The 272,218-nt window shown below is 37.4% G+C and overlaps 1 protein-coding gene across 1 annotated transcript; it reads left to right on the top strand.

Moving 5' to 3' along the window:
• Positions 1-105,571: 105,571 nt before the first annotated feature.
• On the top strand, positions 105,572-259,253 carry LOC135074351 (allatostatin-A receptor). Its single transcript, XM_063968606.1, has 6 exons — positions 105,572-105,855; positions 151,383-151,415; positions 209,282-209,349; positions 239,639-240,503; positions 248,375-248,530; positions 258,868-259,253. Exons 4-6 carry the CDS (start codon positions 239,679-239,681, stop codon positions 258,970-258,972), a joined length of 1,086 nt encoding a protein of 361 aa, XP_063824676.1. The 5' UTR covers positions 105,572-105,855; positions 151,383-151,415; positions 209,282-209,349; positions 239,639-239,678; the 3' UTR covers positions 258,973-259,253.
• The last annotated feature ends 12,965 nt before the right edge of the window (positions 259,254-272,218 follow it).

The following is a 272,218-nucleotide window of genomic DNA, read 5'->3' as shown; positions in this document are numbered from 1 at the left end:
TATTCATTATTTATCAATTAAATGGCGCGAAAATACCACAAATATCAGTTTTAAAATATTATTGCTAGCTAAAGCTACTAAGAAGCTGGTCCAATCTAATAAAAGTCAAACAATAAAAGCGAATTATTTTTTACAATCCGCAAAGCTAAGTAAATACAGTATTAAAGGTAGCGAGAGCAAATATTATTTGCTCTCGCTACCTTTTATACTGTGTCCACAGCTCAATAACAACATTTTCCTCCAGAAGAAATCTATTGGAGGCGTGATCCGAATGGAACCTGTGAGATGAAGGATCTAATCATTGAGTCTGTGTACGACGTTTATATAGCCTTTTTATTTGTCATCTTTAAACCAACGCAGCAAGGTCGACATTTGAACACGTTTATGGCTTTTGATGGAACAGTCGAAAGAAAAGCGTAGTTTTTCCTTGTCTAGAGATGTAATGTAAGATTCACGGTGTTAGAGATCGGTACAGTTGCTCAGTTTCTGTAGACAGATTTGACATAAAATATAGTATACTTAAGTTTTAAGATCAGATTTTTAGGGTTCCGTAGTCCTGACAAGGAACCCTTATAGTTTCGATATGTCTGTCTGTCTATCCGAGGTTTTGCGTGGAAATTACTGGCACTAGAGAGCTGTAATTTTGTGGAGGTATGTATATTAATCACGCCAACAAAACGGTAGAATAAAATTTTGAAAAAAAAAATTGTTTTAGGGTACCTACCTCCCCTACATGTTAAGTGGGGATGATTTTTTTTTCATCATGTGGGGTATCGTTAGATAGGTCTTTTAAAATGGCTTAGGGGTTTTTTAAAACCATTTTTCGATTTAGGGGTCCGTTTGCAAAATGTTAAAGTTTAAAGTGCCAATTTTTGTTCGAGTAGGGCGTCCCCCTCCTCTAAAAGCTAAACTGTTGGCTTGAAAAATCTGTAAAAATTCATGATATTAGTGCTTTTTATGAACTTTCAAGGAAAACTATAACGGTTAAGATAGATCAGTTTAAGAGTAATAGTCGTTTTACTCATGTATTATAAAATTTCTTAACCAGTAAAAATTCCCTAGAAGAAAATGCTTGCTTGCTCCTGAAATATATTGTGGTAACGAAAGACAACTACGGAACCATACACTGCGAGTGGCACGACACGCACTTGGCCAATTTTTAGTTTGTACGTTTCAGCCAAATGACGTCCACTGCTGGAGAAAGGTCTCCCCAAGGGTTTCCACAACGACCGGTCCTGCGCTGCCCGCATCCATTTCCCGCGACCGTCACCAGATCGTCGGTCCACCTAGTGAGAGACCTGGCCACACTACGTCTTCGTGGTCGCCACTCGAGAACTTTTCTGTCTCTCTCAACGGCTATCAGTGCTATAAGCTACATATTATGTGCCTCGCCTATTTCCGAGTGTATGGAAAAAAAAACACACACACCCACACGAAGCCCACACTCGGCCTCGTCGGCACGCGCACCGACGATCGCCAAACGGCTAGAGTACCTTCTGTACTCGCCACTCTGCCCGGTGAAGCTGGAAAAGCTCCTCAAGCTACCAGCGCGCGTCCCTTCCAAAAAAATCGCCTATTTCCACTTAAGTTTAGCAATTCTTCGACCATTTTGTTAGCAGATAGGTAATATTTAGCTACGTTCACAAATTCACACCTACGTAAATACTCATGAGAATCGTCATCCAGTTACAGTACATAAATTATGTCCCATCAGAAACAGATTTTAAGTCAAGTATACACAGATATAGATATACCTAGATAACGCGAATGCACCTACTTCGCGTGTCCCGATCCCGATAAATCATCGGAATGAGCTGCCGCTGCTTACAGTCCACGCGCGCCTGTTGTTGCATGCGGACGGTCGCGAAATCTAGAAAAATGCCTCAATGTGTGATAATTAATTGCAATAAGCCAAAAATTTCGAGCTCCCAAAGGCAAGGACATATTTCCTATCACGGGTAAGTTATTTTAATATTATATTAAGTGTTAATTCATTTTAAAACATTTTTTTAAGTATTCCAAGCTGTGGTTTCAAGAATGTACCTAAAAATCTATAACTTACCATTCAAAAAATTTTTACAATACATTGCCGGGTTTGTTTTGAGCGTTTGATCTGACGTTGTGTGTTAAGAGGCGATGTATAACGGACAAGCGCCACTGTCGCGCATCGCTTCGACTTCGTGGTACACGCAACTTCTCATTCGTCTGTCAAATTTTGCTACTAGTGTTGTTCGTTCTACTACTTTAATCAATAATCGATTCTTATCAATATCGGACAGACGAATGATACTAATTATTATTAAAAAATAACTGTCATATATAAATAAATATTCTAATTAATGTGTATTTGTAGTATTTATATATCTTTTTTTTCCTAGTTTCCCACAAGATGCAATATTAAAAGAAAAATGGATCGCGGCTACGGGACGGAAAGACTGGTTTCCGACTAAACATAGTACCATTTGTTCAATTCATTTTGAAAGTACCTGTTTTATTGACCCTTCAAAAAAGAAGAGATTGTTAAAAAAAAACGGCATGCCCCACTATACATTATGTATATTAAAACGGATTGACAATGATGATGAGGTTAGTGAATAGGTTTAATGAGTAACAATATTTTTATTAATCTACACTAATATTATAAAGAGGAAAACTTTGTTTGTTTGTTTGTTTGTTTAGTTGTAATGGATAGGCTCAAAAACTACTGGACCGATTTTAAAAATTCTTTCACAATTCGAAAGCTACATAACTCACGAGTAACATAGGCTAAATTTTATTTTGGAAAAAATAGGGTCCCGTAAAATATTTGGGATTTTCATAAGACGTGGAAAAGCGCCATCTATCGTCATTGCTTAAAATCTTCTTGCGCCTGACAAAAATTTTTGAGGTACGTAAATATTCATGAAGGCAAAGCTGTCAAACGCCATCTATCGACATCATTAGTAAATTAGTAACTAAATATTACATGTACTATGAATAGCGCTGTTCGTAAATAATATTGAAAATTTAATAAATAAAGATATTTTATGTAATTGAACCATTCACTGTATGTACCTATTTGAATCATTCACTGTGTTTAAACGAGCAAGTCAAAGTGTTAATTAGTGACTTTTTACAAACTTCCTTGCAAATTCTTACTATGTGCCGCCACCTACCGAGATGAATATTAGGGTACGGTTCAGCGGCGGACAAATGGGATGGGCGCGTGGGCGTAGTTAAATAGGATAAGAATTACTTCGTTTTTATTTTCTGTATGTAATTTGTTAGTTTTTTGGTAGGGTCTTTATTTTAATTACTTAGGTTGGTAGGTACTTACTTATTTGATTTTAATGATAATTACTATAGGTACGTATAATTTTAATAGAAAGAAAGGTAATTGAATGACTAAGTGACTCACTCACTCATCACGAAGTCTCAGAAATTACAAGTCTCACTGGCTGATCAAAGCCAGGTGATCAAAGTGGAATACACCTCCTTTTAGAACGTAGGTAGTCACTAAGACGAAATTTTGCAAAATTCAACCCTTATGGGAGTTAAAAAGGGGGTTGGAAGTCTGTATTGCAGTCCTCGGTTTTTAAAGTAAGAGACTTGAAAGTTAAAATGTACGCTCACTATGATCTCTAGATATTGTGGAGGTGTACATAATATACTGTTCGGTACACTGTGGTACTGTGCACACATCGGTTTGCTGACGATATTGTGGTCATGGCAGAATCGTTGGAAGATCTTGGAACAATGCTCGAAGACCTTAATCGATTTTCCCAACAGGTAGGCCTGAGGGCGAACATGGACAAAACGAAGCTTATGTCGAATGTCCATGTTGCGCCCTACCCAGTTTCAGTTGGGAGCTCAATTCTCGAGATTGTCGACAAGTAGGTATGTCTACCTCGGACAAACGATCCAGCTATGTAGGTCCAATTTCGAGAAGGAGGTCAATCGTCGAATCCAACTCGGCTGGGCAGCGTTCGGGAAACTACGCAACATCTTTTCGTCTAAAATACCTCAATGCTTGAAGACTAGAGTGTATAACCAATGTGTGTTACCAGTGATAACTTATGGCTCGGAAACGTGGCCTCTCACTATAGGCCGTATACAGAAGCTCAGTTGCACAGCGTGCTATGGAGAGGGCTATACTTGGTGTTTCTTTGCGAGATCGAATCAGAAATGAGGAGATCCGTAAACGAACCAAAGTCGCTGACATAGCCCAACGGATTAGCAAGCTGAAGTGGCAATGGGCAGGGCACATAGTACGCAGAACTGATGGCCGATGGAACAGAATGGTTCTGGAATGGAGGCCGCGTACCGGAAAACGTAGCGTGGGACTTCCACCTACAAGGTGGACCGACGACATCGTAAAGGTAGCAGGGAAGCGCTGGACGCAGGCCGCTTCCAATCGATCAACATGGAAAGCATTGGGGGAGGCCTATGTTCAGCAGTGGACGTCCTATGGCTGAAATGGTGGTGGTGGTGGTGGTGGTGGTGGTACATATACTGAAAATGTATCATTAGAAATCAACCACGGACGGACGGGGGGGGGGGCTAAGGAGATAAAAGGAGGGTTGGAAGTTTATATTATGAAAGTCCTATGTGTTTAAAGTAAGAGAGTTGAAATTTAAAATGTACGCGCTATAGATGCTAAGAGCAGATTTTACAAAACTCCACCCCTACTGGAGTAAAACGAGGTCCACGCGTACGAAGTCGCGGGCGGCCTCTAGTAACGTATAAAATACTAGCTGTTACTCGCGACTTCGTCCGCGTGGAATTTTCGCAATAAAAAGTAGCCTATGTCCTTTCTCAAGGTCTAGACCATCTATATACCAAATTTCATACAAATCCGTTCAGTAGTTTTGGCGTAAAAGAGTAACAGACAGACAGTTGCTTTCGCATTTATAATATTATTATAAATATTATATTATTATATATTATGTTAGATTCATACACATACTCACTCACAAATTATACATATACGAGTATAATATATTATAGGTATTGATATTATAAATTCGAAAGTAACTCTGTCTGTCTATATACACAGTGCCGTATTATCCATAAGGCACTTTAGGCCAGTGCCTAGGGGCCGACTATGACCAGGGGCCCAGCACTCCCGATTACATACATACTCCCGAACATATAGGCTATAATTTATGACCATCTGTGACAAACGAAATTTCACGCGGGTGAAGCCGCGGGCAAAAGCAAGTTAAAACAAGAAAACCTTTTGTAGGAATTATTTCCGATTTGATTGATTTTCATGTCTTATTTATTCTACTGGCCTAGTTGGCATTACCACAGAATAATAATAAGTACTACGTACAGAAGTTTTACTTCGCGAAGGTATTTAAAAAATGTATGCTCAATGTCATTAACAATATGGTGTAATTTAGCCTGTCTCAAGAGTCAAGCACCATTTTGTTGACAAACGTCAGTGATCGGTACTGCGCCGAAGCTATAGGGCTGACTTCGGTAAAATGATGTGAGTTAGGTTTCAAACTGCGGAAAATGGCGGAGGAAATACATGATTTAGCATGAATTATGATAAATAATATTAACTACTTATTTACCTCTCAGTGTCTTGAGGCAACTTAAAAAAAGTACACTCTGTGTTTCTATTATTATTTAGGCAGTAAAATATTGCACAGTATTTAGTACACCATTTTCTTTATTTTCTTCCATTATACAGATTCAGAATACGCGTGCGTGAGTCAATGTTCGCTCGTATATGAGGCCTTGTCGAATAGTATCCTGTAGGTGGGCCATCGTGCGTGTTTTGTTTTCGATGTAAACTCGCGGAGATGAACAGGCCTGGCATTACTGCTTTGGTTTACATGACTTTATGTACATTTTTATTTTTTAATGTGTATGTTAGTTTTATAAAAATATGCTAGATTTTCCTATTCTTTGTTTCATTTTTAAATGACTCCGATACTTCGTCCTGTAGATTGTGGCGAAAGTCTTTTCACTTGAAGGAAGGCGTATACCCTTTGCAATGTGATGACTGAAGACTGTTGTTGATGATGATGGTACCTTCATTCTATTTCGTAGTTAATGTAGACAGTAAAAATTTCCAAATTGCGGTTTTTTAGGGGGGCCCGAAACGAACTGTGCCTAGGGGCCCCGAGATGGTTAATCCGGCCCTGTATATACAGGGTGTTTGGCGGAAGGTTAGACAAACTTCGTGGGTGTATTATATGTAAGGTCATTTTAAGAATACGAGTTCGCCCATTTGACCCTAAGTGAGACACTTTTTTTTTAATTGATATTTTTGTTTTTATTATTTTTTTTCCCAAATTTGACCTGAAAACTGCTTAATTTTTTTTTTCTCGCGTATTTTCAACCGCTTTTTTTATTCGATATTAATATCGAATATGTCTTTAGTCAAATAAAATAAATTTTAGATCCAAATAATGATTGAATAGCTAGTTACGAGCCGCCAAAGTTTAACAAAAGTACAAACCACGATAAAAAATTCAAGTTAGAAGTCGATTTAAAAAAAAAATGAAGGTGATAATGGATTGCCAATAATCTTAAAAACATTTCTAGCTTCTCTTCTTTCTAATGATATATCACATGAAGTAGTTACATATTGAAATTCGTCAAAAATTCAAAGTTTATGGAAGAAAATTGAATAATAATACAAAATTTATCCATATCGTTTATCGGATCGTGTCTAAAATTAGCCTTTTGTAGTTATTTAATTGTGTTTTTTAAAAGAAAACTACATGTGACTTTGTCTCAAAATCAACTTAAAATGGATGAAATTAATGATACAAAAAAAATAATTATGTGTGACAACACTGGCGGCTCGAAAAATGCCCGCGCAGCAACGATGTATTATAATAAGCAATCTGTTTTAGAATTATACATTTTTATTTAAAATTCAATGAAAATATTATTTATTTAAACATTCCGTTTAATATCATTCGTCTGTATATCTCATTCGTCTGTGTATCTCATTCGTCTGTCAGATAATCGATGCCATTTCTGTGATCGTAGCCGTAGCGGTGCGTTGGGGCAACGGCGGCATCGGCATCTTTGAATCGATTACGATTTCCCGTCACTAAATGTTGGCTGTGACGTCACAGTAGGTATTAAAAAGTCGGCACGCTTGGTTTTAATACAGATCGTGTTACTTGCGTTATCTATGTATATCACTTGCTTAATACTTTTAAAAATCTGTTTTAAGTAAGTAGTATTTACTTATTTTTCCAATACACGTGGGGTGGGTATCTCATTGTGATATTTATTGTTATTTTATATTTCATTCGACTTTTAATAAGTAATTTCTACTGTTGTTTTGTTTAAAAATATGAGAAACGAATATTTTTTTGTGTGATTGAAGTGGAATATTTTTACCTTGAATATAATTTGATACTTTTGCAAAGCAATTTTGATCCAGACCTTTGACCTTTTAGATTTAATTTTGTATTCTCGGTTTCTTTTCGTACAAATGAAAGATTCAAGCAGTCGGTATGCAGTATCGGGTCTATGGCGATGATGTAAGAGATTCATATTTTTTTATTAAAACAACAATAAGACTGTGTTTTATACATATTTATTTAATATCTACTTAAGTTTAGTATAGATCTAGCGGTTCATTCAGTCAGTGCCTGAAACATATTTTTGGCTCAAAGTTTAGATTTATAGTTCGCACGTAATTTTCATAATCATTTTTCGTTTACCGTCCTGAAAACATACGACTGAAGTCCGTCTAGTTTTAAAAAGTTCGAAGACATAATGTAACAGAAAGTTACTGTTCCTATTATATTTATAATCTTACTAATTATTATAAATGCGAAAGTTTGTATGGATGTCTGGATGAGAACATGTTTGTTACTCTTTCACGCAAAAACTACTGAACGGATTTTGATGAAACTTTACAGTTTCATTGTTTATAACTCAGAATAGCATATAGGCTATATTTTATGACCATCTGTGACAAACTGAATTTCACGTGGGTGAAGCCGCGGGCAAAAGCTGGTTTTAGTAATATTTATTTATGGTGTTTCTAAGTTTTCCGCATGGGGTTTTGTTTCTGGATTATCCCCCATGGCTTTTATCTGCGGGTGACCCCGTCAGCTAACGATACAACAGGCTTAAGTGGGCTTAAACCTTCACATATCCCACGGCAGGTCAACCCCTTTGAATATATTCCTGTATGAGTATTCATGTACAAAAAATTTCACGGCAGGTCAAGTCCGGAGGGTACGAATAAATCTCTTGTAAGCACATTCTTGTAAAAAAAGAGAGTGGTTTATTTACACCGTTAACTTGGCTTCAAATTGAGCAGTATTTATTTACCATGGATACTTCATAATTTTATCAAAATGCCAAAAATTATGTCTATGACTGGGTATTCTTTATTGTATCTTAAAAAAATAAATAAGTCTATTACAAGTAGAACTCGATCGTAGGACAGAGGCTTGTATGTATTGTCTAAATTGTCTTTTTTAAAATTATGATAAAATGTGATTCAAAGGAACATCAACTTTTTCTTAACACTTTAAAACCCACAGATTAAGGTCCTATTCGAAAATGGGACTGGGAACTGGCACTCATAAAAGGCGTGAGCAAAAAAAAAAGATAATTGAGGAAAACGTTTTTGGTGAAGACTTGGCTGTATGGCATAATGCCTTTGCCTTTACATACAAAAGGAATGAATCAAACCATAAAAACTACTTTGGTGAGTGCAGCCTCTTTGATGTTGTCACTCAATGTTTCTCTTATTGGTTCTTGACTAAGTTCCCATCCCTATCGTAAATCTAAATATAGCTCAAAGGTTACTGACCGACTGACTGACTGACTGACAGACTGACATAGTGATCTATCAACGCACAGCCCAAACCACTGGACGGATCGGGCTGAAATTTGGCATGCAGGTAGAAGATATGACGTAGGCATCCGCTAAGAAAGGATTTTACGAAACTCCACCCCTAAGGGGGTAAAACGGGATCCACGCGTACGAAGTCGCGGGCGGCCGCTAGTAGGTACTAAAATTGTCGAAACTGATAGGTATCTGTTTTAATTAGGGTAACATTTATTTAGTTAGGACCCGACTTAATCCTGTAATGGCTCTAATCCGAAATCGATGGCCCTTTGAAGTTCGATTTATCTTAATGTTTTGGTGAGCCTCACTACGTAGGATCATTATGCGGTTTTGATAAATTAAATAATAATAAAATACTATCAAATTGATGATTCAATTGGCAACTGCAGTTGGCGTAGTCACATGTAAATTACTAGTAGATTAATTACCTGTGACTACGACCGCGTGAAATTTTTTCCCGTTTTCGCAACATTCATTGATAAAAATTTCAATCTCAGGGCTTAACGAAAATGTTTTTTAAATTGGACCATTAGTACCTAGTACCTGAGATTAGCACGTTTAATTAAACAAACAAACTCTTCAGTTTTGTTATATTACAACTACTTAGTTCGTTTCAGCCGAATGACGTTCACTGCTGGACAAAGGCCTCCCCCGAGGATTTTCCAAAGACCGGTCCTGCGGTGCCCGCATCCAGGCATCTCTCGCGACCTTCACCAGATCGTCGGTCCACGCTCGGCTCGTGGTCGCCGCTCGAGAACTTTTCTGCCGTTAATAAGCAAGAAAAAAATTTCTAATGTGAATCCAAATCGTTTTTCGTAGAGCTACAGTCATTTCATTTATTCATGTTAAATAAGCTCTTTCATTTTCCTCATACAACCATCAAACATGAAAGGTCGTTAAAACCACTAGAAACTAAGGCTGGGTTGCACCACCTTACTTTAGCTTTAACAAACGTCAAAAATCTGTCAAACTCCATACAAAAATCACCCGTTATCGTTATAGTTACGGTTAAAGTTAGGTGGTGCAACTTAGCCAAAGCAGCCTATGAATAATCGAAAGAGCACGTGTACCCTTCGGCGAAGTTCACTCGAACTCGCTTACGTTTTAATAACACGGTGGAAGGATTACATAGGCCACGTCAATGGATACTGGCATATTTTGTAATCGAGCTGTTTATTAATTGCTTAATTTGATCTTTAGGCTAACGTCAGTGACCGACGTTGACGGCGCGTACGAATCTACACTAGTTCTATGAAGCATCGTCAGTAGCAGATATGAACTATAATACGTTATGTAGGTATACTAACTACAGTGTATATTCATCAGTAGCGGTCTGCATCTAGCGCCTTCCTGCTTTCGTATGATGTCGTCTGTCCACCATGTGGATAAACGTCTTACGCTGCGCTTACAAGTTATAAAGTGATAATTTGTAAACTTTGTTATTTTGTATATCTTTGATTGTAAGAAAACTAAGGATACGAGTTTAAGGCCCGTTTTCACCTTCAATTCCTAATTTTAAAGTGACTCCTATGTAAACAAAATTCCTATTATTTGTTACCATAGGGTTCACTTAAAAATTAGGGATTGATGGTGAAAACGGGCATAAATTGATTAATTCATATTTTCAATGTAGACAGGCCTCCTGCTTAGTGGACCGACGTACGACCTGGTAAAGTTAACAGGAAACGCGGGCCAGGGTGGTGGCATTTGTCCAGCGGTGGCCATCTTCTGGCTGAGAAGAACAAGAATTAATAAAATTACCAGTTTCTACTGGCGCAGTAGTTGCGTGATTTGCTTACCTTACGCGATGAAGTTAATCTTAGTTAAAAGTTGTGTATTTATAAGTGAGAAAGTATGTACTACTAACCTATACCGTACATACAGTACCTCTAGCATGAACAACTTTCGTCTTCGAATCGTTTGCGTATTCGACAAAATTAGATACTCAACCTTCGAATTAAACGATAACGTGGCAATTTTGATTCTCAAAATAAGTTTCGTGCAACCATTTATTATACTAAGTTCACTTTACGACACGTTCACAAGGGCGCTTTAGTAGTTTTCGTACTAAATCTTCTGATGGCGATTCGAATACACAAACGATTCGAACTCGAAAGTTTTTCGTGCTAGCCGTACTGGGCTTAGTGCGAGTTTACATCAAACGTCTTCGCTAGCGAGTGCGTCAAAAAGATCTATTTTAGTTCTTGAAAGAATCCGCTACGGACGCTGTACAATCCGTCATACATTAAGGCTGAGTTGCACCAACTTATTTTAACCGTAACCAGGCCTGGCTTACTCCGCGCGGTACATCCGATAATTACCTACAGCGAAGCGCCCCGCCGGCGGGTATTATATCAGTCGAGTGTCACGCGCGCGCCCGTCAGGACGCTGGCGTGCGTTGTAGTACCTAATTCTATGATCGAAGTATTATTTAAAAATGGACATAAAGAGAAAGAAATATTATTGTGCGGCGTTCGGGTGTTTAAATTCGAAAAGAAATCTACCGGATTTATCTTTTTTTTCGCTTCCCAAAGATGCTGAAAGGTATGTTGACCATGTAGGTAATCAATAATTCTTAGGATAGTATAGGAACCTAACCTACCATGACTATTGCTCAGAATGCGTTCGTTCGTTTCAGCCAAAATAAATGACGTCCACTGCTGGACAAAGGCCTCCCCAAGGTTTTCCATAATGAATGCGTACTTACCTACATACGTACCTCATTACAAATAAGTAGATTAATTATTTTTTTACTAGACACTACTAGACAGCAACCCTAACAGCGTAAGAAGAGTTCAGAGGCACGCGATAGAAAGAGACAAAACTTGTAGGTGAATAAAATTGTAGGTACGTAGTGCTGTGCGAGCTGAATTCCACTGTATCGCGTCGTAGCAAGACTCGCATTTATTTAAATCGTCTTGCGGAGTAATCCTTCTGTACCTGTACTATTACTTATTCTGTGCCGTAACTATGACAATGACCGGAGTTTTTTGTATTGAGTTTGACAGATTTTTGACGTTTGTTAAAGTTAAAATAAGATGGTGCAACTCAGTCTTATTATATTTTTTACGCAGTCGATTTGATGTAAACTCGGACTAAGCCCTCGTGTTTTTACACGACTTAATAAGTAACATTTCAGTTTAAGAATTTCCAATATAAAAAAAGATAAATAAACGGCACACATATCCAGTTAAACACTGGTGGCATTTCATCTATTTCAAAACGGTATATTTTCGATATTATTTCAGTATAACTTTTTACATTTCAGAGCTTTTAAATTTTGCAAAAACTGCGTTCACCTGAAAAAATATGGGAGTTCCAACGCATACAATTAAACTCGCAATATATTCTCATTCGTGCGCCTACACTCGTGTGTTATTAATTTTTAAGTGAAGTGATATGGGTAGAGCAAACTTGCACGTCAAGCTTAGCACCGTAGCATTTATTCAGTTGTATTAAGGGTGACTTTGCAATAAAAATGTTAAAGCCTGATGTGCTGTCGTCTGCACATTTTCACCCCCATGGCGTATCTTCCTTGCCGTGCCTCCTGCATAGTAATTATTAAATGCGTAAGAGCACTCTCTCTTCTTAACGAATTCCCGTATAGATGATGTTTATGTGTGTAGTGTATATTAACTATTAAATAAGTATAACGGACACACAGTTATGTGTCTCTTTGTTCTTATAATAGATGCATAGCAGTACCTAAATAAATATTCCATAGATATTTTTCTAACAAAGCCAAGCAACAGATATATAGTCCAGTCATTTAAGCTTAAATTAGGTAAGAATCTCGGAATTAGAGATACCCAGCTGTAAGTCTGTAAATACTTGTATATTGACACCCTAAAAGTTGTCTCAAAACCTACATATGGTAGGGTGTAAGCAACTATTAAATTTTAAGGTCAAAGGTCACAAAAATCGGTTTTTTGCGCTTTTTTTGGAAATATCTCATTTCCTATGGGTTTTTTGCTATTTGTATTTATTATCAATATTGTAGAATACTAAATTCTCTACAAATTTTGTTTAAAAAATTTTTTCTACCGTGAACCGTTTTCGAGATAGAGGGCGGAGAGCGCGCGGTCACTGCATCACTTCAGGTCAACTTAAGCGGTTTAGGTTTTTCATACAAAAGGATTTTCCCGCTAATTCCCGTGGGAATTTCGGTAATTACTTGTTGTAAATAAGCTTTAAGTTTACTAAGGTACCTACATGCCAAATTTCAAGCGTCTAACTTCCGTTAAGCGTTTAGATTTTTCATACAAAAGGATTTTCCCGCTAATTCCTGTTCCCGTGGGAATTCCTAAGTAAACTATAACCTGCCCAGGTGTATGAAGAATAATTGTACCAAGTTTCGTTAAAATCCGTCGAGTAGTTTTTGTTTCTATAAGGAACATACAGACGGACAGACAGACAGACAAAAATTTTACTGATTGCATTTTTGGCATCAGTATCGATCACTAATCACCCCCTGATAGTTATTTTGAAAATATATTTCATGTATAGAATTCTGTCCGTCTGTATGTTCCTTATAGAAACAAAAACTACTCGACGGATTTTAACGAAACTTGGTACAATTATTCTTCATACACCTGGGCAGGTTATAGTATACTTAGGAATTCCCACGGGAACAGGAATTAGCGGGAAAATCCTTTTGTATGAAAAATCTAAACGCTTAACGGAAGTTAGACGCTTGAAATTTGGCATGTAGGTACCTTAGTAAACTCAAAGCTTAGTTACAACAAGGAATTCCCGAAATTCCCACAGGAATTAGCGGGAAAATCCTTTTGTATGAAAAATCTAAACCGCTTAAGTAGACCTGAAGTGATGCAGTGACCGCGCGCTCTCCGCCCTCTATCTCGAAAACGGTTCACCGTATAAAAAAAGTTTTTAAACAAAATTTGTAGAGAATTTAGTATTCTACAATATTGATAATAAATACAAATAGCAAAAAACCCACAGGAAATGAGATATTTCTAAAAAAAGCGCAAAAAACCGATTTTTGTGACCGTTGACCTTGAAATTTAATAGTTGCTTACACCCTACCATATGTAGGTTTTGAGACAACTTTTAGGGTGTCAATATACACGTATTTACAGACTTACAGCTGGGTATCTCGAATTCCGAGGTGAACTTACTATAATGACTGGACTAATAGTACAAATGAGGTCTCACAGTGCGCGTGGACGCACAAGGTCCCAAAAATCTATTCATAGACAATACTTGATAGAGATGTTGTACCTACTTATGAACAAAATTATTCATTGCTTGGATTCTCTCCCTAACCATAAAAAATAAACTTTTATAAATTAGGATCACTATATTTTTAAGTCATAGGTTTATTTTTGGCGATTAAAACTTTTCAAAAGTATTTACGCGTTTCAGTAAATACGACACTATTATTAAATGCTTCATTTAGTTAATAACGATAACGCGATAATTATTAAAGTGTCTTTTCCTATTTCTTTCCCTTTTTGACGGCAATATTACCTACAGAAATATAATACCGGTTGCTCCAATGACAACGTGTTGAAAACTGTAAACATCAGTTAGTACTTAACAATAATTACATGACCGATGGGGCAGCAAGGTTCTGGAGTGGAGGCCGCGTACCGGAAAACGCAGCGTGGGACGTCCACCCACAAGGAGGACCGACATCATAAAGGTAGCAGGAAAGCGCTGGACGCAGGCCGCTACCAACCGGGTAAATGGAAAGCATTGGGGGAGGCCTATGTTCAGCAGTGGACGTCCTATGCCGTCCGCAAAAATATAGAGCAATTCACGAAAAAGAGCGATTTGCATAACTTTAATACAAGAAACAAAAATAAACTTGCCGTTCCAAATTTCAGATTGCATAAGATTGGTACTTCATTTATGGGAAAATGTATTAAATTCTTTAATAAATTACCACAAACTGTTGTAGAACTACCCATTCATAAATTCAAAGCACATATTAAAAGTACCCTAATGAAAAAGGGCTACTATAAAGTCGATGATTATTTAAAAGATAAAAATGTTTGGGATACGTTACTGCCTAGCTCGCATAAATATTTATAACTTTGTACATTTTAAAGCATGTAAACCTTTGAAAAAGAGGCTGGCAATAGTGACTGAGTTTCTTGCGCTGCTTCTTCTCAGCACTGGCCCATTTATTGTCCTGAAGCAGTGGTAGGGTTAATACTGGGACGTGTAAAAGTGCTTTTTTTAAGCCTATTTACAGAAATAAATGAGTTTTAATGAGAGTTTTTTAGTTTTAATGGCTGAGATGATGATGATGGTGATGAATTTACACGGTAACACGATTTAGTTAAGACTAAAAACCTGTCAACAGTCTTTCCATCTTTAGCCGACAATGTATCGCCGACTTTGTCATTTGTCGGGAGACGAAAGCTCGGTTGATGCAGACAAGTTTGTATTACATTTCATTCTTAATGGGATTTTTTGTAGTGTGGTGCAAGTTGAGAGTGTAAGCGATTACTACTTTAAGGTAAGTAATAAGTCAGTTTTACACCTTTTGTAATATTTTTTCCTGTGGCAAAATGATTTACTCTCAGTAGTAGTAAACTATGCTTAATATTATGTAGGGTTAAATTGAGGTAATAAAAAAACGTTAAGGCGGGGAAGGCGCTGGTTGCTGGTCGCAACCAACCGGCCATTGTGGTATTCATTGGGGGAGGCCTATGTTCAGCAGTGGACGTCCTATGGCTGAAATGATGATGAATAAAAAAACGGCTTTGCCAAATTAATCCAGGTGTAGAGTTAGAAGCTTGTCTCTACATGACATCTGATAACAATTAAACAATGTGAGTCATACGGTTCGTCTTGGCAACATCTCTGTATCTTATAAACGTGAAATACCACTCACTGATTAATCACTAAATCTTAGAAAATAGAACACCTATAAACTTGAGGCAGATAGGTTCCTTATTGGGTGTAGGTAGACACCCGCTAAGAACGGATCTTACGAATCTCCATCCCTAAGAGGTAAAACGGAATCCACGCGCACGAAGTCGCGGGTGGCCGCTATTTTATAAGATAAGAATGTTATTTGTATGTAAACAGAGTTTTTAACGACATATTATGAAATATTTAATTATACTTGACTTAAACGAACATACGCCATTATATGCCACAATGTCTTATGCCTTGAACGGATCATTTGCTACAAATACTATATTCCTGAGCGTCGCGACGCGCCGTCGACTCATTCGTATGAATGTAACATAAGACTCGCGGCTCGCTCGCGTGGGTGCCACAGTACAACATAGTTGCCACAGGTTTTTTTGTATTTTCTGCACTATGACAATCTGTTTGGCAGGGACTTTTTGTTATCTTCGAGAGCCAATGAATTTCTGAACTTTCCAGCGAATCATCCTCTTGACTCAGTCTACAAATCTTTGGACGAAACTGGAAATGCCTTGTCTTTTAAGACGATTGTACTGTAGTCCACCCTCTCCACTATTATTTATAGATGATGTAAGATGTAGGATTAAAAGTTTTATTACTTAAGCCAAAAACACTCACTTAACCTTTAAAAATTAGTATTTAAAGCTCTTTATTTCTCTTAGGCTACTTTTAACCAAAATCTAGGCAGACGAAGTCGTGGGTAAAGCTAGAAGAGATATACATCTTTAGTAGCGGTGTCTAAATAGTGTGTGCATAATTGTTAGTATGACCACATGGGTACTGAACCTATTTGTTTACTGTGGCTCTTGCCTGATGCAAGTTTACTCTCGAACAAATGCATTCCATGCGTCTATTGATTTAATTTAATATTACACATTAATTGCACAGCGTGCTATGGAGAGGGCTATGCTCGGTGTCTCTTTACGAGACCGAATCAGAAATGAGGAGATCCGTAAACGAACTAAAGTCGCTGACATAGCCCGACGGATCAGCAAGCTGAAGTGGCAGTGGGCAGGGCACATAGTACGCAGAACTGACGGCCGATGGGGCAGCAAGGTTCTGGAATGGAGGCCACGTACCGGAAAACGCAGCGTAGGACGTCCACCCACAAGGTGGACCGACGACCTGATAAAGGTTGCTACCTTCAAAGGAAGGAAGGCGCTGGATGCAGGCCGCTACCAACCGTGCGATGTGGAAGTCATTGGGGGAGGCCTACGTTCAGCAGTGGACGTCCTGTGGCTGAAATGATGATGATGATGATGACACATTAATTATTAAAAAAACCAACCGCATTGAGAACCTCCTCCTTTTGTTTTAGTCGATTAAAGAAAAATCTTCATTTAATACCAATTAGACAGTTTCATAACAAAACTTAAAACTGAGAGTTTTCAGTATCGTTCAGCAAAACGATTATAACATTAGTTAGCTAGTTAACTAATAATTCATTTCTCTTGAGACTATAACTTATTAAACTCGTTAGGGTTTATTTTCGATTGTGTACCAAAATATTTAGGTTTTCAAAGTTAAACGAGCATAGCTTAGCGAAGGGATAATGGCACTTAATTTTGTCTAAACGGTTTTATAAGTTGACGGAAATTCCCTTTTCTTTGGTATACTAGCTGTGCCCACGACTTCGTACGCGTGAAAGTACTTTGAATATTTCCCGTTTTTGCAACATTTTTCTTTACTGCTCCGCCCCTATTGGCTGTAGGGTAATATTACATAGCCTAAAGCCTTCCTCGATAAATGGGCTATCCCACACAAATATATTTAATTATTATTACCTCCTGTAATATTAGTATTAGTATTGCTACCATGTACCTCCCTTAATTTTGAGTTTCCGATATTTCGGCACTGTTGCAAGCGCCATGGTCACGGAGTAACTGAAAAAACTTTCTTGAAATTAGCACGATCAAACAAACAAACTCTTCAGCTTTTTATTATTAAGTAGTATTTAAGGGAAAAGTGACCGTGTGCTCCATTACGCTCTAAATATTGCGTATTGGTCCCCAAGGAACTGAAAAGGTTGATTTTATCGAGTGATAAGGGTAGGAACGTTAATATTTTATCAGAGTCTATTTGGACCCGTTTTGGAACTTAAGTGAGGATCCGTACGTTTAAGTGGCGAGGGAGAAGTGCTCTAAGTGATATAATTACGGTTTCTATTTGTTAGTGCGAGTACTTAAGTAATAAACGACATTCTATATGGACATGGAAGCGGTTATTTTCTACCAATACATTAGGTTTAATTTAAACCGCAACTTACAATTAAACCACAAATAAAATAATTACTTTTATTAGAGAGGTTTTCCATCAAAATGTTAATGCCATTTTTTCTCTCTTTAATTTATTTTGCTTTTATCTGAAGTCTACGTGCAAAAGTAAATCAAAGCGACATCGAACAGAGTGTATTGAACATTATTTTATGTTTTATAAAAGCTGTCAGTTGCCTTTTATAATGAAAGAAGAATGAATATTGTTTTACAAATGGGTAATGTTTCGAAAATTTATTTCCAAATGAAATGAAAGAATAATAAAATTTTCAAACGACGACAGCTTGATGTGAGGTGGGGTTATCCTTATGTGGGTAGATGGATATGTACAGAAAGGTACTTTTAAAATCGTGATAGCTACTGGTTCTAAGCATAAAACGTTAACGTTACGTAACTTTAAACGTTCATCATCATCATCCTTTCAGCCATAGGACGTCCACTGCTGAACATAGGTCTCCCCTAATGCTTTCCACGTTGATCGATTGGTAGCGGCCTGCATCCAGCGCTTCCCTGCTAGTACGAGAGCCCACGACCAAAACCATGTCTCATAGCAATACGGCAAAAACCCTATAAAATCGTTAGATTGTATGATTCTGAACCCGACTAGGTGTGTAGTAACGGTCGAAAGTGTAGCAACTGCGTGGGAGGCCATTTCTGCTGTGTCAAAAAAAAAGACAGTCGGTATTATAGCAATACGTCTGATAGTGAAAATGTACATAGATTTTATAATTGTATGACGAAAAAGTTTGTTTTCAGACATTTTGCGCGTAGCATATAACCTGTGCGCATTTTTGAAAATGTCAACAAAAGACAATGCCGGAAATTGGCGTCTTTTTTTTTTCGCGCGGCCATCGATCAAACCTTGTTTTTTGATTACAAAATAGTGTAATAAACCATACTTACTATGACATGTATACCTCTAAACGCAGTCTGAACTGAGTTACGAGCATTAGAAGTTTGATGATTTTCATACTAGATTTGCTTTTTGCGCGCAAAGTTTTGTAAGAAATTGCAACAAAATAGTGAGATTGTATGTGAAAACAAACAATACCATCCATTAAAGGCTCCAGACATTAGTATGGAGCAGAATCAGCGCAATAAAAAATAGCGCAATATTTTGTTGCAATTTCTTACAAAACTTGCGCACCAAAAGCAAATCTAGTATGTAAAATCATCAACTTCTAATACTCGTAACTCAGTTCAGACTGAGTTTAGAGGTATACATGCCATAGTAAGTTTGGTTTGTTACACTATTTTGTAATCAAAAAACATAGTTTGGTCGATGGCCGCGCGAAAAAAAAAGACGCCACTTTCCATACAAAATCTGGCATTGCCATTTAGCCGACCTGTATCATAGCAATACGGATAATTTTTTTTTTCACCTTTTCGTATTGCTGCCATGATTACCAAAAACCTGTTTTCAGACACTTTAAGTGTATCAAAAAGTTGTATGATAGAAGGTGCTACACTTAATTTGTCTGATATACATTTTTAGCAAATGTGGACAACTTATTTTATCATGTCCAACAATTTTCAGACATATTGCTATGATACCGATCGGTAAAATTTGTTAACATTTTCAAAACGGTCTCAAAATTTAATGCGTTCACATTTCCGTCTGAAAATTGTTTTGTTCGCATCAAATAACCAAAATTTACTAATAAAAAAGATTTTCAGACGTATTGCTATGAGACATTTTTTTTGTCTCATTTTTAATTTTTTTAAGTGATATTACGGGTTTGCGCTACACCACTAACGTCTGAAAATAATGTTTCCGGTATCTCAGAACTATCATTCAACTACAGTCTGCAAATCAGACATATTGCTATGATGCAGTTCGGTAAAATTCTTTGACAATTTTGAAAATTCGGTGAGATCAAACGCTACGCGGAAAATGTCTGATATTGGTATTTTCGAGTTCAGGATAATCGTATCTATCGAATTGATGCGGTTTTGGCCGTATTGCTATGAGACAAAAATTTTGGTCGTGGGCTCTCGTACTATGCTACCTTTACGATATCAGAAATGAGGAACTAAAGTCGCTGACATAGCCCGACGGATTAGTAAGCTGAATTGGCAATGGGCAGGGCACATAGTACGCAGAACTGACGGCCGATGGGGCAGCAAGGTTCTGGAATGGAGGCCGCGTACCGGAAAACGCAGCGTGGACGACATCGTTAAATGTTCATTAATGTTTATTTGTAAGCGCATTAGAATTATTACACTCTGTTAACATTTTAAGGGGACAGACTTATAAGATTGTGGTAAGCCAGGCGAAATAAGAACAAACTCTTCCACCAACCAAACCGAGCAGAAAATTTTGCGCCCGCTGGGAAATGAACCAGATCACAAGACCACAGAGGCGGTCAATTGGCCGTATAAATTATTTTGACATAAACGCTCTGTTTATCAATGAATAATTTTCACTAATCGAGTCTTTGTACTTACCAAGAACCAAAAGATGTTGTTGCGCCCTACTTTTGATAAATAATGAACCCTAGCTTAGTCTAATAATTGAGCCTAATTTCTTTAAACTCTTACCGCCAGTTATCTTGTTAGTTGTTAGGATAATCATTCATTCGTTCATCAATCAACGTCGCTGTCATAATTATCTCCAGGTTATATTAAATTATGATATTCGCTGACACATCTCCCAGATTTCCTTAATATCATTTGGAAGATTTTAATTTAATATAATTTGTCAGGTTGTAATATATTTTTACTTGTCAAAAGATTACATAATTACATGTGCTATGAGTGATCCATGGAAGGTTGTGTTGTAGTACTATACAGGGTGTTCCAAAAAATAGTCAAAACCCAGATGTAGAGCATCATCACTAGGGCTATCAGAATCAACCCCATGTATGTTCCGCGATTTTTGATGGTTTTCGAATTGTCTTTTTTTTAAATTTATTTTCGCATTGATATTTCTTTTTCAAAAATCAACCTGTATGTATGTGTTTTGTAGATTATATAACATGGAAAGATGTCTAGTATGTTTTTGTATATGTATTCACAAAAATAATAAATCACAAAAGTTGGACGGCACAGCTGTCGTTAGCGATATCTTTGAGACAGTTGTTTGACATGAAAAAGGGGTAAATAGTGAAGAATATGATGGATTCTGTTTTTTCCTAGTAACTATTATATTTTCAGGCCTTATTACCACTATTCAACTTCAAACAACTCCATCTTCAAACGAAAAAACAGACCCTTAAATGGTATAATAATAAATATACCAACTTTTTTCTTAATGTTGCTGATGCAGAAGTAATTCTTGCTATTAATTACTTTGAATAAATTTACATTCTGTGAAAAATTCAACTGTCTACATTTATCTTGATTCATGAATGACACAAAAGTCGCTGAAAGACAGTGACAGATAAAAAAGAACAGCGGAAGGATAATCATTCCCGTTGAATTTCCCTTGGCACCGTTGGGTGGAGAACCATAAAAAATCAGAACCATTTTTTAAATTGATATGAACTTAAAGATTCTCTTTTGTAATTTAAGAAGGGTACTAACTTTTACCAAAATATAAAAAGGTGTACAAATTGTTTGTATTCACCTGTTCTTACCAAAAAGATTACAATAATGGTAACTTAAGAGGTTAATTCCTGCAATTAGGACGCAGAACTACAAAAGCGGGGCACGCAGCTTAATTAATTTGGATTAGCCATATAGCAGTAATGCCTGTCTCGAACGCAGAGGGTTGTTCGACAATTAAGGTGCATTCAGTAGGTCTAACATGATGCTATAGAGGAAAAAGGTAGCAGGAAGGCGCTGGATGCAGGCCGCTATCAACCGTGCGATGTGGAAGTCATTGGGGGAGGCATATGTTCAGCAGTGGACGTCCTGTGGCTGAAATGATGATGATGATGAAATTTTTAAAAGAAGACGATAATCCCGGGTTGCGACTATAATCCGGTTGATGGATTAAAATTTGACAGTTGACGGACGCATTTGGATTATAGCAACCTGGCGTTAGTGGGCTGTCGTTTGTGTTTTGTTTTAATGGATTCATTAACTATGGGAGGGGCTCAGTAGAGCACAGGGTAGAGTCTTGAGTAGGCACCTACCAAGAGATTCTCTAATAGAGCCTGCTATATTAATCTGTTTTATTATAAACTATAACATGCTCAAGACGAAGGAAATGTATCTTTAAGGGATATTAAGTATTAAGCCACACAAATTCTGGTAGTTGCTTTAGTAGAGCCTAAAGGTGCTTATCCTTATAACCTAAGTGCCTATTTTATGATGAATTTCACTTCAGTTCGATGAAAGAAAGAAAGAAAGAAAGAAAGACACATTTATTACAATGGACATCACACAAATACAGGCAATTACATAGACATGACAGTGGCACATAATAATGGAAGAAGGAGTTCATTTCATACTAGCTTTTGCCCGCGGCTTCGCCTGCGTGGATTTATAATATCCTTAAGTAAAATGATACTTTTTTTGTGAAATAAATCTGATGTTCGTAGATCGATTCTGATGTACAGTCGCGGAATGAAAAGGTTCGTCACCTTAGTGTTGGTTTTCGCTTGCACTAGGTACTGTAAGAGTCAAACCTGCCAACATACCAGTGCAAGAAACAGTGCTGCTAACATTTAAATAAATGTGACATTTGCTAACGAAGAAGGTTTTGCTTATTTTTCTGTCCCATCAGTGCAATGTTACAAAATGTATTTTTTTTATTTAATAGAAATAATAATGGCAGGTTGAACCAACAAGAAGGTTTTAGTTTATCAATCATAAAAATCTTCTTGACAAGATAAATGTCAAACAACTTTAATCTGAATAATTTTGAACTTTACTGACTAACAGTTAAAGATTATTTTGTCTAACTCGAGATTATTCTGTAACATAGTTTCAAAAGGTAATATGTGCTCGCGATTCGTTGAAGGAATCAATTTGAAAACTGACGAACCTTTTCATTCCGCGACTGTACATACGGCTACACTGTTACTATCTATATCCGTTTTTGCTCTCGCTCTCATCAAATGGCGATTCTTTGCGATAGAACGAGACGACATGACTGGCAATGGATAGTTAACACTGTTGCCGATGGTACATAGTGCATTATAAACAGTAATTAAATTAGTTCAGGAGTTCTTGCGTAAAAATATAACAAACATTATTCTTCCAAAATTTCACATTTTTTTGGGTGAAATTGTATAAATCGCCTATTTAATTAGCATATTAAGGTAGGTACTCGTAGGTATCTACATAGTTTCAGTTTAGCATTATAAAGCACAAGTAGGTATTACTCTTTTACGTACTATAATTAATCAAAACAAGTACTAATAAAAGAAAGAAACGGGTAATAGAAAAGAATAAAGAATAATAGAGTAGAATTGTTATTTCTTCAAACATCCGCGTAATAAAACAGAACGGCGCTTCTTCCTTATATTTTAAACTTTTTTGCATTTTTTACCCTTTGTTTGAGCAAAATTTAATTTAAACGTATTTTCCTACTACATACCTACTAATAAGTTTTAAAATGTGTGTGGATAGATGTTTGTAACTATTTTCCCCTTTATCCACTGAACCGATTTAGATGGACTTTGGTAGATATAGAGATAATTTGAGACCAAGGAAAAAACATAGAGTTTTATATTGGTACACGCGCGAAAGTCTTTACTTTTAGTAACTGACCAAATACATATGGGTAAAGCCGCGGGAAAAACTTAGTTTAATATAATAAAAAAGGTTTTGGCAAGTGAAACGAGCCGCTTACGTCGGCCTGTTACCCTTTTGCGTGCATTAATTTAAAATTCCTTTCATAAAAACATTGTAAAAAGAACAATTTAATTTAGGTAAATGGAAACACATTTTTTGCAACTTTATAGGTATAGCTTCTGCCTGCGGCTTCTCTCGGTTGATTACGACCTATCATAAAGTCCTTAACGTGTGTCTCGGGATAAAAACACGTGTGCCAAATTGTTGGGAACTAGATTACAAAGGGCATTGCATGCTTTAAGTATTCATAAAATAAAAATATTCCGTTCTTCCTTTACTTCAAGACACAGGTGCGTTAAAACCTGCCCACTTCAGGAACCTTTAAGCGCCCTATGGCTTATGCTTATACCTTACGACAAAACACGAAAAATTCAGTCTGGTAGACACAATCAATCAATTTTGAAACAAAGACTGTCAGTGACGGTAATGAGAAAACTTTAGCCGTATATTTTTTGTTTATTTGCCGATTCACTGAAGGATACAGGTGACGTGAAACTGAAGGCCTGTGTCATTATAGTCTATATACTTATAATAAATCTGTAGAGAGGTCAATTCTGTACATGAAATATATTTTCAAAATAACTATCAGGGGGTGATTAGTGATCGATACTGATGCCAAAAATGCAATCAGTAAAATTTTTGTCTGTCTGTCTGTCTGTCCGTCCGTCTGTCTGTCTGTCTGTATGTTCCTTATAGAAACAAAAACTACTTGACGGATTTTAACGAAACTTGGTACAATTATTCTTCATACTCCTGGGCAGGTTATAGTATACTTAGGAATTCCCACGGAAACGGGAATTAGCGGGAAAATCCTTTTGTATGAAAAATCTAAACCGCTTAAGTTAGACGCTTGAAATTTGGCATGCAGGTACCTTAGTAAACGTAAAGCTTAGTTACAACAGGATATTGCAAAATTCCCACGGGAACGGGAGTTAGCGGGAAAAAACATTTGTATGAAAAAATCTAAACCGCGTAAGATAGATGAAGGGGGTAAAACGGGATCCACGCGTACGAAGTCGCGGGCGGCCGCTAGTTGTTAATAAGTGCTGTATTGCCACAATACCTGTATTAATGAATAATAATCTGACGCTCTTATTACACACTAGCGGACGCTCGTGACTTCGTTCGCGTGGATCCCGTTTTACCCCCTTAGGGGAGGAGTTTCGTAAAATCCTTTCTTACCTGATGCCTACGTTATAACATGTACCTGTATGCCAAATTTCAGCCTGATCCGTCCAGTGGTTTGGGCTATGCGTTGATAGATCAATATGTCAGTCAGTCTTTGAGTTATATTCACATATTATACACATTCCCAGTGCATGTGCAGCGTCAAAGTATCTATTCCAATCTAGCACATTTCATTTGCGCAGACACACCGGCGCCGTGACAATTGCTGCTTAGGTAGGGTTGCTACAGCCAAAACCTAGATCTATACTAATATTCTTCTTCTTAGTCGGGCACTCTTGTCAGAGTGGTCGTGGTTGCGCTGACGAGGTGGTGGACATGGTGGGGTGATGTCATCTCCGAGGGTAGCGTCTCCTGGCGATGTGCAATATTAACTATAAAGAGGAATGTTTGTTTGTATTAAATGGGCTCCGAAACTGGTGAAACGATTTGAAAAATTCTTTCATCATTAGAATCCTACATTATTTCTGTGGCATAAACTTGCTAGGTTAGCTAGTAATCTAAAATGTGTCAATACCTTAAGTCTGTTTGTTGAATTACATAGCAAGTACAAAATATTGCAAATTACTAATTATTTCATAAGAAAAGCAGACTTATATACAGTCCCACTGCATGACATTATGTATGTTCAATCCAACTGTGGGATGGTTCAAACCATAATGGTATCATTAAATAACAAAATCCAAACTAGCTAAACTATGGCCAACGAGAAGCGATACCAAAATAATAATAATTAATATTGAAAATTTGACACGTAATGAACATTATTAATAAATTTCTTATTCTTATTCAAATGTAAACAAACCTAATGTCACGGGTGAACTCTTCTGACTTTGACATATTTTGGCGGGAGAACGAGACATTACGACAAATACACAAGATGGGAAGAGACAGAATATATTGTCAACTCGACAGTCGTTTCGACCTTTTGTATCGCTGCTAGTTGGCCGTACTTTAAACGGTAATCGTATAGAATGCATTAATAAAGGCATGACAATGATTCCTGATTAAAAAATATAGCAAAAAATGTCTTGAAATACAGCAAAAAGAGTTCTTAATGGATGCAAACCTCTGGAAACAGTATCAAACTATTCCAATCTACTGCGTTTCATTTAGCACTGAGACTAAGACACCTGAGGCGGTAGCTAACTAGGGCTGGTACAGTATAAGATTATACATTTTTGTTCAAAAATAACATCTATCACAATAACATAAGATATCACACACACACCTTTAGGCTAAACAGAGAAATTTTATACCTTGTCGCACACCTTGTTGCTCGTCTAACTAAACAATACTATTATAGGTTTGAGCGCAGTAGTTATGTCAATTAGAAGTAAATTATAAGAATAAGTAATCTAAACTCATTTTTTAATTTTAATTCTAGGGGTAACGCGACGTTAAAAAGTTTCAAAAAGTCTGGATGTTGTCATTATTTTTTTAAGAACTTACAATTTACTTTAAAACGTAGACAGTTGACGAATGAATACCATGAAAATTACTTTACTCTTAGAGAAAACATCCGAGTTTCACCTCATTTTTGTTTGACGCAGAAAAATATTTACTCAGTTTGAACGTGATTATGATTAATTATTTTTTCAACGAATGCTCGACAGCCCTAGCACAATTGTAATAAAGTAGCTTCTCTTAATATTAACTAAGAAAACCCACAGGTTGCTCGGATATATTACCTGGATAATAAACTCTGGAGACCTCACTTTAATACCACACAATTTATTTTAGAGCTAAATAAAATTGTGGATGGTGTCGTAAGACATTAATACCTACGTATATTTTTTGATTCTTGAATTGGTACCGCAGACCGCTACCAACCGGGCAACATGGAAAGCATTGGGGCAGGCCTATGTTCAGCAGTGGACGTCCTATGGCTGAGATGATGATGATGATGATAGGTGGAGATGGAGGAAATTATTCATTGTCCTCCATCAACGACATAGGCGCGCGCGTACAGGTGACTTGTCACCGTGACAGTATGCTTCTCTATAAATAAGAATAAAAACTACGTTGTCTCTCTTTTCCTCTTTATAAAAGTGTAAAGATATACAGGGTGTTAGGTAAATGGGTATATGAACCGACACTAGCCCATGTTAACATGGGCATATAAATGGTATGGTGAAGTCAGAAATTTGATATCATCATTTTAATTTTTTTAATTTTCATACAAAATCAATTTTATAAAATCCGATTTGTATGAAAAATAAAATAATTAAAATGAAGATATCAATTTTCTGACTTCTCCATACCATTTACCTATATGACCAATGACCATGTTAACATGGGCTAGTGTCGGCTCATATACCCATTTACCTAACACCCTGTAGATACTGTTGCGGTGATAAAAGGGCAAAGTCTAAGGTAGGTGAATATCACAGATTTTATTTCAAGGGCTAAAATATAAATTATATTGATATTGGTAGAACAAATAAAAATTATTTCGCATCACGTTATTTACTTTACTCATAGAGAAAATCCGATTTTGTCACGGCATCCCTCCATTAAGACTTGAAGCATCTCACCGGCTCTAAACGGCCGCCATTTTTCATCGCCTATAATCTTCAGGTTATCACCTAACATTCCTTAAAAAAATCCGAGCCCCTTTTAGGTCGTAAGACCCAAGAATTTGTAACGACTAAATTCCACGTTTCCGCTATTGGCTGAGTTTGATGAATCGCTTATTACAGGCTTCATCCATCAAATAATGTCGGGGTGAATGGGAATCCCCGTTTTGGTTCTTGGTGGCTGAATAAATATACTGAGCAATTTTCTTCAGTATGCCGTTATCTTCTAAAACGAGCGAGGAATATTTTATGTTCAATGGTAATAATGGGGTTTCAGGTGAGGCGGTGTACAGACAGGTATAAAACATGGTTACTTTATACACTCAAAATTCAGTTGTGGAAACTCTAGGGTAAACTACGACCTTTTGCCTGGGCGACCAATTGCAATGTTTATAAAAAGCAGTGTAGTTAGGTGGAGCAGTTTCCACTTTTTGCTTGTGTATGAAAGCAGTCTCTAGGCAGGCTATTCTCGGATAAAATTCTTTTTTTTCGCACTTACTTAACGGTAATTGAAGATGAGCACGTTATTTCAATAACAACCACTTTACGAAAGTCTAAAATGTAATAAATATTTTCAAGTTAAGATAACGAGACAAAAAACACACCTCTGTACCTAATTCCATTGCAACTCCTGCAGCCTGGCCTCCAATAAAATCCAACCAGTGATGGTCGAGTGGCTAATTTTCTTGGAGCACGCAGCGAATTTAATCAGAAGTATAGTTAACAATAGTCATCACAAACAAACCTAGTAAAGTAGCAGCATGTAGAAGGTAATCAAACTTTACATTGATTTTAATTTAAATACATTAACGCTCAGTGTCCAGGGCAGACTGTCTGAACACGACTGTTCAAATTTATCTTGGGTGCTTAATTCAGCAAGCCCCACAAATCACACTCTGCAGATGGGGGTATTCCGGAAAACCATTAAATGTCGACTTTACTGCTCTTTGACTTAGCTTTTGCATTCTAAGGCTGGGTTGCACCATCTTACTTTGTTTTACAAACGTCAAAAGTCTGTCAAACTCCACACAAAAACACCGGTTATGGTTATCATCATCATCATCTCAGCCATAGGACGTCCACTGCTGAACATGGGCCTCCCCCAATGCTTTCGATATTGCCCGGTTGGTAGCGGCTTGCGTCAAGCGCCTTGCTGCTACCTTTATGATGTCGTCGGTCCACCTTGTGGGTGTACGTCCCACGCTGCGTTTTCCGGTACGCGGCCTCCACTCCAGAACCTTGCTGCCCCATCGGCCGTTCTGCGTACTATGCGCCCTGCACATTGTCACGTCAGCTTGCTAATCCGTTGGGCTATGTCAAGTCAGTCTAAAATAAGCTAGTTTTCATCTATCGAGTTGGTTGCACCGACATAGATGGCAATTAAAGTCAGGCTTATGAGGCAGCGTTTGACGTGAGGTAAATTCTATTAATAGACTTGAGAAATGTCCTAAGATCAAAATCTACGGAAGCTGAGACTGACTGATCTCAAGATTGTTGTCTAAACAAAAACATACTGTAATCATTAAGGCTCGCTACAGGTAATTTGATGCAATTCAGCATCACACTCGTAATTGCATCTTAACTCTATTGCGTGAACTATTCGGAATCATTATGTATTTATTTCAAATAATAGTTACTATGCATTTGTAGCTAATTTACAATTTATTGTTTTATCATCTATGATCTATCCCATTTGTACTCTTCAAATGACATGGTAATTAATTCCTAAAACATAATATGTTTTAGGAATTAATTACCATGTCATTATATTAACCTAATCGGTAGTCGAGTCAAGAAGACTCTTAGAAACAATTTTGTGGATGTAAAAGCCTAAGATAAAGAACAGTAAGTAGGTAAAAACTTTACAAAAACTGAGTGAGACAAAAAGTCGAATACCTATCTAAGTCTTACAGAGTAGGGCCCTTTATAAGCTGGGTGTAGCAACAAGATAGCTGAAGACAAACGCTAAAGTGCGGTGCTCCGTCTCAAATGCACCGACGACAGCACTTCAACTACACGTTTCTGTTGAAAAAGCACCCTTATTACGACTACATAGATGCCACAGTGTAAAGCTTTACGTGCTGTTTTTACAGCTGGATGTTTGCAGCCGGTTGGTTCGCTCGCAAACTGTAGACATTGTTATTTATTCATGTATACAAGATATTAATCTAGTTTCAGCTACGAAATTCAAGGAGACAACCTCTGGTGCTGAATTTAATTTTCATTTGAAATAGATTTTGAACTATTGTTTGTATTTGAGTAAAGATAAAATCAAATGCTCTAAGCATTTATGGCAATCTTATTGAGTACAATAATTTAAAGGACATTGTCAGAAACCGCCTTAGATTCCTGGGCACAGCAGTAAAGTATCAAAATTAATCTCTTACTTTTTGAATACTTAAATATTAATTAGATTGTAACGGACACTTGAGGATTAGAAAATGAAATAATAAAAGTCTTTTATATGTATTCCATAATACTATGACGACATCCGGACATTTTAGGGCGTGGCCTGCTCCATATCCTATGAAGTTCCATAATTTGTGTCGATAAAATCTATGTAAAATCGGCACAAGGCAATGCCGTACTTCATTGTTAGGAATCCATGTAATAGTGATGTTGACTGCGGTCATCATAGACAATAAGATACCGATCTTGTAAATAAAATAAATCGTCCATATTGCTACAGTATGACTAGATTTTAATTAAAAGTTAAAAATATATTGCACGATACTACAAGAAGCTATCTAATGTGTCCAACTGGTCGAAGGTTATGAATAAAATAAAAAGAATTGTGATCATAACACTGATATAGACAATGACAACAATATGGGATCATCTTTAATATATCTGTAACAGTTTCAAAATCCGATGAAAAATCCAATGCCGCTTAAAGTGAGAGAAATGTCTAAAGTTCTAATAGAATTGAAAGTTTTATTCGCTCAAAATGCTTATAACAATAATTGGTAATACATTTCAAATATTAAGTACCTTTATAATGTATCGATAGAACCAAAATGATGTCCTCTCAGCTTGGAAAGGGAAAACCCAGGATTGGGGGAGCGCTCCAGGCAATGTTCAGAACATTTCATAGGTAGTAGTAAATAATATTTATTTTATTATTAAAATTGAATATTTTGATATTGATAAAATTGAATATATCTTTCGATTCAAATACCGAATATTTTTCAATCGATAATAATTATCGAGAATTGTTAATAATATTCAATTAAAAGTAGTTCAATCCCTAGTCATGCATAGACTAAGACGGTAACCATGGAGATAGTTAGTTTGGTAAGTCACGTGTTAAATGTCAAGAGTGGAAAGTAAACATAGGATTCATGTTATTTATTTACGTGCAAAATGTAAGTAATAAATCATAAAAGTGGAACGCCGAGCTATTTCCAAAACCCGTCCAATATTATAATACAATTTGGCTGCGACAACTACAATACAGAACATCTCCCAAATCGATGTGCATAAAATAATATAATACAATACTAGTAAGTAAGAGGTTATGATAACAATATTGCTATCAATAAGTTTATAGAATTGGTCCGCCAGGTATAATTGTTCTTACATAAAGATTTGTGTCATTTAGAACCTAGAAAGTATTTTTTCGGCACTGTTGATCTAACGGCGAACAATGTATGGAGAACGAACATTGTCCTTTTAGATCCATTTGTGAATCTTTGATTATAATTATCTGTCTCGACACTCTGTTTAATTTAAATGTTAAAAAGCATATTATTCGGTAGTTAATATAAGTATTAATAGAATATTTTAGTCTAGTTAGTAGAAGCAATTGTATCTAAAAATATATTTCTTAAAAATCTTCATCAAAATGGAGATCTTGGTGGATTAATCTTCGTCTTTACAGAAAGCAATTTCAAATTTTCCACGTGTACAAATAAAACAGTAACCTTCCCACTAAAATAGTTCCATTTAAATTAAGTCGTTGTCGATTGATCTTTGTCTATTGTCGGATAATAAGGCCTGGAATAATATTTCCACGTGTATACAAAGTCGCGATTCCGACTATACTCTAATATCTTCCTTATCCCATGCTAAAAAGGATTACAATCGTCATCAGAAGCCTATTCTCATTACGTTTGTCGTCAAAGCTGGGATATATTTAAATTGCCAAGAAAGTTTTCCTTCGCCCATAGGCCGAGGGCGGGCGGCAACATGGCGGGCGGAAGTAGCCGGCCCAGGCCCTTCATTTCCGTTCACCGTCGCCCCTGAATGGTACCTCATTTGTAGTGTTGTCGTTTCGATTCTGAATTTCTCATAATTTGCCTGAATTTCAGTGTCGGCGAAATTTTCTGTGAAATGAAATGTTTTCCGCTAATTTTCTGGAATCTGGAAGTTCACGGTAATATTATGATAATGTGGTATTCTTCTTTTTGTGTCGTTTTGGAAGTTATTTTAGTTATTTTTCTTTAAAATCACGTAGTTATAATATCAGCTGCGTATTTTTAAGATAAGAGTGTTGAAAGGGTAGTTTTTTATGATACAGATGTTTTCCGAGGCTTGACACAGCACTGGGTCGTGCATTAAGGGCTTGAAGGTCATTTTTCTGGGTACCTGGGCTAAGTGGGTCGTGTCCCACACAGTCTTCAGCCTCCAACTCCACTAGTGGGCAATGCACTACAGCAATCCAGCTCAGTGCCACTGAGAGACGATGTAACAGCAATTCAGCTTAAAAAAATAGGTGTATGTGTAGCCTATCCTTTATCCGCACTTGACTCCAAATGCGGTCAAATGCCTGTTTTTAATTATGAAAAAAGTCTTTCCATTCATTGTCACTTTAAACCTTAAAAAAGTTATACGAAGTAGTGGTAGTTATTTGATATGTCGAAGATAATTTAATAAATAAGTTTCAATTGCGCCACAAAAGCTGTGCTTAAGGTTTTAATATTAAAAAGAAAATATAAAATAAATTCGTTCCGGCGTATTAATTAATTCTATTGAACGTACATAATAAACAAACCTCTAATCGGGTCAGAACTGAATATGTATGAGTGAAACGTACGGTACAATAAACTGCTTACATTAAAGTGAAACACGGTTATCCAAACATGACATGGCAACCGGAAACACAATCTATACATAATAAAACTGTTGACATTATAATTTTGTATATAAATCAATATCATTATGTCAATATTAGAAAAGACAAGCTGTGGCCTAATTCACGTATCAAAACTTCAACGACATGCAAGCGATTTGATCGCTGGAGTCACTTTTCGTATTCACGTGTTAATCGGTCGATTTTTTCGATCTCGTTTTTATGCGTATTCGATCGTGCCTCCGCGGTATTCACCTAAACCTATTTTGAAATTTGGTATAATCGGATGCCAGTGATTAATAATGTCATTAATCGAGTAATCGTTCTATCGAAATGACACATGAATACGGATTTAAGACTGTTTTTCAATAGGACGACTTTTAAACGTTAACGACATTTTGACTATTACAAAATACGTGAATTAGGCCACAGACGACTTATTTAACTGTGCACTTATCTGAATTGGCAATGGAGACACTCAGGCTGAGTTGCACTACCTTATTTTAACCATAACCGGTGTTTTTTGTATGGAGTTTGACATATTTTTGACATTTGTTAAAGTTAAAGTGAGATGGTACCATTCAGCCTTACATTTTTAATATATTTTATTTTCACCATCACAACAACATTTACAGTAGCCATATAAATTCTGTGAAAGTTTGAAGCCCTTTTGTAAATAGAAAATAAAACTTAAAATGAAAATTCTTTGTAACTAGGAGAGTCTAAAATCATAATTCTTAGAATTTGTACCTCTATGTTATTATTTACTCGTATGAGTATAAGTAACCGGTCTATTCACTTCGTAGTCTTTGTAAAGCTTAAAGTTAGCCTTACTTTATAAAAGTTTCGCTCTAAGGCTTTTTTCATGAATCCTGACTGTTAAAATTAAATATACTACGAAATGCCAAGTCAAATATCACACTTAATTAATTTTAAGGCTTCTTTTTAAAAGAAAGTTCCAAATATACACTCAACATTTTTCTTTATCTTTCTTTATTCTCTCGCCTTTTTAATTTTATTTAATTACGCTAGCAATTAGTAGGTACATGATGTACCTAAGTAATTAATAATTCTACAAACTAAGACTAAATTAAGCAAATTATGAAAGCCTTAAAAAGTCTTATTAAAATATTAAATCAGATCTTTTCGTCAGTCACTCAAAGATTCCAGGTATAAACTACTTAAGAGGAGTAGGTACCTAAATAAATGTATGTGCTTTAGTTTACTGTTACTTAAATCCCTTATTGACTTTAAAGAGTAATTTGTTACGATATTCATGACCATTGGTAGTTAAGTATAAGTAGGTACACGGTTACTTACCGAACATTATTGAAAGAAACTAAATCAGTAATTAAGTGTACAGAGATACTTACCGAAAAAACATTAAAAAAACTATTTTCCATATGATTTTCGACACTGCTTGTTTAAAAAGTAATTTTCGTCGACATGTGCTTAAGTACAAAAGACACATCGACCTAAAAACTCTGTCATCTTAAGTACAGTAGAATCTCGATTATCCGGACTTCGATTATCCGGATATCCGATTATCCGGATTCATTCTTCCCGGTTTTAATTACAGATTTAGGGTCTGGACCCATCAAAACGGCAAGGCGCCGCCACCGTAACACGGTACAGACGTCGTCTTGGTTCATTATTATAAGAAATGGATTCATCCAATGGTCTAAAATGATGTATTGAAAACCCTTTCTATTGTAAAAAGTAAATTTTTGTTTGATTTTACTTTGAAATCGATTATCCGGATTTTCGATTATCCGGAACACCCCTGGTTTTAATTGATCCGGATAATCGGGATTCTACTGTAGTTGTATAAGATGCTATTTTGCTACAAACATTCTGATGTATTGTCGACTAGGTTACATTAGGTACAGATCATTTTTCCAATATACACTCGTACGAGCACGAGAATCGGTACCTACATTGTACCCCGATTGTACGAACGTAATGTAATACCGACATCTGTGTTTTGACCATTCTCATTTCTGTTTCAGCCCATTTGTGTTTTCGGATAGAACAATATTTTCTGTTCCCTCTGGGGCATTGCTTTTTTTGTTCTTATTTTTGTTATTGAATTAATTTTGCCTTTCGGTCGGGTAATTCTGTGTTTGGGTTTGAAAATTTACTTCTTTGTCATTAATGTAACTCGTATCGCATCATTAAAGGGTATTTCTCATCGCCACGGTTCTCATCGTCACCTTCGTGGCGAATTTTATTTCTAACTTATTTCAACTTTTTGTAAACAAAAATTGTAGCGCTTGATGTGAAGATTGTATTCTCAGTAAATCAGTCAAATAGTGAGTCTCGTTTGGAAGCTTTAACGTTTTGAATTTTTTGATGCCACGAAAGTGATTCTGTACTTCACAGCAATATTTTTTTCAAACTTTATTACTGCAAATGACTCTTAAGTGTTTATAAAACATATATTTTGTCTTATTTTCATAGCTAATAGCAATAACATAATATAAATAGGTACCTACTTAAATACAAGATACAATTTTACCGATTACGTCACCTATTAAGTTACAAGATTCTACGCAATTGGTTTTAAGGGTGATACTGGTGGCATTCTAAAATGCTAAAGAAGCAAAAAACGGATTATCAGTACAGTACCTTAATAAAAAGAACTCTAACTGATTATCAGTCCCTCAACAAAAATATTTTTTTTATTTAGGCCAGAGGGCCTCGTATTTTTGTTGTACAACTTTTAACTCAAACTTCAGATTAAATTTATCTTACAAACAGATACACAGTCACATATACAGACATACATACAGTCATACAGACAGATAACAAAAATACCCTTATTTATTTATTGATGTACTGATCTCTACTTACCACGTATAATTTATTAGTTATTAAAATATTGTAATAACATAAACACCAGTCACTATATTTTAAAATAAACCAAAGCAAGAAATCACTTTCGTGGCCTAAAATCACCTTCGTGTATAAAACACCACGAAGGTGATGCCACGAAGGTGACGAAAATTTTAGTTTTTTATGAATTATCCTTAAATTTGAATTTAACGGTTCAAGTCGAATACTACACAAATAAGTCTAACATGTTAAGTTTTCAATGGCAAAGTTTCAATTAAATTGTTTAAATTTTAGAGGTAGAAAATATTGTTCAAGCAAGCGACGGTATGTCTATGGATAATCACAAAAAGTTACGTATTTTTTTCCCGGAGCGACGATCGACCTATCTCACCTCCCCAATGGCCGGAGCGCGACTAACGTTAACCGAATAGAACACTGTGATTGGTTGCTGGTGTTCAGTTTAACGGCAATCTTGTATTATTACTCAAAATTTTAGGTACCTAAAATCGTGTGACCAACGTATTTCGCTTTCTCAATTAAAAATAATTATAAGAAGATATTTCTTTGACTATTGTGTGGAAAGTATATTTAATTACGATAATTTTAGTATATGCTACACACAAATTGAATGAAAATTGTGAATGCAGTAACCAAATGTTTCATTGCAACCAAAGGTGTGACACGATGAGAACGCGAAAAATCACCCCGTTTTTTATCGTTTCATGTGATTTTTTCGTATTATTTTTGCTTCTATTACGATAAAATTTATATTGTATGTAGCTAAATAGATATTTTATCATCTGATTTCAAAGTTATTGTTCTAACTTATACCGTTTATGAACTATTATTGTGTGACCATCAAATTTGAGTGTAAATGAGAAGTACCCTAAAATTACCATAATGTAAGAGCCAAAGCACACGATGCGTTGCGGCGGCGGTTCGACGCCGGAGCGGTGTCGCTGAGTCCATGATAGGCTGCGGCCTGCAACCGCAGATGACACTGCGGCTAGGGGCTGCGGTTGACCGCATTTATTAATTAGAGGTTCAAAGAACCCATTGTGACTTGCAGTTTGCGGTCAGCAGTATATCTTATACACAAGTATAAGATACAAACCTATACATAGAAATGTTTGCGGCGGGCACACAAGCGGTGTGGCGGCGCCATCGCGCGATACCTACGGCGAAATCTTTGTGGTGCGGCGTTGCAACGCATCGTATGCTTTGGTTCTTAATTGTTATTAGGTAAAAATAATTTGTTAATTAATTTTACATTTTAATAATTTAACCCTATCATCACGTCTTTCAATATTACATTAACATTATCATCACTCATGCGAAAGTTGCGGGGGACAACAAAGTAATAAATAAATCGAAAATTCAATGTGGCCCTGTAAATCACGCAATTATACCGTGAAAAACGCGTTTTTACCGAGTCCAACCAAAAAATGATCCGAAGTTAATAGCGCAAAAACCAAAGGTAATTTTCACCTTTTGTTTCGGCGCTAACTGTGCGGAAAACGCAGCGTCAACTCTCCCACCCCAGGTATAATGGAATTAGATGTAGTAGGTACACAGTACTAAGTGATATTTGAAGCAACAATACCCCAATGATGTACCTAGGTGTCAGACTGCCCGAATATGAGTAACTTTTCAAGGCGAGAGTGAATAGGCACTTACAGGGCAGTACCATCCTAGACTGCATCTCACTTAACGTCAGGTGCAATTGCGGTCAAATACCTGCCTTGTTCTGCATAAAAAGTGGGTTTGAACCCTACCGCCCGTGATGTGACTCACTTGATTTGGATCGACATCTATAGATGCCCTCTGAAAGTCATAGTCGCTATTTCAACAAATAGAAGTCCTCTGCTGGGCAAATCGCACAAGGTTTTCTACAACAACCGATCTTGCGCTGCCCGCCTCCATGTTCACTAGTTTGTAGGCCCTCCAAATTAGAGAACCATTTTTTTTAATCAGCTTAATTCACTAGTAAGATCCTTATCGAACGAAATACGGCTAGGCTCATCGCCCATCTCTACTAAAGCTAATATTTTTCTTGTCGTATCGTCAAGAAACCTACACAGTGTCAGCCCAAAACTCTGCTAAAAGATTGGGGCTGCGTGCCCAAAAAACTGCACGCAGGAAGATTCAATGAATGAGCTATTAAGTACTAAATACAGCTTCATATCAAAAGTGAATAATTAGATTATTAGAGGTTTCCCTTTCAGGATAAAATATCAGTAACACCTAGTTTGAAGCTTGATTCAAATTCAAATTTATTTTACATGAAGGCTTTTAAAAAGCTTTTTTACACGTGCCAGTATTACTTCAAACCTACCACTGCTTCGGAAAATGAGCTAGTGCTGTTAGTGATTATCGAGGTTACTAGATTCCTTTCCATTGTGGCATAGCCGTTAACACGGACGACCTGGGTAATTGCTTAGTTGGCTGGTAAAAATCTTTTCAACAGATATCATACTGTATTTTTAATATTCAGTGGCCCATAAGAACATGTCGGATCTTTTTGACTTTGATGTATTTTGTTTAATTCAATATTTTCTTCTCAAAAAATTTAATACCCCATGTGGCCATATTTGAGTGGGCCTGTAAATTAATAATCCTTCGAGGTACCGGTGGTGAATAAAAAACGTGGCATTCATCATCATCATCATGCTTGAACATCATCATTGGGTCATATAGTTTATACTGCGATTTTCTCTAATTTACGAAGGGTAGGTAAGTGCAGGATTTGGGATACACTTGTCAGAAGGGTTCACAAGGTCTGATTTTCACTTAGTAATGTCCGCTTGTCGCCTCCAACGATCCACTCTTGTAGCGGAGTTTTGGGCTGACACTGTATAGGTTTGCTGTCGACACGACAAGAAGAAGAAGCCTCCAACGAAATTCATGAGTGAAGAGGCGCGTTGGTCCATGGTCCACCTGAAACGATGCTCCTATCTACTCTGCCAAAACCAGACAGCCGAAAATCAGGAACTAGGATTAGTTACCTTTGAAATTGTTTGAAATTCCTAACTTTCCACATTTGCCTTCTGCTACTCATGAGATTTCATATTAAGCTCTTCTCAAATTTACCTTTGAAATTGGTTAAAATGCTAACTTTCCGTATTTGCCTTCTGTTACTCAGTAGATTTCAGGTTAAGCTCTCCTCAAATAATAATTTCCAGATCTTTTCCATGTTTTATAGCCGCTGACGCGCGAAAAACGCTGCGTGGCCGCCATTTTAGAGGCGTTAACGCGAAGGACGTGGATAAATTACCGCCAAGTTAACTTGTAAAATCTGTCGAGAGGCGATTGTGGCATTAGTGATGCGATAATATCGATATTCGTGATATCGATAGATAACCTAACAATAATATAATTTCCTATAATGTAACTATTTGATAATTTAATATTGACCTAAGCTAAGCTTCGTTTGTTTTAGCCAAAATGACGTCTACTGCTGGACAAAGGCCTCCCCCTAAGCTATGTAAGTAATGAGTATTACTTTTTAAATCATTTGGTCATTTCTATTTCAAAATTCCTTTTTAAAATCAATATTCGAAAAAAAAATTATCAATAGTGTGAAAAAATACCGAAATATTCTCTAGAAAGAAACCAAAACTTGCTATTTACGTATGACATGCTAAGATCAGAAACAGTTTCTGCTATTGTGACTTATTAATATGTCATCTTGCTTTAAATATTTTCAATTTATTCTTGGCTCCATCGATATTTTACTATAATGTAACATCACTAAACATGATAGCTCTCTGTAACGGTGCTCCAGCTCTAAATCAAGGCTTTATTAAGTACTAAAATAGATGTATAAGTCCCACAAAGAGACACTATTTTCTAAATATTATATCAAAAGGAAGAAAAGAAGCTACGAAACAAACCCACTGAAGCGTTTCACAATTGTAGTTAACAATTGATAAAAATAGTTTTTAAAATTTTAATATTAAAATGAAAGAAACTTACAAAGCATTTTTGTGCCCCAATTGAGAGTCAAAAAAGTAAACTTTTAGACACTGGTCTACCGAAGCGTTTCATATGTTGTAGTTAACAATATCGATCTACTGAAGTACAAACCACACTCATATTGAAAACTAATATCAACTGCTTCACTTGATAGGTAGATATTAGATAAGTTCTTGAACTATCCTGCCCACTCGACTTTCCCATTACTTCCCGAGTGATTGTTTCCGAGGCTCCTATATTTGGAGAGCAAATATTCCGTCTGTCTGTCTTCCCTGGCTAGACCTTGTGGATCCAGTCATGTAGGGTTTGGGAGTTAATCAAGTTTTTCGGACAGTTCTTTCGTATCTGTAATTAAAACAACATAGGTAAAATAAGTAGGTACGCTGTATTGTGAAGTGTTTGTAATTTATTACACTGTATGGCAAGAGGGAATGGCAAATAGAGAGATATTTATTATAATTTATTTTGAATGCTGACATTAATTATGAATGAAACAATTAATTGAAATGTAATTTAATTTAATGTTATTGAAAACTGGTATTCTCAATATTTGCATGCTATGACTTATGGCTGAACAGGCACTGACACTTCGAAACATGAAAATGTAAAAGACCCATTGTAACCCTGTTTTATGCAAATAAATATATTTGATTTGATTTGATTTGATAGGTAATTTAGTAGAATGAAAGACACCTAATAACTTCCATAGTAAAAGCGGAGAGTTTGCCTTTTCTATTTGACATATCGGCCTAAGACAATATGATCCATGTTAATCTGGCTTGGAGACTACAATTGACTTGATGATTTCAAAATAATTGATGCTGATAATATTGTCTGACAATCGAACTAGGGTTCCTAATTCGCCTAGAAGTTTAGAGTTCTTTTGTAGTTATCAAAGCTTATTAAGAACCCTAAAAAAATATCGTGGCTCAATTATTTCTAAGTTCTTTTTATTCGTTACCTTATCAAGTAACGTTGCTACATAAAGATTTTTTCTTTCTTCTATTCCCGTATCATTAGAGATACTCAGTGACAAATATACTTGTTAGAGCACTTATCTGGAGTTGTTCGGCAAACATCCTGCCTTCTGAGGGGGTTATTTTTAGTACGGGGGCGGTAATGACGTGTCAATAAGTCCGTGGGCGGCAAGGTGGTTCGCGATTTGAGTCCCGATTGTGTCAATCTATGTATATAAAAATGAAACCCGTTTCGCGTTGTCACGGCATCACGTGTGAACGGCTGAACCGATTTCGATAATTCTTTTTTTTAAATGTTTGTGGAAGTCCAAGGATGGTTCTTACGGAAAAAAATATTAAGAAAATCTCTCAGAAATATTGAAAAGTATACATTTAATTTTGCATATTTTAAAAAACGCGCGTTACGAATGCCAATTTTTTTTTTTATACGAATGTCAACGTCATTCACAGCCATAGACTATAAGAGCATCGTTTGTTCGGAAACATGGTTACTTAATTAAGTTTATATATAAAAAATATATATAAAAATGAAACCCGTTTCGCGTTGTCACGGCATCACGTGTGAACGGCTGAACCGATTTCGATAATTCTTTTTTTTAAATGTTTGTGGAAGTCCAAGGATGGTTCTTACGGAAATAAATATTAAGAAATTCTCTCAGAAATATTGAAAAGTATACATTTAATTTTGCTAATTTTAAAAAACGCGCGTTACGAATGTCAAATTTTTTTTTTTATATACGAATGTCAACGTCATTCACAGCCATAGACTATAAGAGCATCGTTTGTTCGGAAACGTGGTTACTTAATTAAGTTTGTTCGGAAACGTGGTTACTTAATTAAATTCTATTGCACTATTTTATAATTTTTTGAAAATAATACAAATAGTAAACCTATACAAATTTCGCATATCCTATTTAGTAATCTGTGGTAGTATCCCTATGATATGACGATATGCCATTCAGCTTTAAGCGTTTACAGTTTCCAGTGCGGCTTGCATTTGCAATGTCAATAAATAAATCACAAGGGCAGTCGCTAAGTGTATGTGGCATCAATCTAGAAAATCCATGTTTTTCACATGGCCAATTATATGTCGCCTGTTCCCGTGTCGGAAAACCATCAGCATTATTTATTTACGCGCCAGAACATAAAACTAAAAATATAGTGTACCAAAAAGCATTAGATTAAAGAAACAGCAGCATTAGAATAGAGAGAAACAGTGAAGGGTATAGAGGCTATTAGTTGTTTTCTAGAGCGCGCGTGGTGTTAAGCTCAGTATTTACTTCAAAATGCCAAGTTGTTCAATAGCGATTTGTAAAAATATAAGTGGAATTATTGAATCCTATGGAATAAACACTATTATGAAAATATATATTTTGTTTTGTATTTAATAAAATTAGGTCCTTTTCAGATATGGCGAGACCAGGGAAATAGGGATTAATTTATATATGGAGGATAGATTCCAGTTTAAATTGAATAGGTACTCATACCTAAGATAGGTCAACTATACAAAATAAAGTAGTGCATCAAAGCTACGCTAAGGCGGTACGAAGTTCGCCGGGTCAGCTAGTTTATGAATATTTTGTGAATCGGTACAATTAGAAAGATTCTAGGGGGGTTTTGGGAAGATAATAATATCGCTTTAATAAATTATATTTTCATTTTCATTTTCAATTAAATAGTCTTGAATATTTAATTGAGAATGAAAATGAAAATATTTATTGTCAGAATCAAACAAAAATATAATAACTAAAAGACAGACTGACAGAAATGTGCAGCTCTAGGAAGCAAATTGTAATAAGATAATAGAACAGTTTCTCTACAATTGGAATGGCATTAATACAAAATACATGCTAAAACTAACGATTACTGTTTGTTAACATAAAGTTTTTTTTCTCAGTAAGCATTGTTCGTTCTAAATGGCTATGCTTTAAACAAATAACCAAAGCTTTTACTTAAAGTTAAGTACCTATCTACCTCCGAATATTGGACGCAAGAAAACCCACAGTTAGTCTCCAATATCTGCCATAAAATCTGACCTTTTCCAGCGTCTTATAACGAATCAACTTCGGAAAAAGATTCTATCTAGATTATTTCGATAGCCAGAAGAAAAGCCAGAATTTTGAGCGGGTTTTCTTATACAACGACCTGGTTGTAATCGTAGATTATGCAATCCATCAATATTTTATCGCCACAAACCATAGTTTTATGTGCGCTACCGTCAGAAATATATCAAGTAGGTATTCAGTAAGCATACGATGTAATAAAGCAAGGGACAGTAACTGTACTCAATAGAGTTGTCGTGTTTACTTTTTTATGCAGAACAAGGCAGGTGTTTGGCCGCAATCGCATCTGATGTTAAGTGAGATGCAGTCTAGGGTGGTACAAAACATCTGCCTTGTAAATGCTTATTCACTCTCGCCGCGAAAAAGCCCGGATTATACACCGTGAAATTTTAGTCTTAGCAGTCTTACTAGTACAATAGATTAAGGAAGTTTTTATTTAATTCAAATAAAAAATTAGCCTGTACGGAGCGTGTGCGATTCAGTTTATGCTGTAGGTATTATGGTATTACTTAGTGCAAGAGCTTCTTTTACTTTAAATATTGATTTCGTGAGGCAGGCTGTATCCAAATACGTCACATTTTGTAAAAAAGACTATTGTTTCTTACGCTTTCGAGTTGATGATATTTTTTAGGGTTCCGTACCTCAAAAGGAAAAAACGGAACCCTTATAGGATCACTTTGTTGTCCGTCCGTCCGTCTGTCAAGACCCTTTATCTCAAGAACGCGTGAACGTATCAAGCTGAAATTCACATGAAATACTCAGGTCTATTGTCCCTTTAAGCTGTGAAAATATCAAACTTCTAAGCCAGGCCAATCAAAAGATACAGCCGATTATGTCGATATTTTCAACAAATTTTCGACACTCGCAAAGGAATCAAAACCTACAGGATACTTCCCGTAAACTCAGAATCTTGAAATTTGGCATAAAGCATTGTCATATAATGCAAATATAGGAAAAATTGCGAAAATTACATTTTTTTAGTTATATATTATAATAAAAATATTTTAATAAAATGAAACTTACTACCTTATTCCTCACGAACGAATAAAGGTATCAAATTGAAATTTATACCAAATACCTAGATCTATTGTCCCTTTAAGAAGTAAAAAAATCAAACTTCTAAGTTAACGCGATCAAAAGATACAGCAGTTTATACCGACACCTTAGACGAATTTCCGTCACACGCTAGGGAATCAAAACCTACAAGGTACTTCCTGTGAACTCAGAATCTTGAAATTCGGCACGAAGCAACGTTATAGACTAAGAGCTAGTGAACGCCAGACCTACGTTATTTTATAAAGGCTGAAAGTTTGTCAGCGCATGCTCCCAACATAGCTAAGAACCATGGCCAAACATGAAGTTTGGGTCATGGTGGCTTTGGCAGACAGACGGTACTAAAGGTGTGTAAAATACCAACTTAATTACGTCAAAGTATAAAGGCTGATTTTTTGATATTTCCTTCAAAATGTTATTAGAAATGACGTCATTAATTGACAGACACCTACCATGGTGGCAGCCCTTAGCCAGACACCTTAAAGTTCATGAAAATGTAGTCCTACTTACGTCATACTATAAAAGCTGATATTTACATAAAATATTTGAACTATCATTTGATGAAGTTTCCTCATCAGCCAGACACTTCTGATGGTTCCTTCGCCTTGCCAGACAGCTTTTAGGGTCGCTGAAAGTGCGAACGCGAGGCACTATAAATATTGTTTTTTGTACTTTTTCTTAAGTTACTCAAGTATTTGAGTCTGTAAATCATCATCTCATGTTGATGAGCTGATGATGGAAGGTAAGTACAACTCCTTAAGGCTTAGGAGTTGGAGGACAATTATTTAACCAGTATATATAAGTATAGTTTCTAAAGTTATTTGGGTGTTTGCATCAGCTAGTCATCATCCCATGTTGGTGGAAGGTACAACTCCTTAACGCTTAGGAGTTGTAGGATAATTCACATCATGCTCCCCGGCGGAACTACTTTTGATTTAACTAGTGTACGTTTCTAAAATAAATCTTTGAAATGTCTATAAAATTTTAGTCCTATTTAGAAAAAAACTTTGTCACAGGTTTCGCCGTATTTTGTTATTGAAAGTGGTTGCGCTGCAGAGTATCCTTCCAGCGAAATCATCACGATATATCTATTACTATGCATAGTATAATCAAATTTATAGTATCAAGTAATACTATAACAATTCTATATTGAATTAGGACCCCCAAATCCTCACTAGAATTTCTAAACACGGAAAATGTGGTGCCACTTTTATCTTCAAAATAGTTGCTAAACGCCTAGAGTAAAGTTCTTAGCAACATTAGCATTAACATAGGTAATGATAATGTTGCTAAGAACTTTACTCTAGGCAACTTTCAGAGGTAATCACTTTAAAATTAGGGATTACCTAAGCCTTAAGGAGTTGTACTTACCTTCCATCATCAGCTCATCAACATGAGATGATGATTTACAGACTCAAATACTTGAGTAACTTAAGAAAAAGTACAAAAAACAATATTTATAGTGCCTCGCGTTCGCACTTTCAGCCACCCTAAAAACTGTCTGGCAAGGCGAAGGAACCATCAGAAGTGTCTGGCTGATGAGGAAACTTCATCAAATGATAGTTCAAATATTTTATGTAAATATCAGCTTTTATAGTATGACGTAAGTAGGACTACATTTTCATGAACTTTAAGGTGTCTGGCTAAGGGCTGCCACCATGGTAGATGTCTGTCAATTAATGACGTCATTTCTAATAACATTTTGAAGGAAATATCAAAAAATCAGCCTTTATACTTTGACGTAATTAAGTTGATATTTTACTCACCTTTAGTACCGTCTGTCTGCCAAAGCCACCATGACCCAGACTGCATGTTTGGCCATGGTTCTTAGCTATGTTGGAAGCATGCGCTGACAAACTTTCAGCCTTTATAAAATAACGTAGGTCTGGCGTTCACTAGCTCTTAGTCTATTATATAGTACAGATAAAGGAAAAATTGCGAAAATGATAAATTTGAAGTTATATAAAATTTAAAATATTATTTTTGCTTACATGACATAAAATATTTTTTTAATAATTATAAACTTACTACCTACCCTTTTTCACATGAACGCGTAGAGATATTAAAGTTGAAATTCATATCAAACACTTCTTAAATCTAATTGCCTCTAAACTGTGAGAAATTCTAAATCAACGCAAAAATTCAAAACGCTGAGGTAGGTACCTACCTATAATGCAAATATAGGAAAAATAAATAAATAAAAAATAATCATACCGCATATTTTTTTTTATAAAACTCCGGACTTTGACGTAATTTTGGTTTAAGTGAAATGAATGGTGTCCATTGGCACAGCTACAGGTTTTACCTTAGAATACTTGTTTTATATTTGTAGACAGTTACCCTGCCTAAAAAAAACCCTAGCTACGCCAAAGCTAGCGTTATTTGATAAGGATCAGATATAAACACAAAATAATCTTGCGTGCATACTAATGTTATTTATACCATTTTGCAAGGGGAAAGGGATTTGTGGTTAGCCCTGACTACTTAAGGACAGGAAAAAATCAAATGATACCGCGAGCTAACTACGAACAGCGCCATCTATTGACAACCGTGCGAACTACGTAGTGTCGTTGCTCGGTGATAGGTGTTGCTGATTGCAGCTCATTGTTACAATACTTTTTATTAAAATCGGATTTTATTCCGGAGGTTTTACAATTTCTTACTACTTTCGCAAATCATTACAAATGAAGAAAGGAATTTACGGTGTGGTACCCTCAATGTACAATTAGATTTCGAGCGATACCACTTTTGGGCATTCTCCTTTTAAGTAGTTACTTTCCCCATTATAATGTTATGAATTTCATTTTGCAATAAAAATACCATAGTTATGACTCGATTGTCGTAATGAACGAACTTTGTAAACCTTGCAGGTTTGTACGGAACCCTCGGTGCGCGAGTCCGACTCGCACTTGGCCGGTTTTTTTTATTACGGGACTATTCCCACCTCTCGTTCCCACCACTGCAACTCCTGTGTAGCCAGGATCTACAGCTTGACCGCCACAAAAACCCAACCAATGAAGGTCAAGTTTGTCCCGGGGGAAAGTTAAACTGTCATTGGACCCGCAACGAAATTAATCAGAAGAACATAGGAGGAGTTCGAAATTAAGGTTCGACTTCCCTCCATTGCAAAGCGGATGACAGGTGACAAACAAAGGTTTAAAACCTTTAAGAAAAAGATTATGCACCACGGACAATAAATTAAATTAAGGGGGCCTATCTTATGAGCAATTAGCAACTACCTGCCAATAATATTTTTCACAAAATCGCTTAAAAGCACGGAAATTTTTCCTTGTCGCGACAAGATCGGTGTAATAAATTGCGGATACAGATGTATGTTGTATTGAATTAAGCATTATATCACGTTCATGTTTCCAAAGATCACACTCCCACAAGATATGATGGGCAGACTGCTCATGACTGACATCATCAGTGGAACACTCGCAAAAAGGAGACGGAACTAGTTTGAATTCGTGAAGTTTATGTTTAAAGTTGCCATGTCCCGTGAGGAACTGCGACGAGCAATGGTCGATTTCTAACCATCGCCTAGTTAGACGTTCGCGTACATTCGGGAAGAATTTATATAAGTGACGTCCTTTGACTGACGTATCCCATCTTTTTTGCCATTCATTAAGTAAATCTTCTTCAACGACTTCTCGGGAATCAAATAATCGACTTATTTTTAGAACGATCGCGGCTATTTAAGAAATCGGAGGTTATATTTTTTTTATTAGTTGAGAACATTTTTTTTTTTCAAAAATAACTCGCACGGTTCTATAGTACTACTAAAGGTAAATCATTCTGCCGCGGGAAAACAACCACTAATATTTCACGGTGTAGTGTTCGGGAAAAACTTAGCAGTAGAACGTGTAGTACCTACCACTAGTTCAATTTGCGATAGTCAGACTGCAGCAAGTCTGATGCCAAGTTAGAGGATGTGAAGGGACAAAGGGACGGAAAACCATCTCTTGGTAACTCTGCCGACATGATAATTTCTTTCGTGATGTGTGTTTTAGGCTGCACCACCTAACTTTGACCGTAACTATAACGTTAACCGGTGTATTTTGTATGGAGTTTGACAGATTTTTCACGTTTGTCAAAGTTTAAGTGAGATGGTGCAACTCAGCCTTAGTGTTTAGAACGAACCGTAGCTTTTCATCACTGCTAAAACGCTTACTTACGTAGAGGTAGTTTTTATGCAGCAACAACGCGAATTTCACGTTTTTTTGGGAACTTTGACGTTTTACAGTGATCATAACGAGCTTTTGCTTTTATTGTAACAATCATAAGAAAGTTACAAAGAAAACTTCTATCATCATTTCAGCCACAGGACGTCCACTGCTGAACATAGGCCTCACCCAATGATTTCCTCATCAACCGGTTAGTAGCGGCCTGCATCCAGCATCTATATACTTACTTTATTAATGAAAAGAAAAACAACTGGCAGGAAGATTTAATGAATGCTAGTAACAGAGTTTTGGGCTGGCTCTGTGTAGGTTTGTTGTCAACAGACAACACAAGAAGAAGAAGAAGTCTGTAAGGGTTTCCTATTTATAGTCGACCCTATTTAGAGCGAGCCCACTGCATATTGACTCGCGTTGCGCACGAGGTGTGCAAATAAAACTTGTCCTCCCACGTCGTAAAGTTTTACGAGCGAGATAGAGAATCCCGTCAAACAGAGAGGTCGGAATTTAAAATATTTCACTGACCGGTAGTAATCACGGTAATCACGGTGCGGTATCACGCATAAAATTGCGATGCAATAGAGTTTTTGATACCCAGTACAAATATTTAATTTACATTTTACTTTTAAACTTAAAATTCCAAGGGATGATTAATTAAAAAGTCATTACTTACTCTAATTACGAAGCGATAGTATTAATATGAGTTAATTATAGTGAGAACTTTACGTAAAATAATTTTGATCACAGTTTTTGTACAAAGAGTGTTATTATCAATTTGTGCATCACTTTATTTTTAAAATATATTTAATTCTTTCTTCTTCTTTCTTTTCAGCCAAATGACGTCCACTGCTGGACAAAGGCCTCCCCCAAGGTTTTCCACAATGAACGGTCCTGCGCTGCCCGCATCCAGGCTCTTCCCGCGACCTTTACCAGATCGTCGGTCCACCTAGTAGGAGGCCTGCCCACGCTACGTCTTCCAGCCCGTACGTCGAAAGTATTTGACCAATGCGTGTTGCCAGTGATGGTATACGGATCTGAGACGTGGTCGCTTACTATGGGCCTCATAAGAAGGCTCAAGGTCACCCAAAGGGCGATGGAGCGGGCTATGCTCGGAGTTTCCCTGCGTGATCGAATCAGAAATGAGGAGATCCGCAGGAGAACCAAAGTAACCGACATAGCTCGCAGAATTGCTAAAATCAAGTGGCAGTGGGCGGGGCACATAGCTCGTAGAGACGATGGCCGTTGGGGCAGGAAAGATATTTAATTACTGGTAATTAATATACCAGCTGAGTTGAAACCATTTTGGACCAAAATTAAAAGCTATTCTATTCTTTTGATTTTAAATCCGCTCGTACAGTCAGCGTCAATTAGTTCGTGACACCCAAAGTAGAGAAAAAAATCGCAACTCGTCTTTGTTACAATTGGAATAAGGTTGTGTTGTCAACTTTTCAGTCACTTTGGGTATCACGTTTGACGCTGACTGTACAACAAATTCATCTCATTGTACGCTATGAATAAACGTGCATGGTTATTGAAATATCAAACAATATCAAGAATTCAAAAATGGTTACCGAATATTTCACAACGGAATTGAATATTCTGTACCGCGTATGTCCGATGGCTGTCCGGTCCGGAACTCCGGATCCGATTTGCCTTTCAAATCGTACCGGGACAAGTAACGATGCTCTTTTATGGACCCACTGTAATGTTTCCGTAGCCCTGAGGTTTTGACTGGTAATTTTTGAGGTAAACGCACACTAACCCTGTTTTTTGCGACGGCTCTATGCGAGTCATTCGAAGCAGCGTATAATTACGAAAGAAGTTAGATACTTTTACAAGGCTGCGATTCCACCAGAGGTGTGCAGTGCGCAAGGACTTAAACCAATATGATTATTCCTCGCTCGACCCTGTTATACCTCAGCTACACTACTCGCAAAGTTGGTCGAATTAGGGTTCGGACACATTAACACGATGTCGTATCGTGTTTATGTGTACGAGTCCTAATGTATGCCTAAGCACGTGGCGCACCGTGTACGCCATTCCTTAAGAGGCTGTATGTAATGTTGGCTTATATCTAGCCTATTTTTCCAGGACTAATAAAATCCTAATACTTACTACGTAGGTTTTATAGTCAGCCAAGCTGTAAGCAGATTATTGACTACACAAAAGTTATGCCCAATGGGCACTATAGGTAGGAATCATTTCAACCTAATGCAGCGATGCCGTCCACTGCTGGACAAAGGCCCACGGATTTTCAAAACGACCGGTCTTGTGATGCCTACATCGAAATTTGAATACAAAATTGAATAGTCCTGTCTTTATATGGGCAAGTACAAGTAATTTACTTTCCATTGGTTTGAGTTATTACTTCTCTGTATTTGCTTTAACCGATATATTTACACGTAATATTCAGCATCTTTGAATCGATCGGTATTCCAATTAATATACCACAGCTTTGTCTTATTAATGAGTACGTAAACACTTAATTTGCTAACTGCGAGATTATTTAGTTGACTGGTTATTGTTTGTGGGAACGCAAACTGGGTCAACTGGAATTGATTAATTATACCGGCAACATTTGATTTATTCAAATTTTTACAACAGGCAACACGCACCAAGCTGTAAAAACGACACAAGAGAGGTGCTTCTTGCAACTCACGAAGACGAGTGAGCTTTACTTGTGTGTGTACGTGAGTATGCACATAACGATAGTGTAATGTCTATCAAAACTTTTGAAAAACGAACAGTAGCGAGCCACCACACATGTAAAGCAGTCGCCTTCGTGAATTGAAACAACTAATACCCATATCTACTTCTTCTCAATGGTTACACTCTTGACAGTGGTCGTAGTCGTCAGATGTGTGAATTTTTGTGGGCTTTTGTTGTTCACCTTACGTCATCTTTCCCTGTTGACCATCAAATCGATGCACTCGTGCAAAGCCTTCCACAGCAGTTTTGATCAGCCGGGCTAGGATGTGCGCCTTGATAAAATCTTATCGGTTTTAGACGACAAATGTATGGGCTTGTCGCTTAAAATCGACAAAATGGCGTGATGAAGGCTTATCACGGCGCGCATCCTAGGCCTACAGGCTACAGGTCTGTCCATCGCATTGGCGAACGTCCGCGTGACTGGTGCCCTCCACCTTGCCCTGTACTACAAGGCGCTCTATGGAGTCGGTGTTACGTATCGAGACGTGTCCGAACAAATAGAGGATACGAGCTTGTACTAACGGGTAAATAAGCAAGAGTTCTAATGAGTCCGTCAGTTAGCCCATCAAAAACTACTCGACACGTATTTTTCACTTTTTCAAACTAATGAAAATGTAAAGAGATAAAGCGTGCCAAAGTTCTAAAGAAAAGGCCCGTGACGTCAGTAAGTGCGTAAAAGTGCAGCACTTTGTGACGTCGCGCGGAACTTCAACGCACTATAACTTTGTAATTATTTGTTTGATTGACAATTCAAAATATACGTGTCCAATATTTTTTTTATATGAAAATTGACGGACTAAAAAATTTTTTTTAGGAAACTAGCCTATTATTGTAGCGGACATTTTCAAAACGTCAACGTTTTATTTCCCTGAAGTTGCTGCGTGTGTGTATTTTCATCAGATAGTCTTGACCACCACATTTGATCTTTAAGCCGTCAAAATAAGGTTGAAAACAAATCCAACAATTGTCTTCTTGGTCATAAAAATTTCCGGGTCTAAAACATCGGGTTAAAGTGGCTCATGGCTCAACAACGAAGTAGAATGGAATACAAAACAGCTCAAACTGTTGTTGAACGATTGATTCAAGGCGAGTATCCCGCCATTCTCAGTGCTTAATGGCACGGAACGCGGGTGTCGATCGTTCGGAGCGGAATATTTTTAACTCCTGAACAGTACTGTGATTTAGTGATGTTCGCGAGGTCGGTATCGATAACGTTAAAAACATTTGAATATTATTTTAGGAATTCGGACTGAAGTTCGGGCAATGGAAAAATCTAATAAAGCTTTAACATAGTTTAAATATTCGTACATGCAGGAATTTAGACTGAAATGCTATGTGAAAAATTATAATTAAAGTTTGGGAATACTTATTAAAAAAAATGTTTAAAACGTTTTTTTATGAACAGACAAATGTTTGAAACTATTTAGGCCAGTTTTTGGTGCATTAAATATTAGAATTGTATGATTTTTCTGAAATAATCGTATTGAATGCATACGATTTTAACTCATCAAACCCCAAGCAGTCTCATAAGACCGCGTTACAATTGATTTGTATTGTTTCGATTCGCGGGGCTTTTCAGGTCAATTATAATTTGAGATGAAAATAAAGTCGATATCGAAATGTGGTGTCGAAACATCACTGATAAAATGGGAACAGCATCACAAATTGAATTATTTCTCTGTCAGAGGTGTTTCATCCGGAAGGAAAGGGCCCGTCATTAAAAGGGATTTGCGGGGAAATGATTCAAATTTACGTTTTTTTAAAAGCCGGTAGCATGTTCCGAGGAATTTTGAGTGGGCTCTAAGCCTAGCCGCAGACTGCAATATTTTTTTCGGCCGATACTTGGGCCCAATTTTTATTTGTATGAAGAATCGGCCGATAGTAACTTTCATACATGTCCATTGTCCATATCTACTTGGGTATTTCTCATCGCCACGGTTCTCATCGTCACCTTCGTGGCAAATTTTATTTTTAACTTATTTCAACTTTTTGTAAACAAAAATTGTAGCGCTTGATGTGAAGAGTGTATTCTTAGTAAATCAGTCAAATAGTGAGTCTGGTTTGGAAGCTTTAACGTTTTGAATTTTTTGATGCCACGAAAGTGATTCTGTACTTCACAACAATAATTTTTTCAAACTTTACTACTGTAAATGACTCTTAAGTATTTATGAAACATATATTTTGTCTTATTTTCATAGATAAATGGCAATAACATAATATAAATAGGTAGGTACTTAAATACAAGATAAAATTTTACCGATAACGTCACCTTCTAAGTTGCAAGATTCTACGCAATTGGTTTTAAGGGTGATACTGGTGGCATTCTGAAATGCTAAAGAAGCAAAAAAAAGGATTATCAGTACCTCAATAAAAAAGAACTCTTAACTTATCAGTCCCTCAACAAAAAATATGTTTATTTATTGAGGCCAGATGGCCTCGTATTTTTGTTGTACAACTTTTAACTCAAACTTCAGATTAAAGGACAATGGGCAAAATGGTACCCGGCTCCAATAGTTATGTTTGTAGTGTCATTTGAAAGGTCTTACCAAGACGAACAACATTTACTATGGCCACCAGCCTCAGATCTGGTTGTGTTCGAAGATAAACATACTTATTTGCAAAATGGTACCCGGCTCCAATAGTTATGTTTGTAGTGTCATTTGAAAGGTCTTACCAAGACGAACAACATTTACTATGGCCACCAGCCTCAGATCTGGTTGCGTTCGAAAATAAACATACTTTTTGTGTAACCGAAGTATCATACGTGTTCATCTTATGATACTTAGGTTATGCGAAGCATGAAGGGTTTACTGCTCCAGCATCCTTCCTTAACTCTATAATTATTGATAGAGATAATTGTGAAATATGTAAATGTTTTTATTTGAAGAACTACTCCCCCCTTATTTAAAAAAAAGTTATACCTAGGATGAATCTTGGATTAAAATGACATTTCCATACCAAATGACAATTTAAGCCAGAGTTCAACTAGGGTGTAACTTTTATTAATAAAGGGGTTGGAGTTTTATTACTTCTTAAGGGTTTTAATATGGGTTGCTAAAGCTAATAAACCCACAAGACCCAATAAGTCCACCCACAAGATGGACCGACGACCTTATAAAGGTAGCGGGAAGGCGCTGTATGCAGGCCGCCACCTACCGGCCATTGTGGAAATCATTGGGGGAGGCCTATGTTCAACTGGACGTCTTATGGCTAAAATTATCATGATAATGATGATGAAAGCGAATAAAGGGCTAATAGCTTGGGTAGTTCATCGTAGATATAATCCTTTCCTTTTCAAGGCTTCTTTTAGTTATATTAATAGATTGTAGTCATAGTACATACTCGTATACATGGATGATTGTGTTATACTTTCATTATAATACTTAGTGGAATTACTGCTTTCAAAACGTGAATTAGAACTGGCCCCATAGCAGACATTATTCTACATCTAAAGGCCTTTTGAAATATATATTGGTTATGGCTATTGGAGCGGGTACCACTTTCCATACATTTGTGCCCATCATCCTTTATCTTACAAACAGATACACAGTCACATATACAGAGTACAGACATATATACAGTCATACAGACAAAAAAAATACGAGGCCCTTATTTTTTTATTGATGTACTGAACTCTACTTAACACGTATAATTTATTCGTTATTAAAATATTGTAAAAACTTAAACACCAGTCATTATATTTTAAAATAAACCAAAGCAAGAAATCACTTTCGTGGCCTAAAATCACCTTCATGTATAAAACACCACGAAGGTGATGCCACGAAGGTGACGAAAATTTTAGTTTTTTATTCATTATCCCTAAATTTGAGTTTAACGGTTCAAGTCGAATACTACACAAATAAGTCTAACATGTTAGGTTTTCAATGGCCTAAGTTTCAATTAAATTGTTTAAATTTTAGAGGTAGAAAATGTTGATCAAGCAAGCGACGGAATGTCTATGGATAATCACAAAAAGTTACGTATTTTTTTCGCGGAGCGATGATCGACTTATCTCACCTCCGCAATGGCAGGAGCGCGACTGACGTTAACCGAATAGAACACAGTGATTGGTTGATGGTGTTCGGTTTAACGGCAATTTTGTATGATTACTCAAAATTTTAGGTACCTAAAATCGTGTGACCAACGCATTTTCCTTCCTCAATTCGAAATAATTATAAGAAGATATTTTTTTGACTATTGTGTGGAAAGTATATTTAATTACGATGATTTTAGTATATGCTACACACAAATTGAATGAAAATTGTGAATGCATTAACCAAATGTTTCATTGCAACCGAAGGTGTGACACGATGAGAACGCGAAAAATGACCCCGTTTTGTATCGTTTCATGTGATGTTTTCGTATTATTTTTGCTTCTATTACGATAAAATTTATTTTGTATGTAGCTAAATAGATATGTTATCACCTGATTTCAAAGTTATTGTTCTAACTTATACCGTTTATGAACTATTATTGTGTGACCATCAAATTTGAGTATAAATGAGAAGTACCCACTTATTAACAGCCAGACCCAAATATCGGCCGACAAAAAGTCGGTGGTCTGCGCCTAGGCTAAGCCCCGCGCTCACAGGGACTTTTTGTAGTGATGTTGTCGCGCATTTCGTAAACGAGCAGCATCGCTACCAACGCGCGTTAGTCGCATTTGCAACGCGATACAGAAGTGATGTCAAAGCACTACTGACGCGCTACAACATCGCGACTGTATCGATGCAAACGCGCGACCGTATTGGATGACATCGAGGAAAGAACGGAGAGAGGGTGGCGCGGCAACTGTAGCGATCTCAGGTAATTTTGTGCCGTTCCTGAATCGCGTTTGCATCGCGCGCAACAGAAGCGCGACTGTAGCGCGACTGTAGCGACTGTATAGATACGAACGCGCGACAGAATCGCTACTGCTTCGCTACAAAAAGTCGCTGTGGGCCACGGGCCTTAACGAGGTTAAATTAAAAAGATGATTTATGTTTTTACAAGGGCTTAGAAATTTAATTAGTAAACATTTCAATATTAATTTATTACTCTTAAATATTACATTAGGCATCTGTATAATTTATTAAAAGTCTTATACAAAATACTGAACATTTTTAATACGGATCTATGTAGGATGTAGTACGTTATGGCACGTCGTGCTTATTATAAATTAATTATGCTATGGACACATTCTTTTTAATAGGAAACCTTGCAAATTACCCTTAGTATATCAAAAGGCACGTAGAATTGAGATCAGAGGCGTGCATCGGTATCATAATATACAGGAATTTACAAATTTTGAGCCACCAATTTTCACCAGTATACTTAAAATCACATATTTCGGTAAAGTTGGTACTTTTTGTCAGGCTCTCCTAAATTTTAGTCTGGTCCGTGAGCACTTAGAATTTTGTCCAATGACCCCTAGCTACCCATCCTTAAATTAATTAATTCGCTCGCGCGTAATTATGTTGCTATCGCGCTCGCACACTCACTACAGGTGCCAGTCGCACAGTCGCGACAGCAATATAATCACGCGCGAGCGATAAGGATGGGTAGCTAGGGGTCATTGGACAAAATTCTACGTGCTCACGGACCGGTCTTTAGCTACAAATACCGCCTCTGGCTGGTTCTGGTTGACATTTAAAGTTATTTTAGGTCTTCGTAAGTGAGCAATTGTAATACTATGTCAATCTTCAACATTTGTCAAAGGTCGGCTTTATAAATAGAACCTTCATTGAGTATTTGTATAGGAATGTTGGCACCTTATAAGAGCACTTATCTACTCTACAAATATAACTGGACGTTCAAAGTTAAGTTCTAAGAACAAGTTCAAAATTCGTTGTCTCTCTTCATGGGGGTAGATTCTTTCGGTTCTGAGCAGGAGGTGATGTTGGGATGTCTTCGCCGGTAGCAGATGAGAGCTAGGATGCATATCAGGCAGAGAAGGATGAAAAACCCGAGCATGAAGAGCAGGTAGATCTAGAAAGAAAAATTTAGATTGAGAACTGAGGTCCTAGTCAATACTTACACCGTGTTGTGGATAGGCATTAACTTTGCAAAATGCATCTGAGTATGAACAGAGTAAATACAAATGAGTAGGTCATCTTCATAGACACGCACCGAGCGCGGGCGCGCCGCATACGTATTGGCGCGCTTACATACAAACCGCGCTCGGGCGTTTCTATGAAGATGACCTACTCATTTGTATTTACTCTGGTATGACTTTTTTAACCGTGGAGAGTTGGTTCTCATTTGCCTCTTGTAAATGAGAGGGTCATCATCATCCTGCAGTGGAGATAAAACGTTTGGAGGATGATGATGGTGAACTTTTACTGTCTCACAAAGAAATGTAGTATTTATTATTGACCTTATTTGACAATTTTAATGGGCTGAATTATAGGTCAAATTTTAATGCATATCTTCAGAATCACGGGGTATTAGGCCCCGTTTACACTTGCTTACAGTCGGCGATGGAACTGGTGTGAAAGAGGCTTAAAGGTTTTCCTCTGGCAAATGAATAGATAGACATAATGCTGACGAGCGCGTTTAATTCTCATAATATTATTACCAAGACAAAAGCTTAAAACATAAAATGAAACAAAGCAAAATGCATTTAAACAATATCTTAAGGCTAACTTGACTCGGGACTGACGCGGACGTCGTGGAACAAAACTAATTTGCGCCCGCCACGACCCCAGCGCTATAAGACTAGAGAAAAGTACAGATTATTCAGACTACACTAGCAGGAACTACCTACAAAGCTCCTGTGAAATGAGACTCAGGCTGAGTTGCACCACCTAACTTTGACCGTAACTATAACGATAACCGGTATTTTTTTATGGAGTTTGACAGATTTTTGACGTTTGTTAAAGTCAAAGACAAATAAATAAAATAAATAAATAAATTCTTTATTGACATAAAGTGTTACACTAAAACATACAACACAGTAATTAATGTAGATTACGACAATCCAGATAGGTACACAAAACAGTATGTTGAGTGAATCCTGGCACCCAAGCTAAGATTTAACTTGTGTTATGGGTACCAAGGCTCTCTCTAATATGAAGGTGAAGCAGTAATATTACAAGCTAAGGAAAAATGTTTTAACATTAGTAGACTTAGGCTGGGCTGCACCATCCTACCCTAACCTTGACAAACGTCAAAAATGTGTCAAACTTCATACAATGGATGCGAATGCAAATGGATGCGAGCGGTGCAGGACCGGTCTTGTGGAAATCCTTGGGGGAGGCCTTTAACCAGCAGTGGTCTTTCAGCTGAAACGAACGAAAGTCAAAGTAAGATGTTTCAACTCAGCCTCAATGATTGATTCAAACTCTAGAATGGATTTAAGCATAGTTTCATAATTTAGGATATCAAAGCTGATTGAAACTAGGATTTATTGTAACTAAGAAGACCGTTTTGGTGATCAGTTTCCAACACCTATTTATTGATATTAATAATTCTATTTTACGAGTGTTATATTTTTACACAAAGATATAAAATAAATTCAAATATTTTTCCTTAGGCATCGATGCCAAACATTCAAAAATTATTCACCACAAACCTCCCAACAGCGATCGGTCATTTAGCATGAGGAAGTTTTCGTTATTCACTGAACAATTCTTCTTTTTATTTTTGATCATAATATTTTATAATAACTTTTCTTTAGCGATTAAAAAGGCTACAGGTAACTACAAACTAAAGGAAAATACAAACTTTTCATATGAAAGTTCGTCTCTTTGCTGAAATAATTAGATATTAATAAACAAAGGAATCCAGTTCAATATTAAGTTAACGATTGACAAGATCCTGAACAAATGACGACCTACTTTGTGTGATGGCGTAAACATGTAAGGGTTGATTCACACTGATACACTGGTAATTATCGTTAAGGTTTCATTTTGAGCTACTGGCTGGTGTTCTATTGCACGTATTGTAATATGAGTATGACTTTTTGCATTGTAATTTATCGTGAATTTAGCAGTACTAAAAAATATTTAAAAATATTTTGAATGGCTAGAATGGTATGGGATTTGACTAATCGGTACGACTTGTAAGTGAAAAGTGAAGCTTATTTTTCGTTTTACTCCAATTATTATTTAACTCTAGTCATTGAGACTGCTAAAAGTAATTGTTTTCTCTAGACTCTCCAGGTTATTCGAAGGGTTAAATAGGTTCTTAAATTATACATTAATAATACGTAACTTAATAATCGGTGAAAAAATCCAACTTGGTTTTGTTCCCTTACGCTGCCGTCTGAATTTACCCTTATCAATAAAATGACATCATAGCTCACAAAGCACGCATGCGCACAGCACTGGCACTCAACAAACACTTAAAAAGCAAACTAAAAAAAAAGTACACTCCAAATTCGAATTTCACCGCGTAAAAAAAGGTTTTGAAAAATAGCTTTTATTTACCCCAAAGTAACCAAGGAGGAATGCGAATGGCGATCGGGTCACAGACATGGTGTGTATGGGGGAACCGATGGGATACTGACGGGGAGGCAAGGGAATCGGGGCAGCTTGCCAAGTTTTTATTCCGCATAAGTATTTGTCTTTGCGTCTCTCGAAGGAAACGTTACGCCGCATTCGTTCAACACATTAAGGGAAAACTGATATTCTGAAAGTTTGTCGCATACTTTGAGCAATTAGAATATTATTAGTTAGTAACTTTACCAACCGTGAGATTATTTCAATTTGGCTTAGTGTAGTTTAGGATGAATTCACATCATATTATACACTGTAGCATCTGTAGAAATGTTTACTACTTATATTTTAAAAGTCGTCACTTAGCAGATTATTCTAACATAAAGGCTACAAAAGACTTACTAAGTTTTAGAATGAGTATGTAACTCATTCAGTCAAAATTGCGAGCGAGAGAAGAATGTAAAGGCATGCGAAGGGTAGTTGACAAATTAACAATGAAATCCTACAACGTTGTTAAATTGTTAAATTTAACGTGATTTTTGTTATTTTACCGTATTGGCGTGCCCCCGCTTTGACAGTTTTTGTAGTAGGTAGGGTACGCTTGTTAAGCACGAACAAAAGAGCTAAATAAATGCATTGGAATTCCAAAATGCCCTCAGAAAAAACACGATAAGTATAAATCTTGCTAAATTTCCCGCGCCCATTATCAACATTGTTCCGAGAACGCCGCCGTGGTTGCCAATAGAAACGTGTGGAAGAATGATAAGAAAAAATGGCGGCTCAAGTTATTCTCCTCAAGAAAGAACGGTGTTGTTTACCCTCGAAAACGAGGAAAAGCACGCGCTGCGAAGGAATATCAAACTAAATCAATGTAGACGATGAGGGGGAAAATTAATAATGGAGTTACGTGGTTTTACAAGTTGGAGAGCCATTAACGCAAAAATATCCGAATTCCGGGGAAATCCAGTAACACGTGTTTGTAATAAACGTAACGAATTAAGTGTTGTCGGCTACATTTGAAAAGGTTAACAAGATTTGTATTTATAAAACGGGTTCAATTCAACCCTGTAAAAATGAATTTTATTTTTACGCCACAGCGCATTAAGGTAGTACTGGGACATTTCCATTGTAATACCTATTTTTATGTTATTTTGCAAAAAAATAGATATTCTGATATCCTATTGTCGCTATACCAAAGGCAAATGATGCTCATATGAATCAGTCAGCTAACCTCCTTTAAGACTATTCCCACCACTCGTTCCCACCACTTCAACTCTTGTGTAGCCACGAACTACAGCTTCACCACCAATAAGAACATAGGAGGAGTTCGAAGCTAAGGTTCGACTTCTCTCCAGTGCAAAGAGGATGACCGCCTATAGCCTGTAGATTTTTTTAACCAAAAGGTTTCATAATGACCTTTAGTCTCCATGAATGTGAGAGCATATCTAGCCAAAGGGCAGGTTTCCACAGTCTCCACATTTGATAGATTTTAAGTATACTTACCAACCAACCACGTTTGACACAAGAGATCTCAATTTTCGAGTGTATTTGTATTCGACCGAGTGTACAGAATTGTAGTCTGGATATCGGATTCGACGGCGAAATTGAGTGAATACAGGATTGTTTTTTGCTCCATTTTTTTCGGTTGAGTATGGCATGAATTTGTTCTCGTTTTGAGGTGCAGTGTACCGGAATATGGTTACATTTTTTGTATAAATATTGAGAGATTTGTGGCAGAATTAAATAACTTTTTATGAATTTAATTATTAACGCGATTCTGACCGCACAGCTTCGCTGGCATGGATTTAGGATATTTTTTCATGTTATTTTTTGCAGGAGCTTCAGTGAATAAGCCTAAACGGACAAGTTTTATATAACACAGTAACTGGCAACATTGAAAGCTGTAGCTACACTATATGAAACTTAGTCTCTGGTCAATCATCCTGGTGTATTCAAGGCTTCAAACCTATTTAAAAATAAATATTAACATCAAAATTGAAAATAATCAACTTTCACCACTTATCAATTTGACTACCTTAGTAACAAAATAATGTTGTTGTTGATTGTAACCTTACAAGTTAGGAAATCATTAATTCTCGCAACTTTAAGTATTAACATTAATTGTGTTGGGGAAGCAATTAGTTGCAGCAACAACCAACTGTCGTATATCCGAGGCAATTAGAACACACGTGGCAAATGTGTAGGTGCCACTTGTACACTTATTATGAAAATGTGCCTTTAATAATCCTCCTTCTGGCACAGTCGGGTAAAAAGGCTTTGCGCATTTTTTTCAGGAAGTAAGGCGGCTTACGGCTTTTGCTCTATTTCGGACGCTAGTTCTAAAGGAGTTGCTTAGGTTTAGTTTTGTCTGCGACCAAAAGATGGCATTGTACGCTTTTACATCGCGGTGACGTCGTTCTATTGGCAAGATTTGACAAACACAATAAAGTGAGAACATAATAAAATGGTATATTTTATTGTAGGTATAACTCAGAGAATAGTAGCTAATAAGTTTTATTTACAAGGAGCTCTTTTTAAAGGCAATTGGTCCACTTTATGCTACTCCCCCTTTATCATGGTCACACTGCGGCAATAAAGCAGGTAAACGACTTGGTCACAACAAATCAACTCAACCAAAATATCTCAATTGATTTTTGACCTTAGATCGACGAACATAGATGTCCAAATCCGTTATTTGGATGTAAATACATGTTCCACGTAGTATAGCAGTAGGACTTAGAATTCGCAACAACCTGCGAACATTCTACTCAAGTTTGCAAACTCAAATACGAAAACGTGTTCAAGACAGAGTGGATGCAGCTCGATTAACCCTTCACCTGGTGGTGTTGATTGCTGCTATCGCATTTTGAACTTTATTGAGCTGTAACTAGGTTTAAAATAAAGGTTTATTCAACTGTATTTTGCTAATACTGGTTAAACATTGAATTGGAATGGAAAACATGCAGTATACGTTTTATAGCCTATTTCCAATAGTAATAATATTAATTGATTAATGTTGTTAATATTAATGTACCTAGGCTATTTCCAAAGGCTAATCTTATATAGTTCGTGTTAATTTAAAAGCCTTTTTCATCAATTAATATTTATGAAGTAATAATAATAATAATATTTTATTTAATGTATCCGGAGTTACAAAAATATGCCCTCTTAAGTAGCTACATAATATGTATAAACATATCAACTAACTTAGGTCTAAGCAAATTATTAGAGGTTTACGATGACAGCTGTACTAGTATGCACTGTGTCACAGCTGTCAGCGTCTTCCACCTTCAAAGTTACAATGAGAAGTTAGTAAATTTGTGAGGCCAAGCTCCCACAGGAGCAATCACCAAATTTAAAAGATTATAGGTCGTGTGTAGAATCGCAACGGCACACAATCAATTTAATTTAAAAGCCAATGAAAATCAGATCTAATGACCTTATCAACACGACAAGGTTGCAGACTGGATGGCTAGTGGCGAAAATCTATGGGAGCCAGGCAAAGCTTAAATTATGTATCTCGAAAGACAGAACATAATAGAAGAAAACAATAATACTCAATAAAACTAGACATGTATGTGTTGTGTATGACTGAGTGATTCCTCACGGTGAATGTGTTGTGTAAGTGTATGTGAGGTGTGTGTGTGTGTGTGTGTGTGTGTGTGTGTGTGTGTGTGTGTGTGTGTGTGTGTGTGTGTGTGTGTGTGTGTGTGTGTGTGTGTGTGTGTGTGTGTGTGTGTGTGTGTGTGTGTGTGTGTGTGTGTGTGTGTAACCAAGAAAAGTCTTTTTACTAATAATGTTTTGAAAGTAATTCCTCTGTTTCTTTGTAGTTAGTATTAAGTAACCACTGTCGAATTTTTTGCTTACATTTGTAATGAGGCAACGAAATGATATCGTTATGCTTATTTCCTACGTTATATAGGTGGGAGCTACAGACATAATACTGGCGACTGGCAAGCGAAGTTTTATGGGGCTGGCTAAGGCATGGTCTTTTATTATTGCGTTTGGATATTTTATCTAAGTCTATTTCCTTATGTTTTCGAAGTATGGCGTGCATAATGAAAAGTTGTCTAACAGTTAGTACTGAGCATTCAGAATATAGTAGTGTGGTACTGTACCTGCGAGGTTTCCCAAGCAGCACCTTAAGAATAGCCCTTTGCGATCGCTCTGCAAGTAGCATAGTTGTAACACGAGCACCTCCCCACGTAACAATACAATATTGAAGAATACTCTGAGCGAGAGCAAAGTAAACGCAAAGTAATGTTTCGCGATCAGCCGAATTTCTCAACTTTCTAAATATCGGTAACAGTTTTCTGATGCGACAAGAAATGTTTTTAATGTGACTATCCCAGTTTAACAAATTGTCAATGATAAGTCCCAGGTATTTTATAGATGATGTTCTTATAAGTTCCGGACAGGTACACTTATCAGTTCGATCACACAGCGTGTGTACTTTGACATGAAAAAGTTTAGGAGGTTGCGTAATAATACTGGGAGAGAAAGTTAGGTATTTTGTTTTATTGATGTTCAAGGTAAGTAAATTTTGATTTAGCCATTTCATAACTTCACGAATAGACTCCTCAGCACGTACTCGAGTCACCTCCCAATCTTCACCATGTATGATTAACGCTGTGTCATCTGCGTAAGTGACAATATTGCAGTATGGGATAGCTTTTTGACACAGGTCGTTAATATAGACAAGGAACAGTGTCGGACCTAGTACACTGCCTTGCGGCACTCCATAAGAGATACCTACATCTCGACTTCTGAAGTTTCCTATTTTTACACACTGTGTACGGTCAGACAAATAGCTACTAAAAATTTCTAATGCAATTCCACGTACACCAATACTTTCCAATTTACGAATCAAAAGAGGCACAGGGACAGTGTCAAAAGCCTTAGCCAGATCCAAAAATACGTCTATAACCTTTTGTTTCTTATCAAGATGACTAGCTATCGTTTGGGTTAGTAGCAGAGTAGCATCTTCAGTGGATTTATTTTTCATAAAACCGAATTGATTTGTTGCAATGACATGATTATGTTCTAAAAATTTCGTGAGTCTTATGTTCAAAACCTTCTCCAGGATCTTAGCTATTACAGGTAATACCGAGATCGGCCTATAGTTTCCGACACTGCCCCTGTCGCCAACTTTGTAGATAGGATGCACCAGAGCTTTTTTTAGCACGTTAGGAAAAACGCCAGTAGACAGACATAGATTACAAAGAAATGTAAGGGGAGGAATAATAAAGTTTTTGGAGCTCCTGATAACTTGAGTTGGAATTTCATCAATGCCTGCAGCTGAGTTAATTTTGAGATTTATTATAATATTTTCAATTTCACTATTATCAGTGTTAAACAGTACCATTGAGTCAACATAAGATGTGGATTGGTTACTGTCATTGAATGCTCCAATCCCATTTGAAGATCGATTGTTCAGAATTTCGTTTGCCAATTTTGCACCAATTCCAGCGAAGTAATCATTTACTAGATTCACTGAGTCAGTAGGGTCATTATTTAGGTTAAGTAATTCACTAGGTGGGGGAGAAGTTTGCTTCATGTTTGTTATTTTATTTATAGTGGACCATAAACCTTTAAGATTTCTTTTATTTTTCAGCAGTTCTTGTTTCTCATATTCTAGTCGCAGTTTTTTTAGAAGGTTGTTGCAAAAATTGCGATATCTTGTGTAAGTAATCTGAAGAATTTTGTTATTTAAATCTTGCTTAGCTTTTATATGTAATTTATCTCGGTTACGGATGCAGCGTACAAGACCCGGAGTTAGCCATGGTTTAACGGTACGATGGCGGTGAGGAACTTTAATATTTTTAGAGTGAACTTTTATAGCACTTGAGATTATGTTCGTAAGGGCTTCAGCTGAAGTGTTAGCGTTATCCGTATTATAAACAGCATCAAATTTCGTATTTTCTAGAGTTTTTGTTAAGGCAGGAAAGTCTATTTTCGAAAAAAATGTATTAGCTTTATACCTTTGAACTTTATAATCTAAGCTGAAAACTATTGGGGAATGATCCGTTACCAGAGAGTCTAAGATAAATGTTTTAGCACGTTTGTCTGATCGGAGCATTACATGGTCAATACAATTATCATTTCGAGTAGGAAAAACGTGAGCTGGTAGAAGACCATGATGTGCCATGAGATCCAAATACTTATCGGAGTTTGAGTCACCATTGCCCGGAGATATATTTATATTGATGTCTCCAATTATAATGATAGATTTAGCAGTTTTCAAAGATGAGATACACAGATCAAGACTGTCACAGAAATCTTCAATGTTTTTATAAGAAGGGGACCGATAGATAGCGAATATAGTAAATTCATTATTATAACTTAGACAAAGACAATTCGCATCCGCCAGTGAAGGTGCAGTTACAGTGTGTTTTAAATTACTAAGAACGTATATAATGACACCATCATTTTGATTTTTAAAGTTAGACATATAGGATGTATAATTTTTTATTTCGGGAATTACTGTAGCTTTACTCAACCAGCATTCTGTTAGTATGAGTATATCAATTTGGATATTAATTCTCGCCAGAAGAACTTCAAGGGCATTAAAGTTACAATTTATACTGCGTATGTTGGTATGGAAAATATTTAGAGCTTTCTGTGAAACGTCAGTGAAGTGTTTAATATCCTCGGGACAGCAGATCATCGAGTCCGAAACCTCTATGGAATCGATATTTTTAGTAATATTATCAATAAACATAACCTTTGCATTTAGATTCCGTGACCCGCATCCTAATTGACAGAGTGTAGCTATTTCTTGCAATAGCGAAACTAGAAACAGATGAAATTAATGTGTGTTTTTTGTAAGTGTGAGTGTGGGAATGTAAGTGTGATGGGCTACTACAATAAACATTAATTTGGTTACAAATTTTTGATGTAAAAAGAGAGTGTACTTGACAGAAATAGTAGTGACAAGAGTAAAATAAAATTATTATACAGTGTGTCCGGGCATGTAGTGATCAAACTTTAAGAGCGTAATCTATGGACAATTTTATCGATGAAAATACTTTAAATTTGGGGCCTGACCCATTTCTCGAAAAATTACATCGATTTAAGTTTTTAATTTTTAGTTTACACCTCTTCTCTAAAAAACAAGTGAAAGCGTGAGTAGCTTAACATTAATAGGCAAATATTTTATATCATACGATAGCCAATAAAATTATCTATTAGTAGAAGAAGAAAGCAGACACAAGTTTCATACATTTTATGGGAGTAAGAATGGATTTAATTAGAAAAATACATTACTTGTTTCACTTCTTTTTCAGTTATTTTCCAACACAAGAAAAACCAGGTCGTTAAGGTATGTTTTATTTGCATTGTATTATTAGTATTTGAGCTATTCTACAAAAGGAATGTAAATTTATTAGTCTACGTCTATTAGTTTCGACGTAATTGTTGAACAAAGATACCCCTTCCCAGCGGTTTCCACAGCGCACGCGACATGCGAAAATGCACTGCCTGAAAGAATCACACAACCTATTCCGATTACTATGGAAACCGCTGGGAAGGGGTATCTTTGTCCAACAATTACGTCGAAACTAATAGACGTAGACTAATAAATTTACATTCCTTTTGTAGAATAGCTCAAATACTAATAATACAATGCAAATAAAACATACCTTAACGACCTGGTTTTTCTTGTGTTGGAAAATAACTAAAATAGAAGTGAAAAAAGTAATGTATTTTTCTAATGAAATTCATTCTAACTCCCATAAAATGTATGAAACTTGTGTCTGCTTTCTTCTTCTACTAATAGATAATTTTATTGGCTATCACATGATATCAAATATTTGCCTATTAATGTTAAGCTACCCACGCTTTCACTTGTTTTTTAAAGAAGAGGTGTAAACTAAAAATTAAAAACTTAAATCGATGTAATTTTTCGAGAAATGGGTTAGGCCCCAAATTTGAAGTATTTTCATCGATAAAATTGTCCATAGATTACGCCCTTAAAGTTTGATCACTACATGCCCGGACACACTGTATACTGGAATATCCAAGAAAAATACAGAAACTCACAAAATAGTTCTAGTCACTTATCAGATTGAGAGAGCAATTGGTCCAGTTCAGCTTGAGAGTCAATGCGGACGGAAGTACTTCCCTCTCTTTTACGAAGAAACACCCTACCATGTGCAGTCCAGCAAAATGCGTAGTCATGTTTCTTACCAAACTCTCTAGCGAGGAAGTACAACTTTCTTGCTGTATGTGTCAAACATTCCACAACAAAAATAGGCTTTGGTTGGCCAGCGATCTTGATATGACCAGTATTCAACTTGTTGTTTTTGTTGATTTTGTTAAAAGTTTTAGCTGATGTGAGGATTTTTTCTTTCAGAACAACAGAGGAAAGATCAAGAATGATTGGCCTATTGTCTCTGTTTTTCGTTTGAAGCCTGAACACATCTCTAATATGACTTCTTTCAATATTGATATTAACAGCCTCGCCAACTGTTTGCACTAGGCTTATGAGATCCTCTTTAGATTCCTTGTTCTGAGTAGGGATGTTCCGGATTTCAATGCTAGCCTGCTTTTGTATCCTTTCAAAGTTTTCTATTTTATTTTCTAAAATTTGTATGTAGGCTAACTGGCTCTTTCTTTCAGTTTCCATATTTGCGAACCTGTTCTTCATGTCTTCATATTGAGCAGACATAAATTCCATGGACTTCATGATGTCTGCATTTTGTTTATGTATGTCGTTGATACTTGCTTGAAGGGTGGTTTGTTGCTTGCTGAAGGCATCCATGGATTTCTTAAGATCCGCCACAGTGTGAGCCAGCTCCTCATCATGATAACGCTTACGTGGTAGTTGTCTAGAAGAGGCCTGTTTGGAGTCTTCGTTTTCTGTGTCGATTGGTGCCAAGTTAGTGCCTAAGTCGGAGTCAGCACCGCCGCCGTGACGTGTTGTCGATGTAGTAGGCGGAGTTCTTTTGAGAGGCATTTCGTATGGACAAAGTACCAGGCGAGCAGAAGTTTATAAGAAGTTAACTGAATCGTAGTACCGCAGACACTAGCCGTAGCAAATGGGCGGAGTCAACAGTATACCGTAGCTCCAGTAGCACCGTAGCAGATTTCCGTAGTCCGATGTTCGTAGCACTTCGGGACGGGCACTTGGAGTATGTGCACAAACACTGCTGTTGCTTTATGAGATCCTGGTAGCAGGTACTATTTTAACTTAGATTATTTTATTTTATTTATTAAAAATTACGACAGCAAAGTACACGACCACACTCAATCGAATCCGAGGGGGAAGTGTTCGAATCACATGTTTATCATTTGTGTGTATTCATGTTTTACTGAAGTATGTATTTTTTTTCAGACGACAGTACATGGAGCTTAAAGTTGGGCCTTATTTTATATATTTAAACTTTTGCACATAAAAGTGATGTTACAGTGCCATGAGTTTACCTACCGAGCATCTCGCTATCGAGGGCGTAAAAAAATGTATGGCAAATTGTACAGCGCCTCTAGCGGTTAGTAGCTGAACCACAGCAAAACTAAAAACACTACCATGAGTTCATCTCAAATCGTTAGGTAAAAAACCTATCTAAATGAATACGATAGCGACTAAAGTTTTTATTTAGTTTCATACAAATAACTTACCATGAGTTGCAATTTTCAAAGATGTCATCGAAAAATACCTTAGCTGTCACAGTAACGTAACTCACTGGCTTATTGACGTGTGAAAAGCAAAATAAAATTGTGGTTTTAAGTGTTTTCTTTATTAAATTATGTCGGAAAGAAGTTTATTACGGTGGAAAATGTTATCAGTGCCTCTACCATGAGTTTACCTACCGAGCATCTCGCTATCGAGGGCGTAAAAAAATGTATGGCAAATTGTACAGCGCCTCTAGCGGTTAGTAGCTGAACCACAGCAAAACTAAAAACATTACCATGAGTTCGTCTCAAATCGTTAGGTAAGAAAACCTATCTAAATGAATACGATAGCGACTAAAGTTTTTATTTAGTTTCATACAAATAACTTACCATGAGTTGCAATTTTCAAAAATGTCATCGAAAAATACCTTAGCTGTCACAGTAACGTATAGATGACCCACGCTGAACTGTCCCACCAAACTCAATGACAAGGGGGCGCTACCATCGTTAAACTAAATGGTTTCCAACATGGCAAAAATCGGAACCAGCGATCCGGTATTGACGGTGGCGCCCCAGTGTCAATGTCATTGATAGGACAGTTCAGTATTTTGGAACTATAACTCACTGGCTTATTGACGTGTGAAAAGCAAAATAAAATTGTGGTTTTAGGTGTTTTCTTTATTAAATTATGTCCGAAAGAAGTTTATTACGATGGAAAATGTTATCAGCATGTGGGCAGACCTCCAACTAGGTGGACCGACGATCTGGTGAAGGTCGCGGGAAGAACCTGGATGCGGGCAGCGCAGGACCGGTCATTGTGGAGATCCTTGGGGGAGGGAGAGCATGCTGCGTTTCCCAGAGATATGCGAGGGAATAGTGTCGTGCGAGGATGTCTAGCTGTGCTGTGAAAATGTGTGCGGGCTTCCACCAAAGCTGTGCGAGGAAAATGTATCGTACGAGGATGTGTAGCAGAGCTTTGAAAATGCTCATTAGTGTTGTACAGCCTGAGCCGTTTCCACCAGAGATGTGCTGACCGAGGCGAGGTAAATTAACCGATTCTATTGGTTCTTTACAAACACATCCTTTCCTACGCATCCTCGCACATCTCTGGTGGAAACGCAGCCTTACGAGATCATGATAGAAAGCTAAGCCGACAATGAATATTTTCATAAGTTGAAATTTACTTTTGTTTTTAATCAGTCTGTGTATTATGTATTAGGTTTCGTGAAATAAATAGTCAATAAAAATTAATCATTTTATTTTCAACTAGCTTTTGCCCGCGGCTTCGGCCGTGTGAAATTTAGTTTGTCACAGATCGTCATAATTATAGCCTATATGTTAATCTGGGTTATAAACAATAATACTGTAAAGTTTCATCAAAATACGTTCAGTAATTTTTGCGTGAAAGAGTAGGTAACAAACATCCAGACATCATGACATCCAAACTTTCGCATTTTTAATATTAAGTAGGATATTAGTAGGATATGTATTTACCTACTTAATTATTGTTACTGACGAGATTGCTACCATGTATGTTTAGTGACCATGAAAGATTAAAACAATAATTATAATGTATTTAATTAATTATAATATCTTAAGTTTTACAATAATAAGGTAGGTAGGTATATCCATCCAGTTAGCCTAGGTCTTTATTATGGATTTAATTTACAAGTAGGTAAGCACTCTGCTCTAAACCCTTTGGCTTCAGGGAAGAACCTGGACCGCCACCAGTCCCGTGTTCCCTTGGCAGCTCTGTGTATGCGAGTTGCCTTCTTCTTGCTGTTTAAAGACACTCCACACCTTAACAAATAAACATTACAAATAATAATGACGAAATAAGATAAAAGCAATCAAAATGAATATAGTAGTACGTATTTATACACACTTTTCTCAATTTCTCAGTAGTTTTGGTGTCGCCGGTGGCATCAGCATTTCACGTTCGCGTGTCCGTTAGTTCCACCCACCGTTGACTATTGTTGGCTCTTTCTTGGGGCCCTTCAGTGGGCATACTGAGATCGCCATATCTATAGAAAAACAACTTTATTGTATCTAGAAAATATAAATCTAGCACTCATATTACTGAATTTTAGCTAGGCACGTGGAAGTTATGCTGGAAAGGTTGTATTTCTCCAAAAAAACCAGCTCAAAATTATTCGTTTAATTTCGAAATTCCTCCACCACATAGTATGTTTATTTTTACTTAACTTACCTTTCCATTAATTCTACAATCGGTTTAAACGGATAGGCGCATGTTCTCATTTTCCTATCCTGGTTAAAATCCAATTTTTGTGGAAAATTATTCATCAATAATTCTTCAACAAAACATGTTTTGCTGTCTGTTGTCATGACAACAGCTGCGTCAAAGTCGCAATGACAAGAAATAAACAATACAAATTTAAAATCATCATGTTCATTCAGCTTTAAGCACTGTTCTAGGACACTTAATTTTTGCAGTGTTATTTTTGACATCTTCGTTATTTCCTACTCTATCTTTTCTATATAGTTAGAAAGGAGCGGCATTCGTTCTTTCATTCATCCATTCATAGAGTGTGAAGTTGGATACGTTAACATGCTCACCAACATGACATCACAAAACCAGCGAATTATCGCTAGCGAGTAAAGTATACGGTAATTGAACTCATGGTATGATTTTAATGCAAACTTCATCGATCCACGTTTAATCTCTATCGACTATAGTATACGAATACAAGTTTTCGATAGCAACTCATGGTAGAGGCACAGCATGTGGGCAGACCTCCAACTAGGTGGACCGACAATCTGGTGAAGGTCGCGGGAAGAACCTGGATGCGGGCAGCGCAGGACCGGTCATTGTGGAGATCCTTGGGGGAGGGAGAGCATGCTGCGTTTCCCAGAGATATGCGAGGGAATAGTGTCGTGCGAGGATGTCTAGCTGTGCTGTGAAAATGTGTGCGGGCTTCCACCAAAGCTGTGCGAGGAAAATGTATCGTACGAGGATGTGTAGCAGAGCTTTGAAAATGCTCATTAGTGTTGTACAGCCTGTGCCGTTTCCACCAGAGATGTGCTGACCGAGGCGAGGTAAATTAAGCGATTCTATTGGTTCTTTACAAACACATCCTTCGCTACGCATCCTCGCACATCTCTGGTGGAAACGCAGCCTTACGAGATCATGATAGAAAGCTAAGCCGACAATGAATATTTTCATAAGTTGAAATTTACTTTTGTTTTTAATCAGTCTGTGTATTATGTACCCATTAGGTTTTGTGAAATAAATAGTCAATAAAAATTAATCATTTTATTTTCAACTAGCTTTTGCCCGCGGCTCCGGCACTGTGAAATTTAGTTTGTCACAGATCGTCATAATTATAGCCTATATGTTAATCTGGGTTATAAACAATAATACTGTAAAGTTTCATCAAAATACGTTCAGTAATTTTTGCGTGAAAGAGTAGGTAACAAACATCCAGACATCATGACATCCAAACTTTCGCATTTTTAATATTAAGTAGGATATTAGTAGGATATGTATTTACCTACTTAATTATTGTTACTGACGAGATTGCTACCATGTATGTTTAGTGACCATGAAAGATTAAAACAATAATTATAATGTATTTAATTAATTATAATATCTTAAGTTTTACAATAATAAGGTAGGTAGGTATATCCATCCAGTTAGCCTAGGTCTTTATTATGGATTTAATTTACAAGTAGGTAAGCACTCTGCTCTAAACCCTTTGGCTTCAGGGAAGAACCTGGACCGCCACCAGTCCCGTGTTCCCTTGGCAGCTCTGTGTATGCGAGTTGCCTTCTTCTTGCTGTTTAAAGACACTCCACACCTTAACAAATAAACATTACAAATAATAATGACGAAATAAGATAAAAGCAATCAAAATGAATATAGTAGTACGTATTTATACACACTTTTCTCAATTTCTCAGTAGTTTTGGTGTCGCCGGTGGCATCAGCATTTCACGTTCGCGTGTCCGTTAGTTCCACCCACCGTTGACTATTGTTGGCTCTTTCTTGGGGCCCTTCAGTGGGCATACTGAGATCGCCATATCTATAGAAAAACAACTTTATTGTATCTAGAAAATATAAATCTAGCACTCATATTACTGAATTTTAGCTAGGCACGTGGAAGTTATGCTGGAAAGGTTGTATTTTTCCAAAGAAACCAGCTCAAAATTATTCGTTTAATTTCGAAATTCCTCCACCACATAGTATGTTTATTTTTACTTAACTTACCTTTCCATAAATTCTACAATCAGTTTAAACGGATAGGCGTAGGTTCTCATTTTCCTATCCGGGTTAAAATCCAATTTTTTGTGGAAAATTATTCATCAATAATTCTTCAACAAAACATGTTTTGTTGTCTGTTGTCATGACAACAGTTGCGTCAAAGTCGCAATGACAAGAAATAAACAATACAAATTTAAAATCATCATGTTAATTCAGATCGCGCATCGCTTGCAGATGGACGTGCCATCTGCTATTATTGTTTAATAATTATTACAATGCAGACAACAAAATCTGTGTTAAAATAAAACTGTGCCGGCGCATGCAGTGTCATGCACTTATGTGACACACTTACCTGAGTGTATATCATAGTTGCGACAAACAAAGGTGCTACAAACGTAGTGGCGACAGTACGTTATGCCGACAATCAATGGCGCGACTGCACATTAGCTCGACGAACGTTAGCGCGACAGAACGATGGGGCGACAAACGAAAGCACGACAGTACTTTGGAGCGACAAACCCTAGCCCGACATTACTTAGGCTCGACAAACGATTGCACGACAGAACCTCCGATCGACAAACTACACTGTGACACAACTTTTTACTCAACGACCTAAAGCATGACAAACATAGTAACAAGTTATTTTAAAAAATATGTATGTGGATGTATTAGTAATGTATAATAATAATTAGGCTTTAGATTTATTTTTTAATTACATGTTTACTTTAAAATTAAATTATACCTACATAAACGTTAACAAAAAATGTAATTGTATAAAAATGTGAAAGTAAACATGAAAGTAAAAAAAACCTAATTATGCATTATCATATATTTTTTCGTATAACATTAATGTGATTTAAAAAAATATTAAAAATACAGAGAGTACATTTTTGTTAACGTTTATTATTTCTATTTTATAATTTATTTTATTCTATTTTTGTGTATAATTAAAGTAAACATGATAGTTTAAAGTTAAGTTATACATACTTATGGCACATTAAGTTGAAACAATTAACATTAAGTTGAAAATGTAAGATTAAAATAAACCTAATATTATATCCACATACATATTTTTTAAAATAACTTGTTACTATGTTTGTCATGCTTTAGGTCGTTGAGTAAAAAGTTGTGTCACAGTGTAGTTTGTCGATCGGAGGTTCTGTCGTGCAATCGTTTGTCGAGCCTAAGTAATGTCGGGCTAGGGTTTGTCGCTCCAAAGTACTGTCGTGCTTTCGTTTGTCGCCCCATCGTTCTGTCGCGCTAACGTTCGTCGAGCTAATGTGCAGTCGCGCCATTGATTGTCGGCATAACGTACTGTCGCCACTACGTTTGTAGCACCTTTGTTTGTCGCAACTATGATATACACTCCACTTACCTAGTGCAGTGTTGTTAATTGAATTTTAATTAAAAATGGAAAGTCCCTTTAATCGAAGTACAATGACCAGCCGAAGCCCGCCTCCACCACAGAGAAGACCAACTGAAGAAGATTCTACTCCCGCGACATCAATAATTGAAGTTGTATCGACCGAAGAAATCCAGAAATGGATTTCCTCCATTGAGAAATGCCTTAACGACATATGCTATACATCAGGAGAAGGTAAACTGAACACAGAACAGAAGCTGAGAATCAGCAACACAAGCAGAAACGTGTTGGGTGGTGTCTCTCAATTGGCTGTGCAATATCAGTCACTAAAACAGAAATATATCTCAGCCCAATCAATGATCAAAACATTAATTGATCAAAAGGAGTCATCTACCGCACTAGGAGATCAGATCGAGGACCTAAAAGTATCTATTCGCTCTACCCCAAAGGTTGAACAACCGAATGTATCTTTTGCCGACGTGCTGAGAACCAGTAAGAGCTCTATAGTAAGACCACCAAGCACCAGTAACATTGCTATTTACCCAGCTAGCAAAGATAAGACCAGTGAAGAGACTAAGAAACTTATTCAGACCATCATCAAGCCGGAAGAATTAAAACTGCATATCCGAGGGATGAGAAAAACCAGAGGTGGGGGTATTATAATCAGCGCTGAAGGCAAAGATGACCTTGAAAAATTGAAAAAATCAGAACTGCTGAAAACATCAGGTCTCAACGTAGAAGAGACCACAAAACGAAGGCCCAAAGTGATTTTGTTAGGAGTGCCCACCAACACATCTGAGAAGGATGTTTTTGAATGTCTCTACGAGCAAAACATCTCGGGTAAATATCAACACATTGACCGCAATAAGTTCTTAAGTTCTATTAAACTAAGCCACAAAACTGGCAAAAAAGACGGGCCCTACTGCAACTATGTGCTAGAACTTACTTCAGAACTGCGAAAAATTTTCATAGACCAGGAGAGAGCATACATTAATTGGACCTCCTGTCCAGTTAGAGACTATACACTTGTTACAAGGTGTTACAAGTGTCATCAATATGGTCACTCAGCAAAATTCTGCAGAGAAACTGAATCCACTTGTGGACACTGTGGCTGCGCTGGACACACAATCAAGGAATGCTCAAAATTACTAGCACCTTCGACCTGTGCCACGTGCCGGCGCTTCAATAAACCAAGCCAGCACAATACGGGAGCAGAGAGCTGCCCTGCAAGAAAAATTGCTGAAGCAAGATACATGAGCTCAATTGATTATGAGGGCGCATAGGGCGCCGCAAAGGCCGTTTACTTAACGCAGTCCAAAGATGTGCAATTACACTCTTAGGAATATTTAGTTATGTGACTCGCGATCGTATTATTTGTTTACACACAGAAACTATTTCAATTGTAATAATTATTTATTTTAAGAGTAGGTCAATGTAAAAATAATGCTTAGTAAGTAAGTAGTTAAGTATAGCAGTAAATGTAACCTACTTATTCTGAGTTTGAATCTATTCCAATATTGTATAGTCAGCACTTTTTAAACAGATACCTAAGATACAGGCAATAAATTTTGCTTAGTTTAGGATCATTAATTACTTACGCACACTAACCTTAATTTTATCGAAACCAAACTTGTACGTGTTTAGGCTAAGTTTTTATACAGTAATAAATTTATTCTTATTCTTATTATTCTTATTCTTAATTCAGCTTTAAGCACTGTTCTAGGACACTTAAATTTTGCAGTGTTATTTTTGACATCTTCGTTATTTCCTACTCTATCTTTTCTATATAGTTAGAAAGGAGCGGCATTCGTTCTTTCATTCATCCATTCATAGAGTGTGAAGTTGGATACGTTAACATGCTCACCAACATGACATCACAAAACCATCGAATTATCGCTAGCGAGTAAAGTATACGGTAATTGAACTCATGGTATGATTTTAATGCAAACTTCATCGATCCACGTTTAAACTCTATCGACTGTAGTATACGAATACAAGTTTTCGATGGCAACTCATGGTAGAGGCACAGTTCTTACTCGTATTGTACTTTAGCCCCTACAAATATGTTACCCCGTTTTACCCCCTTAGGGATTGAAATTTGCAAAATCCCATCTTAGTGAGAACCTACGTCCTAAAAGGAAACTCCATGAAAATTTTAGACTCCTAGCAGTAGTAGTTTCTGAGATTTCGTGATAAGTGAGCGAGTCAGTCAGTCATTTAGTCACTGACCTTTTATATAGATTTTGCAACAAAAATGAACAGTTTGATGTGCTGCCGTCCGTACAACTGGTTAATTAAAGTACTGCATGTTTTATGTGTGTGTGCTTGCCTATGTTTTTACTCTCTCTCTCATATTCCCCACTCTAGAAAGGGATGTAAACACACCATCATCAGTGCTTACTGTTTGTTTACAGCTCACATTACCGTCCCTATAACGTTTTCTTTTGAGAGACCATTTGATGTTAACGATGATTACTTCCGGCGAGCCTTTGAGAGCTGCCTTAATTAACGTATGCGCGAAATAGGTACTGCATTTCCGTTTCCGCTTCTGTTGAACTTTATGGTAGTTCAGAAATAGTTAGTTTTTCTTCTGATTAATCTTGTTGCGATCTAATAATAATTTAACTTTCCATAGAGATAATTATGTGGTTGGTGTGACTTGGTTTGAACTCACTAGTAGAGTTTCATAGGCAGACAAGTCCTTCATTTATACTATCTACAGGGTGTTAGGTAAATGGGTATATGAGCCGACACTAGCCCATGTTAACATGGGCATATAAATGGTATGGTGAAGTCAGAAATTCGATATCATCATTTTAGTTTATTTAATTTTCATACAAAATATTTTTTATGAAATCCGATTTGTATGAAAATTTAAATAATTAAAATGAAGATATCAATTTTCTGACGCTACAATACCATTTATATGACCGTGTTAACATGGGCTAGTGTCGGCTCATATACCCATTTACCTAACACCCTGTATACTAATATTATAAATGCGAAAGTAACTCTGTCTGTCTGTCTTGCTTTCATGCCTAATCCTCTGAACCGATTTTGATGAAATTTAGCATAGAGATAGTTTGAACCCCGGGAAAGGACATAGGATAGTTTTTATCCCGGTTTTTGAAACAGGGACGCGCGCGATAAAGTTTTTCTGTGACAGACAAAATTCCACGCGGGCGAAGCCGCGGGCAGAAAGATAGTACCGTTATAAGACAAGAACCATGCCTATCCAAGATGGACGGATGACCACGACCTCGCTGTAGGCTGTTGTTTTTTAGCTGAAATAATGATGTTAAATAAGCCTTAACGTGCCTTTTGGGCCATACAAGGTTTTGAGATAAACATTTGAATATTGCTGAAAAGCACATTCACGAAGCTCTGAATATCAAATAAACTTTGCGCGCCTTTACGCGTAAAGGCTTAATGTCTTCAACTTTTAGGCCAATAAATTTCAGACGCTGAATACATTTTCTTTTAGAGAAATGGGTATTCAAGTATATCTTTTTATAGAGTAGGTAAACGTATATACGCCTCAGCTTGGCAAATTTTAGGCCCAGACAAGTATCTATTACCTATAGGTATATCTATTCATCATCATCATCATTTCAGCCATAGGACCTCCACTGCTGAACATAGGCCTCCCCCAATGCTTTCCATGTTGATCGATTGGTAGCGGCCTGCGTCCAGCGCTTCCCTGCCCTGTGCTACCTTTACGATGTCGTCGGTCCACCTAGTAGGTGGACGTCTCACGCTGCGTTTTCCGGTACGCGGCCTCCATTCCAGAACCTTGCTGCTACATCGGCCGTCAGTTCTGCGTACTATGTGCCCTGCCCATTGCCATTTCAGCCTGTTAATCCATCGTACTATGTCAGCGACTTTAGTTCGTTTGCGGATAATATTATATTATACGGAAACGTGGCCTCTCACTATAAGCTCAAAGTTGCACAGCGTGCTATGGAGAGGGCTATGCTTGGTGTTACTTTGCGAGATCGAATGAGAAAGAAATGAGATATATTTATTGTTACTTATTAATTAAGGACCAAACCAATAAACATAAAATATTTAGCTTCTGTGGGGATACGGGAGTGGCTTACATCCGTTACGTAACTAAATGCCGGTAGATCATGGGAGTGTTGGTTGATTATCCAAATCTGACATACATAGGTACTCGTATTTAATGACAGCTGTCATTAGCGTATCTCTGCAAGAGGAGCTTCGCAAATTGGTCCCTGATTTCACTAGTGAATAATTGTTTTGTTACCTAACTGCGCCAGAAGGAGGGTTAATGTTTGAGTGTATGTATTTCTATTAGTTTTTTCTTTGTAGTATACTTAACAAATAAAGACTCACGTATGCTAACAATATCAGATTATTAAATCACGTAGTAGGTACTCAAATTACTGGCGTGAAAGCTCGTTCGCTTTTCATCCCATTTTTCGAAACCGGACCGATTGCACGGCGCACTGTAGTAATCTTTTTACAATTCAGTGAGGCCGCCACTCAAAGGTGACGGATAGCGCGTCGGTCACTTGCCTTGCAAATCCGTTTGATGAAACTCAAAGCGAGCGAGCTTTCCATTTTCCTAGATTTTAAGGGACATTTGTAACTTGGGACAGCACAAAAATGGTCAATTTACGCTGTGACGAGACTATTCCCACCTCTCTTCTCTGGTGTAACTCCTATACAGTGTGAGTCACGTTAAAGTGTACATATGAAAATAGATGAAACTAGACCTATTTTTATCGACAAAAAAGAGGTCAACATTTTTTTGAGATTTTTTTTAAATTTTTTATATATATATTTTTTCTTTCAATTACTTATTGTAAAGAAAACGTAATAACTTTTAAACTAAGCGGTATATCCTGATAAAATAAAAACATTAATAATGCTAAATAACAGGCGATACTAAAAAAATACATAAAATACACAAAAAATGCCAACAAATAATAAAAACTGTTAGTTTTTGAAAAAAATCTGCTTTTAAATTCGTGTTTTTGGTTATTTGATAAATTTATCCAAAAAATGTCCCTATAACAGGTGGTTTTTATTACTTTGTATTATCAACCGACTTCAAAAAAAAGGAGGAGGTTCTCAATTCGACCCGTATGTTTTTTTTTTTTTTTTTCTATGTTTGTTACGCGATAACTCCGCCAATTATGAACCGATTTGAACAAATCTTTTTTCAGCGTATAGGTAATACCTCAAGGGTGGTCCCATTTAAATTTAATAATAGAAAAAACAACCCCCAAGGGTGGAAAATTGGGGATGAACTTTTTTATACGCAATATCTCCGCCGATTATAAACCAATTAGAACGATTACTTTTTTGTTGAATAGGTATTATCAAAAGGGTGCTTTCATGCGAATTTGAAGAAAATATTTCACCCCCAAGGGTGGAAAATTGGGGATGAACTTTTTTATAATATACATTAAGAATATGGTCTCAATGTACTGCCTACCTTCAGTGGTAACATCAAGGTAATAATTCGTTAACTAAAAAGCAAGAAATAAGTAAAATTTTATAAAAAAAAATAAAACCGACTTCAAAAAACCTACACTAAAAAGTAGGTAAATAATTACTAATTACCTACTTATTTATTAGGACGAATTATTAATATTTATGTAGGTATACCATGATTGATACTTTTGGAGTCGGTGCAGGCAAACTTTACATGTTTCATAATCTTGGCACCGACTCCAGAAGTATCAATCATGGTATACCTACATAAATATTAATAATTCGTCCTAATAAATAAGTAGGTAATTAGTAATTATTTATCTACTATTTAGTGTAGGTTTTTTGGAGTCGGATTTTTTTTTTCTCTATCCTATTATCTTTGTAAAACCAAAAATCGCATGTCTCTATCCCTAGCACAACATTTGCTATGATCGTTTGAACAAAGGCCTGCCACAACATTATTCTCCGCTACAGGTAGAGACAATTTTAATTTTAACTAAAATGCTTATTTTACTTCGAAATCTTTTGTTTTTATTTGAAATCTAACTTGTCTTTATCAAAATTACAAATCTAGAGCCATTTTCAGTTTCGTTGTTAACGAAGCGTTGAATGGCGCGCCCGGAGTGGCTTAGTTCAAACGATCATTGCAAACGTTGTGATAGGGATAGAGACATGAGATTTTTGGTTTTACGAAGGTAATACGATAGAGAATAATACAAAGTAATAAAAACCACCGGTTATACGGGCATTTTTTGGAGAAATTTATCAAATAACCAAAAAAACACGAATTTAAAAGCAGATTTCTTTCAAAAAGTATAATTTTTTATTATTTGTTGGCCTTTTTTGTGTATTTTATGTATTTTTTTAGTATTGCCTATTATCCTTTAACCGACGAGGTGCGGTCTCACAGACCGCTCCGGTTTTTGAAATTTCTGGATTGCAATGTTCTACTTACTCCCGTGTCCCGAGCGTCTCAGTACCTTCTAGTTTAGTTGCCCAAACGCCATTACAGGTAGTGGTTACATCGACGAGGGCAGTTTTAATAAGATAATTTGATTTAAAGTTTAACAGCGGTCTGTGGGACCGCACGTCGCAGACTACGTGACATTTTTGTACCATACTGAAACTGGCGTTTTTGTTTTAGACGACAAAAATGATGGATCCTGGGCCACCACAACCTAGGAAAAGACATTTCCTAATGATATATTGATATTTAAACATAATATTATGTAAAAGATGGTAGTCTGTAAAAAAAATACCGCGAAACGGATGGTAAAGAAAACAGTGACATGTATTCTAGGCTCTGACATGCCAAATCAGCCTGATGTCATTGCACCAGCTGCAAAAAAGACGTACATTTTAGTCCACCTAAATTGAAAACGAAATAATCTTACAGGTGTTACCTATGCATTCCGAAAATGCTTGGCATGCGGTAAAAAAAATGTCCTGATTTTGCCTGATGTTTACCCTACGTCAATTTTTTTTGTGCATGTAATTTACGTGTCATTTATTTTTATTTTATTCATTATGTTCACTATATTTAGAAAGGAGTATAGTTTTTCTTGCTTTGATTAAAATTTACAAGTTATTTAGGTATTATTGAGCTCTAGTGTAATTTTAATGAAATTAAGGGTCAAAAAAGTTTTAGCCATATTTAAATAAAAAATATACATTGATTCCTCGCAAATTATACGTATGTTTATTTGTAATACTATAATGTTCTCAAAAAATATAAAACCAATATACTTTTATACAAAAAAATATTACTTTTTGAGTAAACAGTATAGCGGTCCCACAGACCGCACGTCGCAGACGGCGTGACAAAAAAATCACGTCGTCGGTTAAAGGTTATTTAGCATTATTACTGTTTTTATTTTATCAGGATATACCGCTTAGTTTAAAAGTTATAACGTTTTCTTTACAATAAGTAATTGGAAGGAAAAAAATTCTATAAAAAATTAAAAAAAAAATCTCAAAAAATTTTTGACCTCTTTTTTGTCGATAAAAATAGGTCTAGTTTTATCTATTTTCATATGTACACTTTAACGTGACTCACACTGTATACTGTATAGCCATAAAAAATAAACTTGATATGCAATAAAAAATTTGAATTTGAAAATCCAACCAGTGAAGATCAAGTTAGTCCCGGGGGAAAGTTAAACTGTCACTTACTCTGTAAGGAGAAATAAAACAATACTTTCAAGGTACAAAATCTGATATGTACAAATCACATATCGATTTGTTACTTCCTGCGTGACACATCATTGAAGTTGCCCAATCAAATTAGTAATGGACTCTTATCGGAGATACTAAAGCTGCTCTTCCACTAAAGCATGCATGGAGTTGAGACGTCATAAGGTACTCATATAATATCATAATAGAGACTCATGACACGCGTAGAATTCAAGACTCGTTTCGTTTGTTCTTTCTATAGAGAGAAAAACGTTATACAAATGTCACTCTATCATTTTAATTCCACAAAGGCCTTACAGTTTTTGTACGAATGACCCCACGTCAAGCTTATAGGTACTTTTTAATGTCATACCTTCTACACACATTCAGCCAGTGGTGGAGGAAGCACAGCCTTACTCAAATAGATTCATTTAACAGATTCTGATGCCATTAATTAATCGAATCTTATGACACTATACTTGCTACATCAAATGCTTTCAGGAATGAATCAGATATCTGTGACGGGTACGGAGTATCTCTATTCATTAAGGTAAACTGATTATTCATATGAACCTAATGTAAGTTTCAATAAACAAGTAACCTTTGATCCAATCGCCATTGCATTAACTGGTTAATGCTTGGAAACAATTCATGGCTGAATTTTTCCTCTTGCAGGAAAATCTTTCCTTCGTCACGTACAATGTCACGGTCGAGGGTGAAATTTATTAAAAAATCTTATTAAAATTCAAACAACACGTTACGAGCTTTTTGACTGCAGATGAGCGTTTTCTTTATGATAAAAAATACCTGAAAAAATGTGGGTGTGTCGGTGTACCTCTAGCTGTTTACGACGAAGATACATTGCTAGATAGGTTATTTTATCGGGAAAATCTTTCTAAGATATTAAGTATTGCTATGTCATAAAATGCTATGTTTCCGGACGGATACGACCTGCAAGCTTTCAAGAAGAGAGCGTATATTCTTCACCTTAAAGGCCGGCAACGCACCTGTAACGCCCCTGGGTCTGCGAGTGTCTATGGGCGACGGTAATCACTTACCATCAAGTGATCCGTCTGCTCGTTTGCCTACTGTCACATAAAAAAAAACGAATAAAATGAAAAACTAACAACAAAATAATCACAATCACTACATATCTCACGATTTCTATCTAGCATAATTCTAATTTATTAGCGCGTTTATAATATTAAATCAGTGAGTAATACATTTGTTTTTCTCGCGCATCTCAATCGCTCGTGTGAGCAATAAAGATCCAATCCCATAAAAAATATAGATGTAAAATAAGAGCCAAGTTCCTTTTGCTGAGTAAATAATTGAGATCTATGGCAAGTTCAAAATGTGACTTGGCTTGAATGTGACTTGTTTTTACCAACAAAACAAAGTTTAGTATAGCCTGTAAGTTAACTAATCAAATTTTGTATTCTAAACAAACTAAGAGATAGAAGACTAGAGTGTTTAACCAATGTGTGTTACCAGTGATAACTTATGGCTCGGAAACGTGGCCTCTCACTATAGGCCTTATACCTACAGAAGCTCAAAGTTGCACAGCGTGCTATGGATAGGGCTATGCTTGGTGTTTCTTTGCGAGATCGAATCAGAAATGAGGAGATCCGTAAACGAGCCAAAGTCGCTGACATAGCCCGACGGATTAGCAAGCTGAAGTGGCAATGGGCAGGGCACATAGTACGCAGAACTGACGGCCGATGGGGCAGAAAGGTTCTGGAATGGAGGCTGCGTACCGGAAAACGCAGCGTGGGACGTCCACCTACAAGGTGGACCGACGACATCGTAAAGGTAGCAGGGAAGCGCTGGACGCAGGCCGGCCGCTACCAATCGATCAACATGGAAAGCATTGGGGGAGGCCTATGTTCAGCAGTGGACGTCCTATGGCTGAAATGATGATGATGATGATGATGAAGAGATAGAGTGCCTCAAGGCACTAAGTTCGCCATTTAATTTTTCATTAAATCATTTTCTATATTGTGTGCAATAAAGTTAAAAATCTTAAATAAAAAAACACTGTGGGGGTGAAGTGCCAAATTTTGTGTAGTTAGTCTAATATCCAGTTATAATGGATTCAAAAGTAGCTCGAAATGTTTTGCTTCGCACACGCGGCTACTGCGTCGCCAGTTCCACTTTTTTTTAACTTGGCTGGACTCGCTGCCGTGTGTCTAGATCCCTCCCAACTGTTGTGTCGATGTGAATATTCGTTAAGCGCGAATAAATTACCCGCAAGACGTTACTAGCCGACGGGCGGAGGATTTTGTTACTGTGATTACACATTTCTTAAAATATTCCGTTTCCATGGAAATGTTTGCTTACTTTTTGCGAATTTGCCGAGAATTATGATTCTTGTGGCAACGAGATAATGCCCCGCAATTGGATATCAAATTGGTAGGCAATCTTTCCTTAATTTTATTGTGGACCAGTATGATTCTTTTATAAAATAGAGAGCAAAGGGACTCAACGCAGTATTTATTTTGTACGGCTGTGTGATACGGCTATGTTGCTTTAGATAAATAGTCCGTCAGTCTGCTTAGTCAATGTAGTAGGATTTGGGCACTTCTTCGAAATCGCATTCTTCGGCTGATTCATATGGACAAATTTCAAATTCAATTTTAGGTTTGTAACATAGACTCATATGAAAATAGGTACACCCAATAACATATATTTGGATAAGGGACTCGTTTTTGTAAAGTAGTTTTCAAGATATCGACGTTCAAATATTTTGTGCCCATATGAATCAGAATTTGTTACATATTAATCAAAAATAGAAATAAAATTTATGATATTTATATACAATTGGCTCTAAATTAAGAAAATAATCATATTATAACAAAAACAATGATCTGTTGTTATGATAAAATGCAACGATTCCACAATAATTCGTGAAAAAACATTTTTTTGAAACTTTAGTATACATCCATAATATTTTGTCATCATCATAATCATTTCAACTGAACATAAGCCTCTCCCAATGATTTCCATAATGACCGGTTGGTAGCGAATATCCTTTGTCGGAGTAGTGTAGTGTCGAAGTAAAGTCATGTCGATATTCAGAAATGTCGGAGTAACGTAATTTCGAAGTAAAGTTTGTCGGAGTTTACTTAGGTAGCCGACTCAAGGCTCAAAAACTGAACTTCGACAAACGTTACTTCGACATTACGTTACTCCGACATTACGTTAAGTAGACCAGAAAAATTATAAAAGTATTATTTTCGTGATCTTACCCCGAATCTTCAAACATTCTGCGGCGAAACTTTACATGCAAATGCAATTTGATCTAGCAAAAAGATACAGGTCTTGATAGAGGTCTGGAATCGCATACGTTGTATAATTTTCCTATTTTTCTTAGTCTACGAATTTTCCTACGTGCGGATAGCTTATCTAGACCAGAGTTTCCCAATTTTTTTTGCCAAGGAACCTTAGTTGATTATACTTTTCCTAGCGGAACCCCCGTATTACTCCCCCCGTACGCCCTGCCCCTCCCTTGTGCGTAAACAAGTCTGTGCGCGCGAACAACGTCGGTCACGAAACGTGGGATAATATTTTTTACGGAACCCTTGCGGCCTTTCCACGGAACCCCAGGGTTCCGCGGACCACCTTTCGGGAACCGCTGATCTAGACTATCCCTGTAGCCTCTTATGAATTTGTAAAAGTGCTGTTTTATGTTAAGTAGGTATAGAGTATGATTTAGATATTCTATTACATTTACAAGAAATGGATCTGTGTATAAAGAATTCTGAGCATGTAAACGATTTCCTTTCGATTTCGAGTCGATATGGTCCTTTATTCTGTGGTGCATATCAAACTTTTAGTTTCTTTTGGCTTATAGCTCTTATTCAACAGCTTAAGGTGCCACAATGTTTCGTATCTTGCGGTCCGCGATCGTGACTTTACATTTGGAGTTGCGGAGCGAATATGAAATTACATAAATCTACAACCTTACTTCATTGCGCACCTGGCAGCCGTGACGTCACATAGATGCACTGGAACGGACGGGGTGAACGCGGGAAGGTGTGCGGGTGAGTGCGAGGGATAATTGCATTCAAAATTGTATTGTATTGTGTAATTGCATTAAAATAAAGATTTATTTATTTATTATTTATTTACTAGCGGCCGCCCGCGACTTCGTACGCGTGGATCCCGTTTTACCCCCTTCATCTATCTTACGCGATTTAGATTTTTTCATACAAATGTTTTTTCCCCCTAACTCCCGTTCCCGTGGGAATTTTGCAATATCCTGTTGTAACTAAGCTTTAAGTTTACTAAGGTACCTGCATGCCAACTTTCAAGCGTCTAACTTAAGCGGTTTAGATTTTTCATACAAAAGGATTTTCCCGCTAATTCCCGTTCCCGTGGGAATTCCTAAGTATACTATAACCTGCCCAGGAGTATAAAGAATAACTGTACCAAGTTTCGTTAAAATCCGTCGAGTAGTTTTTGTTTCTATAAGGAACATACAAACAGACAGATAGACAGACAGACAAAAATTTTACTGATTGCATTTTTGGCATCAGTATCGATCACTAATCACCCCCTGATAGTTATTTTGAAAATATATTTCATGTACAGAATTGACCTCTCTACAGATTTATTATAAGTATAGATTATATTTATTCCAGTGATGTGCACAGTTAGCTCGATCGGGTTGTAGTTTGTTCTTACTTAGCCTTAGCGACATCAGCAAGTAATCAACATAACCATAAAAAATACACTCGGCATCAAATAAATCGCACCTCCCGCGACAAGCACTTATCAAACGTATGCATCCCCACTTCCCACCAACATTGGTACCATTTGAAAGCCTAGTTCTAAACTTCATTTCATTAAAGGAAAGGTTTTTACCCCAAAAATGTGTCTTTACAAGGATCCAGAGTCACTTCTTCAAAAAATAGGTAGTTACGCTATAGCCATTTTTTATTACTAAAAAACTGTTAAGTTGGGATTAATCGCTATCCATCTGTTAAAAAGGACACGTGAGATCTTTATTTGGTTTTATAACCATAAAAATTGGTCTAATTGATCCCAGAGGTAAGCCCAATGTGAGGTCTATTTTCAAGTCACATTTATGGTATATGTTAATCATTTATTTAGAAATGAAATGTATTTTTCTTTAAGGATATTTATTGGGCTTTCAAATAACACCAATATTCTTGGGGTACCATGATTGTGTCAGAAGAAAATCTTTAAAGTTCGCGTCGCGGAAGGTGCGGTTTATTTGATGTTGAGTATATATTTAATTTTTAAGGATCACCCTAATGGCTCATTATTCGCGCAACTCGTTTGTCATTGCGATATGAAGCAGTCTGATTGATGACTCCATACTAATAACTTCGGATGTGCCAGACATTTGCGTAAACGTTATGGGAATACATTTTTGATGTACGAGTATAACAAGCTAAAAACTGTGTCATCTTAAGTGGCGGTAATAAGAGCGTTTTTGGAACAAAATTGTAGCCTAAATACTTAGCTTTAAGCGTTCGCATATCGAACACGTTGATCTTAAGCCGGGTCTCCAGTGCGTGTTTCACTCTCAACATTAAGAGCGTTGTAGCAAAAAGTTGGCGTTCGAATTTTAGGTTTTTATTGCTTGACGTCGCGTAGTGAGTGCGCAAACTGCATTTATCTGTACAATTTCAACGCTGCGTCGACTAAACGATCTTAATCCGTAGTTGTATCATACCTAAGACAGTACATCATACATAATAATAAAGAAATAATGTATAATTTACCTATTTGATTTTTTCTCAGATCAGACTTTTAGCAAAATCAAGTTACGTAATTAATGTATTTTTTACACTAGTAAATCCCGCGACAAGTTTTTAATCTTTAAATTGAGTAAAGTAATAAGTTGATGGGTTTGAAAGAATTTATGTTTTATTTTATTCTTTTTACAGCACCAAAAGCTTGTTTATGAAAAATATTTACTATTTAAATTTTACTTTTGACTTTTTAGTTTTTATGATGCGGGATGGAAAAATTAAAATTTGTTCTGATTTTGTGACGTTTCCGCACATAAATAAGGATAGGTTAAATAAATAGAATGAAATGTATGAAAACGAGCGTGCCATTTTTTAAACGTTATCTATAATATCTGTGTCCATCAAAGAGCTCGTAACTAAACATCGTAAGCGCCATTCAAATTATTATCTAAAAGTTAATAATAAATATTTAGTTTTTCTAAACAAGTCAGGAAATCAAAGAGGTAAATACTGATATCATTGTGATTTTATAGAATTTATTATTATAAACCACGGTCGTATAATGCTAAAAAATCAGAGGTAACTTTAAAATTTTTATCCATAGGGCAAAATTTATCTAATCGTGTTTTTAAACAGTTATCCCATTAGGTACACATGCGTACTGTAATACGTATTACAAACCCATCAAAAACAATACTTGTCAAAAAACCAAGTCTCACTACTCAGTTGTTCTACGGTAAAAAGTTGTGAGATCCATGTCCATCCAAGTCTAGTCCAGGAAATCATTAACGTTTTACATAAATATATTGACTTGGCCATCGCATGAAAACACGTGTAGGGGAGAGGGGGGCAGCTTTGGACAGGGGCAGCTTAGAACAAATGAATTTAAAAATCACTGGTTTAGGCTACAATGGTATAAATCATAATTTATATTGCCAGCACTGATGCGCATAGCCGTCACATCTAATTTTTAATATCTAACTGTAGGTTAACCGGCAAAAGTGGTTTTTTGTTTTTGACTGCCAATTTCGCACTTTTTTTATTTTGGTTCTAAGGTTTTTGTGGACGTAGTTTTATAAAATAGTGAGTGGTTTGTTTACTATATGGAAGATTAAATAGTTTCAATGAAGATTTGATAAGAAATTGCGATATAAAAGTATGTTCCGTTATTAAATTTATGTTTTTTTCTGGAAATATACCCATGGGGCAGCTTTGAACGAAATGGTTGGGGCACCTTTGAACTTTATAAATTTTCTTTTTTAAGTGGTATTATGAAACCTTAAGTTTTCTAATACTTGAGGAGTGTCTATTCAAAAGGGGATATTTACATTTTTATTATTTATTAAACTGAGTATGCAGTCTTGTTCTTAGTGCTGAATACTCACTTTCGTCACTTGAATCTTAATCAAAACGGGATATTCTCCCAAGTAAAGCAGCTTCAAATATGAGTGTTCATTTCAGAACAGGATATTTACACTTACAAAATTAAAAAAATAATAGTTATTTTTCATTTCATAACAAGAGAGGATATTTACAATACAAATATTTACACTATACCAATTAGCCGTTTCAAAACGGGATATTTACTTTTACATAGTGTTTTATTTCCTTTAACTTTATGCTTTAGGATTTATTTTTAGACATTTTACTCTGTAGAACGGAACGCAAAATTAACGTAAAACGGAATCTATGTTGTGTGATTGTCTGACACCTGAGCCCCGATTACGGTAATTTTTAACGTCTCCAATCCAGACGCGTTTCTGATTCTGCAATACGATTGGTCAAAACAGCTGACGTACGCCAGCGTGAACAGCGTACGTCAGCTGTTTTGACCAATCGTATCGCAGAATCGAAGAAGCGTGTCTGGATTGTAGACGTTAAATAATACCGTAATCGGGGCTCTGATATTGGACAAATCAGGATTTGAATGTATAATAATTAAAAAAATATAATTCTGTTTAGTAGCGTCTTTAATTTTGGTCATTATTATTATTTAAAAAAAAGAATAATCTGTGTTTTATTATCATTTAAAATCTTGAGATGTACAATACAAAAGAGGATATTTACAAAATAGTAGGCTCAACTAAAGGGGATATTTACAGTAAGTACAGAACAAAAGGGGATATTATAAAAGATCCGTGTCAAAAGAGGATATTATGATTTTTCTGAACTCTGTAACTTTAAATTAACAAGTCATATTTTTTGGCAAAAAGTGTAGTTAGAACACTGTAATGAAATAGTTTCATAACAGAAATAATGCTTTTCGGTAGGTCTGTAAATATTTCCCATATAAGTTTTTCCCATTTTGTGAAAAATAAGATAGAATGTAGGTATCCCCTTTTGAAAAGACACTCCTCACTTTGTAGAAGGTTTTTACATAAAAAATAAGCAGATTGCTTTACTGTGACAAATAAAATCTCAAGCTGGGTGAAGCCCGGGCAAAAGCTAGTTTTAGTAGTTGATTGATATTTTTTAAATTATGCAGTTTTGTCTTTGATGTGTCATTAAACAGAAAGTTTATTATTATTTAGTTGATATATCTTATATTTACTTTTTTTTTTAATAATATCCCTAAGTTTTGTGTTACTTTGTACAGTAAGTATGTAAAATAAAATAAACATGTTAAATTGATCCCAAATGACACTGATCATTTAAATTTTTTTTTATTAATTATTTTAAAAATACACATTCATAAATATTCAGTTTTATTTCATTGAAAAAAATACTAATTCAAAACTGCCCCAGGCGTGTTCAAGGCTGCCCCGACTACGGGGCAGTTTTGAACGTTTACAGGTCTGTGCAAAAATCTAAATATCTTAATAAGCGTTCATGAATAATTAAGAAGAACATCATTATTTTGTTGTGTGATAACCATGACCTCTATCTAGGAAGAAAAAATTAATGAAATCGTTCAAGTTTGGAAGATATATAATAAAGTATGAAAATTGTTCAAAGCTACCCTCTCCCCTAAATTAAATTATTTAGTGCGAAATGAAACGAAATTTTGCATGCCTGTGTAGACATGCAAAATTTCAGCTCAATGGGAAAATGGGAAGTAAGTAAATTTTAAGTTGCAAGATTTTACAACTCCAGATGTCAAAGAAAATAAAAGCTTGTAGATAGCTTTACAAAAAAAAGAAAGATTTATGAAGAAAATAAAAAGTACTGTCTACGATACATTTGCTAGGCCGTGTTGCACCGTCTTACTTTAACATTGACATCAAAATTTTGGATGTCAAAAATCTGTCTAACATAAAACACCGGTTATTGTCAGTTAGGGTCAAAGTTAGGTGGTGCATCTCAGCCTTAGTGTATTTTAATTAAATTTAATACATATAAGGATGACGAAAATATCGATAAGTGATCTCACTCGAATATTTCTTATAGTAGGTATACAAGATGTCGAACAAATGGATACTTACTGAAAAAGTGCTTCATGAGACCTAGCAAACGGCATCAATAATATGTTTAAGAACGAACTGAATCTATTAAAAAAACCTATATTTCCAGCTTTCATACATTTAATACAGTTACAAACAAACACGAAATCAATGGTTTCTGAGAATTCTGAGTGCCTTAATGCCGTCCCTTTTATCTGTTTATTTAGTATTTATTAATTAGTATCTCTTGATGATATTGTAGCAAGTTAAACCTAAAATCATGTTTTCCGTAAATAATTTAAATAAGAATGCAATTTACGAGTTTGTTGTTTGATTATTATATATTACTCAATTAAAAATTTAAGTTTAAAAAATTAACACTTCTAATATGGTAGGTATGGCTGGCGGCATACATTTAGTATGAAATTCGGAAACATTGAATTTTCGCATAAATCCAGTTTATTCTTTGACCTATTTATTGTTATTGTTTTAAAGAGCTCATGAAGCACTTACAGGAATGTTCCTGTAAGTGCTGTTAAACAGTTTCTCGATATCTTGTATAATTAAAAATCAAGTGAAATCACTATCGTTTCCACCCTGTACCTATACTTTTAAAAATAAACTCATTTTATACGTTCATTTGTATATAAGTATCTACAATACAAATACCTAACCAACTTAGTGGACGTTTTATAAAACTATTTGTCTAAGTGTCATCGAGCGACCGCTGGTGGATTTTCCATTTACCTGACCTATCCCTTTATTACTAAACGTTTAATATCAGATGAATAGTTACGCACCAATTTCTCTCATTCAGTCGTCAGTAATTGAACTTTCGGAAAAACATGACGAAGCGTTGTGTGACGATACAGACGCTATTCAACTTTTATTAGTAAGGAAGAGTATATTTTATGTTGGTAGAAACACAATAGCATAGACTAATGTTTTGACACCCTGTTAAAATTTTTATTAGTCATTTATTTTTTCCTGCCCAAACCATATAATATCTTTTATCTATTCTACCCATATTCTGTAAGTAAAATAATAAAAAGTTTGAAAAGAAAGAAATTACAAGTGCGATTTACCTAAACAAATAAATTAAAAATACTTGCGGATCAAAATAATAATAATAATAATAATAATAATTCTTTATTTTCTCCACAATCTAAATCTAAAGGTTAACAATGTAAGGTTTAATATTATCTTAAATTACAATTAAATGTAGTGGACAAACACTTAGATTGCGGGAGACTGGTGTCTGAGCTAGGCTGCGAGCCTGTATTACAGAACACCAGGACTCTCCGCTCTCGACGTGACCGACTAAAACCTGACCTGTGTGTGTATATGTGTAAGTGTGTATGTGAATGGGAGAAGTGCTGGAATGAGAGTTGTGTACTTATCTATCAGCATGAAGGAACTTTTCAGTTTCATTATAGTTCAGAGTTTGTAAGAATTTTGTTACCTTTATTTTACACTCATGCTTAGTTAGGGGGAGGATATCCAGTTTACGTTGAAGTTGATTGTACAAGAAGGGGCCTAGGTAACAGAAAAAGCGTTTAGCGAAACTAGTCTTGAAAGATGAGCGAGCTACAAGATAATTTCGTCGTGACTGCGAGATATTAGGGTCATACTTAATAGCCCCGTGCTGCTTCATTATAGTAAGCAGAATAAAAAGCTGGCGTACAGATAATACTTCACAATACTGGAACAGCTCGTACGTCGGAAAAAGCAAAGGCTTGAACGTACAGACCTTTAAAACTGCTCTCTGAGCTCTCTCTAACACAATCATGGCAGTCATACTGGCGCCACCCCAAGAGGTAATGCAATAAAGTAAGAGAGACTGGCAGAGAGCTGTGTAGACCTTTCTAACTAAGTCAGGCTCAGCGACATGGCGCAAGGATCTAAACACAAACATGAGCTTTCGTAACCTGCCGGAGGTGGTACTGGTGTGCTGTTTAAATGTGAGCCTATTATCAATAATTACCCCCAGGTATTTGATGTGAACGGCAGAAGAAAGTTTGAGGCAGTTACAGTTGAGACTGGGTGAATTGGCATGGTTGTGGGAAAATAAGTTAAGATTGCTTAAGATATTTGGGGAAACGGAATTTATTGAAAATGTCATATAGTGGGTCTTTTGGATATTTAGGGTAAGTAAGTTATGTCGGAGCCATAGAGAGACAGTATCTAGCCCCGCCTGAGCATTAAGAAAGGCTTCCTCCCAGGTGCGACCCGTAAAGATAAGTGCAGTGTCATCTGCATAAGAGATGATTTTGCAGTGTGGTATACTAAGTGCGCACAGGTTGTTGATGTACACCAGGAAGAGGGTGGGGCCCAATATACTTCCCTGAGGCACACCGTACTCAATGGGCAGTTCAGAACTTATAATCCCATTTATAGTGACACATTGGCTTCGACCGGAAAGGTAACTACGGAACAGTTTGAGTTGGACTCCCCTGATACCCATCCTCTCCAGCCTGTCCAACAGAATGGGGACGGAGACCGTGTCGAAGGCCTTTGCCCTGAAAAGTACTCAATCATACTACAATTTACGAAAAAATCACGCGTGACGCATATACGTCAGTGGGCAGTCAACTGACATAGACCCGGCGTCTACGAGTGCCAAAGCACGACTGATTTATGCCATTGGATGCACCCGATTTTATAGTATTTTCAAATTAATTTTTCATTTGAAGATTGAAGATAGATATTTTTTCTTTTTCACATAATAATAGTACTATGTTTCTTCTTAAGTATAAAGTAGTTTATATTGCCAAATGACTTTTAGATTATGAGATGTGACCTGTTTTCTTGCAGTAATTTTCTCGAATTTTGACTATCTTAGACATGATAAAAATGCATTTTAATGAATTAAACATCAAAATTTTCTCAATACACTTTCTTCTTCAGGGTATGCTTATTCTAATGAATACATTCTATCTTCTTACTTAGAAATAAATTTGTTGTAATATTAGTTCAAAGTTGTGCCTTCGCGAGTTACCTGGAAATCGGGCTTTCGAAATTCGCTGTTTTCGTAGGCAAAAATCCAATTTGAACGAGATTTTGTCAATAGACATTCCGTAAAAACGTATGATAATTACGATGATATAAGTCAAAAGAAGCTATAACAATAAATTATATGACTAAAATCATTTCGAAATCTGCCAAATTCTCGATTTCTGCATGAAAAATGTGACAACGCTCTTAAACGAAAAAATGAAATTGCCTACAAAATATGTTAAATGTTGACATGATTTTGTTGATTGTGTAGGTGAAAACACGCGCTGGAGACCCGGCTTTAAAGTGAATAAAGACTAAAGCATTTACTTATAAAAGAACAAGGAGCCGCTCTATGTCTAGTGTTACCCTATCACGAACTAAACGTCATACATTTTTCCTGTATTGTAGCATTCGCAAGTTACATTACATCATAGAAATACTCTAGTCTATGCCATCTTTTTAGCGTCTGTCCACCGGTTTCCAAATTATTATACTCTGAAAACATTATATCTTTTAACAAAGTAATTATAAAATACTAGTTTAGTATTGTGAAAAGTTAACAGACAGACATCTATTAATAGTTATTGGACAAACCTTCAATAAAAAGTTTAAAAGAAACACTTTTAAGTTTTGAGCGCCGGCGTCTTAAAATATTTAAAATAAGTCACTTAATAATTCCATCTTGTTCTAGCCTACTTAATTACCCATCTAAATGGGTGTCGGAATGGGCGATGAGAAGTTACAATTTAGCCGTAAAGATAAATATTTTAGCCTAATTACAGATTTTCGTAACAAAAGCTTATCGCTGAATTTGTACGTAAATCACCCACTTAAGTCTTAAAATCTGTGGTCAGCTAAAGTAACTGCCTTTCTTTAAAGTATTTCTGCTGATTTTCTTGTATTCTTACCACAGAATTGCCAAACTTAAGTGACAGTGGGTATGGCTCGTATAACTGATGGCCGTTCGAGCAGAAAAGTTCTCGAGTGGCCGATCATGGACCGGAAAACGTAGTCTGGGCAGGTCTCCCACTGGATGGACCGACGATCTGGTGAAGATCGCGGAATCACCTGGATGCAGGCAGTGCAGGACCGGTCCTTGTGGATATCAGTAGAGAAGACCTTTGGGCGCCATTAGGTGTAAACGATTGTTCCTTTTATCATAATAATATTCATTACATAGCTTTTGCCTGCGGCGTTGTCCACGTGTTTAATGCGTCACCCAAAATTATTTTTGCGCGCGTCCCTGTTTCAAATACCGGTTAAGTACTATCCTATGTGCTTACCGGGACTATCTCTTTACTTCATCAAAATTGGTTCAGTGCTTTAGGCATGAAAGTGTAATAGGCAGACAGAGTTCCTTTACTTTCCCATTTAAATATTGGTAGGGATTAAAAGAAACGAGTTTGTTTAAAACTAGTACCTAAATGTTTAGGCAAATTACCACTAAATGTGATTAGCACTCAAACCCTCTTGAATAAAGCGATCATAGTAATTCTACAACAGTTTACCCGACATCGCCGCAATCCAGCACGAACAGGTAAACAGATTCGGCTCTGGTTATTGTAGAGCTTCGAGTATTAATTGAGCTATCACTCGTGATCATTCTGGACAAAGATGACACAGAATTCAGAAGGCTTACCTTCCTTTGTATAGTCGACTTCAATTAAAAAAGAGGTTCTCGATTCGACTCGGTTGCACGTCTGTTATAACTTCAAAAGGTGCCACAATATTAATTATTCTTGAGGATTATCGTAATTTGAGTTCATCAGTTGTTACCCCTGACGTAAAAGATCTATCACATAGCCACCTCCTAAGGCTGAGTTGCACCACCTAACTTTAACCGTGACTATAACGATAGCCGGTGTATTTTGTATGCAGTTTGACAGATTTTTGGCGTTTGTCAAAGTCAAAGTAAGATGGTGCAACCAAATTCTTTTGAATTTGAAGTTCCAAGAGAGCGCGGCGCTATCGGTTTACGCGTTCCTCTCATGATTTGTAATTAATTTTCAGGCTCTTAAATTAATGAAATGTTCCTACTGCATCTTATGTATTTATTGACAACCTCCTCTGGGCGTGCGCCAAACAGCTAATACGGGTAATAGTTGTGGCGTTGATACACTTGGTATTATTATTCGAGATCGCTACGTCACGGGACGATGTCTATCCAGTAAATAGTTAATCGTAGTTCAACGACTTGTATAATACAGATACTAGTCTTGTCTATGACTCAGCTTAATATATTTTTTACCTAAAGTTCGTAAATAAATACCCACTAGTCTATTCTGATTCTAATAAGTAGTAGTATATTAGATATAAACATTCATCATCATCGTCATCGTTTTCAGCCATAGGACGTCCATTGCTGAATATAGGCCTCCCCCAATGTCTTCAATCTTAGTCTGACGTGCTGTTACTGCTGTTTGTAGACAAACTAAATAGCTGATATTATTTATTAGTTTAGGTTGTAACTTAATTTCAAACAGATGCAAAAGCTTTAAACAATTTTATTATTGAACATGAATGTCAATTTTTCACACTGAAAAGCAACAAAACTTAGCTACAATACATATTACGTTAATAATACATTTAAATACAACTTGTTGTTTTTTCATTTGTGAGTTCCATGTTGGACCCAAATCTAGAGTCATTCCCTAACCACTAAGTAAGCCGCTGGCGTGAAACCTTGTATTAGGAATTCAGCGCATCTGTCGCTGCCCCATGTACCGGATTGTAAAAGAGTCTCAAACTTTTATATTGTATAAATTTATTTCAAGGGTTCCCCGGGACCTTGTATTCAACCAAGTAAAAACAACCCTTGCCACTAAGGAAAAGAGCTTTCTATCGTTTGTACCCTTACTGCAATATTAGTTGTTTTGATCCAATTTGCTTGATACTTAGATAATGCTTCCTCTGATAAGTTCTTCAAATAGCCATGTCAGGCACCTGTGGATCGTAAAGGACTGAAAGCAATACAGCGGGGCGTATGAGCTTTATAATAAGACTGGCAGTTCGTGCTAGCACTTTTATGTCACTGATTTACTGGAGTAAATCACCGCTTAATTTTAGGTCAAGTATATAAAGTTTTTGATGGTAAAACTATTGTCAGAAAAAATATAGATATTGATGAATCTATGGTTAACAATGACTTCAGTTCCATATGGTACTTTGTGCTTTAACTTTTGGTCAATTAGGTATTGAATAACTACGCAGTGTAAAATGCACCATTACATTACTTATGTGTACTCTGTCATTATAGTTGTTACTACGAGTACCTACACAAGAGGGAGAAAAATCTACCTTCTAATTTTTGTTGAGGAAACTATAATATAATAGACAGTGCTAAATCTCCTGAATTGATGAGGTTATACATTTGAGAGAAGGTAAATATTATGGGGAAGAAAATTGAGAGTACCGAAGTCGGCAAAATGCTCAGCGGTTCGAGGGCTGTTGAGAATTCGGCTCTTTAGGGCTGCTACGCAAATATTTCTTATTTGGGAACATAAGACACGATATTTGTATTAGGTAAGCATAAAAAAATTATGAAAAGTCCAAACGTAAACTTGTGATGTCTGAAAACTGAGAAACTCATTTGATTTTTTTATCTTGTTTTAAAAATAGAATTCAGTCATGAAGGGAAACACATAGAAAGTTACATTAGTTCATTCGTGTATACTACTTAGATATAGGTACTAACTACTACATTGAACTAGGTTCGTTTTGAGCACAACTCTTGGTTACTCAGTAATTTGTGGCCGAAGTTAGCGTAGAGAGGAGTGATCCTTGAAATGTGAAAAAAAAAAAACAAACAAATGCACCGTCTTACTTTAACTTTAACAAACGTCTAAAGTCGGTTAAACTCCATACGAAAACACCGGTTATGGTTATAGTTACGGTTATAGTAAGGTGATGGAGCTCAGCCTTATACTATAGAAAATAAGGATTTCGTCGATGACAATAATTTAGTGTCAACCCTAGCCCAAAAACAGTGGTATTTGCTTCTGCTATTTGTAACGCGAGTGATACTTAGCCATTTGTGTTTCTTTAGCGCTCTTTATGAAACTAACAGTGATAAAAAAATATTGCCTAGCATTCCTCTGCCAAGAGATTTTTTTAACTGAATAATAAGTAAAATATGCATTTATTTATTTGTAGAGATAGTAAAAAAACTTTCAGATAGTAAAAAAGTTTGGTAGTTAGAAAAGCATAACCTATCCACTAACCTATATTATACCTTTAACCACATTCACTATCACTTTATAGTTAGTTCTTTACAAACGTATGTATGAGCGACGCTTGAAATAAGTTATGTTGTTTATTTTTATTGGATTTTTTTAATCTCCTCAACCAAAATCATATTTTTTATAGACGAAGTTACAAACACAGAGCACAACCTAAAATGTGAATGACACCGACAGATTGTTGAAATTCCGATTGGCGAGTCAAGCTGGAATTTTATCCCGACCATAATTTTATAAGCCAAATAAAATCACTTCAAACAGGCTTGTTTCCAACATTTCCCGTGGCAATACAATTTCCACATTCTTTTGATATCCACAGTTTATTGACAGAGCAGGAAATTGGCGCGAATACCGAAATTTTTCCGCCATTTTTAAGGCTACGCGTTTAGTCGGATACATTTGACGTTTCAATGCCTCTCTTGACGTTTGAGATTAGACGGTATTTTGGGGGTTAAATATTAGCTATTTTATTGGGGTTTACACTGCAGGAAGTTTTAGAAATATCGGCCCAAACAAAATACCAGGAAAAATATTTTTAGAACCCTTCACAATTTAGGTCCTTAAAAATAAAGTAAATTAAGTAGGCCAGTAGTCAAGGATATAAATTAAAATCTGGTCCAACTATCGGCAGAATAAGCCTAGGTGCAGATCACCGACTTTTAGTTGGCCGATAGTTGGGCCCGGTTCTAATTGTATGGATCGGCCGATATCAAATCGGTGTAGTGTGCGCACTTTATACATGTCCATACTGATTAACAGTCCGACCCAACTATCGGCCGACAAAAATCGGTAGTCTGCGCCTGGGCTTAGGTAAGAAGAAAATAATGTTGAGTAAAGATATCATCGGCCATAATCCACCAGTCAGACCAAGTCCTCTGTATTAAAAAATGTAATATCACGAGAAAAATTACCGCTTAAAGTGATGTTATGGATATGAAGTTTCGGTTATGGATACAGTTACGGATATTAGAATAATATTATACCGGTTTTGGTTACGGTTACGGATAGTAAATCATTTCGGATTATCCGAAAGTTTCGGATAGTTTCGGTTACGGATATTAGAATTTTAAAAAGGTACAATTCAAATAGCGAGATGCTGCGCAAAACACATAACCACTTTATGTATTATGACGGTACCTATGATAAAGCTAAAACAGGCGGGTATATCAGAATGGTGCCAGGGGATGCCAGACAAGTAACAAATATAAAAAAATATTATCCGAAACTAACGGATAAAGGTAGAGTCTTTTTTTGAATCGGTGTGGGTTACGGTTACGGATATCCTTAACATCCCTGATTTTTATCACAACTCGCATTACTTTTCATGTCTGCGTTCTCATAAAGATACAAAAAAAGTAGAAATTCATCTTGGTGAAATAAACATTTATTATCTGTTGCCAGTTGTCAAACTTTTCAGGCAGCTTTAAGCTGCGGCTTAGTCTGTGATCGAAAAATTGCTGAAACTGCTTAACTTGCCATTAGACTGAAAATATGTCCCCGAAAATGCTGTCCTAAATCCTGCCAAGCTTCAGACCAAAGTTATTTGTTCAGTCTAGAATGTTCACAACGTAGTTTGGAACAAACTGACAGCGCTGACAAAAATGAATAAATCAGACTGTAAACTTTATAACAAGGCGAAGTTGTGTTACACACATTATTTATTTGATTTGTTGTGTATGGAGCACTCTTTACATGCATTTTTTTAAACACAACGAAAATCTCTTGGCCTGCGTCTCACCTGATAGAAAGTAGAAGTTTTTAGAAAGCTTCACCAGGAATCCTCAACCACAAAGGAACTGGCTATCTTACCTCTATCTGCTGGAACACAAGAATGCTGTTAACATTGTTGTTATGGCTACAAACTTAGGTAATATAATGTGGTGGTGATGGTGGTTCTAAGCCAGGCGGACTCAGAACAAGCCCTACCACCAACCAACCTGAAATAAAAAAAATCTGCCCTGACTGGGAATCGAACTCGGGACCCCTGGGCCTGAAGCAGGAAGTCTTACCACTAAACCACAGCGGCGGTAAAACTCTCACTTTTCCCTAAAACTAATAAAATATACATGCGTTGTAACCTTGTAACTAAATATTAATTAAAGGTACCTACATAACGACTCGCTAAGATCAAAGGTAAAGCTAGCGCTTATAATATTTGTGAAATCGTCCGCGTGAAAATTTGTCCGTTACAGAAAAACTTTTTCGCGCGCGTCCCTTTTCAAAAACCGGGACAGTAACTATCCTATGTCCTTTCCCGGGACTGAAACTATCTCTATGCCAAATTTCCATTAAAATCGATTCAGTGGTTTAGGCGTGAAAGCGACACAAACAGACAGAATTACTTTCGCATTTATAAAGTATGGATAAAATACGGAACTGTCTCAGTTATCGCAACATTATTAGGCTCAAATTGCTACGCCAATTTTCGGTATAACATTATTTACGAACTTGCTGAAGTCTATTGACACGGAATAAAATCTTTCACGCGCGTGTACCTTTCTTTCATTAGTACCGTATTATTATTATCTGTACCTATCTAACTTTTGCCTTTATCTCGATTACAATAACAATGTTATTGTCAATGAAAGGAAGAAAGTTTCCGCTATTTATGCCACGTGGGAAGCTTTGTTACTTTGTTATGATTTACATAGGTATTCATTTTGCAAAAGAAAATGAAATTATCAACTTATCAGTACCAGTTGATGTGTTGATCCGAAATGGTAAGCTATAATGGGACGTTTATAATCAAAACATCAAAATCTAAAATATTTTATTCAATTTTTACCACTGGTGGCACTTAGGTATATGGGGCCCATAATACACGTTTGCAAAGTACTTATTTGAATTGATAAAATAATTGACCTGTCATTCTGTTTTCAAAACTATAAAAACTCTTTCCCATGGCATTCCATTTTTGAGGGATCCAGTAATGCAGGATTCCGAAATACTGGACAGTCGTGTGAATTAATACATGTGTGTTTGTAATTCGAATACCAAATTCTAACTATCAGTTTTTTTGCGGGACACTACATACTAGACTAAGAGCTAGTGAACGCCAGACCTACGTTATTTTATAAAGGCTGAAAGTTTGTCAGCGCATGCTCCCAACATAGCTAAGAACCATGGCCAAACATGAAGTCTGGGTCATGGTGGCTTTGGCAGACAGACGGTACTAAAGGTGTGTAAAATACCAACTTAATTACGTCAAAGTATAAAGGCTGATTTTTTGATATTTCCTTCAAAATGTTATTAGAAATGACGTCATTAATTGACAGACACCTACCATGGTGGCAGCCCTTAGCCAGACACCTTAAAGTTCATGAAAATGTAGTCCTACTTACGTCATACTATAAAAGCTGATATTTACATAAAATATTTGAACTATCATTTGATGAAGTTTCCTCATCAGCCAGACACTTCTGATGGTTCCTTCGCCTTGCCAGACAACTTTTAGGGTGCGAACGCGAGACACTATAATTATTGTTTTTTGTACTTTTCTTAAGTTACTCAAGTATTTGAGTCTGTAAATCATCATCTCATGTTGATGAGCTGATGATGGAAGGTAAGTACAACTCCTTAAGGCTTAGGTAATCCCGAATTTTAAAGTGATTACCTCTGAAAGTTGCCTAGAGTAAAGTTCTTAGCAACATTATCATTACCTATGTTAATGCTAATGTTGCTAAGAACTTTACTCTAGGCGTTTAGCAACTATTTTGAAGATAAAATTTGTGGCACCACATTTTCCGCGTATATAAATTCTAGTGAGGATTTGGGGGTCCTAATTCGATATAGAATTTTAAAGTATTATTTGATACTATAAATTTGATTATACCTATGCACAGTAATAGATATATCGTGATGGTTTCGCTGGAAGGATACTCTGCAGCGCAACCACTTTCAATAACAAAATACGGCGAAACCTGTGACATATTTTTTTTTAAATAGGACTAGAATTCTAAAGACATTTCAAAGATTTATTTTAGAAACTTACACTAGACTAGTTAAATCAAAAGTAGTTCCGCCGGGGAGCATGACGTGAATTATCCTACAACTCCTAAGCATTAAGGAGTTGTACCTTCCATCAACATGGGATGATGACTAGCTGATGCAAGCACCCAAATAACTTTAGAAACTATACTTATATATACTGGTTAAAGAATTGTCCTCCAACTCCTAAGCCTTAAGGAGTTGTACTTACCTCCCATCATCAGCTCATCAACATGAGATGATGATTTACAGACTCAAATACTTGAGTTACTTAAGAAAAAGTACAAAAAACAATAATTATAGTGCCTCGCGTTCGCACTTTCAGCCACCCTAAAAGCTGTCTGGCAAGGCGAAGGAACCATCAGAAGTGTCTGGCTGATGAGGAAACTTCATCAAAAGATAGTTCAAATATTTTATGTAAATATCAGCTTTTATAGTATGACGTAAGTAGGACTACATTTTCATGAACTTTAAGGTGTCTGGCTAAGGGCTGCCACCATGGTAGGTGTCTGTCAATTAATGACGTCATTTCTAATAACATTTTGAAAGAAATATCAAAAAATCAGCCTTTATACTTTGACGTAATTAAGTTGGTATTTTACACACCTTTAGTACCGTCTGTCTGCCAAAGCCACCATGACCCAAACTTCATGTTTGGCCATGGTTCTTAGCTATGTTGGGAGCATGCGCTGACAAACTTTCAGCCTTTATAAAATAACGTAGGTCTGGCGTTCACTAGCTCTTAGTCTATACGGGTTGTCCATGTAAATGTCAATATTAAAACGCAAATGCCCGTTGTCACCATCAATCCCTAATTTTTAAGTGACCCCTATGAAAACAAAATTTTGTTACCATAGAGGTCACTTTGACACAAAAATTTGGGATTGATGGTTGCACCATCTTACTTTAACTTTGAAAAACGTCAAAAATCTGTCAAACTCCATACAAAAACGCCGGTTAACGTTATAGTTACGGTCAAAGTTACGTGGTGTAACTCAGCCTTAATACTACGGGATCCTTTAACAGTTCCTGCAAAAATCGGAATGTCTCCGTGAAAAAAAGCCCAAATTGATTATGAGACGGCTCGTGTTCTGAAAAAGTAGTTGGAAAAGTGTCTCGAAATAGACATGCTGTTAAGTTGGGATTAATCGCTATCCATCTGTTAAAGAGGACACGTGAGATCTTTATTTGGTTTTATAACCATAAAAATTGGTCTAATTTATCCCAGAGGTGAGCCCAAAGTGAGGTCTATTTTCAAGTCACATTTATGGTATATGTTAATCATTTATTTAGAAATGAAATGTATTTTTCTTTAAGGATATTTATTGAGCTTTCAAATAACACCAATATTGTTGGGCTACCATGATTGTTTCAGAAGAAAATCTTTAAAGTTCGCGTCGCGGAAGGTGCGGTTTATTTGATGTTGAGTGTATTTTCATTAATACAATGTAATTAAACTATTTTGAACCTTATGTCTTACACATAGAGTTCAAAATTAATTGAAGAAAAAATAAAAATCATGGTAGCATGATGTGCCAGGAACTCTAAATAAATTCTAAAATAATAATCTTTACTTGCTTATGAACCAAATAGTATGAATTCATGGATAAAATAAATATTTTTTTCCGACGCGCATTAAAATTCACCCGCTATGTCCTGAAGAAACATTTTTTTTACCTACTTTTTTCAAAAAAGTACCATACAATGGTATATATTTATAATCCTGATAAATGTAGCTTTCAGGACATATTTTTTTTATTAGATTTTATCCAGTGGTTTAAAAGTAAACGTTTATTTAAAAAAATACTTTTTGGTTTTTGTGAATTTTACTCCATATTTCTATTTTTTTGTATGAAAAGGCAAATAGTTTGTTCTAGAAATGAATTCGCCATCCTTTAATTATCCGAAAATGACACCACATTTGCCCTAATACCCATAGTTTTGAAGATATGGGCCTTAAAGTGAAGCGCGGCAGAAGGAAACTTGCCCCCCCTCCCCCTGCTACCACAGGGGGGGCTCCCGATGTCTACCGACGGAAATCTACTCAGGAGCACTCAAAGAACAACTGGTGCAAAAATGAGCCTTCTATACCAAAGTGGAGGGGTTCTTGCACTAAATTCCCTACTATACGGCATATTAGACTATGTATACATAAAAATATTGTAAATTAGCATTTAAAACAACTAAATAAGATGCAGAAAATCCCTATTAGGGATGTTTCCTGGGTCAAAAAGCAAGAGTTTTAATTAGTCCGTCAGTTAACTTATCAAAAAATACTCTACACGTATTTTTCACTTTTTCAAACTAATGAAAATTTAAAGAGATAAAGCGCGCCAAAGTTCATAAGAAGAGGCCCGTGACGTCAATGCGTGCATAAAAGTGCCGCACGTTGTGACGTCGTGCGGAACTTCAACGCACCATAACTATGTAATTATTTGTTAGATTGACAAATAAAAATATACGTGTCCAATATTTTTTGATATTAAACATTACGGACTAAAAAATTTTTTTAGGAAACTAGCCTATTCTATTGACAGTAAAAGTCTCACTTCTCTATCAATAGGTGTGCGTAGTCAATTTCGTAGGTCTTAGAGTAGGCGCACACCGACCGTTGATTTTTAGTTGGCCGATAGTTGTGCCCGATTTTAATTTGTATGAAGAATCGGCCAAATCGAATCGGCGTAGTGTGCGCACTCCCATATATGCCCATACTGATCAACTGCCCGACTTAACTATCGGCCGACGAAAAATCAACGGTGTGCGCCTACTCTTAAAATAGAGAGCAAAAATATCCTTGTAGAACCAGACTTTAGCCTTGTCAGCCCATAGTCAACTTTATATCATTATTAGTCCAACTTAGTCCAATGATGTAAGACTTCAGCCGATATCTTTCCCAATTACCGCTAAGTTTTGCGTAGGTTTTCTTATCGTCACTTTTTCTTTATAAGGTAAGTAAGTATACAGCACTTGCCATGATTTACGTCACACCTTTTTATCTATACCTACTCAAAATCTACTGGGCTCCAACATACTTAGAGCTAATGCAAAATTATCGATTATTAGTAGCTTAAAAACTTTATTTGTCATTACAGATCAGAAGATGAGAAGATGTACTATAAAGTGGAAGAACATGGGACCCATTTGCAACACGAGCTACACTGTCTGTAAGTGAATAGTCTAATTCTTTAACAATTTGCTGGCTATCAATTTTACTTACATTACATAATAACAATATAAGTAATAATGTTTTCATACCGCCACTATCCTGTTGAATAGAGCGTGATACTTTTCCTTGTCTCATATCTCATAAAGGTTGAGTGCTACTCACCACCAAAATAAAACACAAAAGAGAAACAAACAGATATCCCCACCGTCAACATACGAGACAAACCTGAAACTCCTGAAAGAAAGCGAACAATGATTTACGTTGCCGGCGCGAAAACGTTTTTCATATTACCGCCTGACCTCGCGGCTGGAGTAAATAAGGCCAGAAATCGACCCCGAATCTCTTTCCTATTCGGTAAACAATATTTCATTAGCGGAACACTGCCTTCAATATTTGTCACGGCATGATTCCCCGAGAGCGGTTCCCATCCAGCCTCCTTTGGCCCGACAGTCGTACGTTTGAACCCGGCGCGAGCACTCGTCGCTGTCTGCCCGAACATTTGAGCTAACTTTCGCGGCGTTTCAAAAATCGAACGTTGGTTTCAAATTCGAATTTGACAGTTCTGTTTTGGAATATTTTTAAATTGAGTTTTTTGAACGGTGAATCTTGTTTTTTTTTTAAGTTTCTTGCCTTTTTTGGACAGTGAAGTTTTGAGACAGTGTTTGTGAACGGATAATTACTTTTCTTCAACAAGTGCAGTGGCTTTCGAGTTTACGGAGACACGTCCAACATGATTTAATGTAAGTTTTTAAGCTTAATGGCGTCATTTCTTTTTTCGCTCACTTTAGCGTCAACAATCAACACTACACGCTAATGGTCGCTCGCTTAACTCGACGTCAGGAATTTTCAGGAAAATCTGCGCTGTTATTTTCGCGTGATTTGATCTAAGAATGTATTTTTCGTTGTGGTATTTTAGCCGTTGATTGTTTTGCCTTATTTAAAAAAATACTTTATCAATCCAAAGGATCCAAAACGTTGCGTATGAAATTAAAACACTCGTAAATTCGAAAAAGTATATTAAAGAATTCAAAAGGTTTTATTGTGGTCCAAAAGAATAGTAAACGTTATTTAAATTTCGGAATACCAACTGACATAATGAGAACAAATTTTTGTTTGGTAAAATCTTTAGTATTGTACTTAATTTAATTACTAAACTAACTACGACTATCGAATTTTTATAGAATTATTTTTTACACCAGAAAAAATATTTAAAATAAAAAAAATATTTATCTATTACTATTTGATTATGGTTGAGCCGTTGGGGTACCCAAAAAAGATGGAAAAGGGACCAAGGGTTAATTATGGACACCCCGTGACGGTTGGTGACGGACCTAAGGGTTCAAATGATAATTTGTAACAATAAAACATTATTTTTACATTTTAAGGCGTCGCTTTTGTTTAACATAATTCTACACTGTTTTCACATTTAATTTAATTAAATTGTTTATAACTTCTTTTATGCAAGTAGGTACCTTTATTTTGAGTTTCTGCTGAAAAGTATTCTGAAAATTAGACTGAATCGGCGCTGAACTTTACACAGTTACATTAATTGAGCTTATTTGTGCATTTACGCCCGCATTCACAAACATTACTATGAGGTCTCACAGTGCGCGTGGACGCACAGGGTCACACACGAACCAATCACAGAGTTCTATTCAACGCTGTGCGTTCGAATTGCTGCTTCACTTAAGCAAGCATCGTTTATGAATACGGGCGTTAGTTTGGAATAAAACCACTTTAGTACCTACCTATATCACCTTATATAGTTGTACAACTGGTGCCTTCCTGCCGAACATTATTGTTGTCGAATCAACGTCATTGTCCAACAAAGAAATAGTTATGATATCTTGCTTCGGAGGACATACTACTACCTTCTTCGTAAAAAAACTCATTTATTTCTGCTATTTGCAGAAATAAATGAGCGAGTGAGAGTGCTTTTAAAAAGCACTTTTATACGTCCCAGTAGGTATTAACCCTACCACTGCTTCGGGACATTAAATGGGCCAGAGCTGAGAAGAAGCAGCGCAAGAAACTCAATCACAATTTGATCGATGCAATTAATCCATAAACTATGGCGGCTTACTTTCTGACACTAGGATTGGGACTTTTACTATTACTTATCCGAAAAAAAAAGAAGTGATTAAATGACCATTACTATTAATGTAACTTACTAATACTTAACAGATTATATCAATTTGGGATACCTATCATAGAGGCCGAAGAGCGTCGCGCGAAATATTGCGCGTGCTGTTTTTATGCATACCTAAGTGTTTTTATTGCTAACGCCCGTTTCCCATATTCAATTTTTGTCCAAATTCTCATTGCAACTGTCAAATTTGAATCTGTTTTTGATCAAATATCCATAATTTGTGATGCGGTTACCCTTTAATGTTGTTTAAATGTATAAACATCGAAAACTGTAGATATTTTGACCAAAAACATTATACAGTTGACGTACGGATTTTGATTAGGATTGAATTTAGAAAATCAGCATAAATAATTATTATGGAATAAAAAGACAATTTAAGCAAAGTTAATTTCTTAACTTAAAAAAGTTTTGTATTGTGCAGAGATCGAACCCGTGATCTCTGGTACGCTGGCACGCAAACCACTACACCAAACTGCCATCTTGTGCAGTTGTAGTATGTGATACCAACTTGTTATCAAAATTTACTTGTAGGTATTTACAAGTACATAATCGCCCGTATTCACAAACTGTACCTTGGGGGAGGACTTTGTCCAGCAGTGGACGTCATTTGGCTGAAACGAAACGAAACTATGAGGCACTAAATACTATACAATAGTGATACTGGACGCTGGACTGAAAGCATTGGGGGAGGCGTATGTTCAGCAGTGGACGTTCTATGGCTGAAATGATAATGAAAATGATGACTATGAGGTCTTAGTGAGCGTGGACGCACAGGGTCACACACGAATAAATCACAGAGCTCTATTCAACGCTGTGCGTTATATTTCCTGCTTCGCTTAAGCAAGCATCGTTTGTGAATACGGGTGCAGAATGTGTCTAATGTTCTCTCAACTTTACATCGTTATAACGGCCTTACCGTGAAATCTTAGCAGCTTATGCACATTGCACATACGTTAGGTAAATGGGTGTTATATTGCATAATTAGCGCCACTGCAGTCAGTTTGTATCTGTTTAATACTAGATAAACTAAATTATCTCATGTTTACTTATTTCTGTTGACATTACCACCGCTTAGTGTGTTTTATTACAATTTCTTTATTATGTATTCAGTAATTACTGACACCTGTTTTGTATCTCTACGTACACTTCACTGAGGTTAGACTTAGTTATAAGTAAATATCATAGTAAGGTGTCTACGAGCGACGGTAATCACTTACCATCAGGTGATCCGTCTGCTCGTTTGCCTCCAGTCTCATAAAAAAACTTCTCGTAGGTAGTACATGGAACTTATAACAGAAGAAAATGAACTTCACATAGGTATGTATTCAGCTTTCATATGTACTTTACTTAATTTGAATATTTACAAAAACGTTGTTATTTTTCTAACAACAAAAAACTTCTATTATTATTCCTTCAGCATTTTTATTTCAATTATATTTCAGTTTAAAACTTCAAACATTCAAAAGCGTAAGCATTCAATTCATCCATTTGTACAGCACATCAGAATGTACATTTTTGTACAAAAAACGTACCTATTACAATGCCATAAGATGCCACAGTGTATAGCTTGATGTGCCTACTGTACATCACCAAAGGAAACTCTTAATCAAATAATGATTTGCCCGTAAATTGAATTAATTGATAATGGTGACCGAGTTTTGGTTTATTTACTAACAATAATAAGACTAATAATATTCATTCGTTTTCTAATTGACCATAAAATTTATTATGGCGGCTTTTACTGAACTATAAAGATACTAGCTTTTGCCCGCGGCTTCACCCTCGTGAAATTTAGTTTGTCACATATCGTTATAAATTGTAGCCTAAGTATATGTATGTTATTCTGGGTATAAACAATAACACTGTAAAGTTTCATCAAAATCCGTTCAGTAGCGGAAACAGTAACAAACATGTTAACATCCAGACATCCATACAAACTTCCGCATTTATAATAATAGTAGGATTTAGGGCGGACGAGTAACCACTTGTTATTATTCTAGCTGTTCTAGCTTTTAAAATGATTCAATGTAACAAAATAAATGAAAGACGATCCAATAGTGAAACATTTGAATCTTCACTAATTTTGTCAAGATTATGAAACATGTAAAGTTTTCCTGCACCGACTCCAAAAGTATCAATCATGGTATACCTACATAAATATTAATAATTCGTCCTAATAAATAAGTAGGTAATTAGTAATTATTTTTCTACTTTTTCGTGTAGGTTTTTTGGAGTCGGTTTTTTTTAATAAAATTTTACTTATTTCTTGCTTTTTAGTTAACTAATTATTACCTTGATGTTACCACTGAAGGTAGGCAGTACATTGAGACCATATTCTTCATGTCTAGTGTAAAATAATATTCCCTACAAAATACAGGTTACCATATAGGAAACCTAAAAAGACCTTAAACGGTCAGCCCACCTTAAAAACATGAAAGAATACAACTGTTGGTCTATTTGTACTTATAATATTTAAAGAATTATCCTACAACTCCTAAGCATTAAGGAGTTGTACCTACCATGACCAGTTTTTCTTCAAATTCGCATGAGACCACCCTTTTGATAATACCTATTCAACAAAAAAATAATCGTTCAAATTGGTTCATAATCGGCGGAGATATTGCGTATAAAAAAGTTCATCCCCAATTTTCCACCCTTGGGGTGAAATATTTTCTTCAAATTCGCATGAAACCACCCTTTTGATAATACCTATTCAACAAAAAAATAATCGTTCAAATTGGTTTATAATCGGCGGAGATATTGCGTATAAAAAAGTTCATCCCCAATTTTCCACCCTTGGGGGTTGTTTTTTTTTATTATTAAATTTAAATGGGACCACCCTTGAGGTATTACCTATACGCCGAAAAAAGACTTGTTCAAATCGGTTCATAATTGGCGGAGTTATCGCGTAACAAACATAAATAAAAAAAAAACATACTGGTCGAATTGAGAACCTCCTCCTTTTTTGAAGTCGGTTGAAAATAAATGAAAGACGATCCAATAGTGAAACATTTGAATCTGCACTAATTTTGTTTTGACTACTTTATCTTATAACCTCTAAGGTAAACTATGATCTCTGACATTTGATAAAATAACCGGGTTTATATTATTGAGTGTTATGTAAAGGTTTGATAAAAAAATATTCGGATCACAATAACTTTACAAATTAGGTAAGGTTTTCCTTGAAAGGTCTAAGTATAAGATTCTGAATAGGGAATAAAAATATTCGGATTTGTCTGGTTTCATATCGCAGTTATTGAATTTTTAGCGTTAAAAGTTGCATTTCAAACTAAATTGTAAAACATTTTTTCAAGTTCTTTATAATTTACAATTCTGTATTGTTATTACTTAGTTTCCTTTAGATTAATTATTATGAAAAAGATTACGAAGACAACTCTTCTGATCGATTACTGGCATAGTGCATCAGGGAGCGTAATAATAAGTATAAATTAAGATTTTAGTTCTTCAAAGTTTCCGCTAGGGGCGCTGTACAATCCGTCATACATTAAATGTCACTTTTTTACGTAGTCTACATTGAATGCGTTTGAAATAAACTCACACTACGCCCCCAGATTATACTTGTTTTTTTTTGTAAATTACTCCTGTTTACAACTACTTAGATAAATTGTTTTTGTCATCATCATGTACCTCATGTCTTTGCTCTCAAAAAGCTCCGTTTGTTGTTTACACAATTCGTGCCCCCATTTTGTGTATCCAATTCCATCATCATGTAATACATTTTGTGGTACGTGGAATTATATTATTCTACGTCTAAATTCTGAATTTTCCCCGCTTCGTTTGCCCGCGCTTTGATTACGTTGTTACTCCATTAACCCTCCGTGTACGAGGTGACTAAAAGTTACGTCCCGTACCAGGTGGGGTATGACATACCCCAATATACAAAGTGATAAAATTTTCATTTAACATTTTTTAGGTGGAATTTAATATTTAATATTGATTATTAACGTATGCTAATTAGGTGTAAGAAAAGCTCTGAGCTGAAAATGTGTATTATAACATTTTTATCATAAAATAACAAAAAGACACAATTTCCGTTGTTCTTGTAATTTAGGAATCAGTTTCTTATGTATAATTTTTAATTAGTGCCTTTAATTATGACAACCGTTTTATTTAACAAAGTACAAGATATTTACTTATAATTTAAAAGTAAATTAAAAACTGGAAGGGTATAAATTTATTTTGATTATTGGTTTTCAATTTATTACAATTCTGATGAAAGAAAATGAGTATGCTCAATGCATAAAATGGGAGCGTAACAATTTTATTTATTTATAAAATATGCTGTTCTATTTCAGTAGCCCATAAATTGTATCACCAAGTATAAATTGTAGCCCATAAGTGTATGTTCACATACATCTTCGGATCTCAGTACTAAACTTCCAGGTTTGCACTAAAAGTCATCTCATTTGACTAAAAGTGCTTGAAAATTTCAGATTCCGTGAAAATTACGAAAAATATTATTTGTATTGAATTTTATTCAATTAACAAAGCTAAAAATATATAAATTATACCAAAACTGTTAAATTATTTTCTAACTTTTTTAACAACGTCCCGTACCAGGTGGGGTGTGTGACACCCACACGCACTTTAAAGGCATGTTACTCAGTTGGTACTCACCGCTGGACTGATTTTGCAGCGCTGATCGAAGCAGCAGCGCCATAATTCCAGCTACTGAGAATTTCAAATTCAGCACTTGCAAATTTTTAAAATTATGGCTATTTTTAAAGGCCTGGGGTGTGTCACACCCCACCTCGTACAGCGAGGGTTAAAATTATTACTCCACCATCTAATTTTACTGTTACCGTGCTTTACTTGAATTTGGGCTCAAGTGTGCGATGGAAACGCCCATTTTTCATGTCAATATCAAAGAACAAAGTGGATTTTATTCTACAGATTTTTTACAACCTTTTATTCTCTTAGTTTGTCATGAACTTTAGTGAATTGAGAGGTTTTTACGTATGTTCTATTTGTTTTTTTCGCATATTTATTAATTTTAGCCTAAAACCCAACAGTAAGGATATCCTATTGCCGATTCTAGATTCTAGAAATGCTAATTAATTTGTCCGTTTGAGCCCTCGGCCGCTGGACTATTGTGGTCAACCCATTCCTAATACAAGCGTATTTGACTTGCACGGGTTAACAGTTATCGTATAACACAAAAGACCAGAATATTGCCCTCAAGAATATTTATTAGTAAATGGTTTCAAAATCCCCATTATAAGTCACTTGGAAGCATACCTAAGAATAAAATATGGCAACATGGTCGTTTGATTAGAATATGAGTCTTAAAAAAAGGATTCTAGCTACTTTAAGATTTTAAACCTTCATTTCAAATAATAGAGATTACACTTTTTTCAACGCATTTTTTTATGTCTGTAATTTAATTAATTTTAATGTTCGTTCGTTCGTTCGTTTCAGTTTTAATGTAAATCATGTCAATTCAAATGTCGCGTTAAGAACCGTGTTTCTCTATTTTAATTCGAGCTCCTTGTTTAAAAATACTTCATACAAAGTTTTATTCATTTGAACTACACTATAACAAAGACGATTAGATTCTCAAATCATCCTTTACAAAGAAACCGTCAAAATAAAATTAAAATGAAACAAAAGGTGGCAAATGTTATGTAGAGACATTCCATCCACTTTACCACGTCCACACACAGTCAAGAACTAAAGTGCTCAGTCCTTATTCATATAGCCATAGAAATGAAACTAAAGTCGCTCTCTGAACTCTGTACCTGAAAGTCAAGTGACACTTGTGAAAAGAGCTGTAGAAACACCTTTCGTGGGACTTTAAGCACTGTTTTCAATGCCAAAAGGAAAATATTTCTTTTTGATCCGACGCCGAGTATGTTTGGATGACATAATGATTGTATCTCAGTTCCACAGCTCCTGAGTGTGTAGCTAGAACGGGAAAATGTGGTTGTCAAAGAAACCTAGACTAAAGAAAGCCAGTGGCTTTGCAATTATAGGTAGGTGGTGGGTTCGTTTCAGTCAAATGACGTCCACTGCTGGACAAAGGCCTCACCCAAGGATTTTCATAACGACCGGTCCTGCGGTGCCCACATCCAGGAAATTCCCACTACCTTCATCAGATCGTCGGTCCATCTAGTTGAAGGCCGGACCACGCTACGTCTTCCAGCCCGTGGTTGCCACTCAAGAACTTTTCTGCCCCAACGGCCATCGTCTCTTTGAGTTATGTGTCCCGCCCACTGCCACTTGATTTTAGCAATTCTGCGAGCTTGTGAGGGAGGTAGTGGTTAGTATAGTATTTATTCAGAACTTTATTGCATAAACGCAGAAAGTACTTATGCACTGCAAGCATCCAAGCATGATGATACGTCAAACTGGAATTAGTAACCACTTACGACTTACGCCAAAAAATACCATCTTGACATTAAATAATTTAAGATACAACGTACTTAAAACAAAGTGAACATCACTAAGATTTAAGTAATGTTATATTTCAGCTGTTTCTTCAAAGGTTCAGTTATAATAATAAATCTTACCAAACATTATTTGTTTTCCAATAAAACGACTTTTCTATTTTAGGGTATGGTGGACTCACGATGACGGTACCAATATTCATAAATGTTTGTTCCCGACCAATTACTGATATGACTGGCGATCCCTTTTTTGTAACTAAAAAGCAAAAGGTCATTTTGTCCTGTAATAATCTACTCAATTTTAGATACAAAGGTTTATTTGTGGTATGTTTGCCTCAAGCTCTGTATACTTTGTAACATAATACATTGTTATTGTTAATAAAACTAGATAACTTTTGATAAATGACGGTCAGAATATGTTGACGATATAATAAATGGGACGTTATAGTGTAGGGTAAAATTTGCTAGGAATATGATAGGTGTATCAAAGAGACGAATAGAGCCAATAAATTCAAATATTTTTGCCGAGTTGATCCCTTATTCTTCTTCCTAACCGTCTGTCATAACTTTTGGTTGGCTTTTTTTGTTTTAGGTCTTTATTCTTAAGGCCGGGTAGCAGAGAAAATGGCGAAAATGAGGTTTTCATTTTTCATTTTTGAGGTACTAAACAGTAAAATTAAAGGCTAAGATTTTTATTGGGCATAGTTGAGGATATTTTCTAGGGCTATTAACGGATGGAAACACGATTTGATGAAGTTGACTCGATAGAATAAATTCCCAAAGTTACCTCTATTCGTTTTCTATTTATGGTTTTATATTTAAAATAAGCGATTTGAGATTCTAAATCTTTTACTAAACTAAAGTTCAGAAATAACTTGAGGGCTTTTAACGGATGAAATTTTTATATTGCGTCTTATTTAGTTACTATGTTAAAAAATGTGGAAAAAATCGTCCATGACGGCTTGGACAATCTCAATCAGTCGCGCGGTGGCGCTTACGGAGGACGGACGCGTGTCAGTTTTTTGGCCGTGACAGTTCGCGATTTGTCAATATTTTTGACAATGATGACTTTGATGAGTCACAGTATAATAATATCAGTGTTACTGGAGAAAGCTACAATTTTTGATAATTAAGAATTATCAATTTTGTCTACCTAATGAAATTTAAATCGTTTGCATCCTTTTAAACGAAGACTCTACTCATGATACATAGTACATTCCTCAAATATGAGACAAAACCAATAAGTTAAAATTACATTTTAATAGTTACCTACATACAATCGTCTTACACTCTTTAGAAGAGCACACTGATACAAATAAATAATAAAAAATTAGGTCAGTGGGTCAAATATAGGGGCAGCTGCACGTCACTGAAAGACGATTCTGTTTACTCGGCATCTGGGCTAGAGAACATGAACCCTTGTTTACAGATGCAGATGTAAATGGAGTTATAACTGGACAAATTTTACATAAATGTTTAACAGAAATCAGTTAAAAGACACATACATGGAATACCAATAAGGTTGCGGAGGGAAAGATACCTATTATAAACTAGCGGCCGCCCGCGACTTCGTTCGCGTGGACCTCGTTTTACCCCCGTTAGATATCATTTTGATAGATGGCGTTTCACGATTTCCCCCGAATGAATATTTACGCACGTCATACAGTAGTTTGTCCAGCGCTGTAGATTTTAACCAATGACGATAGGTAGATATCGCTTTTTAGACACGTCTTATTTATTTATTGAAATTTATTTGTCACATATCGTCATAAGTTAGCCTATATGTTAATCTGGGTTATAAACAATAATACTGTAAAGTTTCAACAAAATCCGTTCAGTAGTTTTTGCGTGAAAGAGTAACAAACATCCAGACATCCAAACTTTCGCCTTTATAATATTAGTAGGATTAGTAGGATAGGATATTTCACAATCCAAACTAATATTTACTATTTAGCATTTACTTACAGTAAATATTAGTTTGGATTGTGAAATATTTAAAAAAAAAAAAGAACAAAACAAAATAGGGTTTCAAATTACCTATCTTTTTCTAATTTATAAAGAGGTAAAGTTTGTGTGTTTGTGTATTTGTTAAATTGTAAGGAGTAGTATCGGGATCTGCTGAACCGATTTTAAAAAATCTTTCACCAATAGAAAGCCACATCTGAGTGTAATAGGTTATATTAAAACCGAAAAATTCCACGCGGGCGAAGCGGCGGGCGGAAAGCTAGTTTATTTATAATTATGTAAGAGCATAATTATTAAAGTCGAAGTCTAACATTCTTTATTTGTGTGGGCCTATATTAACGAGAGATTACAAGGCGTCAAATATTTCAATAAAAAAATTAAAAACTAATATAAAGCTACATTTTGCTCTCATGGAGCCTTTACCTACTCTGACAAATTAAGACTTAGAGAAGAAACTAATAATAAAACTATTTAACTGTCCTGCAATGAAAAGCTTGATCGGGTACAACACCTCAAGTTATTTCAGAACTTGATTTCAACTCCGAATATCAAATCGCTTAGGTATCTAAAGTCAAACGATTCTGAAATGTCAAGTGGACTAATGAATAACCCATTAAGATAGTAGCGCCCTCCTGTCAATGACATACCTGGAACGATAGAGTATTGGACAACTAATAAAAATGTTTTGTCCTAAATGACTGACGGATTCGTAGAGACCTGAAAGTTGGAAGGTGTGTCACACAAAGGTGTGACGTAGGCATCTCATAAGAAAAGATTTTCCGAAATGGGGTCATGAAATGAAGGGGGTGAAAAAACGGGGCAAAGTTTGTATGGGACAAAGTGATTCCTTGGTTCAATCTACTTGAAATTTAGCTTAACAATTCCTTAATATTATAATTCATGAAAGACGTGTGGAACGGGTAGAAAGTAATTTTCGCAGTCATTTTCTTCGAAGTTGATATCAATACTACTTAGTGCCTTTGATTTAATTACTTTTTATTTTTACAAGTGTTTGAAAACTCCATGTCAGATTGTGTTCAAGGTCAAGTGAAATCTCAAATTGAAATGTCTCAATCTCAATGAGGAGACTGTATTTATTCCTAGAATTCCCCTAACACCGTCAAATTTCCCTTTCGAATTCAAGACAGTGCAATTTCCCATCAGTCTGCTTCGTAATGACTATAAACAAAGCTCAAAGTCAAACTCTAGGGACCTCTGCTTGAACTCCCATGAGTGCACAGAGGTATGAAGGTAACCGCGTGTGATGCTCATAGTAATTTTCGATACAGAACCCCGTACATACGTCATACATATTATATATAGAAAACACCCAGACCAATACAAACAAATATGTTTCTGCAATTTTAGTATGATATTTTTATTTATTAATAAACAAAGAGACTGAACAAAATTGATGCGTTTATTGATTAATGTTATTAACCACATGCAAAGCTTCGTGAATTGCAACAACTATAAATTTATTATCCAAGCTCTAAATAATCGCTACTAAGAATAACTTATCATAAAATGTTTTTCCCAAGGGCCTACCGATAGGTCGGGTGACGTAATCTTGAAATTCTTTAAGCTGGCGCAGAACTTCTAGAAGATCGGGCGACGCCACGGCCACTTTGAACCGTGTTTAGTTCTGCAGTTATATTTTATATTTATTCGATTTTAGAATATATTCCCAAAAAGTCTGAAAGGTGTTTTAATTTGTATCACTTGGATATGATTTGTATTAGAAAGTGTTGTGAGTGTGACGCTTGAAGGGAAGGAAGTCAACCTAACCTAACCAACTGCGTATTTTTCTATACTGTGTAGCTGGAAATTGTGGCGGGAGCTCTTTGGCGCGCTGTCTTCGGCGAAGAATTGCGCGCGCAGATTTTGACAGCGCGAAATACCTACTTTAGCAGAAATACCAAGCCTTAAGTTGGCATGAGGCATGAGACAACCTGATTGTTTATCATCATTATCATCATCATTTCAGCCACAGGACGTATACTGCTAAACATAGGCCTCCCCCAATGACGTCCACATCGCACGGTTGGTAGCGGGCGGCCTGCGTTCAGCGCCTTCTTGCTTCCTTTATCAAGTCGTCGGTCCACCTAGTGGATGAACGTCCTACGCTGCGTTTTCCACTCCAGAATACCTTGCTGCTAAATCATTAAATTATTTTAATCTGTTACGGTTATCCAAGCCTACAAAGCCAAAAATTAACCGAGAACAATCACAATGTAATTCTTTAACAATTTTCCTGCCCACTTGCATGAAATAATAAAGTTCGAAAGTGATTAGCGATTCTCTTCCCTAATGAACTCTTTGCCAAGTAAATTAGACATCGGTTGTTAATATAACGGTTGTACAGTAAAGGGAACGGGCCACGATTCGGAAAGTTAAACTAATTCCAACATTTAGTTCAAACTCGACTTGAATTTAAATTGTTAAAGATGAATTGCTTTGTTTAATTAGAACGAAATTCTGCCTCCAATTAATTTTGTTAATGCACCCTTTCGTTTGCCCCTGAGTAAGGCCTCCAGCGATTTCTTCAGGTAGTTCTCAGTATTGGTTATCTTATTAATTTGCTCTGCAGTTTACGAGATAAATTAAGTATGGTCAGGTTTTCGCTTTTTCTAGGTAAAATGTATATTTGCCAGGTGAAATTTCTGCGTGTACATCCAGAAACAAATCAACTAAGGCTCAAACCACATTATCTTAGATATGTACTTGGTGATTAGAGGAACATCAAAATATGTATTAGAACTGGCGTCGCACAAAATCTTACAAGCTTTTTTCCTAGAGACAAAACAGAAGGAAACTCCTAGAGAGTCGTTTATCGAAAAACAGTGAGCTAACATGATACCACCTCAATAACAAGTCTTAATACAGCATCTGTTACTACTTCCTACTCTGTGCTACGTGACTCAATACATTGGCTATACTCGTAAAGCAATCTTCTCAGTATAGTCTAGGCCAGGGTTTCTCAAACTTTTTAAGTCGAGCCTATACTAACAAAAAAAATATTTTCATGCATTAAGAAATAGGCTAGTTTCAAAGCTCGCACTGAGCGTTTCGATGACTCTTTTATAATGCGAACAGCTAGGAACTGGAATTCGTTGCCTGCTGCTGTCTTTCCTAACAAATGAAAACTATAATCCGGGCCTTTTCAAGGCGAGAGTGAATAGGCACTTACAGGGCAGATATGTACCATCCTAGACCGCATTCCACTTAACATCAGGTGCGATTGTGGTCTGTGTGGGAAATACCTGCAATACAAAAAAAACAATTTTTTTAGTCCGTCAATTTTAATATAAAATAATAATTACTAAGTTATAGTGCGTTGAAGTTTCGCGCGACGTTACAAAGTGCAACACTTTTACGCACTCACTGACGTCACGAGCCTTTTCTTTAGAACTTTGACACGCTTTATCTCTTTACATTTTCATTACTTTTAAAAAGTGAAAAATTGGTGTCGAGTATTTTCTGATAAGCTAACTGACGGACTAATTAAAACTCTTGCTTTTTTACCCAGGAAACATCCCTATTACTAATGACACCCCCCCCCCCCCCCTTCGTGGCCCCTCCCTAAAAAGTAACCCTAGATACGTCAATGCCCCCTGATTTAAGTTACAATAACGTATTATCGAAACTTGTATAGCAGCAATTGAAGGGCAATTCGGAACAGTTAATTTTTTTTCGAAAAGGCAAACGTACGTATTACGCCCCCCTGACATTTCTCTACGCCCCCTTAGGGGTCGTGGTCCTCTAGTTGGGAAGTCCTTGTCTAGGCACTAAACAAATGCTGACATATATGGGATCTCAAGGCGTCGCCGTGAAAGGCTGAACTCAACCCTTTCATCGTATTTCTAAATACACTCGGCATCAAATAAATCGCACCTCCCGCGACAAGCACTTATCAAACGTATGCATCCCCACTTCCCACCAACATTGGTACCATTTGAAAGCCTAGTTCTAAACTTCATTTCATTAAAGGAAAGGTTTTTACCCCAAAAATGTGTCTTTACAAGGATCCTGAGTCACTTCTTCAAAAAATAGGTAGACTATACAACTGTTAAGTTGGGATTAATCGCTATCCATCTGTTAAAGAGGACACGTGAGATCTTTATTTGGTTTTATAACCATAAAAATTGGTCTAATTGATCCCAGAGGTGAGCCTAAAGTGAGGTCTATTTTCAAGTCACATTTATGGTATATGTTAATCATTTATTTAGAAATGAAATGTATTTTTCTTTAAGGATATTTATTGGGCTTTCAAATAACACCAATATTGTTGGGGTACCATAATTGTGTCAGAAGAAAATCTTTAAAGTTCGCGTCGCGGAAGGTGCGATTTATTTGATGTTGAGTGTAGATAAAAGCCTGCGGCCGCTTGCCGCTGGCAGCTCCCATATAGGCTAAGAACTCACGGCGCGATTTTCACCCGCGCCCGCGGCGGTTGTGGAATTGCGGTTTTATTTCAAAACTCACGGGAGTGGTTATTTGCGCGGTTATTCTAAGAAATCACGGCGCGATTTTCACCCGCACCGCGCGCTAAGTCACTGGTACAAAATGTTCGCCTGGTTTCGGTTATCGCGTGGTTTTCGCGCCCGCTGCGGGCGAAAACCGCGTCGTGAGTTGTGCATTAGTTTTTACATAAGTAATATCTGCATTCTACAGAAGCTGCGGGCCCGCAACCGCCGCAAGCGCGGGTGAAAATCGCGCCGTGAGTTCTTAGCCATAGGGCTTGTTAAGTACACTGGCAGGCATTTCTGGGAAGGAAGATCCAATCCTATTGACTCAGTAATTTTGTTAAAATCTAAAATCGTGTTGTGGGATGTTAATTATCATAAGTGAAGACATTTTAATGTAGACTTATTACTGGAGATTTAAATTGTCAACCTCTAGTAACGTTTGTATCATATTATTATTATTTTGTTGGAAATTAAGTTTAAAGAAGTTTAGTGGGCAGAGTATTCTAAAGACTTAGGACTTGTTTCTGTCCGCAGATTCGTACTTTCACAGGTTTATCGTGGTTCACGAATAATGTTCCATCCTTATTGTGAAAAGTTTATTTCTTATTTAACCCTTCTATCCCGCATTATTTTAATCCTTCTTGCAACTAACGCGTACTTCTCTTATATCACACGCTACGAGTATGTGTAAAAATTGGTTCTGCGGTTAAGCGTAAAAACATCAAGCTGGTTACTTTTGTTTTTATAATACTATGAAAATTGAAATTATAAAAGATCAAGGGATTCTCACCGTTATTGAAAATTCAATAACTAGCGCAGAACTTTCTACCTAATGTTTATTTTATTCGTGCAACGTTTCGGGAAACATTTTGCAACTTTCCCACAATCCTGATTTTCCACGAAACAGTTTCCTGTTGATTACTCTTGGTGGGAAACATGGCAACACCGTTGCCTGTTGCTGGCAGTTTTGTTTTGCTTATGTAGTTTGTTGTCGTAGGGGTTAGAAAAGTTTTGTTTGGTTTTGGTATCAATGAGATAATCCATGAACTACGGATTTTCCAGGAAGGGTATTTTGAAGGAATGCGTGTTTAATATTCAACCTTACATGACGTGAAATAGCAAGATAAAAGGTAGTGGTAGGTTCTCAAATAGAGATCACGTTTCGGTGAACTTAATGTAAGGCGCCCACTTTTTTTTTATCCATAACGAGGAAGCTCTTGGCATGTATCTCACCTGATGGTAAGTGATGATCAGGCCGAAGGTCGAGCTTCACCCGAAATCCTCAACCACAGAAGAACTGGCTATCTTACCTCTAACTGCCGGAACACAACAATGCCTAAGGGTCATTCCACCGGCCAAGAAAATCACGTGTCCGGAGCCAAAAAGTACCCGAATATCATAATATTTTAGTAACAAATAATTTTATCTAATAGTATAACTTTGGTTCTTGTTGTTAAACCACAGAGATTGTTGATAATAGTTAATTAAGTAATATAAAAAAAATCATAAGTCGTCAAAAATTGATTACCACGACGTGTCCGCGCTCCCGATTTCAGAACAAATTTGCTCGTATAAATTAATCCGTTATTATTACCGCTTTCAATGCTTATGTAATCGATTACTGATTAAATAAACATTGATAAATTAAATACGATATAACTATATGACTAAAAGGTTTTGTAAAATAACTATTTGAAGTTGTGTCCAGGCGTTAACCGTGATTACCCCGACACGTCACTAATGTGCGCCTACGTCTCTAGCTACGCAATTTAGAAACGAGCTCTATCCTCCCCCGTGAACCTTTAGTGGTGGCCTGCGTGCCGAGGTGATCGGTAATGCAACTCGTCGCAGGATTTCGGAGTTATCGAGTTAAGAATATGATTACCCCGACCTTGGTTCAGTGCACGATTGATTTACTCTATCCTGTTTTTTTAGGTTTCTTTACATGGAAAGTTCTTGAGAATGTACAGGAATAATGGTCCATGTAACCGCATTTTTGTGTATTAAAACATATGGGATTCAACTTACAGATTGGGCAGGGCTCAGGATAAACCTTAATTTTTTGACTACCCCGACCTTGATTACCCCGACTTTTGTCACCGAGTAATCATACTGTAATTTTACTAATGAATGATTAACTAAATAACGTTTAATAAGCAAAATTACCCTTTACTAAAATGAAATCCTATCTCCTATTAATACATAATAATATTATCCCTCAAAATTGGCAAGACCCCTGGACTCGACCTTATCACCGCTGAAATGCTGTAAGCCGATGTAAACTCCGCCGTTAACGTCCTGACACCTGTCTTCGAAAACATCTGGATGGAAGAGGAACTTCCAGACGACTGGCATAAGGGGCTTCTAATTATTGTGCCGAAAAAAGGGTAAAGCAAGGGTATCAGTACCGGAAGACCCAAGAGATGCGATCTGGAGTGAGGAATTGCACACCGTTGGTGCAGAGGATGTCCAACGAGTCCACAATTTCACTTACCTCGAGCATCGTTTCAGAGCCTGGAGGTACCGAAGAGGACATCACTTCGCGCATTGCCAAGGCCAGAGCTACCTTCGCAAAACTTCGAGCCGTATGGCAGTCACGGAAATTGACCCAAGCAAGATCAAAATATTCGGGTCCAACGTCAAACCAGTTCTGCTCTATGGGCGTGAAACGTGGAAGGTCACTAAGGTTATCTCGCACCAGCTGCAGATCTTCTTCAGCCGCTGTCTTCGCCGAATTCTCCAAAATCTTCAAACGACGAACTTTTGGAACGCTGCCACGAAATACCGATCTTTCAGCAGAATAAACGCTGCAAGTGGAACTGGATCGGCCACACTCTCCGAAGGGACCCCGATCACATCCCCAAGCAGGCTCTAGATTGGAACCCCCAGGGAAAATGCAAACGTGGTCGCGCCAAAAAAACATAGCGGCGCACTTTTAAGACTTGGAGCGAGATCAAACACGAAGCTCAAGACCGAATGCGATGGAAGACTGTTGTGGACGCCTTCTGTCCCATATAGGAGAACTAGCGGCCGCCCGCGACTTCGTACGCGTGAATCCTGTTTTTCCCGCTAATTTCCGTTCCCGTGGGAATTTCGGGAATTCCTTTCTTAGTGCACCTCTACGGTACCTAAGCTACGTCCCTTCCAAATTTCAAGTGCCTACGTTTAGCCGTTTAGGCTGTGCGTTGATCTGTCAGTCAGTCAGTCAGTTTCTCCTTTTATATATTTAGATAGGACATTGAGTCACTAATATTATATGTATAATGTATATATGTATGTTTTTTACTCTTTTACGCAACAACTACTTGACAGATTTTGTTGAAACTTTACAATATTGTCGTTTATACATCAAAATAACAAATGGCTAGTTATAATTATCATTTACTTTACCATAACTTTAAAAAAACCTTAGAAAATAAAATATTTTGTGTTATTTTTGATTACTCTGACTCCCAACTTTGATTACCCCGACCATGAAAATTTTGATGTCGCATAACTTTTTATTCCAGCTTGCTACAGATGGGCCAATATAAAAAATATGCTCGTAATAATGTCTATTTTGAAATGTTTTACCTAAACTTACTCTAAATTCAAAAATAAAAAAGGTCGGGGTAATCAACAAAATAATCCAGATCCGGAGAATGACCGCTAAATGTTAACATTGTTGTTATGGCGACAGACTTAGGTAAGATGGTAGTAGCTAGCCAGGTGGACTTGGAACAAGCCCTATCACCAACCAAATCGAACAGAAAATTCTGCCCCCACTGGGAATCGAATCCGGGACCTCTGCGTCTGAAGCAGGTGGTCTAACCACTAGACCACAGAGGAGGTTGCTCGATGGACTTACGATTCTAGAATAGTCGGCTGTGGCTGGCTGAAAAAAGGATATAATTATGAAAATGAAAAAAAATGTTTTCAACAATACATTTTACAATAATTACAAAAATTGCAGACGCTGTTTGGGTGAACTGGAGCCTAAACTAAGATGATTCTGTATTTTAAGACTCCAGGTCTATGTTTAAAGGTGGACTGCCTCTGACCTACTCGATGAAGAATCGGAGTTTTCTTACTTCCCTACAAGTATGTGAAGATAAAGCTTTTTTAAATTCCAGTTACTTCCACACAACCCCCACAGAAGGTTAGGCTTTACGAGATAATTTGATAGGCTTCTAACATTGTATACTTTAGTTAAATTATACAGATATAGAGCACTGTACGTGATTCTCCCTCCAAACCAACATGAGTAGCAACAGAAGGGACAAAAACAAATGTTATTTATTGAATTTAGTTATAGTTTGGGATCACAGCAATGTGTTCAGCAATATGTCCTACTGTATCTATTGTGCCGGAACTTAGTTTTAACTTGGGAATGAGTCGAACCCGAGTTCTCGTGACCAGAATATAGCAATAACTACTCATCCCCCAGGACTAACGAAGCCACATCTGCTTCGAATTTAAACTTAAGGGTTCCTATCAAAAACTTGAAAAGCACTTCAGATATCATTGAAATATTAAGTGGGCGTTAATGTTTTAAGTGTTAACTTTAAGATGGCGGCGCTTTGTTACGAAAGTTAAGCAACTTTTGCTTAGGTAGTGGGGATGGTAGATGATTTTTGTGGTATAAATAATAAATTACTATTGTTGTTAGTCACTTTTGCAAAGTGACAATAAGTACAAGAAATATAAATAAAATACGATGAACACAAGATCTAGACAACCTAGAGAGAGTGAAGAGTTGTTAACACAGAACAGAAAATATGATGATACGAGTAAATAAATTATTAGCAATATCTTTGTGAGACGTCTATCTTTGCATTCCTTATAAGAGTGAGAGATTCTGCTTTGCGTTATAAAAGAGTAAATATTTAAAACTTCTAAATGAGTTTAGCGATTGTTTAACGTACAGTGTTCCACCATATTTTAACTGTACTTAGATCAACTAAGATTCTCAAGAAAGAAAAAAGAAAAAGATTATTCTTTAAACTAGGTAAATGAGTTTGTTTTGTTGTGAACTCCCGTTTCAAATATAAAGTGTAGTGCACATAGTCAGCTAATAATAATAACCAGCAGCTGCCGGTTCACACGCTAACAATGGCAGGTTGGCAGGTCGCCTTATTATTTTAGTTGAAGTTAACGTCAGGCACTAAAACGTATAAAGCGTGTGCTCCCGCCGTGGGTGTTACATGAAAATTATTGTTCCAGGAAGTGTGGAAATGAAGGCTGGGAACATAACGCGTTTACGAGAAGAATATTATATTACTGACAGTAACACACTACTGATGCTGTATGAAATATCTTCTATGTAGTACAAGGATAGGTGCACTGATGTCAGATTTCTTTTAGCTAAGACATTCAGCGCTGCACGCAGGATGATTTAATGAAGGCTACTGACAACGCCATTCTTGTGGCGGAGTTTTGGGCTGACGCTGTTTAGGTTTGTTGTCGACACGATAAGATTCAGCGCTTTTTTGTGGTTACTAGTAATTTCGTCCTTAAAGAATGTATATTTATATTATCAGCTGGTCGCCCGAACACTATACGACGGCTACCAAAAGTTGGCAGAAAGAAAAAATAAATAAAATGGATAACTCTATTCTCAGTTTGGCCCTAAGGTTGACTGTAGGAAAATGCCCAATGGCATTAAGTCCGCCTTATGTACCGTTTAAAGTTTTAAATAAACAAATAAACAACACCTTTAATGGTTTTACTAAACAAACTTCGGGAAAGTAAGATAATACACTGCCGTATCATCAAAACCGCGTATATTATCCAAGTGTCATGAGAACCGCAAAAACTTCCCTTCTTCATTACACCGTCATTTCGGGGAACTTCGTTTTTGGGAAATTACCAAGTTGCTAATTAAATTAAGAACGTTCTTAAGTTTGTTCAAAGTATCGGGCTTATTTCGTTACGGTTTTAATTGTGTTACAACTTGGAGTTTTCGATGTCTAATATTCGGTTACTTAGTTAACGAGGTTCCCTTGTCGCTACTATAATTTTCGGCCTAATGACGAAACAGCACAATCAATTGTTCGCTACCGGTATCGGATTACAACATCTACGGGGTTATTTCCTGGTACAATCAGCGCCTATATGCAAGGATTTTTTATTTCTCACATCGCCTTGGCATTATCAAATCAATCAGTGCTTTTCTATAGGTAACAAAAATTTGGAAAGATATCCTACTAATATTATAAATGCGAAAGTTTGGATGTCTGGATGTCTTGATGTCTGGATGGCTGGATGTCTGGATGTTTGTTACTCTTTCACTCAAAAACTACTGAACGGATTTTGATGAAACTTTACAGTATTAGTGTTTTTAACCCAGAATAACATATAGGATATAATTGATGACGATCTGTGACAAACTAAATTTCACGCGGGTGAAGCCGCGGGCAAAAGATAGTCTAAGATAAATAGACGTTAGAGATCACATGACGTCATTGGTCATGTTAGAACGACACGCAGAATCCCATACAAGTTATAAAAGGCGGGTGACATTTGACGTCACGCTTAGCTATTTCCATACAAAATTTAAACACTTGTAACTTTTAATTTCTAGTCCGATTTCAATACTAGGTTTTTAGAAATTCTATGAGTTAAGTAAAGTGTTTATTTAATACATAATTTATTACCTTTTTAAATCGATGCATTTTTCCCTATTGTGTCATGAACTATGAGACCAAAAGTGGCCAAAAAGTAGATAACACAACCTTATTTCAATTGTGACAAAGACGTGTTGCGTCATGAGTGTTGTTGCGACAACAATCATGTTGGCTATTTTGGGTTTTAAGAAATATTAAAAAAGAAAACTATTTATGCTGACTGTACAAATAAAAATAAAAACTAATCTTTTATCCCGAGTTGCAATGTAGTCTATTATTAGATAAAGGATTTTTTTTTAAGTTTAATAAAAACTGTGAGCACATTATTAGGTAGGTCGTGTACTTTAACCAAAATCGCAAAAGTGCCGAAGACAAAAAAAAGATAAAGATGTTATTGTATGAAACAAATCAAATGAAATCATTTATTTGCATTACATGTGTGGTTTGAAAGTTAGTAAACTATGTATTACATTCTGTTTTATAATAGTCTATTAGTAGGTACACAGTACTTATGATTTAGTCATATACCTGCCTTAGGGGGCACTTAGATACACGGAGGTCTGAAAGTATATTGTCCTGATACTTATTGGCCTAATAACAATTCGCTCAAACCCAAAAAATACGAAAGCTTTTTTCTAAAAGGCAAGTATTTTATTTGTTTTCTTGTAATCCAGAAACAATCATCCAATTATCTAGATAAGTAAGCTTTACAAGTCGCCAAAGGGCGGCTAACTGAAAAAGCTCGTAAAAGCTCGTTTCAGGCAGAGATAACGGATCGGCGTAATTAAATTCATAAAGGTGACCTGTCCCTGATTTGATGCACTTGTCTCTTAATTAGATTAGAATCTGTCTTTCATTTCAAGTAAAAGAGAAAGCAATTAGTTTTCTTTTAGATTGAAAAAGTAAGTCTTGATTACCCAATGATCTATGATAGAGATAAGTTTGCCAAAATATGCCCAATCACTGGTTTTTGAAGGGGTTGGGGTTATAAGTAATCAGAAATACTAACGTTGTAAGAAAATTCCACTCTATGGCTAGTAAATTAATAGAGGGTTTGTAGACTGAATTTGTTGTTTATAAGTGCCCTAAATAGAACTTATGCCCGTTTTCACCATTAATCCCTAATTTTTAAGTGACCCCTATGGTAACAAATAACAGGACTTTTGTTTACATAGCGGTCGCTTAAAATTAGGCATTGACTGTGAAAACAGGCATTACACTATTAATTTGAAATTGTTACACCAACATTTCCCCACAGTGAGATTCGAACCCACAACTATAGCTACTCGTAGTAAGTACAACTAGTAGAAAACCAGGCCTTGCGACCGTCTAAGTTTTGATTGACACTTGTCCTTGGCTAACATCCCCTTTTCCATTTGTCATCCCGATATTCTAGGACGTGAACACTAAAAGTAGCAAAACTTCATTCCGAAGTATCAAAAGATTTCGCCATCATAAATTACAGGTTCACAAAGAGCGGTCGCGAAAAGTAACTATATTTTCTTTTCATCAAAGGAAGGCCACAACAAATCATCTATCCAAAATAATCTAGCTTCGTGGAATACGGCATTCAATCAGCATTTTCATAAATAACTCTGAGTTACATAGGAGTAATTCATCAGAGCGATATTTCTATTATACAGACCTGCGAAAATATAAGTCGCACATCACGTGACCGTCCACACGCTCGTGAAATGGACAAAAACGGACGAAATTGATTACTAGCAATAAATCAATGACATATGGAGGGACACGCGTGATTTAAGAGCCATCGCACACTCGATACTTTTAAATTGGTCAAATTGTTTTTGGTGATGAGTGATGACGGTCCGATGGCGGACAGATCATTTCCTGATCATGTTTTGATAAATTTCTATTAACTTAATTTTATTGGATGACTCTTTCATATCCATATGATATAATAATATGTGTAGGTATATGAAGAGTAAATAAAACTTACAACGAACATTAGGAACAATGCTTAGCACAAAAAATAGCACTATGAATCTTGAAAGTACTCGTAATTTTTCAACTTAGCAGTTTGATCCACCCTTATTCTACTCGTAAGTATATTCCCATTACCCATGATGCAACAGGGTTTTAAAAGGTATTTGCTGCAAAATGTATCTGACGTTCGATTTTAAAAACTAATTACCAACGTGAGATTTCAATAAGCTGATTCAGCGAACAGCTTTCTCCAAAAATAAGCTTCAAAATTTCTGATGCTGGAAAAATCTAACGATAAAATAGTGGCGCCTCGCGTAATAGAAACGATTAGGCGCTCGTGGCAGAACTAAATTGAAATACACGATCAAATTTTGGGAGTTCGCCAACTAAGTTTCATGGTTAACTATTATTGCCGAAGTGCTTCTGAAAATCAAGTTAACTTCAATTGTGGCGGTAACAATGTCTCTGTAGTCGGTCTTCTGTGGAAACCTAAAGTTTCATCGATGTTCCTTTGAGATTGAGGTCAAAACTAGATTTGGGACAAGTAAAAAACAAATCCCAATCTGTTCATTCTAATTTATATGCGAAAGCAACTCTGTCTGTCAGTCTGTTTTCACGCTTTAGATGGATATGGGTAGGTATAGAGATATTTTAAAGTCCAGGGAAAACCAAAAGATAGGTTTATCCCAGTTATTTATAGGGGAACGCGTGCAATAAGGTATTTATGTGATAGATATAATAATGGTTAACTTTCACAAACGTCAAAAGTCTGTCAAACTCCATACGAAAAACAACGGTTATAGTATACCTAGTCATGGTTAAAATAAGTAGTGCAGTAGCCTTAGGCTGAGTTGCACCACCTAAATTTTACCGTATCTATAACGATAACCGGTGTTTTTGTATGGAAATTGACAGATTTTTGACGTTTGTTATAGGTAACGTAAGATGGTGCAACCCAGCCTAATTGTTATTAATTGTACAATAACTTACTGAAATTATGTACACCGTGGTTTTCCTAAGCACCTTTTTAACTACACATATTATGATAAGCAATAAAGTATTTAGTATTGAGTAATAAATAAGTAAATACATAGATCGATATTCTCGCGGGTATAGCCTCGGAAAAAAGCTTGTAAAATAGTTAATCTAAGGTCCTTAAGATCGATCCCAACACATCGGCAAGCATTCGCAAACGAAGCCGAAACGATTGGACCTTTGTAATTAATGACCTACTCGGAGAGTGATTCTGGGGTGCGTGGCTAATTTGGGAAATGCGTGACCTTAGATGTGGGCGAGAAAAGGTATATAATTAGCGGTTTTTTAACTATTTTCTTGGGTTTCGTTGGCAAAAAAAATGATGAATCCGCTTTGACACGTTACGCTAAATCTCGTGCTTCCTTAGTTCCTTAGTTTCATCCTGAATAATAATTAGGAGACTGTCAGTGTACATTCATTTTTGCTCTATGATTAATGTAGGTGCTGATCAGTGAACAAATAGCTAAAAAAAAAATGAAAATTGATTTAATTTAATTTGTGATTTACTAAGCTAAGTTTACATTATTTACCTAATGATTTACATACTGTTAACTAAATAAAAGTCGTCAGCGTACCGTGCTGTATCCCTGAAGTAAGCTATTAAAATTATACATTAACTTGCAGTAAAAAATTACCTATATTTCAAAAAGTGCAAAGGACTCTCTAATTTTCCATAATTAGTAATTACAGATGAATAAAGACTAAATTTTTAGTATACTAATTAGGCTGTATAAAGCCTACACGAGCCGATGCCCGCCCACGAACAGCCATTGTTGAACATGCAGAGTAACCAATCCTTCGAAAATCCAAAGTTATACGAGGCGCTCGTGTTACAAAGTTGAGCGCTGGTTCACGTTGATAAGGATGCGATATAACACACTCAAAAGTTTGGCTTTCTTAGATTTTGCTGACGGGTCGTGTAAATATAGACCTCGTAGTCTACTAAAGTTGAAGATACTACCGATGTAACACACTCAAAAGTTATGCTTTCTTAGATTTTGCTGACGTCTCGTGTAAATACAGACCTCGTAGTCTATTGAAATTCAAAATGCCACCTCTTAAAAATTACTTACAACTTGGAAATTGCTGCCACTTTATTCTATATAAATTAGATTGTTGCAAGACTTCTTTCCGATTAAATTAATTAGGCAAATCATTAATTTAATTCTGAATTCCGAAGATGAAGGTAAGATGGTTTAATTTTTTAACGTTTAGATAATTTATGTAACGCAGTCGGGTAAAAATACATCAAAAACCATGCCCCCCTTTTTGTCAGTGTTCATAATATGTACCATGCCACTTGGTCACGTCTAATTTGACAGCTCGATAAAGTCATGTCAGATGCGACTTTGGTCACTGTGACTGATTGTGATTACCAGACTTCTAGAAAATTCGACATTGTCATGGATTACAGCGCCTTGTCATCCTGAATTTAGAATATCTCGGGATTTCTTTGTTCTTGCTAAATGTTTTTACAAGATCGCAGAGCTTTATGTATTATGCATAGATTTATCCTTTAGTTTCTGTGATTAGATTAAGTAAACATTTTTTTTGGCGGTGCTGCATCCAACTTTTTTTGATAATTGGCGGTCATGTTAATGTCCCATAATTTGCAGACCCTGATTTAGCAACCCTGTCACTGTATTCATTACATTATGGCAGTAGAACTATTTAACTAAAACACAGGTCCGATGGAATTAGTTTAGCAGATTAGATTAGCACTTGACAGTTGCACTTATGAAATTAACACTCGGTGTTACCTACAAATCAGTAATATGTTTATCTTGAAATATTAATCCGAGCTTGTTAGAATTCCGCGTAAGTCCACTGTTTGTTTTATATCAGAGGTGCTCAAGCTTTTAGCTGTGAGGGTCGCTCATTTGTTTAATTAAGTGGCAGTAAAGAAAACAATTTCTTATTTACGTAGCTAAGTATGTCAGGTTTGGGCTAATTTTAACTTCTGCTGGCCACAGGTTGAGAATGATAGGATTTTAAGAGCTTTTTCCAACGGAGACGTAGTACCTAGCTAGGTGTACGAGTATGAATATTAAAATTCACACAAACATCCCGTTTGTAGTGTCCCGCAAAAAACTGATTCGTTCCAATTTGTAATTCGAATTTCAAACACACAGTTGTGTGTTCACGTAACAGTTCAGTTCTGCGGGATCCTGAATTACTGAATCCCGCGAAATTTGATTTTTTTTATCTTCAACGTAGAAGCTCTTGGCCTGTATCTCACCTGATGGTAAGTGATGATCAGGCCAAAGGTGGAAGCGAGCTTCACCCGGAATCCTCAACCACGGAGGAACTGGCTATCTTACCTCTAACTGCCGGAACACAAAAATGCTGTTAACATTGTTGTTATGGTGACAGACTTAGGTAAGATGGTGGTAGCTAGCCAGGCGGACTTAGAACAAGCCCTCCAAACCGAACAGAAAAATCTACCCCCACTGGGAATCGAACCCGGGACCTCTGCGTCTGTAGCAGGTGGTCTTACCACTTGACCACAGATGTGTCTAGTCGTGGGAAAGGGCCCACAATACCTGGAAACTAATAACTTTATACTACCGCTAACTTCAGCAATGCAACTTCGTAGGGCTTTTATTGCTTGAAATTCCAATTGTCACAAACCGTTATATCACACATGGGAAATGTGCTTACAAAGTAGTAACTATGTTTCACTTCTGCCACTAAATGACGAATTCCCCGATGATTGTTGTTTATATGATCGTTAGCGTAAGGCTCAAAGTAAATTGAGGCACATAACTTATTAACTGGGTAGATTGATGTGTTTCCCTTAATTTTAGCTATTACGACAGTCACTAAACAAACTCATACATATTATATGAAATTTGTTTAGACTATTTTAGTACTTAATTACCTACAAACTAAGTAGAGTTATATCTAAGATAAGACAAACACAGATTAAACAGACATGAACGTAATCATCCCAAACTTAGGGTATAAATTCTCTTGCTCATCAAACTAATTTGTTCTTGAAATGATCAAAACTCAAAATCGCAGTACATTGTAGTTCGGCACGCTATTTAGGTATTATATTATGACATTTTGAGAAGAAAATTGAAAAATTATAGGTAAAACCTGTCGTGAGACAGAGATGAATATACCTCAATAGGCGGGCACTTAATTGACTTTTCTATAGCCATTCTAGAGCGGGTACGACGTTCCTATCTATCACTTTAAAACATAAGTATTAGCATTTAATTTAAATCCTCAATAGCGTCTTAGGATTGAAAGTTTACGCGTTAATCTGCGCAGTGAGGATTAAACATTATTTAATACCCTGTGAACTTATACAAGAGATTTACGCCACTCAGTTAATAATACCCATTGCTATAAAATATTTAATTCTCTCAGTGAAGAGTTTTTACCTAAATAAATAATAATAGCTAAAATGAAGTGGCAGTGGGCGGAGCCCATAGCCCGTAGAGCTGATGGCCGCTGGAGCAGAGAAGTTCTCGAGTGGCGACCACGAGCCGGAAGACGTAGTGTGGGCAGGCCTTCCTTTAGGTGGACGGACGATATAGTGAAGGTCGCGGGAGGTGCCTGAATGCGGGCGGCGCAGGACCGGTCTTTGTGGAAAACCTTGGGGGTGGCCTTTGTACAGCAGTGGACGTCTTTCGGTTGAAACGAACGAACGAACGAAATTAAACTTAATCTTTCGTTATTTTTTGATAAAACGCTGAAAATCAGGGTTCATTTTTAGCACAAATAAAAGGGACCAATACCTACATAAATTCAAATAAAGATTTATTCTATTCTATTTCAAAGATTCAAAGAATGTTTTTCATGTCTTGCAAGGCTGACCCATGTTACTCGTACTCACTGGGGACAATGTCCCGCGTCACGTGTTGTGAGACATGTCACTTGGAGTCGACGACATAGGATGGCATAGCCCGACAAGATGTGACAAACTGTTTTTTCGTTCGTTCGTTTCAGCCAAATGACGTCCACTGCTGGACAAAGGCCTCCTCCAAGGTTTTCCACAATGCACGGTCCTGCGCTGCCCGCATCCAGGCTCTTCCCGCGACCTTTACCAGATCGTCGGTCCACCTACAAGGAGGCCTGCCCACGCTACGTCTTCCAGCCCGTGTTGATGAAACTGTTTTTTATGAATATGAAAGAATAGGGCAGATCACAAATATGTGTCTCTACAGAAGTACAGTATGAGTTCCTGGCTTGGTTGCAGCAAGTCATCAAAAATATGAATGAATGAAACAGATTCTTAACGGACCAAAAAATGTAGAGCAATTAAATTTTAAAAAATGTTTATCTTATTAATTTAGGAATGTTGTATGCCTATATTTTTTGTTGTGCACAGGATGATGTGGATTGTGGATGCTTAAACTAAAACCTTTATTCTTTTCGTCTAGAGAACAATAGGGTCTAGACAAACCTCAATAGGATTTAAGACACTACTAATCCAAAAATGTAGCAGATATAAAAATAAATAAATAATGACACACCATAAATACCACAACGTCACGCGACTTCGGGTGACAAGATAATTATTTGGCTACACAGGTTGCACAAAATAGCCCCACTTCTGATAACGTCTGTCACGTGTTACAGAATATATCTCCCATAATGATATGATAAATGACGTATCATTCTGGCATTAGCGTAAAGACACCTTTTAGGCAGTAGGTACACTTGCTATAGCATTTGCCTTCGTGGGGAAAATTTTGTAATAAATTAAGAATACTAATAAATATTGAAAGAAAATTCGCATCAATCAAAAACGTTAAAATTAAAATTCCCTCAAAATATATTTTCCATGCTAACGCGAGCAGACTGGCGCGGCGCCGTCAAATTAAAATATAAAAATAAAAACGTCAATCCGCACAAATTATCACGCTCGAGTAGACACCGCGTCTCTCCGGATTACCGCTGGCTGTCACGCCCCGGCCTTAGTCCTGATATAACGACCGTCTTATGAATATGGTAAGCAGGATCGCGGTATAAATAGAGTTAATGGCGCGCGCGTGAGTGACAGCGCTTCGCCTACCTTCACTGAGTGAGATTTGTTTTGTTTAGTGGAGATAATCCAACTAGAATATTAAAATTTCAAATTTGTATGATCTTTTAGCTACTTTAAGCTGTTAAAATAGTGTTTTCTTGAATTTTTTGACTGAAACACAGAATGATTGACTTTTTTGTTTGATTTGATGATGAATGATTTACTTTTTTTTTTTGGGATGGACTGTCCCGCTGAAGCGCACAGGGCGCCACGCAGTGATTCTGCCAATGTCAAGTAGTTAGAGAGATACACGTGACTTTTGATTATTGGCCGGTATTGTTGATTTACTTATTAATGAATACAATATTTTGCATCTGCCATTTTCTAGAAACATAAGTTTCATCTTTCAATAAAGTTTTAACCTAACAAAATAAAAAAAACGACCCTTTTTAAACACTGGTCTAGTAAGTCGCTAAACACTTTAATAAGTGGTATTTTGCAACAAAATGTACGAGTACTTATATCCGATCTGCTTTCGACTTTCCTTATTTTCCGGCAATTCCGTTTGAAAGGCGCCACTTTCAGCCGTGTCGCTGAGATGTGGAAGGTAAAATGTTGCAAATTGAAAGATCTAACAATAAAACGGGAAACACGGACATTCCCCGGACGGTATTGTTTGAATTTTCTCGGGAATTTCCCGAGTAACAATCGGTGGAGAAATTTGAGTAGCTGCTCTTCAGTTTTCCTGCATTGTCCTTTGCAACGTGACAAATGTTTAAGTTTCACGTTCCATTTTGCAGAAACAGGAATTTATTGGCTGGCCGATGCTATCCATTTTCTAGTTTTTCTCATCTGACAACTTTGTACTACTCGTATATAAACTTCTTTTAGAATATGGACACATGGGTATTTTTACAATATGGACATTTGGGCTGGCAGTTGCATCACAGAAATACAACTAGCTGAAGTTGCACTATGTTTGCGACAAACATTAACTTAGCAAAATCACAAGATCAGCAGTAGAATATGTATCTGGAGTCATGGGTGTAAGAGCCAAAGCACACGATCCTGGAGTCATGGGTGTAAGAGCCAAAGCACACGATCTGTTGCGGCGTCAATGCTGCAATGTATCGTGTGATTTGGCTCTTAGCTCATCCATACCTGGAATTATATTTCTTCGCTTCATTCTTCAGATATAACATAACCAGGTAGTCCTTTTAGCCTACAAGGTAGAATCGCACGCTTTTAGAGATTTTTGATATCGAGAATCGATATTTGAATTCAATCGATTTCCTAACGACGCTTGGTCACGGCACTATTCGGCGCGAGACGCCATTCTTTTTTCGTGCGAGGTAGAAGACGAACGCGCTGCGGTGGAAATAATAATTTCTGCTAGCAATTATGCCGAAACGAAAAAGTGACGACGACCTAATAAAACGCTATTTCAGAAGCGGCGCGCCAAAGAGATAAAAGAAAGGAGACCGACCAGCAACAGTTAGGGCTAGGTACAGCAGCCATCAACAAAGCTTTGACTGTCATGCTTACAAGCGACGACAAGATCGAAGCTATCAGAATACTAAGTGATGGATGTCGTATACTTACTGATCTTCATTACCAGCAAACGAAATCGCGCATTAGTGTCATCAATTACTCACTAGCGAAACCCTTCTTGAACGTTGTTCAAGAGAGCGAACGAGATAACACACTTTACGGAAATAAACTAGGCGACAAAATAAAAGCCTCCAGAGCCATTGAGAAACAAGGACTATCAATAAAGAAGTTTACTAAACCAGCAAGGAGTAATTCGCTTCCGGAACCAACAACGACCAATACCCGTTATCAGTACACGCCCGCTCAGCCCGCTGCGTATCAGGGAAACTGGTCGGGCCCCCCGCGCTATCAACAGTTCCAACAGAACAGGGGAGGACGTCGGGGGGGTCTGAGAACGAGTGCCCCTGCGAACCGTCGGGCACCTCAGCCAGCATCGAACGCGTCGGGCCCGAACAAACCTCGGACACCTGCGACTCGCCAGTAGATAAGGTAACTCATGCTGGTAGAATATCCCACTTCTACAATTGTTGGCTTAAAATAACAACCAACCCTGTTATATTAGAGTGGATAGCTTTAGGTTTCCCAATACCATTCGATTCTGTTGTGTACCAAACCCATGTACCAACGTCTTCCTTGTCAATGACTGAAAAAGCAGACATGGTAGCTGCTATTCAAAAATTATTAAAGTTAGGCGCAATCAGACCTTGTATGCCCTGTGATGATCAATTTATATCCAAGACATTTTTAGCACCGAAACCAAATGGAGAAAAACGCTTTATACTAAACTTGAAAAATCTTAATAAATTCATACCTACCTTACATTTTAAAATGGAGGATCACCGAACGGCGGCTAGATTGTTACCAGCTAATGGTTTTATGGCAACCATCGATTTGAAAGAAGCGTACTTTCTTATTCCGATACGCGAATCTGATCGAAAATTCCTAAGATTTCAATTTGAAGAAAATCCGGGCGACGTTTTGACGTATGAATTCACCGCTATGCCATACGGTCTTTCAGTTGCCCCTAGAGCCTTCACAAAGATAATGAAAGAGGTAATAACACACTTACGCTATCTAGGCTTCAAAAATGTTTTCTACTTGGATGATATCCTCTGTATAGGAGATAGCTTTACTGAATGCCTTCAAAATGTTAACGCCACAGTAAATCTCTTAGAATGTCTCGGCTTCGTAATAAATTATACTAAAAGCTCTCTTGTACCTAGGCAAACCTGCAAGTTCCTCGGGTTCATATACGACTCGGTAAATGAAACCATCTCTTTACCACCTGAGAAACGTCAGAAAATCACGGACTTGACCAGAAAATTATCTAATGTACAAAAGTGTACAATAAGAGAATTCGCCCAACTTATCGGGGTTTTAGTGTCAGCATGTCCTGCAGTTAAATATGGTTGGCTGTACACTAAAATTCTAGAACGACAAAAATTCCTAGCCTTACAAAGATGCTTAAGCTATGAAGCTCGGTTCAAGCCCCCTTCAGTTATTTTGGACGATTTGAACTGGTGGACACAAAATATACATAAAAGTAGCAATTCCTTGAAAACAGCTAATTTTGACTATGAAATTTATACCGATGCTTCAAGAACTGGCTGGGGAGCAGTGTGTAATAACACGAGAGCCCATGGAGCTTGGAAAAGTTGCGAACTTGACCAGCATATAAATTTCTTAGAATTATTAGCGGTTTTTCTAGCTCTAAAGTATTTTGCAAGTGATCTTTCTAATTGTTCAATTCTACTGCGAGTTGATAACACAACTGCAATCAGTTACGTTAACCGCATGGGCGGAATCCAATTCCCACATTTGAACGATCTGTCCAGGCAAATATGGCAATGGTCTGAAGTAAGAAACATCTGGTTATTCGCCTCATATATTAATACAAAAGATAATTATGAGGCGGATAAAGAGTCTCGAAAGTTCAACCCAGACACTGAATGTGAACTGTCTAACACAGCATTCAAACGAATAACAAAGGCCTTTGGACAACCCGAAATCGACCTATTCGCTTCCCGGGCTAACGCTAAATGTCAAAATTATGTATCGTGGAAAAGAGATCCCGAAGCTCTCACCATAGATGCCTTCACTATAAACTGGAGAGGAAATTTCTTTTACGCATTCCCTCCTTTCCCACTTATTCTAAAATGTCTTCAAAAAATCAAAGCAGATAATGCTACAGGCATCCTGGTGTTCCCTTCTTGGCCATCCCAGGCCTGGTACCCACAGTTAATAAGAATGATCATTTCAGACATCATTTGGTTATACCCCAATGACCATTGTGTACAATCTTGTTACAGGAATCCACTTACCCTGGGTGCCGCAATAGTCTCAGGCAAGCATTCTTGCGCCGCGGCGTTCCCGAAACAGCTTTGGACCTCATGTTAGCATCTTTATCTAACAACACGATGCAACAGTACAACGTATCATTCAAGATGTGGTGGGAGTTTTGTCATAATAATGAATCCGATTTCTTTAGTTGCTCCATCCCTAGAGTTTTATGTTTCCTAACTGAACAGTACAAAAAAGGAGCCGCTTACGGATCTCTCAATAGTCACAGATCTGCGTTATCCTTGTTGTTAGGGAATAACGTCGGATCCGATGACTGTGTTAAACGGCTTTTAAAGGGAGTTTTTAGGCTAAAACCCAGCTTTCCAAAATACAGCAGTACATGGGACCCACAAATTGTTTTGAACCATTTGTCTAATTGGTATCCAAATAGAGAACTCAGTAGGGAAAAACTTACAAAAAAGTTGGTTATGCTATTAGCCTTATGTACTGCCCAACGTGTTCAAACTCTTTCCTTAATTAAGCTCGAAAATATATCAATTAACTCAAACGGAGTGAACATAGCAATCAGAGACATTTTAAAAACATCCGCGGCGGGTCGGCAGCAGCCGACACTATTCCTGCCTTATTTTCTAGAAAATGCTCGCATATGTCCCGCAAAAACTCTCGAGGACTATCTTCAGATCACTCATGAAGATCGGCCTGCCAATATACCCAATCTCTTAATAACTGTGAAGCGCCCCTACAGGAGTGCGACAGCACAGTCAATAAGCAGATGGATTAAGCAGACATTGTCCGAGAGTGGCGTAGACGTGGCGGCGTTTAGCGCGCACAGCACGCGCCACGCCTCCACGTCTGCCGCCGCAGCCGCGGGAGTATCCATTGACACTATAAGAAAGGCCGCAGGATGGACCAATACGTCTAAGGTATTTGCTAAATTCTATCATCGACAGTTAATTGACACAAATAACTTCGCTCAATCAATCTTGCATCACGATGATTCCGCCTAACTTTGATTATTATTAATTATCGTTAATACATGACAAGTATTAAAAATGTATTTTTGTTTATGTGAAGTCATATTTTTGTTATTTAATCTCATAAAATAAATTTAATAAGACTGAATAATATGTGTTTTAATAGCAAAACTTGGCTCTAAACATCTACCTGGTTATGTTATATCTGAAGAATGAAGCGAAGAAATATAATATGTGATCAAACGAACTTCACAAGCGAAGTTCGATCAATATTATATGAGTCGCTTCATTCGAAGATATAACAACCCCCCCAGCCCAAACCCGGCTATAAAAGTTTTGCTATTTGGGCAATCTCTAAAAGAATGGCGTCTCGCGCCGTATAGTGCCGTGACCAAGCGTCGTTAGGAAATCGATTGAATTCAAATATCGATTCTCGATATCAAAAATCTCTAAAAGCGTGCGATTCTACCTTGTAGGCTAAAAGGACTACCTGGTTATGTTATATCTTCGAATGAAGCGACTCATATAATATTGATCGAACTTCGCTTGTGAAGTTCGTTTGATCACATAGTATATTTTATAGTGCGCCAATATACTCTGACAATTCCAACGGAGATTGGCAGATACTATCTCCATACCAGTATCATTTCAACTAGCAATCAAATATACGTTTAGATACGTCACCAGAGAGACGGTCGCTCGCTCGGTTTCAATATTATGCGGCTTTTTTGTTCTCGAGATTTCTACTTTCTGTCGGGCGGAAATCTGATATGAAAACGTACTAGCATTTAGGTACCTAAGGACTCTTTCTCACGGAGAGATCCCATTTTTTGCAGGAGCTGTTTACATTAAAACTCTATTAACATTCACACGGACATCCCCTTTGCAGTGTCCCGAAAAAAGCCGATCCGTTCGAATTTCGATTTTGAATACGTGCACATAGAATTGGAATTTGAATTTCAAACACACACTTGCATCCAGTCGGGATCCTATATTAAAAACTGGATTGCTGTGGAAAAGGACCGTAACATGTTTAATCCGATAATTCAGTAGACTTCCATCTTGGTATGTATCCAGATGTGTTCCCAATGCAAAGGACTAACTTATAACGACTGCTCTGTCTGGAACTCTATCTATAAGATATACAGCCCTGCAGTTATTCCCTTAAGTTATCAAACTTAACAGTCTGGTTTAGTTTGTTCACCCCAAATTTCTGGGGTGTTGTTGCTCGTAGATGCTCGAAGGAAAATTTGCTTCTATTTACTATAAATTTTCTTACTGATGTTTTTCCAAAGTAAAAATCTTTGTTTGCATCTAAACATGTTTGTGGCTCTGTAGTCAAAGGAGCCGATCTTTTTTGACTATTCCAAACGAAAATCTTTCGTAATTACTTTACGTAGTATGAAAACAAAGTCGCTCCCGCTATTTGTTCGCTGAGAGTTACTACGTAACAGATTTCAATGCAGCTTTCAGAAATAGAGTGATTTACCTAAAAGGACTTAGTGCAAGGGCTTATGTATACATTACATCCGTGCAAAGCCAGGACGGATCGCTAGTAAATAATAAATACCTAATGTAAAAGAAGATTAATACGCTTTTTAAATGGTTACATAAACAAACACTGTTCGCAATATGCGTCTGATTTTGTAATTATAAACACTGGCGTTGAATTTTGGTTTTGTTAATTTTCTAGTTCAATTTCAAATCACGTGCACATAGAATTGCACGCAGGCTGTTTGCTGTTGTAAATAAAGCCTTGGGCTCAATATTAAACTTATGTTGTTATGTTTTATATGCCTATTAATATTTTGACCTTTTCGGTCCCTTTTAACCCTCTTTTCCGTAAGCTTTTTACCTATAACCGCTCAAAATGAGTTTTACCATGAATTTTTAATCGTTGGATCAAATCGAAGGGAGTATTAAAGTATTAATATTCAATGGTTTCTGCGAAATATTGAAGAGTCGGCTTCTAAAAGTGGGTTTTGTAGGGTAGTCACGTATTAGCAGTTAGAATCGATGGATGGAACGCTGAAATTAGAAGATAAGCCTTAGTCAAACGCTTTTAGAGGGTCGTACACGCCTATGCATTCAGTTCAAAGCGGTGACCCAGTTTTTCAGGAGCCTTTCATGTAAATGTCTTGGCTATTCAGATGTGGAAGAACTAATAACTTGGTGCCTTTTAGGTCTGAGTTAGGTCGGCTTGGAATTTTGAACTGGTTTTTTACAGTGGCATAGGTTTTACGTGACTAGCTGACCGGGAAATTTTGTGCCGACTATGTTCATGCGAAACATTGTAGAATTTTAATGTTTTTTTTAAATAATTGGTATTTTAGATTTGAAGCCGATTCAATACAAATAATCGAATATTTCTTATTTATAATATTAGCGTATGTACAGCAGATATGCACATAAAGTCTTAATTGCTGAACTTCTATACTGTTTGCCAGGTAAGCTCTGTTAATTTATATTCAAAGTAGGTCCCTAGTGTATGAAATGAGTAATTCACCCCATTTCAGGCATGAAATCAGACATATTAATGAATCGGTAATGAAAAATAGTAATCAAGATCTCTCCGTAATCTTCCTGTAATTTAAATTGCAGAATGACTTCATTGGGGTCTGGCAAGAATTTAGTTTAAGCCTTTAATTTTCACTTGCCTGGGATTTCCTTACTTAGGCAGGCCTCGTCTACGAAAAGGCTAGGGGAAAAGCTATTATTCAAGTCAGAATGAAACACAGCACTGAGAAGTTCCCCTGTCATTTCACGATACAACATCATTTGCAGAAATTTAAAGACACCATAAAAGTTTCACTCGAGACTTGGTAATGGCTTCCATCAAATATTACGAGGTCGACCGCCATTTTGGGGTAAGAAAACATAGAAAACATACAGGACAATCGTTTTCGTTTCAGTCTTAATTAAACACACAAAATATTCCATTAAGAAGAATGTCCAGCAGTGGCCGCCATTGTGCGGGATAATGAGGGTTTTTGTGCCAGACAATGGACCGCTGTAAATGCTAATTCTGAACCTTATGGCGGAATCAGAAGTTAATTGTCTATGGTTGTTTAAATTGATGCAATTAATTGTCCGTCTTTATATTGTCTATTTTAACTCTTTTTGCTATGGGTACATAAGTATGTTCACTTTACACACATAGACACAAGTTTAAAAAATTTTAGATTTGAAAATGACATGATGCTTCTCCACACTGCACTGGTTAGGTTTTTCAGTCAATATTATTGTTGAATCAAAAATAGAAATCCAATAAGTATATCGAAGAAATGGAAATGAATCAGCTTTCATACGACAGAGATCATGTTTATAAATATTTTTCAAGGAATTATTTGTTACTATTAGCCGATCTCCTTTTGCTATTCTTGTTACATAAACAGATGAAAAATGTCCCCCTTCTAAGTAAAGTCCATAAATACTGAAACAACCGGATCCTTTGTTTCAAATCCTGTTATGAAAAAGCACCATTGTAAAGCATCGAGGGCTGTTTTCATTCCAGGAATTTTCCCAAGAGGTGCTCACTTAACTTAACCCGGGCATGTTTGCAGGCAAACAATTATAACTCTAAGCTTCTTAGTTTCCAAATTCCAAGATTTACTTTTAATTATTTAGCTAAGAGCTCTCTCTTTAATGCTTCAACCACAACAACGCATGCAGATCGCCATCGCCGGCGCGATCATAGGCCAATGACACACTCCCAATAATCTGTACTGATGTTAAAAAGCTGAAGCGTGTGTTTCTTTGCTTGAACGCGCTAATATCAGGAACTATTTTTTATATTCGTGCTACTGGAATGCACTTGCAACTGGTGGTAGCGGTTTACTCCAATTGCAATGCGGTGTTTTAGATGGAGATTTTGTGGGTGTTCATTTATTAATATCTTTCAGGCTGTTTATTATACTATAGTGTATATTTTAAAGCTATTGGTAGTTTCTTCTTTTTTGGTTATATCTATTAGATTGTAAGGATTAACGTTAAGCAAGCGAGAAGTGGTTTCATGGATGTGGATGTCAGAAACTTTGAAAAAATATTTTTGCGTTTGATAGCTCAATCGAGGAAGGTTTTTAAGGCTATATTACATCACACTACAGCCAATAAGGGCGGAGGAGTGAAGAAAAATGTTGCAATAACGGGAAATATTATTCAAACTACTTTCACGCGTACGAAGTCGCAGGCACAGCTAGTTTAAATAATATTCCTCTCTAACGTTGTTTAGATACTCTGAAGACTTCAAGATCCCTGAAGGCTATTTCTATTATCTGCTCTTAATATTATCTGCTATTTCTCTTATCTGCTTTAATGGATCACATTTTAAAAATAACCTTAGCTACCTATAAGGGTTAGTTGGGAAGATATTTAAGCCAACTAATGAGAAAAAATAGGTTAGCAATAAAGTGTAATTATCCCAAACGACTAAAACAACGAGTATTATATTTCAACGTAGCTACTAATCAACTCGGTTCATGAGGATAGAGTCGTTTTTAGAGTAGTAGAGACCATAATTTACTGCAGTAAAGCCAATACGACTTTACGTACCGGAAAATCGTTTTAATCTGCTAAAGTATCTAAAAAACTTCACGAAAAAGGTGCACTGAAATATCACCTTTTTAAATTGAGCGAAAATGTGTGGTGCAGCTGGATCTATGCCAACTTTTTGGGAGAATGTAAGCAGGAATGCACACGTGTTCTGATAATTAAATGAGTTTATTGGATGGTTGTATCAATATTATACCCTCATGGATGATTAAATAATAACCGTCAAAAAAAGTTAAGTAAAAAGAGTTGAAAAAAAATTGAAATTGCTTTCTTCATGCGCCTCGTCGTTCGTTCGGCAGAACGGACTTGGTTTTGGCACCAAGTAGACCATTTACATCGCAGAACTGATTATCTAGACATGCGGTAGCATGCCAAGCCAAGTTCAAGTAACAGAACTGGCAAGCAGCATCGTGTGTAATATTCAATATACGATCAATAGCCTCAGTCCAACAATAGTTAACACCAATTAGGTATCTAGCCTCAAACTAAGCAGAACTTGTGCTATGGTGACTAGACATTGGATGGACAAACAATACATTCACAGTTTATGTAAGTACATAATTCGATGGGTGCCTGGAATAAAGCCGCAATAGCCATAGCAGCAGTTTTCCGATTAAGTGATTTTAGAAAACTGCGGGTCCCTATACACCTTTTGAATTTTTTTCAGAATTTTATCTTTGAAACTGCCTGATTTACCAAAATCACTATGGATATTGAATCGTTATTCCCATTCATCAATTAAAATTTCTTGACCGAAATAATCGTACTTACCATATATTTTATTTTTATTTTATTTATTTAATAGGACAACCAACAAGACATACACTGGAAGACAATCAATATTTACAACGTATTTAACTTAATCTAAGTGCTGCCTTAATTATTTAAATCTTCTACAAGCAAACGGCTATTACTGTATCCTTCAGATCAGCGCCTGAGGCTGCAATACACTATTGCTGTTTGATTGATTGCACACTTTTTACCGGAATAAAACCACAATGGACTCTTACGGAACTGACTTTCAATGTATGAAGCGGCAATATGTATTTCTACCTTTTTTAAAGTATATTCTAAGCACTATAACCTTAAGCACATTAAATGTTACTCCAGAAAAAATAACGCATCGTTTGATATACAAACCGTTTTGATACGCCTCGTAGTTTAGAATTATTCAAAATTGTCACTAAATCTCTTCTCCTGTAGAATTGTGTTTTGTCGATTGTGGCTTTATTCCCGGCACCCATCGATTATGATCGTCTGAAACAGCACTGGTTTTGTGGTCAAGTTAGTCACCAGGGCATACAGCCGTCGAGCTAACACAAAACGTGTCAGTACATTAATTTATACCTATTGGTACTCGTATGTTGTGCTCAAGTCAACCATTAACTTATCTCAGCATTACCTTAAACCAAGGACCCGTACCTAAGTACTACCTACAACTAATTGTACTTTTTCAAGGGCAAAAAGTTGAAACGAATAAGTCTGACGACTAAAAATAACAATTCCTACTATGTAAAGAGGACTATAATATTCAAAATGATGTCTGCAAGAAAACTGATAGTTTAATAAAGCCAACATTTATTTTTAAAATAACTTTCCAGACTGTCTATCTAGTTTTGAATAATTTTACTCTCGAACCTAAATCACAGTCTTAAGCATTCTTAATCAATTTTTTGCCTTACATTACTTAACCTTCGCCTATTAATCAAAATCAGCTCGCACTTAACTTTGGACTCAGGAAATTACAACTACTCAGTATTCCTTGCCTTTATAGGTAGATCAACGATAGCGTGTTTATTGTCCTATAGCACCCTAATGGGTCTTGCAATAAGCGCCAAATTGCTACCAATTCTATAAAAGTTACCATAGAACTACTATACAGCAACTTCGATAACATGTTACACAAATTGCTTATTTTTTGTATGTGTACGAGCTATTAACTATAATCGTGGTTATTTTTCTGGAATAATAATCATGATTTATGAAATAATAGCAACCATAAAACCTAATTACTTAATTAGTACCTTGGACATGGAAAATGATTTATTATTAAAGAAAATGCTCAAAGCATTATTTTGCTGAAACAAATTAACATCAGTTACTGGGCACGTACAAGTCACAGCACGTCATGCTTACCGCTATGGCATCTTATGTAATTCTAATAAGGCTGATTTTACAATAAAAATATAAAGTCTGACGTGCTTACTATAAAATTACCCCATAGCATGCTAAAATTCAACACCTTTTAATAAAATGACACTAAATTTGATGTAAACTTAACTATAAATTTCAGATTGTGGCCAATTTAAGTTCAATTTTAAGATTAATCTCAGGATTTGGTCTATTCCTAGACTTATTTATTCTTCGTCTCGCCGTAGGTTTCTTAAAAACCTTGTTTAATAGTTTAGATCTTTTTCGCGAAACTTCGTCCGTGGGCTTATCACAGAAAAGGTTTCTTTGGAATTGAATTTACTACTGATATAGTTACAGTCCTAAATACCTGCTAAGCTTACTTTCAGTGAAAGAATTTCTAAAAATAAAAAAGTTAAAAAAGCTTCTGTCTGAATATTTGGGCACGTGGAACCTGCGCCAAAAAACTCTCACATACTTTAATAAACATCACTGGAATTAAGGTTGCTATATCATGCATGCGTGAGCCTCTATGCAGTCTCTTAAAAATGTCGCGTTTGCAGTAATGTGAGTCATCTTTCACAGTGAGCGATCACAAATCGTTTCAAAGTTTTAGGCTGAGTTGCACCATCTTATTTAAACTTTAACAAACGTCAGAAATCTGGCAAATTACATACAGAAAACACCGGTTAATGTGATAGTTACGGTTAAAGTAAGTTGACGCAACTCAGCCTTAGGCTGGGTAGCACCATCTTATTTTAACTTTAACAAACGTCAGAAATCTGACAAACTCCATACAAAAATCACCGGTTAATGTGATATTTACGGTTAAAGTAAGTTGGCGCAACTCAGCCTTAGTTACACAAAAAGACTGTGTCAGTTACCAGTTACCTTTGACGCGAGCTCGCTTTGAATCAAAACATTACATGGAATCAGCGGAGAGCTTCTTGCTCATCATGTCTGTGGTTCTCAAACTATTCCAATTTTAAAAGTCATAAAAGAATAAGAATGGAAATGAGAAAAACTTTATTTGACACAAAAAGAAAATAAAAAACAGAACAAAGGGACTTAAAACTATACACGCATATTTTTGTGCCAAAAAGGCCCCGCTCAGCATTAATCGCTGACGCTGGTTTTCAGCGGGTGCCTCTCCTGCCAACATTTTAAATTACTAAAAGTCATAGGCTTTTAAAAAGCGCTTTACATGTCCCACTATTACTTTAACCCACCACTGCTTAGAACAATAAAAAAGAAGCAGTGCAAGAAACTGAGTCACCTTTTTACCGAAGACTGCAAGCCGTTTCCAAAGTACTGAACCATGAAAAATATTACAACAGGACATAAAAAAATACATAATACCTACACATGTGACTCGAAGAACTGATTAGTGCCACCCTGTCGCAGTCACGATGTTCATTGCATTAAATACCCCACAGTGAGAATCACGGACTATGATAGACAACTTCCTAACAGCTAAAAATTAGTAGATACCCTTACCTCATACAATATCTGTTTCTGAAAACCTAAATATTTTTAAGGTGTTGTTAACTTTCTCAAATAAATAAAATAACAGATATTAGAAGTCTGGCCCGTGGCGGCAATTCCGAGAACTTGAGGGTAGCCTTTGTGTAGCGCTATAGAGGCAGGAGACCGTGAAGTGTGAAAAATAAATAACGATAGAATTATTTATTATGTACTTTAACTCATCTAAAAACTACTGTAATGTGGGAGAGACAAAAAAAAATATTTTTTTAACTATTTACTACCATTTACCTACTCAATCCCTGGTTAAAACAGAATTAAGAAGAATGCATACAGGAATGTAGGTGCTATAAACGTCCACAAGGTAGTTAGGGTGTTTGTACCCTCGTCATCATTACACATTCATGGCCCCAATAGAATTTGAACCTGCGTAGGTACGTTACACGATACACTACGCGACCGCTCTTGCTCCAAATAATGCAAATATTCTACCTTCTACTCCTTGTATTAAAAATAAACTTAATGCAGTTTACTTAAAGCAGCATTTTCCAACACCATTCTAAAACGTACCACTTTGAGAAACCCTGAGCGAGTCCATTACTTTTACGGGCTTTTACGGGTGCAGTAATATGACCTTTCACACAAATTGCGGCGTGAACAGCGCCATTTTGACTCGATCGTGGAAGGGTTATCATTCGCAAAGGAGTTTGCACCTGGTATAGGGGTGTGATGGATGGGACGCGGGGATGTAGGGTGATAGATCACTGGCACTTTTAAAAGAAGCGTGATAATATTTGGGCTGAGAATATAGGAAGGGGGAAGATGGATTTTCTTGCGACAAAACGATCACGACCGTGTTACCTATAATAACTTGTGAAGATGTTAAGGGAATAATAAGATTATAGGTTAGGTACCTACTCTAAAATCTGGTATGTGAAAATGTGTGTATCAAACCATGTCAACAAAATGAGAACCCATACACTAGTTTTCGATTAAAAGATGTGCTTTAAAAAATATGAACACAAGCACAGCTTAGTGCAGCAGCCGCTAGAAGAACAGACTAGGTATTTATAAACCTTTTGTTGGCAAATAAAATACTTTTACTTCAGAAAGAAAGAAAGATTATTCTTACAAATTAACACCTAATGAAAAAAATATAGAGTGGGTATTCGGTAAGTGTGGATATTTTGCGGGTCGCTAGATGTTTGTTCACAACATTAATTAATTCGGATAGTGATGGTTTGGTATGTTTTTCCTAATTGCCATAGATAAACCCGTCATGCTGTCAATGCCAGATGTTTGTATAATTCCAGTCACGATAAACTTTATCGGGCTCTGGATAAGCAGGTTAAATGATACAGCCATGTTGCAACTGATTAAAACGTCTGAAATATGAAGTGTTTGCATTAATGTTAACTGTGCCTATTTTGCATATAAATGTACCTACTAATTTAAAAAAATACGATAAAAAATCTTTTTTTAAAGATCATAAATAGAATTTACCTTTCTCCTTTTCTTGGGTCGTCTTTACATTTAAACTTAATAATAAAATTGTTGTAACAAGGAAAGACACTTAAGAGTTCATGCTTTTCTGGAAATTTAAGTTTCTAGTCATAATTTTCATTTCCTTCTTTTAAATGAAATTCAAATGAAAAGTTTGCCAGAATTATAACGTTTCCAACTTGTTGTAGGTATTTCTTTACTTGTTGTATTACAACTAAACAAGCAATTCACTATACATTTATCATAACAATCTCATTTCATCTCCGTAATTCGCTCATCTTCTATTCATAATAGAAAATGGTTTCTTTCCTATGATGAAACAATTTGTTCTATCCATTTTTCAGGGTCCACCCACTTGTTCGTAAATTATCTTAATCGGGGTCAAAACCGCGGGGCAAGGGGCATAAATCATCGAGAGCCTTTATCGGGGCTCCTCAACGGCCCTCGTGTAGTACTCAGCATTTGTTAAGGTCTCTATTCTCATCCATAAAGTAAAATAGGGTATGCTGCTTTCATAATATTAGGTAAGAGTTTGAAAGTACGATTAAAATGCTAGTACTGATAAGTTTTTTCAGTAGTTTTTTTCTCTCTCTTTCTCTCTTTAACAGTTAAATAAGTACTTTTAAAACAAGGTGACTTTCGATTTAGATTTGAATTCGTGATCACTTCACTTCGTCCCTAAAAACAATAAATCAATTCATTGAAAACAACGCATCAATTAACGATGACATAGATTTTTCCCTAGGGCATAAATTCTGTGTGCGCTGTGTGGTTGTCATTTTTGTTCAACTTACGTACTACTTCTTTTTAACTCTACATTTCTGCCTTTGTAAAAACCAATAAACAATTTTTCTTCCGTATTTACTTAGTTCCAATTAAGCCAAGCTAAACTACTCATTACATTCCTTCGAGAGTGACATCATCATTCACAACAATATGCTATATCCAAAAATATTTTTTACCCACATTATGATATTATTATGATTCCTTTTGATAGAGAAGAAATTATGTACACAGTCGCGTGTGACATAAAGCACAGGGTATCTATGTTAATTGACGTACAGTCAACAACACAACACAACACAATCTTATTGCAAAATAACACCTACTACAACGACATAAGAGTCTCAATTGTTCAGGTTTACACGCTGTCTGTACTAGACATGCTAGACGCTAACGCTTCATAAAGTCTCAAGGCCATTCCAGCCATCACATATGGCATTGGCAGAGATTGACATATGAAATTGAAAAGTCGGTTAATGCCATGATAAAACCAGGACCCACTCTATTTGATCAAAAGCCAATGGACTAAGACCCTTATCTCAATTCATTACCTTAAGATCATTTGGACATCAGTAGGGCTGGATGTAACTGGGGTATATTCAGAAGTCTCCACTATTTATAGATCGTTTCATCCACGAAGACGCGCCCCACCAATTTTGGTCGAGGGAAGCGCGCTTGCGGTGAGTTTGATCCGAGCAATCCGAGCGTCAAAGTTGCACAGCGTGCTATGGAGAGGGCTATGCTTGGTGTTTCTTTGCGAGATCGAATCAGAAATGAGGAAATTCGTAAACGAACTAAAGTCGCTGACATAGCCCGACGGATTAGCAAGCTGAAGTGGCAATGGGCAGGGCACATAGTACGCAGAACTGACGGCCGATGGGGCAGCAAGGTTCTGGAATGGAGGCCGCGTACCGGAAAACGCAGCGTGGGACGTCGATCTACAAGGTGGACCGATGACATCGTAAAGGTAGCAGGGAGGCCTATGTTCAGCAGTGGACGTCCTATGGCTGAAATGATGATGATGATGAATCCGAGCGTCATTATTGTAGTGCGCGTGTACACTCATGGATAATATAACGTGTACCGATAACACTCAAACATTAGCGGAAGAATGGTGGAACGCGCCTTTGTGGATGAAACGATCTATACATGTAAGCACATGTGCCAAACACTATATTTAGTATCAGCGATCAGCGATTTTGTGATTTTATCGATGCAGCATCGCGATTTCGCGACTCGGACGCGGTATCGAAATCGCGTGTTTTAGCAACTGGCGATCGTGACGTTTGGCGTTTTTAAGTGTGCGGTTGAATGTGTGGTTGATGCATTGCATTCAGTTTCTATAATAAATTCGCTGATCGCCGATGCTAAAACAACCACATAATCATTAGTTATGTGCTGTGGCTCTTACAGTTTGTTTTTTTTTTGTTTCAGATTTGCAATTGCGTCACTGAAGCGGATACTAAAGTAAGTAATGGCAATGTTACTTATTAAATGGAGATTGAACTGTCTCGTTACAAGATTTACAATTAAAAATAGCTTTACTCAAATCACTAGAGGTAGCATGTCAATGTAACTCGTCTTTATTTATTAGCAAAAGTGCCAGTGCCATCTATTTAGACAGGTGTACCTATTTGGTTTACCTATAATTAAAATTGTTTGTCAATTCGGTTCCTAATACGCTATTATTTATTAGAATCTAATGACGACAGAAATACAGCAAACAACAAGTAATTTAGTGGATTAAGCGCTCAAACACTTAATTTAATCTATTTAAAATTGCTATGATCGTTCTGCCTCCATTTAAAAGTTTCTCTGCCCTAACTGGGTCCGCATTGTTTTGCTTAAATTGTCAGACCTAAACAATAAAGTATTGAGAATACATTTTTTATACAAAGATCTTATTTCTATCACTGCATTGTGTAAAGGCGTGGCACACATAAGCGGGTCGCACACTCGGGCGGTAAACTCGAATATGTAGATGGATATTCGGGATAAAGGCCAATAGAATCGTTCAACAAATACCATACGGAAACCCTTTTACACTAATCAGGAGTTACAGCCTACCAATAATAGTCGCAAGGAAGACATTTCGTAACAGCTGTTGTGTGGATTCAGTACTTGACTTACTTGACTCAGTACACAATGTGGAATATTTTTGGTCGTATAAATATTGGTACGACCCACGGAGTAGCCAGATGATTCTATTATGGAATTCGGAATTTCGTAACAACATAAGAGTATAAATGTATTACATTGTTATGCTATATTATGTCCATAGGTAGTTTGATTATCTTTTCTACTGTAATAACTTGTTATTTTATCTTGACTAAAAATCTTTGCTGAAAAATTCGATACTACGAGTAGAACGGAAACAAAAACATCATAGCTAAGCTACGCTACGTTAAGCTAAATTTACATGCCCAATGGTTTGAAATCGGGCGTACTTGTAAAGCTGAGAACAGCATTTTGAGTATTATACTTACAGTTATCAGCAACATTTTTGTTGCAGAATTGCGCAACTACATAAAGTGCCACAGTGGTTGACTTCCTACAGGCTATCTAATCCCCGCTTTTTTACTTAATAAATCTACTCTATCCTTTCCAATTATGTCAACGTCCAGATAAGTGCGACCCTGGACCTCCTGATGCGAGATTAATCTAATATTAGTTTAAACTTCTGAGTTCGACGCACGCACGTCACCTTCGTTCGTCCAACACGCTCCTTCTCTCCACTCCTTCCCACCGCACTGGTTTCCTCTCTAATTCATTTCTCCTCAATTCCATTCGCCTTTGGAACGCTCTTCCCGAGAACATCAGGCAGGCTCCTAGTAAGTTTGTTTTCAAACACTCTGTGCGCAAACATTTTCTTGAACGCATCATGTCGTCTTGATCTCCCTTATTCTTTCCTTTTCTCCCTTATCCTCTCCTATCCTCCCTTACCTCTCGTCATCCATTTTATATAAATTATATGTATGTATTTATGTATATATTTTGTATAAATATATATTATAATATTTTATGTATTATATTGTGTACATTTTTGTAGCTTTTTAGCACCGCCTACTAAATATCTCTGTTTTGCTAAAGGTCAGCTGGTAGAGAATGACGTATGGCATTAAGCTCGCCTTTTTGTACAGAACATTGTTGTGTGTGCAATAAAGTCTTTAAATAAATAAATAAATATGTTCTGGTTTAGGAGATTGCTCCTAAAAGGGTATCACGATGGCCTGATATACGGCTGCTTGCATTGAAGCTCTTTAATTACAGATTAGTTGCCTTTGTCTGCATTGGACGGTCCTCGAACAATGGAATCCATCTTGGAATAGAAAAACGGCCGTAATTTTCTGTAGTGGAAATCAAGTTGCTGTCGACCATTCGAAACTGTAAGCGAAGGGAAAAATATCGAATCTGGCGTCGTCGGAATACCTAGATATTTTTATACAAACACGCTAACATCCTTATTTATAAATACATTGGTACAGGTCACATTGTACCAATGTATACAGGGTGGAAATGATAAGTGATCTCACTCAAGTATTTCTAAACTATACAAGATATCGAAAAACTGATTACTGGTCCTGAAAGTGCTTCACGAGCTCTAAATTTTCATCTTGCAAAACTCACCACAGCTATTTCAGCCTTCTTTTTTTGCTATTACAAGGCCTTGCCCAAATCGTACTTAGATACCATACCTTACAATGACAAATGCCGTGCAATATCCACCTGCGGCTAATTTCACCCCTATTCCATGGCTCTCATCGCTAAGCCTACACTTAACTATGGTGTCTACAACTGACAGCTATAATTGACAATACCTCGGCGGATCCAGGGTTCAGAAAGGTGTTATGCCGTTAAAATGGAGCTTTAACTCTGACGCTGAAGCAATGCAAAGTTATGAAAGAGTTATCTTTAATTTTGAATTGTTTGGAGAACAACTTGTTCCTTGCATTGTCTACAGCACATCGGATTTTCCATTTTTGTTAAAAATAGCTCCTATTACAGCTGCCTAATGCCCGTTTTCACCATCAGTCCTTCATTTTTAAGTGACCCCTATGGTAACACATATCAGGCATTTTGCTTTCATACTGGTCACTTAAAAATTAGGGATTGATGGTGAAAACGGGCATAAGCCTCTTTGTCATTGTCTTTGTTGATGTGCTGTCATCTGTATCGTCGTTTCAGCCAAATGACGTCCACTGCTGGACAAAGGCCTCCCCCAAGGTTTTCCATAGGTAATGAACGGTCCTGCGCTGCCCGCATCCAGGCTCTTCCCGCGACCTTTACCAGATCGTCGGTCCACCTAGTAGGAGGCCTGCCCACGCTAAGTCTTCCAGCCCGTGGTCGCCACTCGAGAACTTTCCTGCCCCAACGGCCATCGTCTCTACGAGCTATGTGCCCCGCCTACTGCCACTTGATTTTAGCAATTCTAAGAGTTGTCATCAGACCGTATAGTCAACGTCAAATATTTCGAAATACCCAAAGTTATCAAAAAGTTGTAAAAAAGACGTGTTGCGAACTATATGCATTTGGCGCTGTACAAAGCACAGGATTAAAGTAACTGAAGTCGAACTCGACAAGTTATTGGTATTACGAATTCATAAGAACAACAAATTAATTCGCTCTACATTTCAATTCAACTCGATTATGACTTCAAAGGTAAACTCCGGGAATCCAATTTCATATTTCTTCACTAGATTTATATAACTTTGCAATGTTTTATTGCGATTGAATAACTGCAACAGCATAGTGAGTTTAATATTGTCTACTTTATTTATTCATTAATTGATTTCATTGTCATTGATGTTACAAAACCTTACGTAAGAAAAAAATAGAGTAATACATAAAATAGACTAATATTAAAATGTAGGATGCCAATCTGAAGCGTAGTATAATTTTAAACATTCATAGGAGACTCCTTCTATAAAAGTAACTTTTCGTATTATTCGAAATCATTCAAGAAATTATTAATATTTTATGCTCCTTATTTATAATTCAAGTTGTTGCTGTATATCATCTCAGTTCACTGTCATAAATTATCAATTCGTCTTTTTTCCACTTCGCTGTTCACGCAGAATTTCGGGTTTGAAAAACTTTCAACGTTCATATATCAACTGACAAAAAGTTCGCTCTAGCTCAGAATAAATCGTGGCATATCATGCAAGCGTTGTACGACTCTACTTTTTCATTCAAAGTTATTGTGTTTTTTAATCACTCAGCAGTTTGTTCAATCGATATTAATTTATGCTTTTAATTCTACGATAGCTGCCCTGGCAAATTTCTACCGCCTATCATAATCTATCTATATAAATAAAAATGAATTGATGTTCGTAAGTCTGATTAAAACTCGAGAACGGCTGGGCCGATTGAGCTGATTTTGGTTTTAAAATGTTTGTCGTAGTCCAGGGTAGGTCTAAACGGTGAACAAATACGCGCGCGATATTGTTTTTCTGTGACAGACAAAATTCCACGCGGGCGAAGCCGCGGGCGGAAAGCTAGTTAGAAATAAAGTAGGATTCTAATGGTGAAATAATTTTTCATATTGGTCTAGTAGTTTTAGAGCCTACTTATTCAATTTATACAAAAAAACAAATCTTTCCTCCATTCCATTAGTGTACTCATATGACCGTACTGTGCTTTGGTATATTAGACAAGTTCATATAAATTCATATGACCGTACTCTAATTTGGTACACTAGACGAGTTCAATAAATAAATAATAACTACGTATTTACTCGTGCTACGAAAATGCATAGTCTATGTGTTCAGGAATCAGTAATGCCCTTTAATACAGAGTTCAAACCTCCAGCATCGTACATTATTGAAGTTGAATTTCCATGGAATTATCAAAATGAACTCGTATTTAACTGCAAAGATACATTCTCTCGGCTTATGCAATACCTTTTAATACAGAGTTCCGTATAGCATCGTATGTTATTTGAACTTGGTTTCTAAGTAACAAGAACAGTTAGATTTCTATGAAATAACGTATTTACTTTCAAGCTATGCTTATCTATACTTCTATACTAATATTATTAAGCTGAAGAGATTTTTTACTTGAACGTGCTAATCTCAGGAAGTATTTACTGGTCCGATATGAAAAATTATTTTTGTGTTGGATAGCCCATTTATTGAGCAAGGTATTCTACACCCAATAGGGACGGGAAAATAAAGAAAAATGTTGCAAAATAAAAACGGGAAATATAATTCAAACTTCATACTTTCAAGCGTACAAAGTCGCGGGCACCACTAGTAGCATAAATACGAGTAGTAATAATTATTTAATAAAGAATCCCAGTTCTCTGCATCGTACTCGTATATTATTCGAACTGGATTTCTCAGTAGCAACGTACAATTTCCATGGAACAACCAACGTGATTTCATATTCAGTTTCGGTTGGCTGCTATTCTCATGGCTGATCGTTGCATCACCAAACCATTCTGCAAACTTCATGCATGCCGTTTATAGCTCGCACCAACGAAGTTCGGCACATTTGTAAATATGATTTTAAGGCAGATTGAAGAGTCTCAAATAATTATCGAAAGTCGGTGATTTTAGCCATGGGTAGTTTTCTGCTAGACGTGAACTTTAAGGGAACAAAGCACGGTTTTTCGCTTAGAGTCAGTGCTGGCATTCTTTTTGAGTCCATCGCCTGTCCATCAAGCAAAAGAAGACCTACCAGTCTTCCCTATGCTTATCGAGACGTATTTTGTATTCGATAACCAATTTGAGCCCTTTTATCTTACGATAGATACGGCCAGCCCCCTGCCACACAAGGTTCTTAGATTTTGACACAGGCTTGCACCATAATGCTTTTAACCCAAAGGAATATTTCCCTCTCCTTTACTTTAAATCAGAAAAAGACATCCAAAGTCGATGCTAAGAAGCTTATTCGATCGTATGAGTTTTTAATATTGCCAAAGACTACTGGCGCGTGCTACCTGCACACGAGCGGGCAACGATCGTGTTCTTCCGCGCTCCGCATCTCTAAAGACCGACGACACGATTCCGGTACGTGTCAGAATGGGTGATATCCAGTTTTATGTTCGACGATCATTGTGACGAGATCAAAGCCGCCCTACAAAGTATTGTAATGAAACGGAGATTGCTTGTTGGCAAAATTGAAAATTCTAGCCTCATTACATTTTAATACGTAGGATCTATACCAAGTTGTTCTTTTTTAATAAATGCGAAGAAATTCGGTCAGAATACTTGCTACTATTTCACGCAAAAGTGGCTAAATTAGTCTTTAGAAACAGTCAAAACAAAATAAATCGTCACCAGTGTGGAATCCGGTGATTAATAAATGCAAACCGCGAATTTTGCGGTCAAGTACGAATACGAATACGGATACTGTGAGTGTTGTGTGTCGTGGTAACATCACTAGTGGACCTAGTGGTAGTGTAACAAATGACAATATGAGGGTAGTTGAAAATCTTCAAGCCCGCCCGAACGGACGACGCCGCGAACCGCCAGTCTGCTTGTGACCACGGCTGCAGCATCGCAGCCGAAACGTCAAGCCGTGAGTACATAATGTAACTCATTAATAAACGTCGCGTTAGTCTTAACGTGTGTTACTATTTTAATTGAAATGGAACGCGAGTTTCAAATCTTATAAAATAATTCTCGTTTAAAAAAAACTGGAAGTAGCCATGATAAACGTTTTTTTTACGTTATAAATATTCATATATTTATTATATTATTTGCTTTTGAGAAAGCTTTCCCAAATATTTAATATAATCTAAATTTATAACAGTATTTTTTATCACCGATCGCGTGATAAAGATGTCAACTTTAATGCCAGTCCGTAATTAACTGCTGACTGAGTACGCTAATTAATTAATTGCAACGAAAAAACGCTAATAAAAATAGAACGGTTTATTAATAGGCAGCTATCACTGTAGCATAGTAAATCATCGTTAATTATTCCAGGTTCGATTTCAGGCCAAAAATATATTTCCTAAGAGCCAAAGCACATGATGCGTTGCGGCGCCGCACGGAAAAGATTTCTCCGTATCACGCGACGCGCGCGCTTCACCGCGTCCCGTCTAATTCTTCACACCGATGCGTGCAGGACGCCATCGCCGGCGCAATCATAGGCCAATCACAGGTCGCGCGGACTATCATAAATCTGATATTTCTATGTAAGACGACGCAGCGACACCGCACCAGCGTCGCACCGCCGCCGCAACGCATCGTGTGCTTTGGCTCTAATTTATCTGAAGACGTTCTCGCCAAAAATCCACGTCTGCTATAATTAATGGAATAAGGCGTTACTTTGCGGAAATCCATAACCTTAACGAAAATAAATGATTTGGCTATTATTCCTGTTATTTGAATTAATGTTCGGTTGGTAGTGCGGAGAACTTTCTTACAAGTGTGTATCAAGTAATTTTATGTAGTTTTATGCTGTGAAAAAATCACAGCCTATAATAATAAGAATGAGTTGCACCAACTTACTAAAACTGTAACTACAACAATAAACGGTATTTTTGTACAGAGTATGACAGATTTTTGACGTTAGTTAAAGTTAAAGTTAGATGCTGCAACCCAGCCCAAGAGAAATACAGTTACAGGTAACGATAAAAAAAACTTACACCCTGTATCGTGTTCTTAAAAAAAAAAACATCAATAAATTTATTCGAGTAACTACGCGGCCACTAAAGGGGTAAACGTCAGTCTAATTCAATGCATGACATCTATATGCTAAATTCCACGAACGCCATCCATAATGTAGGCAGACATCGTAAGCTCACGACTTCACACAATCGATATAAAACTCTAAGGCTGAGTTGCACCACCTAACTTTAACGGTAACTATAGCGATAACTGGTGCTTTTTGTGGTGCTTTTTGTATGCAGTTTGACAAGAGTTTTGACGTTTGTTAAAGTTGAAGTAAGATGGTGCAACCCAGCCTTAGACTCCTCGTAGAGTACAGACTTTTATTCGGCCGATAGTTGGGCCCGATTCTTTTTCGTAGAAAAGAATCGGCTGGTACCAATATGCGCACGTTCTTACATTTCCATACTGATTAACAAGCCCGACCCAACTATCGGCCAACGACGACAACTATCGGACAACTATCAGTCGACGGTCTGCGCCTAGGCTTAGTCTGCGAATAGTTGGGCCTGATTGTAATTTATGGAAAAGAATCGGCCGATACCAATTTGCGCACTTTAATACATTATGCCCAACTATCGGCCGACAAAAGTCTGTGTCTGCGGCTAGGCTTAGAGCTCCCAAAGTTAAGCACAGTTTGCTCATGTCTCATAGTGAGAAAGTTTAATCGTTTCCGCCAAGGATCCTAAGTAAACTTCTTCCAAGAAGCAATGATCAGTCTTTTCTAGTTGTGCTAGTTTTTTTTATCCACAACGACACCAACACAACAACAGTCATCTTCTTGGGAACGATTGGTTTAGATATAATTAAGTAGGACTTAATTAGTTATTCAGAGTAGCAAAAGTAATTAGAAGCCGTTAGTTTCAAGTTCTTGATTGCAGTTCACGCGATATCAGTTTTGAGACAAACCAAACTCAAAATATTTGATGACTGATCGCAACATAATATTTTTATATAGAAAATCGATTTTAAAATCCATCTTGTGAAGGAGGAAGGCAGTCCAGGAACAGTCATAGTGGAAATCCATGGGGGAAGCCTTTTTCCAACCGTGGACGTTTCTAAGCTGAAACGAACAAAATAAATATTCATTATACAGAAGGAACCTACTTCCTATTTCTCTTGTAGGTTCACATACTCAACCGCTGCAAATGGGGTGTGTAATGTATGATATAACTACATATCATATAATACTTAGAGGATATAACATCAAATTATATAAAATCATTTAATATAATAATTATTCACTATAATAAACGAATAATATAATTTTAAAATGAATAATTTTAAGACAAATAACTAACAACTGATATAAAATGGTTTGATATAATGAATATTTTCTATAAAACTTACAATTTATACTATTTAAAACAAATAACATTCAAATCATATAAAAATAAAATGTCGAACAATCAAATGAGATAAAATTCTTTTCCTATAAAACTTAAATCATATAACAAGTAGGTACCTATTTTACAATTAAAGTTCAATTGTTATAATAAGCATTGCATGCAACAAGCAAGCAAGCAAACAAGCAAGCTAGCAAACGAGCAAGCAAGCAAGCAAGCGAGCAAGCAAGCTAACATGCAGGCAAGTAAGCAGGCAAGCTAGCAAGCAAGCAGGCAGGCAAGCAAGCAAGCAAGCAGGCAAGCAAGCAGGCAAGCAAGCAAGCAAGCAGGCAAGCAAGCAAGCAAGCAGGCATGCAGGCATGCAGCATGCAAATTTGACTAAAAACTTGAGACTTCTGTCACGGCTCCGGCACTGCGGGGCTCTGGCGGTCCCTCGCGTGCTAATCGTCGCAGATGGCTTTCGCTCGACACCGCGTCTTCGGCTTGCTGGCCGGCTTCGCCGGCCAGCCTCATCCGCGGCGCCTCGCTTCCAGCCACCTGCTCCTCAGCCCGCGGGCCGCCTCGCCCCTCCGTGCCTACGCGCTTCTAAATTACACTCTAGGGGTAGGGCAGACAAGACTACGTGGAGTCGGTTTTACGGCGATTCGTTTTTGTCACTAAAGTCATTTATAAGTCAACCTAAAGAAGAACATACCTACTAAAAGTTATGTGTAGATATATGTATATCAGAAATTATATCAATTAAAGAGTAAGTATACCAAATAGTCGTTATAACAAATAATATTTATTTTATGTAATGGTTATATGAAATATTATTTATATTTAAACAAAATTACATCAAGTGAGTCTTAGATTAAGTAAGGTTTATATCAAATGTCTTTATGCGTTATGATTGGTATCTGAAATGACATTATTAGAAATGATTCATTATATGAAGTAAACATTATATCTTAAAAAAATATATCAAGTGTTATTATAACATACATTTATTATACAATATGAACGTTATTGAAATGAATTTATATCATATAAACTTATATAAACTGTCACGCACCCCTGCAAATGGGAGCGCTTGACGTGATATTAGAAAAGTTTTAATGGTAGTTCAGACGGTATGTTATGTATACCCAATGAAGCTTGCCAGTCTTCGGTATTGAGTTTAGGTTAAGTAAACTAATATTTAAAAAAGTTATAAGTACATAGATAGGTAACAGGTTTATTTGCAAAACACATTGGCACACAATAAGCAAAAAGTAAGAGTAACAAACACAAGAGGAGCAGAAAAATAATTACCTACATTACAAGCAATAAAGAGAAAATCCTACGCTAAGCCTTGTGCCGCAGCGATGCAAAAAAGCAGAGAGCTCAGTGTAGACACTGCTCTAAAAAGGAGCAAAACACTGATTTGAATGAATGAAATAGTAGAGAATGACTGATGGCAAAGACCAGTCATTTATGATGAAAACCTTTACCTACGACCTACAATCTTTAAGAAGATAGCGTACTTATACCACAAAGGCTGGCAACGCACATGTAACTCCCCGGCGCTGCGAATGTCTATAGGCGGCGGTAATCACTTACCATCAGGTGATCCGTTTGCTCGTTTGCCTCCCATAAAAATACTTCTTCTTTCTTTAGTAAATATGTTAGTAGGTAACGTAGACTCTGTGGCATCTCGTTCCCTTATAATAAGTGCTATTTTACTATAAAGTTTGCTGCAATATGCTGTCGACTGTACATAGATAATACATAAATCATATTTTTACGCCGCTGACCTAAATAAAGTTTACTTTGAACTTTCATGCAAAGATTTGAAACTTTGTTTAGTTTTGTCGGGTTCGCGTCATACAAATATGGCGCCTCGAGCGAAGTGTTTCAAAAGAACATGTTAGGCCTGGTTTCCATTAAAGCGGAGAAGAGATGAGATGGGTCTGTAATGTATGTAATTTGTATAATGAGCGCCTCGAAGTTTTGCATCGTGAGCAGTTTCTGGACAAAATGCGTTTTCAGATTTGTTTCAATTTGTTCAGATTATTTCAGGATGTTTTTGTGGATCACTTTTATTAATTACTCCTAAAGAAATCAGTTATCTTCAGTTAAAGTCCCGTCTAAATAGCCCCATATGTGAGGGAAATTATCTCAAACATAAATAAATTAAAAATTGCTTAATGTAAGTAATGCCTTCATCATCATCATCATCATTTCAGCCATAGGACGTTCACTGCTGAACATAGGCCTCCCCCAATGCTTTCCATGTTGATCGATTGGTAGCGGCCTGCGTCCAGCGCTTCCCTGCTACCTTTACGATGTCGTCGGTCCACCTTGTAGGTGGACGTGGAAGTAATGCCTAATGTAAGGTTTTTGGTAGAGCCTGTTATTTTGATATTAAAACTTAAACACACAATCCAATTTGATTTATTTGCCGATGTTAGTCTTCAAACGTGACCCTTGACCTAATAAAATTGACCCCTATTCTGTAATTCGACCCCAAAGTTATGCGAATTAGTCGCAAGGAGACTTCAAAAGGACCGCTTACAAAAGCATCTCGTGGGTAAATGCTTATTAATTGACCCAAAATATCAATGCGAGCTGGAGACTTTTAGATTAATTTAATTATTAGGCATGTACCTACCTATTTTACTTATGAATTTTCATTATGTGGTACTTTTCCACAGGTCGTGAGTGACAGAGATTTCAAAAAAATCCCTTCATCTTTTAGTCTAGTATCTTTTGGGGGGAGGTCTTATATCGTCAGTCGTCGTAAGCTACGTTAATGTAAAATATGATAGTAAATGTTACTGAGAGCCAAAGCACACGATACGTTGCGGCGGCGATGCGACGCCGGAGCGGTGCGAATATTTGTGGTGAGCACACAGGCACAGCGAAATCTATTATGTTAGGTGTTACGTTAGTTGTGTTGCTACTAGGGCATGAATATCGGAATCTCGGAATCTCGTAATATCGGAATCTCGGACTGCGAGATCCGATATTTCAATTCCGATATTGAGCGACCCAATATCGTAATATCGGAATCAGATAAAAGTTTTTATTGAGATTTTAAACAAAGCGTTTAAACTCGCCACCACCTGCCACAAAGTCCAAAGTACATGATTGGCAAAGACCAATGATTTTCTCATGTCTCTCACCATCACTTTTTGTTCCACTGCAAAAAAATTAATATCTTTACTATTTATGGTTAATTTAACTTGTTCTAAATCAATTTTAGCATTTGCCATAGGTACTTGGTCAACAAAGAACGACATCTCAACTCCCTTTCAAACATTAATTTTACTGGACTATGGACCGTCAGTTCTGCGTACTATGTGCCCTGCCCATTGCCACTTCAGCTTGCTAATCCGTCGGGCTATGTCAGCGACCTTAGTTAGTTTACGGAGCTCCTCATTTCTGATTAGCTCGTAAAGAAACACCAAGCTTATCCCTCTCCATAGCACGTTGTGCCCTATATTCAAAGGCCACGTTTTCGAGCCGTATATCATCACTGGTATCACACACTAATTGAAGACTTTCGTCTTCGTATTCGACGATTTACCTCTTTCTCGAAATTGCATCTAACTATCTAGCTGATCGTTTGTCCGAGATAGACATACTTACTTGTCAACAATCTCGAGAATCGAGCTCCTAACCGAAACTGGGTAAGGAGCAACATGGACATTCGACATAAGCTTCGTTTTTTCCATATTCATCCGAAGGCCTACCTGTTGGGAAACTCGATTAAGGTCTTCGAGCATTGTGATAAGGTCTTATAACGGTTCTGCCCTAGTACGCAAAACAGACGGACGATGAGACAGCAAGGTTCTGAAGTGGAGGCCACGTACCGGAAAGCGCAGCGTAGGACTTATAACCACAAGGTGGATCGACGACCACATAAAGGTAGCAGGAAGGTGCTGCATGCAACCGGCCATTGTGAAAATCAGCATCGGAGCCTGTGTTCAGCAGTGGACGTCCTATGGCTGACATGATGATGATGGATGGAACAAATTACAAGCATATTCAAGTTTTTTACCACTCTACAATTTTTGTAACACGTGATTTGAATGACTCTAAAATTCGTTCCGCCAACATAAAACAGGGTAATATAATGAAGGAGTAAAAGTTTGTTTGATACCTGTGATTTTACAAAAACACTTTAATTATTTGCTAGTCCATATAGGCTCATTATCAGTAACCATTCATTATCAGGTGATCCGTCTGCTCGTTTGCCTCTTGTCACATAAAAAACCAAATGCAATGGATACCCATAACGTAAAAATGGTTTTAAAATACTTCAATTTTATGAAGTGCTGTTTTGTACCAAATTAAAGATTTTGATTAAAATCATTATTTCATTGTAAACAATCCAGAATTCTTACGAATATAACCAAATATTAATTTTATAGCACATGAACTCAATTCCGATATTAATATCGGAATTCCGATATTGAGATCTAATATCGGAATCCAATATCGGAATTGAAAACCTTCCGATATTACATGCCCTAGTTGCTACACTGGCCATCAAGAAACTTCATACTTTTTAAAAAACAATATCGTTGCTCTTTTGTTCTTTTTCTCTTTATCATGACGCTCGATTGTTCACAGCATATTTACTAGGAATCGATTTTTCATTGAATACGTACATTCAAAACTTAAATACCGCACTTAACTATACTACTTACGAGTTTATGTAACTGCCTTGAAGCACATAATATGCTTACACACATGAATTTGGGCCAAGCGAGCCGACGTAGTGGTACTTGAACCAATAACCATTACTGGTCGTTTTTCACATCAGTGGCATGTTTGCTATTGCCCTCAGCTATGGACGCCATAGCTACCTACTTCCAGCAAATAAAGCGACTGGAATTTTACGCCGACTACCCTCGAAACCATCCGTGCGTGATGGCAAACATGCTGGGCGCTACGGACCCGTGGCCGCAACGTAATATGTACAAACAGTAAACAATGCATCTCGTGCAGTTGTGATACGGTACTATATTGCAATTATGTAGTTTGATGTACGAACGTATTTACTATAGGCCTATTGCTTAGCTCTGTTAGTGCCTGAGGTATAGCGATAAGGGAGGGTGTTTTTAGGGCGTCAAACGTTATTTATTTATTTAATTAACATTAAGTTAGCGAGACTTCAAATGTGTTTCACATTTGTATGCTCTGTCACGTCATAATGTCAATGTCACCCCTCCTGTGCCGCTCTCATACCTCAGGCACTGATTTAAGCGGTAGACCTAGGTATACCAGAGTAAATACAAATGAGTAGGTTATCTTAATAAAAACGCACCGAGCGCGGTTTGTATGTGAGCGCGCCAATACGTATGCGGCGCGCACGCACACGACAAAATTGAGCGTGGATTAGCGGGGAGTTGCACCTATACTAAACAATTTAAATGCTATGTCACTACAGCGTCAATTTTAGCATGCCAGCTATGCTAAACGACTTTGGAAAAAATTCATCAGAATTTATCTTTACAGGTATGAAATTGGTAGGAATAACGTGACTACAATAGTTCCAAGCTTTATGAATCCTATAATGAATTGAGTACCTAGTTCTCACACCTGTCAATATTGTCTACATTTCTGTGAGCTGTCGAATCGCGATTTTTGAATAGCTTTTGTTTAGCAACAAGAATAAGAATAATTACCTTCACCTGTCCGCCCACACGATTAATATTGATCGATTTCAAAGCTACTGAAAATAGATTTTACGGTTTGTTGAAAGTCATTGGGTTTTAGAACTAAAATGAAGTGTTATTATGAAGTTCTTTTTCTAATTTTATTATTGATTATAATAGCATGATGAAGTACCTACAATGTAAATGCTGCTGCCTTTGCTGAACACTATAATTCGGGCCTTTTCAAGGCGAGAGTGAATAGGCACTTACAGGGCAGATATGTACCATCCTAGACTGCATCTCACTTAACACCAGGTGCGATTGCGGTCAAATACCTGCCTTGTCTTGCATAAAAAAAATCGCGAATTCGAACCACACAACCCACAAACTGTCCAATAAATTAATGAAGCTGCAAATGCTGTTTTGCAGTCCTTTAAATCGTTTGTCTGTTAACCAACCAAACTAACTACCAAATAATGACAGGTATTAACGCACATTTAAAAGTTAGACGGCCGCTAACGAGTCGTTAGTTGGGCGAGTTGCTCAACAATGTCAAACTTCAGCATAATGCGTGACAAGGGCGGACAACTAGTATATTCTAAGGCTGGGTTGCACCATTTTACTTTAACTTTGTTTCAGCAAAATGACGTCCATTGCTGGACAAAGGCCTCCTCCAAGGTTTTCCACAATGCACGGTCCTGCGCTGCCCGCATCCAGGCTCTTCCCGCGACCTTTACCAGATCGTCGGTCCACCTAGTAGGAGGAGTTTTGCTGAAACAACAACTTTAACTTTGACAAACGTCAAAAATCTGTCAAACTCCATACAAAAAGCATCGGTTAATGTTATTGTTACGGTTAAAATAAGGTGGTGCAACCCAGCCTAAATGTTTTGGAGTTAACCAAAAGTTGCGGCATCCTTCGCAAGTTTCCAACTATGCAACTAGAGCTTGTTTTTGCTACGTCTTGCGTCAGGACTTGTCTGCCAAGCCAGTTGAAGTAACTTAACGAGTACGTAAGTCGTCCTACTAACCAGCCAAACAATATTTTTGAAAAAAAATAATTGTGAATAAACTATTGGGAATTGAGAATAAAATTGTGAGTAGGGCTGTCACCCTGTATAATAGGTCAGTACCACAGGCATAGCGTTTAAAACATAAGTAGTTTCCTATAGTTCTGAATCGAAGCCAGAGGTATGTTATGAGACATAACAGGCCTGTCACGGTATATTTACACGTCTGAAGCAAACCTGTTTACGGGAATACTTACTTGTCTCCATGGAGTCCTTGAAATAACAATATAACTAAAACACATTATGTTCTGTTGTTCGAGTTATGTCAATTTCCCCTTGTCATTAGCAAAAATAGATCTCTTTAAAGAGCTTTGATTGCCTTAAACAAAAGAAGGAGACTCGCCGACGTTTGACGTAACAAAACACTACCCCACACCGCTCCCTTATCGCAGGAAACTACTCATTTGAACACTGTACCTGTAGTTATTATACAGTGAACTACGAGTCAAATCAGTGTGCGTGACCATCCCGCAAAATTTTACGACTACAGCTTATCAATTCAAGTGAAATCAGCGAAAAGGTTATCGTGAACGCTCAAGGATGTTCGTTATTCGCCAGTAAATATAGCAAAGGTCACCCATCCACTTTCATTTTGATTATTCGACAATAATCACAGTGACAAGCGCTACAAATTGACAAGGGCATTTGCTTTTCACGGGCCTATTGATGGTTGATAAGGCTCCTCAACGCCATTTTGTTTGCCATTTTCGTTTCAGATCAGTTTAGCTAAAAACATTTTCAAATGTTGCCAACATTGTGAAAAATTATCAGATCTCATATAGAGTCAAGCTTCTAACTCTGCACCTGGTTCAAATGTGACACGACCGTTTCGCTATCGTCACGTTTTTTTTTAATTTGTATTCAGCGGCTATTCTAGTCCATTAAAGTCCTAGTATCACTGCGACCGTTATCGATCTATTGTGATCGCCGCTATTTTCCTTACAGTTCGCCTCCGAGTCCTGCATCCATTAGGAAGTGCAGTATCTTTTGGGGGGCGATATGATATCGTCACGTTACTCATCATCATTACTTTTCTGTTCTACAATAGTTGTTATACCAAAACAAAGTAATGAAAGAAATATTCAGTTTTGCTCGTAAGAAGCCATTACATGTCTCATTATCTTTTTGGCATTTCAGCGCTACGGACTAACATTTGGCAAGTGCTGAGAAGAAGCGACGACACTACAAACTCGGTCACCACTGTTTCCTTGAAAATAAAATAAAACCTTCTAAAGATTTGAATCGTTCCGGCCACCTGAAAAGTAGTTGCTTTATTTAATTTCCTTGGCATATCGGAAAAAAACTTCAACTTTTACTTTCCAAACTTTACTGCGATATTAAAAACTTGTATACCTATAACCATAAAAGCCAAAGCGCACGACGCAACGCCGCCGCATCGCATCGTGTGCTTTTGCTCGAGTCTATGATATGGCCTGATTTCTCGACTTCAGACTATTTCTATTTACAATACTTGACTATAGACCATTTCAGGTAAAAAAATATTCCATATCAGGCTATTGTTTGCTGTCTGTTGTACCTAACCATAATAAGTGACAAGGGTTAGTCAGAAAATTATCCTTAATGTCAACGGTGTTTCGCGGCGAAGTAAAATAAATCACGTTGACTATGACTGATTTAGAGCCTAGTTTAGACGGGCGTACAAACGAAAAGACATCGAGGTAAACACTGTGGAATCTTATGTAGTTGAAATAAAAGCTACTTTGCAACAAGAATGTAGAGTCTGATGTGGTGTCTGTCTATCCTAAACCCTACCAGTTATTAATGCGTAAGCACGTTGTAGACCTTATTGAAAATAGGCAGCGTAAGGCCGCTTTAGAAATCCGGGATTTAGCGAGAATTATATCTGTCCCTTGGATTTCTTTATTATGCAATTTTGGGGACGGCGATTGTAGTTGACAAGATGTCAGTTTTTAGTCAGAATTACTATTATTCCAATGAGGAGGTCGGAGTAGAGAGCTCTGAGGCAAATATTAGTTATTTTCAAATTCAAAATTCAAAATTCTTTATTTCTTTATAAAGGCTTACATAAATACTAATAGACGAAGCCTCCTTTTAGGCGTATGATTGCCTGTGCCAGGAGACAACGCTCTGCATAACTATAGGTGTTTTGTGTAAATTCTACTCAAAATCAATAATAAAGAAATATTCTATTATTCTACAATTATTATATTTTTATAAATATAATGATGTGAATATTATGTGTACTTACTGTAGGACGTGCTATGTGTATTATATTAGGAGTGTGCATTGTGTGTGTGTTATGTTAGTTTATAGTTTTGTATGTATGTTGCGTATGTATAGTATGGTGTATGTGAAGTGTTGTGTGTGTGTAGTGAAGTGTATGTATAGTGTAGTGTATGTGGAGTGTAGTATGGTATGTATGGTGCTTGTATTCATATTTTATTGTAAAATCACTTCATGAATAAACCAAAGCCTCAACTTCGTCGTAGTCTAAGTCTTGTAACCATTTTTTCATTGTAGATTTGCAATCTTAGAATGTTTTTTTATATAGATCAAGCTTTTTATTTATTTTATTATAGAGATGGGAAGATCGGAAATCAAATTGCATTTGAGCAAACTTTGTTCTGAGTTTGTGAATGGTTGCTACTTTGAACTGACGATATTAATTATTAATATTTTAAAGTAAACCAATTACTGGATAGGTATTCCAACAATGCTCTTTTTTTTTTTTTTTTTTTTTTTTTTTTTTTTTTTTTTTTTTTTTCGTCAGGAAATGCATGAAATTGCATACCCACTGGCCCGGGGGAACCAGTGGGTTATGTAAGGCTCTCCCTGCCAGATGGGCAGGGCCTACTCACTAAAACCTGACGGTGTCCTCCCGAAGTCTTTGGGACGGTGCTGCGAGTTATTGTCCGAGCTAGATGGCCTAGACATTCTTTCGCGGCTCCGCCCCAGACTGTGGCTCGCTCTGTTTGAGCAAGCGACGACTGGCTTCAGGGGAGTAGTACCTCCCCTGGTCTTCGCTAACGGTGCGCGTGAACACATGCGCGCGCCGCCGCCACGGGTCCTCCTTTAGCGGCCACCAAACACCCCCGTGTCTAGTGGCCAAGGACCCTTAAGAGGGGGCATGGAGATGGTAGTGTCTCCTGCGGTGTCCTGGACGTCGGCGACGGTTCGGTGGAGCGTCAGGCGAGGCCTCTCGCTCCCTCTCCGCCGCTTCTTTCTGCGACATGACCTCCTCGCAGAAGTGGAGCACCGCATGCCATGCATCTGGGCTCTCTAGCATACGAGGCAGGATGGCCCGTAAGGAGAGATCTTGTCCTACCTGTTCCACGAGGATTTCGCGCTCTGCCACCCAAGCTTGGCACACTTCGAGTGTGTGCTGCGCGGAATCCTCGATGCCCTCTCGACAATGCCAGCAATTGGCACTTTGCTCCCGTCCTATCCGAAATAGATAGTCGCCGAAACAGCCGTGGCCAGTTAGTATTTGGGTCGCTCTATAAGAGAGACGACCGTGTTGCCGCCGTACCCACTCCTCCAACACCGGATGTATGGCGCTTATGGTACGACGGCCTGCTTTGCTCTGGGCCAGACGGCGCTTCCATGTCTCTATGGCGACATCTTCATGTCTCGTCCTCTGTGCCTCAATCTCTCTGGGTGCTGGTCGCTGATCCTGAGCTCTTTGGTCTCCTCGCCACTGAAAAACTGCGGCGAGGACCAGGGAGTCGAGATCCCAGGGTAGGGTTCCGGCTAAGGCCAGGGCTGCGTCTGTCGAGATGGTGCGGTAACCTCGCACCACTCTTGTTGCCATGAGCCGTTGGACAGCAAGGAGCCTTTTGGCGTTATCTCCAGGAAGGGCGTCAAACCACACAGGGGCTCCATAAAGGGCCATGGAGCGGACGACGCCCATATATAGCTTCCGGCACAATCTGTCTGGGCCTCCGGTATTGGGGAGCAAACGACTAAGCGCTCCTGCGGTGGTCACCAATTTCGGTACAAGGCTCTTGAAATGTGCCTGAAATCCCCAGCGGCTGTCTAGTGTCAGGCCAAGGTACCGCATTGAACGTCCTACGGGTATGCAGGTGCCTCCCACGATCAGGTGGGCTCCATCCGGTGGCGCCTGTCGGGCCTTATAAAAACAGATGGCTTCGGATTTTTCAAGCGCTACCTGTAGGCCTAACTCTCTCATCCGTCTAACTACTATTGCTACGCCAGCCGTCGCTCGGCGTGATGCTTCAGCGTAGTCGCATCCACGGGCTGTCACTAGGGTGTCGTCAGCGTAGCATGTCACGCCGACTCCTGTGATAAGTCGCCCTCGGAGGACCCAGTCAAATCCCAAGTTCCACAAGAGCGGTCCTAAAACTGACCCCTGTGGAACCCCACACGACATACTTTGGCGAAGGAGGCCACGCTGCGTCTGGCAGATGACTTCTCGGTTTGCCAGGTAGTCGGCTACCACTTTCTGCAAGTAGGCAGGCACTCCATGATGGATGAGGGCCTGTCTAATGCATGCCCACGGCAGAGTGTTGAATGCGTTAGCAATATCTAATGACACCGCTAGAAGCACTCCGCCGCGGGCAATTTGCTTCTCTGCAATCTCCTTCACCCGAAGAATGGCATTAATGGTGGAACGCTCTGCACGGAATCCAAATTGTTGCGGCGAGAGATTGGGCCCCACATTGTCAAGGTGCCGGACGAGACGCGATTGGATGACACGCTCCAAGAGCTTCCCACCCTCGTCTAATAGCACTATAGGTCTATATCCCGATGGCGAATCAGCTGGCCGTCCCGCTTTAGGCAGGAGAACTAGTCTGCCGATCTTCCAAGCCATGGGAAACTTGCCCTGTTCTAGACAGGCGCTAAAAAGGCGCCGTAAGCGTTCTCCAAGTGCCACAGACGAGACGACCCACGCTTTTCCGGGGATCCCGTCCGGACCAGGTGCTTTGTTTTTGCTACGCAGCCGTAATATGGCTGCGCCAAGCTCCCCCTCTGATACGGGTACTGGTGCTTCAGTAGAGGCTACTGGGTGGGGCCTCATGGCTGGTGGGGTGTGCTCCGCCCGAGATGGGAACAGGGTGGAGATAACTGAGCCCAGTAACGCCGGCTCCATGGTCTCCGTCACTGGAGGCGCCCATGGTCGAAGTTTGCCCCTCGCTACGCGGTATGGTCGTCCCCACGGATCACGGTTTAGTGAGTCCAGCATCTCTTTCCGGGCCTGAACTTTGGCTTTTGCGATGGCCACTCTAAGGGCTTTCTTGGCCTGGCGGTAGGTCTCGTAAAGGGTATCATCTAGTGTAGTATCGCGACGCCGCCTTCGTCGATGATTGGAAGACTCCCGCTGTGCGGCAATAGCGGCTCTGCGCAGTTCTGCAATGTCCTCCGACCACCAATAGACTTGACGTTTGGGGGGAGGCGGGCCAGCCCGGGGCATTGAGGCATCACAGATATCTACCATAGCCTCCCGGAACCATGCTACCTCCCGCTCTACTTCTACCTCTTCTCTGCCAACTGGGCTCCAAGCCTTGACAAGGGCAGCTTCCTTCATCATGTCTCTATCCAGGCTCGTCAGTTTCCAACGCCGGAAAATGTTCGCCCGAGGTGGGCTAGGCGCTAGCGTGCTTGTGTTAGAGGCAGAGACGTCAAAAGTGATATATCGGTGATCCGATAATGACTCTGCCTCCGTCATGACCCTCCAGGCAGTGACCCGATGCGCCACTGTAGGGCTGGCGAATGAAATATCTACTATCGATTCGCCCTGCGGTCGCACGCATGTGGACTCGGTCCCAGTATTAAGAACTGACAACCCTTGTACGACGGCCCAGTCACGCAAGATGGTTCCGCGAACATCCGTCAGCCTTGCGCCCCAAGCCGTGGCTTTGGCATTGAAGTCTCCCGCCACAAGAGAAGGGAGCGAATGCTGTTGAAGGACGACACCCAATCCGTCAAGGTCAGCCTCGAATTCAGCAACACTTCGACTGGGAGGAAAGTAGACTCCCGCCACAAGTAGCTCTCCACACTTGGCGACTACGAAGCCGTCCCCTCGTGCTATTAAATCGGGTTTGTGTGTGCCAGACATTAAAATAGCCACTAATTGGCTTTGGTCAGAAGCCCATTTGTCCACATTAGGTGGGATTGTGTAGGGCTCTGAAATTATAGCCAGATCAATGGACCACTCTACCATATGCTGCATCAGAAGATCTTGTGCCGCGATGCAGTGGTTAATATTCACCTGCAGGACTTTTATGGCCATTTTATTTATCGGTAGTGTCCATTTCCTCCATCGCGCCTAGCTCTGGCGAGGGCTTAGAAGCCGGAATTACACCGGTTCCATCCTTGCCCCTTCCTCGTCGAGTCCTGGGCGGGGAGCAGCTTTTACTCCCCACTTTATGCTCCGAGCCTTTACCCGCCTCTGCGCATAGTGGGCAGAATGGGGTTGCGGAGCAGTCCCTGCTTTTGTGACCGGGTTTACCGCAGCGGTAGCAAAGATTGCTGCGATCCACCTGGGATTGGCATTGTGCGCCAATATGACCTGACCCTAGGCAGCGGTAGCAGCGCTGGGGCTTAGCCGGTAGCACTTTGACCTGAGCTGAAACCCAACCTACCAGCAGTCGACGCTTTGATATTTCGCTTGCCGCTGCCACTGGTACCTTAACTATCGTTGATCCACTTCCAGAGAAGGACTCCCTGATTGAGCCCACTTTGATGACCTCCAGAGCACAGTTGGCCGCTTTCGCGATTGCGGCCGCCACTTCATCCACTGTAATGGAGTCATCTAGACCTGAGATACGTACATCCACTGTTTTAACAGGCCTAGAGACGCGCACATCCTCCTTGGGGAGCACTTCGCGTAGCTTTTCTGCGAGTGCGTCTGCTTTCTCGCCACTAGTGACACCAGGGATCTCCAGTAGTTTCCCCCCGGTTTTCGCTTTCTTGAAGCGGAGTCCGGAAATGCCGAGTTCCTCAATGTTGATTTGGGCTCTTGCGTCCCGGATCAAATGCTCAAAGTTAGTGCCCTTCTCCTTTGCCTCCGGCTGCAAAGTCAACAGTATCGCTGCTGAGCGCGGCGGACGAAGTTTGGGCGTCGCCTTCTGAATACGCGTCCCAGGGCCTGTTGACTGAGCGTCAGTTCTTTGTGGTTGCCCACCTACCTTCTTTTTCCCGCGCTTTACCACCGTGGTCCACCCTTCTTCCATGGACACAGGTGGTGGGGGTAGCGGACGTGGTTCACGCGTGGTCGTTAGCCCTGGGGCTGGATTCGACCGTTTGGCACCTTTCCTCTTTTTGCTTCTCTTTGTCGTTTTAGGAGAAGGAGCAGGCTCAACGGTTGCAGTTCTGGGAGCCGCAGCCGGAGTTTTCTTTGTCACAGTGTTGGGAGCCGCAGCTGCCGCTGTAACCATGGTCACCGTGGCAGGTTTGTCTGCCGGTGTTTTCCTTGGTGCGGGTTTTGGGACGGGAGATTTTCCCGCCGAAGACTGAGTGGCCATAGTGGGTGGCACCCTTGGCACCGTCCTCTGGGCCGCTTTTGGAGCCGTCAGAGGGGTCGCTGTCGCCGAACTGGACGGAAGGGGCGGGAATTCACCATCCTTTTTCCTTCGGTCTGCCGCAAGCGGGGGTCGAAGGCGCTCTTCCGGCATGAGCCGGGGCTGTAGCGCCTCTATCCGCGCATTCATCATGGTTCCGACTTGAACCATAATATCGCGTGTTAGCTCTTCTCTCTCGGGTTGAGTATATGCAGGTGCTGATTGGGTCTCCATATTCCGTTCGTTCAGGATTCGTACTTCCTTACGGAGGTCCTCAAGCTCCTGCCTCATCTTTTTATTGGCCGCTGTCAGCTGCCGTATTTCCTCATTTGGGGTTCGATCTAAGAGTGCCGATATAGCTCCAGCGATGTTTGTGGAGGACTCTTTAAATGTCTTCTTGAAAGGTCCCGATATGTTACCGCACTTCTGGTATGCGAAGATAACAGCGTTAGTGCTAGTGCGAATTTGCTCCAGCAGTTCGTCTGTCGTCTGCTCTCTTGCCTTATATTCGGCCTGAGCTCGCATCTGGAGCAATTTTTTGTTCCAGAGCTCTGCCTCTTCATCCGCCTCCATGGATTTTTGGCGCTTGTCCTCCTGCGCCACCAATTCCTTCGCCAGCGCGTCTTCGGCGCGCGCTCCAGTCTTGACCGGCCTGCCTGGTTTCCTCTTAACCGTGGCTGGTCTCTTAGCTCTCGATGACGAGTCAGCGGAGTCATATCCTCTTTGCGGCTCTTCGCTTTCCTTAGGTCTTTTAGCTGCTCGTTGCAGCCTTGGCCTCAGTGGAGATCGCGAGCACGCCCGTGAACTAGTGTGTGAGCCAGTCTGTGAGATGGTTCGAGTTATGCTCGATCCAACCGAGGCGAACGACACGTCAGACGCATTCCCATCCATGTCAGAGTCATCAATATCAATGCTCTCAGTTTGAAATTTGGAGCGATTCATAAAGAATCGAGACTCCTTGACCTCGTCGTTTTGTACATTATTTACAGAATGTGCACTTTTTACATTTGCGGCATCACCGCCCTCCTTAGTTACACTTCTATTTACATCATTATTTACAAGTGCGGTTCTGCTCTCGGCAGCCCCGCTTCCCTCCTTACATACAGCAATATTTACATTATTTACATTAGACGCAGCAAGCCGCGAAACAGTGGGTGCCCCCCCCAGATACGTAGGGCAGCCCGCGGCCGAAGCCGCGGGGCAGGATTCCCCGGCGTTGCCGGGACCTGCCTGGGGAATTATTCTTTTGCCAGCACTGTCCATTTTTTTTATACTACTTACGGGCGCAGCTGCCCCACCATTACTCCCGAGAGAGGTAGCGGCCGGCGCTACTCCGCCGACCATATCGAACCTTTTAGGGCCCGATATTGCACTTCAGCCCCCTCCAGACCTTCGCATCTGAGGGTTTTATAGACTTTTCCTTGTCTTGACCCCGCCTTCCGTAGCCGGGGCCCCGGCCCTCCTCCGTTGGGGGGTTACGGGTTGCCCGACAGGCCCGCCGAGTTGACGTAACCTGCCGCGCAGGTGAAGAGTCAGCCGCCCGCGTGACAGAACACGCGGACGTTGCCCGGGGTGCACCACGTGGAGGTCCCTCACCATCGCACCCCTCCAACAATGCTCTAACTCCACTGGCTCAAGGTTTATCTCACCCTTATTATGGCAGAATAATAACTAGAAATAACTAGCGTAATCGTCGTAAGCATGAATGAACAAAATCCATCCATCTCCATGACATATTTCCTTCCTCGAGTTCGACTTTGCAAAGTAGATCCAGACGACAGCACATCAAGCTTAACACTGTGGCATCTTATCTCATCGTAATAGGTGCTATTTTGCAATAAAAATGTACAGTCTGATTTTCTTACTGTACATATCGAGTAAGAGTCGCCGCACACGGGCCACCTGCCACAAAAACCACCAAAAACCGGCGTTTTTCCTGTAGTTTTCACATATTTGATATGGACTCGGTTGACGCCGCGCCGGTGGCCGCTACACTACATGCTACAAAACGCCGCTGCTCGCTTCTTGTGACCACAAAAAACGGCCGCAACACGCCACTCGCGCGTCTTCTCTCACTTACCTCAGTGAGCCTGCATGTAAATGTAGCGGCCTATGACCACAAATTGTGGTAAATGGCGAACCAGCCACAAGGTGTTGTCGCGCGCTTCAGATACATTATATGGCCGCTTCTAGCTACATTTTGTGGCCCGTGTGCGGCGACGCTAAGAGCCATACATCTTGAAAATTTGCAGCTCTAGTCGTAAATTCTCCCCAGTCACTTATCCCTTCGCCTAGTCTGCGGGATCTCGCCAAGGGTCTGTCTCTAGATTGACGGTGGAAAATCGAACTTCTCGAAGCCTTTTAAATTAAAACGGAAGGGAGATCGAATTCTTTGTTGGATAAGACGGATGAGCGTTTTTGTTGTACCAGCCATTCTTTTATTGTTTGCTATTGAATATTTTTTATCTTGTTTATTTTTGATTACTCCTTTTCTTTATTAGGTTTATCATTTATTCTGTTTCTCTATTAACTGTTGTCTCATATTTGAAATTAAATATAAATCACTAGAAAAGCAGCATCATCATAATCATCAATAAGTTTAGTGAGCCCTTTCTTTCTAATTGCAAAAATTCCAATGTGTTCTGCATTGTGTGGATAATTTTTTCAGTTTCCACGATATTCTAAGCTTAATGTACGTACCTACCTGTTAGTGTATATAGTGTCAAAGCATTTTCTATTTTCCGGCGGCGGAGGCGGTTCCGAATTCTATTTTTTTTAGCACCTTGACATCATCTTAAAATACTATTCCAAGATCATTTCAAAAATTGAACGAATCGAACTTGCCATTCCCAAAATAATCGTCGACGCACACTGGCACATTTGTAAACATTCCCTCTGCGACCGGCGGATGACGTCAGCGCCGGTTACATACCGGTTGCTATTGCAACGGTTAACACGTTGAGTGCGAAACCAGGTCTATAGACCTTGTGTACGTCTCGCTTACCGTGCGGCTAAGAAAATTATAGTCTTCCTTGTCGTGCGAAGGGCATAACTTCAATTGGGTCCGGTGTAGGAAAGTGATGAATATATATCTATGATGTATTCTTAAAATAGAATCCAATGATGTACCTACCTTAATACCAGGTTTTTAGACCTGGTACCGCACGGAAGTAATAAAATGTCTTCACAATGCGAAACCAGGTCGAAGCACCTTGTACCCCGCGCACCTGGTACCGCACCCCACGCTAGCTTCGTGCAGCCAGTGTTGCCTCGCATTCGTAAGAAACGCACATGTCGACATGGCGTCAAGAGAAACAAACAAAATCAAAACTGCAAACTGATTATAATTTAATTTGCTACACGATTTATTGCTAATTTAAATAATGTTTTTGGTGACAAACATTTGAAGTTGTAACTAAATGTTATTAAATAATATGTTTTCTTCAAATATAGCTTATTTAAGTATTTATGCACGTATGTCTTATTTATAAAATATTTAGACTAAATTATTAAAACATGTTTGTTTGTTACTTTTAAAATTTTTATTAAAACTTAATTTAAACTATCGATATTTGTATTTCACATCCCTAGAATACCCACCAAAATTCCCTACTTCAGTGCGGCACAAGGTGCATAAGCCTTGTATTTTGAATATAGCTATAATTTTTATACTAAACAAGTTATTCACGAACGCCTTCAGGTGTATATCAATAAATGCATTATTATTAATATTCAAAGAAAAAAAACACAATATCTATTAACATGAAGCCAAAAATAAAATTAATATATCTTAAATATTACAAGGTCTTTAAGCCTTGTGCCGTCACAATGTAAGTTTTAATACCAGGTTTACTGACCTTGTACCGAAGGAATGGAAAGTATTAGAAAGTTACTGCCGCAGCAAAGGTGTTAATTGAAGCGTCAACTTTGTGATTGACCGCAATTTAGAGGCCATTTTGATTGCAAATTCGAATTGCGATTGGGTTTTGTCTATTTTATTTGGTTTTACGAACAGAATTTACATTATTTTATATGAAACGCAGACCGAATTATCCAGCAATGTAACACAATAATTTGCTTACTTCAAAACTAAATGATTTCCTAAAGTTTGGTTCATTATTTTTGAGTTTTTGCACATAAGCAGTATGAGTTAGTAGAGTCAATAATTTATTATCTATTGAGTCATTTTTTCCTCAAATAAAATGTTGTTTATTTCATTAAGGCTTTTTTCAGCACAAAACCTATCGGTTCTTACATTGGCATTGTTAGAGTCTGCAAAAAAGTAATACGACACACACAAAACTGAAACGCGAACAAACGACAATCATAACGAGTCTGGTTCATGACGTTCCCGATAGCTCTCCACAATATCAAAGTGATTTGCTTCCCGCGTCAAAAGAATGAACGGCTCACTGGTCACGCGGCAAAGAGTGAATGGATCGGATGGAGTCAGTGAGCGTCGAGCTTAATTGACACGGGGCTGAAGATTGAACCGTATGCGGTTGAAAAAAATATTGACTTTAGTTTTTTATGTGACACTTGACTCTATTCGGTGCTTTCGGTGTCGGTTTGGTTTGAAGTTTTAAACTCTATTCGGATTCATTTCAGCCGAAAGACGTCCACTGCTGGACAAAGGCCACCCCCAAGGATTTGCACAAAGACGGGTCCTGCGCCGCTCGCATCCAGGCACCTCCCGCGACCTTCACCAGATCGTCGGTCCACCTAGTGGGAGGCCTGCCCACGCTACGTCCTCCGGCTCGTGGTATGCACACAGAGTTTTGTAGCAATACTGACGCGATACATACAAAAGTCAAACCCAATCTATAGACGTTTGTAAAAAAAATGTTTTATTTACCACCGTGTGCAAGTGCATTGACCCATATAGACACAAAATGGAATTATGGGTGGTATATTTTGCGTTTAAATACTAAATATTTTCTGTGCTTTGAATTCCACTTTATCCGCCAACAATTGAAAAATATAATGCAACTCGACAAGTGCCTAAAGGAAACGAAATTGGATAAAACTCAATTCTTCGGTGGGTCGCAATACTTCCTGCTAAACGCGTCGCAAAATGAATTTATAATCGTATCGGGGCAGCGAGAAAGAAGCGGATTGAATTTGCGGAGGTTGGGAAATACGACTGTTCTGTAAATCCAGTCAACAATGCCAATTTTAGAGTTTAACTCGACCAGATTTGTTGGGTTTTAAAGCGACTGCGTTTACGTAATTTTAACTTGTAAGACGTCAAAAGTAAAGTGATGAATGATGGTAGCGGTGCGTAATTTAAAAAGTTTGAAACGATTTGCGTCTTTATTTAAATGTTAGTTTAAAAATTGAGGTTGACAAATACAGGTAATATTTCAGTATTAGAACCTGTTTAAATTATTCATTTACGCAATGCGTAAATTTAAAATTAATTATGACAAGCAGACAATTTCAATAAAATAATTTAAATTGACAAAAAAGGTGTTAGTTTCTGTAGGTTTGAGAAAGAATGAGTAATATAGGTTGGCCTTGTTACATTTAAATTCAATTTAAGTATAACCAACCAGAGACAAATTCTCGCGAATAAATAAACTTATCATTTGTTTTACAAACTAAAAACATAAGCGGTAATCATAATTAACTTTAGGAACACTTGAACAAAGCTTAAGAAGTTTCAAACACAGATCTGAACATTAAAATTATGTTCAGTACAACTCATTTAAGTAATTTAACTAAACTGAAACGTTGTTTCTTCAGTAAAATTACTTCTACGTATTTGCGATAGCGAAAAGTGGATTATTAAAGCTAGAATACTCAAAAGAAATGTATCATTCTCAATGTGATAAAAGTAATTTTAGAAGTTAACATTCAACTTGAAGAATCCCTTTTTTTATTAAATTGGACGTTTTCATTGTGCATTGTAATAGTTTTAATTTTGATAGTGATATTAATCGGGGGTTAAAAGTGCCGTTAGATACTTTTAAGAGCATAGACAATTTTTATTGTCTCTAAAGCACTAAAGAATCTAACTTAGGAACAAAAGCTTTTTATGTTTTATCAGAAAGCTTCTTGAAAACAGTCACCTATGAAACATAAATGTATGTTACCTGTAACAGCATTTATAAAGTATCTTAAGTAGTGGTTTCCTAGACGACAATTTGCTGGAAAAACATACTTATGTTTACTTGTAACAACTTTAGGCTGGGTTGCACCATCTTACTTTAACTTTGACAAATGTAAAAAATCTGTCAAACTCCATACAAAATACGTCGGTTATCTTTATAGTTACTGTCAAAGTTAGGTGGTGCAACTCAGCCTTTATAGTAGAGAACAAAAAAGCATCTAGTTGTTCATTATTCGCTTATAAATAGTTTGCAACTTGCAAGTCTCGCACGAGACATTGTTCTAAAGTGAGTTAAACAGTAATAAGACCGGCACTGTGGCACTTAGTTACAACTAACCGAGTTACTGGCGTGTGTTCTAGAAAGGAGGCAGTGGAAACGATTGCATTCTTTGTTTATTCTCTACTGAATGTGGGGCTGAGTTGCACCATCTTATTTTAACTTTAACAAACATCAAAAATCTGTCAAACTCCATACAAAAAAACACCGGTTATCGTTAGAGTTACTTACGGTCAAAGTTTGGTGGTGCAACTATGTAGAAATATGTAGTGTCTTTTCAACAAGAAAAATATAATCTCAAATACGAATAGTTTGTTGGGATTTGTTGGTCCAGTGCTGAGGCAAATATTTGAATCTTTTTCTTACCCAGAAAGTATAGATTCTGTCCACTGATACAATAATTCACAAAAACATACAAAATGTAAACGTAAACAAACTTCGGTATGAGGGTCAAATTCAAGTAAAGTATGTAATTGTTTTCCCTTTAACTCTGGGATAAGAAAGGTAAAATAACCTCTTATAAAAACAATAAGTAAACGAATAACCAAAGTACATTACGAAAGATGAATAACACCGTCGTGGGTCTCAACAGAAATAATTATATTAATACGACAGCGACACATTCGTGTAATATCTGTAAAATAATGGTGACAGTAAACCTTGACATTAATAATAATATAATGAGAAAGTAAGTATTTGGCACATCCTTTTTTCGAAAAGAAAGAACAAGAAAAGAAAAAGTACTGATATTTTTACGCCTAAAGCTCTAAAGCGATCTAAATGGGCATGGAAAAGACTATAATACACGTAATGTTGATTTAATTGTGTCTTGAAATCATCTACACTAATATTATAAAGAGGAAAACTTTGTTAGTTTGGTTGTAATGAATAGGCTCAAAAACTACTGGACCGTTTTTAAAAATTCTTTCACCATTCGAAAGCTACATTATCCACGAGTACGAGGCTAAATTTTATTTTGGAAAAAAATAGGGTTCCGTAAAATATGTAGATATTGTAGTCCACGCGCGCGAAGCCGCGGGCGGAAAGCTAGTCACTCATAGAGATAAAACTAATTAATTATGCTCTGATGTAATACGCAACTTATTACGGTAAAAACTCGGGCTAAAGCTAGTTTGATTAAACCAGATACTCGACCTATTCATTCCTAACTAAAAGGGACTCAAAGGTCCCATCTGATGGACAACGGAGTTTCAATAGATAAGGGATCCTATTTCCCTTTGAGGTGCCCTAAAAAGTCGTTCAATAGACCTTTTAAAACGGTTTAAGCTTATAACCCTTTTAGGGCCTATGCACACTACGTTTTTTAAGCGCGTCGTGCTCACGGACCAGGCTTTATCTTCTATATAAATAAAAATGAATTGCTGTTCGTTAGTCTGATTAAAACTCGAGAACGGCTGGGCCGATTGAGCTGATTTTGGTTTTAAAATATTTGTTGTAGTCTAGGGTAGGTCTGAACGGTCAAAATTTGCTTATTTACAGCCTTTAAGGCGGAACAGAGTTCGCCGGGTCAGCTATAATATTATAAATGCGAAAGTAACTCTGTCTGTCCGTCTGTCTGTCTGTATGTCTGTCTTGCTTTCACGTCTAAACCACTGAACCGATTTTGATGAAATTTAGCATAGAGATAGTTTGAGTCCCGGGAAAGGACATAGAATAGTTTTTATCCCGGTTTTTGAAACAGGGACGCCGCGATAATGTATAACAAAATTCCACGCGTGCGAAGCCGCGGGCGGAAAGCTAGTTAAAGCACCTATAAAGCAACAAAAATCTTAATTTACAGTGTTGATTTAACGCAACCTGTAGAACTTTGTCATTTATAAACCGTGGTATGCATGCCCTTAGCAACGCACCTCGACAATAACGGACTTATCAACTCCCACTTAATTGCTTTGGAGAAGGCCCATTAATCACGTACTAATGAGACTTTCAGAAAACAACATCCATCATTTATTCGCTTGGGATTATGATTTAGCCGTGAATATAGTCCTTCGGAGATAGAGTGCATTGCAAATATATATAAAATATTTAAAACATGTTTTCGAATTGTACCTATTCATGCTCGCCGCCGCGCCGCGCAGTGACTTACTGGATGGCTTGTATTTTATTTGCACCTACCTACTTTATAAAAATAAAAAATAACTTTTAATAGAACTGCTACGCTAAATCGTTTTTGTATTGTTTTTTATTATTAAGACAAATTAATGTTTCTCTGTAAGTGATTGCATTGTAATCTTTTTGAGAAATAAATATCTATAACCATAAATAAGGTAATGGATTAGCGAATTGATTTGCTGCAGCCGTTTAGAACGGGAGATGCTATCTAATCGCTATGAAATAGATGGCGATTGGGATTTTGAAGGCGACTGATGGTCATGTCATTTATAAAATAAAATGTGAGTTCTGAAAGGTTAGAATTCAATAAATAGTATCTTTAAAGATTTGTCATCATCATCATCATTATCATCATCTCAGTCATAGGACGTCCACTGCTGAACATAGGCCTCCCCCAATGCTTTCCATGTTGCCCGGTTGGTAGCGGCCTGGGTCCAGCGCCTTTCTGCTACCTTTATGTTGTCGTCGGTCTACCTTGTGGGTGGACGTCCCACGCTGCGTTTTCCGGTACGGGGTCTCCACTCCAGAACCTTGCTGCCCCATCGGCCGTCAGTCAGTCAAAAAACAAGTGAAAACATTTTAATAACAATTTGAAGCATCAGCTGATTGGCCTAACATTGTAACGGACCTATTTCGAAAGCAATTCCTATTTCCAATTCCACTGAACACGAATTGTTTCAGCGAAAACATGAACAATATGTCGTTAATAGTCGTTATCCTATTTTGAGGCCAATGGTCGATTTCAGTTCGTCAAATGTGGTTTTCTAAAATTGTATTACAAAATACATAAATTATGTACCTATTTGGATATACATTTTATTGGAAAAAAGCATTTTTTATACCTAGACCTTTTTAAACTCAATTGTAGTAAAAAAATGACATACTCGTATTTAGCAAGGCTGCTACTTCTGTTACTTACAAATCAATATAAAATCAATACGCCCTAATGAGGTCCATGTACTCGAGTTCATTTCCTGAAAAAGTCTTTAAAATTTTAACTATCTTAAAAAAAATCCAATTGATAAAACTCATGGTGAGAGCAGTCACCCGGCAAGCGAAAGGTCGTAGATTCGATTCCCACCTTGCAATTCAATTTTTTCAAGTTATTCAAAATTTAGATCGACTTTAAAATATGTTTACGACCTTAAAACGATGAATTTTGTCCTGGTTTTAATATTATAAGTACCTACATGCAATAGATCTGCTCGAGAGTTCTTTTTACGCTCGTCAATTGAATTTCTTATACCCTTTTATCCTTATTTTCTTATTTTCTTCCTTAGTGCGATTCCACGCACGTTCCGCCCGGCAACCCGATGCAGACTAGGGCTGCCACTCCTGGGAATGCATCAGGGTTGCCCCATTGTGCTCAATAAATTATTCGTTCAGTGTAATTTAATAGAATCTGAGGAATATTGGCACGGCTCTGCCCGACAGAACTCATTTTCTTTGTATCCATAGTGTACGTGGATGCAGTGAGTTTATTACACAGTAACTACTGTTTCTGAGCTCCAGGAAACCGACGGCACTTAAAACCAAAGAGACATTACAATAACAAATAATTTATACATTTTCTGTTCTGATACTTAAGTTACTTTACTCAAATACATCGATAGCTAGCCTAAGCTTTTAGGAAACAAAATTCTTTGACTGTCATGCTCTTTCAGAAGCTCAATGAGCTGTCGAATTTAAAAACTTGACAATACTAATAAAGAGTAAACTTACTACTTCTGTTTTAACTATGGAGAAACGTCGTAAATTGCAAGTGCAAAAACTTGACAATAGTAAAGAGTGAACTTACTACTTCGGTTTTAACTGTGGAGAAACGTCGTAAATTGCAAGTGGTCTTAGTAATTGAACACTGTTAGGTTTTCATGAAATCCTTGTTCATTGCTTGTTTGTCTTGTTTATGTGTTTCTCCGAGCTTGTTCAGAAATTATTTGCTTTAGTTATAGCATATAAACGTAGTTATTGGTTGAAATATTTTTTCTCTACATTTTCTTTGATTCAGTTTGGACTATTACATGATAAATTGACGTAGCAAGTTTTCATTAAGTACATAAATTAATTAGTGTGATCCATTAGTTTAATTGCTGTTGATTTTAAGTAAACTGGCTTATTAAAACCAGTAATTGGTGCTCAGGTCGCTTTGATAGTTCAGATGGAAACACTCTTAGTTAATATGAACACGAATTATTTTTAATTAAGCGCCCTAAAACATTCCCTAATGAGATAGTGCTGTTAGAGTACTTACAGAATTTGGCTGTCGATGTTTTAACGAAGGAAGGAAAAAAGCAAAGGACAGTGCCAATCCATGTATGGAAGTTGGACCAAGTGCCGCCCAGAATGAAACTATAGTGCATTTTGTTCCTCAGGCCAATACTAATTTGTAAACTGGAGCGCACTGAAATCTATCCCTGGAATTAAGAGAAAAAAAGAGTTTTGTTTTGAATTATTTACATACAAAATATCATCGATGTATACCTACTACGCATAAGATTTCGCGATTTTGGCATTAAATAACACTCGCTAAGTAGAACTTAACCATACTGCATCCGTACACCTTAATTTAGTACGACTTCGACATTATTTATAAGCGATCAAGCGCTGTTTCAGTAGTTTAGTTAGTTGACCGAAATTAATTATTTCCAAAATGGAGAAAGAAGTTTTAGCTTACAATAACTTCAATAATCGATTGTAATACACCAATAAATTGATTTTTCGCAAGGATAGAGAACTAAAACTTCTTGCTTCATTTTGAAAATAATGATTTCTGTCAACTAACCAAACTATTGCAACAGCGTTAGATCGCTTATAAAGAATGTCTAAGTCGCACTAAAGTAAGGTGTACGGATGCAGTATGGTTAAGTTCAACATAGCGAGTGTTATTTAATGCCAAAATCACGAAATCTTATGCGTAGTACGTATATATCGATGATATTTTGTATGTAAATAATTCAAAACAAAACTCTTTTTTTCTCTTAACTCCAGGGATAGATTTCAGTGCGCTTCGTTTTACACATTAGTATTGGCCTGAGGACCAAATGCACTATGGGTTGATTCTGGGCAGCACTTGGTCCAGACCCTGGCACTATCCTTTACTTATTTTTATTGGCCTGTAACACCACTTGTACTTGTACCGGCACAAACTTGTGACCTTCACTGCTTGGGTTTTTATTGGCGGGCAAACTGTAGATCCTGATTACACAGGAGCCGCAGCGGTGGGAACGAGAAGTGGGAATTGTCACGTACTTGTAACTTGTTCATAGGATAGTGAGCATTAGTTACTGTTATATAAAAACTCAAAGTTGCACAGCGTGCTATGGAGAGGGCTATGCTTGGTGTTTACTTGCGAGATCAAATCAGAAATGAGGAGATCCGTAAACGAACCAAAGTCGCTGACATAGCCCGACGGATTAGCAAGCTGAAGTGGCAATGGGCAGGGCACATAGTACGCACGCACGGCCGATGGGGCATTGGGGCAGAAAGGTTCTGGAATGGAGGCCGAGTACCGGAAAACGCAGCGTGAGACGTCCACCTACAAGGTGGACAGACGACATCGTAAAGGTAGCAGGTAAGCGCTGGACGCAGGCCGCTACCAATCGATCAACATGGAAAGCATTGGGGGAGGCCTGTGTAGTGCAGTGGACGTCCTATGGCTGAAATGATGATGATGATGATGATGATGATGATGATGATGATGATGATGATGATGATATAAAAACTGTTTTGTACAGTAATGTATGTAGATATACTCCAGAAAAGTGATGAAATCAGATAAAGCTGGTATTTTGATGGAACAGGAAGACAAATACCAAATAACTCTTCTATTGTATGTTTTGTGTTAAGTACCTCTGTCTTTTTTTATTTGCCTTTTTGTCTTTGTGTGATGTCCATAGCAATAAATGTTTTTTTCTTTCTAAGAAAATGTTGTTTTGAAATATTCTATTTAGATAACAAGAGAGCGCAATTTATTTATCGATAATTACGCCTCATGACAACAACGCTGGAGAGCCCTCAACACCAATTCAGAGTGTTTCTTTGTAACATCACGCCGTGATTCGAGATTGTTTGCGACGAAATTTTCTATTCCTTAAAAATAATTAAGCAACAAGAATATTTAAAAAGAATCCTCAAAATTCTGGATTATGATTGAAGTGTTGTTAATATTTATTATTGTATACTAACGGCTCTTCTGAGAAACACGTGATTCGCCATCTTTTTCTCAGAAGTGTGAAGAATGGAGGTTAGACACGCTTCCAGATGTACAGATCTATCAATCTGTAACTATGGAATCTAATGTAGTTGTAATAAGTGATATTTTTCAACAAAATGGTAGATCTCAAGGGATCAAGGGTTATCATATACCTACTTACGAATGAAACACGAAACTTGTTAGTTATGGGCTTTTACCGTTGTGTTTAATGGTAGTGGGCAAATATTATTGTAAATAATCGTAAATCCATAATATAGCTCGTAATAAACAAATTTAGTCAAACTAAAGCACTTTTTGATTCCAAATTCGGTACGTTCGTTCGTTCGTTTCAGCCGAAAGACGTCTACTGCTGGACAAAGGCCTCCCCACAAGGATTTCCACAAAGACCGGTCCTGCGCCACTCGCATCCAGGCACCTCCCGCGACCTTCACCAGATCGTTGGTCCACCTAGAAGGAGACCTGCCCACGCTACGTCTTCCGGCTCGTGGTCGCCACTCAAGAACTTTCCTGCCCCAGCGGCCATCAGCTCTACGAGCTACGTGCCCTGCCCACTGCCACTTGATTTTAGCGATTCTGCGGGCTATGTCAGTCACTCTGGTTCTCTTACGGAACTCCTCATTTCTGATTCGATCACGCAGGGAAACTTCGAGCATAGCGCGCTCCATCGACCTTTGGGTGAGCCTTCTTGCTTTTATTGCTCTACAGACCTAATTTTTTTTTCAGATTTGGTCCGTCTAAAAATGGTGTCACTTCACCCCTATAAGCTTTGACGTACTAACGACCTACATTACGCATAACTGCCCGTTTTTCGACACTGCCCAGATAAAACAAGAAGCTTTTAGAGTACCGTACGGAATGGGTCGAACCATAGACTGTATGGGACAAGTCCTACTAAGGCTGAACGAGATTGGCACGTTGATACAGGGGTCTCAACGCGACATTTTTTATGAGTACATACTACCTACCTACATAATACTTAAGCTACGATAGCCGAACGGTGAAGGGATCGGAGTGGCCGACTCGAGATCCGAGGAACGCGGGTTCGAATCTCACCGCCGCTCGACTATTGTGGTCAGCCCACAAGTAACACAAGCTTATTTAGTTAACACGAGGGGCTAACGGGATTATTAGTAATTTGTGCAATACAAACTGCTTAATCTTAAACAAACCTTAATTTTTTAGCTAACAGCTTTATTTGATGAAGTCTTCGGATTATGACAATCACACTTAGTACACGCATAGTTTACCTATAGATTTTTTTGCAAATCATCAGCATCACATCATGTCATTTATTCTCCACTACTCAGGAGCACCACACTAACAATTTTTTCCACGCTAGCAAGTGGATTGAGGAAGCAACCTAATATTCCTTGTTCAAGCACTCAAATTTACATAGTGCTCGCCTGTAAATTCGTACGCACGAATAAACTAGATTTCCGAATTTATTATCTTATTTTTATCTTCTTGCTTATATTAACTTGCCCTTAAATAAGCGATTTCAAATGTCCTTGTCAGAGTCTGGAGACATCTAGGTTGTGACCTTAATCATTACACGCCAACAAAGTAACGCGTGCTGTGCCAAAATTTAACAAAAATACAAATTTTTTATGAAACATTTTGTCGTCGTACAAAATTATAGTTATTCCGGTTCTGCCTTGCCCGTTTTTTGTCCGACGCCGGTCGTTATGCAAATGTATTCAATTGCTACAGACGTATCGACGGGGACATTTTCCCTTGAGCTTTTTGTATATTTTATGATTTTAATGCGAACAAAATTTGCCTGTTTGCTCTTTATTGCGTTACATTGCCTTTTTTTGGACATAATTTTAAAAAGAAGACACCGATATAATCAAGGGTCTGCTTACTATGTTATGTATCTGTATCATACAAGCTTTATAAAGACTGATGATATTCACCATCCCTAATCTTTATTGAATAAACAGTCAAAATAAAAAAATATCTTTATTGACATAACATGATTGGTTTTTGATCGTATTTTGTTTACTCGTCAAAAGTGTGTTGTTGCCAAGGATAAATAAAACTAACGATAGTCACACTGATGTCGATATTTGTGATTACCTACGGGTCGTCAGGGGATCTATTGCGATTTAAGATTGTGAAAAGCCTTCGTACCCAAAAAGGTTTAATAAGATTTCACTCATCGTGATTGCGCTGCCATTTTGTAGATCAAAAGAGATGTCAAGTAGGTCCTATCTATTGCTCATTTTGTCATTCCGTTCTGCCCTTCTTGTGCTTCAAAGATTTTTGTCAACAACTTCGCTTCACAAACAAATTACGTTTACTCCGCTGGCGCCATGATATTAAACAAATTGTTTGTGTTTATAGTCTTCGCTGTCTATAGCTTGTATTTCTATATTAGATGAACAAACATGAATGATGATTTAAAATTTCAATTCAATTTAGAAAACCTGTTAGGCTGAGTTGCACCATCTTGCCTTTACTTTAACAAACGTCAAAAATCTGTCAAACTCTGTACAAAAAACATCAGTTATTGTTAAAGTTACTGTTAAAGTAAGTTGGTACAACTCAGCAATAGTTGAATGCTTTCTCTCGTTTCAGCCTAATATAGATTCGTTAGGTTGTCTCGAAGTGGTGGTAAGAGGCCCACTTACACACGTCCCAATTACTTACCTTGTAATTGGGTCGTGTGTAAGTGCCCTAAAAGGGTTTACATTACTTTTGAATTTGAATTTAAATTTCGTTTGCAGCTGGACAAATGACCTACACTGCCTTCATTCATGTGCTTAACAGATCGTCGGTCCATCTAGTGAAAGCTACCTCGTTAAATTTTGACATCATAAAAAGTGTATCAATGGGTTTTGGTGTATACCTACTATGCTTTTGAATTATTCATGGGTATAGTGAAGAAATATTCGCAACAGATTTTAAAAATATTTCTTCCATGGCGTCACTTCTTTACCGTTTCAGTATTTTCCCTAACTTATTCGATCAATAAAAATTGATATTGATACTTCTGTTCCCCTTTATTAAGACCTGACATTTCCAAATAAACTTTTCCAATTCGCTTTTATCTGCGAACTCGAACTGTCTCGAGTTCTGTTCAAATTGCGATATTACCCGAGAACGTATTGGTGTAAGAGCCAAAGCACATGCGTTGCGGCGGCGGTGCGACGCCGGAGCGGTGTCGCTGCGGCGTCTAAGGGCTTGCTCCCACGGAGACTGTTTTTCGCAGCAACAGTTTTTTTGCAGGATCCTATTTAGGGCCCTCACCCACGGCGACTTTTTGTAGCGATGCAGTCGCGCTGCTGTAGCGCGTTAGTAGCGCGTTAGTAGCGCGTTGGCATCACTTCTGCAGTGCGTTGCAAATGCGACTAACGCGCGTTAGTTAGTTATGATGACAAAAGTCGCCGTGGGCGAGGGCCCTTAGTAACGTTCACAGGAACATCCCATTTGCAGTGTGTCGCAAAAAACCGATCCGTTCGAATTTGTAATTCAAATTCAAACACACATGACGTATGTTTATACGACAGCTGCCAAATGGGAATAAGCCCTAATATAGATGACCTAAACTGAACTGTCCCACCAAACTCATTGACAAGGGGACGCCATCATCGTTCAACTATACAGTAGTTTCCTACATAGCAATAATCAGAACCAGCGATCCGGTATTGACGGTGGCGCCCCGCTGTCAATGTCACGGATAGGACAGTTCAGTATTTTGGGTCTATATCTATGGCGGGCACACGAGCGGTGCGGCGCCGCAATGCATCGTGTGCTATGGCTCTCACCCGATAGTATTGGTTCAACTCAAAATTGCGCGATAGTTGGAGTTTGCAACCAACTTTATTGTGGAAAGTTTTTTATCGCCGCAACTATCTCGCAGAGGATTCAATGCAATGCCGTTTGAATGGGCTGTAAAGGAGAGTTGTGTTTATGTGCTGTGAAGAACCTATTTTTGATTTGCATAGGCAAAGTTTAGCTCATAAAATAAAGCGTAAGCGTATGTACATTGTATATTTAAGTAGTGTATTCAGTGTGAGTCGCAGTGGTCGCCATGGCCGAAATCGATCGGATGAATCATCATCATCATCATCTTGTGTATGTTTATTATCATGTTTGTATACTACTCGTCTGTGTCTTTTTCTTGTTTCATCCAAATAAGATTTTAATCCAGCGTCAGTGAACATCATTTGACTGAAACGAACGAAAGAAAACTTTTAACAAAAATTTAAGCACCACCACAAAAATTCCTTACCTTAAGTGAATATAGTTTAAATAAATTGGTTTTCCAAACATACCTAAATGTAAGCTCTCCTTGTACTGGTAATGATTTTTTCATTCCCTATAGAGTAGCAGTATTCTACTCTATAACTGAATCTCAAAGAGAGACGGTTACGCATGCCGAAAATACAATCATATTTCCAATAGCTTCTAGGAACTCTTAGGAAAAGTTTTAGGTCCCTTTTGGATATAAATATCATTATGTACAGAATAATTCACGTACCCAGTCAAGTTATGTAAGGAATAGTATCTCCCGAGATAATAGTTATCTCGGCAAAAACGTCTTCACTCAGATCGCGATAGATTTATAAAGATCACTTTAGGACTTGTTGCGCTCAAACCGCTACTGCGCCCTTGGGCACATATCGTATCTAAAGTATCGTTCACACCAACGCATTGTATTTGTTAGCTGCTGACTGTGAACGCGCGTCGCTCTTCTATTTATAAAAACTTCTCGTTCACACCGAACTGTCAATAAATTTTATCAATGTTTGTGTGAACGAAGCCTAAGATAAGGCGAGTGACTTTTGTCCACAACATTGGACAAAATCCCGTAATCGTGAAAAAGATCGGCTTTACTGCTCTGCTGCTAGTCAGTTCTCTTCCTTACTGCTGTCCAGTTTCAGTGTCCTCGATTATTAAGTGGGACAATAAAGTTGCCCAGCGTGGCAAAAATTGGAACTGATAACTAAGTAGTGGCACCCTCTGTGCCATTTGTGTTGTTTGGTTTAACGGTTGTTGGATGGTGAGGCACCCGCTGAAAACCAGCGTCGGGGCACGCGTGTCTCAAATAAAAGTTGAGCCCTTTTGGCACATAATACCTTTAATTGTATATTTTTAATTCTGTTTTTTTTTGTTTATTTTGTGTCGAATAAAGATTTTCTATTCTATTCGAGGGAAATTTTTGTTCGGAGTACCTACTTGAAACCGCCTATAGGCATTACTAAATTTATACAGTTTATAGTACGTACGCATATTCACGGACAAAAATGTACCTCAAGTAATAGTCCCTCGTCTGCGCAGACCCTTAGTCTGAGCTCGTACAATGTCATTTACGTGATAGTCCCTAAAGGAGCAAATTACATAGAAATAAAACTTTTATCTTTCCATTTTATTATCGCGCTAAGTGATTGCTTCAGGAAACTTTGAAATCAATTTTAAAACGTTTACAGTGTGTCTACACGATGTTGATAGGCTATGGGGGCTATGGGGAGTTTCCCATTAGTCTGACATGAATGCTTGTCAAAATGTAAGTAAGACGTGTCAGAGTTACCCCGTACTAATGGAGACACGCGGCTTTTATTAGACTCTTAATTATTAAGGGGATTGGCTTTCAGTGACGTTGTTTTTGCTTGTCAGAAAAAAAACCTTGCATAGACTTGTTCCATGAAAAATCACTCTATGGAAGAGAGCAGTTAAAATGTATGAGTTTTCGGTGGGTTTTTTTTTACTCTCAGAAATATCTGACACTCATCGATTTTTCGTCGGCCGATAGTTTAGTCGGGCAGTTGATCAGTATGGGCATGTATGGAGGTGCGCACATTACACCGATTTGATTGCTTGCGCCTAAGCTAAAAGTAAGAAGTCCAATCACCAATCATCTATCTATTTTATATCGTTTTAGCGTAACGTAGCGTGATAAAGTACTATAACTAACTTAACTGCTTTCAAATTTGAATAATGTACAGTTTTCAGATCGGAAATACGTAAATATGGCCCAAGCAAGGTTCAGAATTTGAATAATTGGATGTACTATCGACAGAACATTACATCGTTGCAAAATAGCCCTTGTTGTAACTGTATAAGAACCTACTGTGTGTAGCTCGACTGGCTTTCATCTATACGTCGTATTTCGTAATACCAGGGACTGATGTAACTAATAGACCTTAGTCAGGTTACACATATAAAGTTGACTAGTTGAAGTAAGACTGACATAGCCCGCAGAATCGCTAAAATCAAGAGCTGATGGCCGCTGGGGCAGGAAAGTTCTTGAGTAGCGACCACGAGCTGGAAGACGTAGCGTGGCAGGCCTCCCACTAGGTGGACCGACGATCTGGTGAAGGTCGCGGGAGGTGCCTGGATGCGAGCGGCGCAGGACTGGTATTTGTGGAAATCCTTGGGGGAGGCCTTTGTCCAGCAGTGGACGTCTTTCGGCTGAATGAAACGAACGAACATGAAGTGTGTACTCGTTCTTATATGGAAATAGATAAAGGGAGTTGTTGGCTTAGTAATGTGTAACTAGCGTTTTATTGGCCATTAAGAGGGCCGGAGCGGCCCAATATGAATATAATGGTACAACATGACAAAACGACCAGCTGTTGTAAGGGCGAGAATGTAACGAGTAGAAAATATTTGTATGTTATAGTTACAAAGACAATAATTAGGCGAGTTGTATCACCTAACTTTGACTTTACCTAATTATAACGATTACCGTTATTTTTTGTATGGAGTTTGACAGATTTTTGATGTTTGTCAAAGTTAAAGTACCTAAGATGTTGCCATATTTTCAGGTGAGATGGATCGATATTCGAATGATATAATTTCGGTATAATTCTTACGATAATTTTATAAAACGTCGGTGTTACGCACATAACGTAAAGAAATAACATAACGTAAAACAGGAGGATGTTTTTGTTACGTCAAATGTCAGCGACACTTCAGATTTAGGGGAAAGTAGTACGAGATGATCCCCTTAAGCGGGAATCGCTGTAAAATACATATTTTTCAAGGTAAACCAAAAATAAAGACGATTACTACTAGTATATTTATCTATCCAACTTTCCTTATACTCAAAACCAGAAATTAATTGAGGTTTCATAAAAATATTTCATTTTTTGCAAAACCTTACAAAGTGATCATCTTGTACACCCCTGTGGGTAAGATGATCCCCCAGGTAGGGGTAAGATGATCCCTATGATTCTGTTCTATGATCTATTCTTTTCTGGTTATATTCCTTTCGGAGTACCTAATTATGCGAACAAATCGTTAAAAAGTTAGAAAAGAAAAACATTTACGAATTAAATAACGAAAATAACTGATTCTTTCTTAGTACCTGCTAAAAAGCGTTTAAATAATTGAAACGCTTTTTGGCTGGAGCTGTGTTGAATATATCACAAATAAATTCACCTGCTTCATCACCCTCTACCCCAGCACATGCTTTATGGCCCCATTTTCCACATGCATAACATTTTATCCATCCTTCACCCTTGGTATCGCTTGAAAACTTTTCTGTTGAGCACAGTCACTCAGTATCATCTCCTTCAGACTCAGGTGAGTTATATGAAGTTCTCTTTCTTTTATTTCACTTCCCTTTACCTACTCCATTTACTTTTTTGTTTTAATTCCCAGGGATCATCTCGTACATATAGGAAGGGATCATCTTGACCCAAGTCCCACTTTTTGTTAAATATTTGCTAAAATAATCTACAAGTACGCGGCTACGTTTTTATGGCCAAAATATTAAAATTAAACATAATAGAAAGCCTAACGACAACAGTAATTACATTTAACATTGTTTGAATAAAAGTAACATAAGCTCAAAGTCATGCCTATTTTAGATCAGAAGTACACAATTTTTCTTTTTTATCGTCAAATTCGATGTATCGCTCAGGCCACCATTACGATTTGACTAAGGCGGGGATAGGGCATGCAATTCGGATATCCGGATATCCATATTATTCGGATATTCGCCACATTTATTATTCGAATAGCATCTATATAATTATTCGGTCTTTTCGAACAATACGAATACGTCTTTCCTATTAAAAACTTGTAAAAATATCTGACCGCAAACTACTTAATAAAACTTAAAACAATTAAAACTGCAGGCAAGAAGTTAGCGGTAAGGTTAGATGAATGGACAAGTACGCGCAATCGCAGATATCCCTTCAAGTGCCAGCCAACCAATATTCGCGAAAAAGGTTAAAGTGCTAGGCATATGGTTTCCGATGGTGCTAGTGTTATGGTGTAGTTATCTCCTGCTGTAATGAGATTTTTTGTTCGTAGTAAATCAGCAGGAGTCCAGTGACTCAGTTGCCCTCAGTGGTCATGGTTTCTCAACTGTCCTGGAATCTACTAAGGAGACTCCTGACACTAGCTCTTTGCAGTCTGCCGAATAGGAAGCCTTCAAATGTCATGAGTTGTTGGACTGATGAGTTTGGATAATTTGAAAGTTTATCCTTGCTTGTAGCTCTTTATTTCCTCTCTGACTGTGGGCAATGGCAAGTCCTGATAGATGAGCATTTTGCTGATATACCACGGGATTTGGTTAATCAAACGTATGGCTTTTGTCTGGAAACGCTCGATTATGTCGAGATTGGAGTTGGCAGCTGTTCCCCACAACTGTATCCCGTAGGTCCAGATAGGTTTAAGGATAGTTTTGTAGACCATCATTTTGCTACCTCTTAATGCTTTCTCCATTAAGTTTAACCAGTGGGCAGGAGTTTCTTCTGAGAGTGAAGGTTACATAAACATGTACAGATTTTTCTCCGTTCGCTTTAATACGCCATGAATGGTACCATTTCTCCATTTCCGTCAGGCTTTCCTGGAGATAGAGTGAGGCCGTGACTGGATCGTCGTGTGTTGCCATTGTTAAATTGTCGTCAGCAAAGGTTCATGTGAACGTATTTGCAGTTGTTGGCAGGTCTGCGGTAAACAATAGGTATAGCACGGGCCCCAAGACACTAACCTGGGGTATACCGGACGTTATATTGCATAGGGCAGAACAAGAGTCTCCAGATCTGACTTCAAAGCATCTGTCTTTCAAATACGACCTAAGTATTTCGTAGAACGGACATGGGAGGTTCTGTTTCAGTTTGTATAAGAGCCCTTTATTTATGCCAGACCTTGTCGAAGGCTTGACTTATGTCCAAGAACGCAGCTGACAGTATCGTTTCTTTTCTAGTGCTTCTGAGATGATGTTTATGGTTCTGTGGACCTGTTCAGTTGTGGAGTGTCTTTCCCGGAAACCAAATTGGTGTTCAGGTATCAGATCACCGATGTGGGGCTTCATTCGTTTGAACAGTACTTTTTCGAATACCTTTGATAGCAGCGTTTTTTTTTCAAGTAGTTATTGAAGTTAGATGATTGTATTAAGCAAATTGATCCTTATTAAAATGATTATAGACAAAAAAGTGTTTCTTTTAATTTACATTATATTGAAAATAGCAGTATTCGAAAAAATCGTTTTATTCGAAGTATTCGAATACCATAAATTTTAGTATTCGAAATATTCGAATACCAATATCGAACGAATAATGCATGCCCTAGGCGGGGATGTGTCTAGAGCTATGTTTTACCAGTGAAAGAAACTAAATGACGTTAGTGGTTTCAGCACAATCGCGAAAGATCATCTTACCCCAGGGGATCAACTCGTACTACTTTCCCCTATATGCTTTGTTACATCATAATGAGGGTTTTCGCGAATGAAAGATCCGCTAGATGGCGGGACGTGGATGTGGGGTCTGACTGCTGCGTAATTGGTGGATTTTGACATATCTGTCAATGTCATGTCAAAAATAACCAATCATGCAGCATTTGGACCTCGCGTCTACGTATTGCCATCTGGCGGATTTTTCATTCGCGAAAACCCTCATTATATCAAAATCACTTCTCTCGTGCTGCTCTCATACCATGAGTTAAGTGCTAGACCTTTAAAACTGAAACATAAGCGTCAATCAAATTGACAATTTAAGAAGAACGTTGTCAACTTTATAACTCGGTATATACTCGGTAAGCTTCAAAGTCAAATTCAACGCGAGCATTTTAAGTTGCCATCTGTCAACGGTACTCCGTCTTACTGAACAAGTACTCAACTTGCTCCGAAGTTTAAAGTTATTTGGCGTTTTATCTGGAGCTGAAGGGCAGCAGCTGTCTCTGACGTTGTTATTAGATAATACTAAAACAGTTTGGAGTTTGGCTACATCGAGCACTTGGGTAGAGATAAAAGTTGCTCTTCTACTAGAGATAGCAAGTGTGAGAGGAGACGAATGTGTGTAGGAAAGCGGTATTTTTAACCTCTAAAGGTTGTTATTTTTCTATCATTACATTTTTTGGAATTAAGTTCTTTATTAATTAAGTTCTTATTACACGTTCCAAATACAGCTTACTTTTCCAACAAATTAGAAAACATATCAGCTGGTCTTAAAAAAAGTTGCAGAAGAAACTCAGTCCCATTTGCCATAAATTGATCACAAGAAAATCAATATACAAGACTTGCCCTCTTAAAATGTTAAAACTCACCCAAATGTATTAATGTAATACAAATCGGCATTCTTTCGCAAAAAGATCTCGCTTGCAAAAACCAAAAGCAATGGAAAACCCATATGGCTAGGTTGTATGAAATAAGGTAGCGATCTGCTCTAGGGCAAAAAAATTATTGGCGCCATAAAGTGCTCTCTTCCACGAAATCATACTTCAGGTTAGCGAGGATTTATTTTTTACAACAAAACTACAGACTACAGATTGCTTCTTGGCAGAAATGCAGCCTGAATTTATGAAACATTGTTACGACTGTCATTATTTATTACATTGTATTCAGAATTATAGTATTCTACAAGAGCAGGACTAACCTACTTCAAGACTAGTTCTGAAACTAGAATACAATTCGAAACTAGGAGCTTTGTAAATAAGTAGCAAATCTTGAATTGCTGCTGGGCTATGAAATTAGTGCTTTGTCAAAACATAACATTATGCCTCTATGGATGATTAAAGTGTACAAAAGACGTTATTAAAAATTGAAATGAAAAAGTACGTATGACAGCTTAACACAAAATGTACCCACAAACAGTCGTGAATGTTTGATCATTTCAATAAATATTGAAGTCTTAAACTTAAGCGTCAAAATATCTTACTCAAATTTGAAATAATTCAATTGATGTTTGGTGCTTTTAACATAAACTTTCAATTACTGCGTATACAAATATTTTATGACTAACATACTGTATCAGAGATAACACAAACCTAACAAGAATTGAAATATCTACAAAAAGTTTTATTGTTGTGTACATTTCAAGTGATTTGTGATAAAAATACACTTGTAAAAGTATTTTTTGAGCTGTGTTGTGTAAACTGAAATATCAACTTAAAGTTTTTAAAATAAGCTCAATATAAAGCGCATATAGTTTATTTTGTAACATCTTTGTAAAGTGAAGTTTTCAACAAGTGCTCGACTTAGATACAAGTTGTGAAGTTATTTGGACGTCTTTGCAAAGGATACGAAATACACTCGCGAGCAAAAGTATGGAATCACTTGCACATCGCAGAGGGATAACCGTTTTTTCATGTCAACCTCTCTACTATATCGTCATTTGACTGGTATCGACGTCCAGCAAGAACTCAGAAATGTTCGTGGGATAGCTGTTAGCGAGTGGACAGTTTGTCTAAGATATAAACAATCGAATTTGACTCCAAAAAAGCCTGCCACAGGCTCGAAACTGACGGCAGGTCACCAACAAGCACGCCTTCAATTGATTCCATACTTTTGCTCGCCAGTGTAGTTTTACACAATTGGTTTAAGTACTTCAGTGAGACGATCTTGAACTATTCTCTTCTGTGCTTAACGGTGACATGCTTAGGCTGAGTTGCACCACCTAACTTTGACCGTAACTATAACGTTAACCGGTGCTTTTTGTATGGAGTTTGACAAATTTATGACGTTTGTCAAAGTTAAAGTAAGATGGTGCAACCCAGCCTTAATGAGTAGGGTACAAACCCCGCTGCTTTGGGAGAAGTGGAGTGGTCATCCTACGTAATTGTCCCTGAATTCTTGTAACCGAATTCCTTCAAGTTTTTGCGTGAATAAAGGTTTTCTGGGATAATTCACTTCATCATCATCGCGTCTGAACTATTCGAATGAGATTTTTCTATTAACAGCCAACCCATTCAAGATAATTATATAAAAAATATTTTTCTGTAGAATAAAGCTAACATTGACAATAACGTTTCACCAGAAAGCTATGCATATTTGAAAACCACCATTTCGGTGTGTTTCATCTAGATAGATTATGCGCTTGACCCTTCCTTGGATCAGGAAAAATGTAACTGCATATTTTAAAATCGGCCCTTTTGTTCGTAGAATCTTTAACTATTCGATGAAGAAGACGTCAATATTTTCTTTAAACCATACAAAATGGGAACAAGGTAGTCATTAGCCGCCCATGCAAACGTCATGCAAATTCCATCAATTATGGCTTGATTGATGGTTGATTCATCGTCCAATATTGATCTACGATTGATGTTTGCATGAAGCTATTTCAGTAGCGTTTCATTGTAGCTCATAATTATCTTCATACAAAATGATTTCTATGTCTATGAATTTGCCTTGTTTACAAGGGTCTGAGATTCGACTCTGAATAGGGACACTTTATTATTATGTTTATTTCGGTACCTATATATCGTTTCATCCACGAAGACGCGCCCCAACATTTTTCCGCTAATGTTTGACTGTTATCGGTACACGCTAAAATTATCCATGAGTGCACACGCACATTACAATAATGACGCTCGGATTGCTCGGATCAAACTCCCCGCACCCCGCGCTTCCCTCACTTTCCCAGAATTGGTGAGACGCGTCTTCGTGGATCAAACGATCTATAACTGAACCAAAGAAACTGTGGAACTATCGCCTGTGGTATTTCCGGACCTATACGACCCACAAACTTTCAAGAAGAGAGTGTACTCATACCTTAAAGGCTGGTAACGCACTTGTAACTCCTCCGGGGCTGCGGGTGTCTGTGGGCGGCGGTAATCACTTACTATCAGGTGATCCGTCGTCCTGTCCCATAAAATAAACTTTTTTTTATGTATAACAAGGCAGTTATTTAACCACAATCGCACCTGATCTCCCACGCATGTATAAAGAGGAATATTAATAAATAGTAGAAAAACAGTGTATTTACAGCAGCATTACATAACCATAAATTTTCTAGGTAACGAAATCACGGCTTACGTTTTTGCCAATTATCCAACAGCCTGTATAATGAGACCAAGTATCTTTGTGGCACGTTAATGAATCAAACACAAATAGACTCGTGTAACGTTTATTCGAATCTAAATGTGGAATTTTCCTAATAAGCTCCAATTTCGCTAAATAATTGAACTGGAAAATCAAACCAATTTCGTTTAAGCCCCAATAAACTCATTGTATACTTTTCATCAGTGTAAATTTGGATACACCGTTTTAAATAACAAATTGATTTGGGTATCTAATAATAACAATAACATGTTGTTTTTGATATCAGTTTGATAGTCGATCGCGTCAAAATGGAAATATTTGTATAAGATAATTTGTATTTCTACGTAGAGGGCCTACAAATACGAACAGTGTTTTAGTAATGTGACATGTGGAGTGGGTTGGAACGGTTGATTGTTTATGAGTCTAATGCCCGTTTTCACCATCAATCCCTAATTTTTAAATGACCCCTATGATAACACATAATTTATGAATTTTGTTTACATAGGGGTCACTTAAAAATTAGGGATTGATGGTGAAAACGGGCATAAGGCTCAGTTGTACCACCTTATTTTAACCGTGGCAATAACAATAACCGGTGATTTTTGTATGGAGTTTGACAGATTTTTGACGTTTGTCAAAGTTAAAGTAAGATGGTGCAACTCAGCCTTAATTATTACATTTGTTGACACTCGATCTGGCATGTCTAGAGAATAATTAATTCCTGAGAAAATTTTCCAAGTTTTAGAGATTTATCGGTAGCTTTTTCAGTTTCTTCAAGTGACAATATTGGGGCATTTTATCGGTAATATTACTGAAATAACCAATGCTCCTGGTAAGAACACAAACCAATATACATAATTATGATGCCTAAGGCCCAGAACAGACGGTGAAACGCAACTGCAACGAAATTGCAACTTTCTGATGATTCTGATGAATGAAACTGAAACTGAAAGTTTCAAACTGGTCGCATCATGTGTGGTCTCTCAACGGACGCTATGGCAGACACTTAGATGCAGCTCAAAAGTAATTAGCAGTGTAGTTTCGTTGCAGTTGCGTTTCACCGTCTGTTCTGGGCCTAAGTGACGTGGAATAAATCAACTCACGATCGATTAAACTGCATAAAGATGTGAAAATATCTGAATCATTTGCATCCTACTCGTAATTTACTCCGAGTTTGTCAAGTCTCCAGCTGAATTTTAATAGAATTCATATTTAAATAGAAGTCCATTTAATTATGGGGACCCGCGCTCCTTCCGAGTCTATTCAATACTGCGAGCTCGATATGAAATTGAAAATAAGTGCTAGAATACTTCCAGGTTTCCTGAATAGACCTCTTATATAAATTAGATCGAGCTGAAGTAAAAGTCGATTTTAAAAGGCGACACTTTTTACAAATACACAAATGTGTCTTGTTTGTAATTCATGGAAATTAAATGGAGTATGGTCAAAATCAAATATCAAAATGCTATAACAAAATTCATTCAAAATTTAGGTAGAGCTATCAAATATGAGTATTTCGCGGATTTGCCACTTTGAAATATGAATAAATGTGCAAACATTCTGGGAATTTATTCCATCATACATTTGATTTCCAATAGGTTTATACAATATTGGCACTGCGAATTGTGCAAACAGTGTCAAATATAACGCCGCATGTTATGAAACCGGTATTACATATAATTATAGGTATATCATTTGAATTTATGCGGATTAAACAAATACTACGGAATAATGTTTATGAACATAACAGGGAAAACTTGGTATTATATTATTTTCATATGAATTTACTCGGATCAAATACATACTGGGAAAACTAATTATACTGCAGTAGCGGGTCGTATAGTTTTTATTTAATGTATTCAGAAAAATCAGAGGAGAGATCCATTTTTGGAAGGAAAGTACCAAAACATGGAAATGAGGTTTTTATTACAATGAGTATTAACATGGTGGTTCATAAATGATATCCCAAATATTTTGACTTATAAATTGCACCACCTTACTATAACTATAACGATAACCGGTGTTTTTTGTATAGAGTTTGACAGAATTTGACGTTTGTTAAAGTTTTTGGGGTTGATGACGGCGTTCCCCGAGCCGAATCAAACTCCGGTTAGATTTAACAATGTCTGTTTATTCGCAACGACATTGCGAAGTGACTGCACTCCAAACAACGATAATACACGGGCAATGTTGTTACAACTTGTGTTACACAAAATACACTGCACCAGTGAGCATAAATTTACAATCCAAGTTCTTAGAAAAGTTACGACCAAGAGAGTTGGTTGGAAGCCGCAGGAAGTGACGAAAAAAGCGCCAAGGCCTATCTGTCAAATTCCAACTGACAGATTAGAGTTGTGATGCGTTCGGGAATACGAAATTTCCGAACGCCACACCACCCCCCCACGGAGAAGGATAATTTAAGTAAAATACAGGTATTCGTTTTGATCCTTAAATTTAACATGTCTACCAGCGCGGGTGGTATACGGTTGTTTTCTAATGTTGGTAGCATTTTCAGAGCCAATAGCAGACTGTGGTTCTTCAGCGGATGGTGAAAGCTGTGGCTGTTCAACTGTAGGCGTAAACAGTATTGGGGTGGTTGATGTCGTCGAATTTGGGTCAATAGGATCTTGATGGTTTGTAATTGTGTGATCGACAAAAGCCGGCTTGACCCGATCTATGCTGACGGTGGCTTTTCTGCCTTTTATGTCTATCAAAATGGTTTTTCCGTCACTAGAGCGTTCTAAGATGGGGTATGGGCCATTATATGGAGGTTGAAGAGGACGACGGACCGCATCGTCACGCAGAAAAACATGAGATGCCGAGCTAAGCTCCTTGAATATAAAGGTGGAAGGGACGCTGTGACGTGAAGCTGGGATTGGTCTTGCATTAGCCATTTGCCTGCGCAATTTTGTGATGAAATCTGAGTTTTCGGATGCGTTAATGCTAGTAATTGGGACAAGCATTTCTCCCGGCAACCGTAAATTTTCTCCGTACAGCATTTCCGCTGCTGTAGCTTTGAGGTCTTCTTTGAAAGCTGTGCGCATACCAAGCAGGACGAAAGGCAGGGATAAAACCCATGTACTGTCGTGGCACATGAGTGCCGCCTTTAATTGACGATGGACCCGCTCTATCATGCCATTAGCACTGGGGTGATAAGATGTGGTTCTAATGCGTTTGGTGGCGAAGTTTTCCATTAGGCGACGGAACAGGTCGGATTCAAATTGTGTCCCCTGATCTGTTGTAATAACTGAAGGAACGCCGAAACGAGATATCCAACCTTGGGTAAAGGTCTCGGCTACTTCTTCGGCCGTGATTGAATGCATAGGCCAGACTTCAGGCCACCGAGAAACCCTGTCGATTGCTGTTAAACAGTAGCGGTATTCTCTGCATGACGGAAGCGGGCCAATGATGTCGATGTGGACGTGTGCGAAGCGGCCGGATGGTTGGTCGAAAGTCCCTAGTGGAGCGGAATTATGCCTTGTTATTTTGCTGCGTTGACAAGCTATACAAGAGCGTGCCCGTTGATGGCAATCCTTCCTGATTGAAGGCCATACGTAACGACTAGTCAAAAGTCGGGTTGTAGCTCTTATGCCGGGATGGCTTAGGTTGTGTAGCTTGTCAAATGCTACGCGTCTGAACGGAGGTGTAAGATAGGGACGGGTTTTGCCGGTGCTCACGTCACAGGTTACGGGAGTGTCGGAGCCTGGAAGGGTGATTTCGACGAGCTGTAAACTACTTGTACTGTTTCGGAGATCTGCGAGTTCATGGTCTTCTCTTTGTGACTTTGCTAGGGCTTGGTAATCTTGTTCCAGTGATATAGCTTCGATTCGCGACATGGCATCCGCAACGATATTATCTTCACCTTTAATATACTGGATGTCCGTTGTGAATTGGCCGATGAAAGATAATTGGTTCAGCTGGGGAGGAGGAAGCTTTTCGCGGCGTTGTATGAAAGCGTACAGCAGCGGTTTGTGGTCGGTGAAAATAGTAGCGTGTTGTACTTCCAGTATGTGGCGAAAATGCTGTACGCTTTCGTAGACGGCTAAGAGCTCCCGGTAATAAGCCGGCCATTGGGTTTGTTGGGCGTTCAATTTCTTGCTAAAAAATGCGAGAGGTTGCCATTCATCCTTGACTCGTTGTTGGAGGGTTGCTCCGATGTGAGTGCTAGAAGCGTCGGTGAACAGACCGAGTGGTGCGTCTGGCTTTGGATGTGCTAGCAGTGTTGCTTCTGTGAGACTCTCTTTGCATTTTTGAAACGCCAATTCCAAGTCCTCGGTCCAGGGAATTGGTTTCGACCCTTTGAGTTGATTACCGGCAAGGATGTCGATCAAGGGAGCTTGAAATTCGGCGGCTTTGGGTATAAAACGACGGTAATAGTTTATCATACCCAAAAACCTACGTAACCCTTGAGCTGTTTTGGGTACGGGAAAGCTTTTAATGGCTTCGACTCGGTGGGTAGGTGGTTTAGTGCCTTCGGCTGAGATAGTGTAGCCTAAAAATGTGACTTCATCTGCTCCTAAAGTGCACTTTTCGCAATTGATTACAACGCCATATTGTTCCAACCGTTGAAACAGCTTACGGAGGTGTTCTTGGTGCTGGCTGGTATCTCGGGAGAAAACTAAGATGTCATCAACGTATGGGAAGACGAAATCAAGCCCTCTCGTGACTTCGTCGATGAATCGTTGGAAGGTTTGCCCAGCGTTTCGTAGACCGAAGCTCATGTAAGGGAATTCAAACAGCCCGAATGTGGTGATGATGGCCGTTTTGCAGACATCTGGGGGATGGACTGGTATTTGCTGGTAAGCTTTCACGAGGTCGATAGTGCTGAATATTGTGGCGCCTCTCAGGTTGTGGCCGAGATCACCGATGTGCCTGACCGGATATCGATCGGGTATGGTGCGGGCGTTCAGGGCGCGGTAGTCGCCACATGGTCGCCAAGTGGCATCTTTTTTGGGTGCTAGATGAAGCGGCGCGGACCATGGGCTGCAAGATGGTGTAGCAGTGCCCGCATGCACCATATCCGTGAATGCTTGCTGGGCTGCTTTGAGCTTTTGAGGCGCTAACCGGCGAGGTCGACTGGAGACGGGTGGTCCATCTGTAGTATTGATGAAGTGCACAGTCTCGTGTTTTATTACTCGCGGTAATCCTGGAGGTTTAGTGATGTTTGGGAATTCAGAGAGGATCTTATGGAACGGTGAGTTGCTGGGGTTAACTGTGACAGCTTTGACACCAATGAGCTGGTCAGGTGGTGCAACGACCGCTGAGTTAGAAAGCCCAGTTTTTCCATCTACAATTTTTTTGTTGGTGCAATCCGGAAGAAGATGGTAATGTGCAAGAAAATCTGACCCAATGATAGGATTGCTGACGTCAGCCACTACGAACTGCCAGATGAAATCTCGACGTAAGCCAAAATCAAGTTTTAGGTTGATGGTTCCGTATGTCTTTATACTGCTACCATTTGCTGCGCTGAGGTTCCAGTTGTCAGGCTTTCTACGGGTTTGCAACCATCGGTAGGGGTAGCAGCACAAATCAGACCCGGTGTCGATGAGGAATTGTTGTTTTGTGCTCCTGTCTGTGACGAATAAGCGGCGACCATGAGAATCAATGGCGGAGCAATCAGTATTCGCCGCTACTGATTGCTCATTGGGTTTTCCGCTGTCCATTCGCACGGAGCTGTGCACTTTAATGCTTTGTGGCCAAACGTTCTGTGGTACCAGCAATTTTTGTATGCGTTGGCTGATGGAGATCTGTCACGTCTTCTGTTGACCGATGTGGAACGGGATCGACTTCTTTGCTGCGCCGTTAGGGCTGCGACTTGCTTAGTAAGGCTTTCGACACATTCGGCGAGTGAGGTGAGAAGAGGTGGAGCGCTATTTACGGAAAACACGTTCGCAGGTCCGGGTGCAACTTCTGTGATCCTGTCTGCTAGATCTGCCAGTTTGTCCAAGGAAAGATCGGCCTGCGCTGCCAAAATGGCCTGGACTTGGTTGGGCAGTCGGCGGAGCCAAAGTTGTCTCAAGAGGTTGTCATCTTTCAGTGTGGACCCGGCGAGCGATTTAAGATGTCGAAGGAATGTGGACGGTTTTCTGTCACCTAATTCTTCTTCGCTGAGCAGACGTCGTACCCTTTGCTCTTCGGAAGTTGACAATCGACGAATTAGTTCTTCCTTTAATTTTCCATATTTATTTTCTTCGGGCGGATTCATAACAATGTCTTCTATTTCGCCGATGACCCGCTGGTCAATGGTGGCGATAACATGGCAGAACATTGTTGAATCTGCAGTTATGCCAGCCAGGTGGAATTGTGCTTCGGCTTGAGCGAACCATATTGCCGGTCTATCGATCCAGAAAGGTGGGAGTTTTACTGAAACTCTGCAAACCTGTTCGTTACTAGTTCCTGGTTTGGGTTCTGTTTGTGCCTTGAGTAGTTGAGATTCCAAAACTGCATTTTTGGCTTGAAGTTGCTCCAACTGTGCTTTAAGGTCTGACTCGGACATGTTTGAAAATATATTTGTTAATAAAGTTAATAAAAATAAGAGAAAAGTTAAATGAAAGTAAGAAGTATCCTTCTCCGCAGGTGTTGCAACAAAAATATTTCACTATAAAGCAGTAAATAAGAGTAAGTATGATTAACTTATGTAATAAATGCAGGGCACACACAAACAAAAATAATAATAATAAGTCACACACACAAGAACAACAAGAACACAAGGATCATGAACAGGCCAACATTCAGCGATGAAAACTAAAAATGTTGATGGTACAATTAGTGTAAAATAAGAAGCTAAGTTATCTTGTATAATAATCATGCACTATTACCTACTAAAAATGTTATTAATTATAAAATTTTAAGTCATGAACAGAGTAGGTACTAGTAAAGTGTCTTGGGTTTATTTTTACACAAAAAATATTGCTGTATTAACCTCCTGGGGCCTGGCGTCATATATTTAATACATAAAACAAAAAAATATAAATCAACGCTATCTGTTGAAATTTACCAGAACTTTTACGTTAGTTGGTTAGATGGTGCATCTATCCATCATTCTTAGCTGTGATTGGCTAGTGAAGTGACATTTATATTTTTTTATCTTTAATTGAACTAGCGACGGCGCCGCGACCGGGAACAAGTGGTTAGTAATAATGAATTTTTTACTAAAATATAAACGATTTCTATAAGCCTTTGTTATTATTCGTTTTGGGATTTGAACTGTTTTATTATCTTGAGTATCACTGATTGTGGAAATACGTATGAAAACTACGAAAACCATGGTGAAATCTGAATGTCATACAGGTATTACATGAGGTCCCAATTACTAGTGTAAACTGACAGAGCCCAGTGTAATACCTGTATGACATTATACATTTTCTATTAAATAGCATACAATCTGATATAATTTTCTTATTTGTTTAGGTAGATATATGCGAATATAACATATTAGAACACTCAAAAATCGATTTTACTGGTAAAGTCGGCCCAGAAGTATTATCAACACCTCAAGTCACTTTGATTTTTTTAAATGAAATTAAAATAATTTCATAAGGCACTTAATCAAATTGTTTTTTATTTTTTTTTTATTGCTATTGACCTTATCTACATCATTTAATGTTAATTACACATTGGTGTGATGCATTTTTTTATCACGAAGATTTTTTAATTTGAGTCATCCAAATGAAATGCAATAAAATTTTGAAATACTATTTAAAAAAAAATAGAGATGCAATGTTATTGCCCAAAAATGTCATAAAACTTGATAAAGAATCTATCTAGCTACATTTTAACGAAAAGGTACTTAAAAAATATCAATAGTTGCATCCACTGCATAGAAAAAAGTAAGTACAGGCAGAAAAAAAAATTAAAAATATAGCAAAAACATTTTTGGCATCTCAATATATTTCAAAAATCGATTTAAATTCGTTGTAGATAGTCAAGAAACTTAACTAGGAATTACTTTTGTGCAATTTATTACGGGACATCCTGTACATGAAATAAAAAAGTCGTTGACATTGGGAACCGATGTCGTAAATATATGACATTGAGAAAATTGCCGTTTTCCAGATAAAATTTTTTATTTTATTTTTTATGATAATTATATCAATTATTAATACTATTTGGATAGTTTTCATATGAATTCACGATAAAAATAATTCCCGGGCCCCAGGAGGTTATACTTAGTTAATCACTGTCCAAGTCACAAAGATAATTAAAGCTCGAAGTTGAAGATTGTTTATATTGTAGGGTTACTAAACACATATAATTTTATGATTTTAGTAAATACTTTAAAAAGTATAATGTTCAATGTCTATTTTGTTCAAATGCACAGCTGAATAGAAGAGACGGAGAATGAGATGGTACTTGCGTGGCTGCGGTGTCGTTGGTGGACTGGACTGTCTTTGATTGGATTTCACTTTATTATGATTAGTAAACCCACTGTTAGTAAGTAGTTTGTAGGTTAGTTGTTGATATGCACACCACAATGCAAACTATACGCACAATTTCACACACAATACACCCATACACGATGCACGAAATGAGGTAAGTAGAGGAAAGCAGTCGTCATGCGGCAGGGGCGGCAGGGCTGATAGTCGTCGTGGAGATGGCATGGAGCGTAACCGGAGCAATCTTGTGTTCAGGATCCTGATGATGATCCGGGATCCGTTTTGAACGTGCGGTGGTCACCAGTTTGGGGTTGATGACGGCGTTCCCCGAGCCGAATCAAACTCCGGTTAGATTTAACAATGTCTGTTTATTCGCAACGACAGTGCGAAGTGACTGCACTCCAAACAACGATAATACACGGGCAATGTTGTTACAACTTGTGTTACACAAAATACACTGCACCAGTGAGCATAAATTTACAATCCAAGTTCTTAGAAAAGTTACGACCAAGAGAGTTGGTTGGAAGCCGCAGGAAGTGACGAAAAAAGCGCCAAGGCCTATCTGTCAAATTCCAACTGACAGATTAGAGTTGTGATGCGTTCGGGAATACGAAATTTCCGAACGCCACAAGTTAAATTAAGATAGTGCAACCCAGCCTAATCGTTGCTAATGCTAAAGATTATTTTACGATCAGGTAGTTATGCTACGTTTAGTGACAGTAAAAGGAAGCATCTTAAATAGAAGTAGGCTCTATGTGAAAGTTGAAGGATATTATGTTTTCTTTTTACTTATCAAAAATGACTAATAAATATCCAAACTTATGTCGTTTATTAATTTGTTACAGATATATCTGGACTGACATTGCAGATATGTTATCAACATCATAACAATCAACATCACAACAAAAGCTAGGTAAGAAGACAATCAGTATTTAACAGCCAAATTTTTAAGTGATATGACTGTGTTGGCTCTCCTTGGTAACTACTACTAGATTAAAATTTAACATAGATATTATTCTCATAAACTATGTTTTTAAAGTCCTTAAATATCTGAGGTTTGCCCTTATGTACTTTTCAACAATTTGTAATCGTCTATAGAAGTTATAAAAATTACCACCGTATAATAATAACGGCCCTACTTGAGTTATATGACTGGTATCATATGTTATAGCACCCAAGAGCATAAAGATGGCGCTTACATAGCCAAATACATAATGTCTGCGATTCCACGACGCTATAACAGTAAAATAATATGCTGATTTTATAAGCCACGATCATAGCACAAGTATGTCAGCCAAACCAAATCTGTACAGGTGTTTTAAAACTACGATTTCAAATAACGCGTTTTCTGTAAATCTGTTGTTTAGGCCACAGAATAATAATAAGTACTACGTACAGAAGGTTTTCTTCGCGAAGGTATTTTAAAAAATGTATGCTCAATGTCGTTAACAATATGGTGCAATTTAGCTTGTCTCAAAAGTCGAGCACCATTTTATTGACAAACGTCAGTGATCGGTACTGCGCCGAAGCCATAGGGCTGATATCGGTAAAATGATGAATGGCGGAGGAAATACATGAATAAGCATGAATTATATTTTATGTTTTTATTAATTTATTATTTAGGCAGTTCAAATACTGCACAGTATTAATTACACCACTGTTTTTACATACATAGTTTATTGTCTTTACAATGCAAATGGGTGAACAATACATGTGCGTGCGTCAATGCTCGCTCGTGATTGTCCTGTCGATTAGATATCTCAGGGGGTGTAGTCGCGCGTGTTTTGTTTTCGATGCAAATTCGCAGAGATGAACAGGCCTGGTTAGGCTCTCGCGCTTGAAACGCTTGTCAGATTTTGATTGAGTTTTTCACGTAAAAGTTAAGACAGATTGAACCTTGGAATAGAACTTAGACGTAGATAGCAAATGTGGTTGAACTACCTACTTATCTCTTAGTTCATAATCGGTGTTTCATCATCAACTCAACATCAAAAATTATCAGGTTATTTTAAGACACCAAGCTTTATAATTTACTAGAGAAATGAAGGATTTTGCTCTCCTCACATCCAGATGGACTAGGAACTCCTCGACCAATATGTAATGAAGGTGACCCTTTTCATTTAGGTAGGAAACTCCTCGGCCAATCTGTAATGACCCTTTCTCATTTGGGATGTAATAAAAAACCACACAATCCTCAACAAGATTGATAAAAATAAATACCTACATTCAAAATGTGTTTACTGTTTTCCATGAGCTAAAATGAAAAACGTCGCGGAAAATATGACGTTCAAGAAACGAGGGACGAATTTAAATGGTATTTTTCTCTGTAATTTAATACAGATGCTGACATCATCCGCCAAATGTAATCTTTGCGATGAAACGCTTATGCCATGATCTGATGAATTATTACAATTAATAATGAATACTGTGCGCATAAAATAGAAAGACACGGGTCTTAACGCGACGTTTATTAATGAGTTACATTATGAACTCATGGCTTGACGTTTCGGCTGCGATGCTGTAGCCGTGGTCACAAGCAGACTGGCGGCTCGCGGCGTCGTTTAGTTGAAATGTCACAAGCGTCGCAACGTTGAAACGCGAAAACTTAAAACCTTATATTATACAGTGGGAACATTAATACGAATACTCGTAGGTACAATCTTAGAAGAAACCTTCTACTAATTGTCTGAAACCAACTGGTTCATGTCAACATTTATCGTTCGTTCGTTTCAGCCGAATTACGTCCACTGCTGGACTAAGGCCTCCTCCAAGGTTTTCCACAATGAACGCGCTGCCCGCATCCAGGCTCTTCCCGCGACCTTCACCAGATCGTCGGTCCACCTAGTAGGAAGCCTGCCCACAGTGCCCACGCTACGTCTTCCATGTGGTGCTATAAAAAAATACAAGCTACTGTTCTTGGAAAAAACCTTATTTTTGCAATATTCGAAATCATAATTACAAATTGGCACGTATTTGTAGATTGAATTGAATATTGTGTGTGAATTGGGTTTCCAACGCTTGAGAAATGAATAGGTATTTATTAAATGTAAAAACAATATTTTTGATTTGGGCAGTGTAAACATGTTTTTGTTATTCATGCTACAGTGCTTCGTCTTAAAGGTGATATTATTGATAGTTTCCAGCTCTCCACCTAAATAAGTTGTTATTTTGAACAGAGTTATTTCAAATAGTGTTCTGAAAAGTATCAATAGAAAACTGGGTGACAAAAGTCTTCCCCCTTTTTCCACATTTTTCCGAAGCAGTGGAAGGGTTAGTAATGTAAAAATGTTATAGTAAGGACGTGTTGAAAGCCTTTTGAAACGTCCACCCACAAGGTGGACCGACGACCTGATAAAGGTAGCTGGAAGGCGCTGGATGCAGGCCGCTACCAACCGTGCGATGTGGAAGTCATTGGGGGAGGCCTATGTTCAGCAGTGGACGTCCTGTGGCTGAAATGATGATGATGATGATGATGAAAGCCTTTTTAAACATTACTAAAATAGATAAATAACCCATGGTACCTACCCATAACTATGTAGTCCAGAACAAACATTAACTAAACTCTACTTACCCTGGGTTGTACCATCTTACTTTAACTAAGTATAGCAAACGTCAAGTCTGCCAAACTTCATACAAAAACACCGGTTAAAGCTATAGTTAAGGTTAAAGTTAAGGTGATGCAACTCGGCCTTTAGTCTCCATGACTCAATTAATTATTTTCAACAAGGACCTAAGTACTTGCATGTAATTACAAACCTATTACCTACTAAATTTTCTTTCATAAATCATTCTATTTATATAAACATCTTGTAAATAACAAGTAAAACTGTTGCGTAGTTAATCATAATTCCTTATCGTTATCTGGCGATGGCTCAAACCACCATATTGATATTCAATATTGACGTGGAAGCGTTGCAAGGGGTCCATTAAAAGGCAATTATACCATTAATCAATTGTCCCCAATCTAGTAACCTCTATGTGACTGGACACTTTTCGAAAATAACCTTTATGAACATAAAAATGGAGTTCTTTTTCCTCCTGTTCCCCATCTGGTGGACTTGGTAGGAAAATTTTACAATGTAACGGTTTAGGACACTTCATTACAATATTTTTACTAAATATCTTTTACGGGTAGTTTCCTCACAAATTGAAGTCATTGTGTCAAAATAACTAATAAAAATGATTCATCTAATGGACTTAAATCTGGAAACTTTCTTAAGTTTTAAACTTACCCGAAGGTTTTAAAATAGTGCAAAGATTTCGCGCAGTTTGACTCAACTGTATATGAAATTGTATTTTTCTTTTATACCAGTTCAAGGAAAAACGTTTATAGCAGCCTCAATTACAAACACCTAAATACCCGTGAAACGAAACTCCCATTTGCTCGTTTAATTGATGTCACACAGTAAATTCTTAGCGCCCTGAGAATTCCGCCAAACATATAAGTTACATCAAGTGGAAACTTAAAAACGACCCTACCTACCCACACATTTCAATCCAACAATTAGAACTTTCTGTCTTCAGACATAAGGCAAAGAATCCCGAAACCGCACATGAAATTCGAGTAGAAAAATCGTATGAGAAAATATTCCCTTTGAGGATTCTTTCGCCTTTTATTTATTGTGCCGAGAAAATATTTTTAAAGTATATTAAGTGGAAGATTCACGGGCCATTTGCTTCGAATATTTGTCTGGTCGAGGACGAATTTGATAACAGAAAATGTGTTTTGATATCTGTCCAGTAGACAAATGATATGGACTGTGAAAATATGGGATCGGACTCCGACGGACAATTGAGAGGCTTTTCATGGGCTGTCAAAACGCTGAGACGGGTTGTATGGAAAAATAGGGTTGTGCTTTTAATACAACTGACTGAATGAATCTAAATATAATATAAAAGGAGAAACTGACTGACTGACTGACTGACATCAACGCACAGCCTAAACGGCTAAACGTAGGTACTTGAAAAGACAATGCCGGAAATTGGCGTCTTTTTTTTTTCGCGCGGCCATCGACCAAACTTTGTTTTTTGATTACAAAATAGTGTAACAAACCAAACTTACTACGACATGTATACCTCTAAACTCAGTCTGAACTGAGTTACGAGCATTACAAGTTTGATGATTTTCATACTAGATTTGCTTTTTGCGCGCAAAGTTTTGTAAGAAATTGCAACAAAATAGTGAGATTGTATGTGTAAACAAACAATACCATCCATTAAAGGCTCCAGACATCAGTATGGAGCAGAATCAGCGCAATAAAAAAATAGCGCAATATTTTGTTGCAATTTCTTACAAAACTTGCGCACAAAAAGCAAATCTAGTATGAAAATCATCAAACTTCTAATGCTCGTAACTCAGTTCAGACTGAGTTTAGAGGTATACATGTCATAGTAAGTTTGGTTTATTACACTATTTTGTAATCAAAAAACAAAGTTCGGTCGATGGCCGCGCGAAAAAAAAAAGACGCCACTTTCCATACAAAATCTGGCATTGCCATTTGGAAGGGACGTAGCTTAGGTACCGTCGAGGTGCACTAAGAAAGGAATTCCCGAAATTCCCACGGGAACGGGAATTAACGAGAAAATCCTTTTGTATGAAACATCTAAACCGCTTAAGTTAGACGCTTGAAATGGCAATGCCAGATTTTGTATGGAAAGTGGCGTCTTTTTTTTTTCGCGCGGCCATCGACCAAACTTTGATTTTTGATTACAAAATAGTGTAATAAACCAAACTTACTACGGCATGTATACCTCTAAACTCAGTCTGAACTGAGTTACGAGCATTAGAAGTTTGATGATTTTCATACTAGATTTGCTTTTTGTGCGCAAGTTTTGTAAGAAATTGCAACAAAATATTGCGCAATTTTTTTATTGCGCTGATTCTGCTCCATACTGATGTCTGGAGCCTTTAATGGATGATATTGTTTGTTTACACATACAATCTCACTATTTTGTTGCAATTTCTTACAAAACTGTGCGCGCAAAAAGCAAATCTAGTATGAAAATCATCAAACTTCTAATGCTCGTAACTCAGTTCAGACTGAGTTTAGAGGTATACATGTCATAGTACGTTTGGTTTATTACACTATTTTGTAATCAAAAAACAAAGTTTGGTCGATGGCCGCGCGAAAAAAAAAAGACGCCAATTTCCGGCATTGTCTTTTGGCATGCAGGTACCTTAGTAAACTTAAAGCTTAGTTACAACAGGATATTGCAAAATTCCTACGGGAATGGGAGTTAGCGGAAAAAACATTTGTATGAAAAAATCTAAACCGCGTAAGATAGATGAAGCGGGTAAAACGGGATCCACGCGTACAAAGTCGCGGGCGGCCGCTAGTATTCTTTAAAGTAGTAGACTTCAAATCAAATTAAAATCTCCGAGTAATATTGCAAATAAAAATGAGGCAGCTCTCGTTGTCGTTATTATTAGCTTGTTCAAGGAATTTATCGTTTATAGCGTCCGGTCCCATCTTGTGAAAGACACAGAGATTTCTAATAATATTTTAATTATGTTGTCAAGTACTTAGTGATCTTAGTGAACAGTCTGACTACGTTTCTGAATAGCTTACAGTCGAAAAGAGTGCATATAACGCTTTGACATACGCCAGAAACACGTTGTATTTGGCAAAGCCTCCATTAAAAGATTATTAACAGTAAATAAACAATATTTTATCACCCATTTTACTACCGCAAATTCTGAATAAACCTAAAAACAAATTTATTTATAGCCCAGCCTTTGCGAAGTCTAGTTACAAAAACAGGTTTAATGTCAGAGGCCGGTGCAAAATTACAAAATTATCGCTACACACCCCATTTAGCCCATAAGGAGCAGCCCTGAATAAGAAAGCACAAAGGGGTTATTCATAGCTGTTTATTTATGGTATTTATAGGGTGTCACGAACACCCGGCTGTCAGGTGCAAGTCAATATTTTCAATACAATACGTTCCGGCATTTGGGGACCAGGAAAAAGGGAAGTTTTCGGGGAACGGACAATACTGGGACTTGAATATAAATAGTAATAATTTTGATCTTCCATTGGAATGTAAACATTGAGGTTGTGGCATAACATAAGATTTTAAACTTTCGTTTTATTTCGACTTAAATAGAAAGAGACGGGTCTTAACGCGACATTTATTAGTGAGTTACATTAGGTACCCACGGCTTGACGTTTCAGCTGCTATGCTTAAACCCGTGTCTTTCTATTTAAGTTGAGGTTGTGGTGTCAAAAGTCAATTTCAATTATTTTATCATGTGGTTGTCAGACTCTATATGATAGAGGAGTAGGAGTCTTACATAATGTGCTCATTATGAAAGAAAATTTGATATTGAGGAAAATTCAACAAGATTTCAGCTACCTAACATTGTGTTTTAACTGAGAATCGAACCCAAAACTACTTCGTTCATTGCTCACGGTGGCGTCGACTTGATCGTCCGTCTTTCCAATCATCAATCATCAGCCCATCCATCAGTTTCAATGAATTAAAATACTAAGTTAGGATTCTTTCTCTCAGATCTTTTTGATTGACGGTTCAAATCTATACTTTTTGGAAAACTTTTCCCAACTCTAATTTAAATCTCAGTGCATCAGACTTTATATTTTTATTGCAATATCGCTCTTATTACAACCATATAAGATGCCACAGTGTCAAGCTTGATGTGCCGTCACCTTTGAAGCGTCTGCTGAATGTATTTCATATCTCTTGACACTTCCAAATAAACACCACTACTTCGAAGGCGGATTTGTTTGACATTTACAGATTGCTCATGGAATAGCATGTTCATAGATGATATAGATCGTGTCATCCACGAAGACGCGCCCCACCAATTTTTGGTCGAGAGAAGCGCAGGAAGCGGGGAGTTTGATCCGAACAATCCGAGCGTCATTATTGTAGTGTGCGTGTGCACTCATGGATAATTTAGCGTGTACAGATAACACTCAAACATTAGCGGAAGAATGGTGGGGCGCGTCTTCGTGGATGACACGATCATTTTGTCTCTATAGTCGTTTCTGTCATTACTTCAGCATCTATCTAAGGGTCGGCCAATAAAGATCCAAAGCATTTTTTTTGCATGGTCGACACCATAATATTATAGTCGGTAACAAATTATATTCGACACCACATCCGTATACACTTCAAATCACCTCTTTACAGGGTCTCGTTCACCATCTCTGAGTAAACTGTCAAGTTGGCTACTCGTTGCTTAAAGTCAGTACTTACCCACGTACTCTTTCGTAAGGGAACCCCTCATACGTGAACTGATTCATTACATTAACTTTATTCACGAAATGCTACGAATGTAGGCAAAGTGAAACTAAAGAAAACTGTATGTTCATTGAGTTTGGTCATAACAGGACCACAAATTAACTTCGTTTGACGTATGTCAACGAGAATATGACTGGATTTACGTTAATTTATTCGGTGTCGTATGAAGGTGAAGTGGAAATTTTAAACAACATGAGTGAGCGATGAGCATTCACCCGTGTGACGTGTTTAGTAACAGTTTGCCGTTCATATAATTAATAATAAGCTATAGTAAATAAATGAATAAATATGAGATATTCTATAAAATATCGCAGTTATATTAATATGTTAGTTTTTGAGTCACAAAGTCATAATTTAGGATCTGCAAAAATATTTATACTATGATTACCTACTACTAGTCCTACTAATATTATAAATGCGAAAGTTTGGATGTCTGGATGTTTGTTACTCTTTCACGTAAAAACTACTGAACGGATTTAGATGAAACTTTACAGTATTCATGTTTATAACCCAGAATAATATAAAATATAGGCTATAATTTATGACAATCTGTGACAAACTAAATTTCACGCGGGTGAAGCCGCGGGCAAAAGCTAGTGGTAAATAAATTAATAAATATGAGATATTCTATAAAATATTGCAGTTATAATACTTAATTGATTTTATGTTAGTTTTCGAGTTACAAAGTCATAAATTTAGAATTATCAAAATATTTTTACTATGATTACTACTCGTACTCTACTAGCATTTTCAATATACGAATCAACATAAACCTGTCACTACAGAAAATAAACCTTGTAAAAGTATTTTCATTTGTATCGGCAACTCATAGCCCAGGAATTTATACGTCGACGCAGATAGTGCTTTAAATTTCATAAATCAATTTGAATGGGCATATATTTATTCCAGTTCCGGAACGTGATGCCAAGCGGTATATTGTTGTATCTATCGATATTTTTTCGATGATTATTCGATGTTCTGAAGTCTGAAGTATACCTTTCGACAATTTGAGATGATTGACTCACAAAACACCTTAATTCACAATTGAGGAATAGCAACAGTAGTTATGATTTATGAACCTTCCACCTTCGGTTTGATCACCACTTTGCGTCTGATGAGATGCGGGTCAAGAACTTAAATTTTTGCTTTGTTTAGAGGTACATTTTTGTCTGACTTTCATAAAACAATAACGTAACTTTAAATACTATCGACAAATCTGTAAATAAAAAACAAGGCACGTCACTAAAGTTGCGTCAGATATGAAAATAAAAAATCGCTGGTACCTAATTGTATTTTATCGGAAAATCCTGAAATTCATAGTGGCGTTCCTGTGGTGATATATCGCTTCACTGTTGGCAGAATAAAAATTTGTATTTCCACATCTGTAATACCAAAAAAAAGATTTAATACCTTTATTATTTCTTTAAAATAAATCAGTGATGAAAAAAGAATACCCAATGTTCATTTATGATTATTTCATTACCATTATTCGGACGGTCCTGTCACTCTGTAGCTTTCTTTGAATTCTATAACTTTTAGACCTTGAAAGTAACCGCTAGGGACGCTCTAGAATCTGTCATTATATTTTTATAGTCCAAAGATATTGGTGATTTTGGTTGTCCAACGTGGCAATAATCGGAACTAATAATTCTGTGGGTCTAGTCAAAATGCCATCGCTAACCAATAGGAAGCTTTCGATAATTTCAGTCGCCGCGTCACCAGTAATTCGATTCGATCATAAAATGGCAGCCAAAATGCACATTGAGCCACGATCGACGCGGCGTTTTGTAGTTCATTCAAAATCGAATAAAAGTTATAAAATGTCTATGACTTTGCGATTGTTTTTACTTTCTTTTTTTTTTAATTAGAGTCTTTGGAACAGCCTAAGGTCAAAGACTACGCTGCCTAGTTAGTGGTATACTTTTTTTTACCAATCGTCAAATTAAAAAGAAAGTTAAATGTCAATTATTTATCTGTCAATTATCTGTCTGAAAAGTTTAAATTTTTTTGGTTTTCGATCGAATCGAAGCTTATCATCGGGTTTTTATTAATCGCAATGAAAATAGCTGTTTCGATAGCGAATAGGTGTTTCGATTCGATTCGGTTTTGATTGAGTTTTAAATGCATGTTGGCTAAGCCTTTGTTTGGGAAATTTCAATCCAGTCTTTCGATTATCGATATGTAGGGCTTTGCGATTCGATTTTTTGCCGTTTGGCTAAGCCTTTTTTGTTATCGACCACTTTTGCGATTTGTTTATTTGTTTGCGACTGTTTTGCGATGGGTTTGCGATGGGTTTGCGATTTAAAGTGCATTTTGACCCACTGATAGTAGCGCTCTCCTGACAATGTCATAGCTGGGACGGTTCAGTTAGGTCATCTATACGCAGTCGCTAGCGAGTACGTATAATGTAAACTCATGCTAAGCATAGTGAAGTTCTTTTAAACTTCATGACTCAAACACGATTCATTGATTCTTAAAAACATTATTTATTTTAACGCGTTATCCACGGCACTTATAAATCACTCACAATCTATAACATCATAAGTCTGGGATATCCATCGAGAGCTCAGTGAAACCGTAAAACCGTAAATCTGTTATTATTTCAATATTTAGTGCGAGATTAGAGCTTACAGATTGGCTTCTGAGGGTGGTTAAGATAGATTACATTCCGCGATTTCCATTTCGAAATAAACCATTTGTTCGAGCGGCTTTAAGGCGGTGTTTCGATTAAGCTTCTTAATTACATCTTATTTTATGTTTGTACTTTCTTTTGATAACTCTTTTATAATGCGAATAGCTAGGGACCAGTCCCATTCCAGAATTCTCTGCCTGCTGCTGTCTTTCCCGAAGACTATAAGTAGTAAATAAGCACTTACAGGGCAGATATGTACCATCCTAGACTGCATCCCACTTGACACCAGGTGCGATTGTGGTCAAATACCTTGATATGCATAAAAAAAAAAAGTGGACAAGAACTAGCAGTTTTCAGTTTGGCAGGACATTATAGATTGTAAAGTAATTTAACCAATTTATAACTGCTAAATTATAGGTGTAGTCACTTCTATTAACGAATCCATTGCATCGTTTTCTCGACTTTCCCTGACTTTAGCCCAAATGCCAGAACAAACTTCAGCAATTCAGTTGAGTAGTTGTGTACTTTTAGTTATCCCTAGTCCGGCAACTTTCGGAGTCGATTAAAAGTGTATTACAACTCTGTTGTTGGCCAACACTCGCCATCGGATAAATCACACCCTCCTTTAGTTCGGCGGGTAAAAGTTGAGGGTGACTCATTTGAATAGGTCCCAGTTAATAGCGAAACAAACGGTTTCCAGCATATTGTGGAGCACTAAAATTCGTGATTAAATCAATTTAGATAGTTTCGGTTTTGTTCGGGTCTTTTTGAAGTACGGGTATAATACACATATACAACAATATAATAAAGGAGCTATGTACCTAATTCGATTCCTGCTCAAATAAAAAAAAGGAACGGATTATGCTATAAAAACAAGCTGAGAGGCAAAAGACATAAGTATTTGAAAAAAACTTATTTTTGATAAATTGTTGTTGATAAGATAATGAAGAATAGGTAATCTGAATATCTGGAATAAGATTGTGAAGTGGTAAGCCCTTTCACGGTAAACAAAAATAACATAACTCGGCTTGATAATTGTCATGTGATATTTTGGTTTTTTGGGCCTTCATTTGCGCCAGCTCGACCAGGTTTGATCTACTGTGGCAGCCCTTGTGTTTAGAGTTCACTGATTAGTCCCGTTGAGTCTATAAATTTCCAGATTCTTTGGAGCGTGATATCTGCTATCTCATCCGGGTGCATGATGTAGGAATCATGATTGTGTCAATAAGTGATCATGCTTCTAACTCTATTCAATGACTTCAAATTGTAAAAAAACTACTGAAACCTACGTGTATCTCATGAGGATTTGACTAAGATTATTGAATTCAGGCATAAATGTGGGTTAGAATTTAAATAGATAGTATAGATAGTAGTAGTAGTTAGGCATCAAAAAACATTATTTTAAATTCGCTATTCGGAGCTTTTCGTATTATCTTATGAGGATTATGAATCCATAGAGCTCTTGATAGATTTATGAGGTTTGTTCCCATTACTCTGTCAGCGCGAAACAATGGATTACCATTACGTCATACAGTTACTACTTTAAAGTATTCAGTAAAGCAAATATCTACACTACACAATTTTTTGATTAATTCGCATAACTTATTAGATATGATATACTAGCTTTCCGCCCGCGTGGAATTTTGTCTGTCACAGAAAGACTTTATCGCGTGCGTCCCTGTTTCAAAAACCGGGATATAAACTTTCCTTTGTCCTTTACCGGGACTCAAACTATCTCTATGCCAAATTTCATCAAAACAGGTTGGTTCCGTGGTTTAGGCGTGAAAGCAAGACAGACAAACAGACAGACAGAGTTACTTTCGCATTTATAATATTAGTATACATAGTATATAGATTACTTTCGAGAGCATTTCAGACCATACTTACATTTCCGTTGGCAAAATGCCTCGTCATCATTTCAGTCATAGGACGACCACTCCTAAACAGCCTACTTATATTCTATTCTTTTTATTACTTTTTTTTCCCTTTTATTGCTTTTGTTGTTGCGTATGTTACTAACAACGCTAAGTGAATATTGTTACTAACACGACTATGAATAACGGTCTGATAATAAAATTCTTTAATTTTTTTATTAATTTCATAGTGATTTTACACTGTGTTTTTACATGGGAAAAGAACGCATAATTTTTTCATCGAGTAACTACATTTAACCAAAAAAAACTTAGCATAAAACTTTACTTTAATTAAATAATAGTGGTTGATTTTTGTCCCCTAAATCAATGGCACTATTACCTCTTTATTATGTTGCAAAAATAAGTTAAGATCACAATCTAAAGTGACAGCTTTCCCAATAATGGCGACTCTACAGTGAAGAGGTCTTTCGACCTATTTTAAAAGCCTAGAAATTCTGATCATGTAAACCTGTAAAGCTTCCAATATCTTCCATCTCACTCACGTATTCAGCTCGCGATGAGACAGCCTGACTGGATTGGATAGTGGCAATCGAAACTGGAATTTAACCGGCCTGGGAAATTGAAGATTATGAGATTTGCGGGGAGTCGTGCGTTAAAAATGGGTTTTTGACGTATCCAGTTCTTAAGATGTTGTTAAGGCTTAAACAAGTGTTCAACGGGCGTCCTAACTTTTTGCAATAAGCCCCAAGTTTTACCATTCAGTCGCTATTCAAACAAATAGTTTGCTTTGCTACATGTAGGTAAAATATAGAATAGAATAGAAGAATGCCATGCAATTTAATCTTAAGAACGAAGGGTGTTTAAGTCAAGTTAAAAATAAAAACTTGAAAATACTTAAATTTATTTTTGTTTTTAATGTACGTACGAAAAATATAACTTTACTATCCATCAGATTTACTGCTGAACTTTTAGTTAACACACCCCATGGTGTTTTGTCTTCTTTTACAGAGTTTCTAGTACTTTTATTTGAAGTTTTACTCAGTTCCCAGCAGACCGAAGTTTAGAATACAGATCCGTCGTACACACAGCACATCAAACTTAACATTGTGGCATCTTATGTAGTCGAAATAGGTTCTACTTTGCAACAAAAAATTAGCATTTTGAGATTTACGTACTCTCTTCCCAGTAGGACCGAAGTTTTGAATACCGTACATCACGTTGACAGAGTGATTCATCGCGATTTTCAACAAAAACAAAACGAGGCCGGGAAAACGTAAAAACAGTTTTGCAAGTAATTGTGAGAGCGAGTTTTTGACGAGCCCGCTGCGGTCGGTTGAATCATAGAAGCAGATTTTAAAATGTTTAAACGAAAAAAAGATGGGGAAAATTGCAATTAACCAATCTATGCCCTGATATAGATAAAACCTGTGAGCGAGACTGAGTGAAGAGCTCCAAGTATAAATCTTCGCTTTTTGGTTTAGTCTAAGGCCCGGTTCTCATCAAGGCGAAGCAGAGCGGAGAAGTGTTTTGAATAACCAATCAGATTTCATTATTTCCACTTCTCCGCTCTCCGTTCCGCCGTCGCTGTCAAATTCTACAGGAAAATTTGACTGCATGCCCGAACTTTTTCGCTCCGCAGGACTACAATGCGCGACTCGATATAATCTTATCAATTTTAAAATATAAACTAGACTTTTAAAATATAATTTTCACCTGAAATTGACAACTAGATTTAATTGTCACCTAAAATCATCGATAGCATTTTTATCGTCACATACTTCTCGCCCCAGTGGTTCTAAACACACGACTGCAACCATTTTGATCGTCGAGCGAAGGGTACATACCCTATGATACTTTTAGAGATACGCTGTAAGCCAGCATTTTTAACGTGCTTTTAGGGAGATGAATTGAGTTGGCAATATTTGATAAGGTAAGCTTGTCTATCGGCCTTTATTGTGTATGGACGTCACGTTGCCATGGCACATAGTAAAAGTTACATTGTAGCACCTTCTGAAATCTGTAATTTAGATACGGTTTTACAGCAAAATTTTATAGCCAGACGTGTGACTTTCAACTACTCGTATAGTTGAAGGATTTTGCAACGTCAAATGGCAAAGATCGGAAATAGTACCCGGCATTGATGGCAGTGCCCCCCTGCAAATGATATTTCAGCGTTTTCCGACGTGGCAAAAATCGGAACCAGCGATCCGGATTTGACGGTGGCGTCCCCCTCTCAATGGACGGTTCAGTGTAGGACATCTATAGGGATGACACGTCGCCATGACACATAAAATAGTTAAATTGTAGCACGTTCTATGTAATTTAGATACAGTTTTACAGCAAAATTTTATAGCCTAACGTGTGACTGTAAACTACTCGTACTTCAATAATTTTTTTACTTCTACATTTTTATCTTTCGCTGGCTTTAGTTCGGTTTCGGCATATTCAAAGTAGGCATTCCTCATTTTCTTGCCTAAGAAAGTTCTGGTTTTTCAGACCTTTGTCGCATTATCTATTTGTTTTTCTTTTTGCTTTGCCGAGCCATTCCATTGACTGATTGAGACATTCCTGGCGCAATTTTTTGTATAAGAGAATGTACTTTTTGTAAAACCTCTTCTAACGGCTTGGTTTTTTCTATACTAATTAAAGTAGAATGATTTGATTGTTTGTTTGTATTGAATAGTCTCCGAAATTACTAGATCGATTTGAAAACCATCAGAATCCTACATTATTGTTGATGAACATAGGCAGTACGAAGTTCGCTGGGACAGCTAGTCTTGAATAATTATTATTTACAAACATTATCATGACATTATTCTAGTGGTTCAAATAATTTGGCAGTGTTATGAGCTGGTTTTCAACTGAAAAATAAAAGAGTTATCCAACTGTTATAAAGCTGAATTAAAGTGCTATTAACGTAACAAAGTATCACTAAAAACTAACGTCTGCTATCAAACACTCAGTTAGTAGTTACACTCTAAAATAGACACAGTTAAATAAACACGCGAGTAAAACGACGGCGCATTAAGGTAAACACGCCTTAAGTTCACTATAATAAGAGCGATTTTGCAGCAAATAGTTATCTTGTAGTTAGTAGATGTGCTGTCAACTCTTCCGAAAGTAGAGAAAACGTTGTGTAGATATGAAAATATGAAATACATTCCAGAATAAAATCAAACCATTTTGATGTTAATAATGAAAGTGAACAGTCTCTTTTCAGAATGCGAGTTTTAACGTAGAAAACTTCAGGTTTTTAAAGTTAGTAGCTATTTACGTAATTCTGAGCGATATAACTTCAAAGTCCTGACTGGATTCTCTGTGAATAAACATGAATAGCACATACAGTCCAAAGTTAGTACAGACAGACAGGAGTATAAACTGTAATCCGATGTAGCGTTAACAAGCAGAAACTACGAATAGACAACCCTGGATTCTCTAAAGCCCAGTTTTTTTTAATCAAAATAACCATCTGTCGAATTTTTCCACAAATAGTGGAAATTACTGGATCTAAGCTAGAGTTATCAATAGATATAATGGGTTTGTTTCCCCTACAAAAGGAGCACCTGAACCAGATAGATGTAAGTAAAAGACAAAAGACCACCAAAACTCGTTTTCTAACAGATATGATAAATTTTAGAGCGTCATCAAGACCAAACCATACCATGGAGAAGGACATTTGTTTCCTGTATAGTCCTACTACAGTCACAAAAATCTTGAAAAATGCTTGAGTTTCATTGCTTAATTTGATTGCAAACTCAAGGCTGTTTAAGACTGCACATACTTTCCTAGTTTGTAATTCAAACTCCGCGTTCTTAATGGCGTAAGTCGTCCAAAAGTAATTTAAACCTAATAAAACAAGTTCCTAGAGATAAAATGTGCTACTTTACAGTCTAGCTCTAAGAGCGGTCCCAGGCGGCAAATGTGTTTCTTCTAACTAATAGCGCTATAAAAGTGCTTCAGACGCTACATTATGAGCACAAATTATTCTGAGCGACTGAGGACCGACAAACTCAGCGAGACGTCTACTCACAAGGTGGACAGATGACATATAAAAGTTGCGGGACCGCGCTGAATGCAGGCCGCTTTCAAAAATGTTTAGCAGTGGACATCGTTTCGCTGAGGTGATGATCCCACCAAAAATATATTCATGTAAAATGTTACCAAGACAAGACTAATTTCATAAACTCTACACCTTCGTCAAAATATGTAGCTGTAAAAAACGTGTAACGTTTCTCATTTTTTTTTACAGCCAATGCTTCGAGACTTGAAAACAGATTCAGTTAAAAGAGTACCTATTCTCGTAGATACTAGAAGCATTTAAACTCAAGTCGTAAACTGCTTTACAAAACGGTTTCCTGGCAACTACGAAGTACCTACAGCCGTATCGTATTTTCAGATCTACGATGCATTTTCTCACCCAAAGCACCCCAAAGGCTCAACGTAAGATGCTACAATGGCATGGGCGACAAGGACCAGATATGCGACAATACGAAAACTGACAAAAAGAAGGGAAGTAGGTAACCCTTCAGGTTTCAACTATGATCTATGACTATTATTTCGAGATGACAGAGGTCGCGTCAACAACAAAATACGTCGTACGTGGGTAGATAATGATACGAGTAAAAACATTTTGTTTTAAAAATCTAACAGTTTTATCGTGCGTAGGGTTGCCAGGTCCAAAATCACAAAAGCCGGACTTTGTGCTTCATTTGGCCGGACATTTTACCCTAAAAGCCGGACATGTGACGGGGGGGGGGGGGGGTGCAATTAGTGTCAGCTCATGTGAGTACTATCATCATCGGTTGCTAACGAACATCCTGATGCGTGCGCTTCGTAATATGATTCTGTGACTCGACTTTCGCTTGGCGCGGCAACCAAATAAAAAGCCTAACAAAAGCCGGACAGGCCGGACAAGGCAATATTTGGCCGGACAAGTCCCTAAAAAGCCAAACATGTCCGGCTAAAGCCGGACGCCTGGCAACCCTAATCGTGCGTAACCCCGCAAATAACCGGTCCTATTAAAAATAAAAACGCCATTCCACAACCGCCGCGGGCGCGGCTGAAAATCGCGCCATGAGTTCTTAGCCTAACACTAAAGAATTTACGTACCTACATCTCCAGTCGGTGAATGACCTGCAAGCTCGTTAGCAGTATCGAACCCGCTGTAGCTGTTTAACGCCGTCCAGAGCGACCGCGGTTCAATTTCCGTCCGAGCCATGCCCCCGGGACGCGCGGATTGTCCATCAGGCTGAGCGGACAAAGTGGTCCAGTGGAGATTGAAAAAGTGAGTTTATTGATAAGGCGTGGATATTATTAAGCCTTAATGAAGACTATATTATATGGAACTGCATTATAGAGGCATTTATTATCCTGACAAAATCTGCAATCTACAAGTGGTTTTAAAGTGTTTGCTACGCAGGCGCAGTCAATCCATCATGAAATAAAAATTGCCTAAATTCGTCACATTCCAGACATGTTTTGTGACATATTGAGGCGTTAAGATTTGATGAATTTCGTTCGTTCGTTCGTTTCAGCCGAAAGACGTCCACTGCTGGACAAAGGCCTCCCCAAGGATTTCCACAAAGACCGGTACTGAGCCGCTCGCATCCAGGCACCTTGATGAAATTACTTTCAACTAATGAAACATAAATATTATGAAATTATGACAAATTGACGTTGAAGCATCCATTATTATACGAATTCTTAGATTTTCTTCTTACGCTTTGATATACAAATAGTTATTTTTTTAAAGTTTGGTAAAATTCTTGTCATGTAATGTAATATACAAGTCTCTAATATACACTCGACGTCAAATAAATCGCACCTCCCGCGACAAGCATTTTCAAACGTATGCATCCCCACTTCCCACCAATATTGGTACCATTTAAAAGCCTAGTTCTAACTAAAAAATTTCATTAAAGGAAAGGTTTTTACCCCAAAAATGTGTCTTTAGAAGGATCCAGAGTCACTTCTTCAAAAAATAGGTAGTTACGCTAGAGCCAACTTTTATGGCTATAAAACTGTTAAGTTGGGTTTAAATGCTATCCATCTGTTAAAGAGGACACGTGCAATCATTATTTGGTTTTATAACCATAAAAATTGGTCTAATTGATCCCATAGGTGGGCCCAAAATGAGGTATTTTTTCAAGTCACATTTATGGTATATGCTAATAATTTATTAAGAAATTAGATGTGTTTTTCTTTAAGGATATTTATTGGGCTTTCAAATAACACCAATATTGTTAGGGCACCATGATTGTGTCAGAAGAAAATCGTTAAAGTTCGCGTTGCGGAAGGTGCGGTTTATTTGATGTTGAGTATATTTTGTGATAATAAATAGAAGACAATCCAAAAAATTTTAAAAGGCCGACACTATTTTACGTCTAGTAGAAACTTGTTTCCACTACAGTCCTGAATTATGGCCGCTCAGGATGCATGCGACGGCTGAAATAAATCAACAAAACCCTCTAAAAAGTTATTTATAGCCACACTTTATTGGCACAGCTATACGGTGTGGCCACAGGACAAACTGAACCTAATAATATTATTATGTGATCTGACCAACAATAAAATCAACTTTTTCCACGTTAGTCTAACGGTGAACGGCTCAGACTGGCCATCTCGACTGGCTGACTCGACATCAGAGGAACGCGGGTTCGAACCCCATCTATTTTGGGGAATCCACTCGTAACACAAGCTTATTTACTTAGGCTGAGTTGCACCACCTAACTTTGACCGTAACTATGACGGTAACCGGTGTTTTTTGTATGGATTTTGACAGATTTTTGACGTTTGTCACAGTTAAAGTAAGATGGTGCAACCCAGCCTTAGTACGAGGGGTTAACGGGACTATTAGTGGGCAGCGTGTAGGTCCTTTAAGCGATCATCTGCATCACAAGAAAAGATACATACTGATGCATTAAAGTATGTATCAGCATCCTTGCGTGTATTTTAAGAGCTATTATTGATTTCCAATGTATTGCGGCTACACACGGTCACCTCCTTGGTACACGAGACACGACACTGGCCGCTAAGAAAAATCTTGTTCTTTTTCGACCACTAATTTCGCGCCTCTTTTGTTTTTCTACTCGCTCATGAATCTCAAAATAATTTTACACGGCCCGTACCTAAATAAGTATTTGTAAACAATTCTCACGTTTTTTATAGCATAAATCACCTACTGCCTCAAAAAATTCAGTTTCTATTAATGGCAAGGGTCTCGGCAGTCAAACTAAGAAACCTCGAAGCACATCACGCAACATTTCGGCAGTTCATCAAGTCACTACACGATGTAAGTTAAGAGTGTTCTCTCGATTTGTAAAAAAAATCAACAAAAATGTACCAAGGTCGTACAATTATTGTTACGAGGTCATTAGAAAACTCATAAAACTCATTTATTTTTGCAAATAGGCTTTTAAAAAGCACTTTTACATGTCCCAATATTAACCCTACCACTGCTTCGGGACAATAAATGGGCCAGTGCTGAGAAGAAGCAGCGCAAGAAACTCAGTCACTATTGTCAGCCTCCTTTTCAAGGGTTTACAGTCTTTAAAATATACAAATTATAGGACCACTTGGGTATTGATGGGTTCATGATTATGAGTGCTACTTGCAATCAAAAGGCGGGTCCAGACGAGTGTAATATATGTGTAATGTAACACGAATTCTACGTGTGGACGGCACTACGAGCATTACATGTAACACTCGCGCCGCGCTCGGGCTGACCCATCGGCTCTCGGTTTTTTACGCGAACACAAAGGCTATTGAAATGGATTCGCGTTCACAATTAGCTTTGAGTTCATGTGCCGTCCACACTGTTGACGCCCTGTCGTGCGCTGCGTGCCCAAACAATTGCACGCAGAAAGATTTAGTGAAGGCTACTGACAACGCCACTCTTGTGGCGGAGCTTTGGGCTGACGCTGTGTAGGTTTGTTGTCGACACTACAAGAAGAAGCTGTTGACGCAAAATTACACGTAATCTATACTTCTATACTAATATTATAAATGCGAAAGTAACTCTGTCTGTCTGTCTGTATTGCTTTCACGCCTAAACCACTGAACCAATTTTGACGAAATTTGGCATAGAGTTAGTATAAGTCCCGGGAAAGGACATAGGATAGTTTTTATCCCGGTTTTTGAAACAGGGACGCGCGCTATAAAGTTTTTCTGAGACAGACAAAATTCCACGCGGGCGAAGCCGCGGGCGGAAAGCTAGTCGTAAATAGATGTGAGAAAAGCCAAGCCTTTTATTTCAGTTTGATTAAAAACGCGCACAAATGACCACATTTGACCAAATAACATCGCTCAGTGCCTCAGTGGTCGTGATACCGGATTATGATTCGAGTCACGCCACGCACAGACAATCTCCATCAATCCACAGCCACGCGTAAGGGACGTGAAAACCGACGGCACTCGGAACCCGCGTGACGGTACTGATTCATTGTCATCATTTGATTACCTCCGCCAACGCCTTGAGCCAAATAATATATTTCGTGTACGTTTTAGAAGTAGGTATACTACATTCTAAACCTTTGTGATCAAATCAGTTCTTCTTTTTCTAAAATATACAGGGTGGAAACGATAAGACAAGTGATCTCACTCGCTTATTTCTAAACTATACAAGATATCGAAAACTTAATTACTGATCCGCTCTTCCAAACGGTATAAATAAATAGGTTATAGAATTAACTGGATATATCCGAAAATTCAATAATTCCACCTCTCTATCTTTGCTCTTCACCAATAGAAAACAGCTTCTTAAAGCGTTTTAAGCGAATAAATCTAAAAATAGAGCGTTCAACCTCTAGGTTAGGTTTAGTCGTGGAAAAATCACCACCAACATATTTCAAACTCGCTCCGCTTCCTATCTCCGCGATTTTTAAAATTCCCCTGTTCCTCTTGCAAGAGAAACTAAACCGGGGAGATGGGCATTAGAGATAGTGTTGCCAGTAAATCATCGACACTATCTTAAGTTCTAGTTCAAAGGATGAAAACCGATAACAGCAGTACATACCTAAATGTATAATTTTTAACATAGGATTAAAAATATACAAAGAATGTTGATGAAATTCTATAAAAATAATTAAAAACATAGGAATGGACGTTCACGTTGTATGAATTCAGATCACAATCGAAAATTCGATATCCCCGGTTGGTTTCAGAGCCCATCGGATAAATCGGGTTTCATTTAAAAGTCCAGTTATTTTTTAATTAAATTGACAAGGTTTGCACTTTGAAATCGATACAAACTCACACAGATATGGATATGTTTCTATTTGACTATGTGTACTCTCGCAAATGTCAATAAAAATGAAATTTGTGAACTAGATTCAATTTTGATAACATTTCAGCGGAGTAAAGTGATTTTGAAATAAAAAACTGTCACAAACAGTCTGAAGAGGCAGTGCTTGTACACAATCGATTCCTTGTTAGCGCATAAGCCCAGCTCGTAATAATTTATCGATATCTTGTCGTTACTAGCAACACTAGCTAAAATATTTTATCATGGTTAGACGTGACACTAAATTTGTTAAAGGCGACTTCGGCCCGTCGGAATCTGATTACTTTCAAAATTTAACAATCCTGAAATTCAATTCTGCTGTTTATTTTACATTTCACTCGTTATCGAGGAGATTTGAGTGCTTACTGAAATTAAGAACAAAGCAGTGTTTGAAAATTGTAAGTAAAATATAGAGTTTCGTAAAATATTTGCCGAAGAATGTTTTTTTTTATGAAGCTCATTGAATTTTCAACAAACTTATCATTCTAAGATAATCTAATGTTCATTTTGTAAAGGACATTGTCAGAAACCGCCTAAAAAACCGCCAAAAAACATTAACCCATCATAATTATTTTCAATTTTTTTTAATACATTAAGCACCCTTTCGTTCTAATGGACACTTAAGCATTGAAAAATTAAATAAATAAGTCTTTTAACGTTTATTCTATAATACTATTACAACTTCCGGACGTTTTGGTACGTGGCATGGTCTAAAACCTATCAAGTTCCATAATTTTTGCCGATAAAATCTGTACGAGGCATTACCGTACTTTATTGCTGGGAGTCCATGTATAGTGATGTTCCTGTGGCCATCATAGACAATAAAATATCGATTTTGAAAATAAAATAAATCGATTAAACTGCTTTGAAGACTAGATTTGCGTTAAAAGCTAAAAAGATATTGACACTATTACAAGAAGCTATCTAAAGTGTCCAACTGGTCGAAGGTCGTAAATAAAATAAAAATAATTAGGACCATAAACTGATATTCATGGTATCATAACTGTAAAAGTGTCAGAATCCGATGTTGAATCCAATGCCAGTTGAAGTGTGAGAAACATATATCAACCTAGTATAGTTGCCAGTCTCTCATAATCTATGCCAATGAGGGTTTTCGCGATTGAAAAATCCGCCAGATGGCAATACGTAGACGTGAGGTCCAAATGCTGCATGATTGGTTATTTTTGACATGACATTGACAGATATCCATCAATCATGCAGCATTTGGACCTCGTGTCTACGTATTGCCATCTCGCGGATTTTTCAATCGCGAAAACCCTCATTCATAGCACATTAATAATAGACCAATGAACTTTTATAGATTGTGAAAGAGAAGATAAAGATTTTATTATTTTATTAAAATCTTGCCACGAAGTAGTTTTTCAGTAGAAACCAGGATTGGATAATCGCTACAGGCAAGTATCAGAACATTTTATAAATATTTTTAATCGATTATGTCCTTGTGAATCGTTTTAATAAATTGTCATTTTACTTTTTCAATTAAAACTTTTTCAATCCCTAAATCAAATCAAATCAAATCAAATCAAATCATTTATTTCGCTTTCGCTCGCCTAGTCTTGTCAAACTGTCATAATGTCAACAAATTATAAATGTCACGTCAGTTGACTCAATTTCAGTCTTCTGTGCGTTTATTGTATTTTTATTTCAATGAAATAGTGCTAAAGGGTTAGTACTAAAAGTGAAAGCCTTTTTTCAGAAAGAAAACCAATGTGGTGCCCTTATTATTCATACTGTTTGAAAGTTACAAGTCAGTGATACAGAGTTACCGACATTATAACTCCGTAGTGATACCATACCAAAGAAGAAGTTTTCCTAAACACACTCACTTGTGTTATTTTTATATGTGATCAAATAAAAAGGATTAATTCTACTGCTCAAATGGAATAACTTATCCCAAGAGACCGAATATAAAAAAAAAACCTCTCCATAGAAATTATCACCATCACGAGGATGTGAATTTTTTTGAGAATTTGATATTGGTCCTGTAAGAAAAGTAGTTGTATTTCAGTAGTAGAATCAACCCTTCTTGTTTCATCAGCAAGAGTAACTATAAAAACGCCCTGTAGGTAGGTATTATTAAGCTGAAGAGTTTGTTTAGTGTCAAAGACTGTCACACAGTGTAACTTAAATTGGCATATTATGATAATGAACATAAAAACTTAAATAAATATTTGTTAATATTTTTTGTATTTATTTATTTTCCCAAAGCTTCACAGTGACAGCTGAAACAGCAATACTGTTGTAAAACTAAACTTGGAACAAACTGTTACAAATATTTTACGAATTAAAATAAAACCGCATGTTGCTTTACTTTCTCGTATAGGTAATAAATGTAATTAATGGCTAGATTATTAATGTTACTTTGTTACCCTCAATAGTGAGGAGATCTTATAAAATGGTAACCCTGATTTTCATTGTCATTCAAGTGCTCTTTCTTCGCATAGGCTTCTGTGATTTGGCCAAGGGCCACACACATTGCGATAACATTATGCGACATTGATTTGACAGCAGCGGAGTGAAGTCTTGCGACTATGCAAAATGATACCCTGTAATCGTAGCGCATATAGACATAGACGGGGCGGGGCACATAGCTCGTAGAGCTGATGGCCGCTGGGGCAGGAAAGTTCTTGAGTGGCGACCACGAGCCGAAAGACGTAGCGTGGGCAGGCCTCCCACTAGGTGGACCGACGATCTGGTGAAGGTCGCGGGAGGTGCCTGTATGCGAGCGGTGCAGGATCGGTCTTCGTGGAAATCCTTGGGTGAGGCCTTTGTCCAGCAGTGGACGTCTTTTCGGCTGAAACGAACGAACGAACGATACGTATTACCACTATTTACCAGACATTACTATTTATTGCATACTCGCCGGATTACACGTAGGAGCACGCGCGTTACAGCTTCGGCCTTGCATTATTATAAAATCTTGTTCCGCCCTTTTACGAACTTCCTCCGTGAGGATATCCCCGCCGAATTCTATGATGAACCTATCAAAAGTCATATTCTGCAATGTCAACCCACCACAAGGTGGACCGACGACCTGATAAAGGTAGCGGGAAGGCGCTGGATGCAGGCCGCTACCAACCGTGCGATGTGGAAGTCATTGGGGGAGGCCTATGTTCAGTAGTGGACGTCCTGTGGCTGAAATGATGATGATGATGATGAAATGAATGAAAATGACAAATCTTCGAACGTGTATAATACCGTGCCAAAGTAATCATATAATTTTGGCACCTTAATAACTATTGCCGTTTTTGTTGTAAAGATCATGCAGCGCTACTTGCGGATATTATTGGAAAGAAAACTATGTGGGCTCTAGATCTGAAGCCGCTTTAGCGAACACGAAGTGCTCATACAATGCGGCGTATTTTCTTCCAGTCTTTAGTCAGGACTTTAGTCGAATTAAAACCCCGGTTGAACGTGATATAGCCGCACTAGAATACGATGCTTTTTTGCATAATCGCAAGACTTCGTTCCAGTGTCGACCGAATGTTATCACGATGTATGTGGCCCAGGGGTTACCGTAGCCGCTAAGGTTTGAAACTTCTTGCTTAAAATATTGTAGTCTTTGGCATAGACTACGACGGTAGTCATGGAGATAGGAGTTTGTTATCTCATGTCAGATGTAAATGGTGAAAAGAAAACTCATGATTCGTGTTATTTTTATGCAATATGTAGGTATTTTATAAAAGTGGAACCCCGAGTGATCTCCAAAACCCATTCTATTATTATATACGATTCGGCTTCGATATCTATAATACAATAGGAGTTTATTTCATGTGTCAGATGACAAGGGTGGAAACAACCTACGATTCATGTAGTTTATTTACGTGCAATATGTGGGCATATTATAAAAGTGGAATGCCGAGTTGTATTTCTAAAACTTGTTCTATTATTTTATACTATTTGGCTGCGACTCGGCGTGACGACAATACAAAACATTTTTCGCGAATCGGTGTTCATACATTCACTTAATACATTAGACGCCATGTTGTCATAAACGACATATTATAAAATCGCTGTGATTTAATATTCTTAATCATTAATTTTATGGCAAGTGTCCATCAGGAATCATTGTTCTTACACACAGAATCGTATTATTTCGCTTTCGGGTAGTAATATGTCAAAATTGTTGGTTCTTAGGCGAACAATGTATGGAGAACGAACATTGTCCTTTGACTTTAAGATTAATAACAACATAATTTGGTGAGTTTGTTGAATACTAAAACATCAAGCTAAATTCCATCGTATTTTATGTCATAAACATCAGTACCTATATCATTTGTTTGTATACTTCAACTAGCTTTTTGCCCGCGGTTACACCCGCGTGAAATTTAGTTTGTCACAGATCGTCATAAATTATAGCCTAATGTTATTATGGGTTATAAACAATAATACTGTTAAGTTTCATCAAAATCCGTTCAGTGGTTTTTTCGTTAAAGAGTAACTAACATGTTCACATCCAGACATCCATAGAAACTTTCGTATTTATAATAATAATAGGCTGATAATAAAAAGCGTTAGTAACAATGACACTGAATTTCTAACAAAGGATCTAAAAACAATGGACAAACTTCGAATTGGAATTTTCAGTGTTCAAAACATATTATTGTAAGCCTTATGTGATGTTTATTTCAGTGATAATGAAGAAAAATATAAGAAAGAAACATCAAAGCGAGAGAGCGTAAACCAATTTCGAGTTGGAAATCCAGCTAATCTCAATTTGTTGCTTTCGGATCACGAAATACGCGTAACGGGGAGGCCACACCGATGAGAATATACAGGGTGAGAATAAACAACCCAACTCGATACAGGGTGGCTTTTTACGCCGGCCCAAATAGCTTATTCTGCTAAAGACTATTTGTTGCACAAGGTTGACAAACGACCAGGCGCCGCTATCACTGGCAAATCTGGAAATCATTGGGGAAGACCTATGTTCAGCAATTGACGTCCTGCGGCTGGTCCATGGTGATGATAATAAATAAAATAAATAATAAAAATACTTTTATTTTTCACCAAAAACAAATACCTACAATTTGTTAATTACAAATTAATTATTACATTTGTTGGCGATATTTAGGTGAACTGGAGCCTTAACTAGGATAATTCTGTATTTCAGGACTCCAGGTCTCTTACCCGCGGTACGGGTGTTGAATCATTTAAGTATTTTAAGTATTTTGTTTTTTTTTTATGATGATGATGATGAAAGATAATAATTTGTTGTAATAGGTACGATTTTGCAACGATAAAATAAAGGCCGCTACGTGCAACATGGAAAGCGTTGGAGGAGGCCTATGTTCTCGTCCTATGGCTGAGATGATGATGAAATAAAGTTTGTTTAATATATTGTACAAGTTCAGATGAGATACAGGCCAAGAGCTTCCTCGCTGTGGATAAAAAAAGTGGGTAAACGAAGTTGTTGACGCGTTCGCTTCATATTTTATGAAATTATTTTTGCCTTTGGCAATTATTGCAAAAAAAGTTATACCTATACTACTATTTTGAACTGGACTAACTTATTTTAATATGTATAAATGTTTTTATACTTTTGTAGAAGCTTAAATGTACCTAAGCAGGATCTTCTTAACCTATACGGTAAACCATACACATATCTCATTATAATAAATACAGACATACATTTATTTCTGACAGAGTAACCTTAATTATAATTAACGAATAATACCTACCAAAATCAAATTGCACGTCGAAATTCAATTATTTTAATTAAAGTTTTTGTGTGACTTCATTACAGCGAACAGTCGGTTGTTTTGCTTATTTTATTAAGTTGTGTGTAATCGCGTCCAAAGCTCAGAGCTCGTTGGCTTAAAGCTGAAGTTTGCTGAAAGCTTTGCTTTTGTGAGACTCGGTTGTGTAAACAATGGTTTTGTGAGCTATCTTGCTATGTAATCTGTAGCTGCATATTTCACTAGGATCTTATTATTAAAGACGTAGAATTGAGCAAGTAAAGTTTGCAACATTGAACAAGTTTCTCGACTTGATTTTGAATTGCTTTTGTTTGTTGTAATTAATGTACAATGAATATCTGAATCTTAACTAATATGTAAAATAAACTATCTGTCTTTTAGGTTGTTTTAAGTGTGCAAGTAATTTTTACAATTATAGATCAATTTAAAAGTTTATTGCTTTAATATCAAAGCACATGTAAACACTTTCTGAGAGACACTACTTTAATCAACGCAAGTGGAGTGACGAGCTTAAACTAGTCCGTAAATAACAACGCATCTCGGTAGTGTTTTCGCAGATTAAAGGATAGTACACACCTAGAGCATTCGCATTATACTTCGGCTTGCGAACGCTTATCGTGGTGAGAACATATTCGAACAAAGTGCAAATGTTCACCGTTTGTTTTTTGTTTCTGTATTAGTTAAGGTATACAAGTGTAAATGTTAATGTATGTTTTAAATTCAATAAATTATTTGTATTTGTATAAAGTATTCTTTCAAGATAGCGCTCTTTCTAGCTCTGTTTCTTAAGCGAATAGTTTGGCATTTTTTTCATTTGTTAACGTCGAGAATGTTTGTACTCTAGTATGCATCGCGAGTAAGAGTTTGTGGAAAAAACGCTATAATAATTTCAAAAATAAAGATTCGAGCTTATGAATTTTTGGTAGGAATACGAATTAGCTCCTCGAAAATAAACATTTCAGTCCAACTTGATAAATTCGCACCACTCCAAAGTAAAGTGCGAAAAGCCCCATTCATTAATAGTTACTTGACGATTCGCATCCCGGTCTGAAATACTCTGAAATAATAATTATCTAAAGATCCAACGTTCGTTTGGGCTCTCTCCCTGTGAGCACCAGCCTGAACACCTAGCCCGATTCTCAATTACTTTCACCCCTGTAATTATACCTAATACTTTTTTATGCATGACAAGGCAGGTATTTGACCGCAATCGCACCTGGTGTTAAGTGAGATGCAGTCTAGGATGGTACATATCTGCCCTGTAAGTGCGTATTCACTCTCGGTTTGAAAAGGCCCGGATTATAGTGTTCAGGAAAGACAGCAGCAGGCAGCGAATTCCAGTCCCTAGCTGTTCGCACAATAAAATAATTATCAAAATGCTTTTGAATTACATTTGTACCATGAGAGTACTTTCAGCACTAAATTTTATATCCGTTGTCTAGTACCCATAGTACAAGCTTTGCTTAGTTTGGGACTAGAAGCGCAGTGTAAAATGTCTAAGGATAATTTTATTTATTTATTTATTTAATTTCCTTTTCCTCCATGTGAGTACCGCGCCTAGCACCTCACCCGATTCTCAATTTCATTTGGCGGATTGCATTTTTATTACGTCGCGCGCCGCGGCCCGTTTGATCGTTCAACTCATTCTTACGCCATTAACCTAACTGCTTCAAAGCAAAAGAGTTATTTCGCACTCTTTGATACGTGTGTATCCAATATTGGAAATGCTCTTAAACGTTTCGCCATAGGCTATCCAATAAGGTTGATGGTCCCGTGATAAGTCGCTCGTCTGGGTTCTGGCGATTCTCCTTCTGGCAAAGATTAGAGCCAACTCAGACGCATGACGTCATGGATTTCAGTTAGGTTGAGATCTATCGGCATACGCTATTAAAACAATAATGTGAAGTTTTATTCTAATATCAGATCAAATTTTGTTTCAAAGCGCGCTTATTATATAAAACTACTAGCGGCCGCCCGCGACTTCATACGCGTGGATCCCGTTTTACCCCCTTTTCCCGAATTTTCTTTGCTATAAACCTCACGGAGCCCGAGACCTTTCCAACGAATGCAAAACCGTGGAAATCGGTTCGTGCGTTCTGGAGTTATAGCGTCAGGAAGGAAAACCCGACTTATTTTTATATAGTAGATTAAAATATTTTAAAGGCACGTGATAATAAAATAATAGCAACCGATAAGCTATGATTTATGGTTTGTTAACTATTCCACACTCTAATAAATTGCTACTATTATCACATTTACTTACGTTTTTATAATCTAAAGCGTTATTAAATAACAAAATGTCTGACATGATTTATGATTTTTGGCCATTAGAATAAATTGATTTAAAAACTAGCTCTAATATTATTGTACATTTTACTTTAATTGCCAACCTAAACTTACTACTATGGAAAGGGTAATCTTTCCATTTGATTGTACAACGTTTTTTCCGACGCTGGAACACGTAGGTTTTGCTTTTTGATAGTTTGTACTAGGTCGATTCGAAGTATTGAGGCCTGAAATGGATTGAGTCTACGTTCAATTCAAACCTGTCAGTCTGCTCAGGTCGTGATGGATTGGAAAGGTGACGTTTAACAGATTGAACCTTACTACAAGGGGTCAAGATTGCCAAAAACACCTATATTTCTATAGTTTACTTTGAGAGCAAATATACAATAGAAATAGAAAATAAATTGGTAAGATCTTATTTAGATAAAAACACTTCACTTAGCACATCGTTACGTTTTTATTTATAGAGCTATTAGTTCACGTTTTAAACTCGAATCGGTAATTTAAGGCATCCAAAAATATCGTTGATAAATGAAACCTATTTATAACTGACGTGTTGCAGCTTTATAAATACTACCGCATGTAATTTACGATGAGAAAAATGTATTATTGCACTATCTTATAGCAATACGTACAATTAACGTTAATATTATTTATGCATTTCAACTGTTCTGTGTATTTGTGCTGTATTCTCAAAATAAATACACCTCGTTATTCCCTCTTATTGTCGGTGCAAACAAGTTCCGGCTACATAATTAATTGTCAGAAGCAGTCAGAAACCTATTTGACGGGAAAATATATCAAGAAATATTTATTATGGACGCCCATGTCGCCCATACCTACTTTCATACGAGCACCTTTGTCATGGAATCAACACTGGAACCACAAATTAGCAAATATATCTTTCTATCTAAATTAACTAACCATTCATTCCGACAATCTAAACATAGAAGTAATCTCCAATGATATATTATGTGTGTTCAACGGGTTTCAACGCAGCGGGAGTCTGACTGAAAACACATTTGCAAAATTAATTATTCATCCCTCTTCAGTGGGCAAACTAGTTAACATAACTACAATGAAAGCAACCGTCTCCGCGCATAATGAAGTTTTTATACTAAACTCCCCTTTTTTCTTTGTTCCAGACATATGGAAATATGACCCAGTGAAGAATAAAAAACCACGATGGATCCGACAGAAGACGAGTTTTATAACATATGCTTGAACCTGACCAACGAAGAAGCAAGTCTCGGAGGTTGCAACTACAGCAGTGAATACGAAAATGGAGAATTACTGGAAAAAGTTGTGTCAAGAGTTGTGCCCATATTCTTCGGTTTCATCGGCATCGTTGGGTTGGTCGGAAATGCACTTGTGGTGCTGGTTGTGGCTGCGAACCCTGGCATGAGATCCACGACCAATCTTCTGATCATCAACTTGGCTGTGGCTGATCTGCTCTTCGTGATATTCTGCGTACCGTTTACAGCAACCGACTATGTAATGCCACGATGGCCTTTCGGAGACTGGTGGTGCAAAGTCGTCCAGTACTTCATAGTAGTGACAGCTCACGCATCTGTATACACTCTTGTTCTGATGTCATTGGACAGGTTCATGGCAGTAGTGCATCCTATAGCATCAATGTCAATCAGAACAGAGAAGAATGCGCTACTAGCGATCGCCTTCACCTGGGTTGTGATACTAACGACAGCGATACCGGTGGGTATCTGTCATGGGGAGAGAGAGTACGCTTACTACCATAGAAACCACTCGTCGTGTGTGTTCTTGGAGGAGCAGGGGTATAGTAAGCTGGGGTTCCAGATGTCGTTTTTCCTGTCATCGTATGTGATCCCGCTGGCGCTGATCAGCGTCCTGTACATGTGTATGCTGACGAGGCTCTGGAAGAGCGCCCCGGGAGGCAGGGTGTCTGCGGAAAGCAGGCGGGGAAGGAAGAAGGTCACCAGGATGGTGGTGGTGGTCGTCGTGGTCTTCGCTGTGTGCTGGTGTCCTATACAGGTTAGCATTATTCTTTTTCTCAAATTAATTTACTGGTATAGTTCTTGCAACTCACGAAGGCCAGTGAGCAATACTTGTGTGTGTACGTGTACACATGCACTTAACGATAGTGTAATGTCTATCAAAACTTTTGACAAAACGAACAATGGCGAGTTACCACAGTCATGTAAAGCTCACTCGCCTTCGTGAATTGCAACAACGAAGATATTCGTGCGTGACTATTCAAACTGACAGCTAGAATTTTATTAATGCGCTGTTTACTCTATAGAGTTATAGCAATGATGTTGCGATTGAGCAACCCCTGATTAGTTTTAAAGAATTGCAAAATCAGTTGAAACATTTTTTTGCTTCGTTTTTCAGCGTATCTCGCTAATTACTGTCAAAACTCCCCAGATTCAGGCCCGAACATTCTTATTGCCCAAAAAGGCAATTTAATTTCATTGTTTTTTACGAATAGCCTATCCCGTTGTCTCAAAGGCAAGGGATTCCGAAATTAGTTTCATTTGTTGTGTTGCCAGTGTTTAGGTAAATAATGTCTCTACCAAAACGGCCATTTGCATTTTAACAATGCCGGGGTAGGCTAGTGGAATCCTTTATTGGTTGAAATAGGGGCGACCCGAAGACTCTATCCTAGTATTAAGGTTGTAAAGATAAATACAGGTGATTACGCTAAAGACGGGGGCTCTTTGAAATGGGTCTTCTTTTCTAGAGTTAGGAAACGTTTTCGCAATTTCTCCAATGCACTAAGTAAAACAAGAATGTTTTCGTTTAGACAATCGGGATCGATCCCTAAATTATGTATCCTTTTTCTTTTGTATCCTTGTAAGTCCTAAAAGCAGATTAAAATTATTTGCGTGTTCTTACAAATATATAGAATCAGAGCTGAAATCATTGTGAAAACATATCCATCAATGCTTCCATGAGTTCCTAATTTACAGTATTGTCGGCGGAGAATACATGCCAAAAAAAACATCATCCTAATGAGCAAGCGCATACCAACGTCTCGTGGGCGAGAATCGCTCAAAATATTATGCGCATAGCTTCTAAATATACCTATTACTGATTTCTTTTGTTCCATCAAAACTCATTTAAAGCGAAACATAAAACCGAGAATCAAAAAATAAAATAAAAAATATATATATTACCCTTCACAATTCAGGTGCACAATACAATAGAAATTAAGCCAAGGATTAATCGGGGTTATAAGGTGTCTGCCTGTGTTGTTTTATTATGACACGAAGCACGAAGGTTTTCCTGACCGTGAGAACATCCCAGACCCTATATAGCTCGGCAGTGGGGAATCGGAAAGGGAGACCGGCAGAAACAGAATAAGTACATTATTTTAACGTAACCCGAGAGTGGATGCTCGATATCAAATGTGCGAGAAATGTGTAAAGTCGTAGCCCTAATGTCTATAGAAATATGCTTAAGTGACTCTGTCCGTTTGTACATTGTTCCAGTATTCATTAAGTACTTTGAATCTTTGAATAGACTCAGTATTGCCGTAATAAATTTCCAAAACGACGAATATCTTACTTTTATCGACTCTAGGCCTACTATTTATCTACCTACCTATCTAAATGTTATAAGGATAAATCTTACAAAAATGATTCTTGGTTTGAAGATTATTAATAGGTAGTCAGACAATATAAAATTAATAGCATTTTTGTACAATTTTTTTTTATAATGAGGGATGCTTTTTAAGGAGTAATTGACTTTTTTAAGAAGTCTGGTATATCCATTTTAAGGTGCAACGCGAGTGAAGCCGACAGCAAAACCTAGTCTCTAATAAAAAAATCTTTCTTCCAACCTTTATAGGCCACCTAAAACTTTTTTATGGTTATTCTCCTAAGAGGTTGCTTGTTTACACAATGAGTTGCGAATTTGGAAACTTCGAAACAATGTAGTCATTTTGAGCCAATGGTTGTCCTGGGCCTCTGCGATGTGACGGCAGTCGAGATTATTTATTTAAAATGGCGGCAATAACGGTAATCTTCCAAGTTTTTGGTTTTTATTTTGTACCTATAAACTAACAATTAACCTAGAAATTAGCACGGCACTAAATAAATATACTCAAAACTGCCACGCGGTCTCGTGCTGGATGGGCGTCTTAAAGGCCACCTTCTATCAACGGGAGCGCGTGGTAAGTAACTTCCTACTTTTTTATATTTTTAAACCGGCAGACAGTGGTGACTGAGTTTGTTGCGGCGCTTCTTCTCAGCACTTGCCAAATGTTTGTCTCGAAGCGCTGGTAGGGCAAAAAAAGAATGAGACATGTATTATCTTAAGAGCATTTGACGATTTGCAAGTACTAATTTAATTAGTCTAAACAAATAAAGATAATTTTGATTTGATTTGATTTTGATTTGATTTAAAAAAAAAATAGATTCTGATACTAAGCAAAATAATGTGGATTGTAGTTAAGATCACACGAAAAAATGTAAAAGTCAATGAGTGTTCCTTTTAGCCTTTGTATGTCTCATTATCCTTTGCCATAGGCGCTTCGAGACTTGGAGTACCTACTTACCTAATGATAAGACTTTTTATTCTTTCATATAAAATATCAGCATGTCTGCAAATTAAGTAGCCCTACGGGGTAATACAAACTTTTATTCGCCCTGTAGTTTGGTCGGACTGTTAAAAAGTATGAATATGTATGGATGTTACGCACATTATACCGATTTGGTAACAGCCTATTCCACATACAAATTGGAAGCTGACTAAACCGCCTCTGTGGTCTAGTGGTAAGACCACCTGCTGCAGACGCAGAGGTCCCGGGTTCGATTCCCAGTGGGAACAGATTTTTCTGGTGGGTTTGGTTGGTGGTAAGACTTGTTCTAAGTTCGCCTGGCTAGCTACCTCCATCTTACCTAAGTCTGTCGCCATAACAACAATGTTAACAGCATTGTTGTGTTCCGGCAGTTAGAGGTAAGATCAGTTCCTCCGTGGTTGAGGATTCCGGGTGAAGCTCGCTTCCACCTTCGACCTGATCATCACTTACCATCAGGTGAGACACAGGCCAAGAGCTTCCTCGTTGTGGATAAAAAAAATCTATCGACCGACTAAAAGTCTGTAATCTGCACTTCGCGCAGATTCCTAGCAAGATTTTTATTTGTGAAAAAAAAATTTTTTTTTTCAAAACTACACAATTAACTCATACAATTGTTCAATGAAACTTATACTAAATAGAACATAGTCGGGCTTATGGCTACATAAGAGTACTACACTAGCCAAAACTACAGTTTCTGGTTGTTGTGGAGTGGGCAGCCGCGCCGGCGAGCCGCCCGCCCTCGCAGAATCGCTTTATTATTCATAAACCCCTGGGCGGCGTAGCGGGTGTGTAATGGACTGCGCTTAGGTGTGAAAATAATTAATTGTTTTCCATTCTATTGGTTTGTTTTCTGTTTCATTTAATCTTTTCGCCTTTTTCCTGTTTTGTTTCTTTTACCTGTTGTGAAAGCTTCATACTAAGCTATATGTTGATAGATATTTAAGTAAAACGCTGTAATTATTCACAATAGAATAACAAAATAATAAAGAAATTAAAGCTCTTTTTCTTGTTTACGTAAAACAGGCAAACAAAATTTATTACACTAGCATTTCATAGCATTAAAGCTATCATAATTGCAGTTATATGAATGTAGACAAACAGAATACGCCCATTACTGGAATTGGCAATAATAAATGCTACAGAATATATAAATAAGAACTCATAATATTTTAGCTATTTTATACAGCGTCGAGCTAAGCACATAACGGTATAAATGTACTATTTTTCGACTTAATAATAATAATAATATAACAAATCATTTATTTGCTCAGAAACATGGTAACAAAACGGTCGATAGAAAATGTCAAGTCCAACATGTTTTGTCCAGAATAGGCATGCAAATTTTGCAAAATTAGAATCTATTAATAATAATAATTAAGTAATAAATTAATTAAAAAATAAAATCAATGTCATTATAGGTACATAAATCAAATCAAAAGGGAAAGAAGATCAAAGAGAAAAATTAAAACAGTATTATTTTAGTAGTCAAATACGTATTACTGTGTTCAGTGCTCCTGTAATTGTATATTCCCATTTGGAATCGCTTTCTAAACACGGGCACATTAGTCATGCCGAAGCTCCGTGTTCGCTAAGAACTCGACAAAGCCAGAACGTCCCGTCAAACATAAACCAACAAAGGGAGTCGAATGCGCTAGATGTCACGAGAGATTAGACATTTAAATGTACTGCTTTTACCGTTTAATATAACCTTTTCTGTAACAAATGGTTTTGTTAGTTGATAAAGGTATCCTATAATTTATTTGTGTATTGTAATGTTTGGATGTCGTGGATAGATGACCGAATAAAGGTGCTGGATGCAACAGGCCAATGTAAAAATTATAGGGGGAGGCCTATGTTTAGCACTCACCGTCTTAAGGCTGAAATGATGATGATGTAGTGTTGTATTTTAATAATCCACCATTTGACGATAGTTCAGGTAGATATAAAACTACACATTTTTGGTGTAAAGTAGCGTATAGGTATACCAATGCAATCTATTACCAAAATACCTAATACTAAAATGCCGGACTGTTTACCTTGATGTTCTGTCCTCCGTATAACATTCTTTGGGAAAAATAGTAGGGAAAGCAGTTTCTATTTAACAGATTCAGCACCGTACAGTGCAATTATACAAAGTTAGATTTAATTTGTCAGGTTCGTTTTACAAAATCAAGGTATGCAAGCACTCGTATTATCTTAATTTAGAAGATATTAAGAGATTAATCTCTCCTTTGCTCACTTTGCAGCCAAGACAACTATTTCCCTGTTCAATTATAAATTCCCTCAACTCCGGAGGCGTCTTAACGCTTTATTAATAGACCATAATTAACAAGTGGATTTATAACAATGATTTCTCGAATTAACAAAGATCCTGATCTTCAGCTCTGTTTGATTTAATTAAAAAATTACGACCCTCTTTCTGATTAAAGGATTTTACATTTGAATTTTTATTAGATACCAGCCAGGATGGTTGCTTTAATGAAATAATATACTTTTTGATTTAAAATTTGGAAAAGCTTGAAATTTTCCTGTACGTAAAAACAATTTCAAATTCTAAAAACATCTGACGAATGCGACATGCGCTCTTATTTGGAATGTGCCGAAATTTTTGATGTAGGGACTGTTGATTAATAATAATCTGTTTCACTTCCAAGTTTCTATTTTCATCTTAGATTAAAATATTATTTTAAGCATAAAATAGGACTTTACAAATGTAATTTTAATAATAAGGTAAAAATAACCGTTGCTTGAGAATATTTACTTAGATTATAAATAGTTTAACGGAGCTGGTAGGTTCAGAAACAAGATTTAAGAATCACTAAGTAGTTCAAACTAGCTAGACACTTGTATTGTTATTTGTAACTGCAAAAAATCCACTCTTCACACAAGCACATATATACCTAATACTAATAATACCTGCCTTGTCTAGCATAATATGTAAATACAATTCTTACTGAATGAACCTAAATCAAAAGAAAGTTATGTAAAATTAATACCCCTGGCACCGGGCTTGGGTCGCTAATTCAATAAATCACCATCAACTTTGTCCTGCCTATTTAAAAATTCATATCACGATCAAATTTATTAAAAAGGGATACCTGTCATAAATTAGAAGATAATAAAATTGCACACGTGTGGAATTTTAAAATTGCCTAACAAGCTCCAAAATTATATTTAAAAATGGTTGGCTAAATTCATACACATTTTTTACTGTCGAAAATAATTATAATATAGTAAAATCCACTTCCAGCTCCAGCTTCACCTGAATTTCTCCAGCACCTTGTTTGCAGTCCTCATCCACTTGGCTCCGTTTAGTTTCTGGACATGGGTTTATTTTATTTATTTATTTTTTGCTGTTATCTGTGGGTACTCAGTGTATTCTTCTGTAAATGTTAATGATATTGATAGTAATTTCTTACTAATTTCTTACCAATTTTCTTTAATTTATTTGTGTAATAGTATTGCATTGCATTATTGTATGCTAGTAATCCGTAGTTGTTGCATAAAATTGGTTACAATGCTGGATGTTACTCACCTTCCCTTTCGTGTGATTGTAGTGCTGCGGATTGCTCTTAATTTGGTTTTATTATTTGGCACTGCTTTCTTGAAATATCCTTTAAATGTACCACATTTCATCAATTTACGTGGCAATTATTCTCACATCTCGTGCACATGTCGGTCGTTGACAGTACGTAAGTGACAGTTCTTTATTATTTTTTTTAATTCACTTTTTTTAATATATTTTTTTCTCCTCAATCACTTTTCTACCATTGATTTTAAATAACTTGAGGCCTTATGGTTATGGCCACATATCAATGGCAACAATTAGTTAAGTAAGGAATGGTGTTTTTTAATAATTAATTTGTATTTTAAATTAATTTATTTTATTTAAATGTGTTTTAATTATGTGATTAATAATTAAAATCTAAATTTATTGTAATTTATTATTATTGTAATTTATAATTAATGTAAAATGAATTTATTTTTATTGTTTAATTTAATTTTTATGGTGCTTTTTTGTTTGTTTTCTCTTTTTCTATTGCGGCCCCCCTGCTGCGTTCTCCCTGCTGCCGGACTTGTGGACTCCTTTCTCCTCTTGCATCTCCGTCAGCAGGGGTACGCCGTGACAACAGAGGGCCCCCGCTGAAAATCAGTTTCAAGACAAGACCGCCAGGGGTCTTGATCTACGCTGAGCGGGTGCCTTTTTGTCAGAGGGGCACAAGCAGTTAATTGTCCACTTGTTTATTTCTCTCTGTTTTATTCTATGTCTTACCTGTTTGTATACCTTTCTTGCAAATAAAAAGTTTTCTATTCTATTCTATTCTAAAAATAAAGGGATTATGGAGATAACTAAAATAAATTTTTGGTCTGAACTTTCGCTTTAATTAAAGGCTCCATTTAATTAAAGACCCTGTAAGAGGCTATTTCTACCATTATTTCTGAGTTACGAAAGGTTCCGGGCCTTTTTATCTGCAAACACAGTAAGCACAGGTATTTTATTAACATGACTTGTAATGTTGTAATTTGTTTCGCACAAATAAGTACTATTACTTATTTGCTTATTTTTATTATTTACATCTCGTATTTACTTACGGAACTGTTTCCGTTAACCCCTCCTACTAAGCTACTGTGATGAACCACACAGTAATCCAGCGGCGGCGGGGTTCGAACCATCCTCCCTCGGACTTCGAGTCTTATTGCCTAAGCCTAGTTGCTGACCACCGACTTTTTGTCAGCCGACAGTTGGATCGGGCTGTTAATCTGCATGGACATGGTGTGAAAGTGCGCATATTGCACAGATTGGCATACAAATCAAATCAAATCAAATCAAATCAAATCAAATCAAATCAAATCAAATCAAATCAAATCAAATCAAATCAAATCAAATCAAATCAAATCAAATCAAATCAAATCAAATCAAATCAAATCAAATCAAATCAAATCAAATCAAATCAAATCAAATCAAATCAAATCAAATCAAATCAAATCAAATCAAATCAAATCAAATCAAATCAAATCAAATCAAATCAAATCAAATCAAATCAAATCAAATCAAATCAAATCAAATCAAATCAAATCAAATCAAATCAAATCAAATCAAATCAAATCAAATCAAATCAAATCAAATCAAATCAAATCAAATCAAATCAAATCAAATCAAATCAAATCAAATCAAATCAAATCAAATCAAATCAAATCAAATCAAATCAAATCAAATCAAATCCAATTTCTATATTTATTCCAACTATCGGCCAACTGAAAGTCGGTCGTCTGCGCCAAAGGTTCAAATATTTAAACTAAGTTTTGGTGACTGTTCCAGATAATCCTGCTGGTGAAGGCGCTAGACGCGTACAACATCACGTACTTCACGGTGACGGCGCAGATCGTGTCGCACGTGCTGGCTTACATGAACAGCTGCGTCAACCCCGTGCTGTACGCCTTCCTCTCGGAGAACTTCCGCGTGGCCTTCAGGAAGGTAGGTCACAGTCAAAACGAATGGAGGTGTTCCTTGAAGCACACTTAAACTACGATTCCAAGCGCACCTTTTAGTTGCGCTAATTTGCGTCAGCGCGCCTATTAGTTGCTCTAAGTTGCGTCAGCGTACCTTTTAGTTGCACTTAATTACGTCAGCGTACCTTTTAAGTATGCTAAGTAGCGTCAGCGCACTTCTAGTTGCTCTATGTCGCGTCATGCACTAATCCTGCTGGTGAAGGTGCTGGACGCGTACAACATCACGTACTTCAAGTTTGATTCGCACTTAGCCAGCTTTATATCATTTTGTTACGTGATCGAATCAGAAATTAGAAGATGCTAGGAGAACCAAAGTAACGAAATAGCCCGCAAAATTTCCAAACTTAAGTGGCAGTGGGCGGGGCACATAGCTCGTAGAACCGATGACCGCTGGGGCAGAAAAGTTCTTGTGTGGCGACCACGAACCATAAGACGTAGAGGATTATTTTACACCATTTAGTATTCAACTTGAAGATCTCACTTTGACATGATCGTTATCATAACCACATTAAAAATTATGCTCATCGTAACAAAGATTTACATAAATTAAAATATATTAATCTTGGCTCACTTGCGTGAGACGCTCCATGTATTTTAATTCCCTGTCGTAATTACAGAGTCGTTATTTCACCCACGTAACTTAGAGGGAATAAAACACAGACAATCTATATATATAAAAGAAAGTCGTGTTAGTTACTCCACTTATAACTCAAGAACGGCTGTACCGATTTACCTGAAAATTGTCAGGGAGGTAGTTTAGAGCCAGGAGAAGGACATAGGATACTTTTTATCCCGTTCGAAATAAAAAAAGTCTGCTTATTTATTGCCATTAAGGCGGAGCAAAGTTCGCCGGGTCAGCTAGTTAATAATATTGTGAGACGTTATAGGTAAGTACTTAGTTTTTCCAACAAAAGCTAATTCTAGTATCTTTTTCAAAGCTGTCGTACCTATATGGAGTGTATGCTGTGGTCAAAATTTCCAATATTTCATATTTACTTATTATAGCAAATACAAATATAGATTTGCTGCTAAATTTTGTTGTAAAATAGCTGGAAGTAAATGCTGATAAAACGAAAGTGCAAGAGTTTCTCATACGAGTATATGTATTAGCCATCGTTACATAACAATCATAAAACTAATTATTTAACAGACCCCATAGACTAAAACGCTGTCTATAAACGATATCAAAGTGAAATCCATATCGAACACAAAAACGTGCTGTGTTCCAAAATTGGAATGTTTCCGGGAAACTTTTCCAATTTTTCTGGCAATAAGAATCTTCCTCAGACGTCAATGAATTTGAAGGAAAAATGTTTTGCGCCGAGCAACACATTTAGCAATTCATTTTTATATAAATCATCTCATTGACAAGTTAATATTACGAGCTAGTCTAATCATAAAGAAACAACAATGTATTTTATATAAACATCCGTATTCACAAACGATGCTTGCTTAAGTGAAGCAGCAATCAACAGTATTGAAAAGAGCTCTGTGATTGATTCGTGTCTGATCCTGTACGTCCACGCGCACTGTGAGACCTCATAGTAATGTTTGTGGATACGGGCGTAAGAGTGAGTATAATGAGTTTTAAAAATGCACAGTCCTTGACAACTCAGAAAAAAAATGTCAATGGCATGTCTGCAAAATCAAGCCTTACCTATCTTTTCTCTCATCAATGTATGAATGAACATTGAATAAAAGTTAAAGTTAATGAAATATAAAGGAGATGAATCGCTTGCGGCCACTGTTTATTACGCCGTAATATTTCAAACTTCTTTTATATTAGAAACTCTATACTGAATCACAAATAAACGGGATCCCTTTTACAGCCGCTAAAAATAACCTTTTGATCTTGGAGTGAAGATTTGTATATAAATTATGATTGAAAGCACGATGACGTGAGAGGATCTCTCTCGTCACGTAAATACACGTTTTTCAATAGTTTCGAAGTATTGTACTTGGATTGAAATGAAAAAATAAATACGTACCGCTCCATCGGCTTACACGGTCACGCACACGTATGTTTGAATTCTGAACATTTATGTACCAGTAAGAGTAGGTAGGTACTTATAATTTAATTTTGAAACTGTACAAGCAGCAGTGTCTGGGACTTTTTAAAATTTACGGTGATGGCGCCTAAATCTTTTTAAAAGGGTCTACGTTAATTCAAGTTTGATTTTAACGTATGGTATCTACTTCATCTACCCGTCGTTGTAGTAGGCTAATAATTGAAGGTCTAATAATACTCAGAGTTATCTCAAGATGTCTAAAGAAGTTATTTCACTGACGTGTTATTACTTACCAGCACAAAGAAGTATAAAGTCGTTACTCCAAAAGCGGCGAATATTCACGTAAGTGGAAAAGTGGCAAATGCTTGCAAAGTGGCAGTTTCGTTCGCAATCGACGCGAACCGATGAGTCGACAAATTGCGTAGGTTTGAATGGGGTTTAATCCGGATCGAGAAGTGACGTCACTGAATAATTAACATACATTAAGCTCCTACTTGACACCCCGAAACGGTTTATTTCACTTTGTTCACCTGGGTGAAGAAAGTGAAAACCATTTCATCCCCCCGAAACACCCCACAAAGTTCTTTGAAATCAAATCAAATCAAAAAGTCTTTATTTACTCACACAGACATTGAAAACATGCAGGAGATGTTTACACTGTTTAATTATTTAATTTAGACAATATCAGTGTGAGTCTGATGCCTATGCTAGGTATCGAATACCTGTGAAAAGAAAACTGATTGTTACTCTTTTGTGTAGCAAGCTGGAACTTCTTACAATCTATACTGATTTGCTATAACTATATTGTTACTTCACAGAACTGTTAACTACAAATGGGAACTACTGTATCTATGCATCCTATACTCCATTTGCAAAAATTACAATGTAGGTACTTATACATATCAGTGTTGTTTACCTAGTGTAGATAGGCGCTTACCAATATTAAACTGAAATTGGTTTAGCGCCCTTACATTTTCAAGTTCAATTGCGGATTTTGCCTTATTGCCATTTCAAAAAAATAGTAATTTGCATTGAACAAATTACGTGCGTACTAAGTAAATAATATGCTTGTATCACGAGTGGGCTCACCACAATAGTCGAGCGGCGCGCCGCAGCGGCAGGGTTCGAACCCGCGTTCCTCGGATGACACGCCAGTCCGACCCCTTTACCGTTCGGCTATTGTGGCTTCGAGAAATGGGCTTGCGACTATACTCTATTTTCACACAGCATTATGTCGAACACAACATAAGTAGTACTTAAAAATACCTAGGTACTCATTTAACGCTAACATTGAAACCCGAGCAAAGAACGATACAGACGCCTACGTATTTTTATTATAAAGACTAACAAATTAATTTCTTTACAGGTAATAGGAATTCTCAACATTTTATTAAAACATATTTCGAACATTTTGTATTCTCTCGTTGAAAATTGAAATTCTCTACATTCTTATCATTTCGTGAAAGCTTTGGCATTCGAGACGAAGCATAACTTCCATATTTGTTGCTCAAATTCTAATCTTTAGATTATTTTTCACTCTGTTGAATTTGCTAAATACAACAACTCAAGAATGTGGTGCCTAAGTGATAAGAACCCGAAATAATTCCATGAAAGTGGCTTTGGTAGCTGATTGGGCTATCTTTGGGAACGAAACGTATGTGTGTAATCTGGCACTCACGCGTCGATGGGTTTTGTAAGTCCCTGATATGGCCCGGCCCAGTTGTGATGCGATGCGATGCGATACGACCAATTGTTTCGTGAAATCATTGTCCTTAGTATCTTAATTATGGAGCTTTTTCAATTCGCCTTCCATTCCATAATAGGAACACAAATAATGTGATCACTTAGTTGTCTTTCTATCAGAACCCTTTTTCTCGGGAACAGATCAATTTAAGAGCGCAAGGGAATCAAAACATATTGGGTGCTTCTCGTTGGCCTAGAATCATGAAATTTGGAAGCAAAGTCTTACAGCACGTGAAGAAAAAAACCCAAAAACTTTGAAATTCATCACATCACACTGCGATTACAGTCATTCGCAGTTAAATAACAATTCGTTTTCAAGTACCTTAATTTCATTTTTCTAACTATGGTTATCCTTACTCTGTCCAGAGTAAAATAAAAAAAAGACTTAAAAAATGTTCACCAAAAAATTATAATTCCTTTATTCGTACACGTGCTGGGTATTCATGTAAAATAGTCTATCCACATATTTTACTAAAGAAGTGCTCGTGTTTTGGGGTTAAATGTAGTAACGAGTAGGCCTGAAAAGCTATTAACGTAAAAGTTACCAAAATGTTGAAGCAGCCTAATTGATCTCAACGTACGATCCCTTTTATTTATTTCTTATTAAATGTTGGTCCCTTGAGACAAGCTTACATTTAACCTTCGTCGCCACTTTGACAAGTTCGTTGTACCGAATCTGGGGGCACGGCAGTGCCCCCACCAAGTCGAGCAAAAAAGCGGCACGGCCGTACCATCCTTTTCTCGAAGCAATTCAGGCCATTTTCGTAACTTCGTTGTGGATAAAACTAGAAGGCTGAATTTTCATTAGCTATGCAGGCATTGTAAAGACACGGTATATTTAAAATTTCATTCAATTTGAACCAGTAGTTTAAGAATTATAACGGGTCAAAGTTACTTAATTTTGTCACTCACTGACTCACTGACTGACTCACCGATCATCAAAACTCTAAGGCACTTCTAGCAGACCTAGAAGCTTCAAATTTGGAATATAAGTAGTGTTTGGTGTATGAATCAAGGAAAAACTAAAATATTTGGGGGCACGGTAGTGCAACCGCCAAGTCGAGTAAAATTTTTCAATTTCGGTCCAGTTTTCTAGATACATAACTGCTGTCTACAAAATACAAAAAGAAATGAGATTTGGGGGCACGGTAGTGCAACCGCCAAGTCGAGTAAAATTTTTCAATTTCGGTCCAGTTTTCTAGATACATAACTGCTGTCTACAAAATACAAAAAGAAATGAGATCCCATCAAAAACAATACTTGTCAAAAAAACCAAGTCTCGCAACTCAGTTGTTCTACGGTAAAAAGTTGTGAGATCCATGTAATACCAAGTCCAGGCCAGGAAATCTTTAACGTTTTACATAAATATATTGACTTGGCCATCGCATGAAAACACGTGTAAATTAAATTATTTAGTGCGATGGCCAAGTCAATAATTTATGTAAAACGTTAAAGATTTCCTGGCCTGGACTTGGTATTACATGGATCTCACAACTTTTTACCGTAGAACAACTGAGTTGCGAGACTTGGTTTTTTTGACAAGTATTGTTTTGATGGGATAACTTTAACATGTACAGTCAGCACATCATACTGTACAATTTTGATGCAAAATAGCATCTAATACGAGACTGGATAAAGGCGCAATTACACTATGCGCGAAGTTAATCGAATCAGATAGTGTAAACAAGGAGTTCCATTTGTCTCGCCGTGTGTCACACATACTTACTTCCGTGCGCGTATTCGCGTGTCTATTCGGCCAAATTGGCGCATAGTGTAACTGTGCAATATATCCAGTTTTCTGGTTGATATACTTTTGTCTGTTCATAAATTTCGTCATCGACTCATAAAAAATTTGGCTGAAACTGAAAGTGCTGTCCTGTTGATTACTTTTATTAGGGTAATTCATTAATTAAATGAAAAAAGAGCTTTGATGAAAACAGTTCAAGGAAGCCGTTTCAGATTAAACAAAACAAAAGAGAAGTTGAACAAAATTAGTTAATTTTTTCTTGGATTTTAAACTCATATTGCAATGATAGAATATTAATGTTGCCACATTTTATTTGCTGAACAAAAAGCTTTCTTTTCAACAAAAATACCAGGTTTCAGAACTATAAAGGACATCATCCACGTTTCATATATTTTTGGTCCAAAATCAAAAGTGTCGGCCAACAAAAAAAAGTGCTGTATCCTGACAGAATACGTCCGCCTTAGCATTTGTTACTATGGCACCAAAGCTGTAGCACCACTGTGCGTCGAGTATTTGAGATCTAAAATTCATCGACGATTCATACATTTTTTGTTCAAAATCAAAAATGTCGGCCAATAAAAAAAAAGTGCTGTATTCTGACAGAATACGTCCGCCTTAGCATTTGTTACTATGACACCAAAGCTGTAGCACCACTGTGCGTAGTAGTATTTGAGATCAAAGTCAGTCGTTTCATATATTTTTAGAACTCAAATACCACGATGCACAGTGGTGCTACAGCTTTGGTGCCATAGTAATAAATGCTAAGGCGGACGTATTCTATCAGAATACAGCACTTTTATTTTTTGGCCGGCACTTTTGATTTTGGACCAAAATGGATGATGTCCTTTACCTTATTCGAGTATAAATAAGCAGTTATGCAAATACTCATACATATTGCTTTGTTTCACACAATAATAACATGCCCTTATTGCACGCGTTTCCTTTACGGGACCCCAGAGGACAACCGCTGCTCGACAGTTGAAACAGTCCAACCGATTACGCAACGATGTTGTTGTTTTCCTCCATACCTCTATATTATCTATATTTTAAGTTAATATAAAATCACTTTCCTTGAAACTTTTTTTGTTTTGTGAAGGAGAGCATTTATTTGTAACAGAACAACGAGCTGCTCTATGAAATGATCTGGTGTTAGAGTCAGTGTCACCCTTTTACGAACCAAATGTCGTACATTTCACTTGTTTTGTACCATTCGTAAGATCGTTATATTACATAGAAATGCTTTAGTCTATACTCACCTTTATACAAACCTAGGGCCAGTATTAAGTAACGGCATTATTTAAATATCATATAATACTCAAAATTAGTTCTCGGCTATGACCATCAAAATATTGAAATCCAACTATGTATACCTAAGCATGAATCTATTCTTTACTTGAGTTTATGAACGAGTTCTGAGCTTCGTTACCTACATAATAATGAAAAGCCCATGTTAAAATATCCTAAAAAAACATAGCCTGTAGACTAATAATAATAAATAGGCTTCGATTTCAACGAATCGAATAACCGTTTGTTGGTCTGCCTGTCTCTCTTTATTAGGAGAATATACAGGGTGGAAACGATAAGTGATCTCACTCGATTATTTCTAAACTATACAAGATATCGAAAAACTGGTTACTGGTCCTGAAAGTGCTTCACGAGCTCTATCCAACGGTACCAATAATAGGTTACAAAATAAACTGAATCTATCTGAAAATTCAATGTTTCCAGCTTCCATACATTTAGTAAAACCACATAATATTAAAAACTATTCAAGATATCCAAAAACTGGTTACTGATTCTGAAAGTGCTCCACGAGTTCTATCCAACGGTACCAATAATAAGTTATAAAATAAACTGGATCTATCCGAAAATTCAATGTTTCTAGCTTCCATACATTTACTACTGCCACAGTCATGGCATTCATGTCTTGATAATATTATAGCAAGTAAAGCCTAAAACCAATGTTTTCCATTAATAATTTTAAATAAGAATGCAATTTACGAGTTAATTTGAAGTGTTTATATGATTTAAAATAAAAAAACAACACTTCTTATATTGTGTGCCTGGCATAGTGGCATACATTTAGTATGGAGGCTGAAAACATTGACTTTTCGGATAGATCCAGTTAATTCTGTAACCTATTAGAAAGAAAGAAAGAAAGAAAGAAAGAAAGATACATTTATTACAGTGGACATCACACAAATACAGGCAATTACATAGACATGACAGTGGCACATAATAATAAAAGAAGAAAAAATAAAAACAAGAGTAAACTGAGCAGTGCCACCCATTCACCAACCAGATGCCCACTGCAACGGGACCCCACTCAGCATATGCCGTGGCCCACGGTGACGAAGGCCACGGCGCTGGTTTTCAGTGTGCCCCATGCCGAGTGAGGGTCACGGACCATTGGTAAAATAAAATAAAAAATAAAAAAGCTGCACAAAATTGTCTAGATAAACATACATAAATAGTAATATTAGTGCACAGATAAATACAAAAGGCGGGAAATCGGTAAGGATGATATGACTACGTTTATTAAGAATACTAATGAAAAGAATACTAATAAAAAGATAAAACTGTTTGTATAGGTGTGTCTGATATCGTTTGAAAGAGCTCGTGAAGCACTTTCAGGATCAGTAATCAGTTTTTCGATATCTTGTGTAGTTTAGAAATAATCGAATGAGATCACTTATCGTTTCCACCCTGTATACAGTCGCCAACTAATTCTGGATTCTAGTTGGCATTCATGTTTATTTTAGTCTGGCTCAGATAATAGCCCATGTTTTTCTTGTTAAAGAAAAATATTACAATATTTTAGAGACGCAGGTTACTTATAGGTTTTTCGATAGAGAATATTCAAACTAGTAGCTTACTACGCAGCAAAATTAGGACAGAATAATATTATTTTCATATTTATGATTATTTTGTGTGCTGAAAGCTACATTACACTTTAGTTTTCTTTTCATTAAGTTTCAAAATTTGAATCCTAATGAAAAGATGATAAAGATTTTAAGTGTAATTTTAAATTCAAATTCCACTTTATCTATACTTATAATAAATCTGTAGAGAGGTCAATTCTGTACATGAAATATATTTTCAAAATAACTATCAGGGGGTGATTAGTGATCGATACTGATGCCAAAAATGCAATCAGTAAAATCTTTGTCTGTCTGTCTGTCTGTCTGTCTGTCCGTCTGTATGTTCCTTATAGAAACAAAAACTACTCGACGGATTTTAACGAAACTTGGTACAATTATTCTTCATACTCCTGGGCAGGTTATAGTATACTTAGGAATTCCCACGGGAACAGGAATTAGCGGGAAAATCCTTTTGTATGAAAAATCTAAACCGCTTAAGTTAGACGCTTGAAATTTCGCATGTAGGTACCTTAGTAAACTTAAAGCTTAGTTACAACAAGTAATTCCCGAAATTCCCACGGGAACGGAAATTCGCGGGAAAATCCTTTTGTATGAAAAATCTAAACCGCTTAAGTTAGACGCTTGAAATTTGGCATGCAGGTACCTTAGTAAACTTAAAGCATAGTTACAACAGGATATTGCAAAATTCCCACGGCAATGGGAGTTAGCGGGAAAAAATATTTGTATGAAAAAATCTAATCCGCGTAAGATAGATGAAGGGGGTAAAACGGGATCCACGCGTACGAAGTCGCGGGCGGCATCTAGTTATGAATAATATGTTTACGTTAGTTTCGGTTTGTCACAGAACTTTCTACTACGGGACTATTCCCACCTCTCGTTCCCACCACTGCAACTCCTGTGTAGCCAGGATCTACAGCTTGACCGCCACAAAAACCCAACCAATGAAGGTCAAGTTTGTCCCGGGGGAAAGTTAAACTGTCATTGGACCCGCAACGAAATTAATCAGAAGAACATAGGAGGAGTTCGAAATTAAGGTTCGACTTCCCTCCATTGCAAAGCGGATGACAGGTGACAAACAAAGGTTTAAAACCTTTAAGAAAAAGATTATGCACCACGGACAATAAATTAAATTAAGGGGGCCTATCTTATGAGCAATTAGCAACTACTAAGAACTTTCTACTAGTGAAATTTTCAAAATAGCTTCCGTAGTTTAGTTTAGTTTAGATTACCTACTTCTTAGAAACAAACTTACAAACTAATACCTCTAAAAGTTAGTAAGATTCATTCAATAAAAGATTATTAATTAATATTTTGTCACTCTTCGTTCAGAGAAAATTGAATGGAGCCCTTCTTTTATTATAATACGACACCGTATAAGGGCGCCCGAACGCGCCCTCCAGACGTATTGTATGTAATAACATTGTACCTGTTGTACTCGTAATGTAACGCTCTTACACCCGCTTAACACGAGCCTTAGACCGAATTAGACCCTTTATAATTATTTTGGAATGTTCCCGAAATATTAGGAATTAATATTACAGACTTCTATAGTACCTACTTGTAATTACTATACTAGATAAGAATGTGTTATACTTATACCTACTCGCCAATTAAATAGGGTTTTCAATTATTGTAAAGGTATTGAGACGCAATTTAAATTATTTGCATGAAAATTTATGTCACGCCTTAATGTGTAGGTTTAAAATACAATATTATATTCTCGTGAAACAATTTTAATCTATATGGATAGAATAATGGGGTCTATTGATCCGCGTGTTCATTAGAACATCTAACCTATGATGATCTATGATCTATGATCATCAGCTTAAAAATTAACAGCAAGGTTGCGACATCTCTTACTACAACTCCTACGAAAACGATATACGAATATAGTGTATTAATGACATATTTTTGTTCCCAGGTGATGTACTGCCCGCCTCCCTACAACGACGGCATGTCAGGGCGCCCTCAACCGACGAAGACCACTCGAACGGGCAACGGCAACTCCTGCCACGACATCGTCTGAGACTCGGTCCGCAGTCGCACGCGCAACGACCAAGCGACCATCGTCTAAACCTCGCAAAACGATATTGTCCATCTCTCTCACTCATATGACGAGAGGCAGAGATGAAAGTAAATGTCGGTTTGCAGAACACGGTCGGTTGGACACACAATTGACGAGGTGGCTTTTGAGTTTTTTACTTTTTATAAGGTAATATAGTGCGTTATGTTTGACAATATTGTCAATATCTCCTCTATGACGCACCAAATATTATAATTATTTGGACCACGTTTATTGCATTTTTTATATTTTTTCTATAATTGCCACAATGGCATTTAAATGTCACCTCTAAAATTGTATGTCTATTACTAAATGCGCATGTGGCTACTCGAATCTTGACTTTATGTGTATAGTGACAAAAGCTGATGTTGTTTAAACTTAACTTTTAAGAGTGAACGAGCAAACTTTGTAGAAATAGCATTGATACATTATGTAAACATACAGAAAATTACCTTATGTATAAAATATAAAAGCTAGTTGCTCGCAAGGGTACTAATCATTTGGATGCAAGGTTTATATAAAATTATGAGTGATACAATGAATATATTCGTACTGCTACTGAAACCAGTATAAAGTTAGATTCTCTATATAAACATGTTTATAAAAACTTAGGTAATATCTATAATAATAAAATCTTATAAACAACACTGAAAATACCAATATTTATCTGAATACTTAGCAAAAGCCAAAGAATCTAATTTCCAAAGAAATAGAACTCATTTTCTTTTAACTGTAAGATAACTTATCGTATGCGGGTCCTGAAACTTAAGCCTAAGAGCCTTCTAGGGACTTAGTAAAATTGGAAAAAGAATTTTGTGAATATAATTGTAATCGAAGTTTAATAATAGGTTCTTAAAAACGTACGATCTTTGAACCGAACGCGATAGATACGTGTAGATAGCTTTTAATAGTTCAAAAATGTATATAAGTACAATCAATATAAAGTTCAATACAATTTTTAATGTAAATTTTGTAAATAAACGCGAAAATTTCTCGCGGACTCTATGTTTTGAGCCCAAATATGGAGTGCGACGATTAATTTTCATGATGTAAATAATTTTTGTGATAAGTCAATGTAATTTAGTTCACGTCGTAGACAGATTAGTTAAACATCGAACTAAAGTCAAGTAAATAAGCTAGATTATAGAGTTTATAACTTAGGTTATGTAGTTTCAAGTTTGAATCGAAGAGGCAAGCTTATGTGTCAAGTTGAGAACTTGTAAAGTTTTGTAATTCATTTTTGTGATCCGACATCTGTTGAAATAACTTAGGTATGTAATTAAGATGTCTACTTGTATGTTATCCGATGTGATTTATATAGGTTGCTTTAATGAATAAATATAACTTAAATGTTTTGATATATGATTCGTCTTATTCAATACTTTATGGTATCTATACCTGGATGCAGGCCGCTACCAACCGTGCGATGTGGAAGTCATTGGGGGAGGCCTATGTTCAGCAGTGGACGTGTGGACGTCCTGTGGCTGAAATGATGACGATAATGATGGTATAGATACCTGCTGATGAAACATAACTTAGATGTGTAATGTTATTGTTTACTTAACAAAGTTGATATAAAGAATACGACTAGGTCCTCCTCATCCTTACTTATAAGTTTTAAAGCTGTTTTTTTATTTGTTTTGTATCAATTTGTGTTATTTTGTGTTATTTAAATATAAAAAATGTTTTTGTTTTATTTTCGTACAAAAAAGTAACCAATTCAAAATCTCTGAGGTTGAGAATTTCGGGTGAAGCTCGCTTTCACCTTCGGCCTGATTATCACTTACCATCAGGTGAGATACAGGCCAAGAGCTTAAAAAAAAATCTCATTTTAAACTCAAAATTAATGTTGATTTTATAATTTTCAATTTTTAAAAAACATCCTAGCTTAAACTTAACTAGGTACTAACGTAACTTAGGAAAAAAATTAGCTCAATATGTTGAAAATACTCGATATTTTCAAGTACAAAATCATATTCGATATTTTTATAAATATATTTAAGTAGCATTTAAAATTCAAAACCCCCAATAACTTTTAAACAAGTTAAGTAATTACATAAGTATCCTTAACCCTACTAATTAAGAAAAGGGTCTAATGGAATTATTGGGTTAAACATTTCGGAACAAATTACGGAGTTGCACCGTTTTGACGGAATAAAAAATAAGGCTTTTATTTTAAAGTTTAAGTCACAGTAAATAAATAAATAAATAAATAAAAAAAATTATTTGTTTCAAAAGTTTACATGTACACAAAGTAAGGCACTGGTTCCCACACTAGGATTCCCTGTGTTGTGGGATCCAGTCTCTTTCATCTGATTATGTTAATACATTAAGTTTTTAGTACAAAGTTAAAGAGAAGAAGCAATGGAATGTGTTAGCCGAGTGTAATTTGAAATAGTTGTTGTGTATGTGTGTTTGTGTTGCTGGTTGTGTGAATCCTACTAATATTATAAATGCGAGAGTTCAGATGTTTGGATGTCTGGGTGTTAGTCACTCTTTCACGAACGGACTTTGCTGAAACTTTACAGTATTATTGTTTATAACCCAGAATAGCATATTAAAGGCTATAATTTATGACGATCTGTGACAAACGAAAACAAAAGCTAGTGTTATGTAATTATGAATTCTGTATGCGTGTAATCTAGGTTATATAACCATTTGGTGAGTACATTTTTACATTTACGCCTTGTTAGTTGTACCACATCCAGTAAGGTATTGATTCTATTGTAGATAAGTGGCCCCTTGAAGGTAAATGATCTTTTCCCAAACATTAGCTTGCAGGTTTCCTTTTTCCACTTCGTTTTCCTCTGTGACCTTTGGCTTTTTTGGATTGTGCATAATGAGGTTTTGTGGTATTTAAGCGTGACGGCAAGTATATACAGCTGCCGCACTCTCATCAGTCCTGTTTCCTTATAGAGAGTGTCAGTACAGTATCTTATTCGCTTTTGGTACATCACTTTTAGAATAGCTCGCTGCGCACGTTCAGCTTTTATGAAGTATGTTTTACAGGCAGCTCCCCATGACACTACGCAATAATTTAGAACTGACTGGCATAGGGTAAGATATAGTGTTTTCAGCAATTGCGTGTCAGAGATGGAACGCATTTTCCTGAAGATATGCATTAGCTTTCGAACTCTAGAGCTCAAGTAGTCAAGCTGTTTTGTCCAGGTCAGATGTTGATCTATGTAGACACCCAAGTATTTTATGTAGTTCATCTGTTCAAACGTAGGACAGTTACAGGCACCTGTATTTCTACATGTATGGAGCTTTATTGATACCTGGCTAGTAGGAGCTGTGCGTTTGGTGACGCTGAAGTTGACCACTTTGGTTTTATCCAGGTTCAAAGTGAGCAGATTATGACTAAGCCAGTTAGCAACTGTTTGCATACCCGATTCCGCCGCGTTGTGGGCGTCCTTCCATGTATTGCCATGGAAAAGAATGGCGGTGTCATCCGCGTAGGCAAAGATTTCTGCATTGTCAAGCTTAAGCGCGCAAAGACCGTTGATATAGATAATGAAGAGAGTCGGGCCGAGAACGCTGCCCTGGGGAACTCCGTATTTGGTGCAGACATAGTTACTACAGTGGTCACCTATACGTACACTTTGTCTGCGATCAGTGAGATATGAGCTGAACCAATTCAGAGCAACGCCTCGGATGCCGAGACTTTCCATTTTTTTCAGAAGAATTGACCTTGACACGGTGTCAAAGGCCTTTGCCAAATCTAGGAAGACTCCAGCACATCTTTTGCCACTGTCCAGCTTTGCGATTATGGAGTCAACCAAATTTGTCACAGCATCCTCGGTTGACTTGTTGTTTCGAAAGCCATACTGGTTTTCACTTAGTAGGTTTCGGTCCTCTATGTATTTCAGGAGTCTCTTATTCATCACTTTCTCTAATATTTTTGACAGAGAGGATAGAAGAGATATCGGTCTGTAGTTGGATGCCAGTCGTTTTTCCCCTGACTTGTATATCGGGCACACATTTGCTACCTTCATTGCCATAGGAACCTCGCCCGCTCCAAAACTTAGGTTGCACAAGTAGGCTATGGGACCGGCCAGACAATGCTTGGCATTTTTCAGAACACGATTACTAATGCCATCCCATCCAGGTGCAGAGTCGCTTTTTAGATGGTTGATTATATTGCTGATTTCTCTTTCATCCGTGGGTGAAATAAAAAATGAATCGCAGTGAGGCGTTTTGCTGACATCCAGTGTATGGTTCATATTGATAAGTTCGAGTTTTGATTTTTCGAGAAGCTCCATAGTTTTTTTAGCCAGATGGTCTCCGACTGTAGAGAAGTAACTGTTGACCGCGTTAAGAGAATCCACAGGATTCTCTTGGGCATTAAGCAACTCAACATTTGAGGAGTCTTTCCTATTTAAGTTACATATTTTTTTAATAGCAGTCCATGTCCTCTTGCTGTTCCCATTTGCGCGGTCCAAAAGTTCCCTTTCATAGGCTTTTTTAAGGTTTTGTATGGTATTATTGCAGTAGTTCCTGTAATTTTTGTATCTAAGCTGTACATTTAGGTCATTTTTGTTTTCTTCCTTTTTCGCTTCCCTATGCAGTAGGTCTCTTTTGCGGATGCATTTAAGTAGATTTTCAGAAATCCATGGTATTCTTATGGCTTTTGAATTGCGTAGAATCACTTTAGTTGAGTGTGTTTGGATCTTAGTGCTCAAAGTTTCGGTAAACTCTGCTAAAGCATCAGCCACGTCGTTATGATGATAAATGAAGTTCCAATCAGTTGTTTCAATGTCCTTGGTCAGTCCAGGGTAGTCGATTTTAGTGGTTTGCTTTTTTTCATTCATATCAGTGGTAGTGCAAGAAGTGGATCTGTCCATTGCAACAACTAGTGTATCATGGTCTGTTATTCCTGTATCGCAAACTATTATCTGGGCGGTTCCCTTAGTTTTTATCATTGCGTGGTCCAAGCAAGTGCGGTTATGTGTAGGATACCTATGCCCTGGATAGAAGCCATAGTGTCCGGTAATATCTAAATAGTCGTTGGCGCGTTTGTCATCAGATTCAATTGTTATATCAATGTTCATGTCTCCTATTAGAGCACATGAAGGGGTTTTACATTGTTGCATAATCTTTTCCAAAGAGTTACAAAAGTTATGTATGTTATAGATAGACGGAGACCTATATATGCCGAAGATTGTGAATTCCTGACCAATTCGTATAGATAAGCAGTTAGCATCTTGAAAAGGTGGTTCTTCGATTGAGACTTGTAGTCGACTTTTGTGAAAGATAGCTAAGCCATCATTTTGATTAAGATAATGTTGAGAGTAATGGCAATCGTAGTCATTAAGATCTAGTTTGGGAGTTTTGTCACTTAGTCTGCATTCTGTCAGAATTATGATATCTGGAGTGAAATTTAAACGTGATAAGAAAATAGCAAAGTCATCAAAGTTTTTCTGAATACTTCGTATATTTTGATGAATTATGGTTAATCTATTTTCAGTATTGCCAATGTTTTTAATGCATTTTTCTGGCTGGTTATGTTTTACACTGTGGTAAATATCTGTGTTATCTATGTCGCTGATAAGATTGTGTTGTCTAGACATTGCAATAGTAGAAAAAAGTACAAGGGACTAGTTATTTTAATCTTGGCAGAGAAACATACTGGCCAGATCTTTTCGTAGGTACTGCTAGAGTAATTAATGGTTTTGATATGTGGTGGTACGTTTGTATGTGTGTGTTGGTGTGTGTTTAGGGTTCTTCGGCGAACTAAAGTAAGTTTTATGAATGAGTGTGTTATATTAGTAACATAGCTAGCAGAGAAGTAGAGTAGTAATAATGACAAAAACTTATTAACTAAAATGACAAAATTATTTTTCATGCTTTTCCCTTTCAGTAGTTGCTCTGAGTTGTTGAAGGGTGTTTTCGTTTTTGACGAGTATATGTCTGTCGCCTTCCTTTCTTCGTAGAAATATTCGACCATGTGATACCCAACAGAAGCGAAAGTTTTCGCTCTGGGCAAAATCTCGGGCGAGAAAGTGCAGTCTCTTGGCTTTGGTTGTCAGGTATTCCGAGAAAAACAGGGAAGCATCAGTGCCTGTGAGGCCGAGGTGGGAAGACTTAAGCTGGCTTGGTTTGTGAAACGAGTTGTATTTCCTAGTGCTCTTCAGAAACTTTTCTTTAATAAAAGTATTGGAGAATTCAAGGACTATAGATGATGTTGTAGCCGTCTCCCTCGATGGTAGGCGAAAGATATCCTTGATGTCGCTTGGCAAAAATTCTAGCTCGATAGTTGTCATGAGATTGTTCACCATGCTGAGCATATCTTGTTTGTCCTCCTTTTTTCCTTTTGGAACTCCTCTTATTTCAACACTTGTCTTCCTTATTATTCTTTCTAAACTGTCGTTTTTCTCCTCAAGCTCCGTAATTTGCGTCTGAGTAGTTTGCCGCTCCCTTTCCAGCTTGTCCATTTTCTTTTCAACTTCCTTAATTTGATGCGATAGGAAGTCTAAAGATTTTTCAATTTCATTGTTGGATGATTGTATGCCAGTGTTTTGCTTCTTGATGTCTGATAGGTTTTTCTCGACATTATCCAGCCTGGCTGCTATCGGGGCCATCATCTTAGTGAGCATTTCCATAATGTCTGTTTTAAACTGGCTAAAGCTTTCCTCACAAGCAATATCTTGCTGGACATCTTGGTCTAGGCGCACCCTCTTGGTGTTACTTCTAGTCGTGATATTTGTTAAGGTGGCCATTGAGGGGTCTATGACAGACCGGTTTATGTTCGAATCTGAAGAGGAGAAGCTCTTTGCAGGTGAGCGCATTGTGTGCATTTTTGTAATCGAGAATCTTAATAAGACGTAGTAAAATAAACAATCAGAGTTACCGCACTTGGTGTCCGTAGCGCGCGAGTTGTGCAGCCGTAGCAAGGGATGACGTCACCGCGGCACAGATTTGTGGGCGTAGCAATTCGTAGCGCTCTCGTAGCTTTTCGTAGCGCGCGCGCTCAGGCCCCAGCGTGGCAGATAGGGACAGCAATTATGTCAGCCTTCTCGTTCCCCCGAGGTGAGGCGGGGAGGGTGCAGGCCGCTGCACGCATCTGCTTGTCGCTCGCCGGTTTGTAGCACGTTATTCCAAGTTCACTTCTAATAACTGGGATGTATTGTTGATATTTGGTTACGCAAAATAATGAGATTTTTAATTTAACCAGACGTGCGTCTGCTCCAGTGTTGGCAAAAAGTTAATCTGATTAATGATTAAAAATTAATGATTAAAATCATAATCAAAATTTTTTGATTATGATTAGTTAATCATTAATCAAAAATTTTGATTAAGATTAATTAATCATAATCATTAATCGTTAATTTGATTATTTGATTACCTATCTACTATTTTCATAAGAAAAGGGTTGGGAGTGTATGAAAAGGTACCCGCGACTTATAAAATATCTAGCAAAGGGGGGATCTGGAGTTTTCCCAAAAAACTGCGTCAATTTTCACTACTCAAAACACTTATCGCACTAGTTTTGTTTCTCACAATTCCTTCTATTCTTCCGGTATCCTCCAGCAAAATTGGGTCAGGATAGAAGTTAAGCGGGCTGGCTGACGATAGGGGAGAAGTCCCCCCCCCCCCCCCCCTCCCAAGGTAGGCGCAAGCGTGGGCAATTCAACAGAAAGGTGGGGTTGCTAAACTAGGACGTTTTGTGTGTTGGGGAGGTGCAGGAGAGTTCGTAACAGAAGTTTCGGGGGGAGGCCCACGCGTGGGCAATTCAATAGAAGGGTGGGGTTGCTAAGCTAGGAGGTTTTGCGTGTTGGGGAGGTGCAGGAGAGTTCGTACCAGAAGTTTCGGGGGGAGGGCCACGCGTGGGCAATTCAATAGAAGGGTGGGGTTGCTAAGCTAGGAAGTTTTGCGTGTTGGGGAGGTGCAGGAGACTTCGTACCAGAAGTTTCGGGGAGAAGCCCATGCGTGGGCAATTCAATAGAAAGAAGGGTGGGGTTGCTAAACTAGGAGATTTTGCGTGTTGGGGAGGTGCAGGAGAGTTCGTAACAGAAGTTTCGGGGGAGGCCCACGCGTGGGCACTTCAATAGAAGGGTGGGGTTGCTAAGCTAGGAAGTTTTGCGTGTTGGGGAGGTGCAGGAGACTTCGTACCAGAAGTTTCGGGGAGAAGCCCACGCGTGGGCAATTCAATAGAAGGGTGGGGTTGCTAAACTAGGAGGTTTTGCGTGTTGGAGAGGTGCAGGAGACTTCGTACCAGAAGTTTCGGGGGGAGGCCCACGCGTGGACAATTCAATAGAAGGGTGGGGTTGCTAAGCTAGGAGGTTTTGCGTGTTGGGGAGGTGCAGGAGACTTCGTACCAGAAGTTTCAGGGGAGGCTAGGGGTGGGGGGCAGGTGGTGGGAGTGTGGGGTTGCAAGTAAGTGCTGGAACGGTAGGGGAAGTGGACTAATATCCTCCTACGGGAGGTCGGAAGACTGCACCGGAAGTTTCAGCGAGGGAAGGGGGCGGGGGGCAGTCTAGGTTACCTTATATTTATCTAGGTATGACCTGTCATAGAATTGTAGCCTAAAACCAAACATCTAATATTAGAATTCAATGTTTTAACATTGTTTTCGATAGAAAATTTAAGAAGTTAATCAAGTTAATCAAATTAATGATTATTGATTAATGATTAACAAATTAATCATGATTATGATTACTTTTTTAATCATGATTATTTTAATCAGGATTAATTTAATCATGATTAAAATTAATCAAATTAATTAATTGATTAAAAAATTAATTGATTAGTGCCAACACTGGTCTGCTCTCAGCACTGTCTCGGACGAAAGAGGAGTAGCCAACGGTTTCAGAGTCGGACTGCCAATTTGAGGGTCTGTATTTTGAAGCTCATTGTCCGCTAGACTATTATGGCATCCACTCCTGATACTTCTTCTTCTTCCTCGGTCCCTCACTGATGAGGATCGCGACCACAGATAGTGATCCTCCACCGACTGCGGTCATAAGCTGTGTGGACCGCACGATGCAAACTCCTGCCCACCGCCTTCCTCACCGCGTCCGACCATCTCGTCGGTGCCCTGCTCCGAGCGCGTCTTCCTTCCATTTGTCCCAAGATAATTTGTTTCTCCAGACAATGCCTTGGAGACCGCACTCCTGATACAGTCATAATTAAATTTAGTTAGCTGGAGGAATTAACGGGATTATACGTTATTTTTCAATGCAAATTGCTAATAGTTAAAAAAAAGGTCCAAAAGAGGTACATGTTACCAAGTTTCTTCCGCCACTTCTCAGCGCCTTGTCCCAAAGTGGTGGTGCAAGCTATATTTAATACACGTGTGCACAGGGCACTTGTCCCTGAAAAGGACCTACAAATGAAGAATTAGAATTCGAAACATTTGTAACTCGCAATTAACATAAGTATACTCTCAAAAGCCTACATACAGATACGAAGTCTTTTTAATTGCTCTCTTTTCCCAAAAAGGGTGTGATACACGTGACGTCCTTGACCCGGTCCATTTCCCGGAGCCTTATCAATCCGGGCATTTCTTTAAACAGGAAACTTGTTTGTCCGGGTCGGTTGGGCAGGTCGGTAAAACATTAACTCGATATAATTACTTTTGTTTCCCGATATCAAAGCAGACGTAATTCATCCCTTTTGAGTTTCCAATGTCGCTGTGGTGAAGTTGTTAGCGAGTTAAACGTCCTAAACTGTTGCATTGAACTTCGAGTGCGTCAACCAATCTATGAAGATTTTAGTTCTTGAAAGTATCCGCTAGATTCTAAACTCGCACCAAACCCCCAGGCCTTTTTTTGATGAATGAATTATTTAATTTGATTGCACAAATTTGAAATTACTAATAATTAATGTTAACCCCTCTTAAGTGCGTGCGTTCCTTGAATCTTTTGCTGGACTACTGTCACCTCTAAACTGAAGAAACTAATCTGAAGAAACTTCTTTTTTTGATGAGGATGAACTTGTGTTTTATCACCACAGTGGGACAGAAGAACCTAGGAAGAGTTTATAGTTAACTACCGACCCCACGCTCCAGTGCAGGTAACATACAAAGCTTTATGTAACCCCTAAGATAAGATATACACCACGGACAGCTAGCTAACTACGGGAACCTATCACATGAACTGTTTACTTGCCAATAATATAATCTGAAGTGCTGTCAACCAAACTGGGTTACAGGGAATCTGAACTCAATTTTTTCCAACCTTTACACGGTGGTATCAGTAAACATCTCTCTGTGTCGATAATCGTTTAAAAGGGATCTCAGCTGCCTACTGCTCGGAAAATTGAATGCTTTATCAACAGTGACAAAGGCCGGAGTCGTCACCTGTGCGTTCTCATGCCATCGATACCGGTTACAGATTGAGAGATCCATTTTTAGGGTTCTGTAGTTCAAACAGGAAAATCATAAGGTTCACCCCTCCTATCAAGATTGTCTGTCAGAGTTACAAGGAAATCGAAAACAGGATAGGCTTTTTTTAAGAAAGTATTTGTAAATCTCGTTAACCCCTCGTGATAAGCTAAATATGCTTGTGTTACGAGTAAGTTCGCCGCACACAGGTATGTACCTACTTCATATGATGATCCAGAGTCATCTTGATGACTTGACTTGATCTTACGTACCTACGTCCTACGACGAAAATTTGCAAAATTTAAGGGAATATTCTTAAAATAGTAGTAATTATTTATCATCTAAATTTTGCCAAGATCAAGTTATATGCTTATACGAAGATATTAGGTTTAAAGAGTCCATTTATAGCAGGGTCTTCTGAACTCACAAGGTTTCCCTAATAAAAAATATACCATCAATACCATCATAGATTATTTTTCACAGCTCCATCTAGGAAACTTAGCATCCATGTGACCTCTGATTGGAATGTTATTTAGTACAGCGAGGGCGAGGTTTAAGGTAAATTAAAACTTTTGTCATTGGCTCATGGCAACGTAATTAGAAACGTCCAAAAATAATCAAAAACTTTTTCTGTCTCTTCTTCTACTCGAAAAAGACTATCGATAAAACTTGAAAGAGGAAATCATTTTATAAATATAAAGGCACTGAGGTCTCTATCAGAAGGAACTCTAGGGGTGGAATCTCCATTGGCGTGGGTTAGCGGGCAAGGAGATAATATGTTGGATGGTTGACAATCACTTTCCAAAGATAACCTCGTAGCCGCTTGCCGCTTGCTCACACTTGACATGACAAAACTGATTGACAGTTACCTTTTTCTGCGCATCAGTCGGGTGTTACGTTTAGGAATCACAAACCTTCCGCTCTACAGATTTATACAGATAACATAATATTAAGATTGGTACTATTAATCATCAATAATAATTTGCAGCATCTGTGTCCGGCGCCGACAAAAACATAAAATAAGATTTGAAAAGCTATTAGTATGTGTAGATAATTCTACTCTTTCAACTAGAAGAATGATACCTACCTATTGAGTTTTTTGGTAAAATTACAACGGTAATGATGACTTAATGTTTTTTCACAAATTACAATCAAAACCTCTAAATACCCATGGCCATATTAATGCTACTAACCGTTCAATGGATTAATGGAATCAAATTTAGTTTCAGCCAAGTATTAGTGTAAGCAAACAGAATTATTCAAATGTAATCCACATTAAACTACTTTTCAGCAGCATTCCGTAGTTGTGTAACAATATAATAGTAATAACCTCATCAAATGCTAGTTATTTTGGTGGCAAAATAGCACTAAACTAAATATGTCACGTTACAAAAGAAATAACCAGTAAGCGTTTTAATTTTAGTACAAGTACAACTCATTAAACTTTTATAATTAACTAAATAAATAATTTCATTTAAATTTTCGAAAGAAGGCTGTATACATTTTATTGCCATTGACTGTTTAAAAAAACACTTCTATGACATTTCAATCACATTTTGAAAAAGGAACGAAGATTTGCGATGCTCGTTCTATGGTGTTCGAAATTCAAATTTATGCTGCGTGGTATCGATTTCTTTGCAAGATTTTTTTTTCTATAACATTTTATGAAGAACGAAATGTTTTGCAGTGTTCATAATGTTTTTATCTGTAGTTGGCTGTATAGTTAATGATATCTTTGCCTCATCTAAAATTTATGAAATTATTTTTATGTTCGAATCTACCTTACAATTTGAATAAAATATGACAGTTTTTATTTTAATCAGTGGGTCTAGACAAAGTGCAAATTATAATCGCAAACCAGTCGAAAAGTGGTCGAAAAGCCCCTTTTTTGTATGGAGTTTTGACGGATTCGATTTTCGATTCGATCAAAAAGTGCGTTTTGTCTAGGGGGGCAGTTGTGTGCGAATCTTGACGAAATAAAGACCGACATGGAATTATTCGAATCAAATTATTTTTTGATGGCTCGTGAACTCAAAGATTATTGTTTTTCGGTCAAGAACTTTTGGTTAATGAAACATTGTTTGTGTTTGTGACTATCGTTTAGTGAAATATAAACAGGTTAGTGGAGTGGTTTGAATAATATGGTGCTGTAAAGGAGAGGCAGAGGCGTGACGCGGTCGGCTGTCGGCAGGGTCCGGTTGGTAAGTACCTTTTAAATTATTTAAATCATCATTTGCACTTAAAACCGTCCTAAATAGTGAGTAGACACGTCTAGGAATGCTACAAGGATTTTGACAAAAACTCATAAAAACTCATTTATTTTCTGCAAGTAAGTTTTCAAAGAGCACTTTTAAACGACTCACTGAGTAGGCTCAATGACTGTACGACTCGCTATGCTCGTACACTTTTCATGAATTTTTATAGATTAGCGTACTAACGCAATTTTGTAAATACTTACTATTGCGGAAAATAATTGTAGGTACACACGAAATGTACGAGATTATGAATTTAATTAAATTATTATTAATAATATGTTAAATATTAGTCCATAGCACATCAAGCCACACATATTTGTTGTAAAAAACAATCACAACCACAGTTTAGGACTATTAGAAACAAAGTTGGTTTGAGACTCCAACTTCAAGAGTTTATTCGACTATTTCAGAATTAATTGTTTTCACATAAAATATAACATTGGTCTAGTCTAGAGCAATAAAAAATTCTTCTCATTGAGTGCCTCGTAATAAATTTAATGAAATGTGAAATTTCTTTCAAGAAACTTTTTAAAAGTTCTAGACCAACTTCGAATCGGTGCTTTGTGTAATTCAGTACGAAACCTTTTAAAATACTCCAAGTTTTTTAAATAACCTGATTTGAATCCAACGG

This window comes from Ostrinia nubilalis, chromosome 9, assembly GCF_963855985.1.
Source record: "Ostrinia nubilalis chromosome 9, ilOstNubi1.1, whole genome shotgun sequence".
Lineage (NCBI taxonomy): Eukaryota > Metazoa > Arthropoda > Insecta > Lepidoptera > Crambidae > Ostrinia > Ostrinia nubilalis.
The sequence above is the reverse complement of the archived record's forward strand: the minus strand, read 5'-3'. Positions and strand labels throughout refer to the sequence as shown.

Excerpts from the sequence above, each read along its gene's own strand:
- LOC135074351 (XM_063968606.1), top strand. The coding sequence starts at position 239,679 with ATGGATCCGACAGAAGACGAGTTTTATAACATATGCTTGAACCTGACC. Across the intron at positions 240,504-248,374 it reads TGTGCTGGTGTCCTATACAG|ATAATCCTGCTGGTGAAGGC; the intron begins GTTAGCATTATT and ends TGACTGTTCCAG. Across the intron at positions 248,531-258,867 it reads TCCGCGTGGCCTTCAGGAAG|GTGATGTACTGCCCGCCTCC; the intron begins GTAGGTCACAGT and ends TTTTGTTCCCAG.